We start from the raw sequence: 279,999 nt of genomic DNA on the forward strand, positions 1-279,999 counted from the left end.
GCATTGATAGCCGCAAGCCGAACTACCTACCGGAGCCAACTTATGTCTCGAATCGACTCGACCACTCAAAGAAGGTGCGTGAAGACTGCTGTAATACGAAACTGTCTTGCTGAAGCCTTCTTTCCACAAACCGTGAAAAACTGGAATTTGGTGCCGGAAGAATGTGTTTCAGCGTCTGATAATCACGATTTTTTTTTCGCCTGTGTTTGTGACAATGCATTACTGTCTTAATATTTTCTTCTACTACGCTTGAAAATGTCAACTTATCGTATATTTCGCCTTGATGTTACTTTGCATTGTGTATATTGTTTATTTCTGTGAATTATTTATCACATCTTTCTCTAACTTTGCCCCCCCCCCCCTTGCGATAACGCCTTCGAGGCGACGCAGGTATTCTGTACATCAATAAATAAATAATAAAATAAATAAATAAATAAATAAATAAATAAATAATATATGTTGCTTTTGCACAAATATTTCTGAACGTTCCGGCTGGTGGACCAGCAGCAACTTGGGTCACTGGATATGTACCCGAACAGAGAACTTCGGCACTAAGTATGCGCAACTGCATGGGTGTGCACCACTCAGACTTGTACACGTTACAGAAAGAAGATAACTGATTAAAAATTGCGATTACTTCTTTCAGAATTGTAATTGATTACAGTTACCAATTACTTCCCCACGAATCTAATGAAACAATTAGTAAAAAAAGAAGTTGATTAATTTAATGTTACTTTCCTCCCGACTTTCATTAACATTGGGCAAATACAGTAAACAGAACAAGCTGGCCTGGCACTCTCAATGCGACCTCTGCAGCTCCTTCACACGTTATCTTCTCTAACAATTGCTTTTCATTTTATTTTAGTGTGTAATCTTCCATTGTTTTCTCGTGAAGACATCTGCAGCGACCCTGAAAACTCGCTCGTTGTGCGCACTAGAGATAAGGGCTATGTTGTTCCGTACGAAGACCTTGCTTACAAGATTGTAGTTACTCACTGCCGCGATGCTCGGGTCTGGGTCCTCAATGAAGTGCAGCGCTTCATTGTTGGTGGGTCTAAGGCAAGGCTCTCGCGATAGCTCTGTGAAAAACTGAGAAATCGTCCGTAGGTGAATCCCTGGCATCAACGTTCGAAGTGGCCATAGCTATCGAGCCATAGAAGTGCCATTTATACGTGTCGGCTAACATAACTGGTGGACCTCCTCCCGGCACCATTCACTCGTTAGCCATTTAGCTATAAACGACTAACAGACGCCAGCAAACGCTCACATTCCTCTAAAAGGGGGCCAAATGTGTAAGGAAATTTAATAAAAGCGGCATATTATCCAGCACCAATATACTGTTCGTGTGTTACAATCGCAAAAAAGGTGTATGTGAGTGACGTATATATAATAAATATGGAAACATGTATTTCACGGCCAAAAAACTTCTGTCTGTTTCAGAGAAATCATAGAATGCCCTAAGCGAAGAAGAAGAATTGAGAAGCAGCTCTTACCGCCTATCAAGGCTGCCTAAAAGAGATACAGAGAGAGAGAGAGAGAGAGAGAGAAGAAATTTATAACAAAAGAAAACCTGAGAGGTCGGGCTTCCAAGAGAGGTTTGCATATCTTCGAGCCTGCCGTATTCAGGTGATCGATGCGTGGCTGCAGGACGCTGATTTGGGGAAGGAGGTAACCCAGGTACACGTTTTGCATCACTTTGGACACTGTATTTCCCGCCAAATTTAAATGCTCAAAGCTGCGTCGCCTGTTACAGCTTGTTTCGTGAAAAATGTGACTGGTTACGTGTGATCGGTTACTGAAAAAAAAAAGTTATTGAATTATAGGGGAGCGCCACGAAGTACACAAAGTAGTAGATACGTTACAAGATTACCAAAGACGTACTTGATTACAAGTAATTAATTACACGTAATTCGTTACGTACATGTCTGGTGCCACAGGGTATACATGGGCCCAATGTTGGCCAATCCCCCAGAATGGATGTGCCACTGTGACACCAGGGACCTTAAATGTATTTAGATCACTGTCGTACTTCTCTGCGCATGCACCTCTCATCAAAATTATGCCCTCGATAAGCATCGTGCATGGCCTTCCTCCTTGTGACACAAACAGCTAACAGCTATTCAGGCGATGAGGCTGTGCTCTTATCATCCGCTACTGCTGCTACCTCGCTATAACTTAAACAAGCTTCGCGTCATTTGGATACCGACATTGCGTTGGATCTGCGCATTAAAAATTATTCTTTTTTTTAGCCTTATATTAAATTGTCCATTCCATCAAATCTGAGCGAGAACAGAAACGTTATAATTTTATTACGTCGTTTGCGGCGTTGTACAGCATACACGCGGCACATTGCTAGTCTGCATTGCCCTGGCGGCGATGTGGACGAGGATGTACAGCCTCCCGCATTTTTAGCTATATCGCGCGAGAACACTATATATATAATATGCATGGTCGTACGTCCTCCTGAAGGGAACAACGCATTAGACGACACTTGCACAGGAGAGTGCTTAGTGCCTTTGACGAAGATAGGTCCTCCTATCGAAACGTTGGCCAGCCTTTCTGAGGCACCTTATCCCTGTTTATAATCCTTATTCCTCGAGTGCACTTTAGAGTACTTCTGCCGGTCTCACAGATTATCGCGCTCTTAAAGGCGCTAAAATGACGCGTGATAGACCCTCGCGAGATATTTTTTTAGCGCATATATATAGCTAAACATGCGGGAGGCTGCATGTACATCGATCACCGCCTTCTCGAGTGCCTACGACGCGATACTGCGTGGCTAACGCTGAAGGCTGATTCAATGTTGTTAAACAGCCGATCGTCGACAAAAAGAAAATAAAAGAAAAAAAGAAGAAAAACAGAAGCACTTGGCCCATGGCCAATACTGTGGGTAAAGAGAACAGCACTTGTGGTTTTTCAATGATTTGTTTATTTACGCACCCAAAAACAGCACACAAGAAACCTTCTAATTTAGTGCACATGGAAGAAAAGAAGACAAAATACATAAAAAGAGATCATGAACAAAATACATAAAAGTTCGAAGAATAATTTAACATTATTTTTAAAAACACGAAGTATCATTTATTAAAATGTCAGCATTGTGTCAAGGTGTTAACGGTGTTAACTAAACATTACAAACAAATTAGGGGACTCAGATAGCTAATTTTGTTAACTCTAAACACATGATTCCGCCAAAATCGTCTTTACTGAAAATAAGAACAGATAGAGCGAAGCAAAAGCGGACATTCAGTACACCCATGAACACACTTCGAATACACATGCTTTAGAAATCATTTTGAAAAAAATATCAGGATCTAAGGTTAATATGATTCAATGGATGTGTCCACTGTGACACCAGGAACCTTAAATCTCATCCATGTCTAAGCACACTGTTATAGATGTCTAAATACAACAGGTCGCATAGCTGCACTGCACGATTAAGTTTGTCATACTTTAGTTATATAATTATGTACAGTCGTGTTGGACATCTCGTCAGCAAAGCTACTTCTTCAGTTTACTCGCACGCAGAAGTTTTCATGTCTTCCTGCTCTTACGCCATCTTCAGTGTCTTTCAGTTGTTTATATGCCTGCATTTTTTGTTTCTCCACCCTACGAAAAGTATTAGCCGGTGTCAATATAGAGGCGCAGACCATGTTTTAAATTCTGTATGAGCTAAAGTCAACCAATTGATATTCCAGGCAACGCTATAGATTTGATTTCCAATGCATTTGAGGGCCGGTTACGTTGCTAGTTGTTGCTTCCGCGCTTACTGCATGCGGCAAGAACATGGCGCCGCCACCAAGAAAACATTGCGGCAGCCAGTATCAGCGTTTTGAACGACGAGCGCTTTCTCTCTCGGTGCGGATATGTGCGCTCACTGAACATCCCATAGATAAACATCCAAAGTGTACGTGCAACTAGACACCTTTATGTATACAGCATGCCTTTGCGTTCCCGGTAGCCGAGATTTATAGCACTATACACCCCCCCCCCCCCCCCCCCCCCCCCCCCCCCCCCATCTTCACAGTTTCTCCTTGTTGGGAGCATCTGTTATCGGCATCACCACTCAACATCGCTTAACTCGCACGGTAAATCTTGCATCGCGGTTTTCTACAATTTCCTGATTAACAATGAAGGCTTTATGTGTTGTAGAGCTCAAGAAAGGAGAGATTTCCGTTGATATCGCAACCGGTGTTGCTCATGTCCAAGTCTGAGAAGTCAGTCAATTTGCAATATTCTGACGGAAGCTCAGAAGGCGGCGCTACACAGTGATGGGATAGAAGAGAGAAAGAAACAGAGCCCGCCATGCTGAGGCAGTACACCGATACAGATCGTCGGTACGCCTGATGTGACACAAGAGAAACGAGGGTTCAAGCCCTCGCAGTCATCAGCTAAGCAGACTAAGCATTTGAAAATACGGGCTGGTTTCCCTATCCCATGAGAACTTTCCTACCAGAAAGGCCAACTTCACAGCAATTCATCGGTGCACGGCAGCGACGCGCGCAAAATAAAACGCATAAGCTGTCAGAAAGAACATTTGTATTTATAACATAATCCATTCTCTTAACGGCCGACTAACGTTTTGATACGTGAAAGGGCCTCATCTCAAGCTCATGTGTAGAGAGACAGCTGAGGATTAAAACCGAATCAATTTCAATTTTTTAAACAAAGGGGGCATCATCTGAGAACGTGCCACGGAAAGCGCCGAACTGCAAAGCGTAACCTTTTTTAACGGATTTCGTACAGCACCTGAGATGAATTCATCGTCGTGAAATTAAAAATGTTCGGAAATGTACACACCGATGCACACGGGGACATCATTCGTGTGTAGGCAAACATATAATAACTTCTCGTACAGTTAAATGAGAACTTTTCTTAAAGCCAGTACATGAAACTACCGCTTGTAGAAGATACGGTCTAGTGACAGAATAATTAGGGATAGAAATGAAGGACATCCCGGCCCCACACCGTGGTTGACTTCATATTGCGATCAATTTCACCTCTTAAGACCCAAGTTGCGGGAGTCTCTCAATGCAAACATCGCATCTGAGTAATTAATTTAAGCCAGAGGTCGATGCACTGCAAAGTGGAAAAGTGGTAGTCATGCTCAACGTGATCAAAGATCTTGGTTTGATCAACTAATACAGGCACTCTGCATTGGCTATTCGCGTTTGCTTGGGCAACTATGACTCCGGTGTGTGTGTTGTGAGAGAGAGAGAGAGAGAGAGAGAGTGAAGTAAAAATCGTTCGACCAGGAACAACAGCAGTTTGCTGATGTGCTGAACAAATTGTCAAGAAATAAACTTAAGTAAATAGTCGCAATAGAAACCACAAGCTGTCATTTAGACTGCTATTGGACGCCACGAATTTGGATCGCTGGAAACGAAGTGAGGCTTCGGAACAAGAACAATGTGGGCTTCCTTAATAGATGACGGTGTTACACCATCAACAAGAAAGAAATTCACAAGTGCTATGAGTGTTCCTCGAGGCAATGAGACGCTGTTAAAAATGCACTGCACAAAGCCAAGATACAATCACTAGGTATAGTAAACATGAGAGCCAAGCTCAGCTGTGATTAACAACGAAAAATGACGTTCAGATTCCCGTCTGGTCACTGGTCCCTCGCCGTGTTCGGCTATACAGCCATCCAATGTATCATTTACAACCCTACTAAATTTGCAAAAGTTTCATTAGCCATAGCAAATAATTATCGCAAGAAAACTGCTTTGCTCACGGATACGTTTCCGCGCCCGTTGCCCCTTGTGACATTTTGTGTGCAGGAATCAGAAGGCCGAGCAAACCGGCTGTCTTGAGGAACCTATAACATGAAGTGTTATAATGAATCCGCCTGACTTCCCTGGCAAACGGGATGCGCAGTGTATTATATCGTGTACTCACCATTACACGGCAACAAAGTGCGCTCGTGACACTTCGTTCGTGAAACACTTCGTGACTGCTCAATAACCTACTCAATTGACTCTTCGAACGTGCCGCTTACCAGACGCACGTTGCCTCTGGGCTCGCAAACGATGGCCGCCGTAATACGAAAGGAAATGCATTCGTTTCTTTTGTTTCCTATCAGGCCCTCTGGTGCACGCGAGGCTTTTGAGATCGGCTCGCGAGGCGCCGCTGTGATGAGCACGCGTCGCACAACGCAGGCAGGAAGAGACCACGCATTTCGCCTTATCCGACTGCGTGTGTGCGTACCACAGCCCGCTGTTGCTGCTTCTTTCGACACGCGCAGCAGAGAGGCAACGGTTTTTTTCTTTGCACTGCAGGTCACGTGTGCCGCGCATCACGCTGCATGCAGGATGCAGATTACAGGTACTCCCCTCCACCCCTCGCAACGGTCGACAGCGGGCCGAAAGATGCCATCTGCCGCGACCGACCAGAAGCCCCCGGCCGTGCCTTCGCACTGACTCCGCGGCTGGCTGCAGCGGCTGCGAAAGGCCTCATCGGCGGGCCCCGCACGCGCAGGTGCTGCGAGCTAGTGGCACGCGCTGCGCCGGAGCGCCGCGTGCTGATTTTGACCCGATCTGCTCAACGGCACGGGGTGAACATCTCGCTCCCGTGTTAGTGACCCGCGCACGGTGTACGACGTGCCGCCACGGCGACATTTGCTTGCTGTGTTCCGGTCGATTCGAGTCTTCGTCGCTCGCTCCTTCCTTTCTCCCCCCCCTTGAGTGCATCGCGCCTCCTTCGTTATACCGGGCCTATCGCGAACGTTTCCTCGTTTTGACTGCCATGCATCTGGCGACATCCGAGAACAGCCGGCAGCGCTTGTTGTCGACCGAGCAGGTGAAAGTGCCGGCACGATGACCCACTATTAAGGTCAGGCCCATTGTCGCTGAGTGCGATGACGCCTCGCAGTGCCGCGGCGGAGGGTTTCCCGCCCAAGTATAAGATTCGGAACGAGGGTGGTTGAAATGATAGGGGTCAAACGAGTTCTTTGGGGAGGGCAAGCGATATAAATGCGAGGATGTTCAAATACGAGAATGCAATCACTGTATGAGTGGGCACCTGGTGAGCCCAGTTCCTGGTGAACTCGCAGGACTGTTTCTCTGCCGTCATATTGCGGAAATTTCGCAGAGACCTCGGTGACTCGCTCCCATAAATTATTCAGTCTTCGAGTTCGTCCAAAGAATGCAACAGGGCTCTGTCGTGCCTAATATCACAATTGTTCCTTGCAACGAAACTTTTTCGCTGTTGTCGTGTGGTCTCTTTTTAGTGTCGTCATGCAGACACCTTTTGTGAATTGGCTTTCGCGACCCAGCATCACAGCGGTTAATGCTCTTCGCTAAACGGACCCTTAATGTTCAATAAATTGTGACTTTTTAATTTTTTTTTTTGTCTCTTAGACCCGTGGTTTCGTCCTCAACGGCGTTCATGCATAATTCGCTGCAAAACCACTCATCGCATTTTCGTGCATGCTTCTAAGGCAGTTGCTGCGGAAGATGTAATGGGCTATCCACGCTGTTTCTTTTTCCTGCTTTTATTTTTCATTGTCTTGCTTTCCTTTTTTTTCTCTCTTCTTCTTTCTTTGCATTTTTTTCCCCGCATTCAATCTTACTTTGGGCTTTTCAGAACGCATAGACTGCGTTTGATGTCTTTAGTTAGGGCACTAGCTGGCGTTGAAGAAGAAAACTTGGGAGGAAACGGCCAGTAGACAATTAACGCGAGATTTATGTGAAAAGCCGAAGCCCTCCGTGCGGCTGAAATAAAGCGGGGACAGGGGGAGCCCCTGGGCGGAGCCGCGAGAGGTGCAAGACGAATGTCCCACCTGTCTTTCCGGTACCGCGAGGGTGGCTGGCTGCCTATAGTTGCGTTGCTCTCGGGGCCACGACACGCGCGCGGGACATGGCGAGGCTCTCACTTTTTGACTGACCGCGATGCCTACACGTTCGCTTTATTTTCCGGCCTTATCTCGCTTATTGTACATATATTTTTTTTTTGCATTTCTGTGCGTGTATCGCGTGCTTGTTCTTTTCGCATCTTTCCTTCCTGTTTCTTGCTCTCCCCCCTTGCTCGTGCAGGCGGTGACAGTGCGCGCACGGCAGCCTGGGAGCGAACGTCCCAGGCACGCCGTTCTCCCTTATACCGCAGATGGACGGCTCGCTTTTCGGGCGGAACCAAGCTTCGCTGGTGATGACTGCTCTTTTTCAGCTCCGCGTGGACAACACGGAAAGTCACAAGCTGTTCACCCCCTCTATCTTTTCTTTTTTGCTTTTTTTTTACCATCTCATCTTTCATTCAACTTTACGTACGTTGGTGGTGTTGTCTACGGCAGGGTTGAGTAGACTTTTGTAGCACTGGCAGAGGGGGGTGCTCACGGGTGCTTTCTCCAGAACATGCGCGTCTGCTTGCTTTCTCTTTCGCTGTGGAGCAACATATTCCGAAGAACTAGAGGATTAAACACTTTTTTTTTCTTCTTGTGATCGTTAAGCCAGCGTTCCCGCAAATCAGTTTGAATAGGAAAGCGTGCTACATTTGTGCGCTGATATACAACCAACTGTGGTAGCAAAGGGTGTATTCCAAATTACTTAATAACGAGCGTGAATGTCGGCAGTGTAGGCATAGTTCCCGCCCTGTACGCTATATATAAGCGCATGTATACGCTTCTTCCTTTCTCCTTGTTGGCGTGTTTCAAAGAGAACGCACTAATTAAAATCTCTAAATTGGGTTTTTTGCTTTGTCCCTCCGTCCTTACCGTCTTGCCGTCGTTGTCGTTTCGTCGTCGTCAGGCCGCCTCCCGGTCCTTCATCCGCGTCATGTGGCGATGAATAACGGAACCTCGCCCGCCACATGTGGATCGAAGACATTGCCCTGCCGCAGCTGTGCAGTAGCTGGGGTCCCGAACGCGACATATATACAACCACTGCGCCATCGAGAACGTGGCAATCTAGGCAGGGTTATGCGCCCCACGCAGACTCTGAGGTTGGCGGCGTCTGTGCATGCATTTCTAAGTACACCGTTGGTAATACTGTAGCGGACGAGGACGACGCTGTGTACATCGTGAAGAAGGTAATCGTTCTTGAGAATATGGCTGTCGCAGTAAGTGAGTTCAGAGTCGTAGGAGAGAGAGAGAGGGGTTTATTTGAAGAAAGGCAGAGAAGTCGGCTTGAGCGTTAGTTTGCTCTGGCCTGCTACTCTACACTGGGGAAGCTTAGGGGGAGGGGATAAAAAGAGTCGTAGGAATTACTGAACTCTGTCAATGCTTCTTCCCCTCATTGAGCGTGGTCTGCACTCAGTCGACATTCGCTCACATTTAAGGCATGAGATGATTTGCAGAAGTACTATAGTACTTCTGCAAATTCCATGCAAGTTTATTCAGGCGACTCGCCTGCGTTGAGCACTCTAATTTTTTCAAAGTAAAAGCACCGGCCTTCTCGAGGCACACAATGAAGTGCACCAAGAAAGGACCGGCATGATGTTCAGTCAGAGCCGTCACATCGGGTAGATGCACTACTCGTCTGGAACTGAGATCCAACTACGAGCTTTTTAACCGCAGCAGCTTTAGTATACGCTATTGGAGCTGGAATTACCGCGGCTGCTGGCACCAGACTTGCCCTCCAATTGATCCTCGTTAAAGGATTTAGAGAGTACTCATTTCAATTACGGGGCCTCAAAAGAGTCCCGTATGGTTATTTTTCGTCACTACCTCCCCGTGCCGGGAGTGGGTAATTTGCGCGCCTGCTGCTTTCCTTGGATGTGGTAGCCGTTTCTCAGGCTCCCTCTCCGGAATCGAACCCTGATTGACTATAGTCAATCCTTTGAGGAAATTAAAACATTGGTAGTAATTTTATTGGGCTGTGTCATTCCTTCTAGCATAATCCTTTGTCGATTTTTTCAACAATCGTAATTGTCAGGTGAAGTACCGTACGATTGGAAGCTAGGTAAAGTAATTCCGGTATTTAAATTCGGTAACAAAAGTACTGCTAACCACTATCGTGATATATCTCTAAATAGTGTCCCTGGCAAACTTATTGAACGCATCATTTCGTATAACGTTGCCCAGCACTTGGAAAATAACGGTATCTTCTTTCCGAACCAACCTGGGCTTATAAAGGTGGCTTCCTGTGAACCACAATTATTAGAATTGACTAATGGCCTTCACGCAAGTATGGACTAAAGTTTTCAGCTGGACACTGTATTTATAGATCATGTGAAAGCCTTCGATAGTATCGTGTATGATCATCTAATCGCTAAACTGTCCTATCATAATCTTGACTCCCTTAAAGATTTCATGGCTTCGAAACTTTTTATCATTCTGTAAACAGTTCACAGTGATCATGTGAGGTCATTGAATAAATAAATAAATAAATTTCTGCAACGTGTTATGGATCGCGAAGATTTAGTCGAGATCTTTCTGTTTTTCTCTCCTTGAAATGTATTTAACAATAGCTGCTAAAGCATGCGCTAGGCTAGTTTGCAGCCCACAACGATTCAAGCACGAGGCCGTACGCCTGCCACACTAGCAACAGTGAAGTCCCTTGAAATAATGCAGCTCCAGATTTCCTAATGGGCTGATATCTCAAAGGAGCTGTAGACCTGTCACACCGCCTGTGTTGAGCTTTCAACAGTAACCGCCAGGGGTTCATCACACACTATTTAACTCATGTAAGTAAGCTAAAAAAAACATACCGGGTAGGAATAATTACCTTCAAACGCCATGCGAGAAAAACACGCACAAAAAGAAGTAACGAAGGGCAGCATGCTTTCTTCTGTACCTTGTGCCTTGTTTTTTGCTGTGCTGCTCTTCAAAATAAATTCAAGCGAAGCTGCCTAACAGGTCATCCTATTGTTGATATCAATGCTGACACCCATACTTTATTTGAATCAAGACTGCCAAAAGGACTGCGGCATCGGCACGTTGAGGAAGGTAGGCTAACGTTTCTACGTATTTTTTCCGTCTATCGCCGAATAATTGCAAATGTAACCAGCATATGTTTGAGTATTCGCCTGTCATTTACAGAAATGGTTTCAGAGATAAAAGCGTAAAATTGAAAACCTTACACTTGAGTAAACGCGACAAACCATTTACAATTTATGCTTTTTTGTCATTGAACGCACTGACCTTTGATAAACGCGTATTACGTAATATTTTGCATCATTGCAAATTTAGGATTCGTATATTATTCATCGCTGGCGTGTGTGCATGTGCATGTGTGTGTGTGTGGGGGGGGGGGGGGGTCTATTTCCACAACATGCATGCCTAAATTCTGTACGAATTCTGCGAGATTAATAATCAATATATGCTTAGGTTACCCATGCAGTGAAGTGCCCAAATACATGGCTACGAAGTAACCACGCGTATCATGTTCTCACTGCAGTTGTTACTACGCGAAAAAAGCATCTTGTTCTGCAGTCCATGGTTTCTAAAGCATAGCATTCGATTTCTAATCACAAATCATAGCTTCTTTACAAAAACGCTTGCGGTTGGGACACGCTGATCAACGCTTGAGTTGTGTCCATTGCACTTTGTGTGACAGTGTCAATGCAGCAACTAAATTTATTGCTGAAGATGGCAATCTAGTTTCCTTGAATAAGAAGTAATGAGAAATTTATCGTATACAGCTAATTAGACTACATTTGCCAGAAGCCACATGTAGAAATGCTCGTGCATTTAGATTTGGATCTACGTTAAAGAACCCCCCCCCCCCCGGGGGGGGCGGGGGGGGTCAAAATTAATCCGGAGCCTCCCACTACAGTGTGTGTCATAATGAGATCGTGGTTGCGGCACTTATTAAACCCTCCGAATTTAATTTATTTTTTACGAGTCACGCTATTAAAGAGGCACGTCTTGCCTGGTTGGTTCACGGTAACAACAGTTTTAGTCAACAGGTGCCCATCCGTAATAATCTAGCTACTATAAATCAGAACAGCATAAATATTTCTTATTCTTTATTTTTTTTAACACGAAAGTGTTTTATGCCGGGGTCCACCAAGACTTCACTGACGTATTTCCGTCACGGAAATACGTCATACGGAAATACGGAATGACGTTCTTACAATGTACACGAACATAATACAAAGAAAGAAACCAGAAGAAAAAGTTCCACAAACATGCAAAATTTGGAAATCGAACCCACGACCTCTCGGTCCGCGACGATAGATCGCCGAGCGTTTAACCCATTGCGCCACAAACGCATTCGCAGAGAGCTACACAGACGCGCCTTATATATCTAAAGCCCAGACCACACGTACGCTTGCAAACGCGCGCAAGCTCGCGTCCGCGCGCCCACGCATGCGCAGACGGTGCGGCACGACTCGTACGCGTCGAAACGCGGCGCGAACTCGGTGATCAGCTCCACTCAGTTATCGCGCAGCGACGGCGCGGTACATTCAACTCTCAGTTAATCAGAATTATACCATGCAAGAAAATGCTTCTTCTTCACTTTTTATGTTGATCTAAGAGTTCCAAAATGATAACAATTACGTTTATAGATATCGTAGCATTTTGAAGCACTTCCAACAACGAAATACGAAGTGGCGTCTGCCAAGGTGTAAACAAGTGAGGCTAGTGAGCGCGCGCTGTCGCGCGTATTTGTGGATGCAAACCGCCATTCCTCGCTAGGCGCGGCAACCGCAAGGCGCGTAGACGCGAGCTTACGCGCGTCCGCAAGCGTACGTGTGGTCTGGGCTTAACACTCCTCCGTGTACCCGCGCTCTTGCTCGGGGCGGTGCCGCCGCCTACGAGCAGAAAAGAGAAGTACTGCATTATGACACTAACGCGCACCGACAGTGAACGCTTCGGTGGTCTCAGCACTACGACGCCTCGATGCCAGCATTCGAAGGGACGCTGGCATCAAGAAGCACTACCAACGCCACCTAGGTGGCGTTCACCGTACTCAGCACAGCGGAGCGTGGCCTCCGCAATTAGCTCTGAAAATGTTTCTGAAGTTGATCGCGGAGGCTGCAATTACGACGCGCTGTACGCGCTGATTTGACTCGGTGACGATTCAGTTACGTGCTTTGTCTTGCGCGTTGTATTAGTGTGTCAGTTACGTGCTTCGTCTTTCGCGTTGTGCTAGCGTGTGCAGCGTAGTGCAGCTTCCATATGCACGACGGTTGCTCATGGTCATCGACGTTGGTAGTCGTGATGGAGGAGACGTGCCACCCGCAGTGCCTTTGTTGGCATTATATTCATAAAATATTCATAAAATAAATCCGCAGTTTTGCGGCCAACCAATTCTAGTCGTAACAAATTCCATTCGGAAATCGTTTTGGGGAAAAAGGAATTTTTGAACAGATCGGTCCTGGGGGTGTATGGCCGAACTTTAAATTTGTGATCCAAACGGGAGGACTGATTATGCGCCGGCTGTAGATAATCTGAAGCATTGATTCCTGTTTGCTTGTTATAAAATGAATAAAATAGTTTAAGTCTAAGATTACGTCTTCGCTCTTTTAAAGATTGCCACTTAAGGTCACTTTTCATGTCTCTAGAACTTTCATATCGGTCGTACTTCCCCAGAACAAATCTGGCTGCAATAGACTGAATACGCTCAATTATCGTCCCGATTAGCAATCAAATTGAGAGAGCATACAAGGGAGCGCAGCGTCCGCTTTCACTGTGTATTAACTCTATTCTGGCAACCAGAAGAAACAGCGTTTCGGTCGAAAGCTCAGACAAATAGCGTCGTTTAATGCTTATACAAATTTAGGTTTATTCCTAAGCATACGCCCGATACCGAGTAGAGACCCCGGTGTCGAGTATGTAATTCTGCGTTCTTGACCTGTGAAATGGGCGTTTGTGTCTTGCGGAGCGGACAGACACGATTCCGCGGGTGTACCGCACAACGTCGCGCACTTTGTGGCCGAACTCCGCACTAGAAACACCTATAGAGAACGCAGCAGGAACGAAATGTACCGATGTTATTAACAACAAAAAAAGTTTATGTGCGTGTGTGTGCGTGTGTTTTAGCACGATTTATCATGCTAGTATGTCCGCCTGTGAGCAATTCCAGCTGAAGGGCTACAATTATGCTATCTGCCGCAGGTGATTTTTTAAAAAATTTGTAGGGTCTAAAAAAAAAGAACAAAAAAAAAAACATCCGGTATGTTTGAATAGCAAAATTTCTGGCGCCCCGAGCTAAAGCTTTCCTTTAAGATTAAATCTAGGGATTAATGTGTTGAATTCACAAAAAGAAAGGCGGGGGGCGACTACTTTCCGCCCCAGTGCTCAGCGACGTCATAATTTCACGTCTGCCCATAGCTGTTTATTTTGTTTTCACTTATACAGCCCCTACGTTGCGTTCAAAAGTAAAAAAAAAAAATCGCATAAAATATATCATGAAGTATGTAACGTCCTACTCATTCAATGGTCGTAGCACTTCAGGGACGAAATTCGGAATCTGGCCTTTATTTTATCCGCGAAAAATTGCTATTCTTGTTATTGTTGCTGTTGTTGTTGTTGTTGTCGTCGTCGTCGTTGTTGCTGTTGTTGTTGTTGTTTACCGTCAAGAAAATGCCGGTGTAGTTTCCGAAGACTGCTCGGTTGGTCTAAACTAATGCTACGTTTGTTTTTAGTGTCTCTTTATATCTTTTTACGCGTTTCGTTCTTCGCTGTATTCTCAAGAGGCGCGCGAGCTGTTCTAAAAGAAAACATTCCATGACCCGAGTAAAACCGTACAGGCACGGTGTTGATAGGAAAAATTAAGAAAACCGAAACAAGGAGATTTCGGGGAAGTATACGACGAAATTCAACCCACCCTGTCCCTCAGTATATAATGCACTTTCGGGGGGAATTTCCGGCTTCTCGAAGCAGAATCTGAATCAAAGACAGCGCCTCTCTCTCTCTTTATTTTTTTTTTCTCGCACGCGCGAGGACCCCGTAGGTGCACGCACACTTGCACGCATACACACGGGGTCTCGTGAACCGAGCCCGTAAATACACTCATCACACGAGCCGCGACGCCACCACCCCACGTACGGCGCGCAGTCACGACCGCCGCCAAGGACCGCGCGGTGGTGACGGCGACGCGCCAGCTGCTCGTCAAACGGGGGGACGACGTGCTCGATATATGCGCTGCTCCCGACGTGCTTCGGAATGGCGACAACGACGCGAGGAAAGCAAATTCGCACGCGCGCGCTCCCGCCCCCCCCCCCCCCCCCCCCCCTCTCCGGTGGCGAGCTCCTGCGTGTATATATGCTGTATGGATGCATGGACTGCCCCTCGTGGCAGTACTATACTATATAGTGCGGCATGCACGGCGAGAGCAGATCAGCCGCCTCACCGATGCGTCAGCGAGACCGGCGTCCGCGCGCCAGTAATGAACGGTTCGGCAACCAGTCGTTTCGTCAAAACGACCCAGTGCCGTGGCAGGGTCAGCGAAAGCTGCTGCCGAGGGATAAGAGAACAGAGTGAAAGAAAAAAAAACAGAGAGCAATCCTGCGCCTGCAGGAAGTCTTGGTCGCCGTGAGGTGTTATTACAAATATGCACTTCACGTTCATGAGCCAGGCGCGGCCACCGCACGCACGTACTATATACGCAGGCATACGCAATCACTCCTATGCTGCCCATTCTCACTCTCTCTCTCTCTCTACATCTTCCGCCGCATATGCGTGTACAAATCAGTGCAGAGCGGTGACGCGCTTGCGTACGTAGTGGCCGCAACGCGGGACGCATGGGAAAACAAGCGCGGTCGCACAGACCAAGACGCAACGTCGCTGGTATCACCCGCTCTGCAGTTGTGTGTGCGTGTTCCTTTTGGAGGATTTTTGCGCGGGGATTGCTGCACCGCCCTTCCGTCTTTCGCGGGCCGCAACACCTCTGACCGGAAATTAGCCAAGGAGTCGCGTTTCAAATTCGCCGCAACAGTCTTTCGCCGGTGACCAGCGAAGCCTGAGCTGCCGTGCGCACGTTTGCGAGAGTATAGACTATACCTATTAGTATACCGGGTGTTCAAAATTAGGCTTTACGAAATTGTTAAAAATCGCCTGTGCCAGGTAGCACAGCGCTTATCGTTGAGCTGGGTTATTCGATGAGGCGGACATTATAGTAGCACGAGAAATTGAAACACATATTCAACTAATTAACAAACATTCACTAATTAACTTCTTAGTTAATTACTTTACGACACATATTGCAATTTACAAATTGTAGTCGGTGAGCTTGTCAGGCGTATCCACTTGGAATGAATTTCCAGAATGACACTTGTTTGGAGATATGCGCCATCAAACTCACCGTAAAAATGCATTGTTGTTCCACTTACTCTTTTTACCAAAATGCTGTTTCATACATTGAAGCACGAAAGCAACTGGAACGCCCATGTATTTCGTCCCACACTTTGGTAAATAATATCTCGAAACTGGTGTCATCCTCGAAGCCATGGATGCGTCTTGCAAGCTCACCGGCTACAATTCGTAAATTGCAATATGTGGCGTTAATTAATTAACTACGAAGTTCATTAGTCAATTTTTGTTAATTGGTTGAATATGTGTTTAGATTTCTCGTGCTACTAATGTCCGCCTCTTCGAATAACCCAGATCAACGATAAGAATTATGCTACCTGCCACAGGCAATTTTTAATAATTCCGTAAAGCTTAATTTTGAACACCCGGTATGGCACATCTCTTCTTCACCCTTGCTGCCTTTGTCGCCTGTTTTCGCTGCGGTCAGCAAGCGGCAATGCGTACCCGTTTCGCAATCATTCAAGAGCGAATGTCGCACGACAGAGGCCACACGTCCTGAACTGTGTGGCATACGGAAGCTGAGACTTCCGCTCTCATGTATATACATCAAGAAGACGATGTCCGAGGAGGCTAGGGACATGGAACTTCCCTTTTAAGTTTTATAGCTAAACTCGTTTTCTTTTTTAATCATGTTTGGCATTTTCAGAAAAGCCGAGCTTCGTTTCTTGGAAAAGCATACATCGTAGCGTACTTAAATAAAAAAAAGTATACAATAAAACCTGCAAAACTTCCGAAGCGCTCATACCATTCCCTCGTTATGAGCTTATTACGCATCCCATATCAGTGCATGAGACACATGACAAGCGAGTTGCTGCCGCGAGCCGCAATTGCGCACAGCAGCAATCCGAACATCAGCGTTTGTCCACTGGCGAACGCTGATGCTCGGCTTGCTGCTGTGCGTATGTTCCATCCGCTCTCATTCATCGTTCAGCCGCTCTCATCGGAAAGGACGAGCATCTGTTTGTGATTGCATGCCCACGCTGTCTGCCAACTATACCGATGTGCGTAGAGTAATGCCATGTTCTCGTTCCCAATGCTCTAAATGTAGCCCGTAGTTTACACAAGTGCCTCTCTCGTTTTCTACCTCTGTTTTCTGTCTATTATTGTAGTGTTAATTTTTTTTTCCTGGGACGTTAAACATCGTTTGCAAACAGCGCATTGCCGTCGGAGTAAGTCCGCAGCCGATGATGTCCTCCGCTTCGGAGATCCATTGAGAAAAGTTCTTCGGCCATCACTGCTGGTTCATTCAGCGCCCTGAGTAGGAAGACGTTTGGCTACGCAGCCGTGACGACGTTTCAGCTCACGATGTGTACGCCGGTGTATAGAGTAACGCGCGCGTGCGAACGTTCAACCGAGTAAGGGGAGAAGAGGTGGAGGGGGCAGAGGCCACGGTGCGCGGCGTGTTTGCGTACATCGGTAGCTGCGCACGATTGACGGCGGCGGCGCAGAGTGGGGAGTTGGGGCGTCCCGTGAACCTCGACTCGAAGGTCAACTCTTGGAATGCGCTACGCTTTCATTGACAGCTGGCGCGGCGACTCAGTACAGTGCATATACGCTTCTTTACGAAGCGCGCCTTCTCGTATGAAGCGCCGTGATTCATTCGTGATAGCGTCGAATTTAAACGCGTAATGAAGAAAACAAAGAAGTATAAGCTGGTGCTAGACTGGAGTTGCGTCGGAAGTGAGCGCATCGCTAAAACTTGTACTTTCGTTCAGCTGTCCGAGTGGTCAGGCCCCGGACAAAAACCGAGTCGCTGAAGTTGTCAACCAAGCAGCCAACCTTGTACACGTAAACCGCACTGTACGCAGCAGCGTACCTCGTGCACACACGCACATATGCCGATGAAACTTGACGGGAGCACGGCCATCCTGGCATAGTTCAGCGGTAGATCATCGGACGCGTAATGCGAAACGTTTGGGTTCGGCTCCCACCGGCGACAAAAGTGTCTTTTCGCTCACTTTCATTTCCCTTTTCCATATTCTTTTGCTCTTCAATTAAAAAAATAACAGTTAATTCCTCCTGTGATTTCAGCGACTTCATTTGCTGTCGTTATATATATATATATATATATATATATATATATATATATATATATATATATATGGATTAGCAGCCAATTAGGAGCACTTGAGCACAGTAAATAGCAGCAGTCCTAAAGCTTCCGTTAAGTTTAAAAAAAATGTCTTTCGTGACAACGCTTCGCGCCATGTCTGCCTTTGTTTGTTTCTTTTCTTTTTTTTCCTCGCTTGTCTCTTATTATTGCTCTGCCATTAATGAAATGCTTCCGTCACGGGTCCGCGAGCTTTCACTGAATCCGCGGCTACCGGCGCGCGTCGCCGTGCCAACAGGAGCAATTGCTCTCGGTTCATCGAGCAGGCGCGAATCGGCTCCTCGATCCGTGCTGAGCACAGTTCGGCTGCAAGTCAACAAGACAGGAAGAGGTAGCTCACGATCTTAACGTGAGCATTGAAAAATGACGAAAAGGTGCGCGAGAACATTAACGGTGGCGCTCTGTGACACCGCGTGTTTAGAGGAGTTATCGGCCGTTAGCTGCTCTTTCGCTATTTCCTTGTACATACAGTCTCTATAGATTTACGTTATACGTTTGCGCACGGCTTTGACACCAGCTGCCCTTTGCCTTCAGCTGTGAAGGGGACGCGGAGCACATTTGTCTTCGTCAAACACGGAAGAAGCAACATTAGCAATGTTCCTTTTCTTCAACAGCCTTCAATCGGCGCAGCGTTGCTTCCTATAGAAAAAAAGGGGGGTTTCCCTTCATTTTATCTGGTTATAGAAAACGAGAAGCGTGGTCAGAACGAATACAGTGAACTCCTCTAACTTAACGTTTAAATTGAGGCTGCTATGATAAATATTACACGAGACACTGATCGATTCAGCGAGCACATACAAATTCGAGGAGAGGGGGGGGGGGGGGGGGTTAGGTGGGTGTGTGGGCTGAAATAGGCTTCTAAAGTGTTCTGAAAACTTGTTTAGTTAGTGTTCTGAAAAATTTGTTTCGAATGGAGTGCAAGACAAAGTCACCATGGAAATCTACATATACTATTCATTCGGGGTATACTTGCGTGTGATAAAGACGTGTTGCTATATTTAAGCTGTTTCCAGAAAATTTTGCAAGCATGCAGTTTTTTTCCCGAGTCTCCAGTGGCTTTTCTTAAGCTACTTGTAAGAAAATCGTCCATCTATGGTTCAATACCGAATGTTGCGATTAAATAAATTTCTTCCCTTCGTTCGTGCGACGTCTTTTTTCTTTTTTTTACGTTGAAATGCACTGTTGCTTTCACCCTTCTAGCGGCTCATAGAGTGCTTTAAAAGGCACTCCTAAACTAAATAAGATACCAGAAGCCTGTACGAGTAAGCATACTTTTTCGAAATTATTGACATTTGTGCATTTAAGCAAATTATCTTGAGCTAATGTAGGATAAAATTTGTATATCGGAACCAGAACAAGTCTACAATTAACGAAAATGATTTCTTCAGATGCATCAGCCCGTAAGGAAAGTAGTTACCACGAAAAAGGCGGCAATGGTAGAGGATTTTCGCCATTGAAAAGAGCAAGTTCATCCTCAAACTGCTTACCATTTTCACTGCCGCTGATGGGAGGATCTTCTAGCTTGTTCAACACCTCTACTTCTTGAGCGCTTCTTACGGTCTCCTTGAAAAGCTACAGAAGACAGACATTTCAAATACGTGCTTGCAACACGTTGCGCTTCCAGAAGGGTCCATTGTAGCTCACAAGAAAGCTTCACGGTCTTCTTCTTCTTGCGTTCCTAAGGGAGACTGGTTTGCTGAACGTGTGGTAACATATATACCCTGTGACATTGCAAGAAACGTTCAGGTGGGACAACTTCCGGGCTCGAGAATGCGGGGCTAAACTCGCCTGTTGCTATACAATCCGCAACCACCACCGTCAACTTTATAACACGTTAACTTGCTTGCATGCAAAACAAAGGCTACGCGGAGTAAAGTGCAAAAGATATACACGGAAAATTAAAGTACAAGCAGAGTTCGAAAACGAAATGCACCCCCTTCAGTCGGACGGCATTTCGACTGATTTTATGGTTCATTCGTAATTATGGCCCTAACAACGACAGCGAAAAGGTGCCAATGACAATGCTCCTGCTCGCTGTATCATTCTGTTGCATTCAAACTGAAAGACATCCGGATTAAAAGTATATTAGAATGCATCTATAGGGATCCCACGTGCCGCGACGTTTGCTCGAGAATAAACGTGAGCGTGCGAAAGTCAAAAGGGGGTTTTAAAGGGACTCTAAGAAGGAACACAAAGTTCAACTGCATTATACTGAATTACGCTTTTTCAACAGCAACAGCAACTGCAAGAGGAGGCTTAGTAAGAGGGCCGGAAAAGAAGCAAATAAGAAAGGTGATGTCTTCTTTAAGACAAAGGGGGTGTAACTATGAAAGACGTGCGGCGACGCCACCTTAAAACCGTGGGCCATGGATTACGTGGGACAGACAGCCAGGTGCGTACATGATGGGCTGCGCGAACATCGATACAACTGCACTCTGACAAGCACCGGGGCACCTCGCCACACATTGCGCTTCACGCAAGTGCAAGCCTATCTTCCACAGGACGGTGATTCTGCTCACCTGTAGAAATCAAAGAAAAGGAGAAGGTCGTTGAAGTCGCCCCGCATGGCTCATGTGTCAGCGCGCCGTCTATATCATTCAGCACACACACACAAAAAAAAGATTAGCTTAATCACCGATAATAGAGGCGCAGACAGACTGGGAAGAGCATCTCTGCGCATGCGAGTATAGCCTATATATGTATCCCTTATTTTCTGAAAAATGAAACACTTATTAGTTTGCGCACGGGTGCTGTGTGTTGTTACCTTGCTTAATGAAGTCCTGTCCCTTCGTTGCTTTGCGCAGCAGTTTTAATTGTGTCTAACCAACTATAGCCCCACTGCTGAATTTTCCTTAAAACTTGCGCACCGGCTCCCCGTGACATCACATACTTTGACGGCGTCTGGTTAATTGTGTTTACTAAATCAAATAAATAGATTGCATCCTAAAGCAAGCAAAGGTTCAACCTGGGACCGTATTTTATAATGATTATTTTCATTTTTCTATTCTATGTGTTAATTATCATTAGCTTCCACGAAGCCATGCCCGCCTATCACCACTCGGTGGGACGAATAATAAGAAATTAATGTAATCGGAAGAAAAGAATCCTTAAAAAATACGGACTCTGGCCACTTTTTGTGGTTTTGGAGAAGAGGTCCAGGGACCTAGTTAGCAGCGCCTTTCGTTGCTGTTAGCCACTGGCCGGCTGCCTTCTATAATAATGCCTGCAACGTCACAATTGGCCTGCACTTGCTCCTGCAAACACTTATAATGCAAGAAGTAAGAAATTTCTTTGTGTATGCACACAACTACATCGCCAAACCCGTGACGGCAAACTGACATCATCAGCAGCACCATTCATGCGCGAAATTCAAAAAGAAAAGTGTGGCACCGTTTTTTTTTTCCTTCCTCCACCAAGGGAATTCAGATCTCGAGTGTTGTAACTGATACCTCAAGGTCACTGGGCTACTTAAAAAGAACACTACGTCTGTCCCCCCCCGGAAATTAGAAAAATAGCCTATGAAACCTTCGTTAGGAGCAAACTCGAGTATGCTTCTCCCATTTGGAGCCCCTACCAAGATTATTTAATTACCTCTCTCGAGTCGGTCCAAAATCGTGCTGCCCGATTTATTTCATCAAACTATAATACACACGCCAGCGTAACCCACATCAAATCATCTCTTGAACTACCCCCTTTAGCAGTAAGACGCAGAATCTCACGACTCAGTCTGTTCCATAAGCTATATCACAACTTTTCTCACCTGCATGGTACACTGTTACTGCCACCCGCTCGAACTTCTCGCCGCCTGTTCAACTCCAACAGCGTCCAACGCCTTCATGGTTCGACTGTTGCATTCAACAAATCATTTCTTCCCGCAGCCATTGAAGACTGGAATTGCCTTCCCGAAGCAGTTGCTCTTGAGAGAAATCCAGAAAAATTCAGGCAGTCCTTAACTACACTCTTTGTTTAATAACTTGAACTACGCATTCTTTGTTTTCTCGCACCATTTATGTTACAGACGTTGTCCAATAGAAGATATTGATTTCCATATTGCTTTGCACACTTTGACTTGTATTTGATTGTCCGGTTTTGTGTCACCCTCTTATTATAAAGTATCTATTCATTTGTTAGCTTATTCCTAATTACTTGCTCCATCCCATCCTTGTGTTTGATCGTTTTTTTTCTTGCCTTGTGTTTTTCACTGCTCATTACTGTACTTCATTATAAGTGAACAAAATGACAAAAAAATTTTTGTGTGTGCGCTCTGTATTTGTAACGTAGTTGGCTCTTTGTTAAATAACATTCGCTCCATTATTTGTCATTTCAGTACTGTCCCCCCCTTATGTAATGCCCTGTTAAGGGTCCTTAAGGGTTAATAAATGATGATGATACACTCTTCAAAGAATGATATGCCAGCCATATCAAACTAATTTAGTGTTTCGTTTTGGCGATCTGTGAACCCGCCGTTTAACATTTAGTTAAATCATAACAATCAGTATCTCAGGACTAAGTTCGTAACCCACAAGGTGATTTCATGCATGAGCTGCTCAACTTCGACTGCCCATGTCTGCTAGCTTCTCGATGCGGTGGTCCATATATTACATATACTTATGGTGCTTACCACTGTGTGAAAACAAGCACTCAAAGCTGTTCGCTAAGTATACATTCTTGGAAGGACTCGTACCAATCTTATTGTTAATAACGAGGCTGGCCCGAGTCATTGTGAGAGCAACTTTAGAGTATACTACTGAGGGCTCCTGTCTAAGAGCAGTTCTGAGCGCCCATCTCGAAATTCACGCTATTGTTTCGATTATTGGCCGGATCAATGAATGGCAACTATTGCTTCGCAGCCACCTTGGAAACTCGCTTTTTTGTAGACTCTGAAGTTCTTCGTTAAGCACAAGAACTATAATTATTTCGCGAGACATACCAGCTTTGGTCCCTGTATTAGGGGAAAGTTTGACTTGCAGCCTTCACAGGGTCCATCCGTCATAGACCGGTGGATAAGTATCTTGCAACTCTATATCACTGTTGTTGTTCGCTTTCTTTTCTCTTCTCCTTCCACAGCCTTCTGAGGCTGATCCTCTTGCATTTCAAGTCATACTAAACAGTATCTCTCGATTCATAACTCAGATTTTGGCTGTCCTTTGACCATCAAAAACGCCGCGCTATATAGCTTGCAGTATAATTGTCATGAAGTTGGTTATAACAACTTGGGCACGAAATAAAGACACATGTATTTAAGTGCAGCTTCGTTTTTTTTTTTTTAAGCACACACACATAATATCCACTTGCATGGTCCCCACCATATATATGACAAATACGAAAACATTTCTGCGAGTACTTTCTTCCGTCTCTCTCCTTTCTTTTCATCCCTTTAAACTCCTTCCCCCGTGTAGGGTAGCAAACCGGACGTGCTTCTGGTAAACCTCCCTGCCTTTCCTTCTTTTTCTTCCTCCTCCTCCTCCTCCTCCTCCTTCTACTGCTCTTGTAAATTGAAGGACGCTACACTCTGCGACCTTAATTACGTCTGAATCCGTTTGGACTTGATATATACAACGGAACACGAAGGCCGTTGCCTGTTCTCGCATGAGAATAAGCGCGCATGTCTGAGACACAGGTTGTGCGTACTGTGCACGCTTGCTGCCGACAGCCATCGCGACGCCGGCCCTGGCCGCAGGGCTCACGCGTGAGGCCGGAGCTCTGCGTCGCAGCAAAAGAAAACACAAAAGGGGGGAGGGGGTGGGCGAGGGGTGAAAAGAGAGACGTGCCGTGGCCAGCAGGGGTGCTTGCCCAAGCGTCCGTGACAAATCCGTGGTCGCGCTCGCTAGGTGCGCGCAAAGGCGCTCCGGATCGATGGACTTCCTCGGCGCGGGACTGGGCACCGCGCCATTGGGGCCGCGATCACGCACGCGCGGTTACGCTAGGCCGCCCCCGTGGGACTCGTCTCCGGGGTGCGCGATAAGAGGCGCTGTATACACACCGCGCCCGATATTACAGCGCGTCCATGGAGCAGGCGCGCGCTTCTATACATACATGGACTTGCGCCCGTGCACAGTCCTGCATGTGTGTACTGGCTTGCTGACCTCGAGGTCGCACGTTCGATTCTCGGCTTCGCCACCGGCGCTTCGAAGAGAGCGAGATACACAGCAACCATGTGAAAACCTCGCAACGTTTTACCGTTAGTACAGTCTCGTATGCAGTCGCCCATAATTGGTCATACTGGGCCCCACACTCGCACTCTCTCGGTTTCCATTTGCGAATACCTTTTCTTAACTCGGAAGATTTGCCGGAACGCATCTACAATAAAAATAATAAGAAAATCTGCATTCAAATAAACGCATGCAGCCCCGTGTTATGCAGGTACCGCAACAATAATTTTGCCTATTTGTTGTCTGTTGTCGAACGGGTACAGTTTCATGGAACATTCCATTTCATTTCGGCCTTCATGAGCCTCTTATACCTATTATATACCCTGACCCAGGTCACAGCCACAGCAGGTGCTGTATGTTCGTCGTATGAGCAGAAACCTGGTATACTGATGACACGTTCGAGGGTTTGCAGTTGTAGATCCTCGAACCCAGGTGATCACAGCTGCAAGGGCCTAGTCGGAAGCTTGCCAAGACAAGCTTCCTCTAACCGGAAAGGTTGCAGAGAAGGAAGGAGACACATAGAGATTTAAGAACACGAGAGTCTTGAGTTTGGAGGAGAGAGAGCTCGAGGGTTAGAAAAGAGTCTCAGAAAGATGATGGGTGAGCCACATGGTCAGTCAAGTCGTTGAACGGAGTCTGACCATGTCTCTGAATCCAATGCACTACCACGCTGAGCGGTGAAGTCTCCTTTATAGCCTATATATGTATTTGTGGGCAGATTTGTCATCACAAATTTCTTCAACTCCTTCACTGCACCAAGGGAGTCAGTGTATACGTTAACCTCCGTAACATTTGTTAATGCACAACGTGATCGATGGCATCAAGTGTGACTCGTATATTCTCGTAACAACGACTCCGCTATTTCGTCGGTACAGGTGCGTGTACTTACTCATTCTGCGATGACTCGGGCCTACGAAGGAGAGCGGGTCTCCTCGTGGAAGAACCGCTGCCTCCGTGTAGACTACGCAATGTCCCTTGCACAATATAGTCTCAGCTCCGTAAGTTGGATGGTTACATCGGGGAAGATGGGTTGATTTGTTTGTGGTAAGACACGCTTCATACCACAAGGGAAGGTTGTTCTGGCATGCGCGGAGCGGGCCCTCCGTTTAAATGATAGTTAAATGCCGTGGCTGCTGCGAATCACTGTCTTTTGAAAATTATGACCTTCTCTCGCTGAATCAAGAGCTCTGAGATAGTGTTGATCTGAGAGTTCCTTTGCAAAACTGGAATGAACTTAGGGCGACGAAGAGCTCTAATCGTTCTAATCGAGTCTATGTCGATCACTTGCATGGCATGCCTGCTGCCGAGCAGAAATAAGGTGAAACTGCGCTTGATTGAAGGACTGAGCGAACAAGGCAGCGAGCCACCTCAGTGCGTGCTCGACCGATCATTGGCGATCCAGCGCTGTAGTGCAGAGTTGTTGCCAATGTTCTGCAGACCTTCTGAAATCATTAGGTACCGTATCCAGACTCGTTGATCATGCAAGTTGAAAGTCCGCAGGACTTTTCGGCCGATACTACGAGGCCGGCAGTCTGTGCCTATCCAAAAAAGAATATTCAAGGAAGGAAGACTTTCCGTAAAGATCGGCATTGCGCACCCAGGTCTTTGTGAGCGCACAACAACGTGACATCGTCCGTGCAGATGAGAAAGCGGATATCAGGAATATTGCGAAGTCACCATGCCAGAGGAAGGAAATAGATTTTAAACAACTAAGGCGCCGACACAAAGCTTTGCGGTACTCCTCACAGTTAGATGTAACTAATCCAATTTGTTGTCCCTCCACACGTATTGAGAATGTTCCTGAACCAAGCTATGCATTAATGCACTAATGGTCATTTGGTCATTTTTGATAGCAGGCAATACTCCGCATGCTACTGGTGGCGTACATGTATACCATGACTATATATACAACAGTATAGCAACTACGGTCCGCACGAGCAGGCTGTATACAGGGCGATGCATGCAGCATGCATATCATCTGCTAACCCAGAAACTATTTCTTTTATTTAACATTCTTTAGGAGCGCGACCTGCAGTGACGGGCCCTTATGTGTGTGACCTGTATACTATGTGTTCTGCTTTATTCTTTGAGATTTGTCATCTCGCTCTTTCTTTCCTCTTTCCTCCACTCCTTCCTATCTTCCATTTCTATGTTTCTGTCTCCTCTTTTCTGAAGAGTCGGCAGGCGTTGTGCCCCTTCCGGTGGCAGTTGCCAGCCTTGGTCCTCGCTTTTCCTTTCCTGTGTATATGTTTTCAAATCAAATAATAATAATAATAATAATAATAATAATAATAATAATAATAATAATAATAATAATAATAATAATAATAATAATAATAATAATAATAATGACAGGCCCGTACTCAAAGCCTAAGTTCAGGCTAAAATTGATACGAACTGGGTCATACTTTAGATTATCTTTTATAGCCACCATGAAAAGCCGTGTTTTGTCACAGTGAGTGTTGTTATCGGCGCTGCCTGCCGCAAAGTATTCTTCTCGGGCCACGTAGACAAATTCAGCAAGCATCTTCCGCCCCTCCTTCTCCTTCCCCTCCCACACACACACACACACACACACACACAGCAAGTAAACTGTCCCCTTGTTTTGTGTACTGGAAGGGAACCAGTCGACGTGTATAAGCAATTTGTATGATACGTTTAAATTTTTGGCGAGTTTTCTCCTTGTAGGTCAAATCATTATGGGGCTTAGATGTGGGCTCGAAACAACCTAAGATAATTTAATTCATCGAGGTAATCACGGCCAAACGTTTCCATCAGTGTGGCGTTGGACAGTGCCTGTCACAACGGAACGCACAGGGGCGAAAGTGTATTTTTGTGTAGTTCTTACGATATTAGCAGAATGACGCACCACCGCGACGAAGTGATTTGAAGACTTCAGTATCGTTACCAAGTGATAGTCACACAGTTTCAAGGTATTAACCTGCAATAGGCTTCTGCTATTTGTTTCTTGGGCACTTATTTATACTCTAGCTTTCTTTGCTACTGTGAATTACCTATTGGTTATTACCTATTTTTGAGTTCTACATGGCTGGTGATGAGCGTAAGCGAGAGAAACACGGATTGTGATGCCATCAACAAACGTGTTATAGAATCGTACGTATGTACCTATAGCTATGGCATGTGGCGTACGTTAAAACAAGGATGGCATTTGTACTTCAGCGAAGAAATGTTAAAATATGATTAACTTGGGTGATACCGAAGTTGGTACAACGTCGCACAGTTTCTACGTAGCGTAAACTGCTGCGATCAAAGTTATGGGGAACGTGGGCCGGTCCTACACGTGGTGCAGTCTGACACGGCGCCTCAAAGCGCGAGCTGTGACGAATGAAAGAAAACGAGAGAATGGCACGTGGCGAGAATGGCACGTGTTTCAAAGAGCTGTATGGCTGCATTTGAAACGGTAGAAGTACGTGTGCGATCATGGCCTAGTGATTATAGAGCAACGGGCTGCTGTTCTCCACGGCAGCAGAGAGGTTCGATTCCACCATTGGGTACACGCATTATATTCTTTTTTTTTTTATTAAAGCGAGCCAAGACAAGAGCCTACCTACCTACCTACCTACCTACCTACCTACCTACCTACCTACCACACAGTTTCAAGGATGAGGCAAAGAATGCTTCTTATTAAAACGGCTTGCGCAAGGAAATCAGAACGAGAGATATGACTAGCTCTGATCGGATCAGATGTAATACTACAAAGTTTAAGCACTCCTATTGAGGTTATTTACATTGGTATCACAAATAGACTCCAGAATTGCCGAGTGGGGCGCCCTCCGTTTCATTTTTACTTCATTCCCGAGAGTCGAGATCTCCGCAATTCAGTATTTCTAACTCAGCGGAATGGTGCAGAGGTGGACCATTCCAACTCCTGGAGTGGCCGAGCTGATTCATTCCACTCCTCCAATTCTAGTGTGCATGAAACGTTTTCTCAATAACTGTTTGCTATACTTGCCCTTGCGTGCCCATATACTAAAAACATCATTTTGAAGTCTTAAAACATTGCAAATAATCTTGCGTATACTATGTTCTTGCGTACCTACTATTATTATGTCACAATGATGACCAACATAAAAGCAAAACGCATTTATATTTTGCAGAACAATATTTTTTTAAATATTTACTGGCGTATCAATGGGTGGCCATTTCTTCCAGCGAACCTTTCTGACTGCTGGTTATTGCGTCTTCTGGATACTCTCAGAGTGCGAAAAAACATGGCGCCTGTTCCAAATCACTGTGGACTCACGCAGGGTGCAACCGTTTGCGACGTCCTTTACGGCCTTCATCATTGTGTCGTAGGTCCAAGCGTGATGTCGCTAAATAAAATAGTACGTTCTTGACGACTAAAATCTGCTGTCTTTAAATGCACTTACACCTTGAAACGTGGAAAAGGTTTCAGGACTTTACAAGAACATAATGTGAGGAATACCGCATTCTTTACAATTACCGCGGCGGAGATAGTCCACCTGTAGGTAGATACTGAAATAGTCTGTATCGAGTAAAAATTTAGAAATGTAATAAATTGGCCCAGTTTAGTTTATACTAATTGGCAAATTTTCCGGTTTTGTAGTGTCGCCTTAAATCAACATCTAGCGCTCCAAGACTTTGTGTCCATTCCATTCCAACTTCATTTCGGAGTCTCTGGCTCCCATTCCATTCCATTCCATCTGCCCGACTGGCACCATCATTCCATTAAAATTCCCTTCCGAGTGTTTATAAATGTGGAATGATTCTGGAACCATTCTAACTCTGGAGTTGCCACTCCGCCACTCTGGTTTACATTCCAGAGCACCCTTTGAAATATTAATAATGTCTGTTGATCGCAGTGCGTTGAACATGTGAATGCAATATGATCCTCTATATTTTCTGTCTCTCAAAGTCTGATTGCACAATATGAAGCTTAAGAACGGTATAGAACGTCAAGTCATCGAGAATGCGACAGTAATTTATTATATCTGTAATGAAGCAAAGGCGCCCCTGGGTATGTGCCGACTGAAGAGGAAGACGACGGACCGTGCCGTGATCGCGAGAGAACCCCGTGCTACAAACAGCCCTTGCAGTGCCTACCTGTACCTAGCGTTCTTGCAACGTTATCGACGACAATAAACCTCGTCGCACATCATCCATTGATACAACCAGTTGAAAACGCGCACTATATAGTACAGCGCGTATTCTAACGTATACGTAAAGGTGGAGGCTGTATACGTCACATAAAGCAGACTGTTGTCACGTGGTATCGCAAACAACTCACTTGCGCGTCCCTTAATTGGTCCGATGCAGGGATTGAAGACCCCGCAATAACCAGGTCATCGAAAGCTGGTCCAATGCTTCCACCTTCGCCTCTCTGCATTCGAAACTTATTAAGCCTCGTCCTCTGATTTAGCTTCTCTGGGGATGCAGGAGGCGCAGAGGATCCCTCCCACCTTATCTATACCTTTTATCCCTCCGAGTGTTCAATGAGCTATAGGCCTTGGGAGGAGCGCTTATACCTATATATATATGGGCACAATCATCGTTGGTGAGTGGAACAACGTGACCATTACCTTTGGTTTGTGTGACGTGTCCACGTTTCAGATTCACATTCGAAGTGCATGCACTTGGCGTGCGTTTTGAACTATTCACATCAAAGCTTATGGGGTTTAACGTTCCGAAACCGCACAGTGGATTATGCAAGAACGCCGTAGGGGAGGACTCCGGATTAATTTTGAAACCCTTGTGTTCGTCCACTGTGTTCCCAAAGCTCGTTGCTCCAGCGTTTTTTTTTCATTCCGCGTCCCCATCGGACGGCGGCCACCACGGCCGGAAATCAATCCCGTGACCTCGTGCTCAGCAGCGTAACGGATAGCGAATGAGCCACCATGGTGCGTGAACTCGTCACGTTATAAGGAGATGCAATTTGTTATTTCTTGTAAAAAACAAGTAAGAAATTGTGTGCCAGAAATTGTGGCCCTCGTCTGCCTTTAAGCGGGCAGACGAGGGCCACACCATGGCGCCGTCTGCAGATTAGCTTCCGGTGACGTGTTATCACGTGACACGGGCATCACAAAACACAGCATTTCCTTCCGGCGCTCAATCTCGGTTGAAACGGTGTATGTGCTACCTTTTTACCGTTACTGCGACATATATACTATATATGCTGCAAATGCAAGCACCAGCTGCAGTGTGAGAGGGCTTTTTGCCAAAAAAAAAAAAAAAGTTGCTGCATAATGTCACCTGCATCGTCCACTCGGCGTTGGATAGACAATAGTGCGCAAGAAACGGCAGTTTGATAACCTTAAATTTGTTAACCTTAAAGAAAACTGATAGCGCCGATCAAGCAAATATATTTTCTCAGCAAAAAGGTTTCGCACATGCGCGATGCTTGTTCTTCGACTCATGCTTCACTGTGTGCGACTCGCAGCAGCAGTTGTGGGGACGTTTCGTTTGCAACATACATCTGTTCAAGTAGATGTGTTCCATAATTTGGAACGTCAGTTATGATGAGTATGATGGCATTCTTTCTGATAAAAAAGATTTATGGGGCCTTATTCTCTAAGGTATCACTACAGGTGTGCATTACTGCCAAATTATTAGCACCCATGAAAATTCTCCTGCTGCCTTTTTAGACTTTCATATACAGCCCCTTAATTCTGCGCACCTGCATGCCCAAGTTTTCCGAATTTTGACGCTGTGCATTTTGGTCAAGCTTGTAGAATTGTATAGCACCCAGCAACACTTGTGCCCACCTTGCATGCATTTGTTTCGCACAATTAACTTGACATATTGCACTCGCTTGCAAAGTGGGCCCGATCTCATGCAAGAATCTTTTTATTAACTATATTGTCTTGCACACACGAGCTCTGCCCTGCAGAACTACGTATCATATATAATAGCACAGATTACCGATTCATGCCTCCCGTTTACACCACGGATAGGTGTTGTTCGCGTGATCCAAGAGTATACCACGGTAAACTTTAGCGGCAGTGCATCTGGTATATATAACCCTTCTGAGCCTGCGGCGAATGAATCGTCGTAAATTTCTAGAGTAATTGAAGAACTATATAGAAACACTTCTGTTTGGACCCGACAATGAAGAACGGCTGGTTTGTACGTCCTAGCTCATATATATATATATACCTTCTCCGTACTCGGGTATCGAGTGAGAGCGAGCTCATATATTTGGGGTCCGGCCAAACGTTTCCGTTTTGGTGTATGCTAAGCAGTTCTGAGCGATTAATCATTCTAAAGGTTAGAGAAGCAACCCATTCCTTGCTTGGGATCTAAATGCCTTATAACACCCCATACGAGAGTATAAGAAATTTCCGGCAGAACCCATTTCACGATGACTGACCTTGACGCGATTAGCTTTCAAGCAATGTAGCGACACGCCGTATTGCTGAGACAATTTAAAATATAATCTGTAGTGGTCATTTTGAGATTTCCATTGCTTCGGGTTCGTTTCCAATTGCACATATGAGGTGTCCATTCCTCTATAGCTCTGCAGCTGATGAGGCCTTCTTAGGTGGCAAGTCCTAACTAACTGCAAGGGAGTATATATAGCTGGGATTGACGTCAAAACGCGACAACGTGCAGCTGTTGTATTTTGTATTGAGTACCCTTGCGCCCACCTTCGGGATCCATATAGAATGTTTCACTAAACGCGGCCTCCAAACTGCATGTCAGCCCTGTGCCGCTAACACTGCATGTATACACAAATGGGGTTCACAATATCTTACTTCAATTGAACTACGGTGCGATTGCATATATATATATATATATATATATATATATATATATATATATATATATAGGCTTCTTTTTGAGGCATAAAAGCTTTCATGTTCGTTGTCAGCCATAGAGGAGCGCCTGTTCTCACATTTATCAGGAAACTGTTGCCATGCGACGCGATTCACGGGCGAAACGTCTCAAAACGCTGGCTTGCACGTTTGAAGCATGGTAAGACCGTCATGTAAGATTGCTATGCATGCGTACATGGTCTAAATTGGTAGCGCATATTGGCCTGTTGTGCTGAGGGAGCTGGCTTCCTAACCAATCCCAGGACTTCTTTTTTTTTTTCTTAATTGATCTTCTTCTTTTATATAAGAGAGGCATGTGATAGCGGTTAGATAGCAGCACAGCAAAATGGTGTTAGTATGCAAGGAATGGTGATCGCATTGAAAGCAGTGAGAAAGCATGCAGCATCCACGAACTGCCCCTTCGGGCATCCCCAGTTCTCTCCCAGCAGTAAGCGGAGTCATGTGACGTACCTCGCTTTCTGCGCAACAGCGACGGCAGCGCCGGTCGCTCCATGTGCCGATCTCGCGATCAATGGTAGTGAAAACATCCCAAATGACCGTGTGGCCCGGGTATAAGTCGTATACCTCTAACGGAAAACCCACTTCGGAGAAATTCGCTATATATGCGCATGTAATGAAATGAAATTTCATTTTGCTGTATATTTAATATAGTATATTTGGGTCAGTTAAACATTGCTCTACTTCGCGTATATTGTAAAACATGACAGTTCGTTGGAGTGGAACGTAACTAGACTGATTTTGTAATTCTTCGCGCAGCTGAAACTTCGTTGATGTGACGTCAATCAAATGGTGTTTCAGTGCATACGTGTATTTTGCGTCGGGGATGTGAAAAGGCGAGAATTTCTGACTCAACTAATGTACGTGTAAAATATTCTTAAATTCATTTGCATATAGCCGGACCTCTTTTTTTTTCTTTTTTCCTCTCTTCTTTTCCGTAACTCAGGAACTCAGACAAACGAAGCGGCGTGCAATGGCTTCCGCGGCATTGCATCGCTGCACGGCCACGCAGGTATACATATACGGTCATATACTTCCTAACTAAAATTCGCGAAACACGTAACAACAAACCCCCACCACCACCCCCCATCGATTAATCCTCGTTTCCTTGCCAACTATTTCACCAGACTGAACGAATAAAAATTTACCTACACTGGATGTCCCGAGCGCCAAGTTCGCGCGGGCACAGGGTGGCCCACTGGTGCACGCTGTGCCCGCACAGGAAGCACTCTCGGGAGCACGAAGGTACAAAGTACCCACCTGGTGCAATTAAGAAAGCGCACCGTTTCATTCTGCCATTCAAGGATGTACTAGACCCTGGTTAAAAAGGATTACTGCGTGTACATCATTTTTCAAGTTTCCAGACCGCTGTCATATTGTGTACTCAAGAGCAGAGTAATTGCTTTTGGGACCACGTAGTGAGATAATGTGAAGCAGCTCCAGGCGCTGCATGAAGGGACCATGGATAGCGAAGACGTGACTTGATCCACTCCACATATTCGAAGCGCTGTGCACGGTTATACGATACCATATAGCTATTCCGTTCAGCCTCGGGCCAGCTCCTGTTTTGACCATGTAACAGAAGTAATTTTAGCTCGGATTGTTTGTACTTGACGGATAGCTGCGGACGAGTTGTCACAGATGGATGCTTGAATGCGATTACAGATACAAAGGGACATGGGCCGCAGGTAAAGCGCTGAAAGTATACGGATATCACTACTCCTTGGAAGAAAAGCAAGAAAAATTAGACAATCTACAGTATTTCAGTAAATGTACAATGATAAACAAGCGAACCCAAGTTCTAAGCCCATACGGCAGCTGTTATTACATTTCCATAAATAAAACGAAGGTAATATTAATAGCGGGTTCACGCGTTATATAGCGTGTTCACATTACACAATGGCACATTTTCAGTATCGATCAGTTACGTAAGCAGCACATGCAGCACATGCAAGCACTCGCGAAACACAAGTTTAGATCCACATGATGAACGCAAGAGCTGAACGTAATAAGCAGGGAAATGGAACAACCTAAATTGTCGCCACGACTCGACCGCGTCAGAACACAAAGAAAAACTGCTGAGACAGGACTGCCACCAACGTACATGGATGTCCAGGGTCAACTGACGTACGAAAATAAGAACAAAACAAAACATCGGAGATCTAGCACCAATAGCGCGCACATCTACGCGACACGGCAGTCCGTTTGGCCCATACAGGCCTGCGAGCGAGATGTCAACTCGTGCTCAGTGGCACCGAAGTTCCGCGTTACCGGAAACTATAAGTTCTCGTGAAGCAAGCGTTAACGGGTCCCCTCAGTTGTAAGTGGCGCTTGTCGGCAGCTTTTTCTTCGACGCCTCGTCTATGTCCCTTTAAACGCGGCTATTACGACAGCATCGGTGGCCGTCCCTCGCCTCTCCAGCGCAGCAGCGGCCGGCGCACTGTCCGCGCAAGCAGCGGCCGTGCGTCGCGCGGGCGGTCCGCCGCAAGCGCTCACTTCGGGCGGCGTTGTGAGAGAGGGGAACCCTGTGGGACCGCCCTTCGGCTCGCAGGGGAGCCGCGCGGCTCCCCCATCCCGGTATGGGACGGACCATTCAGGAACGGCACCGGAGGTGACGTCGGCTGCCTCGCCGGCAAATCCGAGAAGCGCTGGCCCCGGGCCGTCCGCCACGACGTCCCCCACCCCCCCCTTCCTCGGCCAGCGTCGGTGCTCTGCCCAAGCGGGGGGAAAAACTTGAAGGCACCCGAAGAAGACGGCAGGAAAGAGCGGCGGCCGGCCGGACTCAGCTGCAGGTCCTTGCAGGGGCACCGAGAGCAAGCGGGCTTCGCCCCTCGGCAGCAGCGGCAGAGAGCCCCCACCCCTGGGCGCGGCGAAGCGTGGCGGGGACCCTCCCAGGGTTCCTCCTCCCTCGGAACCCTTGCCTCGGAGCGCACCACCAGGAGCAGCCAGGTGTCACAGAAGGCCCCGGCGACCCTTTCGGGATGGCAGCGCTCCGGCCCGTACCTCGCGCGGGACCCCCACGAGGGGCCTGAGCCAAGTTCATCGCACGTGGGATTGACGCCGGTGAACCGAAGGGATTCGCGACCCGTGCCCAGCGCCGCACTTCTGTGATTGCTACCGCCGCATTGTGAATCGTGATCGTTTTTCTTTTCTGCGTCGAGAGCAGCAGCTGCGGTGCCTCGTAGCCTGCCAGGACTGTGTGTCGGCTGGTGAACCTCATGGAGAGGCTCATGATGAGGTGAGTGTCTTTGCCGCTACGATGGTGTTACCTCGGTCGAGCGTACGCAATGACAACCTCGATGCAGCGTTACGCTGCGACCAATGCGAGCGCTCGTCGAGGAAACAGTAAAGATGTAGTAACACATAGTTACGGCATTTTTACTGATTTTGACTGATTCTCACTGGAATGACAGTGACATTGAGAGCAGTATTATAACGGAATGTGTCTTTGTACTGTCTTAATTTTTCTGGGTAATATGGACAATTTCTGCCGTGCTTTTCCCATTCATAAAACGTTAGCAAGCATTAGATGGGTAGTTTAGTGTATTCTGCACGTTAACATTGACAGAGAGAGGCTTTGGCGGATGACACATAACGAAGATGAGCACAAAGCTCACTCGTTCATTTAAGGAATAGATGGTTTCGGTACTTGGTTCATACTTAGTTTGTGTGAGAACTGTCATTAGCTCTTACGTATACTATATGCCTGTCACAGTTGTTATTTGAAAATTTTCCGTAACTGATCTAATACAGTGACAGGTACCAACGGGAATCTCGCCCCACACGAAATGGGAGTCTATATATATATAATGTGGCGGACACAGACCGCCAATGCTTGCATGTAGGTTGGTGGGCAGCATAGTTGCTGTAAACTTGCTTCACTCATAGTTTTAAAGATAAAGTTGGGTATCAAAGGTGTACATTTGCCTAAAGTTTCGCTTTGCTCCCCGACTGAAGACAAGGAACTGACGTCCAACTTTATTACAGCTGTTGTCGTATAGTGTAATTCATCGAATCACTACGTAACAGCTTCCTCATAAAACACAGTGAAATTCCTCGTGCCATCAGTATCAACTTGGGAAAGTTGTAGTTGCTGTTAACAGTTCGACCCGCCAGCACGTTTCGAACACTGCATGTAACAGGGTAGACCATTTAATGGTAGTGTCGATAATCCACGCAAATCTCACAAACTCGGGTGCAATCGATTACCACTTATAGGTATGTGCAAGTTGAAAGAAAACTATTAAGAAATAACGAAATAAAATGTGTACCAAGCGAAGAAATGCACCTTCAAGCCTGCTTTTACTTCAATTGGTATTATTCCGCGCGGCCAAGATAGTTCTATACCTGCGTTTAGCTGACTACAGGAAAAATCAATCGCTCTTCTAACGCGGGACCGCTTTTCCCTCGTCAGGACATTTTCACTGCACGAAACACGGTCAGCAATTTTCCAACTGAAAGCATTTCTCTAAAAAACGAGATGCACAAGCTAGGCGCAGTCAAGCTAAAGTATGTACACACGCGGGAATCAGTGTCAGCTGACGGACGGTTAGACGCGCTGCGCGGTTTCCCGGTGACAAGTGACCCATTCCGCCGAGATACACTGCGCTGACGAGCCGAGTTTGGCGTAACCCAGAGCGCGTGACGACAACCGCGTACGCGCACCCAGCATGCATTACAGAACGCGACGCGCATTCAGCGCGCAGCAACAGCAGCTAGCAATGCGGGCCCCCCTTCCGTTTGCGCAAAACTGCTGCGGCATGTCACATTTTGACGCTGAAATGGGTATGAGCTTGGCCCAGCGAGTCGCGGGACGCGCAGTGAGCGCAGGGGAAGGACACGCGTATCCGAGGTGGCCGACGCCTGCAGCATGGTCGACCCTCCTCTTTATGTGCCGCATGCCGTGAGCTTCCTCTTTACGACGTGACATCTCCGCCAAGTATATACGAGCGCGGAATACGTAAACAGAGAGGGTTGCCTCTCCGCAGACCTGACCTCAGTCTGCTAAGCAGGCAAGCCTGGATTTACGTGGCAAATTTCACTTCGCGTATAACAGCGCGCGAAACGAGCGTGTAGCCCGATACGGACGGTGCGACTATATAAACGGACCCTGCGAGTGCCGTTTATAGATCCCCTCGCTGTGGAAGCGTCCATGGGAAACTTTGCTTTAGCGCGTTTCCCTGGCTGGCTGCCCTGTAAAAAAACTATACTGTAGCTTTCTTTTAATGTACAGCGAAATTGCCCTGCCCCGTAGAAATCCTACTGACAGGCAAGACAGATGCAGTGTCTCTTTGTCATTTTTTTTTTTTCGTATTTCTTGCGACTGATTTATGTGTAGGGGCACAAGTGATCACCGCTACGCAGGAAGTTGTTTTATAAGCCTCTAACTTACCTAACAGGCTCTGGTTTCTAAACGCCCTGGCGACTATTCATCATTGTGGCGCCTTCAGTTTCACGCTTGTGTTTCCTAACTCGCATCAAATGTGCCTCAATAACAGCTTCTTAAATGCTAGGTTATGTCGCAGAGTGTAAGTGGCTGGAAATGAAACGGTTCCTTCCCCCCCCCCCCCCCCCGCAATTATGAAACATGCACGACCGGCCACTCTTGTCCCTTCTCATATTACCGCTTTATAGGCATGCACGAACATTGATAGGCCTGTTTGCACAGGCATTCTGGTGGTCTTTTTCACTTAATGGCAGTGCTATGTTGTCTTTTTCTTTTCTTTCTCTCTCTTGGGTGCAGTGGCGAACGTAATGAGACTTGATGGATTCCCCATAACCACGATTTGCTCTGCGTATTCTGAGGCACAGGCAGCATGGGTGGTTATCTCCAACACAGATGCCATTACTTGGACAGCAGTTTTGATTGATTATTCGTCCTGAGAGCCAGGGCCCGCATTCGCAGAAACGTTCTTACGCTATAGAATTGTCCGTAAGAGCAGATTTCAGTAAAGTGTTACGTTGGACATTTCGTTACCAAAGGCGGCTATATATCCCATGAACGACAAACAACGCTTATGAACAGAAACCTTTTTGTAAATTCGGTCCGACTTCTTTTAGGCCCGTATTTTTGCGAAGCGTGTCACAACAAATTGGGATAAGATCGACGCAGCATATGCCGAACTTTGTCATATATAACGTTTCCAATGCAGGACTCGTGTGGCTCTATATGCGCCCAAGGGAGAGTATCGCTCTATAAGTGTGTGGGACGTATACCGTGACATCCCGAGTTCGAGAGACCGATCGCCCGACCTCTTTTTCTAAATCAAATAACATTTTCACAGAATACGGAAGAGCACAACTCTCCTACCTCTTTCACGTGTCCTATTTACAGATTAAGGACAGCTTGCATGCACCCTGTAGGCGACGTTTCATCTTTAACTTGTGCACGTCGTTTGCGAAAGCATGCATGTTTTCCAGCGACATATCGGAAGCTCACTCCGCTGGAAAACGTTTAGGAAGCATGTTGGTTATTAGTCAGTCATGGCAACTCATCGCCGCTCGGCTCGTGAACTTCTGCTTTTACCCGAAAACGCTACCCCTCACATCCCCCATTATTTTTCTCCTGCGGAATTACGTGAGGATGAATAGGGAGGGGGGGGGGGGGGGGGTGATCAACCTCGGTGTTGTACGAGAACCATGCACCATCGCAGGCGAAAGAACGCACCAGTTTTGACGTCAGCTCCGATGACCGACGAACCACACGTGCGCGATTTCGTCACCTGGCTGCGTTTTGCTATTTTGTATTATTTTCCTTCCCTCGTGGATGCAATAACGCTTGCTTAGCAATCACTATACAGTGTGCAAGCATACATACATGCTCGTACATGCTTGAGGTTTCTTGGCGTTGGTCATCCGGAGAGCACCGAGTATGAGCACTAATCCACAAAGGTCGAACGTCCGTGTATACCTAAATATGTATCCACCTAAATTGTACCCAACAGAGGTCGCACAATGCGTCCGTCTAACCAGCATGCCCAGCACGCGCTACCGATCGGCCTGGCGCCTTCCGCAACGCGGCATCCAGAGCGCCAGGCGCACGCTTAGCACCTCTCGGGACGCGAGACCCAAGCGACCAATTATCGCATTATAAACCGGAGCCCGAAAAAGGAAGAACGCAGAGAAGAAACAGCGCCCTGTTGTACGGCGCGCGAGGGGTTCGCGCGCGAGAAACACGCAAACGAGAGCAATCGCACAACAAAGGAGGCGCACGCACACACGGCCGCGCTCTCCCGCAGTACCGGAACCCCCCTCGTCGCCTCTTTAACAAGTGCGGACAAATGAAAGGCTTCCGATAATGGGCGCGAGCGATCCTGCCGGAGCAGCGAATTCCCAAAGGTGCCGAAGATACAACAAGGCGGCGAATCATAATAAGAGCAGCAGCGGTTTTTATCGGGCGTCAGAATCAGCAAACTATCTAACCCTCTCGCTACGCGATCACGAAGGCTGGCGCATCTTTCCTCGCAGGGCGCGCAGGAGCCGTTGGGGATGAGACGCGCGGGGCGAGGGTGAAAAGCGAGAGACGGGGGCCAAGCTCTTCGGGCTGGTCGTGCGCGGGGCGCGCGATGTAATGTGATAAGCCACGCCTTTTCGGAGGATGCCTGTCGGCGCACAGCGGGGCTAAACTGGTAGCCAAAAGCGTGACCATTACATGTCAGATGATAGTCGGCCAAAAGGCGCTTGTCCGTGCTCGGATAGAGTGTGTAATCGCGCGTCGTGAGTTCCCCCGCCTCTTCGGCGCAGGCTGAAGTCTCCTCTCGCGGTCGGCTCCCGCGCGTCCATGCGGCAGCATCGCCGAGGAATCGTCTGCCCACGGCGTCGGACTGCTCTCCCCGTGCACGAGCGAGTGCCGAGGCCCCGCCGCGGGGGAGAGGGTGCGAACCGACCAATAATAAAAAAAAAAAAAACATTGATTCACTCTCGGTATTGTTGAGACAGAGGTCCCCTTCGCCCTTGCTTTGCTTATTATCTATTACGTAAAGACATGCGACGTTGAAAGGCGAGAATGAGAACTCTATAGATACATGCATGCGAGGATGATTGTAGTGTAAGAAACTGTATACTATTATAGAGGAGCACGCGAGTCAAGGAGAGTCCACGGGCGAGCGAAACGGCGGCAGTGTGAAAAGCGTGGCGTGTAAATTTCGGCTAAGACAAGCGCGCTCGATGAAGATACATCCAGTCGAGGGCCTCCTTCTCTCTCTCTATCTCCCCCCCCCCCCCACTCTTATTTTATTTTATTTTTTTACAGTGCCGGCGTTTACGATGCCTGAAATGGAACAGTGCCAGGGCAAATAGGGCATGTCGTGTGAGGTCCAGTGAGCCGTCTTTGCTGTAAAGTATCCAAGTCGTAAAGTCAGCGTTATCAAATCTATTCATCGGCGTCGTCCGGGTTGAGAGAAGCGGACATTGTACGCCCATGATCGATTAATCCACGAATCTTGGCGTCTTTTCAAGAGCTATAGCTCTCCAGATAGATGAATAGAACCGTCTTTCCCGCGAACCTATACTTGTATAATCTTGAGGCATACTTTTTACTCTGTGCGCTGTGTACATTAAAGCGAGTGCAATAAAGCTCATGTAAACGTTGGGCTTCTGGCACTCCAATACAAAGAGTTGTCAGTCACAAACAATCGTTAATTACACTTTATTAAGCCAGAACCTCTCAGACATGCCAGAATGCCATCAAGACCACATGGACAACGAAGCTTGCTATACAGTTATCCTGTAAGCCAAATGGGCGTCGCGGTCTTTCGCTTATGTATACTATTAAAATATTTTATCAGCACAATTGGTTTGCTTATAGGCCAATGAGCAAAGTTGGTGCGTGCTGTAAGTTATGCTCCACAGGGTTAAAATGAGATTAGGTTTTAAAGAAAAGTGTCATTCCTTAGACGCAACCTAAGTTTTGGGTATTACAGAATAAAAAAAGAAAGGTGAAAACTGAAGCTGTATAGCAACAAGAACACATTATCAATATTATCTGTTGAATGCAAGCGCTCCTGGTTTTCGCGAAGGAAAATACATTCTCATATTGATGCATACTGTCGACATAAACCACCTATGCATATTTCAGTAACCTATGCAGGTTACTGAAAATTAAACTTACGAGAATTACTTGTTAGAGGCACGTTCGCAATATATCCACTTGATACATGTGCGAAAGTGGCTTGACATATCACCCTCTGTCCGCAATAGGGGATATAGGCCACAAATAAACAATTGTGGCGTTGATTATCGATCATCGTTGGCAATACACTATATAAAGCAAAAAAAAATGCCCATTGCGGCCAAGAACTTATTCGCACATTACAAAGCATGCACCTGCAGTATATTTCTTTTAGGCGTCGTTATTAGAGGGCAAAAGCAAGCAGAGAGCAAAACAATATGTACAGCTTGGAAAGAAGTTCGGTGTGCAAACCATAAACCACAGGTAGCTTGGACGTGTCATTTATCAAACTCGGAGATGCGGGGGGCCATTCAGGGAGCCCGTCTATTCCTGCAGGGGCAACTCGATATAGCATGGGAAAACGAAACAGCGACACTTGTCGCCTTGTCTCAGACAGGTTTGATATACCGTCATTCAGCGCGGGGAACCTGTGACGACTGACTCGGTATTGTTTGCCAATGAAATGGGTTATGCATCGTGTGGTATTGGGTTCTGCTGCCCTCGAAAAAGCGCGAGAAACGATTGCCTCTTCATTAAAATAAGAATTCATAGCGATTGTGTATGGCAAGTGTAGTAGGCCGTGAACAGGGGAAATGCGTTCTGAGCGTGATTTTCACATATTGCAACTGTATATTGGTAGAGAGGTCTGGCAACTTGCACCGCGCCCGCCTCCGTTCACACGGACCGGCAAGCAGCTAACGAACTACGTTCTGAATAGCTTAGAAGTAAGCTCGGAAAGACACGTTGCAGTGTTGTTGCTCGTCAGCCTGTCAAATAGGAGAATGGCCACGCAAGCAATATATACCGAAAGCAAAATATAGTACTTCATGTACAGACATAGTATAAGAGTATATGCGTAGAATTAGCCGGTACAATGTCCTCTAATTCGTTCCTGGCTCCCTATAACATTATCGATGCGTATACATATAGTGTTACAGCAATTGCTGCAAGGCTGTACACATGTATTGCCTTAACTGTCTCGTTCGTCGGTGACCACTGACTTACCAACATTACAATTAAAGCACCTGCGGGCTTTCAGTGCGACAAGGAACGAAGTTACTGAGCCCATCGAGCATGTCTCTTCTTGATAAAAAATTGGAGAGAGCCATGCTGTGGCCTATTTATACGCTAGCCAATGCAACCTTCACATGCTATTGTAGGCAAAATGTTTCCCTTCATCCGCGCGTTGCGAACACCGCGCGGTTTGGATCATGCATGTGTGCCTGGCGGTCTGACAATAAAATCTGTCGCGCGCTTCTCTTTTTTCTTGAGCTGTCTATTGTATGTGAAGGGCACGGATTTAAATAAAGTAAGTCCTTTTCCAGCGCTTTATATTGAAACATTCGTTTTGCGTATATATTAACCGTTACACTGAGCTAGTTTCTTCTGCAGATACGCTATCATAAATAACAACGTCAGTAAATGCCACAATTAAGAACAAGAAAGCAGAAACAAGTGCACCATGTGAACTGCAGCAGGCGTCAAGACACCTTCGACAACCTGCTTAGCGCTGCAGCTTCGTCTCGTGAGTGGCAAGCCCGTGCGAACGCCAGTATAGAAAACCGTCGCTCAGTGCTAATCCCGCCTTTCGCGCCCCCTCGAGCTTGTTAAATAAAGCAGGTACCCTTTTAAGCCCGTGCTGAGGTGCGGCTGTGCGCGCGGCCCGCCCGTACACCGCGCGCCGAATCGAAGGACGTGGCCGCGAGAGACCCGCGAAGCCGAGGGTCCTCGGCACGCGCGTCAGCCTTTTTCGCGGAGCCTCTGGGGTCCCTCCGGAGACGGCGGCCCAAGATAACAGGGTGAGATATGCAAACGAGGCGTCAGTCGGCGACGCGCATGATTGGGTGTCGAAACGAGGACACCCAGGCAGCTTCCTCGTTGCTGCACGCACGCACGAGCCTGCCCGCGTCTCGCCGCCGCTGCGTGCTGGCGTCGCCCCGCCGCCCCGGTGCATGCATACACACACGTCGGCGCGCCAGTTTCCTCGAACAGCCGGTATGCCGGCACGGGCTGCGCAGCTTTGGTTTCCAATATAGAGGGCGACGATCGCGGCCTTCCTCACCCTGCGACTCCAGGCAGAGGGGCTCTCCGCGGTGGCTTACCGGCAATGGCGTTCCGCCGCTACGCGCGACGTCGCGGGTTCGATTCCCTGCTTGCTGCTGCGGCAGCATTGCGACGGTGGTAGTATATGCAAAGGCGCGCCCATGTATACTGCGATTTTGGTGCAGGTGAAATGATCCCAGCTGGTCCAAATTAGTCTGGAGCACCTGCTACGTATAGTACCTCCTTAGAAGAGGTGCCAACGTAAAAGCCCAGCAATCATTCATCAATCCACATTCGCATGACATTGGCGTTTGGGGCCCTGCTGGATCAGTATGTATGGCACGGCGAGCTGCGATTGACGACACCTGCGGCCCTCAAGCCTCCTGTATTGTGTTCGCCGTTAACAGCCAGCCGGTGAGGAGGGCGTGGATGATGTTGCAGCCGTCGCGATTTTGCCACGCCGCAGTGACGGCGAAGAATCAGTCAGTGCAAATACTGTGAGTCATGACTCTAACTTTTATTGGGAGAACTGATGCCCAGAAAAAACAAGCAACACTCAAAGAACAACGATCGGCAGCGGCGAATACAACCGTCGCTATTATATCGCGGGTCAAGTCTCGTCCGCTAATTATACATATGTATATCAGTACATCCCAGAATAATGCTTACATCGAAGTATGGAAAACAGCATTCGCGTCGCACGCGCAATATGATTAGATAAGACTCTTTCGCTACAGAATCCGCGACAATTCATCCGAGAATTTTCGGATACAGGAATTTTCAGCGCGTCTTGCGCCGAGTGACAAATCGATAACAATGATAATCGTGTGAAAAACGATCACCACGAAAAAGCAAAACAATGTACACTCGGGATAATTTAAACTAGAAACGGAGCTTAACGTTCAAATGGGACGTATAGAAAGGGTCTGCATTTGAATTTACGCTATACTTATACAAAGATTGGGAGAAGCAATCGCGTAGCTATATTTGCCGAAATATTTCCCGCAGATGCCATACAGATCTTAGAATCTATCTGGGAAACAACTTTTCGTTCGTGCAAGACTTGCACTGGGAGATACGACATTTATTTATACTTTGCTCACAACAACAGCACTAACAATGATGAGCGCTAATTATGCAGCTAAACGCATGTAACATATCACTCGCACTGCCACCGCTGTGACGCTTTTCCCGTGCACAACGCTGGCCGGATATGAGCCTACACATCTCCTGAAGTGATGACGTGCATCCATGAGTATGCATGCGTCATGCAGTGCGGCGTTCGGCGGCTGTCGATGAGGCAATTACTCGAGCGTCAACAACGCTGTATTGGAAAGCATCTACATATAAAGCCGTCATGGGAGTGTTCGTAGGTATACGTGCCAGCTGCCGGGCATGCAACACAACCCTGAGCTGCGTAAAAGTCGACAACATCGACGTGGGCCAGCGTTGCTATAGCGTTGCCTGGAAAGAGCGCCAACGTTGCCGGGAAAGAGCACCGAATTAGGACACTATATGCAACAAGGTGATGAGCCGGGCTATTGTTAGTTAAAGTTCATGTTGAACAGATCTTGAAGCGCACCGGAACACAGGCAAAATTTTACAGATATATAGCCAACAGGACAGCACTACATATAGGATATACCGCTGCTGCGAATCTGAAACATCAAAGAAGAACGTCTGAAGCCTCTTCAGTGAACATTATACTTCTCCGTCGCGTAATGTATACATAGTTTTTGTAGATGGTTTTCCTTCTTTTTATGTTTCGTTTTCTTCCGATATCCAGGTCGCATTTTTCTCTGCATCCTTCTTCCCATCCACATACCACCTTTCTGGCCGCTGTTCAGGTGTAAGCCTCAACAAGGCTATAGACAGTTACAGTGCTGTCAGCAGAATTTTATAACCTTGTTTTCTTTTTAATTTTGGTTTATTTCTTTTTTCTGTAGAGATGAGGCCATATGGCTATTTTCTTTTTCACGTGAGAATGCTTGGGTTTAGACGTAATGACCACTGTATGTATGCGAGAAGACACACACATACGTCACACAGCACAAACACACAACACGTAGTAGACAATTAAGTGCATGTGTGAGTATACCGCACGTATTGGTAGCGCAAACGTGATTTATTCAGTAACTGAAGAGCCAGATTGCCAAAGCTTTTCATTCAGGGGCAGTGCTTGTGTTAAAGCGAAGCGTTCCTTGCGAAACCTTCCGGACTTTCCTGACCATGGCTACTGTGTGTAGCTGCTGTCTTGCCGAATAGCTCGCACTTAGAACAACCAAAAAAATCAATCAGGCCTATGAGCCCGATTGGTGGAATCGAAGCTCAGTCCCCCAACCACAGTATAGCCCCATGCATTAGGACACGATCGCAAGTATACGTATACGGTGCCAACCCCGACTAGCTCTTTGAGATTATCACCGCGTGCGTCACGTTGCGTATAGCACGGGTGCGCGAGATCCACATGCACGCGCGCATGTAGTTTTCCTTGCGTCACAGCCGCTGAAATGAAATGGGCAAATTTATAGCATTTGGCCTAACCGCTACCCGAAAGCTTCACTTCACATGGATTCCAAGATGTATGCGTTGGATCTGCATATTTCTTTTTAAGGCGAAAGCCTTAGGTTGTCTATATGTTGGCGGTGCCCTTGACGGTGACCTTGGCGAAACTGCGCCGTGGCGAAAAATGGCCGACGCCGCAAAGAGCACGTCAGAAAATGCTCGAATTGACGTCACATTTCTCAGGGAGGCTCGTGCAAGCGAAGTAAATTAGTGGCCTTGAAAAGAAAAATTTTGTACGCTTCGGTGCTTGGGTGGGAATCGAACCCGAACCTTCGCGGTGCAAGACGAGCACGCTTCCCTGAAGCCACGGCTGCTTTTTCTTTTCTTTCTTTATTGTCTTTATTCAATTCATACAGAAATACACCGTATTAACGTATACCGCCCAGTAAGGGCATGCTCCACACTTGTGGCTTCTTACTAAAGGTGCGCCTATATAGTGCGTGCCTGAGTGCACACGTATACGTCAAGTGGTCACAGAGACACGCTCGTGCCACTGCCCGCGCGTTCGTCGTCGTCTTCCACAGCTGGCTCCGAAACCAGCGTTGCCATTCTGCTTCTCCCTCTGCGAAGGTGCTGACGGCACTGGCCCACTACAAGTATATAGGTGCGGCAATTTCAGTGAGTTCTGTCATGCGCTCCGATGCAGTCTGGCTTTCGCCTTCACGTTTTACAAATATGTAACCCTTTATTCTGTCTTTTCCACCCACACTCGATTCATTTCGTTTATTGTCCCGATTCGCTAGCGCCTGTTTTTCGAAGCGTTCTTTCGTGCGAGATATGTAAGCCTTCAGGAATGGTGCACGAACGGTTCGTGAAAACTTGGTGTCGGTCACACTGATTATGTACGAAATGGCTTGTATATATATCCGATCCCGGAAGGCAATGCATTCACCAGTTTCTGGTGTGCATGCATGCGTTGGAAAATAAGGAGCTTCAGCCTGGCGTCTACGTATTTCCGTTGTATACCGTATAATGCCGAGAGGTCGCGTATACCTATACAGACGCTCAGAGACATTATCGGCATTTCGCGATGCTCCTTTCAGCCAAAGGGAGCAATACCTTTATCGCATAGGACCACTGAGTTCTTTTTAAGAGAAAGCTTTAGCTCGAAGCTAGCGCTTCGATTTCCTTATTCAAATGCATGTAAAACGCAGAAATGCTTTCATGAGACAAATGCTGCACCGACTTGGATGAAATTTGTATCTTTAGAGAGAGAAAGTTATACTCTAGCAACTGCAGAAAGTTTTATTTCGACTTATGGCCTCGTACTTTTCACAAAGATTGCTGAAAATGTTTAAGTTTCACAAAATTGAAACACGTGAGTTTACAAATCCATAATTCAGCACCGAAAACAGATGTCGTGGTTCTGTAAACTGCATCTGTTAGAAACATCTGACGAGGAGAAGGTTGATACATGCTTTTATGCCGTTTATATGAAATTGTTATGGTGTATATGAGCGTTCCGCCAAAAGTCCCACTTACAAATTAGTGGTACATTGCAGAACGGCATATTATACGCACCAATTTTGACCGCTTTATGCGTATTAATAGGTGCAATTTACGGAATTGTGATATATTTATTTATTACTGAGTTACAGAGTTGAAAACTTGGTACTTGAGTTGCTCTTTCTTTCTTTCTTTTTTTTTCGATGTGGAATATTTACCATTATTCGTAAAATATTGATGGCCTAAGTAAGAAAACTCTCATGCTACAGTCACTATAGATTTTAACTTTTTCTTTGAATGCAACAAACCTCATCAAGTTCGCAGCAGTGAATGACGAGAAGAACGATTTCCCCGTTCCCACGTATTTTAGGTTAGGTTAGGTTCCTATTGAGTGCTGACGTTAAGGTTTTGGCAGGTCTATAACCTTAAGAGTATCCATAGATCAAGTCTCACACAAACTCAATAAATAAAAAAGACACCTGTACTGCAGCCGTTGACCCGCCACGGGAACGGTGCGAAATACGGGCTTCGGATTGGCGCTTGTTGATTCGCTTGTTGATTGGCGCCAATCTGAAGTGTGTGGAGTATTGGCGGGAAAAATCACACAAAGCTGATCTTATTGCCTTTAATAAGAAAGTAATCAGCAAATGTTCTGAGATTACTGAAAGCCAAGTAGTAAAGTGCATTCACGGGTCATCATCATCAGCATCAAAATCACACTTATGTCCCTCGTGACTCTCACATTCACCGCGGTGCCGAAAATGTAAAAAGGTAACAGGGCCAACGTTTGGGGTGATCGGAACGGTATATAGTAGGGACGAGCATTTGAAGTTTACAATGGTCTGTTGAGTTGCGTTTGCATGTTAAGGTCGTTGTCGGGATGAATGAATACATGACAGTATTTCGAGCATTTGAGTTCATTTTCTTCCGACCTAGAGTGACGCTTCTCACAGTAAACGCGTGCACAGAGAGCGCAGTGTTTGTTGTTAATTTGGCTCCTGCAGGGTGTTTTCCAGGCGAACACGCCCTCCATGTTTCACGTGTATATACCAGACAGACGACATCATCTTCTGAGGACGAACAGCCTGCTTTGGACGTTCTCTTAGCTTGGACTTGGTGCGATATGTGTAACTCTCCCGAATAGATCATAACCGTTCGAAAATAATTTCTCTTCAACTCCGCGGCGTACAGAAAGCAATAGCAACGTGTACCAGCTGACCATGCAGAGCCCTATACTGCGAAGTGCCGAGTGTCAACAAAGAGCTCTGCATATATATTATGCAGTGCAAGGACCTTCCACAGATCAGATATTTTCAGCTAGAAAATTTTCCGTTTCCAGGACCTCAATCCTATTCTATGGACCTTTGAGTCATGACCATGTACGTAAACTGCTTCCTTACTTCCAATTCGCCAACCATGTATTATTTTGAAACTTGGGAGCACGAGAAAATTCAGAGGAACACATGGATCAATTAAAGAATGCAAATATGAGTCAACAAATAAGAGAAATAAACACAGAAAGAATGTAGCCGAAGTAGTCTAACCGTAATCTTCGATACATTGCAACGGTGGTCAAAGCGCAATTTTCACCAAGACGCTTTTTTTTTTTTTTTTTGCGTGCATCTTTCTTCTCGGGCAATAACTTATCTCCGGGTTTAACGTCCCAGATCAGCCTCTGAAGAGAGAGAGCCCTGCATACGTCCAGACCAGTGCCTTCCGTCTGGTTCTTCTACCGCATGCACCCCGACCAGGCTACTTTGCCGGCGCACTTCGCACCATTCGTGATGATAGCGCGTTTTGTCTACGTGCCCAGACGCTTTCCGCGCCTCGCCGCGAGTAGATGGACGCGCGTGACCGTACCACAACCGCGGGGCCATCGACTGTATCGGTGATGCCCTCGCCTGCATAGACACACACGCACGCACACTAGTCGGGCGAAACGCGGTGCGGAGCAGCTCGCGTTCTCTCGTCCCCGGCGAAAAGCCCATTAATTTACACGCGCACGTTCGTAACAGTAGCGAGTCGATAATTTAATCCGCAATAATTGCCCAGAAAAACACCGCGTGCCACGCAAACCGCGTTGGGCCGCGTATGCGGCGCCGTCCAGTCCCTCGGCGCAAGGGGTCTTCCCCAAAGAATCGCCCTCGCGCGGGCCGATCGACGTAGTACGCGTATAGCGGCGCGCTGGAGTCCGGCGCGCGGCTCTAACAAGATTAACGGGCCGTATCGGCAAGGCCGGCTTGCCCGATAACGATGCGCCATCATTTATGGCGCGGCCGATTCGTGTTCCAGTCACGTGACGCGGCGAAAGGCGTCAGGAGGTGAGCAGGAGGGAGAGCAGCGGGCGCGAAAAAAGGAGCCTGCAACAACGCCGCAAGTGCCACGTCTAAGGGGTCGTACGTCTTGCGCGAACAAACGCAAACGCGCGTGCGCCGACGGCAACGGTCCTCTCGTGTGCACACGTACGCGGCAACAGCCGGTCTCTCTCCTCTGCCAGATGATGACAGCAGCGGAGGGAGCCGTTGAGGAAGAGCCCCCCCACTTCATCCCTCCACATCGCAGGTGCTTCTCACTTCCCTAGCTGCGTGTCTCTTTATTTTTTACGAATCTGTTTTGTACCACATGCCCCGCGTTGGGCCCTCTTGGCTGCTTCACGAATGCATGTACACACACACGCATGCATCGTTGAGCTGACCTGCCTCGCGCGAAAACGCTCTATCGGTGGCCGGTCCACGGCTCGCCCCGGCACATGCAGGGCGGGCGTTAAGACAACGGTCGCCCCTCATCGAATGCGCATGGAGAGGGTCTGTGGGCGACACGCGATCCGTGCCATCGGACATGCGGCAACCGCGGTGGCAACCTGCATGCGTGCGCGCCCAAATGCAGAGGCCATCGCGTGCATTAATGGCAGCTGCAGGCACTTCTCCGTTCACTCCGAGGGTGGGAGGGGGGTCCTATCGCATTTAGTCCCGTTCGGGTCCCAGAGAGAGGACCTGGTCGTCAGAGGTCAGCTGTTTGTGGGTGAAGGACAACGTAATTGCCGAGCGTCAAAGGTGAATGTCCTACGCCACCCGTTTTCGGGTATATAGCGGTGCTTTCGACTGGGAGGGAGGTGTATACGGAGGAAAAGGACATCCTCACACAGGGACACTTCGGCGCACTACACGCCACAGCTGCAGGCATAGTATACACGTTTAACTAAACCGTGCCGATGTCTTTATGTTTCTGTCGTTTGTTCGTTTGCTTGCTGGTTTCTGCTCGAACATTCCGGCTTACCTCATTTATTTTTAGCAAGAATAAGAAAAGCTTACTTAGGCAGGGTATTACGGAGGTTATCCAAGCGTTGAGCAGCATATATAGTTTCGCCTTTTTCATACCCATAACTTTTCTTTAACGCGCATTCCACAATCGTCCCGCATGTGCACATACGGACGTTCAAGAAGGTGAAAAATAAAATTTGGTTTGTAAAACAAAACGAGAAAACGAACGTGAGTCAGCGGTAAAGCACTGGCCCTAAAGCTAAAGCAGTTCACCACAGACGCATGCCGAAGCCCCGTTCCAATGCGACCAGAACACGGAGGTGGTATAGCAGCGTTGCTGTGCATGAGAGGACTGTGTGCAGCATATTACTACGTAAGGTGAAGTGCATATCGACTTACCGCGGACGATTTTTATGAGCAGCCTGCTGCTTGGTATACTTTGCCATGCACTCGCGAGGCGACTTAAATAAGACTTCATATATCTTGTACTTTGAGTTAATGACGCGGTGGATTTAGACGTACACACTAGGTAGCGCTGAATTCGAAACATGTTTGTCTCTTTGCCTGCACGAAGAAAAATATCTAGGCAAAGCTCGCAGGAAGATCTTTCTTTCTGTCTTTCTTGTTTTGTTTTCAGGGCAAATGCCTACTTGCGCAGAAGGCATGGTTTCTTTTTTGCTCCTGTAGCGGCGTTATTACTGCGGGTAATCTCAACTCGTTTCCAGGAGCGGGAACTGTCCCGAGCAGTTGTGCAGACCACCGCCCTCTTAATTCAACCTACTTCGTATGTACTTCCACTGGGTTCCCGCCGCACACTGGGCAACCCATGGCCTCGGGCGTAATTGCGCCGCGTAAAAGGAGCCAGTCTTGGGCAAAGAAATGCGGAGATGCTGCGGCAGTGGTGGCTGATCCGATCACATGTGACACGCTCAGCGAAACAAACGCAGAGATGACGATTGGCCGCGCACAGTCGTCGTTTTCGGTAGCGTATACTCGCAGTAAGGCGTACTGAATCAGAAGGTTTGTTCACTATTTGAGATTTCTACTCAGTTAAAAACCTGAGACAGCTCGATACCGGTATCGTAGCACGCGCAGTATAGTGCGCTATACACTGTATACCAGACCTCGCGGCAGTCCTGTACCCAACAGGCGCATGCCGGCCGCACTGATTCATCATCTGAGCAGGCGGGAACCGCGCGCCGGGCAAGAGAAGAAAAAAAAAAAAAAAAAAAGAAAGGCGGCTCGGGGAAAGATCTCTGCGAGAACAGCTCTACGCGCAGCACGGCGCGGCTGCAGCACCCGAACAACAATAACACGTCTTCAGGGTGGTCCGGCAGAGAGTCGCAAAGGAGACGGCGCAATTATTGGCGTCTCGGGGATTTCACTTCCGACCAGGCCACGCTCGCGCGATGGGGGGAAGAAGAAGAAAAAAAAAAGCAAGATAGAAGGAACAGAGAATAGGAGATGAAAAAAGAAAACGAAAAACAGTAGGCAAGAAAGAAAGAAAACTGGTTTATTGGGGCCACTCCTCTGAACACTCGTCGATCGCCGCGGCGGACTATAGCATGCAGCAACAGCACCGCGGCGCGGTGGCGGCTCTGGCGGCGGCCGGAGGAGTATATCAGCGACCAGCTCGTGCCACGTGCGGCGTTGTGGTCTGATCGGCGGCCCATATCGCCCCCTTGTATCAGCGCGTGGGGAGGGAGCCGTTAATGAGCTCCCGTGGGCCCCGCCACCCGCGAGAGAATCCCCCCCGTCCCCCTCTCTGGCGCTCGCTGAAGCGTCAGTGCGCTTCTTGGCGGGGAGCTCGTGCATGCACGCTATACACACAACCGCGGTCAGAAAGATGTTTATGCCAACCTCCCTCCCGAACTTCTATAGACACAGGATACATAATCAGTCCGGCCGGGAAGAGGGACGCATGCACGCAAGGCATGTCGGCTAGCCCAGCTACCGTTCTTTAATAGATCGAGGCGGCCACCGGTATTGCACCGTATCGGACGTCGTTCATAGATCGCGGGCTCAATGAGTGCCGCCGCCCCTCTGAACCGCGCTGCTGCGCGTAAGCCTTTTTTTTTTTTTTTTTTCTTGTTTTTCAGCTGAAGGCGAGCACTTGTAAAAGATGGTACACTGAGCTTGCGGCACTTACGAATGCCACCACGTATTTTATGCCGTCTTGTAGTGGCTCCTGGCATGACCCCTCTACCGGGGCTCTTTACCTGAAATGCTTGTACAGGATTGGGGTGCTTCGGCGCAATCGTGCGCGTCACGGAGGGCAAGGTTCACCGGGCTGCAGCCCCTTCCGTCGTGGTCACTTGGCTGGAATGAAAGTTGCTCCGTTGCACGGACATCATTGTGAAAGGACCATTTTAACTTACAGCTAGCCTCGTTACACACCGTCCCAGCTCTCTGCGCCGCGTTAATTTACAGGGGCGCCGTGCAGCACGCAATCCTATCGTTCTTGCCTATATGCGCATTTTTACAGTAATTCGGTTAGAAAATAAATTGTTTGTAGCTAAAGATGCTGGCTGCCCATTTACTTCAAGGACCCGTCCCGTACGCCAATTTCGATTTCCGCCAAGCGTTTCAAGAGGGCACGGGGAACCTGTAGACGAAAACGTCGTTTCCTTGTCGAGTGTAGGTCCGTTTCTTTGTCCGAATTGATCCATTCGTACCACTGGCACCCTTGACTGCATGCTGTCTGCGCCACGGTACAACACTTGCACACCACTGTGCCTTCCCTCGAAGCCGCGCGCTGTGACAAAGGTCTGCGCACGCCTTTGAATATTCATATATATACGACATCTCACGAAGCGTGCGCTTGCACGAGAGGCGGCGTTGACGTGCATGTGCACGCGCGGCAACGACTTGTGTAAGGAACTCCCCACCTACAACAGCCCGTTGCCTTCATTTCCGTGGAGACAATGCCTTCAAATTGCCGCGCACGCGCCCGCGCACGCGCATACACGCGGCGGTCCTCGTTTGTTTGTCCCCGGGTCGGCCCCTCCTACACCCCCCCCCCCCCCCCCCCTTCCCTTGCTCGTTCTCTTCTCTAGCGCGTGCGCACGTCTCCGCAAAGAACACGAAGCGAACAGCCACGCAACGGTGTGTCATTGTTGAACAAAGAAGAAAGCGCGAGCTCGCTTATTATGAGAAATGACGGCCGAAGACAAAGTCACTGCCGAGTCAAAAACCCGCCGAACGCCACGAAGAGCACCGCAACTCGGAGCGTATACAGAACACACGCGTGGCTCTCGGCGATAAAACATTTTTCTGTTTGCTTCTTCTGCTTTATTATTATTATTATTGTTTTACAATGCTGTCCGCTCGCGTCATTCACTATACAGGCGCCGTATATGTGTATAACGGCCACGCCATATGCAGGTTGATTATGTGCATCGTGTTTTCCAGCACTGCATACATACTTACTGTTCGTTCCTCAACTGTATAATACCACGCACAGCTGGGTCGTATATAAGCACACTGCTCCATTTTCGCAAAGCATCGTTCGGGTAACTCCCTCCTACGCAGTTGCACTTGTATCGCCAAGCTATTGACACATCATAACATTCTGTGGAAATACGAAGGCCCGCAAACTATCATCCAGCTTCATCGTTTCTTCCGGCTCTGAACTCATTCACTGCGACACCCCAACGCTGATTCACCCCAACGCTGGCATCTTCTCAAGAGCAACTTCCTTGCCATGCGCAAATCTTCGTTTTCGTCCTCTATACAGTATATTGCCTACTGTAGCCTCCCAAATAAGTGCACAGACGCCGCCACTTTCACAGTCTGCGTGCGTTCTTGATCTTGATGAAATGGTCGGTTCTGCGTTAAGGCCATGCATGCTGCTTTTCCACAAAAGATGCTTACGATGACTGTGACTTTAGACGAGACTGGTATACTATATATATATCCCATCTCGGTGAGGTGCTTATATCCTTGACATCCTTGAAATGTGTATACTTTTGAACAACTCCCTGAAAATGTGATCAGCGTGTTTTATGGTGTCCCATGAGTGTGTGATATATATATGTAGTGAAATGGTAGAGTGAGTGAGTGGTGATTGCGTCATTGCTTGATAGCGTCACTCATTACGAGTGTCAGTATAGCTTATCAGGTGATGCTATTCGTTCGTGTAACTTAGCGCACTGTAATAAATGCCATGACAAAAAAAAAAAAAAGAAAAGAAAGAAACCTGCGCGACAGAGCAGTGATTTTCACGTCGGCCTCTTAGTAACGCATCCCCGCTAAGACATGAGTTCGATCCCCTGTGCCGATGGTAGGTGATCTTTTTGTTTATTTCGCCGTATGACGAAGGCGAAGGTGTGGATGAAGAGCCTGACAAACAACGACAGAATAACGGCAACGCGTGACGGAAGGGACGGACGGACACAGCGAAACCAGTTTAGTGCTTTCGCAGGAAAATAAATCCTGTATTCTTCCATTTTCCCAAATCCGTGGTAATGATATATACGTATACGTGTATACACGCGCAGCTATAGCTTCTTAGGGCCTAAATCGTCAAGTGAGACGACCGGTCGGCGCGCGTCAATCCTGCTTCACTTTTATTTTATCTTTGCAGTTTCTACCGAACCGGCATTTATAAGCATTCCAATGACGAGATCCTTGCGGAGCGGATTCCCTGCAAGCGCCAAATTGAAACGTCAGCCTCCGCCAAGGCGTGGTGTTTTTATTTACGCATAGCGCAGGGAGCAACGAACTGAGCAGTGCATGCGTCTCCCTGCAAGCGTCGTTCGTTAGCCGCCACCTCCTTCCCGTCCCGATGCGAGGCCACACATGCGGGTGAGGAATATACTAGAGGGCGTGCCCACTCGAGGCGCACACATATACTTTTCTCGAACTTAGTCCGAGGAGTTTCGAATGAACTAAATCAAAATAGCGAGAGCAAAAATGCGCGAAATCACTTCGTTGTATTTATACCCGGCAACCTTCTTTTCATTTCCTTTTATTCGTTCTGCCAAAAAAGACGGCGCGAGGAGACGCGTGGTACCACGCTCCATATTTTTTTTTTTTTTTTTTTTTCTCGGAGCGCGAAAAGAACGGTTATTCAGCAGCAACAGCGCAAGCCGCGCCGCCTTGTGTAGAAATGAGGCGCCCGTAAGATTGTTAGCAATTTCAGCCCGTCGCCCTCTTAATGTCAGGATGACTCCGAAATGGTGGGCCGGGCGCACCGCGCGTTTTCCTTGACGAGCCCCGCGTGCCGCGGACGCCCCGGCGAAGTGACCCGCAGAGGCCGCGCCTCGCGTATGTGCCGCTCAGCGGCGTCCGAGCCGCTGCTCATCGCGCGGCAGCTCGCATGGGAGCCGGGGTATACGCGGCCCACATACACGCGTTGCCCGCCGCGTATATACAGACGCGTGAAGCTTACACGCGCAGGGCGCTTTGCCACGGGCGGCGCTCGGTCAGCCTTGGCGACCACCGAGGGTGCTATTAACGCGCGATGCAGCATTACGGCGCGCGCATAAAACTGTCGCGTCGCGGTAACCTACATAAGCGCACAATTCTCTCGGCCAGGAATCAATCGAACGCCGGAAAAGCAGTTTCCGCGTGGCCGAATTCGCTTCGGCGCAGCCGGCGACCGAAACAAGAGCGTAACGTTAACTTTCGAACAATGAGCCTCGCCTTCGATAATATAGACGGCTTTACCATCAAAAAAAGAAAAGGCGAACTGGCTGAGAAATGGCGCCGCGGTTTTAATTACGGGCGGAAGCAATTGGCGAACTGTCCGACTACGTGTTCGTCTTTTCGTTTAAGTGGACCGCGCCGCCGGGTCATGTCTTCAAGCCTCGTATGGAGCAATGGAGCCCGCGACCTCCCACGTTGCCGTTACGTGAAAGATGCCTTTATAGCTCACACACCATGACTGCGACACTCGTATACTATGAGGACCATGCATGATCGTAAACGCCATGGCCGACAGCCCGACGTGCGGCTCCTGCATGTAGGTGCGAGGAAACCATCGAGCGCCTATTGCGTATCTGTCTCTCCTCGCTATACGATGGCCAACGCCTCTCTCTCCGGACAACTTTAAACCGGCTGGACTCGAGACCGTTCTCTGAGTCAAAGATACTCAGACCATGGCCACACCCGTCACTATAGCACAAAAAGTGATTCGCGAGCACTAGTACAGAACTTCAAGTGCAGCGGTTGGCGATGTCGCTTATATAGTGCTCCTCCCCATCCTCCCACGTGCACTCAGTGCTCACTGTCTTCCTCCTTTCATCTTTTCATTTCCTATTTCCCTTTCCACCAGTTCAGGGTAGCACACCAGACGTTCGTCTGGTTAATCTACCTCCCGGCCTTTCCTTTAGTAGCTTTCTCTCTCTCTCTCTCTCTCTCTCTCTCTCTCTCTACAGCATGCATATTCGATCATAAGTACTTTTAATGCGGCAGCATGGTGCGTGGCAGGCGCTTAGGCAACCGAGCATATCGGCAACCAGTGCCTGACCGCTATATAGACCACACGCAATTTAATACCTCAATCTGTGGTCCGTCGTTTATCGTGGGCGGCATATTGACGGCGTTAGCATGAATTCTAATGGCTGTGTATACGCTGCGTGGCCTTATGCCTGTATAACTTAGGAGGGTGTGGATTAGGAGAGTTCAAAGTTCATACTTAGACTTGCATGCAACAACGCGCTTAGAATTTGACTGAAGCGTGCCCGTTTATATATATATATATATATATATATATATATATATATATATATATGTGTGTGTGTGTGTGTGTGTGTGTGTGTGTGTGTGTGTGTGTGTGTGTGTGTGTGTCTGTGTGTGTGTGTGTGTGTGTCCGTATACGCACGAGTTCTCATCGCTTCTGTCCCGTTTTAAACGTGCTGTTCTAAGTGCAAGTATAATTCCGAGATCGATTTGCAGAACAGTTCGTGCATACGCGAGAGCGCTTGGAAAGAACGGACACCAGTCAGTAGGTATAGCAAGACATTATGGCATTAGCTTACGACATTATGGTATTAGCTTACTAGCATTAGCTTCACGAAATGGCATGAACCGATGGCATTCTCTTGATGCCAAAGAAGCATGCATACAGGAGTGCAGTAGTTAAATATTTGAAAGGAAAGGGAAGGCTAGACGCTTTCGAATCGTTTCCAACTGTTCATGTTGCTTCCACCGGCGACACTGTGGAAAAGTAAGCAGTACGAATGAACGCTTGCGGGACATTTATGAGAGAAGGCAACATGCGTGGGCATGCTTAAATGCGAATGGATAAAGTATATTATAGCTTTGGTGGTGATGAGAACGGCACATTTATTTGTTTGCTTGCTTTATGTGCACGTGTGCGTGTGTGTGTGTGTGTGTGTGTGTGTGTGTGTGTGTGTGTGTGTGTGTGTGTGTGTGTGTGTGTGTGTGTGTGTGTGTGTGTGTGTGTGTGTGTGTGTGTGTGTTGTGTGTGTGTGTGTGTGTGTGTGTGTGTGTGTGTGTGTGTGTGTGTGTGTGTGTGTGTGTGTGTGTGTGTGTGTGTGTGTGTGTGTGTGTGTGTGTGTGTGTGTGTGTGTGTGTGTGTGTGTGTGTGTGTGTGTGTGTGTGTGTGTGTGTGTGTGTGTGTGTGTGTGTGTGTGTGTGTGTGTGTGTGTGTGTGTGTGTGTTCTGCGCGTTTCATAAAAAAAACATTATATTACTGTTGCTCTTTGCTAAGATATTCAAAGCGAGTATCCAGTACTAACGTAGCATTCATTCCCTCATGTCACTGTCACTGGACAACAAGATTTCGCATCCATTCACTACGAAATGAGCTGTCTGAATTCAATTAAAGACAGGCCACATGCAGGCAATGTACCCATAACATCTCCATATACTTTACAAACGCCGCGACTCTGTGTTGAATCGCTGAGTGTGGTACACTGTTTTCTACTGTATGTCCCACAGTACGTGACCTGAAAATTAAAGCAGACAGCCCAACAGCTGGCCAACAGCTTGAGTGCAGTTGGTTACGTAAGTCCGTACGAGTATAAATACCGCGTACTTTCAATTTATCCGCCGACACACCATTCACCGCGAGAACAAGCAATCCTTTGCAGCGCACAATAGCGTTCACAACTTGCACAACGCGAAGAGCCTTTGCGCCAAGCCATCTTTGTGCCTTTACACAACGGTAATCGTCAGCGGAAGTATACAATCGGAGAAGGACACGAAACGAAATATTCGAGTCCGTGTAATCCGGGTGACGTCCATATGCGGATACGCACACGCACACGAATTCGTCCGCTGCGCGCCCGCAAAGCAGGTGGCGCTGATCCGCACTGCCCACTTGTTTGTTTCCTTTTTCCACACAGTAGGGGGGGGGGGGGGGGGGGTCTCTTTGTGTTCCGTAATAGCCTCGCGTGCGGTTCTGTCCGTGTTGCCGCTGCTGCTGCCACCGGCGCGGCCTCAGCGGTGGCAGCGGCGGCGCGCTCCGCGCCGGGGCCGTTCGTCTCGCGGCAGCGGCGGCGGCGGTTGCAGCAGCTACCTGCCAGAGAACCGGAAACGGGGACACTTGCTGTTGCTTTGCTGTCGCGGACTTCCTTCGCGGGCCCCACTCGCCGTCCCACAGCAGGCTCACGCTGGCGTCGCGTGTTTGGCAGCTGCGCGCGACAAGGGTGACGCGACCGTGTGTAGTAGAGATAGTTGCGCGAGCACTGCAAGCCCTCTGTAAAGGCACGGTGTTGGGAGAGACGCGGCGGTGTGTTGCAGCGCTCAGATTCGGGGAGTGGCAGAGTGACGACTGCGTACAAGCACGCCTATATAGCTCCTCCGGACAGGAAAATAATCGCGTCGTGGGACCGCAGATTTGACGATGCAAGAACAGCCATGTGGTGGCCCCGCAGTGGGTGGTGTGGGGAATATTATCTTGTTTCTTTCACTCTCTTTCTCTGTGAGACTTCGGCCTTCGTTATTGTACATAATCCACGCCGTAGATCAACGTCCCCTTCTTGTTTTATGGGTTGCGTGCAATTGTGCAGTACATTTGGTAACTACGTGCTTGGCTTGGCACTGACGTCCTCTAATTTTGTACATTGGGCTAAGCAAAATGAATAAAACAAAATAATAAGATACAAGGGTGCGGTGGTGAGTCAGCTCACCCCACAATCGTAAAGATGGCGTATACAGTATATACTCCAGTGGCCCACGTTCGGCCATCTTGTCTGCTATACCCTTAGAATATGTGCGTCTATACTAGCATATATAGCCAGCTTTGAAACCATTTGTGTATGAAGTAGAGCATCCTTTAGCGAAAATGTGAAATTTCATTTTCCAGTAATCTCGACTCAACATTTATGGTTATGCAGATCGACGGCAGGAACGGCAACGTCTATATATGCATATCCCACGTCTTTATCGAACAGGAGGCAGCAAAGGTACATTGTTTCTTGCCCAGAAAAAATAGTTATCCCTCGATAGCGTCAGAACTTGGGCTTCGCAGTTGAATGTTATCGATGGGAAATGCGTCGAGAAGAAACAGAGCTCACCTTCTGTTACTTCCTTACAAAGGTGCAGTATCTCGATGTTAAAAATGCACGTCATAATAGCATGAATAGGTTTGGGGGTGCTATTCTTCTTCTTCATTGTTATATGGTACTTGTCGGTTAATAAATGTGCTGGATTGGTAACAATAGCTACTGGTGGAAGTTTGTCCCCTACCTCCGTCTTGACGCTGCTTACGCCAGCAACGCTTTGCCTACGTGTAAGAGGTGCTCCACTGCTACGCACGTGAGCTCAGCACTGTTGCAGAAAAAAAAAACTTAACAGGAAAAAAAAAAGAAAACCATTGTCTAAGCCTTGGGACAAAGTAGAAGGTCCCCAGTTGTTTAGACCCTGCTGCGACAAGGGCGACAAAACATAACGCGAGGCTGGCCGAATTATACCTCCGCTCGTTAGAAAAGGCAAAATGACTGCGCCAAGATCGCTACAGCACGAATCCTTACTCCGCTGCGACCATTTCGAGCTGCCTATACTTGCCCATACTTCTACTGACACCGTGCTGTGGTCAAGTGGGTGCAAATTACATTACGCTACGCCTTCGAATCGCGAAATAACGCAGGTTACTCACTCGCCACATTAAAAAAAAAAAAAAAAAAAAGAAGGCCCGGTCAGTGTACACGTTAAAGTGAAAGCAATTTTTTTTTAGGCAGCTTTATTGCAAGTGCACAAATAAACACGGACACCGTACAAACTTGAAATAAAACCCGCGCAACGAGTCTTGGCTATATAGAGCTCGGGAAAGAAGGGTGACCTCCTCCCCGTTTCCCAGGGCGTTGAGATTGACGCTATAGCAGGACGGGAGCGCGCGCCGCGCTCGAAGGGCAGCATACGAATGAGGAGAGCGTGAGACGAAGGGGAACTCGGGCCCAATGGGGACGCCGCTCCGAAGAGGTCCCGCGGGAGCAGCTCTGGCCGCTCGAATGAAAACGCCACGAAGCGGACCCCGACATCGTGGGGGACAGGTCGCACCGTGAATGCGGCGGCATAGAGCGCGCCCCGGCATAACTTGGCGACGCCTGGCTGCGCCAGCGGCCCAGGCGCGCTGCAGCGCGGCTCACTGGGAAGCCGAAACGCTCCCGCCTGTTTCCCGCTTCAATCCCGCGAGCGTAATCGATGAGAGAGCACTCTAGCTACCCCCCCCCCCCCCCCCACTCTATAGCTCCCTCTAAACGCGCTCACGAGTGCGCACGAACTGCGTGGGTGCAAGAGTTCTCTCTCGATTTCGCTTCCTCACTCCATTATGCCGCGCCGATCGTACCTCGGCGACAGACGAGGCACTGATTGGAGGGAACGTTGCCAGATACGCCGACGTAAGCCACCGCTGGCTGCTAGGGGTCCTTTTTTTTTTTTTTTTTTTTTTTTTTTTGTAGTCCCGGCGCCTGATGTCCTTTTTTAGCCTTTTTTTTTTTTTTTTGCTTCGTTTCGTAATATTTTGCTCCCACATTATTGCGTTGCTCGGTTTATGAGCGGATTAGACGAGGACGCAAAAGAACGGCGAATGTGTTCTGGAAACGAGAAAGAAAGAAACCGAGAACATTGCATGACGTAAACAGTTCGTACGGAGCAACAGCGAAGCGTCCTTCTATTTCGTCACTCCTGCACGGGCTCGGGCAACGGTGTGGATGAAGCGAAGGGAACCGAGCCTCTGTTATTCTTATTGTTCCTCCTGTGGTGCTGACGGGCAGCTTGCATTGACGTAAAAGAGTGAAACTAATGCGCAATAGGCAATGTTGCGAGCCCGAGTTGTATATCCATAGCTTTTCCGTTGCAGGCTGCAAAGTGTGGCTACATTTTCTTGTATCTTTCTTTCTGTCTTTTTTCTTTGCCAGTGCGAAAATAGAGATGGTTACCTCCGTGCACCGGGACTACAGCGCGCGCCCTGATCGCGCGTTGTAGTCCGTACGTGCGTGATTTCTCAGCTTCACGATACAAATGTCTGATTAGGTAAAGATGGTCTCATCCAGACATTTATTTCATACTGCTTTGCATACTTCGACACAAATACAGGTCGCTCGGTCTCCTATACAGTAGTGAAAAAATTTGAGCAGCCAACAATTCAAAATACCTAAACAAGAAAATGAAAAACGCGAAACACATCATACATTTTGAGGAAACTGGAGGGCAATGCCGGTAGTACTGCAAACGCAGTGACCAAGAAATGAAGGAGAAAAATAACAGCAAAAAAGAAATGCGGACAAAAAGAAAGAGGAGGGAGGGATTCTATGGAATCGGTGAGAAACGCGCTGAAAATTAATACACAAACTGAGCGAGTCGCCTTCGTGATGTGGCGCCTTAAAATTCCGTCTCTAGGTGAGGACGCGAGAAAAAAGGGCAAACTAAAGCAACAAAACAAGCATCCAACAAAACCGTAAGACCGCGCCTGGCAGCGGTGCTGACACGTCTCGCGCGTTCTCGACACGCCGGCGAGGACGGGTGGAGGAGCACGACGAAAATGCGAACGTGAAGAAGAGGACACAAATGAAAGAAAGAAAAAAAAAAGAAGTAAAGAACACGTAAACGGTAACGAAAGAAGAGGAACATGTGAAACACCGAAGCGCAAGCGCGAAGGCACACGTGCTCGCGTCTGATTTGGCTTTCAAATGATCGCGCCGAGTGAGGACGGAAGAGAATCCATCTTGGTCTCCAAGCCGGAGAGCTCTCCGTCGCCAGCGCCGAAGGAATGCCGCGCTTGCGGTGGTGGCCCGCCGTGGCGAGACGCAAGGCGAGACCACTCCTCCCCCCGCGTGCGTCGCCGTGCATCGCAGACGCACGCACAACGCGTCAGGTGCGTCGCCTCGAAGGAAGAAGAAGAGTTAAAGTCGCGCACTCTTAAACACTCCCCCAGTGCAGCGCCCGTGAGCGCATATACACCCTGCGACACTGGCTTCGCGCCCACTCTTCGGCTAAACCGCGCGCTCCGAAGGGGGGCGACCTTTTATATTCGCGCCTCGCCCCTCGCGGAGCTTCTTCTCTGCTTTTACGGCGTATGCCCGCGCCACAGCAGCAGCAGCAACACCCGCACAGCGTCGTCGTCCCTCTTCGATATCGTCGCCCCTTAGCTGCGCGAGAGCCTCGCCACGCACTCCGCGGTCTTCCGAGAAATAGTATACGCGTATACAACGGCGTCACCGCCTCGGGCTCGTGTGCGGGGCTTGTATGTTTTTGGTGAATTAATTGGCGTCGCCGCGGCTCGGCGACGTCGTCGTGCCTCGAGGACGATAGGGGTATTGCACTGCACCGCCCCGCGACGCCTGCGGCGTCGCTGTATACTCGATCGCTGAAGCGGTCCCGGAGCAAGCGGCTTGCTCGCCGCGTGCGTCGATTTTTGGGGCTGCCTGTATGCAGCGGCCGAGCCGTGCACGGCCATCGTTGCTCCAAGAAGGAGGGGCATGGTAAGGAGGGGGGGGGGGGGGGGGGGGGGGGACAGTTACTGCGGCAGCCGCGGGGCACGGGGATAAACGCGCCCTGCCCCTTCCGGCTCTCCGCTCCGCAGGGCGGCTTCGCTTGCAGGACCCGTAATTGTCAATAAGTCGGCGATAGCCTGTAATCATTTAGCGACGCAAGCCGCGAACAAGATAGAATAATAAGAACGCGAAGGACGGCTATCGCGTCGAGAGTATAACTGGACCAGTGAGGAGCGCTATACGAGGCGCGCGTCCGCGGAGGCCATGTATATACAGGGAGGAAGCGCAGGAACCCCATCATGCTCACTGCCGATATTCCGTGCCTTATGATAAACGAAGCACGGCCGGTCTGCGCTTGCGTGCGCAGCGCACACGTCGTTATTTATGGGCGCGCGTATCGAGTGGTCACGCCTTATATCATTCAATTAATCGCGACATATAGACACGATAATTGTTTCGCGTGCAATCTGCGGAAGAGTAGCATTAGCAGATCACTTTATAAGGAGACCGTGGACCATGCTGAAATGGTATATTTACGAGATCCCATGCACGGGCGCACCCGGTGCCATATTTCAACGATGAAGCTGTGGGCCACGCAGGCTGGGAGAATCGCAGGGATAGAAGTACACATGCGCGACGGCTAAGCTAGACGTTTATCAAACTAAAGCTCATAGCTGCATAGTTAGGTGTAACACTGCCGATAATGAGGACAAGTTCACCGCGAAATATTACGCATGTCGGACACTTTGTCACGTGCTGTGAGGAGGCCTACAAAAAGAAGAAAAGAAAAAAAAAAAAACCTTGAACGAAGATAGCACCGAGAGATTAGAAACGGGCGTTAAATTATTGGACACCACAAATGTTATTAGATGCAAACGTTCGCACAGCGGCTCCGTCATATTCGACTTGAAACCTCGACGGAAGCTTTTGACTTAGCACCTGAAAACTTATATACTGACCTCGTATTCACAAATACGTTCTTCCGCTTGGAACTGTTCGCAAATGGCAGATGCCAGCAAGCCATGATGTCGGTCATATTGTATACCAAAGCCGGCTGGCCAATGAAAAACAGCACTTACGAGCGAGAAGCTTTGATGAATTTGGCCACAAACCTGTTCGCTTCAAGCCCGGACAAATGTTTGCTTTGTTTTGTTCGCTCGCCTTTTGTTTCTTCTTTGCGTAATATATACAGCCTCCGTCAAAGCCATACTTGTCGCGAAACCGGGTGCTGGTGCTCCTAACATCTATCGCTCCCAAGTGGCCCAGACTGAGAGAGACTGTTTATGCGTGTCATTCCATACTCAGCTTCGGAGCACCAGACGTACTGCATGGAGTCCCGCACTAGAAACCAATGACAGATGTAGTCATTCGTCGTGTGACATCGAAATTATCGACAAAGCCTGTCCCTGATTAACGCCAAGCAATATGCGCAAGCGCAGTGCACGCGCCGTCGTCCACAGAAAGGCGTACGTCTCTTTCTTCATGAACTTATAGCCTGATACAGGAGCAAAAGTAGGCAGGGCACAGCATAAATACAGCTGTAGAGGCACGTTTCTTCATCCTTCCTCGAGCAAGGACAAACTAAACGTGTCGCCATAACATGCGATCATTCATCTTACCCGTTGCTTCTTCGCGTCAAACCTCATTACTATAACGAAGCTCCTGTAGCTTTCAATGGCATGCTTTAACTCTTAGCTGATTATGATATGCACTCGCGATCGCCTCGACAGGGCACAGAACGCGAACATACTTTAGTTTGCTAAATTCTGTTCAGGATAATGCATCAATTTTTTTTAGCTATCTTGTAGTACCGGCGCGCGTTCAATATATTATTCGCGTTAGGGAATGAAAATTTATTATTTAAGATAAAGAAGTTGTGGTGTCCATAGCGAGAAACACAAAAATAGAAAAGATGGATTCGGGGAAGGATGGAAGGGGCGCTTCCAATTATTTTCTACCGGTCTGCCAAGAGGCTCAGACGCATTTGCACTTGGCACAAACTCCGCAAAGGGAGTTTAGCAAAAGTGAAATGAGCAAGAAGATTGAAACGAAGAGGTTAGCGCTAGGTACTCGCATCCATTCGTTATCGATATCCGTGCGCGTTAAGTCTGCAAAATGGTGGGCAAAATAAAAGAGACAGAGAAGAACGCACAGCGCCTCCCAAGGTCCAAGATCTGAATGGCTTAACAAATGAGGCGCCTTTTTTCGAATAAAGCAGACTGTAAAAAACAGAGAGGTGACAAGTTAATGGTAAAGCTTTAATCATGCCGCTGTAGGCCCAGCGGTGAATCGACGACAAGCAGTTTGTTCCGACTTATATGCGTAAGCACGGCAGCGCAGCATGGGACCCGACAATCTGGTGAAATTGTTAAGCGCGCATCCTTCTTCACGGCAGAATGCGTGTCTGTCGTCGTCCTTGGTTTCTGTATATACTATTAGTTGTGGCCTGATAGAAATGGCCCGTTATTTCTTCGTTCACCGTTTATAATCATCAGCTGTTTTTTTTTGTTTTTTTTTTGTCGTTTCGTTTTCATTTTTATTTTTTTCCACAACGCGAAGCTCACACAATGCCTCGAGAACGTGCAGCCTTCTCTAGCTTTCGTATTTGTCATCTTCATTACAGTGTACTTCTAACTCTACCGTCCTTACTGCTACGATCAACAGTCACAATAAATATCGCGTTGAAAAAATGAGGAAGTCTTGTCTCCTTATGAATAGTTAACAATGGGGCCACATGTGTCACGATAACAGCGAACGTTTTCATCTTTGTAAGCATCAGTGTATTCGATGCAAGGAAAAATAAGTTGCATTCGATGCAAGGAAAAATACATGTTTTTGATTCTAGCATGTTTGTGTACATCTCTTCATCTTTTTTTCTCTTCCTCAAAACTTCTCTATCTACCTTGCTACCGCTATCGATACCTGTAACGGATCCGGTCGTATCAATCTCTACCCTGCTTTTATTTTTTTATTTTACATGAATACTTTAAACGTCTCTTGCTTATATCGACTGCTGATCGGTTGATGCTTCCGTCCACTTGAAATCCAACCACTTCTGGACGCTGCACGTTACCTACGGATCTCACAGGGTGTGATGCAGCCGTGATCAAAGCGCCGCCTTGCGGTGACTTTTTCAACCACAGAGTGTCGGAAACATTTTTCGTGATTGACGTTTTTCTCATCGAAAAGAAAGTGCCAGTTCAGTGATTTGCTAGCGCACACCCTTATTACGGAGTGTTACGAGTGTACATGGGTGCTAAATAGGCGCAGTGGCGTGTTTAAACGCGAAAAAACGCCAATTTAGCACATCCAAAGGTGTTAAGGAGTTTACTGTGTACAACAGTCATGATTATGCTGCTGCCGACACCTTCACGCTATTCAACTGAGTCGCGATAGCCTGTCACTGAAACGTCGCAAGATGGCCAGCAGCGCTGCCGTTGTCGCTTGCGTCTGCGGTAATCCGGTGGCGATGCAGGATGAGTACGGACAAGCTGACACACTCTAATATACGAGGGTCTCTACGATTTTTGAGCCGAGAAATGTGTACACAGCGGCGTCCCCCGTAAACACGCTCACCCACTCGCCAGTGTTACGTACTTCATTTTCCCCTGTCCATCCGGCTCAGCGCAAATGATAACGCGCGAGCGGACAGAAGCCAGGGAGGGAGGGAGAGAGAAAGCGCGCGGACAAGGAACGGCACCGTCGTTACTTGCGCGGAGCAATAAAATGAGTAACGACCGGCGAAACGGGAAAGGCGGGGGATGAGTTTGCTACCTCGACGTCCTCCTGTCCGCTGGTTGACCCCCAATTAAACCGACAGTAACCTTTTTCGCACCGTCTGCTGAGCAGCCCGCGCGCGAAGCTCGGGAAAAACAAACACACCACCGCCGAGAGAAGAAGAGGGGTGGAGGGGAGATGCATCGGCGCCGCTGCTCGCGGTTTGGCAGCAGCACCGCAGCTGAATCACGGTGGCGGGGCCACTCCAATTGGAAAATCGCCGCCGCCGTCGCCGCACAATGAACTCCCCGGTGACCGCCAAGGCTGGACGTCGTCGCCGGCCTGGGCCGACAGCAAGCAAGAGCTCGCGCGCGTATTTCTACCCCTCACTCCCCCCCCCCCCCCCCCCTGCATCCGCAACGATGCTTTGTTCGTCCAGATCAAAGGACAGGAAAAGCTGCGGCAACGACGAGGGTCAAGGGGAGGCGGGCTTCCTCCCCATCGCCCCCCCCCCCCCCCCTCTTCCTCTCTTCGTCCGGCGACGCCGCCGTCCCTTTAGTTTCAAAGTCATGTCAGGCACCGGCCACCCTTTGTGCCACCGGCGTGGCGTGCCCCTTTGTTTCGAGCAGCGCGCGATGAATTCGTTGATGCGCTCTCCCTTCTTTGCGCAAGGATCCACTGTGCCACTCGTCACTCGGAGGGGATGCCGCATGGTCTTGGTGATGAGATTGGAGAAACCGGACGAGCCTTCGAGTTGCACGTTCCTAGGGTTATTTTTTCCCTTTCCCATCACTTCTTTTTTTTATTATTATTATCTTGCCCTATTGGCGATACATGCGAGTAGGTATACGTATGTAGTGTCCGTGACTGTCCCAAGCCTGACCAAGCAGTGGCGGCATAGCTGCGAAGCCAGCGACGACAAACCTCTTCACGCGATCTCTGCAATTTTGTCGCTGTTATGACGCTACTCGAGATGACACGAAAAATCGGAGTCATTGAAGAGCATCAGTGCGATTTAATCAAGCGGTTCTACTGCTCCTACCGGAGCATATCGTTCAGAATGCTATGGTGGGACGAGAACTAGAATATTAAATGACGAACTGCGTCAACATGTATTGCTTTAACGTATATCTATCTGTATAACGCATGTGTGTGAGGAATATACTGCCAACATCGTGTATCTGACGGGTATGTAACGACGTTGTAATCCTTTCACAGCGCGCACTGTGCTGCGGTGCTTGGGGCCGCCAGTTTTTATGCACGCGAAACTCTCGGCAAAAATAAATCACTAATTCGGATATTCTCTTACTATTATTATTATTACTAGTATTTCTTTAGTGATAGCACGCACACTTGAGCGCCTTCGCCGATCAAGATCGGGTAAGAGCAACTGGAATGAATCCATAGTGTTCACTTCTAATGTCGTGCCGGTGGGGTTCGAAGCACTGCAGCTTCACACTGCCGGTATACGTCAGGTTCATCATACACGCTGCGTTAAAACTTACTCCGCTTGCCCCTATATGCGTTCGCGGTGCGGACGACGCCGCGAGCGCGCAGCGCTGAAAGGTTGGCGCTTCCAGCTTCCGCAGCACTCCGCGCTGCGCGATGACGGGGGTGTAAGCATGCAGTCGCGCGGGGCGGGCGCCACCCCCCACCCCGTTGTGTAACGAGCGGCCACTCCGCGCCGACAAAGCGCGCACCGGTGGCGGCCCTCGTCGCTGGCTGCTTTTCGCCGTTCGCGCGGCAACGCCTCGACGTTCTTCTCCGCCGCTGCGTCCGGTAGCAGCGTCGACGGCGCGCGCTCTCTGCGGCGAACAGTGGGCGGCTGGGTGGTGGTTACGGGCCGCGTTTTATCGGCGCATTCGTTTTGGGCCCGCGAAGGCCGCGCCGCGCTGGTTCGCGAGGGGTGATGAGGCGCGGTCTCGGTTGCACAAGCTGGTCAAGGCCAGTTGGCGTGTGTGACATACGGATCGCGTTCGTCGTGGCGCGCGGTCCACGTGGGGCCGAGGACAGCTGCCCGCGAGCGGCGGGCAAGAAGCCGCGGCCCTTGATCAAAAAGTGACATTGAAACAGAGGAGGAGAATGCGAAAGAAGAGAGTGGGTCTTCGTCTTTGTCGGCACTCGGCCGTCGCGGCGATAAGGAGCAATGTTGACAGCGGGCGCAAGAAAAACCCGCACACAGCGAAGCTCTGCGTTGAGGAGCTTCGCATTACAGGAAGGGTGTGCCGCACGGCGCTTAGTCATGCTCTCAAAAAAAGATAAAAAAGCGCAGTATTTCGCTCGTGGAACATTCTTGCAAGGCCCACGTAGGTGCGCTTAAAAATAGACACTGAATTTTCCCATGAACGGGCGAGGTGAATGAGAAGTTACTGCGCTGGTTGCCTATAGGGGCTTAAGAAGGCACCCTGTTGTCAGTATATAGTAATGCTGTTGAGATCGCAAGAAACTCTCAGAAGTGTGCATATAGTATTTTCATATGGGGTTACACCAAATCAGTACCGACGCTCGTTTGGTAAATCTTTGAGAGCACCAAAGTGCCGCGGTGCGCATATGATCGTTGTATGCGCCAGCCACTTGCTATCTATTTACAAAACCAGTGCCACGCTTCTTAAGTGGGCAATTCTGTGCTGTATAGCCCAAGTTAACTTTCGTGGTTGCAACGTATATTTCTCCTATTTTGCGCGAGCTTAAGCCGCCATGTCGGAAAAGCATATACCGCTCGGCCAGTTAATTGATCAGGCAAACGAACGAAATAACAGTATCATTCAAATTTCCAGAGATATAAGCATTTCCCACATAATAGACACACAACGCTTCCCACCACACGCTGCTTAATCGCTTTTCCTACGTACACACGGACCGTCCGCGTCAACTATCACTTCCCGCGTGGTTCGGAGCATACTAGGCCTGCTGCGGGCCGACGGACATTGGCAGAACCGCAGCTTAGCTCAGGCAAACCCAAAATCAAGCCACAGAGTCAATGCTACCTTGAAGGTGTATATAGGGTATACCCAGCTAATCAAAGCTTAGTTAACCTCCCTTGCCTTTCCTTCCTCACTCCATTCATTCTCTTTCCCTGTTTCTCTGGAGGATTACAACAAACGCGGCACCGTTACCACGCTGGCTCGTATTACCTTCTTTTTTTTTTTATTCTTCTTCTCCTATTTGGCCAATCAGGGCCATCCACACCCGTGTGAGCCAACGCGCGCACACAACCCGCAGAGATTTGTCGGGGCCGCTCGGTGCCACGTGGCCTCATGGTAATCATGTTGCTGCGCGCGAGGGACTCCGCCGCGGCAAACGAGGAAGTGCGCCGTGCATGCCAGTTTTCCACCCCGATCCATACGGGAGAACTGGCAGAAAGAGCAGCATACGAAAAAGAACGCAAAGTGGGAAACATGGAGGAAAAAAAAAAAAAAAAAGCGCGGAGGAATAGGGCGGGCATTAAATGCGAAATAAAATAAAAAGAGAAATTTATGGGGGAGACAAGCCGCGCCTCGCGGAATTGCGGCAACCTGACCCGCAAAAAAAAAAAAAAAAAAGAAAACGTCACGAAGGATAATGCACATCACGTCTGATGTTACCACCGTCTCTGCACGCGTCGCGACCAACAAATGCGCGCGGCAGTCGAGGCGACGTCAGCGTCGCCCTCCATGGCGCGTGCTAAGCTCACACCTGCTGGTGCTGATGGCGATGTCGCCGCGTCGCCTGAGTAACACGCTGCGGTTTGTCGTATACCTACGGAGGCATGTAGCATGCTTCCGAGGAGGCCCGGATAACCTCTCTCAAGTAAATCGGGTACGGGCGCTGGTGAAGTTTTGATGTACTCCATGGCCTGCGCGTGCGACAGGTTTCAGCGAAGTTGCACAACAACGTCATATCTGCAGTTCACACCGAGCTAGCCAGGTGCTCGCATGGCATGGTGCTGCGGCACACACCTCGCCACATTCGTTTAACATGCGAGACCAGACTACGAAATGAGCCAAGGCAAAGAAAAAACCTAGCCGTACGGAAGTTGTAGAATCCGCTCGGGGAACGCCTTTTGGGTCTGTTCCAAAAGTTCGTGCAGTACGTTTTAAAACAACATTTGTTCCACAAACTTTCACATATATCAATGTTGTCACATTAAACATACTCCCCAATTAGACACAATACACTGGTTCCACCTATTCTTACATTACTGGTAAGCACCCTTGGAAGTCCACTCCTGTTAAGCGCGTAGCAGCGAGTCATTTCCTTTTGAATTGGCGTCACGTCCCCAAAATGCCGCCCACGAAGCACCAGTTTGCATTTTTGCAGTTCGCTTTCAATGTACAACCGACGATAAGTGTTCAAGAAATGCTAGAACCATAGAAATGTTGAATTTTTTGCCGCTTATAGCGTGCACCCCACAGCATACGTGTACGTTTAGTATTCAATGAAGAAAAAGCGTCAGGTATTGTACCGTTGCGAATCAGGCGAAATGGTATACTCAATCTTTGAGCAAGCGACTCTGTAGAAGAAAAAAAAAGAAGAGCCTGGGTCAAAGCACATGTTTTCAGTTCAGTTCAGTTTTATTTCCTTAAAGACCCCTTTCCTAGGGGTATTAAATAAGGGGTGGGTACAGTTGATAATGCAACAGAAACACAGGTATTCAGAAAACTACAAGAAAGCTACATTTCGCAAGTGCACATGTTTGAATCTACGTGAAACGAACCTTGAGTAAAGCGGTAATTAAATGTTTTATAACTAACGGCGAAGGCGCACACTTTCGTTTGCTTACGTTGCCATACGTCGTATCTATTTTGCGATTTCGTGCACACTGTGACGCGATCGCGTACGCTCAACACACCTCGAGTTTTCTGTCAGATGCTTCCAAAGTGGGTGAAGTCTGGCTATAATGTATATAGTGGATTCCCGTTAACTTGACCATTGGGGGACCGCAAGATTGGGTTGAATTATCCGAAATGTCGAATTAACAAACGGCAGCAAATGAATTAACTCCTTCGTTCGCTATGAGCGTCGCAAGCGTGCATGCTTTCCTTCACGCCGTGTTTCTGGCCGATCTCTTTCCTACTGAGGACACCTTTTCTTACCATCCTGAGGGATCTCGTTCTTGACCTCGACGGAAAACGCCATGTAATTGCGACGCGATGCCATCCTGAACGGTTGAAGCAGAGCGTTGAATATGGGGAAGTGACACAGCAGGAAACAAGCGAAAGCGGATGGCTTCATGGGCAGAAGAAGCGTCGATCGGCCACGAAAAGATAGAAATAAAACAGTTTCACGCCTATAGGGAAGTATGACGCCGTCCGCTGATTTTCTTTTCTTTTTTTTTTTTTGCGTTTTCAAGCAATTAGTAACAGCTACACACATGAGGGGGTAACAGTGGGGGGGTCGACCTAACCGAGGAGGCATGCTTTCGTGTTCGAACTAAACGAGTTTTCCTTCCATAGCATTGTAAGGTTTCGCGCCGGGACATTAAAATGCGTTAACAATCAGTGGCGCCGAGGTCAAATTAACGGTAATTGACTGTATTAAGAAATACGTAACCGATAATGGGATCAAAGCCCTGTCTTCCACAGAGCATCCCAATGCTCTAGCCGTGAGGCCACGATCACACGCATGCTTCTCAGGTGCCAAAGTCGATCTTCAAACGTCCGGTGTGTGCGTCACGTGTCAGTTTCTCGAATTCTTCCTTCGAGACACCTAGCGCTTTGAGATGCCGAGTTAGATTGCACTGCCTTCGGGATCGGCCCACATTTTTCGTCAGACGGATACCTACACAGTGCCTGAGGTCCGCCTATAATGCTGTCACATTATAAGTCTGTATGACAGTCGTACGAAACCACGTTTAGTTACTTTCGAAAATACCCGCAAGTGTAACGGGATAAAGCCGATCCCATTTCTAGGCACCTTGTTTTTTTTTTTTTTTTTTTTTTTTTTTTAGAAGCATTTTCGCAGAACCATTTCTGCTAATTGTCACACAAATCCCAACACTGCTGTATTTCTTCTTTTTCCCTCCCTATTATATATATACACTACGCTGACATTTTTCGACGACGCACTCTTTCCACAAGAAAATGAAAAATAGCAGCTGTCAAAGAGTAACTGTACGAGAATGGGCTTCTTTTTCAAACTCTTCGCGGTCGGTTTCAATGCGAAAGCCCTGTCGGCGCACGTCACCTGCACGGCGAGTCGACTCGCCTTTTTAGCCTCCTTCGATCAGTGCTAAGTGGCTTCCCGCTTCCGGAACTGTCAGCGCATTCCGAGCGAGAGACATATTACCGAGAGCGCGAAGCGCGCCTGTTTAGGATTTGAATGGGGGCTCGCATGAATCGAACAGGATCTTACGGAGGGATTTTGAGAGTCCCATTTCCACTACTGGATTGATTCAACTTTTCACCGCCGGCGCGAACCACTCCCCGCGCGCGTCTGGTCGGCTGCCGCCGTTGCGCGCGCCACCCGAACAAGAACCTCCGGTCTTCGCCGCATTTATGACGCACTGACAGCGCCGAGAGGTACTACGTCCAGCCATCATTATCAACGCTCGCACGAGCCACCTTTACCCTCGCGAGTAACCGCGACGGATAGAGAAAGAAAATTAAAAAAAACGATAAAGAACAAGGAACCGAATGACAGGCGCCACGCCACCTTCGCCACTCTTACCCCGGCACCCTCCCCTATATGTATATGTTTATTTTTTATTCGCTTTCGGAAGCCTGCGCGCCGTCTCCCAAAAGCCAGCCCGAGGAGCTCCATGCCTATTCAAAGTCGCTGTTTCGCCGGTGCCGCAGGAAACACCTCGGCTGCAGACACACGCTGATTCTAGGTAACTTTGTGTGTGTGAGAGAGAGAGGGGGGAAAAAAACCGAAAGCAAACAGAATCCAGGCGCGCCGGCGGCGGCGGCGGCGGGTAGTCGCCGTTGCTATAGCCCGCTGGAGTAAAAGTTTCAATTTCACTCGGGCGCACGCATTTCGAACCGGAGACTGGCGAACCGGCTTCTGGCGAACCGTGGAATGTGCGGCCGCCACGTCGGCTGCGCCCAGCGACTAAGCAGATCACGAACGCCATTTTTGAGTCTTTGAAGTGGTGCGGCGCTTCTCACTGTCACGATGCCGGAGATCTGTTACGAGGCGCGGAGTTGGGGCGGCCAGAAGAAAGCACACAGCGCCGGCGGCGGGAGGAGGGGGGGGGGAGGGGAGGCGCGGTGGTCGAAATTTCTCCCTCTTCAGCTTCTTCGCCAGTTCAATGGAAAGGATCGAAGCGTAGACCGGCAGCGCAGCGCACCTATACTGAATTGGAGTGCAATGCGCGACCCTTGCACGAATTCTAGCGAAAATTTTCGCCACCGCCGCCGTGAGGGCCGCTTCCCGGAGCCCCCCCCCCCCCCCCCCCCCCCCGCCGAACGATGTTTTGGGCGCTTTTCTCTATTGACGGGGGCGAAGCGTTTCCGCGTGTGGGCCAGTGTTGGCGCTATCCTACAGGAAACGCAATTTTCACTTATTCGAGCGTCTCTGGCGAGCGGATCAGCCGCAAAAAGCACGAGCGCCGCCACCACAGTTTGGAGAGATGTTTGCGCTTTTCGGAGGAGCAGGTCGAAAAGGGCTCTCTGCCCTTGAAAGGAAATCATCTCTCCCCGATTGACGATTTGGCCATTCTTTCCCCGGTCACGACAGGTTCCCTTTGGTCCAAGCACTCGCCTGTTGCTTTATATGTAGTGCAGAGCGCGCGAGTTGTGGGCATTCTCGATTTGAAGGTACCATAATTTTGGAAGGACTAGTTTGATAAGTTTAAAAGAAAAAAAATAATACGATAACATTTCCAGCTGAGAGACGTTATTTGCCCTCTTTGTGAATGACGGTGTCTATGACCCAAGAATACGAGCTCTCATAACCATGCTTGGCCGAATATGCGTACGTAAGTTCGTTGTATCATCCGTGGTCTTCAAGTGTCTCATTGTGGCGAAACATAAATGCAACAACAGTATAATCAACATGCATTCAATGCTCTTTTTCCTATGTGACGCTACAGACATGGCCGGGTAACGTTGTGTGATGTATGTATATACGTATAATAGGGCCAGCCTTTCAACAACGTAAGAGTGGCAGCGTCAAAATGTACTTGGGATTCAAAGTTAGCGATTAATAATGGTAATCTTTTTGGGTCCCACCAAACCTATGATTCTACATTCATTCATTGATTCATTCATTCATTCGCAGCGATATGCACTCTTCGTAAGTATAATTTGTTGTGCGATACACGGGTGTTGGAAGCTATAGCAACATAGTACTATGCATGCCTTCTTGTGCTATAGAAAGCAATGTCACGCACTTTGAAGCTGATTGTCGCAGCGAGCGGCAAGCAAATGGGAGAGCAAAGCTCACCCAAGATATAACGAAGGCAGCGCCGCCCCTCCCCCTCTCTTAGCGTCATGTATATGCGTTTACTTTAAGATCCGAAAAGCGACACAGTGTACGCGGAGGACTGTGTAATGCTCCGTCCGGGCGCGACGACCGCACACTGTTCGTATGATCGATGTCTACTGCCAGCACTAACCTATGGTTCTAAAACTTTAAACAATAACAACAAAGAGACTTGAAACAAAGCCGCGGAAAGAGAGATGAAACGAAAATTGATGGGCGCGATGTAAACAAGAAAGGTGGAACTACTGACTAGAGGGCAAACACGAATATATTTTATTCTAATTTAGACTAAGAGGAAGAAGCGACGTTGCGCAGGCCACGTAATGAGTAGAGCAGGTGGTTTATTGGAGCAACACAATGAGCGTCACTGAAAGGGCAACGCGGTTTGAGTAAGCGAGAGAGATGTTTTAATGAGCGGGAAAGAAAACGACCAGGTCAACAGGAATGGCGTGCCTTGGTCTTACTATACCCCTCAACGTGGTAGAGAGAAATGGCAGGGAGAAGAAAATGACAGTGACGATGCAATAGTGGAATGAGCTATGCACAGGGCATCCCCGTGCGCTCATGTGGACAGCAGAAGGTTAGATATAGAGCGATGAGATGAGAAAATGTGCAGTCATGTATATACGATGTGGTCGGCTGACTTGAGTAAACCAGAGGCCCCCGCGTACAGGACCTTCCATCCTGCAGGAGACTTAAATAGGCCGATGATGATGGTGAGTGGACACTGAAATGGTGTGTCGTTTGTCGCGCAGGTCCTCTCCGAGCAACTACAACGACGTGAAGCTGAAGCTGCTGCAGGAGGGCGGCCTGGAGTTCCGCGATGCGGACATGCTCTATCCCGGCGATCCAACGGCGCAAGTGGTGTCGTATGCGGCGGGGCCGTTGCAGCCGCTGCCGCCGCACGAAGACGTCTACGGCTCTACGCAACTGGGCGCCATCATGGACTTGCAGCAGCAGCCGCAGCCGCAGCATGTGCAGGCCGCCCAAGTCCAGGACCACGAGCCCAAGAAAAAGAGTGAGTGTCCCGTCGACACGGCGTGTATACACGCACCTGCACGCGCACGGAAATCGGGGTGGATTGTGCCACAGTTCGATGGCGTTTAAAATCATTTCTTGATTGATCACCACCGACGCCTCGGTTATTGCCCATGGGCGGCAGTAATCACTGGCCCACCTGCGAGCGCCGGCCAATCATGGGCATGTCTTCAAGAAGACATTGAAGAGTTAACCACAATACCTTGATTTCGGCGAGTTGATTCATCTTGACAGGCTTCATGTAACAGCGCTAAGGACAAGTGCAAAAACAACACAAACCACACAGCGCCCGTCGTGTCGTTTGTGTTCTTTTCGTCTTTAGCGCTCTTATGCGAAGACTATTAAATGATACGTTAAGCTAGACTGGTAGAGTGCAGTTCCATAAATGCAAGTAAGTCAGCCTTACCGTGACCGGAAGCTTGGAACCCAGATCCTGGCAGCGTCTGACCGAGGCTACTTAAAAAAAAATAATAAAGGCATCATAAGGTTGTCCAAAATAAACGAGAACTCAAACTGGGGCACTGTTTTGTTTATATATATAATATTTTTCTCCTGGTTCCCTATTCGTTTCCTATCCGTCAAGCCGAGTGACCGCTCCCGGTGATAATGGCGTCGCGACGTCATGCTACATAGCCAATGAATAAGGGTAAAATGAATTAAAAAATAAAAATAATCGCTACGAAGCACAGTCTCTGGCAAACTTTATGAATTTATACCTCGCAAAATGGCCTTATTACGAGCGAGAAAAAAAATTATCAGCGACGCTCGTGGCGTCTTTGGCGCCGTGGATCTGGCACGAAACTTGAGAAATTAAAGCCTTCTTACTCTATTTGTTTATTTCTTTCTCTCTCTCTTTTTTTTCTTTTCTATTTAAAGCAAACGAGCGATGCTTTAACGCTCACAAAGTAATTGCAGACAGGGATTCGAAGGACTAATCTACCAGTCTCGTTTGATTGAGTGCTCCCCTTTAGTATCCCTTTTGGCGAGTTTGACCTGAGTAATACTTCGCTCAAGATGGATGGCCCGAACATGCGCACACAAGGACAAGAAAAGAAGAAGAGAGACAAAAAATGCAGCTGTGTTGTCGCCTTTTCGCGTACAAGGTATAACGAATAAAATTTCGTATACGGACGCTATATGCGGTATACGCAAGAATGAACGTTTTGTATGGACTGTGATGAAACCTGTGCGGGGAAAATGCCCATCCGCACGACCAAAGCGATAGAAGTGCGCACATGATGTAAACGGTGGATTTGAACGTCGTCGCGCGATACAGCGTTCGTCATTGGAGGAAAAAAAAAAATAGAGAGAGAGGTGCCTATATGTGGCTTGCGTCAACGACACTCTTCCACCTTCTGTCGTGGTCATGATCGATAGTCTGTAGTTATCGTTTCATCTATCCATGCCTGTACTCAGGTCTGCATGGCCTCCGGTCATGCATGGCATATAGGCCACCTCTATAGTTGAAAAATGTGATCAAAGTTATACACATTGTGATGACATTGCACCATTCGTCTTAAATTCTTATCTATGAAACATGAATGAGAGCTCTTAGAAAAAAAAAAAAAGAAACAGCAATGAATTTCACTGCCCAGCAATTGGCCGTCCATCCGTCTCTCATGACGCAAAGAAGCTTCACCATGCAAATACGGGCAACAGCGTAGTTACAATTGTTTAAAAAGTAAAATCATGAACCCTCCTATACGGCTGTCTGCAAGTTCCCACGACTAGATAAGAACATTTTCTTTTTTTTTTACGAAAAATAATGAAAATCTCCAGATTTGTTTGAACATGTTGCCACTCGGGCCGAAGCACGCGTTCAGCGAAAAGTATACCACGTGCATGAATCGAAACGATGTTTTTTTTTTTTTTTTTTTTTTTTTTTTACCACATTTTGGTCCGCATAACCTCGTTTCGAAAAGAATTGCGCCTATATTATTATATCAGGCAAGCCACGTTTCGGCAGTAAACGTGAATGTAATAGCCTTATTCTGTTGACAGGATGAAATTTCGAACTACTCACTCACTGAAGAACGTTAACTCGAAATGCATGTTCAGCCAGTGAAGCTGTGCCCAGCCACGGCCCATCCTCTCGGGTATCACGAAGATTTTTTTCAACGACGGATTTTAAACTTTACCACGAGACAGGTTCTTTTTGGGTCCAACGCCATATACCACTTCCAACACCTAATTTCATTACTTCTTGATGATTCCTATACACCGAAATGTGGCCTCGGCTATAGTTTCCTACAAAAAAAAAATTCTAGTGAACTCTGGCGTTATGGCGTCTGCTGGAGCGGCGAGTATGACGTTTCAGCCAGCATGGGAATATTGATTGTAGTACACCAGATTTGCCTAAACTTGTCCATCTGACTTCAAACGGCTTTGTAACTTCGCAAATCGATAATTTCCAACAATATACCGAGTTCGCAATGACTAAGCATGCGCGCGGAGTCTTATCGCCTTATTGTGTTTATGAAACGGCTACGAGTGCTCAGAAATATGGAAAAAAAATAAAATAAAGCGCAATACGGAACGTCACAAGGAATTTTTGAAGCCACAATCACGATGATCAGACGTATTACTAACCATCATTCTCATGGTGGTTGAGCGATAGCCGTCGCAGCGTTGGAGTTGCCTCTATATACGAGTAGTAATTTTCCTATATAGGAACTCTGCAACCAAGACGACCGCCGCGGGAGGCGTGTCCGAGACGCCGAAATCAGTGGCCCGACGAACCCGTTTGGCACAACTGAGCCGCTGTGTGCGTCTACGTCATCGTATACGTATAACCCACAAGCGCGGATATGTGTATACGGCGGTGAAGGAGCCTTGCGACGTTTCGGCGCGCGCCGCGCGCGGCCCTCCGTCAACCAACGGAGCTCCGGCCGTGGGGATTCACGCACGGTTGGACAGCAGCGCATCTTTGTAGTACACGCGGGCGCGGCCGCCGCCAGGCATGCCACATTGCGCAGTGGGCTAGAACCGACCGTTTTCACGCTCGCTAACCGTAACGCCGTGTGTTTCTGCCTCACTTTCTTTTCTTTTCTTTTTTTTTTCCCCTGTTCTTCTTTCTTGCAAGACTCAACATCATTTCGTCTCTAAACGGATCCTTTTCACGTCGTCGCGCTGTACTTTTTGTTGTTTTGTTAGCTTGCCATTGCCTTCTTCTTCGCGGAAATAGAAGACCCGGCTCGATTTGCGTATGCAGAGATGGTACTCGTGATGTGGTCTCAACAAGGCCTTCCTCAGAACTATAGTATAGGGAACACTGCACTGCGGCATAAGAACGAGTCCATATATCTCTCTTCCTGTACTTGCCCGTGCGTTTTGTCCCGAAAGAAAACAGCTCGTGCTTATTATTCTTTTCTTTTTTTTTTCGAATTCTGTACATTGTACCGTATGCTGCTTTCTTCCTACATTAATCGTCGCGGAGCTTTCGTGATGCATTGCCCACGTTCGAAACTAATTCTTTTCTGTTTGAAGGTTGCACTCGGCTGGCTGCACGCAGCATCGCTTAATATATGACGCTATACAGTAATCGGTGGACTAAGGTTGATCGGCTCTTCATTCGAGCAGTATGGTATAGAAATCGGGCTGGCACGACAAATCTGCCCGTAACTATAAAAGCAAAACGCAAAACGAATCTTCAACTCTCCAACTCCCGGAGTGCTCGTGTCGAGAGCCCCAGCGCGACTATGTGGGAAGCCTATCCACGGCCCTTGAAGTTAGCATACGAGACCAGGTTGTACTGCTTGACGGAAAGGGCGGTCGGTTCATCGGGCGCAGGTATTGTTCGCTGCCTCCGAAGTGGAGGGCCGGCTGTCCATGGATCTCCCTGACCTGAATACCGTGCCACTTGAACGCTTTTCGTTGATACTTCCGGAAAGTCGTCTACATCGATTGGCGCCGCTGCGTTAGCACAAAGAAACGAATGCCGACTTTTATGCGTGGGACAAAAAAAGAAGTAGAGGTAGGCAGGAGACTCAGAGGGAGACAAAAAGAAGTAAAAGGTAAAAGTGAAAAAAAAAAAAACAACAACAACAACATAAGCTCAAAGAAGTGGAGGCCGTTACCCATGATCCTTGCTACCTGCCTCGTCGTTCTCTTTTTCTCTCTCTCTCTGTCTCTTTCATGCACTTCTTAACCGACTCACTGCCCATATTTTAGTACTTTGCTGAGATGGCACTTTTACGGCCTCTGTCCTCGAGAGAGCAGCTCGTTGAGAACAGGCACTACGCGCGCGTTTGCACAGACGACGTCGCATTTGGAGTTGCAGCGCCTCTCAGGCTGCAAAGGAAAGTTATAGGCTGCCACTGATGGCACAAAAAAAAAGGAGGGGGGGGGGGGGGGAAGAAAATGTTTACAAGGAAAACTTGGCGGTGATGTCCTCCACGCAGAGTGTCTGAAGAATGTGATGAACAAACAGCAAAGCTACAGCAGAATTACCTCAAGAAAAACTATACAGGAGGACTGCAGTTGTCTCGTTTAAAGAATATGTTTGTATGTCCATGTCCGTTCTTCAGGGGTACCAGTTTTCCCTCTGCGTGCGCCAGCGCATGTCAGTTTCGTGGTGTAATACGTGAACGTAACCAACTTGATGAACAACATGGGGCCGAATTTTTGTGAGGATTCTTTTAATTCCGTATCATCCGTTACGCTGAGTACGGCGTGAGCGAGAATAATACGGCGTGAGCGAGAATCGCTTTTGCATATACGAGGCCTACGCGATTCAAATCGTTAGCAAACTGCTTCTCCGCGCCTGCTCTTGGCCTCCGTGGCCTCACGGCAGCACTTCGTTCGTCTGGTAGCAGCGCGTGCGAAACTTCATCCGCTGGGAGAGACAGCTGTCTCTCAAAGAGGGGACCCACCACTAGCCAAGTACCTCCCCCCCTCCAACTCGACCCCTCTCTTTCAGAGACGTCCTTACGTCTTTCGCGCACTGAGCTGCCCGCGCAAACGCAACGAAGGCAAAGGAGAGGGGGTCAGTCTTTGATCACAGAACTCTCCCGAGATCGCGTACGCGGCGGGTCGACTCGGCTTTCGCCGATCAGAGGGAGAAGGGCACAAGCCAGCAGTATACCGTGTGGCACGACGCCGGGGCCGTTTCTCGCAGGGGCGGCGGCCGTTAAATGCCGGGTCCCACCGGGATGACAGGCGCAAAAATCGTAGCGGCGATTTCGTTTCGCGAAAGAGAGAGAGAGAGGGGGGGGGAGGGGACCCTCGGTGCGCGGCCCGTAGTGCCCCGAAGCCCAAGTTGCCGGAGGGTCAGCGACATCGGCCCACGGTGGCGTCCACCATGCAGCAGGGCCTCCATTAGAGTGTGGCGTTCCTCGCCGCCGCTATAACAACAGGTGTTCCGGCTGGCCCTGAGCGGGGCGGCGGAAGCCCGGGGATAAAGGCCGATTGAAAGGAAGGGCGCTCGCTTGATTCCCTGCGCGAACCTTTTACTCCTTGAGGCCTGCAATTGGGCAGCGCGTCACACTCCTGACAGTGCGTGAGAAAGTTTATTTTGATAGGGGAATGGCCGTGCGGCATGCGCCGCCCGGCAGCCAGCAGCGCCCGCTCATCTTGCCCCACGTGTTGCGTGAATGCCTCTCTCGCCTGCCGTGCGGGAGTAGAAGAGGACACGGCGTTTTAATAAGCCCTTCTCGCCGCAGGGGCTCGCCGTCGGTTTTCAGAAAGAAGCCCGGGTCGGCCTTTCCGGGGGGGGGGGGGGGGGGCAGTCAAGGGGGAAGGCAGCTGTGGGTCGCCGTGCGGCGGCGGCTATAGCTGCGGGTCTCCTCCAGCAGGAGCACGCAAAATACTAGGGTGCGCCACACGCTGGCACCCGGCTCTTTTTGCCGTGTGCTGCGCGTGCCTGCCCGCGCCGCTGGTCGGCACGCGGCTCGGCGAGCGCACTGTCACGCCGGCTGACGTCTCTTCGGGAGGCCCAAAAAGAGCCGCGCGCGCGAGCACACATACAGCAGCCTCCGAGTACAGGAAGAGCGCGACGGCTGCCGGGGGGGCGGAGCGCGAGCCACACGTGTGCTTAAGGGGCGAGAACAGTTTCGGTGAACACACACAAGCGGTGCGCAAAAACGATGCGGGCGTCGCGATCGTGATCTTGAGCGCACCACGACTGCGCAGCGTTCGCGGGTGCGTCGCGAATACAATGCGGAAATGCGATTCGTCAGGGTCTTTTCGGTTGCGGAGAACGCCACCATTATACTAGGTAGGGCACGGGATCCATGTGGATCGAAGGCGCTAACCGGAAACTAAATGGCCAGTTTAACCCTGGTGCGCGAAGGTTGTTCTATATAGTTTTGTGTGGCATGTTACAGGCGAACTTCAGAGGTATCATCGGGTAATAACCACCTTACGTCGATTTGTCAGCTGCTGGGGCTATGCTCGCATTCGACCTTGCCACTCCTTTAACGCCGTCGACTATACTCCCGCCCTTCCTCCCTTACTTCTTTCTTCCTCCTCGGCGGGGTTACCGAGGACTGTGGCAAAGTTAGATTGGCCCCAAATTACTGCCGTTTTTACTTTGCCTTACTTTGCCGCACGCGTGGTTCTTGTAGACCGATATTTTCCCGCGTCGCTTGAGGTGCTCCACCGTGCATTTGGCGTATTTTCATCGACTGCCTTCTAACGCTTGGCTTCGTCTTGTATTCTATTTATCATTTTATCGTAGATACTGCCTTTTCTAATGCGTTTGGGTAACCAGTTCACAATCCTTGATATGAACTCGTGTGCGCACTATTTATTTCACGTTTGCGAGTAACCTCCCAACCCCCCCCCCCCCCCCCCAGAAAAAAAAAGAAATTAAATTATGGGGTCTTGCGTGCCAGAATTCTGATCTGACAATAAGGCACGCCGTACTGGGGGACTCCGGAATAATTTGGACCACCTGGGGTTCTTTAACGTGCACCTCAATCGAAGTGCACGGGTGTTTTCGCATTTCAACCCTATCGAAATGCGGCCGCCGTGGCCAGGATTTGATCCCGCGACCTCGTGTCTAGCAGCCCAACACCATAGCCACTAAGCAACCACGGCGGGTCTTTTCAACGCTACAAAGCAAGGCGAAGAGGGCTGTTTTTTGTGCCTCTCTCGTAGGGAGACATCGCACTGCCAGCATGCTGACAATAATAAAATCTGCGGGAGAAACGATACACGTCAATTTAGCTTGTTCTCCAAGTTGTTGTTACAGCCATGTTTCTCATGCGTTCTCGGACAAAGTTCCGTGACTTTCAAGACGAGATATCGCAGCAGTCTCGCAAAGGCATCTCGCAATGAATCTGTGAGCACCAGATCCGTACAATCAGCTCAGTGAAAGGCCATGCCCTGTTCCTTGGAACTGATCCTCAAACCATGACCTGCTTTTAGCAGGCCTCAAAAAAGAATAGAAACTGAGAAAATGTCCATGGCAGAGAAATGTTTCTTTTGTTTTGAGATTCTACATGCGAACGAAATATTCTATAGGAAGTATGCACCTCATGTAACATTTATTTATATATTCAACTCAATTGTTTCGTTTACGTGGTAGGTGAATATTAGCGTTTGTATTTCTCTCCCATTGACACTGCGTGGCCGGAAGCACTTTGTTTACAACGGCCACATTTTGTCTCCCAGTTAACCGATCATCCACTAAATACAGCACGTTCCATGTATTATAGTGAGCACACGAGCTACATTTGCAGAGTCCGCCGAAGTCCCAGTCGCCTTGTTCGGTTACGCACGCATATGAAGCAGCCATATATATATATATATATATATATATATATATATATATATATATATATATTAACCTCTGTTGCCCTTGAGCAATAGGCGCTATGCGGTGATTGGTTGGTGCGAATGACTGTGCTAGAACCCACCTCAAACAAGGCTGACGGTAACCGCAACACCGACAGGCGTGGTCTCCTCAAAACATTCCAGTCACCGCTTTTCGACAACCGCCCGAGGGCTACTAATACACTATACGCTCCGCGTCCGCGCGGACGCCTGCCCCTTTAGCACCAATGACGAAAAATACGACCCAAATTTCGTATCTCCTGTACTGTAGAGGCATGCACGTGTCAGCGGAGGGGGGGGACTTCTGGTTGGCAAACAACACGATAAAACCTTCTGCAGTTGTCGGTCTTGACGGCCCTTTAATTCCGCCGCGTGGTTATAGTCACGAAGAAGATTCTCGGCGCTCGCCGCCGTCCGCACGCACATTGGCACGCCCGCGGAGGAATCATTCGGTCCATCAGCACACACAGTCACCTGTCGCAGCCATAACTGTGCGAACCGCGAGGTGGGCGGGGGAACAAACACGGAGCGCGCGGTCCGCACGGGGCCGCCCAGGTCCTTCAACCTGGCAGAGCCAAGGGCCCCGGCCGAACGACGTCAGCCCTTATCTCGGGCGCCGAAAATTGGCGAGGGTGTCCGGAAAAAAAAAAAAAAAAAGGCGCACACAGCTGCTGCTGCTGCTGCTGCTGCCCCGGGACAGCAGCAGTGGCCGCTGCGCGCGATGCCCGCTCTAGCTGGGCGACGAGAAGGGGAGAAAGGCAGAGCTGCTACGTACGGTCGTAATGGGCGCCGAGGAAGACAGAACGGCCGAGAACAGAGCCCGCGGCGCAGGAAGCGAATCACGGGGAACGGTGAGAGGGGAAAGAAAAAGAGCAGCGGAGGAGGCTCGGCAGAGACGAATTTTCCCCGCCGATTGTTCTTTTTCGGGGCGTTCGTCGGCTGCAGCGCTGTGCGTGTGTACTGTATACATATACTACAACACTCGCAGCGTGGCGGAGCTTCCGTTCTTCAACAAGCGCTGGGAGATGTCCTCCACCCCCCCACCTCCGTCCCATCCAGCCTTCTGGGGGGATGGTATTAAAGTGAATCAAAATGGAAGGGCCAGGTAGGCTAGCTGCGCGCGCAGCACGCGGAGGAAACAGGGAGGGGTGCAGGCTTACTCCATTAAAGGCCATTACGTGAATGAGCCCATACGCAGTCCTAGAGCGTATATGTGGACGCGTACGACGCACACCATGTCGTTTTTTCTTTGTTTCTTTTCTTGTTTTACGCGTTCACTGCCCAAAAAGCGGCGCCCTGCTTAAAAACAGCCGAAAACTGCGCAACGTGAAGTCGGTGAACGAACGACTATAAGGAGACAATAAACAACGGAGGAGGTGGGCGCCACAAAATGCGAAAAGAAAGGTAGTATACGCGCGGAAACCATTCAAGAGCGGACAAGATTGTTCACAATGGTTCATCCCACTAGCGGAGTGCAAGGGAAGAGGCGTAAGCTGCTAAGTTGCGCGACCCTCTCTTTTCGGACTTCCGGGCTCAAGTAGGGACCCGATGATGCCACGTGCTTCGCACTTTTAATTTTCCCCTTTCGCACTCAGTTAACATCTGTATTTCCAGGTTGATAAAGCTGGCGTATTCTGTACTTCATTGCTGTTGGTGCTCCATGAATGACATTGCGCAACCTGCATCATTTGCAGTTCGCCAACTCTTCATATGACAATTAAGTATTAGAAAAAGAGGCGAAGAAATCTGACAACATTTTTAATATTGCCGAGTAATTAATAGATCAATCAATGAATTAATTAATGATTCAATGAATGAATGAATGAATGAATCAATCAATCAATCAATCAATTTGTTTGTTGCGTTCTCAGTTTCGTCTATTAGTATCTGCGCTCCACTCTTGCTGCTCATCCCCTCGTTGACTTTGCTAGTAAATTTACTTGAACTCAGATCGCCAAAACAGTTAATATTTTAACGGTCACGCTGTTTTTTATTGTACGTTTAAGTAAGAGAGATGTATGTTTTGAGCATTGGGCATGATCAAAACATACATCTCTCTTACTTGAACGTACAATAAAAAACAGCGTGACTGTTAAGATATTAATTGTTTTGACGATCTGACTTTCTTTAACGTGCGTTCATAGTTCTGCATACAACATACGTTTCGTCTCCCCCTTACATCGGAATGCGGTCGGGAATCCAACTAGAGGCCTCGTGTCCAGCAGCAAAACGCTACATCTATACTGAGCCAGCGCGACGGATTGACGGTCGCTAAAAGACAGCACTAAACGCGTGCATCATACTTACGCCAGTTGTTTCCATAAACGTTGGCGACCAACTCGGAAGCTGAGGTGCCCCAAGGGCGTATCTTCTCCACGACGAGCTTCTTGACGACCGTTGGCCGATCTCACCGTTTACTGCGAGCGCGTGTGCAGCCTCGCACCTCGACATGCTGCAGCCCGCCCTGGACCAGCGGGCATCTCTTCCTCGTCTCGCCTTGGATGGCATTAATAGGCGCGCGTGCGCGCGCGCGCTGAATCGCATTACAAGAAAACCGCGCGCTAGTGCTCGGTCGGTGGCGTCAAATAAAACAAACAGGCTCCCTCGAGCAAACAAACGAAGATGCAGCGACAGGAACCTGGCAGCTTGCGCCGCTGTCAGCAGTACCAGGGCGTCCTCATTATACCCTCAAAGTGCGTAAGACTCGGCGGCTGTTAACCCTTCTCGGGAGAGTCGCTTGCGGGGCGCGTAAGTTACGTACGCCGGGGGCCGTTTCCGCCCTCGTCCGCTGCTGCTGCTGCTGCTGCTGCTGCCACCGCCGCCAACACCGCGCCATCGTGAGCCTCGCTTTGACGGATGGCCGCCCGGTGACAAATTTACGTCCCCCGGGAGCGGACAGCGACGCTGCGCCGCGGCGTCGCTCGCTCGCGAGCTCTCGCTGCTGGTTCCCGCCCGCGCGGGCCTCTCCCGTCGACGAGACATCGTGGGATCGCCTGACGTGTGAGCATCGTCTCCCGGCAAGCCTTAGCAACCCGCTGCCGCACAAACCTTCGCGTTCGCATGCATCCTCGGAGACACGAAAAAAGTTGAAGCGAAAAAGACAAGCCCCGAAAACCGGGGAGATGCGAAACCGACCGACAAAAGAAGAACAATAAAAGAAAGCGCGGAGGTGAAAAAGAAGGCGCGGGGAAGGCGGCAGAAATAAGAGTTGCGGGCGCGTGCGTTATTTCTCGTTTGTTTTCCCGAGGATGCTTGTTCGTTTCCATCAGCGCGCTGCCACACACTCCGGAAGAGGAGCTGTCGCCGATCGAGGCACCTGTGTAGAGAGCTTCCGCTTATTGTGCGCGCTTTGTGCGGGCGCTCAGTGCGGCTTCTCGTGGAAAGCCCAGCTGTGGGTGCGTGTACGTGACGTGGCTTTGTACGCATGCCGTCGAACGTGCCTGTCCTGTGACCGGCGTCGGGAAAACAACAGTACAGCTGAAGCGACCTCAGCCTTGGCCGAATGATCCGCGCCCTGCATGCGGGTGGCCCGGCGTGCGGCTGGCAGTAAAGCGTCGCAAACGACAGGTATAACACTTGGAAGGGCATACGGAATACAGACCACGCAAGGCCCGCAGTATACGAACGTTTCTTGCGCTTGTCTTGCAAGGACGTCCGCATGATCACGCGAACTGCTGTCGCCAGTGCTAGCCGCTGCCGTGCGACCAGCCACCATGGATTCTAGAAAGTTAGCGAACCTAGCTGTTGCCGTACTCCTTTCCTCCACTGACGGAATGCGGTGAGCAGCACAGCTCCTGCTGTGCTTTATAAGGTGTCGGTGAGGTCTAGTCAAGACACAAGCTGAGCTTTCCTAGAAATAGCACTCACCAAGATCCGCGAGCAATGTGTATACCGTCATTTTATCAGCATCTTCGATACACTTTCACCATTTGCAATCCGCCCGGGAAGTAAGATGAACATACAAGAACATTTCATGATTTCAGACTACGTTGATATGCTGTTAAAAAATAACCGTCATGAACCGTCAAATATATTTACACTTTTTTTTTCGCTTTCCAGACTCCATGGTCCTATCCAATTAGGCGATTTATAGACTCGAGTTCCCAAAATTTTATCTGACGTGTCTCCCTCACACCACCAGCGCCATCTGCGCGGTAGGTCCCTAATTATCGGACCTCTAACGTCAACAGCGGTATGGGACATCGGCTAAACATAACCTCGGAGGTTGGGAAAATACTAAGTGATTAGAAAGTTCCTGGCATGCATGCATATATATAGTGGAAGACACGTGGTGCGTCGAGAGTCAAGGACAGAACCGTATATACAGCTTAAATCTGGCTGCATCAAAAGGAAATTCCGAGAAAGACAGGGGGAAGGAGCTATAAGTGACAATGTATATACACCACCGGCACTACGCGAGCATGCCATAATGAATGCATCTCTCAGCACGCGTATGTATATACCCGCAATGAGCGTCCGGAAAGACGCCACTCAGGAACGCACGCACACGTCATTTCGGGGCGCTGACCACGAGCGGATGTGAGCGTCGCCTGCCTGGCACGGACCGGCGGACATTCTGCGCCGCAGCAATTCCCACGCAGAAGAAAACAGCTGAGTGCAACAAAGGCCGGAGAGGAGGGCCGCCGCCTCTGCCTTGATTACTAATTGTAGACCCGCGTGGGTTGACGCCGAAAACGAGTTCATTCCTCGTCCCGCGCCTCTTTCTCTGCTTTTCCTGTTTTTCCTCCGCGCTTCTCCTTCCATCGCCTGCGCTTCCTGCGTGTAGTAGTAGTACGTCGTCGCTATGCCAACAGGAAGCGCCGAGGAGAAGAAAACTCCGCAAAGTGCGGGGGGGGGGGACCAGCTAGGTGGGGAGAGAGGGGCTACGCCGGCGTTGCCTTGGGCCCACTTGGGATCCCAAAATGTACCTCTTCCGACGGAAGCAGCGCGATAATCAACCATGAAAGCGGCGTAAAAGAGATGAACGCGGCAGTGGACTGGACTGCGCAGGGCGATTTTGTAATTTCCTATCCACGCGCTTCTTCTTCAGCGCGCCGAGCTCGAGACGCCGCAAACGGCTCAGCGTCCCAAGGCGGCGCCGTCACTTCACAGTTCGCACCCCGAGATATCACACTTATATAAGAACGCACGGTCGTGGGTATACAACTGGTACAGCCGAGCACGTTTGAACAGAGAAGCGCAGAAAATCAAGGTTCGTCACGAAGGGCAGCTCCAGTTTTCCAGTTTTTTTTTGCTATGTTCTTGTTTTGTTTTTTGTAACGAAAAGAAAAGGAAGTCCTGAAGTTATAGCAATCTTTAAAGAAACTCAGTTGCCGGGGACAGCAGGAAAGAAGACAGATACATTCGTCTATATCTTCTTTCCTGTTGACACTGCGCGACCTTGGGCGCGGCGAAAGCGTAACCGCGTTACGGTGGCCATAGCTGTGGACGCTCTCGGCACACCTATATGCTAGGACGACGGCTGGAACACAGAGAAAAGCGCGGACGGCGGCGCTGGTTTTCTCTGGGTTTCACAGTTTTCGTATTATTATTTTTTTTTTTTCAAACTATGAGCTCTGACTCCGTCGTATGAAAGAAAGCCTTCGTCAGCCAATCTGCTCGCAAGGTATCACATCCAACGTGAACCTCGTGTTGTACGAAGTCACCGAGTGACGCAGCCTTAGACGCAACCCAAATGACAGTCGCGGCGATGACCTCGTGTGGCGCGTAGGGGCCTAGCTCTGCGGCGGTGATACACGGAAGGCCTCTCGCAGAGGGAGAGGGAGGATCAGCAGGCCAGAGGAGCAGCACGCGTGAGGGAGAGCGCGCGCACCTCCGGAGGAGCCATCGTGGCGGGCACCGTGCGGCGCGACAGGTGCAGGCGGCGGCGCGCCATGTGTTCTTTTCCGGCGGTTCCACCGGGCCCGCGGTCAACGGCTGCGAGTCGCCGCCGAGTAGCAGCACTCAGCTGCCGCGCTGCTCCGGACACCGGATGTGGCCCCTGTGCCACTGGCCGCCTTTTGAATGCAGATGATATCAGCGGGAGTCTTCCCTCTCGTTTCGTGCGCACATCCAGCGTGCACTGCGTGTGTGCGCCCGGGCGCACTTTCTCTCGGCCACGCAGGTCAGCGTGTCTTCTTCAATGAAGGGAGGGGGCGTGGTCCGCTTGGAGAGCGGACAACGAGTTTCGAGGAAGAAGTGGTTGGCGAGTTTTGTTACTTATTTGTTTTTATTTATTTATTTATTATTCTTTTTTTTCATTCGGAATTACGGAGAATGAGAACTCGAGAGCGCGTGTGCGTGATTGAACGGCGCGCCACGTACGGGCGCGATGATGACGAAGGGGCACTATTTGCCAGCCCGAGGATGGAAAACTGCCCGCGTGTTTGACGGCTCCGCGAGCAGGGCGAAGACTTTGGCAGCGGGGGGATGTTGCCTTGGTTTGGTGACACAGCGAACTCTGAGAGCACGCAAACGTTGGATGGTGAAGGGATACCCAATGAAAAAGAAGGGAAGGGGGGGGGGGGGGGGCGGTGCAACTTGTGACAGTGAGTAAGTACAGGCAGTGACTCCATCCTCTCCGTTAAAGTCAGCGAAATGAAAGTAAGCAGAAAAACGTCTTGTGACTATGCGGTTGCGATTCCACGTAGAATGTTGCCGAAAACACTAACAAACGTTTCATTTTCTCTGAAACACGCACCCTCTTTTCACTGTATGGATGTGTCGCCTCTAGCAGTGCCCGCTGCGGTAGCCCAGTAGCTATGGCGTTTCGCTGCTGAGCTCGAGGACGCGGGTTCGATCCCGGCCGCGGCGGCCGCATTTCGATGGGGGCGATCTGCAAGAACACTCGTGTACTTAGATTTAGGGGCACGTTAAAGAACCGCAGGTGGTCAAAATGAAACCGGAGTGCTCCACTACGGCCTGACTCATAATCAGAGCGCGGTTTTGGCAAATAATACCCCAGAATATTATTTTTTTTCGCCTCTAACAGCAATTGTGCAAAGTTCCTTTGAACGGGAGCAACGAGTGAGACGCAGAATCACAACCTTTTGAGTGGTTCTAGACACCGACACTTGTTTTGTTGTGTTGTTGTTGGAGCGAGTCGGACACAGGAGCAGCCTAGTCGAGAGCAGAATTGGAACTGTGTTTATTCAGGCTATACAGAATCAGACGCGTTACATAGACGAGCTGTCGGTTAAGTTGAAAGACGTCGCATACCTGTAGATGGCAGGAGAAGAGGACGCGATGCACATATATAACAACGATGACGAATGTCACACACAAAGCTTTCTTATTGTTGTTGTCTGTGCGAGCGCAAAAAAAGGAGGAGGAGGAGGAGAGGATTGGGGGGGGGGGGGTTGGTGGCATGCGTGTGAATAAGGTGTTAGAGGCTCGCTACGCTAAGCTCAGGTTATAGGAGAAGAAGCTTCACGTCCACACTTTGACAAATGTTCCCTATTAAGCTGAAAGATGCCAGTGACACGTAACGACGATCCCTTGTTCATGCTGTTCAGTGTCATATGAAGTGTCCAGCCTCAGCAGTGACCCCTGCACGGGGCGACACTTTCATAGAGACTCGAATAGAGGCGCCTATTTACACGTAATCAAAATTGTCATATTTTTTTCCCCGCAACAGCATGCATGATATCACGTCCCTCACTCCACGACACTAGAAGATTCCAGGTAGCAGAAGGGTTGAATTTTAGTCTAGCAGCCATCTCTTGAAGCAGAAGACAGCTAGCGACATTAAGTAAAGCATAAAAATATTTTCATTTAAAATTGTATTGAATATGGGGTTTCACGTTCCAAAGCCATCATATTCCTATGAGAGACGCCGTAGAGGAGGAGGTAGGGAGAGGGCCTGGATTAATTTTCACGACCCTGAATTATTTAGCGTGCAGCGCAAGCTCGATAAATGTTCGACCATTGCGTTATTCTACATATGAATGAGGCTCCAGCTGCTGGAACTTAACAAAAATGAATTATGTACCCATATTCACATAGCAGTTCGTACGCTAGGGAGTTGTTCGTTAGAAAGGGCGCCAGTCAATTATGATAGCGAAAATATCAGCAGCGTAGGCGACCAGTCAATGACATACAGCTTGTACGAACGACAACTTTTGTTAATCTGATACTCCTCCCCACTCCCCTTATTTTTTTTATTTTTGTTACTATTATTATTTCAAATGCTGACATTACATAGCAAATGCGAGGTAAGGGGCTATGTGTACGTTTTACAGCTCCGTATTTGCTATAAAAGGAAACGAAATGAAAGTGAAAAAAAAATGTCGCCAGAGGGGGCCATACCCACAACGTGTAATTTGCACGTGTAACTGTAGCCTAGCCTCGGGAGTGTTTGCCACGAGCGCTCACGGCCGCGGTGGCGGATGTGGAAAATCCATTAAACCGTAGGCGTTCCTTTTAACGTGGTAGAAGTCGGCAACTGTCCAGCAGACATTTGTGCGCTATCTAAGGCTTCCTGATCTAGAGATACTAAACATCCCGTTGGTCAAGCGTCCTAAAGACTACGTTTTATCCCGACCATACCACTTACGATCCTTTTTCCTTAACGGTTGTTCTGCCCGCCACGCGAAGAAGTGCTGGAAAATTGCCTAAAAACGGCGTTTTGCCGATCTTTTGATCGGCGCTATGGGCCATGACGCGGAATTATCTGCGCAGTGGCAAAATTAACTGTTGCTTTATGGCGAGGCCACGTACTCAATCCTGTTTGCGACAATGAGAGCGGGGCAATGTCATGATGGAAAGATGACAAGATAAACTGCGAATGATAAAATAAAGGAGATAGAAAAAACAATGAACGCAAACGCAACAGGCGGTTACACGCTGCTGATATTTTACTGAATCATGAAGCCCACCCTCGTCCAGCAGAGCGAAGTTGCGTGTCCACGCAAAGAAAGACAGAAAAAAAATTGAGAAGAAAAAAAAAACTACGTTTTTGATCGGCTCCGCACTTTCCGAGCCAGTGATGCACGGAGAATGAGACGCAGTTCAAACCTGTGCATCACATGTCATGGCCACGGCTCCAATCACATGGTAGTGAAACCCGATAACGGCAACCATCGATTTTCAGCCCGACTTCAAGCAGTGGTTTCCCTGTCGACACGACGGCGAGTACATACAGCAATTCGGCCAAAACTCGAACGACAGTGTGCGCAACGCCCCAGCTACAACGTATACACTTCGACGCGACCCTGCTATTGAACAGCTCTAAATTTTGAGCTGCACCCGCGCAACGACCACTTCAGGCATTGTATGCGCCCTCCATATGGAAGGGCGCGCGGAGCTGACAATGGGTTGACGAGATATCGATTTGTGGAACGGAAGCTCGGGCCGACACGTAGACTAAACAAAGAAAGCCGGCAGCATTTCGCTTATTTATTTTTTTTTCCGTGCAGAACGGCTTTACGTCCATTGCTCACGAGTGCTGTGCTATCAAATCTGGTACGCGCATGGCACTGTCAGTCGTCATAATGGTCACATAAGTCAACGAGGCCGTCCTATGGGCCCAGATATCAAGGCGATAAACTCGTGCGTAATGTGACAGTCGAACCTCCGCGCACTCTGATCGCGAAAGAGGCCACTGGGTCATTCCAGTGGCCTCTTAAAATTAAGCTCACATCCAGGTGTTAAGAAAACGACCTGTACTCAACAGACGAAAGAAAGAAAAGAAAAAGAAAAGAAAAGAAAGCGATAATTCCAAAATCCGTCGTCCATGTTCAGTCAAAGTATGCATGCGCCGTCAGCCAGTGCCCCATACGATGTCCAAGACAACATGCAGTTCAAGTGAAAAAAAAAAAAAAAGGGGGGGGGGGGGGGGGGAGGTTTGCAGGCCGCGGTTGGAATCGGCGCAAAGAGCGGCGCTTTCGAACGCGACGTGGAGCGAGGCGCGAACGAGAAATACCGGTAATATTCGAGGACCGGTCAGAGAACGAGCAATCAACGGGGCAGCCGGCAGCAGTAGCCGCGGCGGCCCCAGTTCTATACCAAGTGAGCGGGGGGTCCAGCTCGCGATATACTCGGCTTCCTAAAGAGCACAGTGTGTCTTTCCTTATTTTTATTTCTTTAACATCACTGTATTCAGCGCATTTCGCTTTGGTTATTTTATTTCATCTTTTTCACTGCGGCAATACAGCAGCGGCGTATATACAACAGCACAACAGTATAGCGCAAGGCTGTGTGAGAAGGCCGCCCATATCGCAAGGACGTGTTGTCTTTTTCCTATGCTTTGTGTCGACGTATCTTTGTGTATTCATTTAAGCCGTTTCGATTCTCTGGTGCACTTTTTTGTGTGGCATCGATACATACTTCTGAGTGGTTTTGAACTCGTACAGCTTGCGGCAAATAGCCGACAGTACAATCAGCATGATGATACATCGGGGGAAAAACAGGTCAAAGCCAGTTCCGTCGGAATCACAAGGTAATCAATAATAAAAAAAAAGTACCAATAAGACCCACACGTCAATGCCCGCTTCCCTGATGAACTAAAATACGTGTTTTAAAACCTCTTCTTCTTTTCTGCTTCTTTTTATTTATTTTTAATGTCCAGCAGTATTACCTTGGTTAAACTACCTTCTACCTTTCATACCCACAGCAGATAAGCTATAAACCTGCGTAAATCAGTGCGACAACTTTGCGAAGACATGTCGCTTTTGGTTTTTCGTTTTACCAAGCATGGCTGTACAGAGTGATATAGCTTGCCTCTGCACAGTCTACGTCGCAACTGTTTGTCCCTATACACACAGTTGCTTTCCGGGACCCTTAAAGCTAAAAATTTTTGCTGACACCATCCGTAGCGCTTTGTTGTTGTTCTCTGTGTGAGAATTCCCAAATTCACGAAGGCACGCGAAAGAGTTTCGCTCACTCTTCTTTACCTGTAGCTGACTGCGTTTAATGAGGCGAAGCATCCTGATTTTAAAAGAAAGAAGTCCACGCACTAATAATTTTCTTACAACTTTTCTCTACCGGTGGCGGGGAAAAAAAAAACGCATAGCCTACAACAAATAGGAGCTAGAACGCAGAACTACAAGTACAATATTCAGACAGCCAACGAGTGCCCAAGGTTTGGAAAGTCATAATGTCATAATACTCGAAAAAACGTTGCGATGACGTGAGCGGATGTTGTACAGGTTGAACGCATATCTAAAGGCGTCGGTGCATGCGCCTATCTGTGATTAGTCCCGGTTGCAAAAAAGAGCACACCTCCACCCAAGCACTCTCCCCTTCCGACTCCCAGTCCCTGCCACGGCGGCGTTCTTTCTGCGTTTTCAAGCGCTTGTAAAGCGCGCAGCCATTGGCAACACAGCAGCGAAAGCTTGTAGATGCGATTACGCGCAAATTGCCCGTCAGAGCAGGAGTTATTCAACACTGTGCGCTCTAATTACGACGTTAATGTTACGTTGTTGACCATTACCACTCGGTTCAAATTACCAGACGTGAGTTGTTTTCTTGCTTCGCATCCGCCTAGTAAGACGCCAATTTGGAAAATCACCTTCGTGTTGTGACGCAAACTTCAGTAATGTCTGACAAGGACGACGAACTAAATTCGCCCAGAGTTTACAGAGCTTTCGCGAAGCCGCCGGGAGTTCGGTATATATATCATTGCAGTGTCCGGGTGCGGAGTAAGAGTCAACATCCATGCACAGCAGTCTCTATAAAACTTGCATACATGGTAGGATTAACTCTCTAAAGCAGCCTAACGAGGAAAAAAGAAAACTGAAGGGGTGGGGTGTAGGCGATGAAGAAGAGTACGGGGTGGTCAGACGAGCAAAAAATTGTAATGCTGTCGCGAAGAGCGTTTATAATGACATATCATCTGGCAAAGCTCGCCGTCGCTAACATTTAGAACCCGTAAGACTAAAGCCCACAGATGGATGGAGATGTACTTCACTTCAATCTGATTTTTTTCCTTCTGGCTATAAACTGTAAAATCATTGACACCCTTAAATGTGAATAAGGGTGTAAATCAATCACCCTTAAAGCCCAGCTTAATTACATCAAATGGGTGGGAGTTATAGACCAATTTACATCCTTATTCACTTTTAATGGTGTAAATTATTTTATAGTGTAGGATGAACAAGACCGTTGACTCTCAATCCAGGCGCTTTTAGACAGAAGGCTGTTTCGGAAATTTGCGTTTGCACTCGCGTTCTACCACCACCTCGGTCACAACAAGGTGGTGGGAAGTGCCTAAGAAACGGATGTCTCCCAGAAATCACACGGCTGCAACCTCTCAATCTTCATCACGCGTCATTGAAGAAGGAAGAAGATGCGCTGTCATCCCCTTACCGCACGATCGTGCGAACACATTCTACTATAATAAAACCGCAGAGAGCCCAACGCAGCCACTCTATAGGCGGCACGCGTAGACAGCCTGTATACAAGAAATGCGAACGCGTAAAAAGCTCTGGAAGCAATACGCGCAAGCTAACGAACAAAGAAACGCAAATTAGCCACCTGAGTAGAACGCGTCGAGTGCATATATGCACGGGGCCTTTGTTTCAGCACCCTTATTCTCCGAAGGAGCCGCGATCGCCACTCGTCTGCCACTTTAATTTCATCTTATCCGGGCTTCGCATAGACGCCCTCCCCCACCATCCCTCTATCCTTTTGTGATGTCACTGACTTCCGGTCTCCACCGCTTCGTTGATAGCTACTGCCGGGACGTTTCGCAAATTAAAGCGCTCCTGTAGTGGTGCTCGTTGAAAATACGCCAAGCTAGAGCGAAAAGAGGAGAGAAAGAGGAAAAGCAAAGCTGCACCGAGCCGGCGAAAAAGCAGATTTTGGAGTAAGGCTGCGGGAAGACAGATAATAAGAGCGAGCCAAAAAATAAATAAATAAACAAATAAACATAAAGTAGTCGCCGTGCTCGGACCGGGTTTCTCAAACGAACCACACATTCAAGCGGACGGCTCGGAAGCAGGGGGTAAACGCCCCCACGCAGAGGCCGGGGGAAACACACAGGCCTCCGCACCGCGGTAAACGCAAGGTGCAAAAGAAATACGGAATTAAGCGCAGGGGCGAAATGAGAGAGAGAGAGAGAGGAAGGGTAGGTGGGTGGGTGGATGTGGGGGGGCCTGTGAGGGTTTTCGGCGTGAGTTTGTTGCTGCCAGCGAAATCCTTTTGTTCTTTCTCGTTACCGTTCTCACGGCGCAGTCCTCTTATACACTTCCCTTCCTCCCACTTCACCTTCTTTATTATTATCATTTTTTCTTTGTATTCTACGTATTCGCCGCCCCTTCCTCCTCCTTCGATAAACAGCGGAACACTCCACTTTATTTTATTCCTAGCTTGAAGGATTTTTTTTTTCTTCCTGTCTTCGAGGCGCCGTTCGCCGTCCCATTGTCTGTCTCATTTTCTGGCAGCGCGGCGGCCGACGCTTGACTGCTGCGCTGCAGCCAGACACTGCCACCATGCAACTCGGCGCCAGCGCCTCCGTGGTGGCTTTTTGCTTATGTTATGCTGCTTTTCTGCATCCTTTCCAATCGCCTCCTTTATCTTTAGTATCTGTTTTACTTCTTTACGAGCGCTACTCCTTCTAACGTGTGCGCTCCCTTTTCCTTAATGAGCGGTCTCGTTGTTAGTATAATTCTAGTAGCCGCCGACCCTCGAGTGTTATAGTGCTTTTCTTTTCTTCGACTTCCTCCGGATAGACCTGTCTCTCTCACACTGCGAATCTAGCAGCTTTCTCGCATTTCCGTTCCCCGCGTTTGCTTCCTCTCACGGAGTGATTTCGTAATTCGCAGAACTGTGACTCCAGACTGGCCGCTTCACACAACAACTCTGACTATTTCTTTTTTTCAGAGCCACCTCTGACACTTAAAATTGTGTCATTCACTTCATACTAGAACACTCTTTTTAAAAGACCGCAGAAAGCCTCCCGGAGTGTACTTTTTAAGGATAAATGAAAATGAAAAAAAAAAAAAAAAGAAGAAAGCGGTGTAGCTTTCTAAAACACACATTGGAAAGCGACAGCGAGAAAAAAAGAGTAACGAATCAACCACTGCAGCCACTGCCGTCGCGACGAGAAGCAACACGTACTGTACACTCTCGCAACTCTCCCGTCGGACGTGTATATACACACATACACGTTCTTATTTTTTTCTTCTACTTCCGACTCTTAAAGAGACTCCCCCGCCGGCACAGCTAGCGGCCACCGGCCGTCCGTCGCTATAGTTGCGCCGCCATTCTTTCTGACTGCGCGGCACACAAAATTGCAGCTCCTTTCGAGACAAAGGCTGCGTAATAGCGGCGGCAGCAGTACAGCAGCGGACCCTGCCACTTACGAGCGAGGCTCTGCTTGCTGCCGGCGCAAAGAGACAGAAGCGAACGAGCAGAAAAAGAAAAGAACGGGCGAAGTCATAATAGTAAGGCGAGCGTATATAGTAAAGTACGAGACCGCCCCTCTTTCTCTCTCTTCGCCATGCCGCCCCCGTATGTGTGTGTACGTGTACACGAGCGAGCCCCCCCCCCCCCCCCCCCCCCCCCCCCTTATGCGGATGAAACAGCTCAACTCTTTCCCCGCGTGTGCAGTGTGCCGCAGGGCCAATGCGCGCTCTCTTGCTCATTAATGGTTTTATTACGGCGGTCCCGATTTCTCTCCGTCTTTGCTGAGCGCCGTCACTCTGATTAAGTGCCCCCCCCCCCCCCCTTTCCTATACCCGTGCCGAGCGCGCGCACGGGCGCTATATGCTACCGCCGCGTGGACGCAATTTCAGCCCTCACTGGTACCGAGACCATTATTCCGCAGTTTCTTGGTGCAAAAGCCAGTCCCCATTTTCCTTTTCGCGGGTTGTGTTTAGCTTTATTTTCGTTGGTTACCGGCGCGCGAGCACCGCTCGACGCCTCGGTCTCATTTAGTCCGCTATAGTCATTGGCCCCGCGTATATACAGGAGCGAACCTGGCAGGAAAGTGCTGGTAATGACGGCAACGACGCGCGCCTGTATGTAAGAGAACAGTCAACGCGCGAAGAAGTGTACAACTCGAGGCATGTTTTCCGATTTCTTAACTGTTTCTCGCACCAACAGAAAAGCTCGTTATACGAAATTCCGGTGCCTCTCGAACCCAGTCACACGTCATAACCACGTGGGGTCTTTTCTCAGGCAGTGAACTCTATACAACGTTTCGACGTGCAACAACGTCCGTGCTTATTATGCGAGCTTCACTGATCATATCATTGTGTTTCGCCGCTCACTGCACAGTGCCACGCTTTCTCAGCTGATCCACGCGCGGTTCAGATGGCATATATGCGCCACGCCCCCCTTGACAAGCGTCCTAAGCTCAACGTCATGCACGCGCGACGGACGCGTACGCACAGTACATGAGCGTCAGGAATGGAGACCATATTGTCCGTGGAGTTCGTATACTACGCAACAGCGCCATCTTCCTCGAAAGCGGGCGTGTTGGGGTCAGTTTCCTTTCTGCTTCTTCTTCTTTATGTACTTACTCATTTTTTTTTTTTTTTTCGTTTTCTCAATTCTCTCGGCGTCGTTATGGGAGCGCTTCGAAGATCGAAGGGGACGACTGGCCAGACAAGCTCGCACGGCGGCGCGCCACTTCCGCCAGCACCAGATGGTTACCGAGCACGCACGCGCCCGCTCGCGCGCGCGCGCCGGCTTCTATATGTTCTCGCGCTATGCGCGCGAGATCCCCCCCCCCCCCCCCCTTCTCTGTGAGGAACCATGCGAGGAAGACAGAAAAGCAGGAAAGGTAGTAACAAACGAGGGAGAATAGCCTGGACTCTCCGGCAACCGCCGTCTTCCCGCACATAGTATATATACGAACCTATATGACCGAGCGGTGCGTGCCCCTGCACCTCCGGACGAAAGACTCGAAACGCAGCAGGTAGGGGGAAGGGGGGGGGGGGGGGGGGGCTGCGGCAGAAGCGCTCGTGCCTCGATAGCTGGCCGCTTGGAGCTCTTTCCCGCCCATCCGACAACAGCCGGTCGCAAACGGACGCGCTCAGAGTTGTGGTTATCGCGCATCCTTCGTGTAGAAAATAAGCAATAAGAGACGCCTCGAGGGAATGGGCGAGGAGGTTTGACTCACAGTAGCCGCAGCGTACCGGCCGAGTTTTTGGATGAACAGTTGCTTCGACAGTAAAAATACAGAAAGACCTGTATGGGGGCGTGGGTCCTTCACGAGCCTGGATACGAACTTCACCGCTGAGAGATGCCCGAAACCATACTTCCGTGGCCTTAATAACTAAGCGACGTCTCCTTGACCAGAATCTTGCTATATAGTTGTCATAAAACGCGTTCAACTTCTATGTACCATCCCTCTCCCCCCCTCCCCCCCCCCCACTATCTTTTTATATCATTTTTTGTTCTGCTGTAAAGAAAAGAGAAAGCAAACTGTTAAGCGTCTCTCCTGTTCCTATGGGCCTCTTTGGCACTCGGCATTGTATGCACTCGTGGAACCGCCGCAAGTTGTGGCAATGATAGAGTGGTTGCCCTTAACAGCTAATAAAAAAAAAAAGAAAGGGAAGGAAAAAGACAAGTGCACAGCGAAAAGAGTACGGCCTTCTCTGAGGCAGCAACTATATCTCACAGGCTATACGGCATTTTTTCTCTTATTTTTTTCTCAACGACGACGACAGCACTGACAGACTTTTCAGTTGTATCGCATTGCAGAGTTCAACCCGACAAAATGCTTTTGTTGCTTTCGCCGACCCTTATTTACTTAATTTTTTTTTATTCTTTGTTCCGATTTTGACTAAGCAAGAATTATAGTTTAGGACTGCAGATTGTTGGGTCAGTTGGTGTTGCATATTGATTATTTACCGCTCAGCACAATGATCACTAAGTAAGAATGTTATACGATGCTTAAGTGGTGCCGTGAAGCGGCATAAACAGCTGCACGCGGCATTGTAATAAAATGGCGCACGAAAATTGTTCAATTAAATGCCCTGCGTCCCCATCTTTTAGAGTATTCGGACGGAACTCTCGCAACCCTTCCAAGCGTGCTTCGCGCTGTCAGTTCGTATCCAGATACTTCGCTTGCATGGTGCCCTCGTGAGCCCGCCTATATATGCGGATAAAGCTCGGAACAAGCACATATCACAACGGCACTGAGTTAATAATCGAGAATTCGATCTGTATGCGTAACCTTTCTAATATCAGATTCAACATATAATACACGTGAGAGTTCTTGGGGCCCATCAGTATTACGAATGAATGAATTGAAAATAAAAATGAACTTGGAAAAAAAAAAAACTCTTCCAAGTCTTGTCAGTTGAATCGGGCTTCTCGCTTCCTATAGCAGAAGCCAACAAGGGACGGCCGGATAATTCGTGGCGTAAAGGTAGAAAAACACGCACGTCCCCTAAATGAAGGTAACGTCATACATGCTATATGTATTTTAGCCTCGTATATTAGAATATTTAAAGCCTTGACGGCTAGTTATCACGGTTATTCGGGCACGGCCGGAACACACTAAGAGACACAAATAACGGGCTAGGGTGGGCTCCCCGTTATAATACCCGTCCATTCAGCGATTCTCCCGACCAGGCTCCTCACGTCGAGGACATCTGAAAGAGGTAGGTATTCAAAGAACCACAAAAGGCCTGTAATAGCATCAAGAGAGACTGATAGTACAGCAAATCTTTGCAATGAAGTATATAGACAGAAGCATGTTGCTTCCGGCTTCTTCTCCAGTGAGCTAGACATTGCGATCTCGCGCACTGCTTCCGGTACACAAATTCTATCCGTTAATCAAGTCAAGCAGTTCATTTGTAATGAGACGTTTCTTTCGGCCACTTATTAAATCGACGGCAAATTGCGTGAAGCGGGCGCACCAATCTGTTTACCTGCATGAACAAGAAGAGCACTGCAATGGATAACGCGCCTCCCGCGGCCAGCGCCAAAACACGCCGTCGGTTGCGGCGCGCGAGGTCTCACCTTGCTCGCAGGCATGCCTCTCCGGCCGCCCAACAAATGACTCTCGTGTTTGCAGCCGTATATAAACGCATTACATCAGCGCCGGTCGAAACGGCACGAACCTAATGAAGGCGGCGCAGTAAACCCGGGGTGAGCGAAAGATTGAGAACAATCAACGGGCGAGCCGGCCGCTCGGTACACGTTTTTTTCCAAGACACGCGCTTCGTCCATCGGGCCGGCGTGCACATCCACGCTGCCGCCAAGAGAGCAGCACGCCCGAGCCGTCGCTTCCGGTCACGAGGACGGCCGGGCTGCCCCTTCCTGGGCCCAGCCCCGGGGAGGCAGCTCTTTCATCCCTGGCCGACGGCAGCCGCAGCAGCACCCGCGCCGGCCATATCAGCGGCGCAAAACGCGCAGGGCCACGGTCCACTGCGCAAACGAGGCATCATCGTATAGCAGGCGCAAGCGGGGCGAGCGTCGGGCGCGGCGTCTCCTCCCGCTGGCGTAGAGTACACTTGACGCGTGCGCGCCGGAAGCAACAACAGCAAACATCACCACCACCAGCGACGAGAGCGACAAATTGTAGAAACTGGCGGAAAAAAAAAAAATGGTGAGGCTCGCCCCGACGGCTGCCGCTGCGTCTCCATCGCGCTGTCCGCGTCGCGCCTAGGCTTCCATGTCTCCAAACTGAGACGGCCAGCCGGAGACGCCGAGGAGAATGGAAAAAGAAGTAGCTGACGAGAGGGGGGTAGAGAAAAGGTAGAAAAGAAAGAAAAACAGGATTGGCAGAAACGACGAAGTCGCAAATGCCATGAGAGGCGCCTGTATTCTAGCGAAGAACGGCCGAGGCGCGCGGCACGAAGACTGCGCTGCTTGCACCGACTGCGTCGCGGACTCGAGCGCTGTCGAAGGTTTTCGTCGTGCAGCAGAGAGTCAGCCTGGCGCGCCTGTCAATACGCGCGCTCGAGCTATTGAAGGAGGTCGTTGACAACCATTAGAACATTCCCGTGTGCTGACGACAGGGCCGGCAGACAAGCCAGGCACCTTCGTTCGCTCTGGGAGAACTAAAGAAAATGGAAGCAGCGGCAGTTTTCGGACTCGGAGGCGACGAACGGCACAGCTTGGGTCACGGTGTCCGCCCGAGACTGCGCCTCAGCAGACTCACTTTTTCGGATAACAGAAAAACCTGTTCCTGTGACGCGATTTCATACAGCTTGCAGCTGCTTGAAGCGGCGCTCTTGCAAATTGACATGCCAAACACTCTTCGCAACGATTCAAAGGGGTTCGCTGTTTTTGACGACAGCGAAGAAGGGCCTCTACATTAGCAAGCAATACTGAAGAATAGTCACGAGGTTTTTTCAAACCATATATGAAGTGGTTAAGGGGAGGTTATGCACAGACGATTTTCGATTGACTGGTACTAACGCTTGCAAAAATAAATGCACCAGGCAAGACCGCTAGTGCATTATTGGGTGAAGGGCGATTTACTAATTATTTGTAGTGTAGACTTCTGCGCTATATGCCTAGATATGTAAGAGTCATTTAGACTACCAGGCTAACCCAACCTGCAGCAAACACCTCCACCAGCCTGCCGAGCAACCAACCATTATTTAGTTTCGCCACGAATGGGCGTCGTGGCTTCATAAAGCGTTGCCTGCCGCAGGTCTATCAAGTCATCGAATTTGCACTTTATTGTTTCGGCACTGTATCAGCAGTTCATTAACACATACGGTTTTGTTACTCAAACCCCGCCCGAATTTTAAAAGTCAAGCCTCTAGGATGCGTTTCGATATACTGGCCGTATAATTGACACTGTGCACGAGAACCGAGTGTAGTGACGTACGCGCGGACATCAGTGTTCGTAATCGTTAGTTAAATACTATCGCAACGAGAGAGATAGAAAAAAAAACCCAGAAAGTTCTAACCGCCGAATAAGTTAATGAAACGCGCGAAACCGCTGGGAAGCGGGAAGAAAGAAAAAGAAAACAAAAAAAAAACATACACTCGAGAGGAGGATCAGGAGAGGGATGGAGAAGTATCTAAGAGCGCTGTGAAAACACAGGCTACGCCATTCTTGTTTCGTCCGGAGCGTGCTATTTGCAGATAGCCTCGAGAGATAGCGGGGGGGTGCAGCCCGTGAAGCCGCGCTAAAATACGGACAGCCGAAGAGTTGGTCTTAATCCCGCCGCATCTACTGCGGCATCCGCGACAGGTATACTTTTTGGGCCCCCTCCACCTCCCGGAGGCATGCGAACAAAACAGGGAAACAATGCGAGCTCCGCGGGGCCGCGTCTTCCCTCCGATTTTCCACACCGTCGCATTTTCCACGCCGACACCGGTCCGCCTGCATATACGGCAGCACGCTGTCGGAAAGGCCCCCAAGAAGAGACGCCGGCGATCGGAGCAGCTGATGACCCGAGGAAACGTTCGAGCTAGTTCTCGCAAGAAAACCAAAGACGGAGGGAGAACCGCAGCAGCAAAAGAAAAAGAAAAAAAAAAAAAAAAACGAGATCTGAGTCGCTTAGATGTCGGGAATTACTGGCGTCGCAGCTGCGGTCTCCGGATGTATACGGTCCGGGTTTAGGTACCTTACTTATATCGCCGCGCGTTCTATGCCGAGAAGTGGAAAACAGTAGTCGGGATTACAGTAATTTCACGGGCATTCGCAGATGTGTGATATTCGATATGAGGTAGAAGAGTAACAAGTATGCTTGTTGGCTCAAGAACATATCATACTGACATTGTGATGCTGCCGCAGGTATCTATACAGCAAAAAGAACGCCGAAAACTTTTTAGGAGGACAAAGGGACAGTGGTATAGGAAGGTTGTCAGCTCCGCTTCCGCCAGCTGTTTGTATAGCGATGTAATCCAGAACGGAGGATATATAGTTGCGCATCACTCACACGTGTATAGCTGCCAGCTCACGCAGCGGCCACTGCACCTAAGCACTCTAAACGTGAATGAGCGACACTGTCGGCGGCATCGGGTTTTAGCTTGCGCAAAATGTTTCCGTGTGGCAGAGGCGTACAATACTTTATTAATGTGCGGGGAGAGGGGGGGGGGGGGGAGAGAAAGATAGAATGAATGAATGAATCCTGGATCTTGATGTTATATAGTCGACTACTGTGGCGCAGCAGCCCCGCCAGGACGGACGAGGCGCAAAGGCAAAATGGCCTTGCGTAAGGAGTGCAGTGGAATATTGTTCGCGGGTTCTTTAATTAACGCTAAAGTGCCTTTATTAACTCGCATCAGCCTCTCACGTGTCACGCATTTGCTCAGTGCCCACAGGTGGTTTGGGTTTCCGAGAGTTACATACTATACATGCATACTGCTGCTACACTTGCGGTACCAAAGGGCTCTTTGAAATCCTCCGACCAAAGTCTCGTAATTTGCCCTTCTGGGAGACATTTATCCCCTACGTCATAGCCTATAGCACTCCCGCATTCTCTGATGACAAAGTAAGCCAATCTCGTGCCATTCTAGTGACAAATACACGCTTCCTCTCTCTCTCTCTCTGGAACGCTACAAGTAGCTCGGCGGTACCGGTTTCAACGCTCGTGCTAGCGATCCCGGCAGGTCTACGAATACGTTCAGGCCAAGCTGAAAGGCCCGGCAGCAGATGTCTGCATGTACTGGCGGCAGCAGCGGCGGCCGGGGATCCGTTGGGCTGAGCCGAGCAGCAGGAGCGAGACGTTATCGTGCGCTGGACAGCTGTTCCTCCCGATGGCCAGACACATCCCGCGAGCCGGGGGCCGCTTGGAGGGCGGCTATCGAACCCACTTTGTATACGAGCCGCCACCGATCTTCCTGGTATATATATATATATATATATATATATATATATATATATATATATATATATATATATATATATACACAGCGAGTGTCGCTCACCCTCTCCTTTCGCCCACTGGAACAATGTGTGGGCCTGAACGGACACCGTCAGATTTGACGGGAACTCGTTATCTAAACGCTATAACTTTTTTTCCGGCGCTCTATATGACCGAATACTAACACGTGATTTTGTCTTGCGTTCTCCGCGGTAGGCAACAGTGTCTGCTTAAAGGCATTTCTGGTTGTGGTTAACTGCGGCCCAATTTTACACACTCGTGCACGGATATATTTCTTTCCGAGAATATAGACGACTCATAAAATTACTGGCGATCAGTAAACACATAATGACGCAAACAGTACGCAGATGATTTTGTCAGAGCGCTGGCACCACTGCTTCACCGCGCGTGACACGCACAACGCATGACGCTGTGCGCGAGTTCAACAAACTCGGGCAGCAGCGAGGTGCAACGCTTTGAAGAGCTCACGGTGTAACGTGATCAGGGAAATAATAAAAAAAAAAAAACGAGGTGTGAGGGTTGTCGGGAGGGGATGTGTGCATAGAATGAGGATGGCGAACACAAAGTTCCCATGTAGTAGAGAAGGTCAAGCTCACCGCGACATCCGAACCGAACAGAGGGAGCACGACGACAACAGTGAGGTGCCTCTGGGCGTCACGTATCTTACGGCGCTTCACTTTATCCTTGCCATTGCGCCACGTGATGCCGAAACGTCGATGAGAACGGAGGATTCACGCGAGGATGAAGGATGTTCGATCCCTGCAGCATTCTGCGCTCGTGCTGCAAACGGGTCTCCTTTTCTTTTTTACCTCTCGGCTCGTCCGGAGCCCGCGCTGCGCTTCCAGCCGTTGACGCGGACCCGTCTTCTCGTGACTGGGCGCGCGATCCATCACGCCGAGGGAGAAGAATTTCTTTCCTAAGCGACCGCGTGCGGCTGCAAAAGCGCGCGTCCGGCGTCGTGCGTCTGCGGACGCGTCGAGCATCGCATCGCCCAGGGCGTGGTCGCCGCGCGTATATGTACAGGCGGCAGCGCAAGAAGAACAAGACATCGGACCCGAACAGAGTTATCGAAGCCCCGCGCAGAACGACGTACGACGTGTAACGAGCACGTTTTGCGCGAAGCGTGATTAATGGGAGGGTCTCCGGATGGCGATGAACTCCGCATAAATCGGCCGAACTCGGTCGTTGATTCAATTACGGACGTGGCTGTAATAGGGGCGCTGATGAGCCGGGCGGCTGGAAGGAGCGCTCGAGGAGACTGGACACCGGACGGGGCACGGACGCGCTGCTCTCTGGGCAGAGCTCGTTTCGAGATGAGTAAAAGCGTCCCCTTTCCTCCGAAAGGCGGCGCGCCGACTTTAATGAACAAGGTGGAAGAAACAAAGCGCGTGTCTCGGAGAGGTGAGATGAAGACCACAACATCATAATTTCTTAGACTTCTGCGGCCCGGCGGGAGGAGTTCGTTAGTCATCAGGCGCCTGATAATCATCGGCAGTGGGCGAGAGAGCGGTAAAAGATCCATGAGAGCGGAGCGCGTGCAGATAGCCGATCGAACGGCGTAATGATTTTTCAAAGGCCTGGTTAACAAAGAAACAAACTTGCGCGGCGGCCGCTCTCTAAAGTCATGACGCGCTCGAGAACCCGCATTTCAAGTTTCTCGGCCGCGCCTGATAAACTGCTGTTCTCGATGAAAGCTGTGAACCTTTCCGGGGTGCGTGGAAGTCCGTTAATTATTACGCGCCGATGCTAAATACAAAATGGTCGGGTATACAAGGAGCCACGAGCACTAGTATACACGATTTTGAGCCGCGTGGCTGAGAGCGTATACGAAAGGGCAGATCCTTTTCCTGCCTGCATTTGCTTCTTTTATAGTTTCTTTAAGCGGAAAATTTGTGCTCCACCTACTGGACATGTTCGACTGCTAGGAAAGTGTAATCACACAATCTGTACCGCAAGCCTTCATTCCCGGCAGGCTTATCGACGGAAAAAAAGAATCAATGACATCGCATACAAGTGCACTAGGCGTGGACTGCCAACGCCTTAGAAAAAGACTTGTGGTTAAGCTTCCCGACAAGGCACACAAGCACACGTCCTCTGTGTTGTAACCACCCAGTATAACTGGGAGGGGTGGCGAGGCACCCTAAACCTCGTTGGCCTTTAAATAAGCCCGCCGTTTTCAACAAAGAAAACTGCCTTGTCGAACACGGCTGCGCGTCAGAATGGGAGCGCTTTCGCGTCTGTCAGGAGCGTGGCTCGCTTTCCCTCGCCGAAGCGCTGAGCAAAAGGTGCCAAATGCCGAGGCGCGACTGCGTTCTTTGCGGGGCCAGCCATCCGTGGCATCGTGAACGTTCGCGCGTGTCGTCGTCGGAGCTCCCCTTCGGCTGACTGACTGACTGGCGTAAAAACGGCTCCGTGTATACGCGTGGCGCATGATTGCCGTGAGGGAAAGCCAGCAGCGACGGCGTGCCGACAGTGAAGCTTCCGCGTCGCAGCAGCAGGCCCTTCCGGCGGGCGGGGGCTTACGGCCTTCGCGGTGGGTCTCATACATTTCGCACTTAACGTAGCTCCGCGCGTTGTATAGAATGGCTTGCGGGATACACATTTTTGTTCGTCTCTGTTGCTGCTCGCTTGTTCAAAGTCGGCGTTGAGAGGTGTTTGGGAGCCTCGTCCCTCGGCTACCTACATTATTCGCCAGCTTATGATGAAATTGAAACTGCAAATTGTCTTTCCTTTTTTCTACATTCTTTCTCGAAGGAAAATCTGACTCTGCCTAAATCATAAGGAGGCGAGAAATGACTGAACGAGAGTCGTAAGAAAGCCGTTGGCCACTGCCTTTTCAGTTCTCTGCACAAACCCAGTCGACATGGAAGAGTAGAAGCAGGCCACTTGTTTGCGACAGTGCGCAGGAGTGCAAAGCCTGCTTATACGCTCAGCGTCTGTGTTATGGGTTCGAACGGTCGCATACTGTTAGCAATCGGCGTGATGAGAGAGCCGCTACGTGCTTTCTTAGGCACGCTGTCACACACTCGAACAGTTGCGACGCCTGTGTCGGTAATACTTACCAATATGTACCGTATGTCTGTTTATTAAAGGTATCCTTACATCATCAGCGAAAGTCGATCGCTTGCGCTCGTGAGCTCCTCTATACCACTTGCACAAATTATCTGTCGTCGGCACGTAGCTCTCGGGGAGTAGGACAGTGTCCTCATGTGCACCAGCGTGAGTACCTTAGTTACCTGTCGTTGTTGCTCAAACGTATTTTATTTTCCCAATTCCACTGGCTTTAGGCGAAACCTTTCAAAGGGTGATCTTGACCTGCTCCAGGCGCTGCGCAATTCCTGCGGCAAAGCCACAGCCCGACTATATAAGCACACGCCGGGACTTGTGTCCAATGCAATGTTATGGACTTCGCTTTAGACGCATTAAAACTTTGGTTTGGCGTCGGTGGACCTTTTACGAGCAGAGTCATGTTTTGCAGCATCGTAAGATTCGCAGCCACTGATTACCGTTAAATCAAACATGACGCGCGGAAAAGGCGGCAAGTCACCGACGAAGGCCAAGCAACAAGAGCCATCGCCGGCTCTGTGGTGACGGGAGACGCTGCTGCCGGGCCCTCACGGCGACGACGAGAAGCCGCGTCGTGTATACGCTCTACACACACCGCCGGCAGTAGCGGCGGCCGCCTCGCGTGCGCGTGCCCTTGACGCTCTTCCGGCCATTCAGTCCATCGCCGCCCCCTGACCCGCTCCTCCACCGCCGCCATCGAATGACGCCGCGTAGGCCCACTCTTTTGACCGCCGGCAACAACCATCGACTCCTCACGCGCCGCCACCATTCGCGCCTAGCCGACACTTTCTTCAGCGCCGCCTTTGGATCGGTAACAGCGCGGCCCATCGGAAAGCGACAGCGTCCATGCGCACAGCTGAGCCGCGTGCCGCCGTCCGATTCCTGTTTTGCGCTTCTTTTCCGGTGGACTTTTCCGGCGCCGTAGACGCGACGATTTAGGGACGCCGCGCAGTCGCGTTTCATGCACGAAGGCCACAAGTTGTGTCCACGGTGGAGAGTTTTTAGCACAATCCGCCTTTGCATACAGACGGGGTATAGTAGCAGAAGAAAAAGCTTTCCTTGCTCCTGCAGCTCTCGACAGGCCCTGTAATGTAATGTAATGTAATTGACGCCCTGTAGTAACTCTGCAGGCTACACTTTTGCAGCTGCTAAAGAAAAAAAGAAAAGTAACGAAAAGAGCGAGCAAATTCAACGAATAATGGCAACCGTTGTTATCACGTGTACAGTACAACCTTTTTTGACACGTCTATACGCACACCCAACAACGAGAGACCCAGTAAGTGCTACACGATGAGTGTCGCCTAAATCGACCTCGCCGCGTGTCCGGAAGCCGCGCATCCACCTGTTGCTCTCTCGGCGCGCGGCTGCACGCACGGCAGCGCTCCTCGCGCCAGCAATGGAGATGCGGCGCCGCCGCCCGCAACAGCCGCGCCGTTCGTAGTTGCTGCTGCTGGTGCGTCAGTCGCGGCCGGCAACTTTCAGCCAGCGCGACCGTGGGAAACCCCGGGCCGCCGCCGCCGCCGTCAACTTTCGCAGCAGGCGCGCGCGCGCGCGCCGACTCGTCCCTCCGCTCTCGCTGCGAACAAGTCGCCTCCGTCGCCTCTCGAGACCGGCGAAGACAACGGCGGGACGCGGAGGGGAAAGCTGCGCGCTGAGGGTCACTCCGCGGGGCGCGTCCCGTCTCCTCCGGATGAGCCTAGAGCAGTTAGTTGGGAGGGGGGTGGCAACCTGCCCGCTGCCCCGCTTAGCTGCCCATTCGACCAGAAGCGCGCGCACGATGGTGCGTGAGGCCCTGGAAAGAAAAGGTGGCAGTGCGCGGGAGTCGAGCACGCGACGGTGGCCGCCGAATCATGCGGAGCCGCACTTTGAGAAGGCTGTTCAGTCGCGAGATGCGAACGAAAAAGGTACATTCGCTGCATTCCCAACAACCACGCTCCTCAGTGCCAGGACTCTACAAAGAAGCAGGCACGTGGTACGACATGACGTCCGTTGTGAGGTGCGATGGTTCTGAAAGAAGCCCCGCGCCTGCTGTTGGCACCTGTTGGATTCTAATGAAACCTGCTGGGTATTTGTTGGATGTGGTTGTTGGCACGCCAGGTCTACTGCAAGTCGTATGCGTCGGATCTCACATGCTGTCCCCTGATTCGCACCTGAGACAGGTGCGAACCGAAACCGTGCTGACAGAGTGCAGAGACAGACACTCTTTAGACGAGGGGAAGTATAGGCTTAACATGCATCACACTGCTTATTGGGCTTGAAGCACCGTGTACACTTCGTAACAATAACGCGCGCAGGCAGGCACTGCGAGAGAAAAGAAGTTGGAACGAGGAGTAGCTTGTTCTCGGTTTGGTGCTCTCGCGTCGGTTCAGTTTGTTACACTTCGTTATGAAGAGAGAGAGAATGAAAGAAAGAAACAGCGCGGCGTCAACCGACATTGCAGCCTATACGTCTGCCGTTAACAACGCATCGAGTGAAGGCGCAACACTACTGCTATTTTCTTGACTTGCAAATGATAAAAATGCAATTTTCCTTATCATGACGGCTGGGTGACCTCGTGACGGGTGCAGTGTGAACACAGTGTCCAGCGGTGTTTCGCCTGCGTACGTACATGTTGTACCCAGAGCTCGTCCTAAATGTCCTGGCGACGATCGCCGCATATCTGCGGAGATTTGCCTCCACACCGCGCCTATAGCCACTCATTTTGCCTACTTTGACAATTACGCCGCTTTGAGCGCGTCGAATTATTGTTTCCCGAGGCGACCACCACGAGTAAGTGGGCCGCCGCCGCTGCGCGAGAGCCCAAATTGTTAGCCGCCAGCCCGCAGAACCGGTTGCGACTGAAACTTTCAGTGGTGTCCGGTATTACACAACAACGGTGTGCATGCGTACATATGTAGGACCTTCTTTTTTTTTTTTTCCTGTGTGTGTGTGTGTGTGTGTGTGTGTGTGTGTGTGTGTGTGTGTGTGTGTGTGTGTGTGTGTGTGTGTGTGTGTGTGTGTGTGTGTGTGTGTGTGTGCGCGTGCGTGCGTGCGTGCGTGCGTGCGTTTTGTTTCGACGATATATAAGCGCAGCATTCAGTCAACACTCGTTTCTTTCTTTCTTTTTTTTTTTGCATCTCTCTCCTAATCTTGTTCAGCACTTGACTTGCTGAAAGGAAAGCTGTCATTCTAGGCAAGACCAGCGCACAACACAAAGCAACGCATTGCAAATGACACCGGTGTCACCAATGTGCCCTCATTATGCGACGGTCATATTCGCCATACAGCGGGATGGAGTGTTCACGCCGCTGACGTTGCGAATATATAGCAAAAGGCGTTGGTCCAGTGAAGTGAGGCGTCTGCATCTCGTAATCGGGGATCTGCCGTATTTTTCTTTCTTTTTTCTTTCTTTCTTTTTCTGTCATGCTCAAGCAGTGGGTGTGTTGTCTCTTTCAGGAGACAATTGTTAGCCTGATTCTCTCTCTGTGCATGTGTGGGGTTTATGAGTATTTATATATGTTTAATAAAATATTCTGTAAAGTAGCAGGCATTGGCCATGCGCATAGTCGGCGAGCCCTGCTGTTTACATGGCTTAGGCGCTCTGAACGTTTACAACCTCATCCCCATACGATACACTTAATCTGTCGCTCCGCTTTATACAGTATGGTCAGTTTATTGCTCGCTCAAATCCCGTTAACTTCTTCTACTGCTTCTTCTTCTTCTTCCTTGTTTTTCACTGCATGCAATGCTCGCCAAGAAAACGGCTAGTCGTATACTGCCACGTTGCCACGTCCACTTTTGCGAACGCTTGAGCATTTTACATATGACTCCACGGGCACTTGTCGAAGCATGCAGCCTTGGTTTTATCACCGCAGTCAACCACTCGGAGACCGCCGCTTTCACGTTTCTCATATTTCTTGTAGACCTCCAAAAGTGGCAGCACCTATAGCGCTCATTGGGTCCACAGGAAACATTTAAAGCCAACGCCTTTAAGCAAGCCATATAGAAGCGATAAACAGCAAGCGTATATCAGGTTCGCATGACGCGCTTGCGAACCCCGAAGTCATTTGTATCTACTGTTGTCATTGTTGGCTGCACGAATCCGCGGGAGTCCCTGGCACATGTTCCAGAGCACCGTATATGTTCACGTATACGGCGCTGACCGGTGGCGCGCCGGTACTAAACCAAGCGGCAATGGGCAGCGTGCTCGTCTGTCGTATCATCAATTATAATGGAGATGGATGGAGCCGAGGCGGCGCGGGCAGCAGCGAACACCCCCGGTGCAGCGGCTGCCCATGGTGCGCCGGCCTTTGGCCGCGAGCGCCCAATCATTCTAATAAGACCCGTTCACGGCAGCACCCGAGTTTCGTCGATCAAAGGCAACCCACGATTCCCTTACACCTCAGCATCCCCCCCCCCCCCCTTACTTTCTTCGCTAGCTCAGTCACTCGCACGCACGCACGCACACAGATGCACGAGAACATGGAAACCCGGGGGCGGCGGCGGCGCCAGTTCCGGAATCGAGGATATTTCTTCCCGTACACAATGGTCTAACGATGATGCTTCGGCGGGCGTCGAAAGCTTCAAGATGAAAAAGAAATGGGTTGTAAGACGCGGACTGTTGGAAATACGCGACTCGAAAAGTGCAGTAGATGCCTAGCAGAGCACCGAGTTTCAATAAACAAAACCGCAAAAGCGAGAAGAAGCACGTGGGTTGTGTACGTTGGGAGCATGCACGATGCCCGTAAGGGTTGTTGCCCTTGACTTTTGAGGCTTTAAAAAATAAATAATAATAATAATAAAGATAGCTGCCCACCCTGGTCGCTCTAGCCTAGGGAGAATGGGTCATCTCGAATTCTATTGGATGTGCACGCCAGAACGAAGCATGACGTTGTGACCAATGCCCGTGGCGTGTATGCCAAGGGCGCTATGCACCCTTCCGGTTCGTACCGAGGGCAACGCTCAGGATGACGACCAACTTTCGCAGAACACGAAGTAGAGGGCCCTAGAAATCTGTACAGGAAATAAAATAAAGACAGAAAGGTCACGGCTAATTTATGTGCGTAGCTCTTATGTCGTGGCGGCGATATCGAGGAAGTATAACGGACCTTGGGCAAAGCTATACGTGTTTATATTTTTATGCTTGCAGCGTATATACGACAAAACTTCAAGTAAAAGATAATGCGGGCGCTGGGGTCAGTGACTTCTCAGTAGCGGAATGAAGATGGATGTGAAAGAACTTGGAGGTTCTTTGGGAAAAGTGTCTCGTGTCCCTCGGAAAATGAACTTCACACAGTTGGGTGTAAATTTGGGCGCGTATATATGGGGGTAAATTTAGGCAAAGGCCGAGTCCGCGTACTCCAACCTCTCGTATCGCTCTGAAGAAGCTCATCCCGAGACATGCTCCGTGTCAACAAATTTAACCACTCGAGCTCCTCTTAAATCTTGTCCCACCATTTTCCTTTCCCCCGGTGCAGGGTAGCCAACTGAGCTCAGTCTTGCCTTACCTCCCTGCTTTCATTTAACCTTTTCTTTATCTCTCTCTCTATCTGTCTCAACCGCACAAACGGTTAGGGTCTGCCAGCACTGCCCGAGCCTCGCATTGCTGCAAAATGTCCAGTAGAAATGAGCGCTCTAAGAAGAAAAAAATTAAAGAAATTATACAAAAGGCAAGAACCAATATGAGCTGGAAGTAATTCCCTTCGTATAGTTTTCGCCACATATGTTAAGTTACAATAACGCTATCCTTGCGCGTGTTGTTGCCTTGGCATCTATAGCTAATGCACAGAGAATGGGCGTTTATTTCTACACGACATAGGTAGACAAATTTCCGACTTAACATTTCCTGCTTAGTCGATACCAGCATAGTTTCTCCGAAAGGACAAAAAAAAAAAAATAATAACGTTCGCCACGAAAATCAGCCAGCAGTGCTACTAACCGCGAAAATGAATTGGTTGCGTATAGAAATGTATCGATCTTAGATCTCAGTACTACAGCTTGATGATGATTTTAGCGAGCCGCTTCTATCCTGCGCCAGGCCCTTCTTATAGCCTGAAGTTATGTTATTACTGATAAGCTCACTTAAGAGCAAAATATATCAGGGTTCTCGCTGCGCGTTACATGTGATAAAGGGGAAAAAAAAATAAAAGCACGGTTAATATCAGCGCCACCCTGGAACTCGTAATAAACTTCCACCAGAACAAACAGGAATCTTATTGGGTCACCGCTATCGAGGTGGTCTCGACCTCATCGTCGAGGCCGAAGGTTGCTACGCCACGGTATCGCTGCGTCCTAGCATCAGAAGGCAGTGTGCGTTGTTTGTGTGCTTAGGTGTGTGTGTGCGGCGGTCCAGGTGGCGTCGCGGCGTATGTCACCGACACTACAAATCTGTCAGCTCACGTGACCCTCGAAGAGTGGCACGACGGCGGCGGCGAGTCGACTCGGCGCCACGGCTTGCCTTAGCGGCGACGGCAGCCCAAGCAAGGCGGTCCGACTTCTCAACAGGGTCATTTCCAATTTGATCATAGTGTTTAGACAGCAAGCCGGCCGTATTTTTCTTGCAGCGCCGTCCCGGCTGCTGCGTGACAGTTTTCAGTCTATTGTGATCATTGCGCGACATTCCCACCGCACGGCGGCCTGTCCCCCGCATTTCATTCTTGCGCCGGCGGGCCGCCGCGATCGCCTCGTCTTTCTTTTTATTCCATTCTGCTGTCCGCCTTTCTGTCTCGCCCGCTCGACCAAAAGAATCGCCGCCGCTATTCAACAGCGCGACCAGGGATCACAATAAAAGGAAAGCCACTCCACGCACGGTAGTACTCGAACTCGCCGACGCGCATACTCACTCCCTCCTCTAGAGAAATCCCTCTTCCTTCGTCCACGCAAACTTCCTCCTCCTTCGGGTCTTTCTTTTGTGCCGCCTCCGAATTTTTGCTTGTCATTGCACACCGACGCTTGTCTTTGCTGTTTACCTGCGCGCGTACTGTTTTCTTTGCGTGCCTGTCATTCCATTTCGCCTTTGGACGCGGCTCTGGCCCCTCCAGGCGCGCGTCGTCTCTCGCTCTTCTACTCCCACTACCTTGTTTCTGCGCGAACGTCGTCGACGAGGAGCAAGTGGACCGTGACCGCGCCGGGCGCGATAGTGCGCCACCGAGTTCAGAGATGGCGCCTCATGACCGCTCGGCGCAGGGTGCCTCGATGCAGCACCCTACCGAGAGTGCGCGGCGGCTCAGCGACGAGCGGGAGTGGCGCGGGAAACCGCCGAAATCAAAATGACGGCGTCGGGCATTTCTGTCCCGTTAGATATGAAAGCGAATGGTTGCCATGGAAGGTGCCCGCACTGACAGTGAAGACCAAAATAATTATAATTAATATAAAATAATTATACTAGTGATAATAAACATGTTTCAATGTCACCGCGCAACGCAGTTAAATTTGGTGTAGCTGTTTTCGGTCGGTGCATTCAAACGTGTCCGAGACGTGCGTGCCAGCTCCTTGAATGCGCACTTTTTTTTTTTTTTTTTTTGTTCTCAGCCGTTTTTATGACTATGCGACTTTAAAATTTTCCAATCTCGCGTTCAGTTTTTCGACTCTCTGTACATCTCACTTTCGTAACCCGCTAATGTGGCATAGTGCGCTTTGGCGTTTCACAGCCAACTATGAGGGCACGGCGGCAGCATTCCGATACGGCGGAATACAAAAAAGCTGCTGTTCCGAACGTTTTCCCAGCAATGGTGGCCAAAAAATAGTGGGTGGAATTGGAGCTGGGACCCGAATGTCGTGCTTGGAGCAGAAATTGGCGGAGAGAGGCGTCACGCGTGGTGCTTGACAGGTAATTAATCAATATGATCGTTCGCCCTAGGTTAAACTAACTTACGTCAAGAAGTTATTCTATTTATATATATAAAGTACACGAGAACGAGGCCTCAAACGTATATTGATTATCCCTCGATGTAATAAAATTACATACCTGTAATAAAATTAGCTTAACTATCGTGAGACTGCAACATTTTCTCTTACACATTTTGAATGAGAATTTCTAATTTAATTGCGTTGAAGTGAATACATAGCATGTGATTTAGGCTAAATTTAAGGAGAGGGAAAAAATGGGCCAATCAACTGTTCATCGCATCAATATACACACAAGTGTATCAGGTATTTCGCGCAGTATTTTGAAACTAAATTCATGTGAAACTTGATTCGTGTACGCATTTATGTTCATTGGGACCTGCATGAAAACAGTACGTACTTTATTAGCCGCAGAACAGCCAGTCCTTCGGATGCGCACAAATAAAATTCGCTAATAGCGGGGAGAGGCGTATTGATACGGTTGGTAAAATATTACCCCGAGTATAGACATATATTCAACCTAGTCGCCGGCTGCAGTAGCGCCACACGTGCTCCGCGACAGCACGTACAAAACATGGCGCGGCAAAATGCCGCAAGTTGCTACAACGGCAGACAGGTATTCCTCACAGAACGAGACTAGAATACGAAATCAAATAGCGTCTAGTGTTCGTTTGCCTCTCATGTCTGTGTATGTGTGTGCGCGCAGCAACTGCGTGTTTATGCTAGCAGAGGCGCAGTTTATAATTCGCTCCACGCGGGGCTTTCGTTATCAGGCGACTGGCGGCGATCTGACGGTGCAGCACCGCCAGCATTTGAATCACAATGCCGGTCGCTCCTCTCTCTCCCCGAAAGCTCCCGTGAATCTACGCGGCGAAAGTGAAGTTGAGGTGGGAAGAACGAAAAGAGAGGAGAGAAGGAGCAAACCAGAACAAAGCGAAAGGTACCGGACCTCTGACCCGGGAGCTTGATGGACTGGAGAATTGTCTCAGATAGGAATAATTAGCGTTCCTAAGAAGATCCCCACCCGCTAGTCCCGACGCTCCGCTGTATAAGGCTGCCGCGTCTCCTTTTGTTGCTGCGCCGCCTTCTTGGCCGCTTCGTATTTGTCTTCTTTCCCTTTCTTTAAATTGCTCGTTCTCGGCCTGTGCGCGCCCATTAATTCCTTTCTCACTTGACCCCTTGTTCTGCGGTGTAGTCCGCCGGCCCGCAGCTCCCGGGGGGGGGGGGGGGGGGGTCAAGCCATGTGGCGCCCCCCAACGGCTGAAAGCGAAAGCCCTCGCGGCTCAGTGCCGGCAAAGGCCCAGCTGGTACAGGGCCCATTGTTTCGCCACCGTGGGATTGTCTCCTGCGGAGGGACGGCCATCTTTTCTTCCCCTTGAAAGCGGCGGCCAGGCCTTGAACTTGACCGACCTTGCTCCCACCCGAACGGAGACAGTGTGTCGTTGGCAGCGGGCGACTGAGCCCGCGCTCCTTTTGTTCAGCTCGAATGGCCGCAGCCACTGGCGCGCTTGCTTATGTCACCCCCCCCCCCCCCCTGCCCCTCCCTCCTCTGCCGCCGCTTTTTGTTTTATTTAAAGCGCTTCCCGTGGTCCGGCGCGGTTACCGCGATGGACTAGCACTGCGTTGCCCGTTGATACTTTCTGCGTTTATTCATTTTGCTTTCGCCTGGAGGCCTATTTGCGCGCCGCAGTGGTGATTAGTGGAGCGTCGTCTTAATAATGACCCTCGTGTATCCTGTTTGTGGGAGCCAGGACCTGTCAGGGTGATTCCTCGCATGATGAGAGTTAGTGCGTTAGCACGAGGCGTCCCTCTGGTGAAATTAGGGGTACCAGGAATCTCTTGACGTCGGAAACATCTCTGGTCTACGGAGTAAACGTAATAAAAAGATAGAAAAGAAAGAAAGAACATGCATATCGGCATGACTCACGTAGGCGTCGTGGTGAAATAATCCCTGTTTAGCAGCGAACTCAGCAGCAAAGGAACATAAATTGGCGTTGCGCACGAAAGCGACATTGAAATTGCCGCCAAAAGGGCTGGCCTCCGAAGCAGCAAAAAAACAAAGCGCGCCGGAGCAGTAGTTCACGCGAGTCGCGACAGATGGCAGCAGGAGGGCAAACTGCCGCAGCGCGGCGCGAAATAAGGGCACCTTTGTTGGTGTAGGGTGTTGTTGTATTTGAGCATCGCCGTATTCGCTGTCATTTGATAAAGAAATGACGTTCAAGCGCCGTCCCGATCGCTCAGGCTTACTTTTATCATCGGTGCGTCTGTTTAGTTAGAGGACAACACTGTATAAGATATTGTGTAAATTTATGCAGCGCTGAGCGCAGGGTTCTACTGCGGGCTTCTTCAACGCATAAATACATGTTATTTCTTTCTAAATCTTTATTGCAATTTCATATACGTTAAAAAGAGCACCTTATGGTATGTCCTCTGAACGTTAACGTTGGACTCAAGCAAACAAATAATAAAAATGACATTCGACGCACTGGTGCTTGCATGTGACACCGAAAGCGACCCAACGACTAAACAGCGTACAACAAAATTACGCTGCAAAAAAAAAAAAAAAAAAAAGCAAGAGTTCGCCGTATGTTTCTCCATTAGGCGCTAAAAATAGAGAGAGAGAAAAAAGGTAAAGGAAAGACAGGGAGGTTAACCAGAGGTTATCTCCGGTTGGCTACCCTGTACCGGGGGAGGGGTAAAGGGATGCGAAAGGAGAGAGAGAGAAAAATAAGTGAAAATAAAGAATAAACAAAAAGGAAGGAAACAAGAAAATCACACACGCACACAAAACAGAACTGTTTCTGTGGGCACTGTCATGAAGTCCGCGAAGGCGTTCTCGTGTTGCATAGTCTGAACGTTCCGTCCTAAGTAACACAATGCAGAGTCACAATTTGTCACTGAGTCCGGTGTCTTTCAAGTAACGCAGCAGTGCCTATTAGGCGCTAAATTTTGAATTATTCCCGTAGGGTAGAACAGGCCAATGTTCGCCGAATGTTTTCGGATTGTGGCATCGGCGACGAAAGCGACTTTCCTTGTCCCTAGCGTGGTACCTCCCTGGATATGACATGCGCATTCTATAGGCTCGAGTGAGCGAGCATTGAAGTCGGGCTAGTGAGTTAAGGTTCTTAATCGGTAGCACGGTCCATACACTTTCGACAGGGTTCTTGTGCAACTTTTTCCACGGGTTCATGTGGACAAGCCTTGGAATTCATTGCGCATGTGCGGAAATCTGGCTGTTTTGGTGGTGCATATGTATCCATAAACCAAAAACGTAGCACTTCAGTCACCCTTTTCTGTCCCCAAGCTGAGATACTGTCATTTGTTTCCCCAACGTTCATGCGCGTGGCACTTCTAATAAAACGTTTCACAAGAACTGTTCAAACGTCAAAGCGACAGTTCTATATACGGTATCAAGTGAGGGGTAATAATGCATATAACAGAGATACTATAAAATGTCATAAACAATTAAGAATATTTGCCTTTGCGCAAGCAAACAACGCAAACCTTACCTTTCCTTTTTTTTTTTTTTTTTTTTCGTTTGCCTGCTTGTTTGTTATTTTCTTTCGCGTTACGTTTCTGCAGCTCACACCAAGCTGTTTCCCCTTTTCTTTTCCCCCCTTCTAGATGCAAACAACCGGGCCACGTCGTCTAACCAGAGTAAGTTTTGTATACGCCTCTTCATTTGCTGCATGGGCTCTTTTCGGTTGCAGAAATCTATGCAAAATGATCACGCCACATCATCGTAATGTAATGCGAATGTACAAAGGAAAACGTCGTCAATTCGAAAAGACGGTACAATAGTAGTTCATGGCCACAAATAAGTAGCAATCGCGTTTACGTTCACTGCTCCGTGATTTAGTATTTCCGATGGAAACAACAACTTTTCACTGTCTCTGGGATAAGTGTACACCACAGCCATTTTATAAGGGTGTGTGCTCGTTACTGCATTAGTTCCTTGATCTTATGGTTTTCGGTGACGTATACATTTTTTTTTTTGTGATGTTGTGTTTCAGCGATTTCAATATTTTCTTGCATTATCCGAAACTGATATCTATGCTGTGTCATTTGTAGAGGCATTCAAGAGGTATTTAAAGCAATAATCGCGGCGTTAATACTACGGACAGACAAAACGTGACAGGACTATAAGTCCGTCGTGCTAACGCGGTGGTTATTGCAGCTTGAACCGACTAGCTGAAGAACAAGTTCTGCTAAGAGGGATTTAAGTTGTAACATACAGACCAAGAGACACAGCGGTCAAAGCTAAACCATCTGCAATGGCTTATTGACAAGAAACCCATCATACAACCATCGCAACGAAGCCTTCGTTAATGCCAACGTTGTTAATTCACAGTCTTAGACGCGCTCACAACGCCCTTGTTTGCTCTGTACTGCACTTCAGATCTTAGACCTTAGTAATCATTCGCGAGCAAATTGGCTCGAAGACTGTGTTGTTGAAGATCAAAGCCATTGCGGCAGGTTATCATTAGTGTGTATGCACAGAACGTTTGCAGGTGCATATAGGCTTCTATATATAGAAAAAGGTTTCGAAACGTTATCTGCCTGCCTTACATGTCTGCTTGTACATATTAAGAAATTATGGCGATCAGAGTTACTGTATATGGCTACCAAACACAGCATATATACAGTAACTCTAATGGAGATGAACAACGAGCGCCTCTAGCGGCTGCAAGAAGGTACCAGGCGCTGAAAAAAACTGGTTTTTAGCGAATATCTAATCACATAGGAAACAAACAGCAATACTGCTGCAGAAGGAACTGTATTCTTCACGCTTATATAGCCGGCATATAACGCATGCGGCAGTACTGGTTCTTGTGCCAGTTATTTAGCCAGATTCCTACCATGTTAGAACTATTGGATTCTGTATGAAAATCTCCAAATCAGGCCCAGAAAAAAAAATCATTTGCGAAAAAAGTATGAACGCATGAATTAGAAAGAATGAGCTCCTCTTTGATTTCCTTCAACACAGCGTGCCTCCAAAGTGAAAACATTATATAGTATTTTTCAAAGCATATAGTAAGAAAATTTAGCGAAATTGTATACGCATATATACGCGTGGGCCTCGACAGTGCATCTGTCGCAGATGCACTTTTGAGATAAGGCGAACGTGGAGCTCGCGGGATATATTCCAGAACCGGTTTGTTGACTTTATGCGGCGCCGCTGAATAAATTGACTGATTGGTCGAACAACAGTGACGAAGTGGCCACTTAACACAGCGACTTTATTTGAGAAAACCAGCAAGTGATGGCAAAGTTTTCAAGTATACATGAAGTATACTTTCAGACACATGCATACAGGCGCATGCCGGAAGGTGTAACGAGTGATGGGAATCCATGCAGTAGAGCGCGGAGATGGTATGATGGGTCGAATATATGAGACGTCGTCTATATATAGCAGTATATGTGTAGACAAGTGTACATATTTCATCAACGTTCTTATACAGCGGACGCAGATTAGGAGCTCGGAAGTGGTTTTCCTGCGTCCGTCCGTCCATTCCGTTACGCTATCGTTGTTATCGTATATCGTCGTCCTCATCCCTACACTTTGGTCTTTCACTTCATACCACGGCGAAGGAAAATAAAACTTGACCCACCACCACAGCAGCTAGGGATACAACTCATGTCCCTGTGGCAATGTGCTGTTGGGAGCAGACTCTACGTACACTATAAGGTATATCGCGCGCCTTCCGCGCTTGACAGCTTGCCGGGGTTTGCAGCATGGACGATGTTATATGTATACGCGCGATGGTGCTACGCGCGATGATACGTATACTGAGGGACGAAGAAAAAGTGACCGTTTTAAGTTTTCATTAGCGCAGTAAATTTTGTGAAATACGCACTGTCCGGGAGATAGGCGTCGTCGTGCAGAGAGGTCAGAAAGGTCTAGCGTTTTCTTTTCTGCGATACGTGGATTGGAGCGAATAACTAGAAAGACCGAAGCGTGCGGAAGGGCTCTGAAGTGATTCAAGAGAAGTGATTAAGAATTAATTGTGGGGATCGCAGACAGACGAGCGTATTCCATTTTGTATGATATCTTGTAAATGAATTGAGAGCCGGCGAAATCACTCAAGTCTGCTAATTTTTGTTCTCTCTCATTGCGTTCGCTGTAAATTGACATTCGCCTGCGCTTCATGCGACTTCAGAGACAGATGTGTTGAGGTGCGAGTAACCACTGCAAGCTCTCGTTTGAGGCTTCAAGGCTCGAAATCGCACTGACATGACTCGTTCACATTTGGGCGCATCCCCACGCGCTGTAGCCGTATACATGCAGTTGTAACGCATCCACGTCTGAAACTCGATCACTTCATTGACGGTCTGAAAATTAAGCCTCGAATGCTTCACGCCGACAGTATAAGACAACGTGTCTCTTTCCCCTCCCGCCTTACATGTCCCCATACGCCAGCACACACACCGGCGAGTTTTTATTAGCGCGTACGCGGTGTTATGGGGCGTATTTCTGAGGCTAATGTCGGCAGGACTGCTGCCGCCTGCGCGCGGTGGAGCCTCGTCCGCGGGAAAAGCGCAGCGGTCGTGGAACCGGTGGCTGGGACTCGAGGGAGCGCGCCCGCCCCCATTCGCTTATGTCGCGAAGGGAAGAAGGGAGAGCAAGCCACCAGCCGTGGGTCGGTCCGTTGATTGAGCGCATTTCCATGATAATCGGCCGACATTACCCGCGCCGGGCGACATCGTGTCCTCTGATTTATAAACCCCTCGTCGACAGAGCGCCCATCCCCCACCAAGTCAGGAGGATCCGCTTGGAGGCGCTGCGCGGAGACCTCCACGAAACTGCGCTTACATTGCATGCACACGGTGTTCCTTATATGAGACCTGCGGGATCCAAACCAAGACTCGGAGAGCACGACGCCCAATTCAAAGACGAAGATAGATTTGTGGGACAGGAGGAGGAAAAGGAGGAACCGTGGAGGATTATACTTTCAAGAGGCCGCGTTAATATAACTTTCGGTCATATTTCTGGGCTCGTCACCTAAATGAGTGCCGTGCCGCTACGGATATTTCGATGGCTTGAAAGAGACAACAAGCCAATGCCTCAGCGCAAAATTTAATACTGTGTTATTAAGCTTACAAGAGTGTTCTTTTCGCTAGCTTGTGCAAGTATATATAGGCTGCGGACGCAAACGATCTTGTATAGATAGAGTTACCGGGACCACCGTTTTCCTCATAAATGTTTGCTATAGTAACGCGCACAAAACATAGACAGAAGGAAGCAATATAGGGCACTCTCTGTTTAACTAAGCAATATATCGCGGGCAGTCGAGCAAAACCACAGACGGCCCAGCTTTGTTGACTTTACTGCTAAAATGACCCTCCGAATAGCCATCTCAACTGGCCACTTTTTTTCTTCCTTTTGCGGTCTACAAGGCTTAATTTTCGATGTCAATATAAAGTTTGGCTTTACATTTCTTAGTTTCTCACGGCGGTGGGCATGAAAGGGTGGTACTTTTCTTTGCATCGCCAGCCAGGACCTTCAGATTGGGAAACACGTGGTTGAGCGTCCCAAGAAAAACGGCACACTTTAGATACTATGATGATACTGCGGAAGTGAGTATGGATCGCGAACAGCGCTTATCGCGAACGAAGAACCACGAAAGAGAGACTTTTGCAAACCCAACAAAAGATTGCAACTGGCTGAGCTAAAACAAAGAGGCAGGCAGCTGATATGCATGCGAAAACGAGCGCGAGCGGCATATCGGGTGTTTCACGGGTATACGCGTCATGGCATCTTGGTGTTAAATGCAGAAAAAGGTGTGCCGCACACAAATCAACGCGCTATAAGAGAGAGCGTATATTGCGTGCGCCACGTGGCAGCTTTTCTAAGGTTGCAGTGTATACGTTCACGACTGCCTCTTCCGAAAAGTAAAACTTCAGTCACGTGATATACGGCACATCGGTAGCTCCATGAAAACGCTGACGCGCAATCTGGGCTCCCAGTGTCCCCAAAGGGATTCCCCCTGGCCTTTCGGTCCGCATTGAAGTCGGGGGGAGAAACGGTGGACGAGCCTCATTCATTGTCGGGTCGGGAAGGGCTCATTTGCAAGAGAATAGCCAGGAGGGGTTCTACCTGTCAGGCACAGTACCGAAGGCGGGCCCTGACTCCGAGGCCGGTTGCGACCGCGACGGCTCACTTGGCATGGATACGCGAGTATAGCTTACAGCATGCATGCTCAAACGCAGGCGCGCCCTCACGCACGCACGATTACTAAATATTCATAGAAAATAGAGTCTCGCTCCCGTACACACTATAAGTTGCAATGGCAGCGCTTCACGCAGGCTACAAAAAAAGGCTCGCGACTAAATTTCGCCTTACGCGCGGGCGCAAGAGCTATACGTAACGCATTATTTAGCTGCTGAATGGCGTGAGCTCTCTTGAACCGCGAATGTCAATCTTCGCGCTGGCGTGGCTTCACCGTTTTAGGACCCATGGTGCCCCGTAACACTGTGTAACATCGTGTATATATATATATATATATATATATATATATATATATAAATATTCATTCTTCTCATAAACAATATTTCATTTAAAGCCATCAACGCAAGAAAGTGCAGCCAGAGTTCTTCAGCAATCATTCTAAAAACGTCCGCTGAAAACAACAGCAAAAGATCTGAAAACATTCACTGGTGTGTTTCACTTTCTACTCACCCTGATTCCAGAGCTCTCTCGATGCTATACCGGCAGTACACGCAGGTGCACTAGACGAACACTCTATATGTCTGTTTGTTCAGCGGTACTCCTGAGCATGCATATAAGTCACTTCAAATGCATTTTTACACAAGAATGCGAATTACAGCTTATTGATCCGCCTGGTAGCAGTGTGGGCGCTGTGAAAGGAGAAAATATATAGAGCTTCGAAATAGAAACTATAGTCTCAGGCGCTTCCATGGCCTTTCTTTCTCTGTCTCGAAATGCTAGCCTCCCCCTTTGTTACAGAGGGATTCATGCCCACAAAAAATTAAAAATAAATAAATAGAAATAGAAAGCAGGTAAATAGAAAGCAATGAAAAAAATGAAGCAAGAAACACTTATTTACTATCCAGTCAACGAGGTTCATGGCTTCACACGCTACAGCGAAGAAAAACACAGCACTTGCCCCCGCCGGGCGTTTCTCGAGCCATGTAACTTGCGTGATGCAGACGTGCCCTTGCCCTGGGGGACTGTGCAGCACAGACACAAGCAGGGCGTTCGCGCCGCGGGGATCGTGGGTCTCCCGGCGTATCGCAACGACCGGGCCGCGCGGACGTGTGCGCTGCAGCGGTGCCAGCGCCAGGGTTCATCTTGCGGAACGCGCAGAACCTGGTCCGTCTATCGGAAATCCCGGGGCCTCGTCGTTCCGCAGTCGCGCACCCGCGGCGGCGGCCAGCCGGCGGCGCGTGAAGAGAGCAAGCGGGCGCCGCTGGCGGGCCTTCGATTGGCGTCCAAGGTGCGTGTCGAGCCCCGCGCGATCGGCGGCGCCCCGCTGCCAACGTGACGGTGCGTGACCCGCGGCCCAAGGTGCTAGAGACAGCCAGCGGTGCAGTGAGCCGACGAGGCCACGCGAAGGTAGTCTTCCAGAGCCTGACTCCGAACGCGCGGCCGCCCATGATGGCCCCTGGCTCCGGCGCGCGGGCTGGCGCTTGCTGGCTGCGCGGCAGTCGACCGCCGACCAGCGAACACACCGCGTCAGTCCGGCACAGCTCGAGAGAAAAGGCACTCGGAGACTCGCGTCGCTACTGCGGGGGAAAAGACGAAGCTAGACGCGTTTCACCCGGCGGAGCCTCAGGATTCCTCGCAGAGCATGGCCTCCTGGACCGAAGCCATGCAGGCTCTCCGGGTAATAGACGTGACACGTGCGCTTGTATGGACGAAACGTCGGCTACAGAGAGTTCCTTCATTGGTGAAGCAAACGTTTCGCGCCGTTCCTCTGCCAAGGTGAAGAGGCCAAGCCAATCGAGGAATTCTGGATTTCCTCAAGACTCGTCCCAAGTGAGCTGCCAGTGCTGTAGTCATTACTGCCTGATACGCATCTTCAGTATAAAAGCCCCTCACAACCAGCTATGCTTTCGCACCGGGAAACATACCTACCTGTGGTCTCAAATGTGACAGTGGTCCAGCGAGAGGGACCCAGGCTTGAATATGCCCAAAATCGGATGTTCGGCCTTTTTCGACGAGCCATGAAACGAGCCCTACGCTGCCATCAGTTTTTCAGGATCAACAACGACAGCAGGAAGACACCACCGTGTGCTCTTCCAAAATTGAAATCGGCCACAAGAATAATTCGTGCAAGCTTTTACTCCATGACGTTCATTTCACGTGTACATGCAGATTAGGGACGTCTATCTGTATGTCCGCAATCGTGACAGTGTTGTACATTTGCCTCTGGATTACAGAAATCATGGCTGGAACAGTCGACTTGGCGGAGGACTGTGAGTGTTGTGCGTCGAAATTATAGGCTCACGGAAACCGGCAGTTGCTATGGCGCAATACGGATCAAACTCTGTTTCGGGGCGCATTGGATACGATTGTACATGGTGAGATTCATCCTTTCTTCAATGCGGAGTTAATATGAAAAGCGCAAGTGCGAATTTTTTTCTTGCACCACAACGGCAAACCAAAATTCGCACGTGCTCTTCCAGAATATGAAATCGATCATAAATACGTTATAACGTAGATTACACCACTCAAGACTCCAAACTTTCACCAACCGATATGTTAATTCTATAAAACTCCACGCTGTTGGTTCTGTTATCATTAATATACCACGGACACGTGGATGATGTCTCTTTCTCAACAATGACTTTCTGTCGCACTCTTTCTCTTGCTTGTGAAGATGGTCTAATAGATTGAGCTCCTCCGAGTCACCCGATACCTCCCTTCCCATCTATGCCCTGAAATGTCAGCGACAACGGCTCTCCCATGCGCGAGGGTGTGGAAAGTCTCTATGCATCAATGTGCCCGGCGCACTGTGCAAAACTTCTGAGCAGACCTCCAGCCAGCACATTTCCGCGACGTAACCTCTCAAGTTAGGATGAACCATATGTACTTGTAGTTACGATTGCTGAGTTGGCAAAATTACGAAATAAAACTTACTTAAGAGCTTCTTAGACGCTTTTGATTGATACAAATTGGCCGCCGGGCGCCGTAACGTCTACTTCCCATACAGTTGCGTAAAATGAGCACTGCGATGGCTGATATTTCCGCGCTTACACGGGGACGGGAAGTATCGGGTGACCCGGAGGCGTTGAATCACCAAAAATCTCGAGGTCCCCCGGTGCAGTAACCTGCGGCGCGGCCCACCCAGCCTCGGAGGCCTCCTCCGTCTTTACGCGGAGGCGAGCATTCCCGGCGGCACGGGGGAAACGGGACAGAAAAAGAGAGGAACTGAGGATTGCGGCGAGCGGCAAAAGAGACCACGCCGGGGTGCGAAGCGCGCTATAGCGGTGCCTTCAAACCCTCGTCCGCGACGTGCGCAAGAACAGAAGTGCGCTTGAGACGGCCTCGGCGCGCGCGCGCTGACGCGGCTTGCACAAGCAGCGGCCAGCGCGCGCGAGCTGTGCGGGAATCAAAAACAGCGTCGCGCGATGGTCATAAATCAAGCGGCCGCCGCCGCAGCAGCAGCAAGAGCAGCAGCCGGAGCGCGCGGCCGGTGCTCGGGCACGGAAAGATGGACGCCGCGCGGCAGCGGGGCAACCGGGCGCAGCCACTGCCTAAATATACGCAGCGTGCGCGACCACGAGAGACGCCAAAAGGTGCTGCCGCGGGCGCCCCTCTCGAAGGCTGCTGGAGAGCACGCGGGGCGGTTCTTTATCGGGCTCAATTTCGGGGCCCAGGGCGGCCGACGGCTGTTCAGATTCATCACGCATGTTCCGCTGGCAGCGCTGGCGGCTCAATTTGTCGCCTGCTCGGTCGCTGGTGGCAGGCGGCTTTCTCGCCCCGCCTGCTCTCCTCTGGCCGTCCCGGCACCGAGCGAGCGCATCCTAAACGTCATCGCCCGCATCGTCTCCTCCGGGCAGCCCTCGCACTTATCAAACCATGTACTGTTCGGGCTTTCAGCGTATAAGCTCTGCATCCGATGAATGCCCGGGACACGGACTTGAGCTATGAAGGGCATAGACTTGGGCACGTTCGTACAGTTCGTGTTTAAAATGAAAACAGCTCGAGAGACAGGTACAAACGAAGACGCACGCAGCGCTGTTTGAAAAGCTCTCTTAACTTTGATTCTGAGCGCGTCGTGATGCGATTCATCAGTGATGAAAATGGTGCACTTGAACTGCTCTATTGTTTCTTCCTTCCGTTTGGCCATCCACATAGCGACCGGTGCGTGGTTTGTTAATCGGACTGTTGCAAACTTGTATTGAGAGCAACCAATTTCACTGTGGGAAAAGGGTACTCAACGGAAAAAAATTTAGCTTCATCAAGTTCACAAAGTGTGTGCTATAAAGGGAATGTTATCATCCATGCAAGTTCTATGGTTCAGGAAAAGTTGATACTCAGGCATGCTTTACATAAAGGCTAGACAGTGTAAATCTGGAATGCTTAACGAAATTATGCGACCTTGAAAACAATTAGAGTTTTCTTCGCGTTTGAAATCCTAATTATATTCAAGCTTACTAGCTAATCTTTGTGAAAGGTCAGTGGGCCACTGAGTCAGAAGAAATCTATAGCTAATGGCCTGCCTTCTAACTTGGATATAATAAGCGGTCAGCAACGTTATACGCAAGGCCTTAATTGTATATAAAATAGTCCCTTTCAATTCAATTGAATAAGTATGCTACTTAAGCACTAAACTTTTCCTGAAAACGCTGTGCTTTGGCAGCTAGGGCCGACATTTGTGCTGGATTATGGTGTTTATCTTTGATTGAAGTACTGCACCCAGAGCACGATATACACAATGGAGGGAGCAGGCAATGGTATGTTGATATGTTGTTGTCTTGTTTGAACGCTTACAAAGATATATGCTTTGCTGGTACTCAATACTTCTTACCTGTTTTCAACAAAAAGGGCTAGTTCTTTATGTGAGAAACCAACTGTTTAATATTACTCGATTTGCAAAACAATATTTTTTTAGAAAGTCGTTATGAGTCGAAAAACAAAATGTTCGAACAAAGTAATTTCAACGTAACACCCGGAATCAGATAGCCATTCGTATGCAAGGACAGTATGTCAGGAGATGAACACGTCAATCGTTGTAGCGAATGATGGAATAACCAAGGCATTTGCCGTTACGCGGTTCGCGCGAGTGAAGAGCGTTGTAAAAATGTGCCCTGGACCGTTCAGTAAAGGAACCTTATAAACGCTGTCGAGTGATCCGAGTCATCAAAAAGCATACCTTACCGCCCTTCATGCATGCAAAGTGAACATAAAAGGCAGTAAAAGAGGCGGATTCTCCACCGACCGCCCTTCAAGAATACACGCTGGCACCCGGGGCACTATAGAAACGTGTTTCGCGTCCAACCTGACCAATGGTGCAAAACCGTGCCCTATCTTCGGGCGCCCTTGGCGGTCCAGAGGTGTCGTCGCGGGGTCGCCACGGGTGTCGCGCGTTGTGTCGAAATGTGTCGCAGCGTCTTTCACTGTAGCCGCGAGATTTGCGCGGGCCTTGTGAAAGAGTGAAGGATCGCCGTTTAATTACCGCGCGCACGCAGCTCGTCCATCAAGGCTCGCGTACGCACCATGCGAAACGAAAAAAAAAAAAAAAAACCGCAAGCAAAAGCGTTTGCTTTACGCCTCGCATCACCCGCGTGAACAAAGGAGCCTCCCGCGAGTCTGTCGCCGCAATTTTAGCCATGGGGTCTCGCGCATTCGGAGAACGGGTTTAACAACCATCCGGCGCGCGCGCGCCGCGCTACTGCGCGCACGACGTCGTGATTCTGGCGTGCACGGAAGAAAAAAAAATTAATTGGGAAGGACATGTTCTGTTAAAGACGGGCATTCCGTGAGGCGAACGTCAGAGGCAGCCTCCGGTGTCCGATTTGTTCGGAAGACGATAACCTGAGTGATTCTCCGCTGGAGGAAGCTTTAAGTTCCGCGTTTACTTCTGGCGACGACTCCATCCCGTTGTTGTGGTTCTCGTGTTTTTTAAAAGGAATGGATGGCCTTAGGAACTGCCTCAGCTGTCGGCGAACATCTAAACTATCTCGCGGCCGAGGAAATGAGAAATTAAGAGGAGTAAAGAAAATTGAGAACGAATGCACTAATTAAGGGCAAGGAAGATGGCCATCAAAAGCAGTGCGCCGCAAGGCAACGAGCTCCGCTTCCTTGAGGATACTGGGGCATAAGTGATCCATACTGATTGGACATCACCGTGTGTAGTCAAATTAGTGCGTCTGCGTAAAACCTAGCATGGTCTACCTCTGATTTCTGCGGAATCGCAAACTTACACCCTTGCGTCGCTACATTTTCTTCTGCTTTGGATATATATATATATATATATATATATATATATATATATATATATATATATATATATATATATATACTAGTTATAACTTTCACCAATATAAAAGGATCCGCTATTGCTGTTGCTAGCATACGGTGGCATACTCCTCTACTTATTTTTATCTGAAAAAGAAAAGGGAAAACATGCACTCACCAAAATATGTACATATATGGCTCGCACTGACATCATCGTAGCCACCTTGCTGGTGCACTGGCCACGCGGTGATAAGCGGGGTTCGTGACGTCACGTGAAAGCCATCAAAAACCAAAGGTTGCGTTGAAATGACAAGAATTGATGCGAACCGAAAAACCTCGATTTTATAAAATGTATAATTAAGCCACTCTATGTATACGTGCCCGGTGGCGCTTGCGTGCCGCTTGTGTATGACTTGCAAAAGTAAAATGCCCGAGCAAGGAATTCACCAAATAGCGAGGACATAAAGCATCATTTTCGCCTTCTTGTGCGTCGGGCTGTGTTGTCCATTGTTCTCTATATGTAGAGTGGCAAAAAAATTCTGGGGTATAATTAATTAAGGCGAAGCTTTGCTGGTACGCTGCATTGCTGTCTTTGGCGCTCCTGAACGTCGAGCAACGATCGGCTTCAAATGCACGTGCGTGTTGAGAGTGGTTATAGCTCGCATGGCTGTCATACAGTTTTGAAAGCGCCGAGCTGTCACAGGAGTCGGAACAGCGCTCTTGCTTTTCAGCAGCAAATCGTGAAGAGCAACGCGCCTCCACTGGGGCCTTTCGGCTATACAGTCGGCACGCCGTTTTCGCATCCGGTTATATGTATATATATAGTTCAAGAAGCGACCTGTACAGTTTTGCTTACTTCACAAACCAAAACAGCTCCATAAAAAAAAAATGTTTTACGATGTAACATACGCGGATCAATTTTGTTATTAACAAACATTAAAACAGACATACACGTGCTCTTTTAAGCTATAAAAAATTTATGAAATATCTTGGGTTCCCCTATGTGGCCAACTGGAGGTTGATTATTTCTGCTGAAAAATTAAAATCGTTCATTTGATGTTATATTTAGTGGTATTTAGAGCAATATATCAAACACTATACCATCTATACAGCTGGGTGACAATGGGGTGACGCGGTCATATCGGATGTGAATGTCATTAATCAATCAATAATAATGGATATTTAGGAACACTAACCTATGACAGAAACCTAATTTGCTACTTCATGTGCAGAATATTGAACTTTTTTGGAACTCGCGGAGCAGACTTTCGAAGGCGCGTATACACCAGCCAGCGCTACTCGTCAGAACAGCTTGCACCGCAATTTGGTGAATGCTGCGAGAGAGTGAGTTCAAAACGTCATGGTAAAATTTTTGCCCAGACGTCGCTCACTTTTTCAATAGCGGGAGGAGGCCGACGTCTTTGTCGAGCAAGCCGCACATGACCGACGGGCATGTCGTATATAACGTACTCGTGACGTATTCGGAGCTCTTTAGTTCAAGATTCTAAACTTCAGTGTTGTCTTCTACATTTTGTGCATTTGCCAATGACGTGACTACAATAAACTTGTTTTTTTTTTCTCGCGTGTATAGTGCTTAGCTGTATTTACATATACATATATATTTCTAGCTACTTTTTTTGGGCACGCGGGCAGGTGTACTAATGGAGGCTTGTTCGCAGGTTATATGGACCACCCCCGAAACTCCATCAACGTTCACGCCGATTCCATGCAGGGCGATGACACTGGTGAGAAACCAGTGAAATACTGGGTTTTATTATCCCAACAAACACGACGCATGCGTGAACGGGGCGTTGGGCTTTGGCTGTACTAACCTGCGGACAGGCGTCGAAACACTCTCGTCGTCTGTTCCATCCTGTGCTCGGTCATACATGCTGCTCACCGCTATCTCTTTCTACCCCCTGAAATCCAACCTTTTATGCCTAAACAAACCTCAGGTACCCTTCGCCTTCCTGTGGATGAAGGGTATTTCTATGAAGCTTTCCATCTTTGCCTGTTCTCTTGACGTTCTCTCGCTTCCTTCCGTCGGGTTTCCATGTGCAAGTGACATCGGAAACAACGATTTATTTCCGTTTGTCTGCGCATCTATCGTATCAGAAGATCTTACGCAATGCTCATATATACATTTTGTTTGTCTCATGGCAAGCTATTTCTTCTCTTCTGCTCTCACTGTATCTTTGACTATGCCTGAAATTAGGTACAAAGAAAACTGCGTATAGCGCCACATTACGCAGTATACATTTTGAAGGCCAGCCCACACTGGCCCAGGCGGAGTTATAACCAGCGATTTCGAGTGCGTGGAAGTGTTGCTGAAAGTTTGGATGCCGAAACGGATACGGTAAGCGGCACGGGCATTGTACGCCCGAAGTGGCGGGTTACACTGTAAAGTTGGCATTTTATATAGGCACTGCAGGTTTCAGGTGCGTGAAACCGACACTAACTATCGTTATAGTCCAAATATTAAAAGATTAACGTCAACGTATGGCTTTCACCATGAGAGCAAGTCGCTCTCGTTATCTTTAACTGTAAGTACATAGACGGGCGATGAACGCGAATCACAACAACCCATGCACTGGGCCGAGCAGGTCATATAGTTGCGGAACGCTCATAAAACTGAGCGCGGCGAGTTTTAGAGGTGAACGCAGGCGCGCATGCGGATCGTGAGCGAACGGGAAGCGTGCGACGACAGTTCCCACGGTGAACGTTAACGCTGATTTACAGCCTGTGTAAGCGAGGAACAATCTACGTTTTACGGCGTGTAAACGGCGATGTGCTGGATACAGAAGAGCCGATGGCGTCGGAGAAAGTAAGCAAGCGAGGCCTAGCTGCCAACCTCCACGCCTGGCTGACTTCGATTGTAAATCTGGTCGACATGCATGACTTTAAATCGATTCCTTGGAGCCGGCAGCAATGCACCTTGGTTTATAGCTCGAAACTTTTGCGGCAGTATCAGGGAGTCTAGTGGAACTCGCCCCCCCCCCCCCCCCCCCTTAAAAATTTTTTTGTGTGTGTTATCTCCGTCTAAAGCCCTAAATAGTGCCGGCAGTGTTAGCCGTTTCGATCATTAATGGTCGTGTACTGGAACTCTGAGAAGTGTCTATAACGGTCTGAACTCTGCCCGTAAGCACTTGGCGCTAAACTGCCTCTGATGACGCGCCTGTGAAACTTGTTAAGGGAGAGCATATGGTTTCCAGCACCCATAGTTACAGCAACAAGGCATGTGTATAGATCACTATCGCGCTTATAGTTTTATGAGTTGTACCAGAGGCTCATGTTAGAACCGTTATGGAAGGGGTATACTAGTGATACATCTCACAAATTTGCATTTCGAATTTATCTAGTATTACTCTAGCGAGATGTCTTATATAGAGCGATAAAAGAGAAAGGCGGGCCGAAATAAAACGGGAACGAAAAGAAAGAAGAAGCGATACCCCACACGCCTTCGTGCCTTCAATCTGGCTAGTATATGCGTTACATGGTGCTTAGCTGCTGACTACTGAGCGAAATCCGATCGAACTTTAACGAAATGACGTGCACGAGGACTTCATACGTCAGTTTATTTCTTTATTTTCGTTCGCGTTTCATTGTGGGCGGATAATATACATCTCGAAAATTTTCTTGCCTCAGCATCACTTTATCCGCCGCTCCAGTGAAGTTTTGAACAGAAACGGGCTTAAGGCAGCCAGCTAAGGAAGTTGCTTATGTGCTCAAGCCGTAAGGGTCGACTCGGTATATGGCAGAGCAGCTCTCTGTGAGCAAGTGAGGAAAGACAGAAGCCCCAGAGTGATCTGTTGCGACAGGCGTTTTCTTATCTGCAGGCTCATTTCCGCTCGCTCGAAACAGAATACACGCGCTTTCGTACACGTACCCCACTTACCCAGCGTCATGCCGCACAAGGAAGAGCTGAACGACCATCCCTACACTGCTTAACTCTATTCACCGAGAAGGCATAGCGAACGTTTCCTTCTCGAGTCAGCCTCTGCGCGGGACACCTCGCCGCAAGGTCCTACACGATTAAAAAAAAGGAAAAAGACAAAAAAAAATTGAGTCGCCATCCTGGCCCTGCGAAAGTGGATGTCCATCTAAGCTGTTGAAAACCACCACTACAACTGCTGAGGGAGGCATGCAATGCTTTATGGCTTTAGAGTAATGGTTGTAATGGGAGTAACGATAATTTTGACAGCACGCCGCCGCCCATAGTGGTGCTGCAACATTGAGATCAGTTGCTAGGCTGGTTACTTTATTTACGAAGGGCCAGGGACGTCACTCCCCACGTCGCAAGCTGCCGTCGCCGCGGCAGCTTGCGCAACAGTAATCTTTACCGGGAAACGTATGCGGGGAGCGCTACGTTCTTGGCATTGTTATAGCAGGAGCGCCTTATAATCAATTATGTGGTTCGAATGCTTGTTTTGTGCTTGTTCTTTATTGAAACGAATGCTGTTCTGCGTTTCAAAGAATGTACGCACTGTTCGCTTCACTTTGCAGCGAATCTTGTAGTCTCGTGCCTTACCGGGGTATGAGCCACTGCCCTGCCCTGTACGTAATTACGGTCGGTGCCTGCGGAACCGCAGGCTGTGTACGTACTTACGAAGTATTCGGGGATCAGTCCGACCGGGAAAGAGCCAGTCAGTTAACGTATACAATACATTCTGACGTCCACGTTATTATTATTATTATTATTATTATTATTATTATTATTATTATTATTATTATTATTGTTATTATTATTATTATTATTATTATTATTATTACCATCATCATCATCATTAACTCATACGTTACGGAACAACATGAGGTACGCAGCAGCAGAAACTTGATCTGTACACGTCTTGAGCGCTAGCCTGCCATCGAATGTGTCCGTCTGGTCTTTGAAAAAGGCAAGAAAATGTCTGGGACGAGACGAACCTATAAATTTATGTGATAGATTGATGAGTCACAAAAGTAAAACAGGAACTCAGGAAGACGCAGGAACCGCGAGAAGTGTATGACGAATTGACTAATTATTTGAAAACGCGGACTCGAAATAAATTCGTTGGTAAGGGATTCCCCCATGTGTCCCAACATCTTTATAAGCACGTTGTCTACGCAATGGCACCGCATAGAAAATTAATAAGAGAGCTCATCTTTAGCCTCTCGCGCTCAATAGATGACCTGAACTCGTTGGATTCGCCGAATGATCAAAAGACAATGAATTTCTTCTTTCTCGCCGTAATTTTTTTTTAACGTGAGCTGCAAAGTTGAGCTGTGACTCTGACAGTGTCGGTCGCATACCAAGAGTATAATCTAAGAGGATTTGCTTTTACCCAAAAATAGGAAGCAACGCACGCTGTAGTTCCAGCGCATATACGGGCTTTTCATCGAGCCTTTATGAGTGCATACGCGCGAAATCTTAGGGGGAGCTATAGCTACGATGAGCGCGCAGCTGCGCAGACAGCGGGTGGCGCTTCCTTTTCGTTTACACCCATTTCCCCCCTGAGCGACGCATGAGCAAATAAATGCGCAATCGCCGTCGCGTTGGCGCACGCTGAGAAGCCACCCCCTTGATTCCGACCGCGCTGTCCCGCCTCTCAGCGAAATCATCAGCGTGCAGCCTCTTGCCGCGGCGCCTTCCCGCTCTGTCCGCGGGGCACCCCGCACCGCCTAAGAATCGTCGAGATGAATTATCAGCGCGACGTAGTCGGGCAGCAACTTGTTTAATGACATTTTAACGTCCTGTCCCGCCGTCAGGGAGTGTGGGCGAAAAAGGGGGCTGCTATACAACACAAGTCGAGCGGTCCCGGCGATGATGTCTCGAGTCGTTGCCGGGATGCGACCGGGAGCAGAGATATACGTGCCGGGCCAGATCGCTGCTTGCCATCTCGGAGCAATCGTCGAAGACTATCTTGAGAAGCGCGGTGCGCGGGCATCAGCGACGCTGCTCGCTCGCTCGCTCGCTCGCTCGCGCTCTGTATATACCTGGAGAAATGTGGAACAAGAGCGCGTGCACACACGAACGCAACACGGGACCCCGTTTTTCACTACTGTGTTACTGCTGCTGCTCGCGTCTCTCGGCACATGCGCGTATACGGTTGGCTTAGCACCACTTGAATGAATGCTCACTCCTGTGTGCTACGCATAGCGCATGCGGTGTAGCGAGTTCTTGCGGATGGAAAGTATATAGTGAGCTCGCAGGAGAAACGGCTCGAATGGCGGAGCTGCCCTGCGACGTTTATGATTGAAGCTTAATCAATGTAATATACGGACGAGGCAGATGATCTGCACCCGATGAATATCCTACGAGTATCAAGCTTAAGCGTTTGGTTTTCGAAAATAATTGTGCCGATGAAGCGTCCGATCAGCGATTAGTCTTTGGATATATATCCTCTATAGGTGTTAAGCGAGAAGAGGTACGAAGTTGTGTGGTCGAATATTATGTACTCGTATGTCCGAGCAAGTACCTCTCTTTCATTTCTACTCGTATCCTGTGCTCTCATATGCATATATGGCCTCCGCAGCAACTGAAATCACTTCCCGGAAAGATTACATACCTCAATTCAGTCTCTACAAGTTCAGTCACTCATGAAGGTATATGTAAAAGTTCTGCTGCATGTGGTCCTCAGAGCTAAATTAAGCCATTTAGCAACCTGCACCAGTAATATGCACGATATATATATATAGTGTATAATCGCAAGGCACTGAACGTTTTGCTATATATTCATAAGAAATCAACGCCCGCATACGCGGACCGTATTCTCGGTCGGTTACGTTCCGAGATATCACGCACTTGTTGTATAACACAGCGAACTGAATGGCCATCGCTCCAACTGTTCGCCACGTCAAGCAAAAGTGAAAGTATCATGCCTCGAGAGTGACTCACGGTCCCAGTTTGACTTAGAGACGGTATTCCGCGTGCCTCGCTATCGTGAGTCGTGTAAAAGTGCACTTTGGCGCCGAAAGGATTAACATGGATCGCCTTTAGCTTATAAGCACAACACGGAGCTATATATTGTGCGCAGACGCTCCAGTTTTGGTTCGGCCACGCTCACGGAAAAGATATCATCTCTGTGATAACTTCAGTTTTTCCACCTCAGGATGTAATAAAGCTTATTGAAAAAAAAAAAAAAAAAACCTTACAAGACGCATAATTTGGCAGCCACAAACGCAGTCCACTTGCTGTCCGCTAGTTCGTTTCTTACCCAAGCAAAACGTGGGAAAGCTCGGCCTGCCTTCGAAATCAGATTGAACTCGCCACTAATATAAACTTAACGCCCCCTTGTTTGATCATTGCGGCGAAACGCGACAACGACGGTGCATTCAAGTTCTTATACAGCGGCAGACCGCCGAACAGAGAATGCACACGCGCACGTGCAAAGCCGGGCGTGCGAAGGCACCGCCTCCCACGGCTTCTGGAAGCTGTCCGCATCCGCACGCGCGCGCGTGCAATCTTCTCCGTTAGCCGGGGGCGTGCTTATGTAAGGGGCAAACGTGACCCGTTTCCGCCTCGGTCCGCGCGCCGCGCGCGGAAGTGACGCTTCCGAGTGGCGTCGGCAAGATGAAAACCGCTCTCGCAATCATACATCACCCGGTACGAGGCGTCCTAGGACAACTATATTTACACACGCACGCACATACACACGCGTATAACCTCGCTTGCCTGTAGCGTCGTCGGCGCACCATAGAGGCGACAAAAATGTCCCCGACTAAGGAGCCGCATTTTGCTCCCGTGGCGGGCTCTGCGTGGTACCGCGAGGCCGCCGCCGGCATCCGTTCTCGCCTCCCGCCGAAGAGCCGCGTGTCGTGACAGCCGCCAGTTTCACACGTGTGCGCGCGGTTCGTCGTCGTGCAGTGGAGGCCGACTCCGATCTAGCAGGCGCGTCCGCCGCTTTCGTGAGCCCTGCGAAGCCGCCCTATCTATCCCACACCCCCGAAACGTCTTTTAAACTTACGCGCAGCGTGGAGAAAACGCGCGAAAACGTAGTGTCATGCCCCCCTCCAATTCCAGAGCTTTCATTCAGCACAGCGCGGCGGCCCCCGCGCATTGCTATCCGTGGCGGCACCCTTGAAACGACCCGACCGGTATTCCGTCGGTATTCTGTGAAATCGAGGAGAAAAGAGGACGCCGCCTGAAATTACGAAAGGTTGCTTGAGGTGGCGTTCCGCGTCGCTCGCGCGTGATCTATAAGTGCTCGTTTTCCTTGACGCTCGCCTGCTTTCTTCCTCGATGGATTTCACTACTCGAGGCGTTCAAGCATGGAGGTGGAAAGCTGGGGAAATATTACTATACTTGTGCCTCAGCCAACACCGTGATTAAAGCAAAGCAGAAATTTCGAAGTTTATCAAATTGCGAAGCGGTGCATTTCCATGCTCTCAACCTTTTTTTTTATTTTTTATTTGGGGTATTCTTGTAACTGATCTAACAATATTTTGGAGGTTTTCTAACACGGATACAACCCGTGGTTGCGTCCCCATTTGAATCCACCTGGAGACGCCTTTCTATCAGTGAACGCATTAAGAAGGAAAAAAATAAAAGGTGAAGGACATGAATGATAACCGCGCAAGAGAAAGATATCCTCAGCCCGGTTCTGTCAAGGCCCGCACAAGGAGGGGGAAAAAAGCCAACCAAAAGGAGCAGGAAGCTAGGACACCAGGCGCCTTTTACTGCACGGAGTGCGTGCGGAACTCCATCAAGCGGCCACAAAAAGTTGTCGCGCTTCCCATTTCGGGAAGTGGGAGTAGTCTCCCCAGCGAGAGGCAAAAGGAGCACAACACGGGACTCCTCCCGCAAGCACGAAAGTGCTGGCGGATGGGTCTGCGCAAAGCAACAGCGCGGCAGCAGCGTCAGCAGAAGGTAAAAACAAACGCCACAGTGGCGGGACACACCGAATAAAGGGAGGAGGGGAGAGGAGAACTGCTCCCAGAAGACGGCGCCGGCCGATCAGGCAACAGAGACATCAGCATTGATGGGAGTGGAGCCCAGGGAATTAAGAAAGCTCCCGAACCGAGGCCGAGGTAACGAGACAAAGGCCTCACGCACAACAATAGATGGAACATGCCCGGTGCGAAAGCCTGCCGCCGGCGTCTTCCTCTCGCTCCGTAAGCGATGACCCTCAGCCCTATATATATATATACTCTCACCGCTCGCAATATATAGCCCGCCATTGCTTTCTGCGGGCAAAGAAAAAAATATACATAGCGATAATAAGACGCTCGACGTTTCTCGCTTCAGGGCTGTCCTGGTTTGGAAGCGTGCAACATGGGAAGCCGTCTAACTGTGGTGAAAAGGAAGAAAGAAGAAATCGAATGAAAAGAAGAATGTGACGAACGTCTCGCGTCTCACTAACCAAAAAGATAAGTAAGTGGACGCCAGGGTAAACAGCGAGGATCGCGACGAGGCGACAAGGAAAAAAAAAAAAAAAAAAAGAAAAGACAAGAACTCCCCCCCCCCCCCCCCCCCCTTTCCCCCGTTGAAGTGGTACGAAGGATATGGTTGAAATGAGACAACGACAATTCTTGACGTGAACGGCGTCACTGACAAGGTGTTCGCCGCCGCGCGACGTCAGCGGCGTCCGAGGCGTTCAGGTCCATAAATTGACCAATTTTCTCCGGCTATCGCGAATTTGCCGAGAGGAGGAGTCGACATGCCGTCTCCTGCTGCGCCCACGGTCGCGAACTGCTTGACTCCGCACTTCCTTCGGGCTCCACGACGTTCTGGCCCCGCATGCCGGCATCGAGGCAGCGCCGAACTCGCCCTAGTAGACTCCCCCATCATTTGGCCGCTCCACCCCACCTCTCACTTGGTCTTTTCGAGCCACGAGTAGGAGTGCCGCGATTGAGCCGCAGACGCCGCTGCCCATTGTTCTGCTCACGGGGCGCCAATGGCATTGTGATTGCATTATGGCCTCGGGGCCGAGGTGTCGTCCACGCTTACGCACGCACGAAACGCGGTACGAGGGGGCGGGGGAAAACGAATGAAACCGTGCTGTCGTCCTGCCCGCGCGACAAGCGACGACCGTCGCCGCACCAAACGACAATCGACAAGGGGGTGGGGAGGGAGGCAAGCGCGTCGGCGGCGGCCAACAATGGGGCGGAGTTTATGCTTCCACTGCGTGCGTGCGCAGAAGAACAGCGCTCGTCCACCGGGAACGCTCGTCAATACGTGCACGCGCGGAGGAGGGGGTGTGAGGAGGTCGCATCCCCGCATCCCGACTCACTTTTTCGACCGTGCCCGCGCTGGCACTACGAGGCACTCCATATAAGGGATAGAGATGCTGTTCGTCCGGCCGAGGGGCCCGCCGCAGAAGCAAAAAGCCAACAAAGGCTCGCCCTCCCCGAAATGAGGCACAGATGGCCATTAAGGTTGTCGCCGCCTGCAGGAAAGAACCCGGGAGTGCGCGCCCGGGGGGGGGGGGGGGGGGGGGGGGGAGGCCTGCTGCACCGGGCCGCAGTTCACCGCCAGGGCGCGCTGCTCGTGTGTGTACGCGCATGGATCATGAGGCAGCCTCTGTGGTGATCTGCGCGTATATATACACGCGCCGAGACCTGCGCACGGCCGCCGCGTCGAGAGCATTTTGGCTTAATTGTGGCCTATAGTGTTTCGTCCTCCCCAGGGCGCGAACCGCGCTCCGCTTGTGCCGTGGTATCCCCCCGCGGCAGGCTGTTGTTCGCCCTCAGTGGCGCCTGTCGGCGCCGCGTCACAGAGCGAGCAGCCCGTGATCGATGTTCCTTTGGGGACTTTCCCTTTTGAGGACTGCTCGCTCATCGTGAGGGAAAAGTGATTGCGCCAGAGTAAGCCGCTCGGCCCCGAAAACACGAATTACGAGCGAGTCCGGCACAAAAGCGACAGGAGACTCACGGTCAACCAAACCACGACGCACGCGCGCGAGCGACGAGGGACCGCGACTTCAACCTGTTAACGAGATAGAAGCGATAAAGGAAACAAAGAGGGCTATGCGGAAGGATTAGTCAGTGAGTGATCACCCGCCTGCGTTGTATTTATCCCTTACCTTTCTATCCGAGCACAGAAATTGGATCGCATGACGCAGGGGAAACATTTGTCGAAGTCAGAGTTCTTAGAACGCAACCCAAACACCTAATACTATTACAGATTATCTCATCGTGTCTTAATATGCGCACCAGTGCCATGGCTGGCGTGTCATGGCACTGCGCGTAAGGCTTCTCCTTTAAGCTTCTCGGGCTTACTGTAAATGTGCACTCACTTTCACATCCAATGCACTGCTGGTGCCGTTGTTGTTGGGAGGTTTGAACACGCATTTGTTCCACGCAAGTGACACGAACCACAATACTAAGTTAGGGCCATTACGCTAAAGTAATTGGGTGATCTTAGCCCAGTCAACTATCCATATGGTACTGGATGGTCGCAAACACGAAATCAGCACCCGTATTTAGCAAAAGCTCGTCCGCTAGAATTGTGCGTAAGAGAAAATTCTAGCCTATCCTGATGCTGGGCATATCGTTAGCGTAGACAACTGGCCAATGTCAAAGATCACTCACGAACGAAGAAGTTTTGTAAATTGGGCCCTAATTCTTACCAGTGACATCAGAGGTCGTGGCAGAGCCTGCTTAAGATGGGTTAATCTGGTATGAAAATATGGGGCCTATATTTTCTCCACTGATACCCCACCCCCATTTTTTTTCATCAAAGAAATGTAAATAGAGTTCTGACAGGTATAGTCAGTGAGTGTGAACTCATTTATTCTTGTTTTGTTCCAGTAGTCACGTTAGGTTGGCTTTCTAGCATAGCTGCGGCGCCCAAATCACGGCACCAGCGCTAGTCACTAAAGCGATGCTCATGTGTAAGGCATATGTAGGAAACTGCCAGGCAGTGGGATTTCAAGAACGACGTGCACACACCGTGAGCCTGGAGAAAGCGCAAGCTGCTCGCATAATTATAATTTTACCAGCACCATATCTTGCGTAGTCACCCTTTGCAGAAAAGCCAACTTTAAGATCTTTGAAGATGACTGTAGTACCCCCCCTTTCAGGTATCGCTAATTACTCCGATCCCTCCTTACCTTCCGACGTCCGTCGTTCTGTAAAGCCTGCCGATTGAAACGATCTACGTCGAGAGCAAGAAAAAGACCTGGCTCAGGGGGTATCGTGATAAGGACGTCACACTCGGGAACAATTACGATGACAGCAGCTATCACGGGGCATCGAAGGCGGCCGCGCAGAGCCCTTCCAGCCCCACCACTCCACGCCACCCGCTTTCGGTCGGCTCACGGCACACACGACAGATAATAGATCGCCACAGCTACAGTCGAACGAAAGCCGGGCGCGCCGCTGACCCCTGGGCAACAACAACCCACTCGTCTCTGGAGAGGAACGTCGTCCACCGCCGATGGCTGCAGCCACAAAGCAGCCGAGGTGCTCGCCCGTGCGCTGAGCATTTGCGCAAACAAGGGGAGGAGAGCGGCACGCTCCGAGTGTTTGCGGAATGCTCGCGGCGGAGCCACCCTGGCAGGCTGCTCGAAACGGCAGCGGTAGGCGGCTTTCGCCGCGGCCGGCTCCCCGGATGCTGTTTGACAAGGTGTTACCTGCTCGTGTCGCGCCGTCTTGAGCGTGCACGCGTGCGGCCGCGATTTACGAGCGCCCATTAGTCTTCGGCCGCTTTGTATATGCTCTTGCCGCGTGCGTGCTAGGCGTGTTTTACAGTTTTTCTTGCGTGTTTTGAATGCGCGTGTTGGAAGTCATGCCGACTATGTGCACTTTATATCGAAGTGTGGCTCGGACGGAATCCTTTACACACGAGCGGTGTAATGAAGTCTAGTGGCTGGGACACAGCCAGTGATACGCTTTATCTTGGGCCCTGTAGTGTTTGCTGCTTATACTCGGACGTAAAACGGAAATGCTCAGATGATCTTATACTGGCGAGTTTTTACGTAGTATTGAATATTTTGTGTAATTTGCGCCATGGCGGGGCAATCGCCTATGACAGGGCGCATGTCTATATGCACAATATTTTAATATTTATGACAAACAGTTTTTATGACAAACAGAAGAAGTGGACGCTGCTCAGATGAAGCGGGATACCGTGTTCTGCACACTTTATGCATTGATACGCATGCGTAGCACAAACGTCTTTTTATCAATATAGGGCCATGATGTAAGCAATGCCCTTACTAAAACAAAATAGAACAAAGAATAATCTGGGGGAAAAAATCAAGGCGGTATGTCTTAAATTTTATCTCTTTCACATATACTGCATATGTTTCCCGCCCTACAACTAAGAAGACTTAAGAAAGACTGCAGAGAGGGCTCATGTATTCAAGCTTTTCGTTTTTCTTCTCACAATTTCGATCTTTAATGGCTCGTCAATTCTTGAAGTATGCAAGACAACGGACAGGCAATCGCATAGAGGCCGCTCGAGCCAGTATTGAAGCCATATGCCTCACCATCGGCGGCAGACTCTCCCACGCGCTTTATGTTGACGCAAAGCGAAGACGACGGGACCCCTTTGGACCACCAGACCCACCGGCGCCCAGCTTGCGTGTGAGAAAGATTAACAGGGAGAAGAAGCCAGTGGAGTCGGCGCTCTCAGATGTCCAGAGGGTGCGAGGAGCATGCTGGAGGTGCCTGCAGCATCGTACATACACGGAGTGCCGCTGCCACCGCGCATTGGCTCTCGAAAGGCGACGATGCTCATTTTCGGGAGCATGGATTTCACGCTCGCCGAAGCTGAACTGGGCTCTCGCGCATGTAGGGTGCGTTATTCCGATCCCGGGTCCGCTACTACGGCGAACAAAAGCTTGAAAAACGGCCGCCGGGCACCACCGACTCCAATTCTAACACTCCCTCAACACTCCCACTCCCCCAACATTCCCACTCCCCCAAACGCCTGGCCTTTCCGAGTATTTTTTTTTTTCCCTTTCATGTTCTGGAAAGCGACGGGAGCGTGTCACCGACCAATGGAGCCGTCACCGGGCGACACTTCACCTCTGGCTTCTCTCCCTTCGTCTATCCCCTCCCTTCTCAATAACCCCCCCCCCCCCCCCTCTTACACCCTGTCCCCACCTGCCACAAAACGTCCGCCATACATTAATTTCACCGGGTGTTGCTGTTCGAATTATAGACTCGTACACCACTTACCACATTTAAAATTGAGTATCATCATCGCCTGTCTTCAGTTTTCAGTAAAAGGTATCTTTAATATCCAATTAAGACCAATCGTCTCAATTTACTATCAACTCTTCTCTCACCTCTGCCGCGTATTATGCTCAAAAGTGGACATTTTGACATCATGCTCTGAAGTGTTGTGCAATCAGAAGATGCCCAGTCGCAAGCGGGCACCCGGAACGTAAGCGAGTGATACGAGACGTTGTCATTTGGCAATCGGCAAAGCGCTGAGACATGGTGTATACCATATAAGAGGCAACAATACCGAAGCTGTTCGATCTCGGAAATAATAGCGCGTATTGCGACGTATACTGCACTGGCTACACCACGGCGTTACACCGCGTGCCGCCCAATTTCTCAGTCCTCGCAGAAAAAAGAAAAAAAAAAAAAAGAACGGAGGTGTTTAGCTCAAAAATCGAGAGAAACGCGGAATCGTTTCGTGACCATGGCCCAGTTTGAAGACGGCCGCGCGGGGGACTTGACTGGGCCGTGTTCGCGCGATCGGTGTGACAATAATAATCCTCGAATCGGCGCGGCCGCGCTGCGCACAATGGGAGCAAACCGCGCCGCCGTCAAGAGGCACCCGCTGCCGAAGCACCCGCGGTGCGCGCTCGTAGTCTGAATAGCGTCCGAATGAACTCACAGTGTGCGGGTTCCGCGAGGACTCCCCTCTCTCTCCTGCGTGTATACGGTCGAAGGGGGTGCCGGCCAGCATTGTCGGCGACACCGAAAGTCGCGGCGAAGTGATTTATGGAACCGCTTGAAGACACGCGGCTTTGAAACCTTTTTTTTTTTTTCTTTTCTGAATTCTGGCCGCGTTTTATTGCTGCAAAAGACAGAACGAGTTTGGGGCGACGAGGGGTTCGAAGCGTGGCCGGAGGTGGGCACCGCTGCTGGGATTGGGCCCGGGGCTCGTAGAGAAGCTCTCGAGGCTCTTCTTATAACATGCATACATACCTATATGGTTTTTGTGGAGTGCGCTAAGCCACTCAATGCATAACTGATTACGCGCGCGATCGGGGCCAGTTCGAACGAGAACGTGCAGCTAATAATAAATTAGAGCCCATATTCGCGCTTCCACGTTCACCAATAAAGTACGGCATGGCGTGATCTTGGACGTTGAACTTCGGCACCACAGGGAGTTCACCGACCAGCTATACGCGCTGCGTATCTTGTATTCTCAAGTAATCGGGCGTAAGAATTATTTCCTGCGTATTTATGTCTACGTGAGTAGCTGTTCGAAATAATTAAAGCTTTCTAGAACACTCGTGCGTATTTCTCACGATGCCGACATATATATATATATATATATATATATATATATATATATATATATATATATATATAGCTCTCCTCAAGAGTCAGTAAATACGGCGCGAAATACTCGCGAATGTATGCTTGTCCATTAGCAAGCCCTTACACAAAGCGCGATGCAGCGCCGACTTTACCGGATCAGTGAAGTCTGTACACCCAGGCGTACATGCTTGTTCTGCTCCGTTCTATACCGTCGTCCGGTTGGCTTCGCAACTATAGACCGACAAAACGTTACACGTTTCCCCTTCGAATGCTCTATTGAGCGTACGCAAGAGTGATCAGATGTCACTGTAGTTTAACCTCCGCCTTACCATTGAACATTGAGTGGCGATTGTATCTGACAAGCGAGCACGCCTTATATAGAATCGCTGACAGCAAAATGCGGTCTTGTTCGTCTAACGCTGCACCCAACCAACCACCCGCCCTTCTTTTGCGCTTAAGGGACGAGTGTACACAGATGGGCTGCCTTCAGCAGACAGCGCTGAAATTAACGAGCTAGGCAAGACAACTTTCGGCGAGCGATACTTCCGATCAGAAATGGGAGTTCGCATTGATCGATAATGCCTTCAGATGTATTTTGGAGTCGAGCGAACCGTTTTTTTTTTTGCATTTTTTTTTTCAGACCGTCAGAGCACCCGATAGCGTCTGTTGAATTAATCGACTTGAATGACGCGGAAACGGCCACTTTAATGGCGCAAGGAGCATTCTGCATTGACAATGAAAGGGCGAGAAAGAGCTTCTGCGGCGGGTATACAATGGCTCTATACAGTGAGTGATCCAAACGACCTATACGCGATCAGTTGGAGCTGTTTTCTGTGTTATTGGCCCTTCGGAGCACTTTTGTTTCTTCGTTTTTTTTATCTTGTCAGGCTGGTGCTGAAAACGTTGCAGGCATTTAAAAAAATCTAGTATAGAGAACAACTTGACAAGCGAGGTAAGAAATAAAAGTCTTCTGAAAGTGGAGTGCACCTTTAATGGACTTGACTTGCCCAATCAGCAGATTTTAGACTACGTATAGCAATCCTCACGAGATTTTTTTTTTTTTTTTGAACGAGAAAGAAGCCTAGATGCAAAACTGTAAAATCAGCCGAAGAACAAAAGCAGCGAAGAATATAACGGAGTTCCTGAAAGTCTATTCAATGCATTACCGAGCCACCAAGTATACATATAGCTGTTTCGTTAAAGCTGTGGCATTAAAACGAAGTAGAAAAAAAACCAGCAACTGAAAATTCACACAATAGTCCTTAGCAGTAAGCGGATTCAGAGTGTATTATCCTCCCATTTTAAGGTGAAGTGCGCCTTCAAGTATGCATCTATAAGAGCCGAGTCTTTGTGTTGCAATGCACCCGAGTTAGCACACTTCCTACTGAAGGCGTATGTATCGAAAGTGAATTTTAACGACAACTGAGTAACATTTTCAGTTAGTTCGGCTGACACAAAACAGGAGCATTCTAGGTGCCTTCCGGTAAAGGCAGGTAGTTTCAAAATATGACCAGCATTATAGGCTCATGCGATTTATTTACCTTCATTTGCAGTTCCTTGTCGGGACCGTCATATTGTACAGCCAAGCGATGTACCATAGATGTGCAAACGAATGAGAACTCTCCGGAACGCTCACTTTCCTGCTCACAATCCAGCATTGAGAAGAACCAAATTATCATCGCTTTTTTCATCGTTTTTTTTTAAAAGTTTATTTTGCATGAAAGTGATGTATGCTACATTTAACCACCTCTGAAAATGTGAAGAGCAAGACATGCGCTCTCCTCGTGAGGGCTTAATGTTGCGGTGCCTTCCCCGTGGTTAATTGTTCTCGTTAATCCATCACCTTGACAGATTTGAGAGGGCAGTGCATAGATTTAGCATTTGGCGTCGTCTCAACTACCAAGGTTACCTTGCTTTCTGATTTCTCCTTGTACCTACTATATAAGATTCGAGGCACCGTTAATTGGAGGCTTGAGGCAAACGGTCGTCTAAAAAAATACGAGACTGTATATTATCAATAAGGAAGTGTTCCTTTAAGCTAGTGAAGAACTTTCCGTTTGGTCGGTTGGTTGACGTTTCACCCCCTTAAATTAAAGCGTACCATTTGAGGCTACCGTACGGCGCATGCAAGCTTATGGAAAGGTGGTGTTGGTTGTGATCACAGTATTCTCGAGGAGTGTTAGTCTTGCAGTATTGCCGCTGGAATTCGTCGGTCGTTTAAAGAGAACGCGTAGTGTGCGCACAGAAAGTAAGCACGTAAGTCTGCATGTTTTTTTTTTTCTTTTTGATATTATGGTTATTTACATGCGCAGTACCAGTTCCGACATTGTGGCTAAAAAGCAACAATGATCGTATCAAAACCAGATGCAGATTTGTGCGAACGCGTGATGTCGAGCACGACGCTATACCTAACCAGAGCCAAGCAAGTACGCACAACAGACTCACATGCATCCCTAACATATTAGGATCCACGTGTTTCACACTATATACATGAACGAAGTTCTTGACTCTCGTGTGATAAATTGAAAACCAGGTATATTGTCTGTGCTTTTCAGCGGGCATCCATTACTACGCTGGCGGGACGCAATTTCTTTAATGCATAATCAGGACAATAATTATACTTCGTTTTGAGGAAATGACACTGGTGAAAGTCTGATGCATGTTTGGTGATTCAGGTGGTCGAAACGCTCCCCTCGTCTCGTGTCAAACGTCCTGCCGGTGTGATGAGAAATCACCGGAAAGTAAAGGCGCGTACTACACATGTAAGTACGCTGCTTCAGGCTTCAATCAGCGACTACTGAGCGTTTGTCTGCCTGGTTTGCCATCAGTGCGCTCAATTCACACACAATTCCACCGCTTTGAATGCTGCTATAGTCGCATATCTGTCCTCTTCTCCGTTCTCTCTCTCTCTTTCGTAGTCTCTGTGCACACGTGCAAGTAGCGTGAACTTCTCACAACGAGCCAACAGAAACGCACGAAAGCAGCGACAGCAATTGGTGGCCGGTCGTTGGCCGACTGCAAATCAGTGCCCGAGATTTCGGCTCCCGCGTTTGTTTGTTGCTTTATAGCGCTCGAGATGTGGACAAGCAACTCGCGCGGCGACGACTACCAGTAGCCATCCGCCTCCTTTCCTTCTTATAGTCTTGGTCCACGCGACCTGCATCGAGAAATACCCGAGAACCGCCCCCGTTTCCAACGGTCTCCAAGTCGGCGGCGACTGGCCATTAACTTGTCAGCAGTTCGGTCGAGTGGTGGACAAATCGTCCGCGAGGCCCTCGCTGCGGGAAAGGGCCACTTGCGCGCACACTCCTTCTTCTTCCGCGTGACTCGTCGTTGCAGAATTTTGAGTGCCCCCCCCCCCCCCCCCCCCCCTCCTTTACTTCGTCAAACGCCCGCGACCTTTTCTTCTCTTCTGTGTGTCGCCTTCTCCGTGACCACTACACTCGCGCTCTCTTCCCTCGCTCGACGGTGGAGTGCCAAATGAGACTGCGCTATCGAAATAATAAAACGTCTCATTGGCAGGAAAATGAGAAGCTCGCTCGCCGCGCCATTGTCCGCGCCGTCATTGTCTCGCTTCTGTAGCACGCACACGCACTACGTCTCTCTTTTTTTTTCCTTTTCTCTCTCTCTCTCTTATACTTCCTGAACGGTTCGAGAACAATGGAAACGCGTTCGGCGCCGGCCGCGCTAATTCCAGATTCGCGTGGCCGCAGTCCTCTCGCGCGATTTCGTCAGATGTGGCATGGGACACGTATATGCGCCGACGAATTTCTTGCCGCCGCTTCCTGCTTTTCCTGATTGCGTGTACACTCCCCCGCTCTCTACAACTCCATGTACACACCCCCTATATTACGCAACGAATCGTGGCTGCCTTCGAACGTTCGCCGAAGCCGCGTAGATTTTGGTGAAACGCTTTTGAAGGTAATAATGGCCCGATTCTCAACGAAGCGACGAAAACAGTGCACGGATGCTGAAGTTGTTGGTTCTACTAAATGCCTCTTACACGAGCCATACGCTTCTTATAAACAGGGCCCCTTCGGAGAGTGTACTCATGCGAAACGTGTCTACTATAATCACACTGGAGGTCACGGACTTCCGGAATTCTCGCGGCTGAAGTTTTTTTTTTTTTTTTTTTTTTTTTTTTTTTTTTGCGCGGCCACTCGGAAGCCGGGTCGGTACGCTATACAGCGCCCTGCCACAAGTTAAAAAGTTAAAGCTAGCATCAAAAGAAAAACAACAAAGATAACGATCTCTTCTCCTGTACGTCTTACAGATAAAAAATTCCCTGGATTAGCATGTATACGAAATAAGGCGAGAGGGTATCTGCACCAGTAACAGGGGAAGTCGCCTTCTGCCGATAAGAAATTCTAGCCGTATACTGTAACATAAATGTGTCGTACGTTGAGGTACAGCGCGATAACGCAGAAGTAGTTCCCACAGCGCACATTTCGCGATATAGCTATGTTCACATTATAAGAAAAGCTTAGAAAAGGATCAACGCAGCGCGGCAATGAGCTTTGTCCTTGGCTTCAAATTGTGCTCAACAGAAGGGGTAATTAGTTAGGAAGATTCCGCTACTTCTTGAGCAGCTACGTATACTCGAAACACGTGTAAAGAGGCCACAATGTCGACATACCTTTTCAGGCTAAAGGGTAATAAAAGAACAAAGAAATAAAATATCTTACCACTATTATTTCTTTCTCAATTTCTCGATTCGTACTTTCACACCATGACGCTCAATACAGCAGCGAGCATTCACCCATTTTCCGTACCCGAAGCAGCTCCGGCGCCGCGCAGACGATCGCTTTTCTACGTGTATTCAAGGCACGCACCGATTTGCCCCCCTCGCACGGCCCGTTTCATCGCGCGCCGCCGCGTACGCCTTGTTCGCGCGCTAGCCGCAGACTCGGTAGAGTGTCGTAGAAATCGTCGTCATCGCCGTTCGTCTGTTCGATGCCATGCCACCAAAGGCGGCTCCCAAGAGATTGCGGCGCGCCGATCGAGAAATCGCCCAGTATAAACCGCAAAACTGGATATAGAAAGAAATAGAAAAAAAAAAAAAGAACGGAATGACTGAAAGAACGCGTAGAGGAGGGAAGTGCTCGTGCGTCGCAGGCGACCGATCCCAGGACTGCGGCCTCTCTGCTTGCCGTCGTCTACGTGACGCCGGAACGAGGTTTTTCACGGCGCAGTTCGCGGTGAGACTTAAGCTCATAAGGCGGAGAGAAGAGCAGAGAGAGCGAGGGCAGAGAAAAGCGAGCCACAATGTGCGCACAAGAGCGCACACACAGAAGCGGCAGCGGCAGCGATGCTTGGAGGGCGCGCATACAGACTTCCTCAAAAAGGGAAGTTGGCGCTGCGCAGAAAAAGGAAGCCAAGCCTATTGACTCGATACACTGGTCCGCCGCGGTTCACACAAGTGAGCAACTGCTCCAGCAGCGCCCGGATACTTACCTGTGTACAAAACAGGCCGTTTCGTTGAGGAGGCGGCGGCAGCGGTTCAGATCAGCCAAAGCGGCAGGGGAGCTGCTCTGACGCTGAGACTAGGGAGGGGGGGGGGGGGGGGCAGGCTTTGCGGAGCCTCGTGGGGGATCGAAAGAAGAGGGGGGAGAAAGGGGATCGGAGACGCCTGCACTTGAGGGGAAAAAAGGTGTAAGTGTTGTGATACACACTCGAGCCGTGGCATTGTGGGACGCGTTGGCCCGTGGAAACGGTGGTCTCACAATGAAGTAAGAGGTGAAGAATACTAGGAGGTGGCAGCCATGAATAAGGAGCCGATAAAAAAAAAAGAGGAAAGCGTGTAGAAGAGCCCGAAGTTCGGTGGGGCGCAGAGGGGGAAAGGGGGGGGGGGATTGGAGCTAGCGGGGGGGGGGGGGGGGGCAGTTCAACTACACCCGCGATAAGCTTCATACAGAACAGGAGGGGGGGGTTTAGGGCAAGCAAAAGAAGGGGGGATGCAGGGAGGGGGGGGGGAGGAGGGGGGTCAGTTGCAAGCGAGTCGTAATTGAAGGTTTCAAAGAGAAAGTCAATGTTGAGGTCCATTGGATCGCAACTCAGCCTCGAGATGAGCGAGTGAGAATGGCGGCGGCCGACACTCGGCGCACTATGCCTCCTTTTGAACTTGCTTTTTTCATTGCGTGTGCGTACTTTCTTTAACTAGTTCTGCTCCCGTTGTGTCCCGTTCGCGGCACTGCTGTGAAAAAGTAGGGCCGGCAGCGGGTCTCGCGACAGCAGCGCTCCCTGTTCGCGCGAGCCGCGGGAAGCCGTGACCGGGGGCGCAGCGAGCATATGCGCGCGACCAGTTCTCGGAAGAGTGCGCTCAGCAGGCGACGTCCTCCAACAGACTGTCTGGCGCTGTTTGCCGCACAATGGCCTACAAGACGACGACGGTCGCGCCGCCACTGCCCGCAGCAGCTATTGCCGCCGTCGCCGCCGCGTGATGCCCGACACCCCGCCCCTTCTTTTTTCTTTCCTGCATCTCTTCTTTATTCCGCGTCCTGTCCGCGCCGTTGTCCAGTGGACACGACAACGACATTCCCTTTACACATGGCGCCAACTGAAGCTTTGTGTTCGTTTTATGGTCAAATGGACGTTTACTGACACATATTTTTTAAAGGCAAGAAGAAATGTGGGCTTCTTATCTTGTAGAAGATGAACCAGCATTATAACATTGCGGTTATGTTATGTCCACCTGCTTTCTCGTTAAACATGACTCGTTACCACTTCTGGCTCTGGCATTATGCGCTTCTCTGTTCTTCCGACAGCAGCTGATGCGTAACCTAGATTTACTTTTGCTCGTATTGCCTTCCGCGCGTGCCCGTTTAATTTGTTTCGCGAAAAAAGAATAAATCGCTCCGACTTCTCTCGCTTCTCTTCGCTCGTATGGTATAACTCTGCAGCAAATTGACACGCGCGTGTTTTTCTTTTCCCGCTTACTAAAAGAAAATGAATAAAACGGGCGATGTTGCGAAAAATAACTGCTTACGAAGAAGAACCAGAAGAAACTAGAGATGAAAGGGAAATACAAAGGGATAAACTAAAAGAGTTGAAGAGGAGGAACGCAGCTTTGCTGGAAGCGCTGCCCCGCGCGCTTTAACGGAAATCGCCACAAAATGACCAGCGCGCCCTTCTACGTATACGTTAGAAAGGAGCGGGCATTGCGGGGTCAAAAAAAAAAAAAAGGGGGGGGGGGAGGATGATCGGAGCCAGAGCCTCTGCGCGCGCACCACCATACACGACCATATAAAAAGAGAGAGTGAAAAAAAAAGAAAAAAAATCCCCCTGCTGCGACGGTAACGCACTGCGCTCTGCGAGGAACGGTGCCCGTAAAGATGGGAAATATGAAGTCAGCGCTTCTGGAGGAACAAAAGCGAGCGACACCGAGGTAGTACAAAAGTGCGATAGCTGCGGCGGCCGCTCGCTCAGCGCAGGCAAGGCAGCAGGACCGGGAAGGACACCGAGCCGCTGCGAAGCGTGAAATAGATCTGCCAGGATTGCCGAGGACGCCAGCTGACCATTCATAATGACCGTGACGATCTTCCTGCGCACCCCACCCTGCTGCGATCCCCCGCATCCGCCCCCTTCTCCTTTCCGGGTGCCCAAGAATTCTTCTTAAGCAGTAAAGAAACAAAAGGGCATCCCGAAGCGTCGCCGTATAGTTTGCACGCGCGCACAGAAGGAATAAAAAAAAAAGAAAAGAAGGCGCCCGAGAAATATAGAATAAGAAGTAGCGAAGCGGGAACGAGACGAGAAAGTCGATTTCAGTGTGCGGTCAGTGGTGTCGGAAACCCCAGATCAGCGAGGCTTGAGATAGAGCGAATAGTTCGCTGGACGAAAGAAATACGCTTTGGTTCACCTCCCTGCTTTCTTTCTCTCTCTCTCTTTTTTTTTTCTTCCGTCTCGCGGAGGGCCGTGTAGAATTACTTTTTCGCGCCCCTTCGCGGGGCAAGAGACCTTCCGTTGGGAGGAAAGCAATCTCTGCGTGAACAGTGCAGAAAGGACTGCATGTCGGACGGCCGAAATTTCAACGCAACGATATCTGCGAATCGGCGAAAGGAAGAAGGCTGTTTGTTTGGCGCATTGTTAAAGTGGAATTTCTTTTAACTCTTATTGCGGACTTCAACGCCCACCTCCGGGATGCTGGCTGCAAAATGTAAACTGTAACTCGACGTGCCAACACCGAGAGTGCACGTTGCTCGATTGAACACCTGCCCAGAAATAACGAGTATGGAATAGAGCTTGAAAAAATGTGTCTTGCTTGGACGCGATCACAAATGGCGACATTTTGTACGTGAATAACTTACGACCGTACTTATGAACGTGGTTACGCTTCGCAGCAGTATGTCGTAGCTAACAGGCATATGTCGAAGCATAATCGTTAGGAACAGCCAGTTGCCTATTATCGAAGAATAGATAATATTTCGACATCCGAAGAAGTAGAAACAGATTAAACCATTCCTCGCAGCGTATCAATGCATTATCTTGCAGCATTCGCGCAAGAAAAACTCGAGCTGCGCGATATGCCAGGCTACAACGGCAAGCTGGCTTCACTGCGCCAACGTGTTGTCTTAGGTGAAGCGCTCGCGTGAAACAATAGGGGCTCGTTCTGGCTGCAAATTCACACGTAAAAAGTTGGAGTAGTGTTTGTTTTCTGACGTGTCGCACGATATACATGTTTGGAGGAACCCATATGGAAATATACTTTAAATATGACCCAGATGATATGTTTACTTGATGTGTATTAATTGGCAGAACGAATAGTCCATATTAGGAAACCTGCGAAGAGGTCACAATGGTTTATTGCTCTACTTGCGAATAGACAAAAAAGTCCATACCGTGAATAACTTTTCCTACAAATTAATTGTCTTTGAGAGTTTGTGCTACCTAAAGGTCTGGATATCACTTTCCGTATGCTTTGTAACACGAATCTCACGATTTCGCCATTGTATTAAGTACTATGATATATTCTGTCTTTCGTTTACGTTTTAGCCATCCAGTGCTCACAGTTGCCTTCATGAAGAGAAAGCAGAACTTAATAGCTAAATGAAAGAAAAGCCAGTCAGTACGACTGAAGGCCAACTACACCCACGCAATCGGAACCCTTCTTCCGGGACCCCAATATGACGGAATCAACTACATGTCCCGCACCACGGACATTTAGTTGTTTCGCACTGATCAAAATTCATGTGCCAATGACTTCGGACTGATCGATGACAGTCGCTTCACCGGACTCACCTATTCTGAGTCAAGAAAGGAGTGAACGGCTATGTTTCTGTCTTTTTGTTCGGTCGGTCTCATGGAAAGCGTGGGTGCGCCGCGGCGAGTGCGGGGCTGTAGCGGCAGCAGCAGAAGCGGCGGCGACAGCGCAGGCTTGGCGGCGGCCGAGAGGCCCGAGAGAGGCCCCGGACGCGGACCCCGCCGCAGCATCCCGGCACTCCTCTCCCTCCAGGAGCCGGAGGGGGTGTTTCCCGCGGCCGCCCATTGGGTGCGGGGCGCGTGACGATGCGGGCGACGTCACGGCGGCGGGCCAATGCGCGCTTTCCGGGGCTCGTTGAGCGCTCCGGATGACTCCGTGATTGATTTTTGGCAAGATCGCGCCCGCCGGGTCCGCGAGAGCGGCGGCTATTGGACCAATCCGATTACCCAGTTGTGGCAATTATGAGCGGGTCCCGGCGAGACCAGCCGCGTGCTTGTTGCGGGCAATAATAGCCCGGCCCCGAGCGGCCCGGCCAGGGACGCCGCTCAGTGACGCGCCCGAGGCGCCAGCGCGGAGCCGTGACGGCCGCTCGACATGGACCTAACCACGGCCTACCGGTACAACGCCACCATGATGGAATACTATTCATGTAAGTGCGCCCCGTAGCGTTGCATGCTAATGATGACGCGGCTGCGACGTGACTCTGCGCGTCGCCGCCGCTCGTGGCAGTGGTGACAAATCTCCCGTCGCCGCCGCGTCGTGGTCTTGTTCTTCCTTCGCGCAGCTGCCTCGGCACGTGCCCCGCGGCTCGCCCAGCCGTGCACGCGCGTTGACAGCTCGCGTCCGAGGCCGCGTTGCCACCTCGGCTGCGCGCCTGTTCGCGCCCTGCTTTCGCCGCATGCCAGCACGCGTGGAGCTGCACGCGGTGCGTTCAAAGCGGGACGTGCCGACGGCGATAATCGGGGAAAGCCGACGCCGCGTCCCGCATGGCCAATGGCCGTGGCTCGGTGTCGTAAGCGAAGCGCGATTAAAAATTGACGCCGCCGACCGAACGTCTGGCGGTCGAGTTTGGCTCACCGACCAGTACATTCCATGCCGTCAATCCAGACGCAAAAAAGAAAAAGTACGAAAGTAGCCTATGTGCACGATGAGGCGAAAAGGAGGGGAGAGGTCCATCGCACGTCGAGTGGTCCAAAAGAAGAGAGACAAAAAAAGCAGAGTCAAGTTCTCCAGACGTAACCAGATCAATACTCGTCATCCCCAGAGCGCACGGAGGCGGCGGCTGCGACGACGGAGGAGGCGGAAGACGAAGCAAGAAAGACCGTGCGGCGCTGCTACGTGTCGCCGGCGGTCCGTTCTGGCTTGTTAGCTGCACTTTTCGGGACCCTTAACTCGATTACGGGACAGGGCCGCCCCAAAGGGAACCAAGGAGTGCACTCCGCCGCGAGGGGAGAAAAGCCGGTCACAGTCACGTCTCGCGGTGGCGCGCTCAAACGAAGACGCCTGGTTCCGCATAAAAATCTCCCCCTGAAAGCACCGCAAGACTCCGGTTTCCTAACCTGGTTAAGCGCGCCACGGCGACGACGCCCGGGTCCCCGCCGGCTCGGACGCGCTCAGAGCAGTCCTCGGCCGCCAGCCGCGCAGTCGCCCTCCCGCTGAGGCGCGTGGCAAGTCCGAGTCGAACACCGCAGCCGCCCATGGATTTCCTGCCGCTCGCCTACTACAACTACTTGCTCGACGTGAGGCTCAGGCTCGCCAAGCTCGGTAGGCATGTCATGTGAGCGCCCCGCGGATGTGCACAACATCGTCGAAGCACATGCATGCTCGCGCGTGGCGCTATAGAATGTGCGCGACGTATGCGGGTAGCCGAAATACGCGTTGACCTGCCGCACTCATCAGAGCTATCGTAGAGGAGGAGTCATTTGTTCGTATACCCCGTTGATGAAGCGCGCGAGCATCCCTGGAACTAGCTTGCATGCATGTTGCATGGACCGCATGACTCGCCGTCTACGTGAGAGGCAGTCGAACGCCCGCCGGCGATGCGTATCGACCGAGTTCTCGAAGCTATAATGCTATAGTAATACACAAAAGGCCGATGTAGTCAAATCAGAAGTTACAGGCATCATGTCCAGGTATCGCATCCATTTAGATGAGGGTATAGCCACTGCTCTTGAGTTCATTAACAACCCTGTGACACCTTGTACCTATACTGACATGTGCTGTAGCTCAATGAAGTTGTCGATAACTTAAAATAATAATTACTTTTCTGTAATTAAACAAGCTACGTGAAAACTAGAGCCGTTTCTTCCTTAGAAGTTTTGCAGTTTATCATGTTTTGTGTATGAAACACCTCTAGTGGTGTTGGTGCCACGTTCGCTTGGTATTATGAGTCTACTTGGGAAACCGCTTCTTCGTCAAAGCTATAATGTTGTGGGCACACAGTATATGAAGTTCGTTTGTGTTGTCACAACGCATGTGCTTGCACTATAGGGTTACAATTAAGGTAAATATGATGATTTTTGTTGCAAGGTCTTGTTGTCACCAAGAGTAGAGGTCAATAACTATACATGTCAAAGAGGCAGCGTTTGTGAAACTTCCAAACAATAATGGCTGAGTGCAAAAACAATCTACACGCATTCATCACAGAAATCTACCGACAGCGCGTCATCGCAGTACAGCCTTTCGCTAATGGTCATTCGTCAACAATAGTGGCGTAGGGATCACCGCAGGACGTCGGTATAAGCCACAGTATATGCATTGAATTTGCATGCACGCACCCATTCTGCATGCAGTCTCGTCAGTGATCTGCCCAAGTCGGATACCGAAACTGCTGTTGACACTCTGTGTAATTGGTATGTCGTGTATGGGCATGCGTATGTGATTTATTTGAGGTAAACATCCATTGCACCACTGTATACGTAGAAATTAAAGTTATCATGAGCCTATCAGTAGACAAAGCAGCGATACCATGTGCTGTCTAATACTCTTCTAGGATAACACGTTTTACTCCAATACCACTTCATCTATGCTGTAACATCGCATTCTGCTCAACCTGTAGTGACATCAGCACCAACTTTCTGCAAGATAACAGTTGCATCACGACGTTCCTGGTAGGACACTGCGGAAAAAGAACAAAAAGAGAGAGCGAGAAGCTACTTGGTGCAATGTTCTCCTTGCATAAGTTAAAAGGACTGTATTTACTGATCGCGGAGTCGGACGGATATTTCGACAGCAGACACGAATGCCTTGTTCACCAGCACAAACTGATATTCTTTGGAAGCTCATAGGCTCTTGAAATCTGTGAAAGTTGTGAAGTGGCAAGAAATGTGACAGAAGGCATTCATACAAACCTCCTGTGAAATGAAGATTGCTGTCGTGATGCAACATTCGAGCGCTTTAGGCTAATAGGTGAGCTAGGAAGCAAGAGGCTTGCGTTTCGCTTGTATACACGCAAGCCGCTTGGATCCCAGCAAAATACAAGAGCAGAATTGAGGTTCTGGGGCACGCAAATCGCTTGCATTCCTTCACCTAAATTTCTCTAATGGGGATTGATCACTTGTAATTGACTAAGCCCGCTTCAAACTTCGCACGATTGAGACACATGGTCACACAAGAAGGGCACTATAGGTATACTGCGTTCCTCCTTTCCTGCAGTTGGCGTAGCTCGAGGAAAGGCGCTATAGAAGCTCTGCGTGCGCACACAATACAGCTCTGGAAGCAATATCTATATAGCAAATCAGCTACCTCCCTCTGATAACGTTGCCAGTCATAACAGTGCATTGCTTTGTGTGCATGTGCAGCATGGACTATACATCTTCGGACAGTGCCTTGTGGTACTTTTTTGATTATTTTTATTGCGCCTTCTTTTCGCCACGTGTCAATAGTTCGAAGGGTTGCAACACCCATTCACATGAAAGAATACGTTTTTTAACTCGCAACAAGTAAACAGATGGTTTATTGTTTGCACGTTGTCAGCAATCTGCCTGCAACACTGCTCAATTCTTGCAGAGGTGCACGTACGTTGCTGTTAAGAGGCTGTCAAGATACTTCTTCTCTTCCGTGTTTTTTACTCTGAAGCACCAAAATGTGCCAAACTTTGCTTATTTTGGCCTCATGTATGCTGATCAGTGTTCGGGTTCCTGTGGGTATCATGTATACGCACATACATCACCACAGCCGATCCTCAACACCAGGTTGCGCTTCCAGTTTTCTGACGGACGAATTAACCATGCTTCCATGACGTTGAGAATACACGTTTTTACCTACAGCTATATAGAGCCTATTCATGAAATCAACACACTTCCATACGCAAATGGGTATCATTTACATTTCGATTAAATGTTAAACCTCGGGATGCCACTATCGCAACTATACGCAGAAAAAAAAAAAAAGAAGAAAGAGTCTTTGTTACGTGTCCCACGTCACTCCTTTTCTTTATGGGCGTACAACACAGCGTTGCCTGTCGTTCGTGCACTGCCGATTTGAATCATTCTGCCCGTCGTGACGTCACTTATACCCTCTGTCCACAAAAGTATAGTACCGGCCGAGGCTGCGTCTGTTCATGTATATATATATGTGTGTCTGTGCGTACACACACACGCGCACACAGGGACACCCACACATACACACTGTTAGCGCATCATGTTGTATACATCCACGCACGCACAGCGGTTCCACACCGCCCAAGCACGGCCGCACATGCGCTACGCACGGCTTCACGCTTCGCAAAGCGTAACTGCATCACGTGCCCCCGAATCACGCCTCCAGGCGACCAACGCAGACGTCAGGAGATCGAAAAAAGGAGGACCAGAGAGAGAAAGAGAGAGAGAAAGAAAGAACAAATCACGTGGCAGAAACATTCAGCGAGGCAGGCACGACGAACGTGGTGGGATATACATGCGAGTACATACGATTTGACACTTGCGCGGCTTTCTTCTCATACAGCGCGTTCGTGGTAAAGAAGTGTTCAACCACCCAACCCCCCTTTTAACCTTTTGTTTTCCTTCTATTTCTTCAACGATCACCTAGGCGCGTGGTACGGTGTTAATTTTCGCTGATTATGACGAGTGGTTTATATATATATATATATATATATATATATATATATATATATATATATATATATATATATATATATCATTCACGGCGCCTTCTTCTAGCCCAAAGAGATAAACTCGCATTCTTAGCGACGTCGAAAAAGCGCGTGTTAATGTGACTCGGCGGCTCAATAAGGACGATGGAAACATGGTGAAACACGCGTCTGTCAAACACTGAAGGCACCAAGGCAAAGACTTGAGGTACGGCAATCGAAAATGAACATGTCGAAGTTATTCATACACTCAACGATAAAGAAATATGCTTGCCATTTACGTTATGTTTAAGCATAAGCGTTCGACAATGGTATGTGCGAATCAGGGTGATCCGGGATAATATAGCGATTCTGTACCAAGTGTTTTAATTTTCGCGTTTCGTCAGTGGTCAGAGCTGCACTCTGCTATACGTTATCACCAAGGTCGGCCTGCCGTGAGGGGCGGATGATAATAGAGGAATAGAATCGAGCGAAAGCAATCCTTGCATTATATCGGCTAGATTTTCCATTTCTAATGAAGATGATATTTGGTACTCAACTTTTCATGTATCGCTGCAAGATATCCAAAATGAATGGTGATATATGTCGCTCAGAAGAACGCAGTTTGCATGTAAGCTTGTAGCTTGAGAAGCAATGAAAAAATAATAATAATCTGCATTTCCAAGGTGTCTATAGTCACACTATAGGCAACCTCTCAAACTGCATCTTACTTGGCTTCAGTGAACACTCGAGTAATAGTCACCGCACTAGGAATTAAAAATAAAGTTAAAAAGAAGTAACTACACTATACGTGAGAGAGAATTCAGCTTAAGGTGATCGATGTCGCTCATTCTACAACGAGCATTCGTGAAATTAATGAAACCGGAGTGGCGCGAATATGCAGTTATACTAAGGGAAAGGGGGCCGAATTTACAAAGCATTTTGATCGTAAGTGCTTTTTGCCATTAGTTAGCCGCCTTCGCTAATGATACGTCCAGCGTCAGGATTTGCTGAGATTTCCTCTTAGGACATTTCAAGCGTAAGAGCTTTTTTGTGAATACGGGCGCTGATTTTGCTACGAGCTCGTTCCACAACGTGCATCTCAAACAAGAAACAAAAGCGTGCAGTTTGTACAATAAGAAAACTAGCGACATTTCACTTATTCTCCACAAATAGACACTTAAGCGCGAGTATTTTTCCTACACTACATTCGTATTCGAGTGCCAAGCTAAAACATGTATTTCGATCATTAAAGTGAGGCAGGTGAAATGTGCACTGTTGCCGTTTCAAGTTGGAGTTGTGGGCGTTATTTACATGTAATGGCGTGCTCTAATGCGATGCGATTCGTATTTCGGTCACTAGCTGTCGCAAACATAAAATATAATTTGAACCCCCAGCATGCACCGTAAAGAGTATTTTGAGTGCGGCCTGCGCGCGTTGTATACACTCGGAGATTCGCAAACAATATAGGGAGGAAGATACGTATACTGAGTTTAATTAACACTGCATATGTTGATGAGATTTCAGGCCTGACGTGCTACTCGAGAAGAGAGGCGAGAATTGAGGCGATACCTATACTGCGCACACGTCAGTTGTCGTTATCAGGTTTCAAGACGTAAACAAGGCAGAAATGCCAAGAGAGAGAGAGAGAGAGAGAGAGAAATACAGACAGGCAACCTCCACTGGAAGGGGTACGACGACTCTACAGGAAGGAGAGAATAGGAACAATAGGGAAAAAAAAGGAAGAACGCCTCACAGACTGAAGCGAACTTACGACAAATATAACGGAACGATTGTAGGTGAAGAAAGCCCCTCCTCACCGGTTTCGTTGAATCAAAGGATGAAAGGAAAATAATAGTAACCAAAAATTGTCCGAGGTCTGCTCACATTCTGCGCAAATGGCAGTTGCTTACAAGAAAAACAGAAGGGCGGGATGATGCAGATATTCGTTGAATGTCGGTGTATATATCCCAGCGGCCGTGTTCCCCGGAGCGCCGCCCATTGTTCACGAAAAGCAGGACGTTCCAATATCGAGTGGCCAGGGGTCTCATATAGATATACATTAAATACACGGCAGAATGTCCGCACGTGCTTGTTGACGTAATGCACAACAAACTCGTGTGTGAACTTACGACGCAACCAGCTCGTGGTAGAAATGCTGTCGCGCCCGTGTACGTTACCTACATACATACATACATACATACACACACATACATACATACATACATACATACATACATACATACATACATACATACATACATACATACATACATACATACATACATACATACACACACACACACACACACACACACACACACACACACATACATACATACATACATACATACATACATACATACATACATACATACATACATACACACACACACACACACGCGCGCGCGCGCACGCACGCACGCACACATACATAGATAGAGAAGGAATTAAACGCTGTTCAAGGTGGGCGACATCAGTTCCTTGTACACAACTGTACCCTTGCTATATGCATCGTATCCAGTTCAAGTCAGGCGTTCGAATAATCTGGTAGTACAAATTTCTGGCTCCGTATATCCCTCCCCGATGACCCTGAAATACTCCTGCGTGATTTTTACAGCGAAGACAATTTGTTGCTGCAATGGTATTTTGTCACATCTAATAGCATGACGTGATCTGTTTTCTTTTCTACTGGTTATATGGTTATTTCTAACATACTTAATCATGTTAGAAATAACCAACAATTGGATGTCACTTTGGTGAACGTATCGAGTCCTTGTGGCCGCTCCGGGACTACTTGCCAATCTAAACAAAGAAATTTAACTGAATCGAACTGACAAGGTCAACGTAGCAGAAGTAAATACACACTATAAATTGCATCTATCATGTTTCTTGTTGCACACTTCTGACGTTTCACTGTACAGGCTGCACCGGTGTCTCTTGGTTTATAACTGAGACGATTACCGCACCAGTGTATTCCGAACACACGACTGAAATTATCTTGACTTTCGCTTTGTCTGGTTTCTTTAATGGATGCCGTCTTGTAATTCTATAGCGCAAAGGGTCAAGTGCTTACACGCGAGTGTTGGCCGGTGCCCACGGCTAGAGCAGTGACCTGGCTTGCAGTAACCACAAGCACCTAGCTATAGATGGAGAAATAAACGCTTTACTAAAGTGGGCGGTGTCTCTGCGTTGAATAATGACGAGTTACAACAGCAACAACAAACATAAGAGTAAAAATATTGACACACCTTTTTGCGTCCTGAAGCCATTGCGAAGCAGTTTTTTTTTTCCCCTTCCCTCATTTCGTTCAAACGCAAGCGAAAGAACGTGTCCACATTTTACGGGTGCAATGCACGTTTTAACTTGGATAAAGCTGAAAAAAATATTTACGGTCCTATGTACTATAATTTCTAGCTTGTAGCACATTTGTAACAGAATGTAACACTTGTGACACATTTTTACTATCCAGACAATGCTGTCGATGTCGCATAACCTTCGATGTCTGAACAAAATGCGGCATAACGATGACGATGAAGGTGCCATGATGCACTAAGGCATGAAGACGACCCGAAGATGACATGACGGCGACACTTAAAAGCAGTTGCAGTTACGGGCAGCGAAGAGAATTGTGATCGTGAGAATTGACTGCTGCGTTGAAAGCCTCGCTATATACGAACTGGTGCGCTTCACTTGGCCAAATATGTCTACGTCTTTGCTGGCAAGTAACTATATGTCAATCATTTCACAAGTTTAACGACTCTCTCTATACCATCCATATCCATTTTAGCCTGTCAGTCAGAAAAAACTTATTGTGTGAACTTTGAGTGTTGTACCACAACAATATTCAGCAGTTAATTGCCACTGTGGCACTTTAATCCCAATATCGGAATTTTGCGAGGGTCATTTTGAGTCTCTCTGTATGCCAAATATTGTCTACGTATATCTCTTTTTAGCCTGCGCACGAGAACCATTTAAGGTGTGCACGTCGCATGACGTTTTCAAACTTGGTTCGCGAGAGCGCATTACAGCTTCGCGCAGTAAAAAAAAAAAAAAAAAAAAAAAAAACTAAAGAAAACAAAGAAGGCCGCAGGACAGAAGCAGGAAGCGCCGGCGCGAAGCACGGTCGCAGCAGTGGCGACCAAGATGGACGTTCTGTCGCCGCACCGACAACGATCGGCTCCCTGCAGCGACGTGCTCCGTCTGTAATGAAGCATGAATGCCGTACGTGCCGCGGCGCGGCCGGAGCGGGAGAGCGAAGGGCCAAGACCGCCGGCGTTGGCCGCCCAAACGACAGCGGCGGCACCATCACAAAAGGGCCGATCCCCTCGGGCGAGTCTCACGTGCAGGCACCACCCAGCGGCCATTGTTTCGCGGCCGCGGCGGAGTGCCCGTGGCCGGCGCCCGGTGCATGTATCCGATGGCTCGCGTGTCCCGGCGGCGATTAGCGGCTCGCCCCGGAGGTGTACATTCGCGGTGGGCGCGGACACACGGCACGCGCAGCCCAACGTGGCGCTGTTCGTCATCCCGGCCGCTAAAGAACGTGAGCTGCTCGAGCGTTGTGCACACTGAAGCGTTTCGTATACAGCCACTACAGCCCTCGCTGTCAGCGAAGTTGCTGGTGCGAACCAAGTGGGACAGAAAAGGGGATTTACGTAAGAATCGCCGGGAACAACTGGACGGAGTGGTACAAGGACGACCAGAAAACAAAGAGATATTCTATAGCTTCAGTGGAAACTTGAGATGATAGGTTGCCACATACGTAAATACAGAGTAAGATATGTGATGCTCTCTGAGTACGGTTGCCCTTTGGGAAGTTAGAAAAGGTCCGGGATAATGTCAGTACCTTATATTATGTGCTCGGCCACCTTTTGCCCTTTTACTTTACGCCATTGAGAAATATTTACCATGTCCGAACCGCACCCTTGAGACGAGCAGAGCACACCGCTAATTGTTTGCCGAAGCAGTAGCGCTGAACGACGCAGCTTTCAAAGAAGCTCAGAAAACAAACGTCGTCTCGCGTTTTTTTTTTTTTTTTCACGCTTCAGGTGTGGTTGATATTAGTGTCTGGCCACTTAAGGCCACCCTGTAACCTTGTAGTAGCATGTCCTTAACCACGCTTCTCCTGCCACTGTGCGTGGTGTGTAAGTGCCTGGACGACGAGAGTTTAGCGCCTTCCGCTCCAGCGCAGCAAACTGTCCCTTCCGGGGGTCTGTGAAAAATACGCGCCGTCGCACGCAACAGTCGCTTAATCCTCGCTCACTCAAATTTCTTGAAAGATACAGAGAGATGAAACAACGGATGCCTCGCATTCGTAATTGCGCGTTTGGTATACGAGTATACGTAGTATACAGGCAAGTGTTAAGACATCGCGCGCTCCAGTTCTGAAGCAGCTGCGCCCAGAGAGGCGCGATGTCGTACCCTGTCTTCCTAGCCGCGGTGCTGTCCCGGCATAAACGCACGCGCGCACCGCGCCGTCCTCAGGAGCCTCCTCTGCGGACAGACAGAGACGCAGCACCGAGTGGCCTTTTGAAAGAGGTCTTTTGAGAGCGGTCACGCCTTTGAGCACGGCGCGGCCAACAGGCAGCGGTGCGCGGACAGAGGAGCTTCCTGAAAATTAATTTCTGTTCCGAATGCTCGAGCCAGAGCCGGCAGGACCCAAGGGGGGATCGTTGTGAGCCCGGGTTCGCAGCGCGTCGTCCGCTCGCTTCCACGCGCGCCAGCCGAGCCGCCGTGGAGACGGCGCTCGGCAGAGTGCGTCTTTGCTGTGCGCCGGCACAGGGAGAAAGAGGCGCCCGCGTTATGCGTGTGACGCGATGCGTTTCGCCGCTATTAATACGGGGAGGGCTCCCTCCTTCGCGCCACTGTTCCGGCCCGAGTCGCTCTCCATGTCGCCATATATCGTCGCCTTCACCCGCATTTTTCTTATTGTCGAGCACTGCTTTAAATCTCGCCTTGCCCCGCGCCATATTTTTTTTCCTACACTTTTTTTTTAATCTCCTTCCGTTCTTAAAGGACACAACGTCCGGCGTTATATACCATCTCGGTGGAACATGGAGCATTTGTGTCAGAAGCGCCATGCTTACCTCAGCAGCGACTATAGCGAAGCTGGTGCTGGGCACAGCAGGAAAGCGAGACAAGAAAATGTAAGAAGGAAGCGGGCACTTGCGGATACGTAAAGGAGTACACGTTGAACAATGTAATCGTCCTGTGTTGAGCAAGACGGGATATTTTTAAAGCCTTTCGCATACCGCTAGCTGACGTTTCTTAGCATAACGGCAATGTTCGATAACCTTTGATTACACAGTATATCCATTTCTTCAATCGCTACAATGTGAACTGTATTTGCATAACGGACAAATTTAGCGCAGTTGGAACGGGTAAGTGCGCAGACAAGACAAGGTAAACAATGATACACAGGGCTTCAGTTGCGCACTCACAGCTATGAATCACAGACATGTCTTACGGAGGCGAAACAACAGAGGTGCGCCGAGGAGGCATATAAACTAGCGTGTCGCGATCCTTTAACGCCTTCACGCCGTTAAAGTGACAAATTGCCTACGTACGAGCACACCTGTGCCATTGTCTAGCAACGCGAGGTGCCGCCACCTATTATGTACATGAAACGAAAAGGACGACCAGCACCAAGGATATAAGGAGTCCACGCGTAATTCATCACCCGCCCCCGCGTGCATATGGGTATAATCGGGCACGGGCTCGGCTTGCCGACAAAGCGGCGGCGGCGACCCTATGAGGCGTGTCGTATTCGGTGACAGGCGAGGAAACGCCGCCCAACCGGCAGCCTAAATAAAACGCGCGCCCGGCGACGGTGCACGCTCGCCGGACAAAGCAAACGCGGGTGGCGCGGGCGCGCAGCCTCTGCTGGCGGCGCATCATTACAATGACTGATTAGCGAGACGCGGCTGGCCTTCTTCGCCCCCTCGCAACGCTGCCGCACGGAGACTTGGGCGTGCAGATTCTTGGCACGCCGGGTGAGATTCTTGGGGCCATGCGGGCATGCACGCAGCGCTCGCGTGGGATACGGTCGACGTATACTGCCGCCGGCTGTTGCTGCTGCGTCCTCGTCGCGCGAGTGAGCAGCTCACGCGGGGTCCGCCGCTTATCTGGGCGTGACAGCCGCCCGGGCCTGTCCACGCCGCGGCGTGCCGTTAAAGGGGCTCGCCGCCGCTCTTTCTGGACTTTTGATTTTGACCATTTTGATGTCTCGTCAGCGCAGTGGCACGACTGCGTCGCGCGACGAAGGCAATCGCTGTTGCCGCGCCACTACCGGCGCCACTTCCCCCCTCACCGACGCCGTCTCGTTACACCGGCTGCAGGTTGCTGGGGTCGTCGCTATACTAGATATGTTTCCCCACAAATCGACATTTGCACACAGTTGCACGCGAAGAGCAGCTTAGGTGGGAGGGACCCTCGAATTTTTTTTTTTTCGGTATAGCCGTTTTCCGTTCTACCGAGACATTTCCATCGGGTGAGCTTGCACGCGGTACACGCGTTGCGCTTACGGTGCTGACTTTGTCACTTCACATTGTAACGGCCGCGCTGTATAGGAACACATTGCGTTGCGAGGTCCCCCCCGCAGAACTCGCCTTGTTTGCTCGCTCTCAAAAACACGACGGTCGAGGCAGAGCTCCTGAAAGCGAAGCAATTGGTATATAAACAGCGCGTGCCAGCTTTTCACACAGCAGGAAATAAAGAAATAATGCCAAACCCTAGAACATTTACGAGATCGAGAGAAAGAGAGAGAAAGACAGCGGTGGGGGGGGCCGCTGCGGCGGCGTGAGGCACAGGGGACCAGAGAAGCGGAGAATCTCCCAACGCGAGGAACATGCGAAGGGATTCTATCTTGAGATCCCACAAGCAAGCGCCCGCCGCCATGGCTCCTCTTCTTCTTGCGCGTTGCCGCGCGGCGCGAGAAAAGACGACAAAAGTGGCCCGGAAAAATAGCATCCGCCCCCAAAAAGAGTCGCTCTCTCTCCCTGCGAGCGACCGGGCGCCAAGGAGTGATGCGAGCGCGGGCTATGCCACCGGGGACGACGCAGCGGCGGCGCTCAAGTGTAAGCGAATAAAGCGTCGCACCCCCCCCCCCCCCCCCCCCCCCCCCAGTCGGCGCACATTCCAGTTATTCACTGCTCGCCTATCACACCGTTGTCCTCAATGTACTGTTTTCCGACATTCATTTCCAGCGGTGTTTCGTTTATTTAACCACATTTTTCACCGAAGGCCACTGCTCACCACTATATAGCTGCCCAGTTGTTGTTCACGTGTCCCTTGAATGCGGTGTGGAGTGTTTGTTTCCCGTGACTTAAACTGATGGCAGAGGAGAGGTGGAGCAAATATCAGCGATTTTTTCGGAATCTGTACGACTGTAACGCAGGGTTCGGCCATGGCCGTATGCTAACTGAGTTTTCAGGAATTAGGTGCAAGTTTGTTGTATACCTTTGAATCTGCACGCAACTTTCGATAAGACAGCTTCGATATGTTTGGGATGTTAATTTCGACGCGGGTGTGATTAGATAGTAAAAATAAATATTGATAAAAAAATGAAGGAAAATGTTTGAAAGGCGGCAAAAGATGTCGCAGAGTGGGATTGTTGCAGAATGCAGTTCGCATCTTGCGTGATTCATCGTGCAGGCGACGTGTACGTTTTGCACAAATGATCATTGATTCTTGTATTTTTTTGTTAATTTTTGGCCAGAATTTTATGGGTGATTGCGTGCTGTGTACCTGAGGCGTCCATCTCGTAAAGAATCTCTTAACAAAAAATTTCGCAACGTATATCGCTTCTTCTGTTACCTAGTATATGTCATTGAGCTGCCAAAGCCACGAAAGCCTTGTTGCACTACCTCAAGTCGACAGGTCTTGGCGACCGTCTGTAGACTTCGTGCGAAATTTCAAATGTGCGCGAATCTGTGCTCTCTCTATTTCCTTTCTCTCTCTTTTCATCCTATAGCCCCTTTCCCCAGTGCAGGGTAGCAAACCGGACGTGCGTCTGGTTAACCTCCCTGCCTTTCCTCTCTTCTATTTCTCTCTCTCTTTCATTGTCTCGGCTGAATATAGTGTATTGAATATTTGGTTCACACTTTGGTTATCAAGAAGCCACTAAGCCGGGGTCGTGCGTTATGCATCGATAAGCAGCTTTTGTTCACTCAATCCGGTTGTCCGCTTCCGACATACTGTAAATATTTGTACAGACATCATTGCATCAGACATAATACTTAGAATATTCCGGAAGTAAATGAGTGCAAATGGCGAAAATACAAGAAAGGAACAAGAACTGTGATTAGGAGAGGAGAACCTTCACATATATATGTATAGTCGTCCCCGTCGTCATATTCGATAAAGCGCAACTTACAAGTAATATGTTTCACTATTGCGAGTGACCAGGTGGCTATAAGATCACTTATTTCACGAATACCGGTGCGCAAATGGTTTTACGATGGTTCTTGTATGTCTCGCGGAAGATACGGTTTAAATCTAATACGGTTGTCTCAATAACTATGCACACCTCGCAGTTAACATGCATGCTGAAACGATGATTAGGGACTATTTGCTCCAAATATTTGCGCTGTCGCCACTTTTTTGATCGCTCCATGTCTATAGGAGCACAAATTCTTTTCCAATGTCCGCACGAGAGAATTTGTAATGCGCTAAAACTGCGCAGAAAAGTGCGCGCATAATCGTCATGGTCATCATCAACAAGTCTAATTTGCATCCCCTGCAGGATGAAGGCCTCTGAAAGCGATATCCAATTATCCCTGTCCAGCATCAGTTGACTATATCCTATATGCCTGCATATTTCCTAATCTCATCACACCCACTAATCCTTTTGCCATCCTCGGCTGCATTTTCTTTCACTCGGTATACCAACTCTGACCCGACGCAGTAAAGAATCTAATCAGCCCCCATTTCTTCCTTTTAAGTTTAAATATAGAACATCGATCGGATTCACACCGCCGTTTTTCTGTTTTTAACGTATACGCCTGTCATCTTTCGTTTTATCTCTCGTTGTCTGGTCCTTAGCTTGCTCTCAAGCTTCTTTGCTATCCTCCAAATGTGAGCCCCTTTGGTTGCTGCTGGTAGAATGCATTTATTGCATACTTTTCTTTTCAATGATAGCGGTAAGCTGGCGGTCATGGCTTGGAAGTTTCTGCCACATTTTCGTTCCAACCCACTTTTATTTATCGAGAAATTTCCCTCATGATCTGGCTTCCCTGTCACTATTTGGCCTATATAGACTCTTGCACTGCTTCAATATATAGAGGTCTACTGCCAACCACAAATTCCTGTTTTCTTGCCAGGCTATTCAACATTTATTTAGTATTTTGCGTATCATTCCTCAAACTTACTCTTAAACGTTGCCCGTTAAGGTATTCAATAATTTTATTGTAAGTTATTTCGAGCGTTGCAGAACGGGCCAATGTCATTAGTAAGCACAAGTTACAAAGCTGAAATTCGGTTGAATAGGCGTACTGTTACATGATGATGATGTGAGGTCGTTTGGTGGCTTCGACGGTCTTGATTGGCGCCGTCATATAGCCACTGGCGTATGTATGTATGTATGTATGTATGTATGTATGTATGTATGTATGTATGTATGTATGTATGTATGTATGTATGTATGTATGTATGTATGTATGTATGTATGTATGTATGTATGTGTGTGTGTGTGTGTGTGTGTGTGTGCGTGCGTGCATGCATGCATATATGTATGTGTGTATGTGTGTGTGCATGCATGCATGCATGCATGTATGTATGTATGTATGTATGTATGTATGTATGTATGTATGTATGTATGTGTGCGTGTGTGTGTGTGTGTGTGTGTGTGTGTGTGTGGTGTGTGTGTGTGGTGTGTGTGTGTGTGTGTGTGTGTGTGTGTGTGTGTGTGTGTGTGTGTGTGTGTGTGTGTGTGTGTGTGTGTGTGTGTGTGTGTGTGTGTGTGTGTGTGTGTGTGTGTGTGTGTGTGTGTGTGTGTGTGTGTGATGACAAAGAACGCAGGCACTAACTTTCCACGCCAACACGCGCGTCCGAAATGCTAAGCCATCGAAAGCCTACTTCTGCGCGTCCGTTCTCATGCGAGGTGCCAAGCCTTGCACATGCACACAAACAGTGTGCGTGTGAGAGAGGGCGAAAGAGCGCGCCTCTTGAGCATGGGAAACCCCTTCTGCAGCAACCGAGTGATAGCAACAGCAGCGCGAACCATTTTACAAAGTGCGCGGCATCGCTGCCTCCCCACTGGCTGCGACAGACTGCGCCAACAACGACCGGTGCATTTCCTCGCTGCCGGAGATTTGCGAGTGTGCAACGCGAAAGCCCGGCATCTTCAACAAAAAAAAGAAAGAAAAAGAAAAGAGCTCCGCGTCTCTCCTTCGGTAATGCACGCGGGGAGCGCACCACCGCTCGTGCAGCTCGGTGCCTCCATCGGCAAGAGCAGCGCCTTGTTGGCGGGAATCCCCACTGCCTTTGCGCGCTATCATCGCGTCCGCAGCGACGTCCACGCAAAGGGGAAAGCTCCCTCGGCCGCAGCCGGCGAGCGTGGTTATTACGACCCGTAAATTAATAACAACGGCGGCGTGTACAGCTCCTGAAATATCGTTTGAGCACGTGTATACGAGCCACGTTTCGCGGACCGGGCTCCCCCCGCCTGCAGGATTAGGCGCCCGCGCCGAAATGCCCCGCGCGGGAGAACGATGCTGCGCGCGCGGTGCTTATTTCTGCGCGCGCTCTCTCTCGCGGAGAAAGGCTGCTGAGGTAAATCCGAGCGCGCACTCAAGTCAGTTCGCGGTAGAGAGCGTGGGTTCGCGGAGAGAAAGGAACGTTCTTCGCTTTCCTGCTTTGCAGAGAGACGAGCCCCGGAGGAGGGATTGCGCATTTAGATTCTCAAATGTCACCACTGTTTATTAGCGAAGAGTACTCGCCAGCGGAAGAAAGAAAAGAAACGGGACCATGCATGCGTGCGTGCAGTTGGAGAAAAAACAGAGTGCACTTGGTTTTCCACTTCGTAGCAGATGGAGAATCTAACTGTTTGTCGCGGGTTAGCTGCTTTTCGAAAAAAAAAAAAAACCGTTGCGGCGAGTGTGCCAAGTTCTGGACTCCTTACTTCATATGAATCAGAACTGTAATGAAGATGAATACACATGTTTATATATATATATATATATATAACCGTGTACTCGGACGCTGTAGCTTCGTCTGGTTTGCAGACAGAGTAAATGGAGGTTATATTTAGATAAGTAACACACATCGGGCATATTATTTTCTTGTATAGCCTGTTTAGTGAGTTACCATGCCTTCCGCACTTGTGGGTATCCTGGAAGACAGCGCAAGGAGCTAGCTCTCTCCTGTTGAGAGATCTCCTATGAAACTATTTATGATAGAAACGATTCGCTGCCCTTTAAGTTAGTCATTGTTCTAGTCATTGTTTAGTTCTACTAAGTTTTTATGTTTCTTAAGCGCACTGAATGGATGATAGGCTTATTAGCTGGCGAAACTTTCGGGGCAATAAGAAAGAACTCAGATGACTCGCTAAAGCACTTTTTTTTTTTTTTCAATGTTTACCGAGATCCCGTATGTTCTCGTTTCCCCCGATACAGTGACAAGGCGCAACCTATGCACACAGTCAGAAGGTTTAAAAAAAATTTCCCTTACACGATCGTTCACAAAGGTTAGCGCGTGTAGGGCTCATTACATCATTGATTTATCAATGCGGCGTGCACCGCCGACAGTGGCAGCGGGAAATGAAAGAGAGAATGAGGAAAGCCCTCATTCACGTCAAGCGAAGCGTGTGTGCCGCTTTTAAACCTCTGCCCTATACGTCACGCAGGACGCACCGCGCGCGCGCACACACACACACAGAGACACGCGCACACACAAACGCGACACGTGTCCGCGAACTTGAGCCGTTCGAGCCACCGTCATTGAAGCGTGTTCCTCTCGCGGCGATCGCGTCACCGGCGGATGGTGGGGGGGGGGGGGACGCTATTTCGAGTCCCTCCTAATTGCCGCTCTCTATATAGTCGTCACGCAGGCCCCGCATAAACCGGCCGCGACATCGTTTAGAGACAGCGGCCCTACGCGATGCGACCGCCGTCGGCAGCAGCAGCAGCAGCAGCAGTGAGAGCCGAAACACGTAAATAGAGCCGTGCGCGTTGAGAGAGGAGGAGGAGCAAAGAGAGACAGCAGCGGTCCGCAATCGCGGGCCGCTATCACGCGGCGAAGCCCCCCCTCCCCTGTCTTCCTCTTGCGCTTTTTCATTCCCGACTGGGAATCCCAATTTATTTTCCCGCAGCCACCCTGTTCGCTCGCCGGCTTGCGTGCATCCCTTCTTTTTACAAATTTAAACCCGACCGCCGCCGCGGCACCGGCGGACGCGAAAAAAGGCCCTTGGCCGCGGATGAAGAAGCCTCTCCGCGCGCAGTCTTCTTTCCTCGCGAGCGCTGAGCTTGCGGCACAGTCGGCAGGAATTCTTGGGTGGGCCCTTATCGCCGCTGCAAATCGAGCCCGTTGGCGCTCATGAAAATGGCAGCGCGTCGACGCAATACGCCGGGTGGTCCGGCTTCCTCTTTTCCTGGGGCGCCGCGCACGGCAGCGAAGAAGCGCTCGTCGCCCTGGGAGAAGGTGCGAGGGAAGGAAGGGTCGGGTGAGGGGGCGGCGGCCACGTTTCGGAGACGCCGATGACGCGAGAAAATGTCGTCGGGGACGAGGATGGCTGCAGCGAGATGCCGACTGCTGCGCGGGAAATGTCGAGGTCGCGAGCATTACACAGAGGGCATACAGCTCTGGATGCCAGCGTATTAACTGGAAGCAGTTAAAGTGATTGAGAGACGTGAGTGCCTGCTGTGTTTCACGGCTACAATACTGAGCCGACGTTATAAGTGCCGATATATATTGCAGCAGGTATAAAGTACACGGAGTAATAACACAGAATAGAGATACGCCTTGTTCCCGAATAATAATAATAATAATAATAATAATAATAATAATAATAATAATAATAATAATAATAATAATAATAATAATAATAAACCACAATGTATTTACTTTCGAGTTGCGATTACACGATAATTGCTGCTTACGGTTACATTTTTCTTCGGTACTAGCCGCCAAGAACGATTAAGCCCCATTTCTTTGATTCGTCATCCATGAGCTGCACCAATGCAACTGCACAATTTCATCAACAGAAATGACACGCGACATTACAGCGCTTGCAAAAGTGTCATCTCTTGACCTAATCCGAAATCGAGTACCGCAGCGTTCATGCGTGCTCATCTGTCGTTACCGAACATTTCGCGCTTTTCTGCACTAAGCTCGTAGAAAACAGCTACACAGAAGAAAAAAAAGTGGAAACAATTAAGTATACTATCGGACCAATACGACGCTATCGCCCTTTTATTTATTTTTTTATTCCAGTGCACATAGTAAACGCAAATCCATGAGTAGCAACGGCTACGATAAATTGCCTATACGCGTAGACATCCAGGTCACGCATTCTACTCCCGGCAACATCGATGGCATTTCATCGAGATCGATGCAGAAACGGCCGCGTATACTACGCTTCGGCTTCCTTCAAAGCTCGCTCGACGGCGCCGCGGAACGTCACGTGCTATTACTTCACCGCCGACACGAGTCTTGAGCCCCGGGACGCGCATCATCGCGGCGGCATGAGAAAAAGGGCCCACCCCCGAGCACGCTCTCCCACCTTCTTGCCCCCCGCTGGAGCGCGCCCATAGCGCGCCTGCGGAGGAATCCTGTCAGCGCCGCGGCGCTCCGTCTCTGAGCAGTTCGTTCCACCTGAACAGCTGCCAGCGGTGGCGGCGGCAAGGCCGCTTATTAACAAGCGACCGCCGCTACCACCGCCGCCGCTGAGAATAGCCTCATTAGTTGAACAAGCGCGCCGCCGCCGACGCCTTCGGTTCCCCGCGTGCGCACGGAGGGAGGAGAAGCAGCCGCCGGTAAATATAAACGCCCGGCAAGCGCCCGCCCGCTCTATTCGAGGCCGCCGAGAAAACCGCAACGTGTCGGCGGGACACTGACCCTCGGTGCTTGATCGCTGTCGGCTCCGCGCCGGGCGCTGGGCGCTACACTGCCTCTCGGTCGTCGCCGACGTATGTGATACCGTGTCGAGGACAGGGAAGGTCCTCGTTGGCGGCGAGCGTTAAGGGAGGAAAGGGAGCGTGCGCTGCCTGTTCGAGCGAAAGAAGAAATTGCTCCCCTCATTTGCGGTCCCTGATACGCCGCGACCATCAACTTCCGGTGTAATGCTTAGAGCTCTATGAAGGATAATATCAGTTCGCGAATCAGCAGCACGCGTCGACGCAGCTCAAATGAAATCGCGAACGGATTTGCTGTATGCCCGGGCGCGCCCGGTAACTGCTTTTATAAGTGGGGGCTGCCCAACCAGCCAGAGGTGGGAGGTCTCGGTGACGGACGTACATTTATTCATTATTTCGCGAAGAGCAGCACAAACTTGTTATCTCCCGGTGACGTAATCTCTATCCGGCGCTGCAGGCCTTCTCGAGAAAGCGCAAAAAAAAAAGGAAAGAAAGAAAGAAATTCGGGCCAGAGAACAGTGCGCGTCGTTCGGAAGCCAAAATGTCGACGAAGCAGCGGAATCAAAGGGTTCCCCTCTTGGCGGCATCGTAAATCAAGGTTGGCCTTGGCAAGTCGTCTCTCTCGTGCCCCTGCATGTCACTCGCGCGCTGCCACCGCGCGCGCGATGACAGGGACTTTTTAAAACACCTCCGCGAGGGCAGCGTGCCCTTTGGTGGGCGGCTGTATAGCGCACAAAGCGCGCGCGCCACGTTGAAGCGCGGAAAACACCGCGCGCTCACCTAGCCAACTCAGCCGAGCCGGGTGCGTGAAACGAGCGCCGACGTGCGGGCTCGTGCCATCAGGTTACCTCGCATCCGCCGCGCTCGTGGATGCAGCCCCGGGCCAGGCGTCGCTTTATTCTTGACGCTTTGCCCGCCCTTTTGCAGCTCGTTCATCATCTGCCCTCGCTCTTTGTTAGCTGTGGTGTGTGCACGCGCGCCCGCCTTGGGCGCCCTGTGTGTGAGCACCTTGTCTCACTGTCAGCAGCGTGTCTCAGCGCACGCTGCCGTGCGCGCTCCTGCCGCATACGTTCGCTTTGTTCTCCTTGCTTCGGAGCACGCTTTATTTTGGCATATTGGCTGTATGCGCTGTCTTCGAGACACGAACGGCATGGCGCTAGCAGGACCACGGGCCGGGCACGCGCGCTAACTAGCTGCCCTTGGCTGGTAACCACTTGAACGGAAGCCTTCCCTAAGCTGTGTCGTACTATACTATATGTGTAGACTGGGACACGGCAATAAGATAGAATAGAGAACACTGCTCGGCCGGAGGTCCCGTAAAGAGAGATGATCCCATGTCGACTGCCAAGGACATAGTGGGTACGGTAAAATACGGCATCGCTGAATTGCGTGTTTGATTTCTGGCGTTGCTGGTCGGGTTCGACAGAGTCTGGCCATGAACTGAGGAGGTACGTGGTCGGTAAACGAAAAGAAAAAGCGGTATAAATGGAAAGAATGCAACACTAGCTCAACAATTGAAGCACTGACGTCGTTTAGAGCATGAAAATGACTGCGTTTAGACCAGTATATAAGGATAAAATAGGTACATTTACAGCATGAATTCCGTCATTACGAGTATGACGGGGTGCGATTCTTCCGATGCGCATGCATGGTTCTTTGCAGCCGGAATGCGTAAGCCATGCTACATGCTATCGCCACCTAGCGGATTTCCGCTGAACTATTACGTCATATCTAAGCCATGCTGCATGTATAAGGCAATGATGAGTGAAAATTCTTCATGTGTAGGGGAGCAAACCTGATTTTCTCTGCATTTCCCCTTTCTTCTGTCTCTCCACGGTAACTGAGCTAATAGTCCTGTGCCGTGTCATGTCGACTCACGTGCTGTCACTGATTGTGATCGGCACTATATAATGGGGGCCGGGATGGCTGAACGAGCGTGCCTTTCTCTTCACCCGGCGCAGGTCATGGTGGCGTGAATCAGCTGGGCGGCGTATTCGTGAACGGCCGTCCATTGCCGGATGTGGTGCGGCAGCGCATCGTGGAGCTGGCGCACCAGGGTGTCAGGCCCTGCGACATCAGCCGCCAGCTGAGGGTCTCCCACGGATGCGTCTCCAAGATACTCGGAAGGTGAGAAGGTTCATCGTCACAAGGAGCCAGAATCGCAGTGTGTCACACACGCGTTGTATCACGCAGCCTTCCCTCGCCTTCTTCCTAAGCAGAATGTCGGCCCCGAACCATGCATATTCCGACAGAGATGCTTTGCTTGCCGTTCAGCATGATGCGTTTTGAGTGCATAGAAGCGTTATTTACGGTGATCATGCACGAACGATAGTGTTGAATTTATTAAATCGAATTGATATTTGAAAAAAAAAAGTTGAAAGCAGAGGCCTGTCGTTATTGTACTATGCCTCTGGGCATAAAAAAAAGAGATCTAGTTAAGTTATGGGTGCGAAGTTATGATGGGCAAATGGAGGGTAGGGTAGAGGTATAGTGAGAATAAATAACTTGCCACGTCAGGCACTATACTAAGAACAGCGACTGTACGGGTGACACACCGCCTTCGCCAAATAAACCAGCTTCGTTAACATTCACAGCCTTTGAAACGAAAAGCTTAAAATGAAGTAAAATGAAATGAGCGTGACGGAGGAAAACGCAGTTCGTCCTCCGGTTCGCTCTCGCTCCGCTTGTCCAGCCGGCTTCCTGTCGAGTCGGCTTTTAATTTCTATTTAAATAGCACGGCCACCCGAACTCGACAGGTGCCCTGGCAGTCACCGCGCACGTCTCACTGCGCCCAACAGATGTGCTCGTTAACTGCGGCCCCACTCCACCTCCTCGCTCGGTGGCTGTCAAGGCTCGACGGCGAGGCGACTGGGCCCGTTCAACCCGCGAGGGGAGTCAAATGCGCCTCGCAAGCTCCTCGCATATGCACCCCCTGCGTCGAGTTCGCGCAACAACTGGCGGCGGATTTCTTCCACGCGAGCGCCCGCGAACAAGCTGACCAGAAGGGAAGCCAGCCTCGCGCGCCGCTTCCCGCGGCCACCCCACCACCTCCCCGTCCGACAGACTCCATCGGAGAAAATTTACTGCGTCCTCTCCAACGCGCTCGGCAAATTCCATAACTTTTGGGTCATTTCCTCCTTTCGCCCGGGCCCAAAGAAGAAAACGTGCGCGCGTGCGTGCTCGCCAAAACGGGACCTGTCTCTCGCGTCGTGCTCTCCCCCCCCTTCAGCGCTCGTGTGGACGCTCGAATGCGTCCCGAGTTCCACCCCTGTTTTGGCGCACATAAAGAGCCGGCGGATCGGCGTTTGCTACGCGGAGCGGTGCGCCCCCTCGTCCCTATAGCACCCGTCCCTCGTTCTCCGCGCCCTCCAGAGAAGCAGCGGCCGGGCCCACAAAAAGCGCCTCTGCAGTGGTGTTCCGGCAGCGGCGGGACACTGATCGACTCGGCGGCGGGCCGCGAGATGACATCAGCGCGGTTCACTGGCGTGCGTAATAATGACATCAGCAGCGCCACCCGACAACCGTCTGTCTTAATCTGACTTTAAAATGGACCTCGCCCGAGCAGCGCGGGCTGATGGATACCGCTTTTCCGGGGACAACAAAAGGTCCCGTTGTAGCGTAATGATCTCCTGAAAGACTGGGGCCGACTTAATTGTGCTCGGTCGCCTTCCTTTGTGTGCAGCAACCAGATGGCAGCGCGGCATACATACGCCGCCGTGCGGGATGGCTCGCGGCAAAGCCCGCGCGCACTTCGCGCCTAAAGCGCCGGTTACAACTGCGCGTATATATACATACGAAGGACGCTTGCAGTGCTTCGTGCACAACTTTATAACGCGAAGCCCATCGGCACCGCCGGCACTCGGCTGGTCGGTGACCGGGAGAGATTAATCGTTTGTGGAGGAGAATGTCAAGACGGAACGCAGTGAGACAATTACTGCACGTTTGGACCACGCAGTTAAAACCAAGTTTAGAAAAGCCGCGCATACTTTGACGACGAGCACAACAGACTTCGCCCTTTGTTTCTTTTTGTACGAAACAAAGTTATTTCTGTACCTTGATTTCAGTTAACAAACCACTGATGTGTTATAATTAGTCTCCTATTTTTAATCACTGGAGGAAAGAGTTCAGATCCTTTAACTGTGAGTTATATGCAGAAGCGCACTGATAACATCACGGCTCTCTCGAGCGTTGTTTTTCTTTCTCCCTATCTTTATCACACTTTCCGTGTGAGAGCTCAAGCCATTCATGAGCGTGAGATTACGGCCGCTCATGCGCACGCCAGCAGCTTACACCTGAACGCTAAGCAGCGTCAAAAAAAAAAAAAAAAAAACCCAAACTGAAAGGCTCATTTGAACAAACTTTCGAAATACGAGAGTGCAGGAGAAGCCGCAGTCTTTCCTCGGCTATAATTGCAGGGAGCGCTGCGCGTGCACACACGGGTCTTCAACCCTACGCCCGCGCCTGGGAGTGGCGCGCGTGAAAGATGGCTTGGGGTGCCGGCCGGCGTATGTGTATACGCGGCCGGCCGCTAGCTGACCACGCGAGACTGGACGCTGACCGTCGCACGCCTGCAGGGCTCGGCAGGAGCGACCTGTGGTTCGCGTTAGGGAGGGGTGGGGGAGGATTCCCGTATTAATTACGCGAGACGCGGAAGGAAAAGTCCGGAGCGTAATTGCAGAGGTCGAGAGGACAGTGTGGCAATCACGGATCGATAGCTAATTTGGAGTCGCTGGACGCGCGGCTGCGCCCATTTGACGCCGCGTGGCCGAGGCTATATAGCAGCGTGCAGAATAACAGCTAGGCGCCATCTCGGGGGTCGTAATATCTTACAATAGACGGTGGCACACGTGCATATTTATAAGAGGCTGCACACTTGCTGCGTAAACGGCGGGGCAAGCAGTTCGCTTTCACAACAAGTTGGTCCTCCTCCTCTCCTTGAATGAAGAGGGGGGGGGGGGGGGGGGGCACTAACGGGAGAAGGCTATACTACAGCATTGTGCGAAGCGCACCGTATAGGTTGTTCAGATTCAGAACAAAGATTATTCCAAATGTCCGTACGTTATAGCTGGCTGAGCATTCCTGAACGCAAGGCTCCTGCTCGACAGGCTGTCTTTGATAAACTCAATTCATGGGACAACTTTAGTTTGCCTTACTTATATATAGCGCTCGTAATTACGCATGACTATGCTCTTAAATAGAAGCAACCAACAACGGCCAAGTATATGAGGCCGTATACTTCATTGCGTAGAACCGGCATATCACTGATATTGTCACGTGCAGCTTTTATACAGCTTCGAACAGCTCTACGCGTTAAAGAGATATGTGGCAGGTGATCGTGACCAGAACGTACTCTGTCGTCGCCTGCAGGTACTACGAGACAGGCTCGATCCGACCGGGCGTGATCGGCGGCAGCAAGCCGAAGGTGGCCACGCCCAAGGTGGTGGACGCCATCGCGAACTACAAGAAGCAGAACCCCACCATGTTCGCCTGGGAGATCCGCGACCGGCTGCTGGCCGACGGCGTCTGCGACCAAGACAACATACCCAGCGTTAGCTCCATCAACAGGCAAGTTCACGCGCTGTACTGGCTTAATTGCCTGCACGAGCTGATTCTCACTAATCTATGCAGTGTTGTACCGTACTTCGCCATGGCTAGTATTGTCGTTGTCCAGCCTTTCATGACCCTTCCGTTTTGTTTCAAGGACAGGCACACGATTTCACCGTTTCATTCAGGTTCTCTGTAGCTTCCTCTCTAGTTTATTTATTCACGTTTATATTTTGTTTTTGTTTTTTCGCGGCGGCGAAGTTGGCCTACGTAAGCGTGCATAAGGTATTTAATCCGGCACACGTGAAGTTGGCCGCGTGAAGCCTCTGGCATCAGGAACACACACCATTCATTCCCCGCTATTTGAGCTTCACGCAAAACAGGTGAACCCTGTTTTCCACGCGTAGGAGTGCGGCAGCAGGAAGAAAACACGATGAAACGGCGCTCGGAGTGCCGGCTGCGGCTTTTAGAAGCTCGTAAAAACAATGCTTTCAGGGACGGCGCGGGGCCACCGAATGGTCGCCGTAAATCCCTGCGCCGCGCGCGAGGTATAGAATGAAAAAAAAAAAAGACAGATATACAGTACCCGCCACAGGCCATTCGCGGCGGCGAAAATCGGCCGCGCCTCTATCGCGAACGCGGGGCACGCGCGCCATATACATCCAACGAAGGTGGTGGGCTATCGGCACTCCTGTTGATCCCGCCGACTTTTCGGCCGGCTTTTCGGTGCCCCGCTGCTCGAATCGACCCGGCGGAAGGCCCACCGCAGCGGCTTTTATAAGCCACGCTCTATAACGACAACGGTATAGAGAGCGCGAAAGGGAGGGACGATGTTAAAGACGGAAACGATAAAAGAACAGAACAAAAGCGTAACCGTAGAAAGCCACCTATATGGCAGCGGGGAGAGACATATATCGAGAGAACAGGGTTGTGAGTAAAACAAGGAAGTAAGTATATAGCCGCGCAACTGAGGCTCCAGAAAAGAGAGAGAGAGAGAGAGAGCAGCAAATGGGTTTCGTACGGAGAAGGGGACTTCCCGGAGGAGTCTTCCCGCTCAGACGACATATAAAACGCATTTCGCGGCGCGTGCGCCGTTCCGCCACTTTCGCAGCGCCCTCTTCACGCCTTGGCGGGCACCTCTTTATGTCTCGCACGAGAACAGGCCTGCTAGAGGGTCACGGGGCGACCCAACCGCTGGCGAGGACCCAGGCTAGCGCCGCAATCGATCGCCCATGCGCCGGAGGCAATGTAACGCCGCGCTCTCCAAAGGGACTCGCGTGTTTTCTCTCCCATCGAGAAAGAGGAAGCGTGCTCTTCGGGAACAAACGAGTGGTTCACGGCGACCTTTCGTGCCACGGAGAGCCCGGAGACGCGAGTTCCGGCACGGCTCTACCTTTAATCTTGTAGGTATGGATCACTAAGCGAGTCGCAACGTGTAAGAAACAACTTGGCGCAACAGGGTTTGAATGACGGCGGTGGCGAACTAATCATTCATTGGGCTCACCGTCTTGGATCTCACGTGGAAGCTGAAAATATAGTAGCTCGTACTGAGATCGTTCGTTTAACCGTCCGTATAATTATTTCGCGCACCTGTCGTATGATGCAGTAAATGCAAGAAAGTAACAGCTGTCGGCTGGCCCTATAGCTGGTTTGAAGTTGAGCCGAAGATCCTGGCGTTTATCATTGGCATTATAGGTTCCTGCTAAGCGTGTGGCTATAAAAATGATTTTTAGCCTCTTCGTTTGCTGAAAGAAAGCCCACGTCGTTAGCGAGCAGCACTGGTTGATCTTTTGTTTAGCAGTTAACTAGACTGACCACGCATGACGCCCTACTTCACTGTTGTTGTTTTTTTAAAATATATTTTGATACTTTCTGGCATGCTTTCAGTTCACAAAGCTAAAAGTCTGATAACGATAAAAGAAAGAAAGCTAAAAAAAAAAAAAACCGTGTCTTTTTTTTTTTCTTAACCGAAGGCATACGGGAACAGAGCGTACTATCGGGCACTCATCGTCGAAATTCATCGCCGGCCCATCTGCGCGGCCACAAAAAGAACGTCTCTATTGCGCTCTTAGACGGGCCTCGCGCGAAACGCGGAAGCTTATTAAACAGATAGCCATCACTCGCACCACCCACCCGACCGCTCTCCCCTATCCTCGCGGAGGGATGATCGGCGCGCTGGCGTAACAGCTAGCTCACCAGGGCGTTCATCACACATTCAATCAGGCTCTCCGCGCGTTTCGGGGCGCACCGCAGCGCGTCCCTATATGTGAGCGCACGCACGCATGCCGCGCCGCGAGTATAACATCGACGCGCGGCGCCCAATTACGAAAGGCCGCCGCTTTTACGGAGCAGGAACAAGCCGCATCTCTGCCGAAGCCGCCGCTTCTGCGGCTCCATCCTCTCCTCTCGCGGCATGCGGTGCTGATCCCTTTGGCTCGCTGCGGGCCCGCTCCTCCATTTGTGTCGAGAGCAGAGGCCCACGCAACGCGAACAGCAGCGCCTGTACTCTAACCCCCCTTGCCGCCACCCCCCGCCAGCGTGCTGCGGCCCCTTATCCAGCGCTAATCGCAATATCGGGGACAGGGATTGCCACTTTTTCTCTTTGCAGAGAAAGAGGTGGGAGGGGGTGCCGAGAAGTGCACATCGGAAGAGGAAAACGGACGAGCAGCGCGTGGAGGGAGCAGGCCCGGGGTGGGGTAGGGGGTGAGGGGAGGGGGGGGGGGGGATGGCGGAGCCTGCACTCCTGCGGCGAGTCTCCGCCATTAGGGAGAACATGTTTCTCTGGTCGGGGGGTCCTATATTATTTATTAGCCGCGGGGCAGCGATTGGCCACCGATAAACATGTCATCGTCGAGGGGGCTCGAGCGCGAGCTCCCTCGACGGCTCAGGCGGCGCGTATTGAGCGTCAAGTGTGCTCGACGAACCGAGCTGTGATGACAGATCTCTTCGGCGCAGGACGAGGCCGCAGAGTTCTGCTTGGAAAGCGGTCGTTGGGCCCGGATGTATTTTGCGGTGATCACAACGAGGTGACACTGCTGCACTCTCCTCGGATATAGTTCCCGCGCCTTATTGCCGTGCGCTGACGAGAGATAACATTTGAAGAGAGCTGAAAGCGGCGGCCTGCAGTATACAGTATAGACTAAGACTTGAACATCTATCTACATAAGTAAGCAACGTGTAATTGAGCATCTCCGAGCAGCAGATTAGCTCACTTTAGCGACGCAAAAATGGTGATTGAGACCACAGGCATCGTTCACGCATTCATTCCTTCCTTATACCCCCCCAATATAAGTCCACTTCGGACACAAATGAAAAGGTAAGTTGACCCAGTAAAGAATGATGCCATTGTTAATGTGCAGTTATCTATACGCTTCTGAACTGATAAAGAGACAGAACTTTACTTGAATTTCAAACCGTAATCTTCGAATTGTTCTTTGGGTTTACATGTTTGAAACGGGTGCAGTTTGTCGTCTACATCGTTACTTGGCGAACACTGGCGTTGTTGTATGGGAGACTTTCTCCGTACGACGTCGAAAACAGTATGGACCGGTCAGTGCACATACTAAAAAAAAGAAAAAAAAAAGAAAAGATCTCGAATCATTTCTTATCACACTCTTCTAAATATTGAAGGGCCTTTAGGAAGACCATATTCGCTATAGTGAGGAAGTCTGCGATAATCCATAACTTAACTCCTCGCGCTCAAGTGAAATTAAAGTTTAGCTTCACAAAGAGGCCTTTCTTTTATTATTATTTCACCAATACCTGCCTACACACATGTCACGTTTTGCAAAGTCATACATGCCTACCTACATGCGGTATGGCAGGTTTATGTAGAATGATCCATACTTACCTATGTTTGAGCATAACTGGTTATTTAGTCATGGACGCCTGTATATATTTACTTGTGCTTCTTGGTAGTAAACAGTACTACGACGTCAGGTATATTTCTTTTTAGAACTTTGGTTTACGCCATGCCACTGCTTACATTGGTACTGCGTATTGGAGGAGTCGCGATACTTTAAATGATTAATCAGTTTGTGTAGTCAGGCTAGCTGTTGCACGTCTAGCTGATGGCAAGTCAAGGCCTTCTGCCTATCTTGTCGTCTACTCGCCCCTCAACGAGCGTTTCACCAATTTATAGCATAGACGAGTGAGAAAGAGGAGAAATAAAATTATTTCGTTTAGGAAGCACTCCTTGCGTATAATGTATCTTATAGCTTTGCTCGCTGCCAACCAGGCACTCAAACTAGCAATAATAGCCTGTGCCATGGCTCAAAGCATTCTTATTAATCAGTCGTTCTCCTGCTTCCCATCCTTCGTTTCTTCTTCTTCATCGCTTCTTTATTTTTTAAGTGGCAACGTGAGTGACCACTCAACTTGGGAAGGCCCGTATGGTGCGGTATAGACCTGCTCTTCGATTTTGACGCCGGCGACGACGCCCGAAACAAACGCGCGCCTAATGCTCTTAGGCACTCGCGAGAAACAGGATATAGGCTCGCGCGAACGCGCTGCCGCGTTCCCGCCCGAGGAAACCCTTCCATAATTCGTCCGTAATGGAATCACAAACCCACTGAGTGCTCGCTTCCGCCGCCACTGCCGGGAAGGGGAGGACCCGCGCCCCAAATTCGCGCGCCTCGCTGAGCGCCTCATGGAACCTGGCACTCGCCAGATATGCAAGTCTTCTTCCCCGAGAGCGATTCCATCCCCCCCCCCCCCCCCTTTTACCTCCCCCGGAGCGGCCGCTGAGTGGCGTCCCGCTGTACACAACCTGTTCAGTGGGTCGCGTTATCGCCGGACAGCCTCGCCGAAAAGGGGCCCCGCTGTTCTGCGCCTTTGTTGTTACCCATGTAGCACCACGGGCGCGCGCGCGCCTTCGATCTCTTTCCCCGTGAGCTCCCAAGGGCGGCGGTGGCCTTTCACGTGGGGCAACGCTGCTGTGCGAGGAAGACAGCTATCGAGAGGCCAAATCGCCTCCTGCACGCAGCCGGCGTGGAGGAGGCCTGCGCAGCGTATACGGGCGCAGAAAGCCAGCCTGCAAGAAAGCAAGCGTAGACAGGCGCGGCGCGCACACGCACGCACACTCTGGCACCACTCACGGGCTGCAGGTCCCAAAGCGGTGGGTCAGCAGCTCCGAGCGGAGGGCGTCAATCCGGGATCGCAACACTCACTCGTGCCGGCAGGATGATAAATAATTTACGGATTGAGCGTCGGGGGCTCCCTAGCCCGATATTGAATTAAGGGCGGCCAAAAGAGAACCCCCAAACACCCGCCTACCGTGTTATCCCGCTTCCCGGAGGCAGATAAGGAGGCATTCGCGTGGCAGTGCAAGCCTGAGTGCCAAAGCACTCCACTGGCATGGGCGCCAAACAACCAGCCCCTCCCCGCTTACAACCATTCCCTCCACCCTCGACCTCTCGGCGTTTTCGCCGTAAAGTGGCCCACGCAAAAGCGTCCCCACGCGGCCCCGCATGCACACCTGAAAACGCCGAAACGTGCTCCTTCTACGCATGCGTGCTTTATTGCATCCCGGTAGCGGAATGGGAGGTGCGATTCATTCGTTTGATCCCATTTTAATAGCAGTCATGGTGCACTTCATGAGTTTTAAAGGACACCCCGTTCAATATGCTCTTCACGATTACATGTCAGCTCATTGCGATGATTCTGAATTGATTCGTCGTTAGTTCAGCTGAGCTTTAAACAGCTAGATACCGGAAATGTGGGTAAAAAATTTGGTTACAAATTCACAGCCTTACAGTACGAAGGCGACATAGGCGTAGACGAACTTTGCGCAAGCGGGGCGCTAAATTTGTACGTTCGCATATCAACCTTTAGCGCAGCCTTAATAAAGTGTCGCGCGCGTTGGGTCATGCATAACTTTCGCAACTTAGTAACACAGCTCTGCAGCGGGTTGCCAAAAGGGTGTCACATTCTGGGCGCGATTGCGTGCAGAACAAGGACGATGACTCGCAAGCCCTGCAAGATAGATGCAGCGGCTGTGTCAGGGGCATAACCACCAACGACATTTCGCAATTTGATGACCTTAGTCTCTTTTCGGTACGCGTAGAGGAGGCCCGCACCGGAGATCTCTCTGTACCTTTACTAGACTTGAGACAGAAAAAAAAATGCGTTTCTGTGCAAGCTGATACTTATATATCATTTAAACTCTGAAGTTTTACGTGCCACGACCTGATTATGAGGCACGCCGTAGTGGGAGACTCCGGATTAAGTTTGACCACCTGGGATTAATTAACGTGCATCCCACGCATGATACACGGGCGTTTCTTGCATTTCGCCCCCACCGAAATACTGCCGCCCCAACCGGGATTTGATCCTGCGATGGCATGCTTAGCACCGCAACGCCAAAGCCACTAAGCAACCACGGCGGCTAGTTATATATCATTTGATGCATTATTTCACAGTGACTCAACAAGAATTTCAGGTTTCAGAGAAAAAAATAAAGTGAGACGAATAGTTTCGGAGGAAGAGCACCTAGGAGAAAGGAGGAAAAGGCTCTGGCCGGCCTAAGCCCTCCTGACCCAAGGTTTAAAAACTCTGTCGTTTCATAATATGCGAAAGCAGGGGCCAGCAGACAACATCTGGCTTCCCCACACGTGTTTTCATTATATGATAACGTCATATAAACGAGAAACAACTGATCATCCTTCATCGCTCTCACGATATCCGCTCCCATAGTACCACACGTTTCCCAATAATAAAAAAAAAATAGGACACAATGGTACTCGGTGCAAATGGAAGTCCCAACTCGGATCTTTCGCCCATCTCTGAATGAAAAAAAAAAAAGAAAGGACGTCTAATGTTCGAATATGTATATCGGACATGGCAGTGGGACTAAAGATGAGGCACCTTTAAAAATAAAAATGAAGTGGTCATGAGCGGTAATATCACTCTTGTACCACGCAGATGCAGTTGGACCACTTCAGGAACACGCTGAAAAACAGCCGCGTTTATTTTTCTTTGTTTTCTTTGCGTGAGCTCAGCTAGGCGTGACTAGGCGAGTCACCGCGCGCGATTTCTCGCAAGGTTTGTCGACGGGGCTTTACCGCAGACGAGACCGAACCAAGCAAAGCGTGACGAAAAGCATCTCAACGCGTGCCCAGTGCATTTGCAAACGGTGTGCACGAAGAATAAATAAAAAGAATTTTAAAAAAAAACGCGAACGGTCTGGAAAGGGCGAAATAAAACAAGGTGGTGGCGCGCGGGCGCAAACTCCGGAACGCCGAAAATCTCTCTAATACTGCGTCCTTCAGCGGCCGAATATCTGTTTCGAAAAGGCGACAGCGATCGATACGCTAGGCTGGGCGACCAATCAGGCTGCTCTGCGGCGTCGCTCCTTGGCTTCCTTCCCGTTGGGCTTGTCTCCTTTTCCTTTGCCTTGCCCACGCCAGAACGAAGGGGTACGGCATGGTTGACCGCACGGAGCGGCTGTGCGCGCATGCTGTGTGTGGCACGTGGATGTCACCGGGACCGCCAATCCACCCCGTACGTGAAGACTAGATCACTAAGTCAAGTGACAGGCGACGAATCAGAAGGAGGAACTATAACTCAGCATAACAAACATTTATGAATTTATTTATTTCTTTTTGCCACAAAAGTTCACGCAAAAGTAAGTGAAGTGTCCCCGGTATAGCCTATTATTATTCCAGTATTGCGCACTATATCAGCAACATGTTGCCACTGGCATTAGAAATGTGCGCTGCGATCGTTGACAACTGGAAAGCCTGCATCCCTCCTTTCCCCCTAAAAAAAAAAAAAAAAAAATGAGGATAGAAGGCTGAGGACAAGCTGCGATGGAATGTCTGACCGACCTGTTGCCTTGTTTTCAGTCTTTTATCTCCCTGCTGTGTTCGCTTCATAACGAACTGTAAATCGTTTCAGCTGAGTGGTTCCGACATCTTTGAGGACCGTGTCTGCTTAGAGATCAGCCCGAAACAAACAAGCTACTGTACTACTGATGAAAATAAATTCAACTTCAACAAACATCACTCAACGGATTATAAAAGATACGCCGGTTAATCTCTATCGTCGATTCAGTTCAGTGGGAACGAGGTGGAAAGCAAGAGGCATCCTCCGTCAACTGTTAACTGGGAAGACGCGGCCAGGGATCACGGGAGAGGAAACCGGCACCGATGCCGCGGCACTTCCAGTCCGCGAAGAAAAAGAGCCACTGAGCGCCGGCGCGCTCTTTTTTCGGGCCGCATCGTTTTCTTGGCCGCTTCAGCAGCGTCTGCGGCGGCAGGGGGAAGGAGGGGATTCGCGGGGGCGTCTGTAGAGCAGCGTTGCCTCTCGGGCTGCATGGAGGGGGCCGTGATGGAACGCCGGGAAGGAAGCGAATTCTCCATGTCGCCAGGCAGAGAAGTGTGATAAAGCTCCGTGCCTCCTTCTCCACCTCATCTTCTTACCCCTATTTCCTCCTCCAGACTCTTTATTTTTTTCTTCTTCTTCTTCTCCACGACATCCTCGCTGCTGCTACTCCGGTCTATGCGCTTTTGCGTCTGCCCTGCATCGTCTTATTTTATTTTTTCCCCCTTACTTTTCCTCTTATTTCTTTTTTACCCTCCTGCCCCTTCTTAACATCTAACCGAGACGCCAGAGCGGCCTAGCCCGGCACGTCGCATCCAGCTTCCTATACACGGTTTGATGCTTCGGATGCGCGTGTCCCGTGAGCGCGCGATCGGGAACTTTTATTCGCTCGATGCTGGGAATCGTTTTAGTGTGGCGCCGTGCTTGGTGGTAACGCCCGAAACCCTGACGAGAGAGACACTGAGGATGTTATAGGACGTCGCTCGACCTTTAAAAAATGTGCCTACAGCCACGTTCCGTGACATACTCGGGAAAATGTCGATGTCTGTGAGGGGACAAAAATAAGATAACAAATCTTTCCCTTCTGTTGTAACTTGTGATGATTTACAAAGCAAATCACCCCCCCCCCCCCCCCATTTTTTGTGTGGACTGTTGGACTTTGCAAAGAAACAAAGAACGGTACAAAAAAAAAAAAAAGCTTACCTTCAACAAAAACATAAAAAAGAGCACTCTTTCTCTTTTTTTATTTCTTTCTTCTACAAGTTCTCGGTTGTCGAACGGCTACGTTCCGTACACGTTCTCGTTCGACTCTTTTCTACACCGGCATGGCCCAGAAGATGTAGGTTTCGGTATACTTCCAACCTAAAAGAACTCGTGTCTCGAAGGTGGCACTAAAACTTTTCGTGAAATCCGTAAGTTCATGTTTTCGCTGCTTACTTCGCGGCTCATTGCGCCCCCCCCCCCCCCCCCCCACCCCTGGGCAGAGTTGGATGGACCCCGTGCAGCCTGCCCAATGCCTGCTGCACTGAGCCTGCCAGGAGTAACCGTACTGTGTTTCTGTTGTCGCCCTTATTGCCAGAGCGACTCGGTGAACCGGCTTCATTCTCCCTTACGAGGGAGCCGACACCTTTCATTCTGAGCCTCCCCCTGGCCCTCAATTGCGCCATAAAACCCCATTAATCATCATTTTGAGCGGCGCATATGTAAGATGAATATCGAAGGAATACGGACGATAAAGAACAGAACCACGCGAAAACGGCGCAATAGGGTCATGCTGAAATGATTTGTGTGTTTCGTGTGTATACTGTCGTAGAACAGGGCATGCCGACAAATAGGAAGACCGAGAAGGCAACGTTACCGAAACGCCGCTGCGCATAACGCCGCCGAACCAATTTGGTCGGGCGTGCGGCCAAAATTTGTTTTTCTCCCTTTCTCGCCGCGCTCCCTCCCCTCAGCAGTGAAAAACAGCGACACCGCCCCGAACGACGGGCTCATCCCACGGAGATATCTGCGCGCCACGCCGCCCCGCTCATCCTCCGCTGTGTGTCGCGTCCTCCTCCGGGACGCATTGTTCTCGCCCCTGGTTGCGTGCCAGTCGGCCAACAGCGCCAAGCGTTGTTCGCGCCGATCAGCGGACGCCGCAGCGGCATATGTGGGACAGTCGGCAACGGCGGCGCGGCTGTGGGGGAAATTGTTTTTGCCACGCCCTCCTCGTTTCCCGCGCCGAACGTCTCGGAGGGGGGTCGGTTACAAAAGGCGAGATCAATGCGCGTTCAATCGTCCCCGCGCGCTGCTGCTGGTGGTTCCACTGCGTTTTTCTGTCTGGGCCCTGCGACGATTTCCGGTTCCGGTTAGCGCCGGAACCGTTCCCGCGCCAACCCCACCGCGCCCCCACCCCCTCCCCCCTCAGTCCTCTCAGAGTTAGTCTGCGGAAGCTACGGACTGACTCCGATGCAGGGGCGGGTGCCAAAGTCGCGATCCCAGTGTAGTCATCGCTGCTTGTTGAATCCACGGCTTATCCTATAGCCATTGGTCTCACGCGCGGCTTTTGGGCGAATCGCTAGGGAAGCCGCGCACTCGACAGCAAAAATATGATCGTTAGCGAAAGAGCTCGCGCGCTGTGTGTGCCGAAGAGTGATGAAGGTCACTTAATGCACCAACGCGTCCTGAGCGCATGCGCGTTGGACAGCGTCCGTGGAACTCCCGGGCAACAAAGATGAAGCCTGTAAAGTTTGGCACTGTAAGTTGGCACTGTAAAGTTGGCACTCACAAAGCCACACTGTTTCTTTCCTTCTTTTCTTTTGTCGCTATATCACTCTAAAAATGGTACACCCTTAAGCGTGTTGGCCTTTAGGGCTATAAAAGTTGTATTGCACACGACAGCGAGCTGTAACTACACGTGCGATGAGAAAATACGTAGTTGAAAACTGCATTAATTCTGATCACCTGAGGTACTAGTTACATTGCGCTGTGATGCAAGAGTCTACCAGTGAAGCCACAGTTCTTTGCAGTCAGCAGATAAATTTAGTAGAAAAAATCATAGTGCGTTAAATTCAGGCTAAGTTAGAAAAGCTCCGACGAGAGGCTAAATCAAGAAAAACGTTTCGTATGATTTGAATTTGCCATTTCCAAGAACGAAAACGTTAAGGCAAGTAAGAAGAATATTGTATTGTGTATCTAACACAGAGTGTGATTTTCACGCTGTATGGCATGTCTATGTAATATTGATCGATCAATAAATACATACTGAGTGACCCTTTTGAAAGACAATATAGAAGAAAAATATATATATATATCTTTCAAAAAATTTGTTGGAGTACGAGTGTGTCAGTGTTTTCTTACTATATCAGTAACGATGCGAACAGGTTTATAGCACGTGAAAAATGACTACAGACAGGTGGAGAATTACAAAGGCTAGTCACCGCCTCCAACCTCCTACACCCCCTTCCTCCGCCTCCCACCCCCCTACCCGCTCACAAGTGCGATGAACAAATAAGAGTACACTGCTATACTTGATGAGCGTAATATATTAAGGTCAATGCTTTGTTACACTGCACGAGGGCAAGCACTGCAGCACTACGTGCATCGTTGTCGCGTAAACAAAGCCTATATAGTAATGGCTGCACCACTTATATTCCTTTGTCGTTTACGCCAGCCGAAAGAGTATAATGCATTCCAGCGCGAAACGTGCTCATCTCTACTGGGCCAAAGCGAGACACTAACAAGATCGGGCGTTATCGCGCCGCTTCCCCGACAGCCCAGTTGCTTTTCTGTTCCCTGCCCAACGCAAAGAACAAGCAAGCGCAGCCGAGCGCAATCAGTGTGCGGTTGGCCTCGCATACGTCAAGCGGATTCGCGCGTGCCGCGGGGCCCAGCGGGCGTCAGCACTGCGATCGCTTCGCATTACCCTTCCGCGAAGACGTCCTGTAGCCACTGCCGCCAATTGTCTTTCTCACTCAATTTCGCGAAAGTGATGCCGCTGAGGATCACCGTGCAGTGCGTGCGTGCGTACGTAATAACACACGAGCGCAAGAGGCGCCCCACGCCGCTGTGCTGGCGGCTGTCTAATTTACGGCGCGCCCCGATCTGAGCCCAGTGCCGAGCTCTGCGTGCGCAGGGGCGATCGGCCGCTGCGCCTGCTATGGTATAGGGCCGCGTTGGTTTCGGTTCTTGTATGTGTGTGCCTACCTATACGCGCCAGCGGCCCGCGGAATCGGCAAGAAAGAAAGCGCGTGAAAAGGCAGAGCGTGGATCGTTTTCATGCGTCACGCCTCTTTAGAAAATGAAAGCGTGCCTGGTAACCCCCCCCCCCCCCCCCCCCTCACCGCCTCCACCACCGTTTCTCCCCAGGGGCAACAACCCTCCCCCCCAGCGCCGCCGGCTCTACCGGCGCGCCCTGCTCGCGTATGTGTCCCGGCAACACAGCGGCGGCGTATAGTACATTCGCGGTGCGATAGGAGAAGCAACTCCCATGCCCTAATGCTCGGTCACTCGACGGGACGGACACTCCGCAGGCTACGCGGCCAGACACGCTGCACTCGCTCCATGTTTGCAGCTATTTTCTAATCTGGCGGCTTCTTCCTCATTGCTGGATCCGTGCCTACCTAGACACTCGGTGACTTGATCCTCATGCGCAGTATTTTGGGCGGCCGTTTAATGTTGCGTAAGCCACCTTCCGCGAAAAACACGTGCAACTTTGCAAGTTCTGTCGTTAAGTCAAACTATTTGAACTAAAAGAGATGAGCCAGTTATAGCGGCAATAAACCCGCCTCGGGAGCAACACTTTCACACTCGAGCAAGCAAGCACGCACATGCATTGCATTCACATTCGCACAAACGTGCACCTACGAGCCGCAGCCGATGATGTTGAGAACGCGAAGGCCGCCGCAATGCGCTTGATGTATAGTATTATATATCACGTATTTTTTTTTTCTTTTTTTTATGTCCACGTGCCGAGCGTCACGTCGGCGAGCGGTCATGTCGCTGGCAGCCGGACATTCGCTGTCTGCCCGTCGCAGAGGGTCCGGCTATGTACAGCCTTTTTCCGGTATACAGTGATACAGCCGGGTGTCGTCGGTCACCGCTCGTTACGCGCATCGTCGCCCTCTGTTGGTACCGCAACGTGGCGTCTGCTCACAGGCTTGCCAGCTTATGTGTAGAGAAGGGAGCGGCGGCCCAGGGTGAGAGATCGCCCGCTCTTCTCACTGACTTTCAACACGTGACAAGCCGTGCATGCCCAACGCACATGTTGGACGACAGCAACGAGACTCCGGCCGCTGAGTCAGAGCGCGCGGTGGCGGCGCGGCTGAATCACTGGTCGCTGCCTCGCGTCCATGCTGCGCTGCAGCTGGTAATTAATGAATTAATGAATCCGGCGTGCACGGTCGTGATTGAAAAACCGTCCACGACGCGGAGCGGGAGAGGGCGGAGGGTAGTAGAGAGATGATTGTGATTCCTTCTCTCTGTCTCCCTCTTTTGTTCATTTCCAGACGCACCGAAATCGATGCAGACGAAATGCAGTTTGATAAGTATAGCGCGAGGTTTGGCACCGAAAGCGAAAAACAGGGTTCGGCCCTCTCTGTGATCTTACCATCCCAACAGGGAATTTTCACACACACACAAAAAAAAAAAAAAAAAGATTAACTTTTTGATCCTGCTCTGTGGTGTTTGGCCGTGTGGCTAAAGACGTCGGAATGCGCTCAGCTGCACAAGAGCACGAGTTTGTGTTATCGTTCTGCGAACCTTCCTTTGACGTCCGGACAGCTCAGTTTGCTTTCAGTATGACCGAGCAGCAACGTTTCTGCATAAAGGAAGCATGTATGCGTGCTGACAATACGGCGAGTGCTGAGTCCGAGTATAGTCTCCCTCTTCTATACAAATTCTTAAATTTATTTTTGGACGTCAGTCAGCTCGATACGAGCGAACGCGCCGACTCAAGTGCGGCCGGGGGAACCGCGCTGCGCGTGTGGAGCTCACCCTGAGCGAGCAGCTCATGCGGGGGCCAAACGTCGTCGCAATTTTTCGCCGCCTACTGGACAGGGACTTTAACCGAAGTCAACGCGGGGCGCAAGCTTATGTCCACACAGCAGCGCAAATAGACACGCCGCGCGCAGCCGAGCGCATCGACTAGTCTCAAATGGCTGTTTCCTCGTTTCGTCGGGCTCCCGGAGGCAGCTATCTTTTTTAGAAAGGAAAAGAAAAGAAAAAGCGCCATAGATCGGGAACAAGAGGGGATGAAAAAAAGAGGGCGGGGGGTGCGAAAGAAGTGCCCTAAGATGCTGGCCCCGCGCGGCTTCGATCGCGCACTCGTGGCCCAAGAAGCAGCAGCAGGAGAAGAAGCGCTTGGCAGGGGCACGAGCAAGTCAACAAAGCGCAGCAGGCACGATAGCGCTGCGCTTGGTCCTGGTTAGACAAATACGCCCTCGCGCGTTGCAGAGACAAGGGCTCTCCGGACAGGACTGGTGGTCATTAGCCGCCGTGTCACATGCGTCGGCTACCGCGAGGGGCGATGACGAGCAAACGACAGAAAGCAATACAGAAAGAAAAGAATGAATGACCACGGAGGTCATTCTGATGGCGGACGAATAAAGATAGCGGAGGACCTTCCCCTCTCTTCCGCTGGCACTCTGTTATGAGGGCGTGGGTTTTCATGTAAGGGGCGTGCGGACGGGTTTCACTGCTTCGGTTTGTCTGCTCGTTGTCTCAGCAACAAATCTAATGTACCCGCCGGGTGGGAATTTTCAGCGAACGCGGGTACGGCGGCATACGTCTGTGTTATCGATGCAGCACCGTAGAGAAAAGACATTGTGTGGTCGCGTATACTTGTATAGTACTGTGATGCCTGCATCGGTAATTCGCTTCGTGATGTAAAAAAAAAGAACAGTATAAAAAAAAAAGAAAGTCTGCAGACTGCAGGGATTCTTTCCACTCGGGACTCATTTTCTGCGACGTTGCATTTAGGCTCCGGATCCTCATAAAGCTCCAAACTTAATGCAGGTGTCCAGCGATCCTGTGCAAACTCCCCAAACTGTATCCAGCGACGACAGCTTGTGTGCGTACGCGCGCGCATTGAGGTTGTGTGCAAGTGAATATCCGTACTTCTATTGACAAACATAGGAACGCAATGTACTATGTAACAAAGTAATACACCCTACAAGTAGCACCTCCCTCATGCCACGGAGCAGCCTGTGCGCGGTCAAGACGCGCAACGCAGAGGCACGCAGGGAGCAACGCACAAATACAGCGATTCTGCAATTTTCCTTGCATCAGATCTTTCTGGAATGTGCAAAGTTCAAAGCGACAAACTCTTGGTCAAGGCCACGCTCGAGTTGAGTGGCTAGATCTGTCAATGCGTTCTTGCGGTATTTGACTGGAAAAACGGAGTGTATATGAATATATATAGTCACCTGTATGTAATACCGACTTAAATATATATACTCTTGAGAAAAAAAACGAACTATGGGTGTGTTAGTGAGCGTTAGTATATATTATAAGACGCAAAGGAGCGCACGCAAATGTGCCATACAATGCCTCAGAATTCTCTGCACGTCGTATACAATAAATGCAGGACTGTTTCGTGCACGCCATCAAAGGTAACATTAACGGCAGTGCACGCTCGATTTGTTCGCACGTTTGCAACAATGCAACGAAGAGCCGCGCATTTGATTCTGCAACGCAAACATCACAAAGCAGGTCTACAGGCGCTGTAGTCGTGCACTGCTGCGGGTAGAAAATCGATGGTGGCCGCGCGTTCGCCATCTATAGACGAGAGGCGGACAGAGCACGGTGCATAATGTATCTCGTCAAGACGCGCAGGTGATCATTCATGCATGTAGGAGTCAACTGGAGTGACCTGGTGGCGTCTCTTCTTCTTTTTTTTTCCCCTCTTTCCGGCACGTCGTTCACAGGATCGTGCGCAACAAGGCAGCCGAGAAGGCCAAGCACCACCACGTGTCGTCCAACGGCGGCAGCCCGCAGCCCCAGTCGTCGCCCACGTCGGTGATCACGCACGCGCCGGCATCGGCGCACGAGTCGAGCGTCTCTGCGGCGGCAGCCGCGGCTGCCCTGCAGAGGCCCTCATACTCCATCAACGGCATCCTGGGCATTCCCAGCGCCGAGGCCGCCAAGCGCAAGCGCGACGACCAGGTCTCACAAGGTGAGCTTAGATCGCATCCCATCCGGCCCGAAGTGCTTTATCACGTGCGCACGCGACCCTGGCTCTCATAGTCATCGCAAAGTGATCTACCTGAGAACAATTATCAGGGAGAGAGAGAGAGAGTAGGGATCTTTACCACTCTCTGCTTAGATACCTGTACAGAGGCTAACTATACAGTATACACAGAGAGAGTGAGAGAGAGGATTGATGAGCTGGTTCTATCAAAGCGTCTCGTTATTGGAAACTGATTACCATTGACCAGCTAAAGCCTCCGCTATAATCACGTTCGTTATCGTGATTATCATAGTGCGTGTTTTGGCGAACTGCTCTTGCGTATACGGAGGTCATTGTGAATTCGGCCGAGAAAGATTCTTCGCTCCGAGGAGCCGATGGCTCGTGAAATTTCCAGCCGCCCAGCTAGCAGAAGCAAGATGATTAGAAATATCGATGACTGCGTGTATACAACATGTAGGCTGTCTCGTAGGCTGCTGCATTTGTTTAAAGGAATCGGTATTAGTTAGCATGACCCTTTAGTTTCTCTTTGGAGGATTACTCCTGTGGTATTGAAGAGGAACAATCCGCAAGAAATAGTTCGCCAACAACACTGAATTCATGTGCTTTTGAACGCGCCCCTTACGCATCGGTCATTAGATAAATATGTCAACAAAAATGTGTGTGTGTTTGTAATTAGTATCTACGAGGAGTCCTTACTAGTTGGATAAATTATAGTAGCAGCGCATACTTAATTGGTTGCACTTCGTGCAGAACCCAGCGTTATCCTTCAAATTGTGTGGTCATTTAGCAGGGGCAACTGACGTACGATTCCACCTTTTGAGTCGGCAGGTTTTCGCTCCAAATATGCAGTTGCATTCGCTTGCTCGCTGACTGCTGCCGACAGCCAGTAGCTTCATCTGCAAAGCATACGCGCAGCGCAACGACGACACACGCGGAAACCGCGACAAAGCCCCTGCTTTCCGCCTTCGTCCTTGTTTCACATGCCTCTGCTGTGAAGATGAACGTCCATGACGTTGCCCGACTCGCAACTGCGCCGCAATATTGTCAAACGTAAATTTGAGCATGCGTAATTCGGGAGAGTTTACTCTGCAAGATGGACGATGACAAAAATGCGCGCGAAAGAAGAATGGGGCTTTCAAATCGAATTTCCGGAGAGAGCTATATGTCCTGCGACAACTAAAGACCCGGTGCGCATACTAAGATATCCAACACGGAAAATGTCCACTTGCAATGAGGAAATCGAAAAACCATGCGTGCACCTGAGCGTGCCCAATCCCGCACAAACGCGTGGACGAGAAAGCGCATATGCCACCCGGACCGCGGTTCACCTGAAAGGGACCGCGTTCATGCCAGCGGTTCGGGCGGCGCACTAGCACGTGGCATGGGTACACGCGCGCACTGTGGGTGCCGCGCGCTGCGTAATCAAAAGCAGCGCCTGGCATCGCGTCTCATGGACCACCTCCGCCCTTCTCACTTCCGCTTCCGTTGGCGGAAGAAGAGAGGGGGGGTTGCCTTCAAAAGTGCCGCCGACCGCGGCTTCTCTTTCGGCAAACGAGAGCGCGACCGCGAAGAAACATGTTCGCGCGGCCGTGGTGCGTCCCCCACGCTATGCGAGAACATTCTTGGCGCGCACCTCCGGAGTGGGGGAACACAACGCTGCTAACAGACTCATGACCTAAAACGTCGTCAGCTATGCTGCTTGACGCACGCAAACAGAAAATGCCTATACAGGCAGATTCCTCCGCGTCAGGAGCTCAGCAGACCAAAGCGAGTCTTATGTGTCTCGCGTCATGCGTAAGCGACTATATGTATAGTAAATGTGGCTCTGTTTGAAAGCTTGCGGCACGCTTTAATCAACGACTGGACTCGCGCTAAGACGCGAACGCTTAACCCGCATTTCTCATTTTAATCATTCGAACGATGAATCCTTATCCCTGTGAAATAACTTATAACACAGACGTGGATTCAAGTGCAGAATAAACCGCCTCGCTGTCGGCTGATAGCGGTGTAAAGTTACTGCAGTATATGCTTCCTTTTGGAGCTTATACAATAGCTCTAACGCCGTGGTTTCTCGAGATGGTCCGCGAGTATGTGGCGGGAGGGTGGTTTCGAGTGGGTGCTACACGGGGCGGTGGTCGTTAGCGGTTAAGTGTCACCCAAACATAGCCGGCCAATGGCGAGGTCAGAAAGAGTGGAAGAGAAATCGGCGTCGCAGCAGGGCAGAAACGTACGAAGCAAGAGGTGTGCGTGCGTGTGTCTGGGAAGAGAGGAGGGAGGTAATAGCAGAGAAGAAGTACGTAAAGGGGGGGGGGGGGGGGGGCAGCAGCGAGCCAAGGCCCGTCCTCGACGATCGGCCGTCCGGTCCGGAAGGCGAAATCTGCCTGGGCCGACGGGCGGCGTTCATTTTTCTCCGCGCGCGCAGGCGTCGTCCCCCATCTCTGGGGCTGCGACATAGGCGGGCGCACTGAGCCACAGCACCATTTATCCTCGCTCGCTCAAGACGCCTATTAATATACAACGTGGCCGCTCTCCTCGGCCACCGGGCAGGCGCTGTCCAAACAAGAGCGCCCCCCCCCCCCCCTCCCCTCCACCCGCCCTCAACCACCGCCGCCTCTGCGCTCGCGCCAATAATAAAGTAACGCGTCCGGCCTCGCCGCCACATTCATAGCCAGCTCATTCGTATACGTCAGAAACAGAATATCAAGGAGCCCTGCCCCCCCAACCCTCTGCTTCTCTCTATTTCTCTATTTTTGCTGCCTCGCTCCATGGCTCGCATCGTTTTGCTTTCTTATTATTGCGGCTGGTCGCCTGACATTTTCTGCCCCCCCTCCCCCCCCCCCCCCCCCTTCATAACGCGACCCTAGCCCACGCTCCCTCCGCTTCTGTGCCACTTACACAAGAGCGGAGCGACGGGATCGAGTGGCGCGCGCGCAAAGTGCCCGGTGCCCGGTTATGTGCCCGGATTTGGTAATGCACGGCAATCAAGGGACCATGTCCGGCGTGATCGCGTGGAGTCCGCAATTACGGACGGCGACTCTCGGGACGCACACGGCGTACACGATGGAGACCTGCGCACGCGACGCTGTTGCGAGAGCTACATGTGTTGACCTTGTCGTTTCGAGCGCTGCGGTGAGGCCCGTCGGTCCCTCTAATTTCGAGCAGCAGCGGGCTCCAAAGGCGATTTGGAAGAACGCGTAGAGCATTCTCGATTAGATGTTTACTCGCCACCCCCCCCCCCCCCCTCCCCCCCACATTATTTCTTTTGCTCTGCCACAGAACAGTGTAGGACATACAGGCGGTCCCATTCATCATTCCGGGTTCCGTGAGATGGCGGAAAATCGCGAAAACCGGCTGTATTGATTTCAGTCATTGACGTGCGCGGAATTAGATGAACCTCCTTGCACGCATGTCTTAATTGTAAAGCACAGGCTCATTGGCAGTGCGTGGAGCACCCGCCATTCGGTGTTGATATTTAATGTTGTGGCCGCAAAACATGGCTCATGCCAATGCGGTCTGCTTGCTTCTCGTCGTCTTTCTTTCTTTCTTTCGTTATTTCTTTTTGTCGCTGTTCTTTAAGGTTACCTTACTTCCATCGAATATAGTTTTTGTGATCTCCAAGCATGGCTCATCCAATATGTCTCGGCACTGCGACATTATTCTCATTTTCGTCCTTCACAATTTATTTTTAATATTATTTCGCGTGAAAACATATATGCACTTGAAGGCGCGCAAACGCACACAAAGAAGACACATGCCGTAAAGTTTAGAGAAGAAAGAGTTTATGTTATCCGCATTCAGGGCACCAGAGGGTTTATACACTTCGCCGACACCGAGACGCCTGCAACGCGTCGACCGATGTGCGAAGCGTGCAACGACGCACACGCCCACGCGTTATCGCGCGAAACCTGAACTTTCCTGTGGCACGACGGTGGCTTCTTCGGCGGCGAAAGGTCACAAAGCAGAAGACACAAGGTCATGTCATATAGCGGTGCGAAGAAAAGTCTTCGGGCGGGGAAACCAGCGGTCAATAGCAGCAAAGACAACAGACGAGCGAAGCAGGTCTCTCGCCGACGCGACGCGCGGTGACTTGAGAGTCAGTGGGGGAAGTGGGAGGGGAGGGGGGGGGGGAGGCAACCCTTGCCGCGAGCTACGGTTTTCGAAGAAGGGGGCCGCTTTGGCGCTTTCCGGCCGACCGAGCGGCGCGAGCGAAGGGCGACGACGCCTATCGCGCGGCCGCATCTCCCGCGGGGCTCGCGACGCCGCCACTACGCGCACAATGGGTCGCCTTGTGGCGCGGCGCTGGGGCTGGCCCGGCGGCTTCGCCTTTGAGCGGGCGCCATCTGAGACGGCGACCAGGGCTCTGCGGCGGCATCGGCGGCGGGGCCGCGAGACGACGACGAAGGGCGACATGTGCGCGCCTCTCTCCTCCGGTGACGAGCTCCAAACACGTGCTGTCCGCTTGTCACGTCCCCGTATCTGCGGCGGCGGCTGTCGCTCTTTCGCCGCTGCCTTTCTGCGCGCGCAGCCAGTCGAAAGGGAACGCCGTCTACGCTCCTCACCCCACACACCCTCGTCTTGCCGAAAGCGGCCGCTGATATGATTTCTGCAGGCAAATGTTAGTGATCCTGACCACGTTTGCTCTAGCAGCTGTTTTTTTTTTTTTCTATTCTTCATCTTCTTGTTCGTGGACAGGCGGTTAATATTTCAGCCGCCCGGTCAGGGAGATACTCTATATTTCTTCTCTCCCCCACCGTTTCTGGCTTGCTTTACGAGCGTCACGTTTTGCAGTCACGGCTCCTCGCAGCTTTGCCGCTGGGTCGCTGCGTAAGGCGGTGCGGTAGCTGTCCGCGCCCATGGAAGGCGGAAGAATGCTCTTCTCGTCGAGCGTGGATAATTAACGGCTTTCGGGCGTTCCTGACGCCAACAGGTGCTCAGAAAAGTCTACGATCAGCGTAACTGGCTCTGGCCGAAGGCATTCTTAGCTCGGCGTAAACTTCCCGTATGAGTGAAACTATTATACTGACGTATACAGCCGTATATGCCATATCCTCAAACTGGTGTTTAAGCTTCACGTACCAGCTAATCAGCCCGATTCACTTAAGAAAGAACTTACCCAACTGCTCATATTATCTCGATCCTGCAGCACCCCTGCAGGTCCTGCAGTAATACGCTTGTAGACAGAAGGCTGGGTAGTATTTCGCGTGCAGAAGTCGAATGGCAGTCACTGCATTGAGAACAAGCGTCGAATTTCAAAAGAAACAAAGTGAATGAATTTTTACAGGAGCTTTTTATAAGAGTGTACCAGCTAGGCATAAAAAAGGGGGGTGGGTGCGAAGTTTTGTATACTTATTATTATTATTATTATTATTATTATTATTATTATTATTATTATTATTATTATTATTATTATTATTTAGCAATTTCATACAAATATATGTTGCTACGTTAAATTTTCATCAGCAGCTGCAAATCTTTTTATCTCGTTTTACCTTTAATGTCGACTCCTTCTATACGTGGTGGTGAAATCAACATCCACTCGACTTCTTCCTCGTCTATGCGAGCTTAAGGCAGTTTCTTTTTTCATTTGCTAGTTGTTCGATCAAAATTAACAATGCACAACTAGTAAAAGATAAGGGATAACTCTTCTAACCGCTTATTATTACGCCTCCACCCCTTCCGCGCGTGTCGACGGCATACATCTTCGGCGATTTCTTCACTATAGAGATTCGCTCCTTATCCGGCATCGAGGTATAAGCCAGAGGGCCCCCGGCGCCAAGACGCCTCCTGATCGCCTCGGCGAAAAGATTGAATCACAGATCCCTGGAGGCGAGTTAATCCCGCTCCCGCTGCCTCCCTCTATACGGTCACGACGCGAGGGACGGGCGTGCGAAGCGCGTCGTCCGCGTAATCTCCCCCTCGGCGGCGGGAAGCCCTTGTCGAGCAAAACGACGACGCCGTTGTCACGTGACAAATCGGAGGGCGCCGAGGAAGGGAGAACAGTTTCGGGGACCGAGGGGAATGCGGAGATTAATCGCGCGAGCCCCTAATTCGACCGCGGCCGCCACTATAGCTGGCCAGCAGCCGGTAGCTTCCGCGCGGCGGGCGGAGCGCGATAAAGGCGAGGCTCCTGCCGACCTCTAAGCCTCCGCGAACAGGCCCTTGCGCGGCGCTCAATGGCCGCCGCTCTCTCCCTCTCTTCGTGTGTGTGAGTGCGTACACACACACGCAGTCGGGGCGCTGAAGATTACGCGAGAGCGCGCCCCGCTAGGCCATTGCAGAGAAGAAGCGTGGTGGTGATGCCCGCCCACTTCGATGACTGTCGCCGCATATTGCGACTGCGAGTGCGTGGCGGTTCTCCTCCTTCACTGACTATACAGATAAAGAATTACACGACGCGGCGTTTATGCGGAGAGCTCTGAAAAGGTGCAAAACATTTACACGAGAATACTCCGTCGTTTTTGTTTTCCTTTTCCGTTGATTCATACATCCGTTGGTTGTGTTGCGTTGCCTGAATATACGAGTGTCCGACTATATGAAAACAAAGCCTAACCTGGCCCGTCCCGCTTGTCTCATTTAATTGCTGCGCTTAACAACGTTCCATCGGGACGCGATCGGAACGACACGTTACCAAAGGCCTGTGCCGAACAACCGAACTTCAAGGCAGACATTCCTCATCGTGTGCATGTCACGCGCCGCGCAGAGAGATGAACTCGTCCTGCTGGAGATGTATACCTTCCCTCTTCAGAAATAACAAATGAATACAGGGGCACTCGGCGCATCAAGGGCTGCACGGCCAGTATATCACGCTAGAACTTGCTCGAGCCGGCGTTCACATTAGCGAGCATCTTTCCACGAGGTGCCCGCTCACCGTCGCACGGCTCCGCTAATCATCGAAGAGTAACAATGCATGGCCGTAGAAACCCCCCAGAGAAGGGAAATGCCGCGAAGAACGATGGCCGCTCGTCCGGCGTGCTCAGACAGGCGCGAAATTGGCCCAATTCGAAGCGGCGGGTCGCGTCATAGCGGGGTGATAAGGCCCACGCGCGCCACGTCTGCATCGCTGCTGCTCTCGCCCTGCCGTTATGCCCCAAGGTTCACGCCGCGCGTGCGATCAAACCTGCGTGCGCTGCGCTGTATGGCTGCCGTCACGCTTTTGGCGGGCCGCACCGCGTCCCCTCCTTGCGTATCGGCCTGGCCGTGGGAGAAAACCGGTGAGGCGTTGCCCCGTCGCCTTCTGTCCTGCTCTTGAATGAAGCGACCGGCTCCGGAGTAGTCACAACGCCACGAGCGATCGCGCCAACATTCGGGCGACCCCGAGCCCTGCTCCCCCCTTAGCACGTGGTCCGCGAGGTGGGAGGAATATCGGCGTCATGGTGCACGAGGTGGCAGGCGCCGAGGGGTCAGCAGATGCCGCCTCCTTCGCAGCTTGCTGATATAATAGAACGAAGGAGGCTGATGCAGGGTTGCGTTTTCGTGTGGAGATACTTGCTCCATGGCTCTCGACGCAGAGCGCGAGCGGCTCGTCTTGCACTAGAGCCAGAACATGCGCGCGTAATCGTCGGGACTCAAGTATCTTCAGCATTACGAAACATACTGCATTCGAGTGGGAAAGTTCCCCAGCTCGCAACACGCACTGTGAGCTGTACATGTTGTTGGACATTGTTTCTGCACCTGGAGGAGAGTAAGCATTGCTGCGTTTCTCAGTTAGCAGCAGTGCTTACCCCGCTCCCGGTAGCCCGCACTGAAGGAGGGAGGTCATTCTCTTTCTTTTGCTTGTACGCGGCGGCTTTAGGTGACTTAAAGCAGAGGACACACGAGAGCTAAGCAGCAAGAAGTCCCCTGCGAAGTGTGCGGCAAAGATGCCTCTCCGATCCTTCTTCGTCTTAGTCGTTCCTTCGGGGCGCTACTCCTGGTGGGAGCCCCTTCCTCGAAGGTGTTCATCCGAGGTCTCGGCTCGGAATTAACGTCTCCCCTCTGCCACCCCTCACCACGCGAAGCCGGCGCGTACACACGGGCTCAGTGGCGCTCCTTCTCCCGCGTGCGCATCAGTGGGAGCACGCTCTCTTTCACAAACCGCGTGCGACTAAAACAGCTCCCTCTCCTCCCTGCTCCCTTCCTCGGAGGCGGCGGCCAGAGTTTGCGTGCGTGCGACAACGCGGCCGCTTTGTGCCCCGTACGCGCGCTCGCGCGCGGCTGCTATTTGCGAGACATCAGGCTGCACCGAAGGGGGATCGCGCTCGTCTTCTTCAAGGACTCGTCGGCGAGGCACTCTCAGACTCACCAGGCGTGCGCACGCAGGTCGAGCTGTATGTAGCTGCTGCTAGCGAGAGAAAAGTGCTGTGCGTCCGAGGAAAGTGTAGCGAAAGTCTCTCGCATTCCCCTTCTCTATGTTACTGTTTCAACCTCTGTGGGCTCCTGACGTAAGTGTCGATGACAACTTTTGGCCGGTGATGTGTATACTTGACGAAAAGTTGTCGAAGGAACTATATATTTTATGATACGCGAACACAAAGTCTCGGTGTGCTTTGCACTATATGAGATATATATGCAGACTTAAACCAGCGTCTTTGACAGTCATATCAGGACTGAAATATTACTGGAACACCTTTACTGAGCGCTCGTATACCCACAGGCGCTTTGCAAGCTAAGGGAGCTAGCCCATTGGATTGCTTCCAGCTGTGATCTTCAGTAGAAAACAAAAAGAAAAGAAAACATGAAAGAAAACAAGCGACTATTCAAAGGCTATGGCGAGCATGTTACCTTCCTGCAAGGATTTCTTGCTGAGAATTGAGTTTTTTCGAAGCAACGACGAAGCGAACGAACTATAGCTTATACGCATACCGCGATTGTAAACGTCGCATGACATCCTTATTTGCTTGGCTGCTGCGAACGTAAATTGCTCGTACCAACGCGCCGGTGTATAGAAGGATACAAAACGAAGAAGGGGAAAACGGCTTCTCCGAAATAACAGGAAACGCGGGGGGGGGGGGGGGGGGGGTCCTCATACTATAGGCTGGCAAAGAACTTTCCTCTCCAATTCCATTTCGAATCAAAGCGCTCTGGCATTCGCGCAGAATAGGGGATGGAACGAGAAGTAAAGCCGCAAAACAAGAGCGCCCGGTATCCGCGGCTGCGTTGGCACGTCGATCGCTCTTCATCTACAGGGCTCGGCCCGCGCGCGCGATATGAATGCCGCAGCGCGGGCTTTTACTGCTCCGCGCTTCAGCGGCTTCGGCGCGCGCACGACGGCACCTCGATCGGCGCCGCAGGAATGAAATGACGTTCCCCAGGGTACAACGGCGCGGGCCGAGTAAATGATTGTAATGATAACAATGGAGGTAGTAAAAAAGAAATACCTGAGAGGCGGATTTGAGAAACAGGACCGCAGAGAAGGAAGCCGTCGAATGAAGTGAAAGGAGCAAAAGAAAAAGCGTGCGGGATTTTTGAGGGCTGGGGGAAGCGAGGAGGTTTGGTATAGTGGATGAAGAGCGAAAAGAAAGCTGCACAAAGGCTGCATAAACGTCCTCGTATACGTAAATGTTTTTGCTCTTCTTCTGTCGTTGTAAAAGTTGCTGCCGGGATCGTTCGCGCATTCGCGCGGGAGGAGTCCGAGACTAAACCAGGCCCGTGCGCGGCACAGCAGCTCACTTTTGGGAAGCCGGGCGGCGGGAACGTCATCTATAGTGATTTAAAACAGCGTCTCCGTATACGACGTGCAATCAAAACCCCGGGCGGCAGCGGCCAAATAAGAGCACGGGTGCGCGGCAAGAACCCGGCGGATGAAGAAGAGGAACGATAGCAAGACGAGGGGCTACATGGCGGGCAAGACCTAGAGAAACTTCAACGGAGGAGCTACTGGTAAAAAAAAAAAACGGGGAAAAAAAGAAACGAGGCGAAACAAAAGTCTTCGGTTAGTACGTAAAAGGGAGACAAATGTTTGGTAGTAACAGGAAGCAAAAAAAAGAAAGAAAGAAAAAAAGATGGAAGAGGCGGGCGGAGAGAAAGAGCCCTTGCGTTAGAAAGAACGAAGGCCAGAGCGGGTCGCGGTGCTTATCAGAGGCCGCCAATAGTTCCTGCGCAGGTTCCCAGGGGGCGCAACTTCCCGACTCGCGCGCGCGCGCTCGGCCGCGTGCAGTTTGCCTGCGTAAACGCGGCGCCTGTTCGAGGGCTGATTAGACATGCGCATGCGCAGATGCACGTGTTGGGCCCTCTTCTTTTGTTTCCGACCAACCTCCACTTGTTCGTGTGTGGAGCAAGCGACGTACTGGTATGCGCCAGTGTGGCCCAGCAGGCATCATTTTGTGGCACCACGCTTTCCGTGTATGTGCATGGGCGCCGATATCGCGCGCCATTTAGTTGGAAGCATTAGCGGCACCGTATCTTTCTTTCTGTTCGCTCCCCCCCCCCCCCCCCCTTCGCCCCCGCGCACACAGTCTGCGTTTTGCTGTAGCCGTTCACTTGGCTTTTCTATTCTCCTTCTGTGTCTCCTTCCGGCAATCTGATTTGCTATTGCGCCCTCCTGCAGAAAGACACGTGTTCAACGCATACGTCGAAAGGCTGAATAAGAAAAAGTTTTGCACGAACATTATCGCCATTGCGTGATTGAGGTGCCGGCTCTCGGCTGACAGCTGCTTTTTGTCAAAACCTCTTTCCTGATGGGAGTCGCTAGACTGAAAAGAAAATAAGAAATAATAAACTTGGGTTATATTGTTATTGCGGTACTTCAGCGGGGAAACGTTTCCCTTGAGCTTTGTATAGAAGCAGATTGCGTGGCCTTGAGCAGTATGAGAGATACATGCGTATCCAAAGGTGTAACTCAGTGATGGACAGTATTAACGTCACGTTAATGTGTACTGTTGAATTAACCATTAAAAGCTATATGGCGAGACCTCTTCCTGCTAGACAGCCAGCACAGTTGCAGTTGCAGATACTTCCTAAATTTACACGCTAAAATTGTAGTATTATTGTTCATTCCGGTTGCCTTGCACTAACTTAAGTATGCCACTGAAGCATTTTTCGACAGATGTTCCCAACTTCTGTGTACTTCTTTTTCTAGGCCAAGAGAATTGTCGCCTGGAATAATGATAATAATATAGCTACCTGAAAATGATTCGACGTTCCGTTTTGAGCTTACATTCCTAGTCTAGAAAAAAAAATTGCGCAAGCACTTCCTCAGAGACACTTATTTAGGTGTTTCTGAACGTGTCAAAGTGCTTACTTCAGTAATCCTCAGTAGTTAGGCATTTGATTATAAATTCTGGTTATTAATTAGCTAACTTCTAAACGCAGCAAAAAAAAAGCAACGGATGACTTGGATATATGATTCCAGTGCCTGCAGATGTATTCTTTATTTATTCACATTTTAGTCGTGCACATGCACCGTTACTTGCATGGATGCGAGCTCAAACTTCGCAACCGCTTGAGCGCTTCGCATTCTGGCATCGACTCCCTTGCGAAGCCGGATTAAAATATGACGAGCTTCATACTTATCTGCGTTGTCAGTATAAAGCAACCAGACAGGCTGTCATAAAAGAGTACTCTATGAAAAGTTGCATTAAACTGGCCCATCTACTGACCTGACGCCTACTGACGCGCATAAAACGCCTATGTTTGTCTCGCAGTGCACGGCGACTCGGCGCGAGACATGAACGGTGACCACGGAATCCACGAAGATGAAGTTAAACGTTCCAGGGCGCAGTACAACGGCGAGCAGATCTACTCCAACCTGAGTCCCAACGTGAGTCCTGTGTTCCACTCTGACGCCTTTGAGACTGAGCGTGTTCATTGCCCGCTTGCGTACACAGCTGGAGCCTAATATTTTGTGTGTAGAATTCGCGAGTAATGAAATGTGGTCCACTTTCGAAGAGCAGCACTTATAAATTCAAATTATTTCACGTCTCTAAACATATTTTGTTGCTGTCAACGTTATGCGGTAGACAGGCAGCGTACATTTTGTTGGTACTCTTTCGTGAAGCCTTACGAGCCATCATTACCACGTTTGATACTGAGTAGTCACAAGCACGCCGTGGTTCCGCGGAAGCGAGTGACGATGTCTGCGATGCTTTTGAGCGTGACTGCATGCAAGCTATAAAGTGTCTGACTATACTGCTCGCAAAGAATCAGAGCTCCTCACCGAATGCATTCACGCGCAATGGCTTCGCGCAGTTATGTACACCGGCAGTGACGTAGCGTTTTGTTCAACAATCTCGTATAAACCCGCCAATTTTTTTTTTCTGCAAATAAGCCAGTCTGGGCTCCATTTACTACCTTTGCGGGCATCTGTCGGTACGCAGATACAGTGCTGCAGTCACTGCATCTGCATGGTGACCGAAAGGCACATAATTCTCGTTGGGTCAGGCGCTGTAGAAGCGTGCGGTAATAAACTTTGGTTCAGTTACTTTCTTTTTAAGGAGGAGGAGGGGGCAGGGATAGGGGGGGGGGGGGGTATTTGGCTGCCCCTTCAACGGGGAGTTTGTTCACGCACGCCTAACTTGTCTGCCGACCCGCAGATGTGGGCCAAGTGGACAAAGCAGGACGAACTGAAGGCCGGCATGGCGGATCTGCCAACGAGCAACGGGTCGCCGTATCACCACCTGACGTCTCAGGCGTCCCAGCCCGCGCCCCCATCGCAAGGCGCCGCCTTCGAGCAGGCCTTCAGTCCCGTGGTGTCGTCAGCGGATAAGCAGCCGGCAGAATACGACGTCGCGATGACCACCATCAACTCGCAGTCCACCGCCGTCTACTCGCCGCCCCTCGGTAAGTGAGGAGGCCCTTGTGGCTCCGTCATACATGTATGCACTCTGTACGCCGAGGTGTCCTGAAGCGCACGTTCACACGTTCGTGGACGACTCACTCGTTCTGTGAGAGGGAATCACTGGTTGGTTTGAGAACGACGAAAAAAAAAAAAAAAATCTGACTCCGGAAATCCAGCATGCCAGTCTCGCAAATTATACCTTGATTGATGGGATCTCCGACGCCAAGAATATGCGCTAAACGAAGTGCATATTGCGATTAATTTGGCGCCCGCTTACGTCTGAAATGAAATATATATATATATATTTTCGAATGGATAGTTTCTGCGCTTGCTTTGAATCTTTCACACTAAATCCCGGATGCATTTTTTCAACCACTGGCAATCTGTTCAGCGTCACCAAACCAACCAGTGGCTACCAGTCACTGGACAGGAGGTTAATATTCAGGCGATAAGCCTAAGACTGCACCATTAAGCATGCGAATTCCTTACAAAGCAAAACGCCATTCTGTACAATTAGACTGACCATTCTAAAGAAAAAGAGAAAGAAGGAAACCGCGCTCTCTGGCTGCTGTTTTCCGAGCGTCACTGTAATGTGATACCGAAAGAAAATAGCAAAAAGAGACTGACTAGGTATAAGAACTCGCCGACAGATAACTCCATGGAACAATTTATAACGAGCCATTGACTCGTAAAATAAAACGGAAGAAATTGCTCTCTAAAATAATAATTGAAAGAATAGCAAGTTGCGAGGCAATATCGCATATGTCACGAATAAATATTATTGTTACAAGTGTAGAAGTATGCCGTTCTAATCCTCGCTTAATGAAGACGACTTTCATTTTCCTGCGCTGTCTCGTTGAGGAGCAAATGTCGACCACTTGTTCTGTTTTCAACGACCACGGCGTCGGCATTCGCAATCGTTTCACTCGCACATTTAAGGATGTTTCGGGGCCTGCTTAATGGTGCAGTCTGAGAGCGAAAGTTCCACACAGGTTTATAGCTTGCATGAGTCCAATAGCTAGGGCAGGTAAAGGCGAGAAGGAGTGTGCTCCTACTCGCTTCAATCTGCCTTTCTGTGGTTTATGCCCAACATTTCACGAGTGCAACTCAGAGGGCAGGTATCATACCTGGGGTTAAACACAAGTAACAAGTTATTTAAGCGGGCGTGTTGTACGCACCGGTTGACGCTCCTGCAGTGAGGTGCGGTCAAAAAAAAAAAAAAAAAAATGGAAGGCCTGCGGAACAATTTGCTCGAAATGAAAGCGGGCCCTCTGCGTTGCACTCGCGTCCACAAGCGTCAAGTCTCTCGCTCGTCTCTTTTTTCTTCGCCTTTTTCGTGTGGATGGAGCGCTGGAATCGCCTCTGTTCACCGGCTGCTTTTGCGCGCGTAATACTTTGCACAGCGCACCAATACTTTGCTGCCGGAGGTGGCGGGACTCTGCACTTATGACGACGGCTGGAGGCACCACTTTTACTAACTCGCTCTTCTTGACGTCCCTTTCAAAACCTTTTATTCACTTTTTTTTTAAGGTACTAACTGCACACGGATTTGGGGAGGTCATGTATGTGTGTATGCCCGCGTTATAATATACGTACTTCGTTTCGCTGCTGTGCAGGAAAGTCGCGTGTTCGTGCGTGGCGTATAAGAAACCGGGGTATATGTAAGAACGTAAATGGGTTACAAAAGCGAGGAAGGGAAAGCAAGCGCTACTTGATTGACATTTTCTTCGGAACAAATTCGCCAATGTGGAGCTTGATATTAAGAGTGATGCTTGTCAGTCATCTGGTGGTGGCAAGCAGAATGCTTCGGGTTAAGCAGGACATAGACCTTGCAAGCAATTGTAGCTATTGGTGGCAAGTTATTGTGTCCTGCGCTTTATTAAAAAATGCCCTCGAAGGGGCTGGTTTTGTCAGCATTGCTTCCGGGAATTGCTCTTCGTTGATACCTTAGCGGTGTTGCGGCTCGCAGAAACGGCCTATAGCTTGCGTTCCTTCTTTGTATAATATGACGAATCTGCGTCATCGTGATTATAAAAACAAAGATTGAAGGGATACCACCGTTAGTGGAAATTACAGCTTTGCCTTGCTGTACGAGTATATGCGCCCGAGAGCGGAATTGCGAAAGCGGGGAGTGTAACCAGACATGTTCAATGTCTGGTTTTATACTGTCTGGTTTCTGGATTCAACCAGACATATCTTATCGGAGTTAGTTGCCGAAAACGAATTAGTTATCTTTAAAAGAAAAAGAAAAGGAGGGTGGGGCGGGCCATTAATGCGCGATTATCCAGAGAAAGTTGCAAGTTTTCGGCTGTCGGTGATGTCGTTTTGGATGTTCGTTCCTTACTTGAAATACTGTGAAATCATGTGGCGTGGACGTTAAATTCAAGAGGGCACTTTCGAATTTAGCGTTGATACCACGAGTTAGGACGCGCACACCTGTAAAATGCTTGCGCCATACGTCTCTACATGGTTTTGGAGTATATAACATGGTTTGAGAGCGTAAGATATTGCCTCGAGAATTGTTCTTGCAACGGAGAATTTTTAATTTTGTCGATTCTCTTATCAAATATCTTTTGTCATTGCTCCAGCGCTCGAATCGTGTCCTCCATCACAGTTGTACCGATGCCAATGACAGGGCTTCTGTGGAAACGTGAAGATATTGTTACAAATATTGTGATTTATATAAGCCACTCATTCCTAAATGACCTGCGGTTGGCCGGGTACATTAGTTTCACTCTGTAGGAGTTCGGCAGCAATGCGGTCGCATAATTATAAGGGGCAGTGCAGATGACCATGACAACTGGCTACAGATGACTCCTCTTTCAAGCAGAGTGCTGAATTCCTCGACAGCTGAACAAGAAACGGAAATGAAATAAGGAAGCTCGCGTGGTGACTAAACTGAATTTAACGAACATACCGCTATAAGGCGCCGAAGCTATCTTGCAAACTGCCCGGGTCGCAAATGACATTAAAGCCATCTCAGTGGTGCTGCTTTTCGGCAACGCGCGCTCACGAGTCAGCCGCACTTCAGCCAAGCCAAAGTTCACATTAGTGAGAACAAAAGAAGACACGGAAGCTTTGACTCCCGGAGGTGGGATTGAGTCGGCACAGCTAGGAACAGCGTGAGCTTCCATGAAGCGATCGCCGTTCCCAGGGCAAGCTGTGCTCAAGCTGCTCCCGAACGCTCGCTCGCTCGCTCGTCTCAATGCCTTTCGGGGCGCGCATTCTGCGAACACGATCGTTTGCATTTCCTGCGCGCGGACCCGGCGCGCATATCTCACCGAAAAAAGAAGAGGCAGGGACAGGAAAAAAGAGATGGCGCGTTGTGCTGTCCCAGCGTGAGCGTTCTCCGACCGTGTCCGCAACGCCCAAGCGCCGAGCGGGCGCGCTGAGAAATAAGCGAGCCACGTTGTGCGCGCGCTGGTCGCTCGCTCTGCATGCTTGCGTACAGTGACCGAACCGCGATGGGGGCAGAAGCTCGCGAAGACCACGAAGACCACGCTCCTACATACATGCGCACGCTCCTCGCGCTAGGAGGACGAAGCGCGTATGAGTGTGCGTGCGTGAGGTGATGGAGGGGGTGGCAGCGACAAAAGAAGGAGAACCGCAGCAAGCAAAAGAAGCAAGGCTTATAACGCTTTGTTCGCGTCATTGAGAACCACGGGTCGGGAATCTGTTTACCCGTGAGTTCCTGGTAAGAAAACACGCGCCAGACGTAAATATTTGAGCCTTTTCTGCGCGCCCACGCGAGCATTTTTTGGGACCGCTGACTCCGATTCCGCGAAGTTTGAGCCGATTGCCACCAAAATAGTCGGCGGCGGCGGCCTATACTGCAGCCGCGCGCGGAGACAGGAGGAAGCGGCCGCCGAACCCTCCACGGTTCGCGCCTCGCGCGTCCCGAAGGGTCGGGAAGCGCCCCTTCGAAACGAGCGTTTCCGCAAGGTTAGCATCGCCAGTGTGCCGTGCCATCTTTCGATGTTTTCGTCTCGCGTTCACCGTATACAGCGCGCACGCTTGCAGTTAGAGGCGGTGGCGAGAGGCCCGCGCCGCGCCAACCACATGCATATACCGAATCCGACGCGCTGCGCGATATATGGGAGGGAAAAGTCCAGCGATGACTTTGCCGACGTTAGCCACGACTGGAGAAAGTGACGGCGGCCGCGTTGCAGTTTAATTGTGCGCTTCACCGATTTCGAGACATGTATTCGCGCCACATAACGAGTTTTTTTGTCAGTTTCATCTCAGCGCCTGGGCCGGTATTTTGTAACGATGCGTTTCTGATGCTAATGCCTTTTCGCGCTTTTCGCACTTGGTCGGTGGTCAGAGCGACGGTCCGTTCACGTTATCAATGGGATCAGCCGGCCGTGGGTGTTGGATGATAAGACTAGTATAGAATAAGGCATAAGGCATCGCTACAAAATACCGGCCCAGGTGTGACTAAGATTTCACGAAAGGCTTATAGAGACGCGAGTGACGTTTCCTCAAATGCCTCGAATGTATAGGGCTGACACGTTTATGGCAGCGCCCTATAATACAGAGGGGCCGCGCATATCGCACTGTTGCGACGCGCCATATAGCTCAGGCCGCACGCGTATCGTTCAAGTTGAACATGCGCAGCACGACGCTCGTTTCACTCAACCCCTCGTGCAGATCCCCACACGAGCTGCTCGGCGGAATGGCCGCGTCAACGTGCTCGTCGTCGTCCGAGCGCGTGTAGCATACACTTACATTGCTGACGCCGCCATCCAGCGCTACTATCGCGGGTGGCATCTTTGGTGCCGCGGCCTTTCTTTTTGCATATTCCGTAGAAGCGGTGTGTTCAGCGATAACGGCGGCGCGCGGCAACGCCGTGGGTCGATTAGCGGAGCGTAAAACGCCGCGCGCGACGACCAGAAAACGGGAGCAGAATTTTTTTCGTGGGAAGAGTTTCGCAGAGACATTGTCCGGTCCCTCCCAGAACTAATCGCTCTTTCACGATTGGGAGAAGGCAAAGAGAACCAAAAAAGAAAAGAAAAAGGAGGTTTGCGGGGCCTGGGTGAAAGAAAACGGCCGTTGTGCATATGTTTGTTTTCCAGCTTGTAGGTGCGGCATAACGCGCAGCCGTTCGCTATTCACGTCGTTGCGACGCCGCGCATGCGCTAACTGCGTGTAACTGTCATCAGCCCCGATGCTATCCAACTTGTTATATGCATTCTTTTCTTTCGTACATTTTTTTTTTCTTTTATCCCGCGGCAAAGGTTGAGCTCAGAGCCGCAAGTGCACGACCGCGCACTCTATACGGTGATCTCGGAAACGCAGCACGTGCGCTGCGTGCGCCGAGCTCGCGATAGCGACCCGCCTTTTCGACGCCATCTCGTGGCGCAGCGAAGCGTACACGCTGTATAACGCGCGCGTGCATCGACGGTGGCGTCAGCAGCCGTGCCCGAGGCCTCGTATGATCTGTGCGTTTTCTATTTATTTATCACTGTCTTCATTATTCTGCAACGGGCGTTCGTGTGCGGATAATTGGATCACCACTGTGGCGACAGATGGCCTTATTCTCTGTTTTCCACCTTGCTTTCGACGTTACCAGGGTTTACTTACGGCGCTGTGCTTAACACGCATGCGCCGGTGTGTACTATTAAGGATTTAGTTGGCTGGGAATTAGTGTTATTTAATCGATGAAACGGGAAAATGCACACGATTTCATGTAGTACGTGCCAAAGCCAGTTCTGATTGCGAGGCACGCCGTAGTGGAGGGCTCCGGATTAATTTTGACCACCTGGGGTTCTTTAACGTGCACTACAACGCAAGCACACGGGTGTTTTCGCGTTTCGCCTCCATCGAATTGCGGCCGCCGCGGCCGGGATTCGCTCCCGTGACCTCGTGCTCAGCTGCAGCGCAACGTCTTAGCTGACTGAGCCACCGCGGCGGGTCTGAATGTACTTACACGATCGCTCGCGAAAGGGAACTGCTGCTTCATGCATCTCCTCTGCATTTTATTTATGCGCCAATATGGGCGCAGTACCAAGTTTCATAAGCATGAAGCATCAATTACAGCGTCGATAACACATCTGCAAATTTAGAGCAAGGAAAGTAAAAGGCGATAAGCGCATGCACCGCGTAGAACTCCCGAGATGATTGACGTCTCAAAAAGTAAGAAAAGGTGACGCTGCAAATTTTTGCTTTCAACTCAACGACGCGGTGAAATTTCCAAAGTAAAATTAAGTGCAGAAAGGGTAAGATATACGCGAAAATGTGCGCGAGAGGTCAGGCGAATAAAGGCTTCGGAACAGGGTAGCAAAAGAAAAAAAATTATGAGCTTCACATATAAAGTGAAAAAAAAAAAAAGCGGAAAAAAAAAGAAGTGGGGTGGGAGTGGCAAGCAGCCAGCGCTTCGCACCGAAAGGGTTCTCAAGCGGTAGCCGGGTCTTTAGAGAGCGCCAGCTAATGGAGAGGTCATCAGGAACCGACCCGTTTATCAGCGGGCCAAACTCGGCGAACTGCGCGCACTTCCGCGCAGAGGAGCCGCTAACAAATGACTTGAGCCTCTTTAATTCCCGAAAACCTGCTGAAATTTTGAGATAAGAACGACTACTGTGCAGCAAGCCCGGTCTTATTTCTATTAGTTTTGTTCTCTCGGCGCTTTTCTTTATTCGTCGCAGTATTTTCTTTTCTTTCACTCCTTTCATCTGGGCATTCGCTCTCTCGTTATTGCTGTATATATATAGAGAAGCCCGGGCATGCCGTAACAGCGCGTGTTCGTGCCTCTAAGTATCGAAAGAGAACAGAAAGAGGGGGTTGCTTATAGGAAGACGAGCTTTAAGAAAAAAATGCGGGGAAATAGGGGGGGGGGGGGGGGGAGGAATCCTCGCCTTCTTCTTTCTCTAATAGCGTATCTGCTTTGCTTCCTACTTTGCTTAAAGGCAGCTTCAGAAGCGACTCAATATCTGGAAGGGAAGAACACGAAAGACAAGCACCAGGGCACATTTGATATCGAGCTCGTGCTCTGTAACCACAGTTCAATTGCGTCTCTGACGCGTTTGTTTCGAAACAAAAGAAAGGGAGAGAGAACAGAAGGCGATGAACGCTGATGAAGTTCGTTACAGGCCACTGGCCGGAAGGCAGCGGGGAGGCAGGCACGGCTTGCTTCTTCTTCCCTGATTATGAATGACGTTCGAGGGGTTCGGCGAGCGTGAGGGCTGGGGCGCGAGCCTCTAAGCAAGAATGGCTCATTTGTCCCGAGTCGCGGGCTGCTTGTTGCGCTAGCGAAGGAAGAGGCCCGCGAACATCTTGCCGCCATCGGAAGCTTCCCGTGACGATCGGGCTGCGCTGAAGATAAGCACGCGCACGTCGGCGGCTCAGCGCCCACTCGCGATTGCCTCTCGCGGGCTTCCCGAGCCGCCGTCGCATTAGGCTCGGCTCTCCGGCTAATCACAGATCGTCTGCGCTTTGAGGCGTGTTCTTGAAGTGCGGAGGGAGCTCGTGTGTGTGCGTGTGTGTGTTGTGGAAAGAGGAGGGTAGGGCATGTGGTAATAGAGCGTTATTTTTGCCTGATTAGAGCGAAAATTCGGTGCTGTTGCGAACGGAACTTGGTGCGACCAGACGCGAGATGTTTGTAGTCGAAGTACACCGGGGTTAAATGATAGCCTTCACGGTCTCGCTGAATTTATTTTTTCTCGTCGCCTGTAAAAAAAAACCTTCGTTATATTACCCTTGCGAACAAATACGTTAGCACCGAGAGACACAGACATGAATGCATATCGGTAATTCAGTTACGCGTGTTGATCATTTAGCGGATCTCAACTTATTTTGGAACGTATACACAGAAGGAAATGCACGACTAGATGTATGCTACGAATTAAAGGGTCGTTTTGGAGTGACAGTGACACTATGGAACTATCCTTGATGGAAGATTTGGATAGACGCTAATTTGAGTGGTATAATGCAGGCTTCCACTCAAGTATATGTCATTCGATTCTTGCGCAGCTATACGTGGAGCAGGCCGTACACAAGCACATGCTTACCGGCGTATACAAGAGACAGAAATAACCGAATATTAAGGATTCTGTTTCTACAAGACGATCGTAATCTGTCACATTCTATTGAAAACAGAAGATGGAATCGTATACTGTAGCGATTGCTTTCACTTCTTATTACTTTTGCCCTTCGTCACTGGCTCGCAGGACATCACGCCGCCGTCATGGGCGCGATTCGGCTACTTGGCGCGACGGTTGTAAAAGGCTCGCCAAAGCACGCCGAACGCCGCCGGTAACGCTGACTGCGCCGGACGCTAGATTTTAGAGCGTCCAAATTTCGCCGGTGTAGCGTAACTGCGCCGCGCGTAGGGCTTGTCCGCATTATGCCGGGATACATCCGCGCCTTAAGAAATGAAATAAAATGGAAGGAAAAGAATCCCTACAAAACACGGCTCCAGGATTCTTGCAATGGTAGCTTCTCCAACTAACTAATTTGTGCAACATCGAGACACGTAGTATAGTATATAGTTGTGCTATCCGGACTTGACACGCGAACGCCTGACGTGCGAGCACGAACTTCAGTCCACTGCCTCTACAGCGGAAAGTGCGGCCGAACGCTGCGCTTGCAGCATACAGCATACGCTAACTGCCATTGCGTGATTCGCTGTCGTGAAGTCTGAGCATGCGCAAAGTTCATCGTTCGAGTATCAGCTCTTTTCCCAATGGTACCCTCACCCATGGGTTCCTCTTTCGAACAAACTAAAGTTGCTCAGCAATGACCGCAATTTTGTCGGACCGATGTCGCCGCAGTCATTCGAGATGGCGAGATCGCGCAACGCTTGGGCGGCGTAAAATGCGTCACGCAGCGTAACGTCCTCTCCCTCCCCGCTCTCACCTGAGACTCGGTCAGCAGCCCCGCGCGAACCGAGACGCGAAGGCCTGCTGGCTTCACTCTTGACTTCACACGACGCGCAGCTGTTGCCGGGGGCGGGCGACAGCAAGTCTTGGCTTGCGACTGGCCCCAACGCGGGCGTCACGTAATCGTTACAGTGCAAATAATGTCCACAGATGGCTCCCTTAATGCACGGGCCAGGCGCTGGCTGTGCGTCGGCTGTGGCCTTGACGTCACGTTTCATAGCCAGTGATGGTGCCGGAACACTGGCCTGCGCCAATCATGCGGAGCTATTGTAACGTTCACCGGCGAAAAAAAAAAAAAAAAAAAAGGCTTATAGGCGTGAATGTGCTACAATTTCGGTCGTTGAAATGACGTCGTGAACTATTGGCCAGGAATTTGGTGAAATCGGCGCTGGCGAGCAGAAACAGTTTAGAAGAAATCCTGTGGGCAGTATAGTCGGTATCATTTCCTGTGAGGCTTTCAGTAAATAACATGCCGCTGTAGCTCAGTGGTTATGGCGTTCTGCTGCTGAGTGCGAGGTTGTGGGTTCGTCTTGATGTAGTCCAAGTGCAAAAACGCTCGTGTATAAAATTTAGGTGCACGTTAAAAAACCCCAGGTTGACGACATTAATCCAGAGCCCCTACTACGGCGTCTCTCATAGTCCCAAGGTTGCTTTCGGACGTTAAGCTCAATCGCTGAATCAATCAATCAATCTGAAAATGGGCCTACCTGGAGGTCCCCCAAGAAGTTACAGAGAGAAAAGTGTGAACATAACGACATGGGCGGCGGTAGCTTAGTAATTAACTGCGTAATTCCGTATTGCTCGAAAAATCTGAATGCTTTAGGCTGAATGATGGAAAATGCTCATTATGGTTCGTGTTGCACGGGCTTGTACAGCCTACGTTTCAAGTTTGACGGGTGCAGTCAATTTACGCGTTCTGGCTTCTTTCAGCCTGTGCAGAATTGTTCGCACATTTTCTTCTGTCGTTGAAGCGTCGTCGCCTCAGCGATCAGTAATAGATTCCGCAATATCGCGTCCTGAAGTAGATGTTTCCACGGCTGTGCCCGAAGTCCTTCCGAATTTAACATTGCACTCCAGCTCGGATGCGCGAGCACACTTTAAAAAGATTTCTGGTCCAGCACCGTGCCAAAGCTCAGAAACGCAGCTTTTCAGCTGACCAGAAGAATACGTTCCAGAAAAAAAATAAATATATATATCAAAATCTGTGACACGGAGCAAATGACGGGTGATGAATACAAGGGAGGATGGGGAGTTTTCCACGTGCACGTCTCTTGCTATCTTTCTGGTGTTGGTCAAGCACGCCTGCACTATGCTATAACGCCACGAAGTCGACGGGTAGCACAGCTTCTCCGAGGACGGTCGCCAGCAGCTTGACGACACCTTGCACCGTTCTTTTTTTTTGTATTAACATTCACCAAGAGAGATAGTTTGGCATTCAAACAGGACTATCTCTGTGGCTTTAGCCCTGCCGCCTCACATGGGCAAGGGTTGCTGTCGCTTTGAGTGGCGTCTGAGGGTTTTTCATTTGCTGCGCACCGCACTGCACACGCTGGCTGCATAACATTTCGCACTGCTTTCTTGCTCTTTTTTTTTTTTTTTTTTTGCTCCTGACACTTTCTCAGGGATTTGCTTCTCTTCTTTACTTTCATTTATTGTTTAATTTGTGCATATTTCGCGATTAATTTCTAGCAACATTGTATATATATATTTTTTTTCTTTCTTAGTTTTGGGCACAGCCTTTCTGTCACGCATGTCCGATTGAATTCTGTCACGAATCAAAATAGATAAAATTAAGACAATGGGTTCGCACTCGACAACGCTATAGTATTATGCTCGGGCAGAAAATGAGAGCTATAAACCCGTGTACAATTGCACCACGTCTAGATGATAGGAAGACGATTCGAAGCCTTCTTCGATTTCACATATCGCTCTAAAAATATTAAAGAAAACAAACAAATGACACGCTTTGGGGCTTATCTTGTCCCCAACCAATCATTGTCGTTTGTCTTGCGTGCGTTTGCTTTCTTTAACACTCTGCGCTCACTGCTTTCTTGTCAAGAACGTTTTGTCGCGCTGCGCGTGCCGTTCGTGACCTGAAATTGCTGAGAGCGCAGCGTTAAAGAAAGTCACTCAAGTTAGATGACAAATTTTGTTGAGGGCAAGATAAGTACCAAAGGTTGCAACGTTTTCTAAGGGTATATATATTTTTAGCCATGATGATGAAATTATGCTGCATTTTCTGCTCAAGTACTTGTAGCGCACAGATCTTTCAAGAGACTCGATGAGTGTGGCTTAAAGATTATGAACTCCCCGTTTTCATCTTCGCGCGTAGTAAAATGAAAGAGAAGAGACTATATTCTAAGCACTCGAATATGTTAGCACGATGCCGGACCTAAAAAGGAAATGTTGAAATAAAGTCAAGGATCGCTGATGCGATTCGCAACAACACCGATGCCTACCATATATATTAATAGCACCAAGGATGCAGCTACACATTCATGACAACAAAATGAACAAAAAACTTTACATTTAAGTTCTTCCCTTTATAAAAAGTAAAGCAAGTTATTCATACATACTATACATAACTGCTATTCTTAACATTCATATATTTAGCATCCGCGAACACATTACTCGAACATCTTCTCTTATTGTATTTAAAAAAAAAACATTTTTTTGTATTATTCGTCAGAATAATATTTTAGAACTCGGGATGCGTGACAGAAGCGGGTGCCTTTATGTTGTTATTTATTTGTGCCTAACATTCGGTAACTGACAATTTCCTTTCGAGAACGAGAAAGTCGTAACGCGTTCAAGCTGACTTGTGTTGCTTCCTGAACGCGCCTGTGCCCTTGCTAATGGCGTGTGCTTGTGTGTGTGTGCTGGCATCTTGTTCCAAACAGGCAGCAATTCGCTCACGCCTCTGACGCCCATCAGCATGCAAGAAGTCAAGTCCCTTGTCAACAGCGGAGCGTCGCTCATTGAAACTAGTCCAAACCCACACTCCTACCATCCAGGTATATACCAAACTCCACTGAAGCTATCTTGCGCAGCTATGCAGAGCGAACAAAATAATAATATTGAAACAAACACAATGATTGCGGCAGGGTTTACTCCCATGCAGTAGCGAAATACTACTTTTGTCACTGTATCATTTTTAACGCGTCATTTCCTAACTCAGTTCGTGGGTACATCAACAGATGCACTCTTCACTGCACATCGCATGGTGTATTACTAATTGGGGCTGAGAGCGTTATAGCGTGAGCGTGGGCATTATAAGTGGCGATGTTGTTGAACAATAATACCTAGAGACCGATGTCGCTGAGCTTTGGATATTCGCTTGAATTTCTTTGCATAGTTTGTTGCCCGCGCAATAACTCGCATACACGGAACAGAGAGGGAGAGAGAAAAAGAAAGAGCGAAGTGCGCGTAACTTAAATCTTCTTGTAAGACAACTGAGCAGTCCACTAACTTACCACAACTTCTAATGCCCCACGACTTGTGTATACAGACTAACAAAACACCATTAATAATGTAACACAACCGATTAGCATGATTTTACGCTCTCTTTACAAAGTAGTAATCTGCCGCTGCTTGACACCTCGTGAATGTTACCTTGGTGCTTGTTACAGACGTAACCCGTTTGTTTCTGCGTTTGCACCTATCGGCGAATACGGTTCACTTGCTAACGAAACTGTTTGATGCCACTAATTTTAGTGGCATAAAATCCGAAACGGGCTTGCAGCATATGCGACGAGCCATTATGAAAACGCAATATTTTGCGGGATATGACGGTTACTTAAATGAGGCTGTTGCCATTTTGGTTTGTGCGACCCGCGTTACCTCAATGCGGACATTGATGATAATTGCGAGACGGTTATAAAGAAAACAAATCAGAGCGCCGTGCTTGACGATCGTGACATTGTTTTTTTTTTTTTTCGTTTAGACTACGTCGTAACATTTCCTTAGGTGACGCCATTTTGCCAGTCTCTTCCGAAGCGTGACTAAAAATGGTCATAAATATGGATAAATTTCTTTCTAACTCTCTCGCTAGAAGTGTCCGTCACCAAGGTCTCTGATCGAACATTTAGTGCCGCTTTACAAGGGGCTTAGATGATGGCCTTGAAGCATGTTCAATGAAGGTCGGTGAACGTGTTTCTGGAAAGACTGAAGTGACGCCTGAGATTAATTCCTCCGGTCAAGCTTTCAACGCTGTGAGATTAGGGTCAGGGCCCGCTCAGGCTCGTAGCCTCTTTGACGGCATTAGTTGAGCGTAACCACGGTGAAAGTGTCGGTGGTGCTCCGAATCATTTGCTGGAATTGCTGGCACATTCTGGACTATGGGGCATTCATCGCGAAGACGTAGCGGGAAATGAAGGGAAATAGTCAAAAGCCTCTTCGGCTCAGCAGTCGGTTTCTAGACGGCTGCGAATGTGGTTTCTTCAACGTAGAGGGGCATCTGTGCACGCCTTCCTTCCTTACCTCGCTGAAAGCCTTCGAGCAACGACAAGACGGCGGCAGGCGGCGGATAGCGGGGAAGCTTTTCTTGGGGGCCTTGCGATTGTGGCCGGCGAGCCGCCGCCAATCGATATTGCCGAGGCAACGTGCGACGAGTGGAGCGGAGGCGGGGACGTCGCGGAGAACCGCCTTCGACATTGTCTTCTTCCCATAGGGGGACGCACATGAAAGGGTGGGGGGGGGGGGGGGGTGCACGGAACGCGCGCCCCATAAGTAGAGGCGAAAAGGACGCGCGTGCGATCGCGTTCAAGCGGACAGGCGTCTTCTTGTTCGTTGCCGCCGCCGCCTCCTCCGCCGCCACATCGCCATCCGCGGCGAGCCTCTTTGTTTTCCCGCGCAGCGCGATAGTGATGCGGAGAAGACGAGAGCGCAGGACGGCAGTGGCGGCGGTTCAACAAGACGGGCGAAACGCGAGATGTCCGGGTTCCACCGCGCGTCGCTTCACCGGTCGCCCGTCAGTCAAGAAGCGCTTCGCTGCGGAGGCACGACAAGAAGTGGGCGGAAAGGGGGCAGATAGGACAGCGCGCCTTCTCTTCTACGCCATCTTTGTTTGAAGCGTTTCAGATGTCGCTCCGCGTTTTCTTTCGTTCTTCTTGTTACCGGGAGCGCGCAAACTGTTGATTCTTGGAAGTCCTCGCACAGGCGGCGGTGGCGGCGGCGGCGATGAAACGCGGCGCCACCGCGCCTTGGCTTCTTGAAGTTTAACCATCGTCCACGACTGCTTTAACGGCGTCGAGATTTCTGCGACAGATACGCGTCACACTGCTTGGCGGTTCGGGGCGCGGGAGCACTGGTGTATAAGAAAGACATGAAGCAGCGGCAGAGAGACAGGCCTCACTGGCACAACTTACGCGGCTGTAAGCATTCTGCTGTGAATAAATAAATAAACGAAGCACATGATGGGTTTCATACCTGAATTTGCTTATAAAATTGAGGCTTCTTTCTGGTAATGTTTCTTATGTTTAGTGTTTTGACATAATATCAGCCAGCGGCCCCGAAAACGGGCGTGCGTTCGCGTTTGCGTTCTTCATGTTCGTTGTCTTTTAGATGACAAAATGGCGAACTGGGCCAGTTGCGGTGGCTTCATGGTTGAGAAAGCTCGAAAAGACTCAAACCTGCTATGTTCCCTTGTTCTTCGGCCCTCTTATGTCTTTTCGCCGTTTTCCTAACCACAAACCTTTCGACATAAAGTAGCTTCAAACCTGCAAAACGACTCTTCCGGGTGGTCGTGAGTGCTAGCAGAATCACTCTGGTGCTAGCTTTGCTATATTTTATACACGCCAAGTCTTTTTAAACTAGCATGTGTAATGTCTACCAATTAACTAATGTGGTGAGAACGCAAGTTTAGCAGATCAACTTAATGAAAAGCTGCAATGTAATCTAATGCCTGGTGTTTCTGACGTAATCAACATTGAGTGCGTCATTCTTTGAACGTTGGAGAATTCTTTTGTCAAGTTTTCTTTTTTTTTTCACCGGGTCATAGTTTTACAGGGAGCGCTAGAATATATGTTAGATACCGTCTGGCATCGCGTATGTGCCCAATTCTAGGAACATCTCGCATTGCTGTGAATACATGCGCATCTGCACCAAATAAGAGCCGACGTATATGGTCTGTGGGGGTGAAAAGGGTTAACGCTGCATGGACGTCGAGGCCGTCGCCGCAGCCGGCTGTCTCTCGCAAGCCTGGCAGTTCTCCTCCAGCGCTTTCGCGACTCTGACCGGCGGCTACCCCTGCATGCAGCTTGGCAGCGCGCCTAACACATGGCACTGCATTGCAAATACCCCTTTCCAACTAACTCCTTCCACTGCTCCTTGCAAAACTGACTAATGCTCGCTTCAAACTCAATGGAAAACGCCAACCCTTTGGACAAAAATAGCCGTCGAAAGGTCAGCTCGTATTCAGGCCCCCCTTCTTCTTTTTTTCTTTTTTCAAAGTATGTGCGTACCTGGCGCGAGCTTTCTTATTTGAAACTTGACGTTGATTTCAACGTTAATGGCTAGTGAAGCTACTTGTCAGGTGTGCATTCGAAATGATTACTCTGTCTCGAGTAACGACGGAAGCCGGTAGAACGGCATCGCATTATCAGAAACGCAAAGATACGGGATCTTTCACAGTTTTCAGGTTAAATGAGACAGTGTGCTGATTTTATAATTTACCCCACTATTGTGGTGATCACGACGTTATGCGAAATTCCGCGCACTTGGGTTTCCACGCATCTCTATCGACACAGCCGAGAAATGACCACCGTCAGGGTTCAAGTCTAATAAGTGCGGGCGACTAACGCTATACGTGTTACGTTCTTTTCCGGACTCGCTTGCTTGTGTCGCTCGAGATGTGTTTGGAAACCTGCCCTACGGAATTTCGCATATATTCAATCGGATTATTTCATGTATCTTCTATATATTCTTATTCGTTTCTAAATGCGAGCTCCTGACCTGAAAAGACCTAATAGTTACTTGCCCTCAAGTTCGAATTAAATAAAATATTTGTTACCGCAATGTCGGGCATCCAGCGCAGTTCAAGTGCAAGGCTTTGTGAAAGAACGTATTTATCTGACTGTGTTTCAGTTGAAGGTGTGCTTTTCAGCTGCAGGGTTATGCATGACACCCTGAAGGTTCCCTGCTTGTATTGGTGTTTATAGATTAAAGTTCCACAGCAAGTTATATGCATGCAGTCCTGCGAGATGTAGTGGTGTTTAGAAATCAGAGTGTCATTTCCACTGCGAATGAAATGAGGGCCGTGCCACGTATGTATATTTTTTCTCAAGATGACATAATTTTGTCTTTGATCAAAAGTAGAGGTACAAATGTTATTGAGATTAATGGCGTGTACAAAAAAGGCTGCTCACATCAGTGCTAAAAGCAAAGCTCACATTATTAAAAAATGACCTAAAACCGTTGATTGGTCTGATCAGTAATGTCTGCGACAATGCCTGAAAACATATACTATCGACCGTAAAAGTTGAAAGTTCAAAAAGCGAAAAGAAAAAAAAATATTGTTATTTTTGCAGTCAACGCATGCGCTCAAAAAATGATAAAGGCAGTGAATGATTTTGTGTGCTACCACTGCAGATCATTTTTCAGTTATGTACTTCGGATCCAGGCTGCGAAGACCCTTTTTTCTTTTATTTTTAACAACCGTCACGTTTTGTGAGGTTCGCGAATGACAGTGCGATTGCAAAATGGCGTTGAAACAATCCTTAGTTTTCATCGTTTTCCAGTAAACCTAATGTTTTCACTCATTAAGCAGGCGAGTAGCCTTTTCCAGCTTTTATTAGTGGATATGTTTCATGCAGCTTTTGCTTAACATCGGCAAAAAACTTAGCACTTTGTTGTGAACAGCCACATAATGCAACGAAAGCCTCAAAATTTTAAGTCGTTAAAGCACGCAGCTTTAATTGTCGTCACACAGCGTGAGAATTCGTTGCAGCCGCATTCGAGCTTGGCCTTGTTGCGCCGCCGTAAGCGTGGTTCATTGCACTCACACGCTACCAACAGCATTGATCTCGTGCAGATGAAAACGTGATGGAAGATGTGATGGACGACGCTGAATGGACGTGCCGAAAAAAAAAAGTCAATAAAACTGGCTTTAGGTTATACGCTGCGTTGCACGTTGTGCCTGTGCGGAGACTGCGGGCACTGAGAACGCGCAAGAGTGGGCATTTCTCGAAACGCTCGGTGGTCGCAGTCAAAGGACACGCGAAATGTGCAAACGCTTCGTATACAGGCGTAAGACGAACCTGCGGTGCTGCTCGAATTTCTGGTCGGCTGCATTGTTTCTGTGCGCGCGCTGTGTGGTCTTGCACGAGCGCGTTGTGCGCCCCAAGAGCCGACATGAAGCTCGAGCCGACCAGTCGAGAGGCAAAACAGTGAGGTGCGCGTGGCACGGCCCGTTATTCTCGCCTGGCATGCGTAGTGTGATCCCCGAAAGCGCTTTGCCTGTCCCTAAGCCTGCGCCGGCGTCCCGCACGCTGCCCCCCTCTCCCTCCCCCAGCGGCCGCGGCGACCGGTAGCGAGATCCAGGGCAGCCCTTCACCGGCCAAGGCCGAGGCACCGTGCCCGCTCTCGTCGCTAACGGTGCTGCAGCCCGTCCAGGGGGCCATCCCGGGCTACGGCTCCAGCTTCTCGCAGTTCTCGGCCGCGCCAGGCAAGTGCTGGTCACGTGTGTAGTGACTGAGGGCGCAAGCCGCGCAGCTGGACCCATGGTCGGCTTACACGGATTTTCGCTGGCAACTTGGAACACCGTCGCGCGATTCGCAGACCTCCCTTCCGGCCTCAACTGCGTGCTGTTCAACTAACGTAATCGCAAGCAAGGGCGATATCTGAAGCCAGTGCGTTGCCTGGGTTCTGTAAAACTGTAGGCACTGGTGTTAATGCAGTCGTCAAATATTTGTGACATTAAGGACGACTCCTAAACCTTACGCCTTTGGGAACTGCGATAGGACTGACCTATTTATGAACACAAGCATATGCAGTGCGCTTGCATAAAGGCGCGACGTGAGATTAACGTTTCCAGTCTTCAACGTTATGTGCTTACCTTTTTCAGGGCTGAAGTTGCACCAGCAGTGTGTTCGTAGAAAATTGGTTTACTGGGCCTCAATGTGGGCCTACAGAAGTTAGGTAGATAGTTTCATTAAAGGCAAGCTGACAGAGGTAGGAGTGTTTTCACACTTTAGCACCGAGCGATGTCGAAGAGGGGTAATTAAAGCCTTATGGATGTTTGCTATTTTCGCTTCAAACTGGCGTAATACTGATAAACTACATCCGCTTCTGAACTGTGCGTGACGCGCTCTAATTTCTCTTTTCGTCTTGCAGTTTGCACAATTGCTGTGTCGAAATACAGCGAACGCCTCGTGCTGAGTAGATGCAGGACATAAAACTGACATAAAAATTACGCGGATGCAACAACGCGTGCTTTAATTTGCAGAGCGCGATAAGGGATAACTCGAGAGCTCTTCAACGCGGTGTCGGGAAGCTTCGACGTGCTCGGAAGGTTTCACAGCACCAAGAAAAGTATCCCAGAATCATAACGCTCTGACCTTCCCGCAGGCGTCCCTTGATAAGGAGGGATAGATCATCGGCCGCGGCGCAATGTCGACACGTCACGGTGTATCAGTCAGTTTTTTGTTTCTCTCTCTCTCTCTCTTCAGAAGTGACATATGAGTACCTGGGCTCCGCGACCGCGTTGAGTGGCAGCAAACAAAGAAGTGCGCCTCATCGAGGCGAACGCCAGCATAATTATGCAGATCCGGGGTCGACGTGGCGAACGCGCGGACTGCCCCGATACACATCGCCCCTGGGCGCGCTCCCACGCCTGTTTGCCGCCGTCGGCGCCGCTGGGGCGTTCCCGCGCCCCCCATGTAAAGCACGGGGCCGTGTTTACCATGCTGCGCCGTCGGCGACCTCTGCGAGCTCGCCCCGCACGAGCTCGAAGCGTATAGGACGGGTCGTGCGCAAAGACGCAATGTCTGTGGCTTCGCGTCTTCCGCGCGGCAGTGCCGTTCGTATATTCGCTTTATTTCAGCACACGGGGCCGAAGACAAACTCGACACCGTATACATCGTAGCTGGACGCGCAATGAGAAATGTTCTCGAGCTGGCGAGATCGTACGCCTGAAATCGAAACCACCACGCACTCACTTGAAAGGCACTGCGAATAGACTGGACGGTGAAGGACATATTTGCCGCTAGGCAGACGCGTGGTAAGACGCGCAATCCGCCAGTGTTATCGTTCTCTTTTTTGTTCTTGCTTTTGTATTTGTTTGTCTAGTGGCAAATGTGTCCTTTAGCAAGCCAACTAAGCCAACAACGAGTTATGATGGTAGATCGGTTGGCTTCCCGAATTACGAAAGGTCGTAATAGCACCGCGTGGCAAAGACAAAACAAGGAAACTGAAATAAAATAAGATTCTTTTTCTGGTGTTTGCGTCAGCTGCAAGCACTCACGTCTTCGTTAGCAACTCCTACGATCATTTATTAGGACGCACTCACGAGGCTGTCTATATATAGCTCTACGCACCCGGAACTCTGTGTGTGATCGCTTTTTCATTTTGCCCGAAACGAAACGCTGCAGTCTGAGAATCCCATAACGGTAAGTGTAAACTAATGCTAAGGTTCGGGATTTCTTAGGCGCCGAGCGAAGAGAGTAGGTTTCCCGGTAAGGGAATAGGCGCTGATAGGCTGCGTTATTTGCGCCGCCTTTGCATGCAACCAAGTGAGTCACGCTATACGGCCCAGAAGCCCGAGCTGTTCTGCCATTACAAGGAAGGGGCGAGGTGCCTTTCACTTATTATTATTATTTTTAATGCAGTTGAAGAAAAAGGGGGTAGAGTGTAATTATCATTATTTTTCAATGCAGTTGAAGAAAAAGGGGCTGGAGTGTATACGATGGGATGCGGCAAATAGAAATGACATTTTTTGTCCTCACACAGTCGACGACAGTACAGACTGTGCCGACGCCACTCCTATAGTGCGCCCAATACTGGAGAATTCGAACAGCTCGTGGGGAGTTACGGAGTCGTATACCAAAATGGTGTGTCTGTATGCAGCCAACACCATCCTCAGGTGAAACCCTCAAATAATATCCTACAAGATTTATGCGATGCGTTAGTTTGTTATTTGTTGTTCTACCAGAAGAGTTGCGCTGCACCGTCGTTATTCGCCCGCTTCGCAGCGGCATGCATGCTCGCTCCATCCTGCTCAGAAGAAAATGAGCGTGCAGGTGTGTTTCCACACCGGGACGGGAAGAAATTAGTAACGCGCTTTTACAAAGTGTAGGTGTTAGCGCAAGGCTGCACACCTAGCTACACGACTGAAGTCGTCAAGCCGACGACTTCAGTCGGCTTGAATAGTGCAGACGTGCATGCATGAGAGCAGCCGCTCAAAAATAACTAGTACAAAATTTCTCCTTCTCTTACGTTTCCACTCGCCTATAGTGCGAAACGATATAGTGATGTGTCACTCTATAACAACGCCCGAGCGCACTTTCTTCAGTGACTCGCTTCTTTTTCTTTTCTTTTTTTTTTTTCAATGTCACCTGCTTCTAAGCGAGCGCGTATGCATACACGGTATACACGCCCAACGTGCCGCCAGGTCACGCAAATATCGACCTGCCCTTCCCGCCGGGTGACACCGCGGTGAAAGGTTAGCAGGAAAGAGCCAACCCTGGCGGGGCCATGTTTGCGCGAGAGGGCTTGAAAGAAGAAGAAGAAAAAAAAAAAAAGGAAAACAGGCGCGGAGGAGCGCGATCGCAGCCGCAGATAACGAGGTGGCCGGGGCCTAAAACGACACGCGCCGCCAAAAGAGAGAGCGCGCGCGCGCGAGCTAACCGAGCGGCTGATTTGCATATCGCGCCGTCGACGACGAGTGCCGCCCTCGTCTGCTGCGGCGAAGAGCGGAGCCGTTCTAGCGCGCGCCACTCACCCAAATGGGCCGCCGCGGCGACGCACACGAAAAGTCGCGTCGACGTTTCGCACGTTTTAAGCGCGTGCTTATCGGTCGGCGAGGAAGGAAGCGCAAGAACACCTCTTCCAACTCCATTTCTGCCCCCCCCCCCCCCCCCCCCCCCTCGCCTCGCGCGCGGGTTCCAAGTGCGCGCCCAGTCTTGTTGAGCGCAACAGTTCAGGATTTTTCGGTACTGTGTGCAGATGGTTATGTACAGGGAAATATATATATATACCGCTTTCATTCGACCGTCGTCCACACGCTGCCGCTTCGTCCTCGGCTAAGCGCGTTTAAATCGATATCTAGTCACAGCGGAGCTTTAATCTTGGTTAATTAAGGTTTGGAAGCCATGTGTCATGAACGTATTAGTGTCTTCCGCAACCCTGGTAGCTACAACTGCCATCTAGCCTTACCCGCAGCGAAACAACCTTGCTGTGCCGCTTGTGGCTGGGAGTGGCGTTCACGAACGCTTACTCCTATCGTATGGGAATGGCCGAGAGCCCGATGTGCGACTCCTGTAGGTACGAGGAAACCATCGAGCACCTAGTGTGTACCTCTCCTCGCTACGACGTACAACGCCTCTCTCTCAGGACAACTTTAAACGGACTGGACTCGAGACCGTTTTTTGAGTCAAAGATACTCGGACCGTGGCTACACCCGTCACTGGCACAAAAAGCGATGCGTGCATTAGTGCAGTATTTGAAGTGCACCGGTTTAAGAGACCGCTTATATATAGTGTCCCTGTACATCGTCCCACGCGTACTCAGTATTCACTCTCTCCCTATTTTCCTCTTTCTATTCCCCCTTTTCCTTACCCCTAATGTAGGGTAGCAAACCAGACGATCTTCTGGTTGACCTCCCTGCCTTTCCTCGTCTTGCTCTCTCTCTCTCTCTCTGGCAGCTCATGAGGAAAAATTGGCGCTTCCGAAATGCCTAGCGTGGTGGTTGCAAGAGTGGCTCCGTTCGCGGACGTCTATCAAAGATGCACTGTAGGCAGTGTCACACAAGACCAAGAAAAAAATAATTTTATAAAGAAAGAGAGGGTGGGAGTCGAGTCTTCGACAGATAAAGATACAAATGTCTCCACGAATGGCACCAAGCCACAGAGATTGAGCTTGGCGAACTCTAACGGACAGAAATGCTGCGCCGGCTCCCTCGATATGTCACAATTCTAAGAAGGAGACAAACACGATTTCTTGGGCTTGCCGTTAAAGAGTTCACGTACATCCGCTGTAATTTTCGTAGCACTGCACAGGTGTGTCTTGCTATTTGCTCCATTGAGATGGTCACCGAAGCATCCGCAACAGCTTTCGTCTAAGCTGCAGTTTGTTCGTCTCCGAAGATTTCCTTATTTTTCATCAATCTATCATACCCGCTTGTGTAGATAGAGCCTGTAATGTGTAGCCCTTGATGCGTATTTGTTGTCGGCTTTATCACCGAAGAGCATGCGAGAGTGCTCCGCTTTTCAACATGGCCTCAGTAACACAAGTTCATTGAGCTGCGAGCCGCGACATCACGACAGTCTGTACAACAAAATAGCGAGAAAATGTCCAATAAACGGCGAAAAGCGAGCCGCGGTATTTATCGTGATCAGGCGTTTATCACGCCCAGGCTTTGCAATGGAAACATCAGACCACTTGTATATGACGTCGAAGCTCCAAGCCCAGGCCTTGTACTATACTGTGGGCAACCAGCGCAGTCTAGCGAGCGGAGGAAGCAGTTTTCAGTAGGAAATGCTGCTATTTATTCTTCGAAAATTCAGCGCTCGTCTTGAGGCACATGCAGGCGTCCAGCTTCTGACGTGACTGAGTACCGGCGCGTTATGATCATCGATGGTCCTGGATGGATGCGTCGTGGGCATTGAGCGCTATTACAGGCGTGTGCCTGTTGTGGTTTAAATTCTCCCGGAATCCCTAGCAGGTGATGTCAGCATTTTTGCAGTTGCAGGCTGTAACAGCCGTATAACGCTTCATGAGCACCGGATCGTTCCCGATAGGTGCAGCTGTGGTTGTCCCGCGCAGTTAGGTCAAAACAATGGTGGCTTTCCCCCTCAGCGACGTCGTATAGAAACCGGATCAGAAACGGAGAACTATCACAAAAAATATTGAAAAGGAGATTAATGACGAACAGAGTGCTTTACGACGCCGTTGGCGCTACTTGTGCGTATAGTGGCCATAGCGAGCACATATCTTCTCTTGATCCGAGCGCTGCAGTTCTGCCCTTTCAGATGGACAAATCTTCAGTCCGCGATATTCTCCTGGAACGCATGACTTATGAGTACTCAAAAAAAAAAAAAAGCGAGAAAGACGGATACATGCGTTTCGCTGTTTTGGGCTAATAGTTTCTCAGAAATGTATTTTGGACGAAATTCGCTCCTCCACAGATTAACGTCTTGATGTCTCTGCGCTCTATTATATACACCCATTGTGTATGTGAGCCCGTACGCTACGCGTACGCTTAAACTGGTTAACTTCCCTGCCTTTCCTTCTCCACTCTTTCGATCCTTCCTTCCTTGGGAGAAGTACGCACTGAGAGAAACGTGTGGCATTTGACAAGTTGATACAACCTGCTAATTAGAGTGCATATTTGTCGATGTCAGCGTACGCCATATTCAAGTTTATCTTCGCAAACCTGTAGCCACGTAAAACTCATGCACGCATCCCAGAGTGACTGCGATTAAAAAAAGAGTTTCGTCAAAGGGACACTGAAGATACATATTATGCTATATGTGTTGGTAGACTGCACCTCTGCAGAGCCAAATATGCCGGTCTTGCTGTAAGGGGGAAGCTCGGCTAAGCCGAAAGAACGAAAACAACCAAAACAAAGCTGAAGGTATAGGTGGCGATGCCAGCTTGTACATCTCGCACAGTCCGTGGCGTCGTAATTTCTTACACAGTGTCTGATCTGGGCAAGTTAATTGTTTATTGACATAAAAGAATCACGTTGCATGCAGAAGTAGGCTCAACAACAACAAAGATGAAACTTTTTTCGGAACTTTTCCTCCGTAAATATGGCCTCAAAAAGGGCAAAAAATACCGCGATATCCGTGGCGTATCGCTGATGTCACGGTTCTGGCGCTAGTTTGGCATTGATTCTCCTCCGCTAATAATCGCCCTTCTTACCGCTAGAGAAATGCAGATACACCTTTTTGAGTGAATGCTCTGGCAGCTTTAATTCACTTTTGTATTTCTCTTTAGTGTCCCTTCAACACCCTGTTGTAGCAGCGATATACGCGTACACCAAAGCGAGTCGGATATAATACAGTGCCTTCAAAGCTTTATTTTGTCTAGAGGGAAAATTGGCATCCACCAGAAAGTAGCAAGAAATGTTAATTTTGCCTAACCGTTTGAGTCGTCGTAGAGTTTGCCCTCGCCCAGCCAGTTGGTGGTGCGAGTTCTCTCGAAATGGGATGTTCTTTGGTTCGACACCCCTGGCGATCTCCAAATTTTTCTTCAACTGCGAGGCTTTCTTTCCGGGGAAGACGTATGAGTTTCGTACTACTTTCAGTTGAAGGCCCACTTTCCATTTCAAGAATCTCACGCCACCTTGAGTATTTCCTGTGAACCTAATTGATTAGGATCTTTTTTTCTTTTTTTTAATGAGAATGACAAAATAAACTTGTTTCTGTACATTTCACGTTGCACGCGCTGTTACCCCTGCGCTATACGTTCTTGTTGCTATCTGCATTCGATTAGCGAAATCCTATTTCTGGTTTTCGATTGTGGCTATACTGTGATTGAAAATCTTCGCTGCTGGTGATTCCGGCATTGTCTAACCGTGCCGCTCGCTTCTTTCCTTTCGCAGTGACGGGCAGCGCAGTTGCCAGCTCTGCGGTGGCGGGCATCCCCGGCGCCGACTACGCCTACGCGTCGCCCTACACGCAGTACTCTTCGGCAGCAGCATACGGCGCCTACGGCTACGGCTCCAGCGGAATCATCAGTGAGTGGGCCCCCGAGTGCGCCCTAACTGGGTCCGCTTGCCTTTATTTTTACACCCCTTTCCTTTCCGCGTAATGATTAGGTCGCAAATTCCTTCACTGCATGCAGTGTGCGCGAAAACTTTTGTCCATGCTGGTTCGCCACACAAGAAGCACTTGTCTTTCCTTCGATCGTCCACAAACGCCATAAGCCCCAAACGCACAAGCGTAGAGTAACTTACAGTACAGGTCAGAATTGTCATCAACATTTAGTAGACAGTCAACATGTAGTAGTAGTCCTTGGAAAGGACTATAGTATAATGCATATTATTATACACTTGGCTGTAACCAATACAGTTAGGAGATTTCTATTAGAACACACGTAGAATTGCGTAGAATCGTCACTTGTGATTTGTAATGGTCGGTTACGGGTATGTGCAAAACATGGCATGGAGTTCACCGCAGTGCTGCTACATGCCAGCTTAGTGGAAGCACTTGACGAGAAAGAAAAGTTGTGTCGTCAGTGCTGTCGGCATGATCAGCGCTTTAGCAAGCAGTTCAAGCGTATTCGTGTTGCATTCCACTCGTCGTGCATTCTAATGTTAACGTTGCCGGTAATCTTACTCTGCCTCAAATTTTGAGCATAAACGTCGCTTGAAAGTCTTCTATAGGACTGGCTTGAGAATCAGCTGAACGTCACCAACAGCGTAATACTCATGTTCCAAATCCAGGCATAATGTTTGTGCGAACATATAGGACCGCACTGGCGCGTGTATTTTATTCATAATAGTAACTAGTAACTAATAGTAGCTGCTATTTTGTGCATACTTTTGTGTAAGTACGCCGAACAGAGCTGTTCTGTGTGGAAATGCGGACTAATCTTCGTGAAAGGGTTTCGAACGGTACCGTCCCGTGTGTCTTTTGCAATAAGTCAAGTGATATATCGCACGTGCCTTTGCCTAAGTAGCATGGACGAGCTAATTAAAGCTGGTCAATGTGCATATGTGGGACATGCAAGAAAGAAAAGGGGTAAAAAAGATGTTATGTGGAAAGACAGTATATTCAAAATATTGCTATCAAGCTTCACCGCAGTGCACGCTGTTGGTATAATCTAAGGATTCTTTTCGCTCGAGTCTATTCCTCTCTTATCAGTCACAGTTCGCAAACAGTCGATCCCGTTAATAACGTGGGCGGAGCAGTGCTCTGAGCACTGACGAAGCGCGAAAAGGAATAGCGTTGGAATATAATCGTTACATTATCCCGACAATGACTCACGTCCTGCAGAAATTGGCAAGACACCTTCCCCTTCATAGAGCTGTGGCGTGCGGTGAAGCATGCTCGCAATATTTTCAGTACCGTTTTCGCATCTTTCGAAGAGCAGTGATGGCTGACTGTGCTTTGGCCGTATATCTCACCCGCCACGTCATTGTTTTCTTCTCCTCCCTCTCCCCCTCCGTTCCCGCATCGCAGACCCGTCCTACTACTACGCCCATAGCGCCAGGACCGGGTCGGCCGGCACGGGCCTGAGCAGTGCGGGTCCGCTCAGCCCCAACGCGTACAAGGGCGAGCGCTGCTGACACCTGCGGGACGCCTAAGGCCCGCCGACCGCGTCCACGGGACAGCAACGCCCCCCATGCTCTGCCGCCAGGCAGGCCTCCGCCATTGCTCCGCTGACTCGTGCAAGCACTGCGGAGTGCAGCAGAGCACCAACAACGGACCCGAGGCCCGAGCGCCGAGGCGGCAGAGGCAGCGGTGACGGCGGCGACCACCTTGCGCAGGCTCCGGACTTGGCCGCCAACTTTTAACTTGCGTCGTTCCCCGTGTGGAGATGATGGTGCCTGATCGGGACAGACAGACGAGGAAACCGCGGCGGAGGCAGCCGCCGGCGGACGAGTGTGGCGCGTCGACGGGAGAACCGCGCGTCGGTGGTGATCGGTTCCTCGCGAAAACCAAAGATCTTGTGTCCGCCTTGTGGACTCTTTATTTTGGACTTGTGCGAAGTACGTGACGCGCAAGAACGATGACGACGATGACGACGACGACGACGTTTAACGGGGTTCTCCGGCGCACCACGTCGTGTGTGCGGCACGACAGCGGCACGCCACATTGAACGCGCGGGGCGGCTGCGCGAGACGAGGCGATGTACAATATATGTGGCCGCCCAGAGTGTACGACTACCAGGGGGTCATTTCTGACGCCGCAAGAGCAGCCGCGTGGCTCCCCGCCTGGATTAACGCGCCCGCGAGTAATGTCTTTGCGATGGCGCAATTGCACCGACGATAGCTGGATAGTGTCCCCGGATCTCCGAACTTGTATCTGCGCATCAGGTCTCCGCGGAAGCTCCACCTTGTGCTGCTGCTGTTCCGCTATTGGAATCTCGCTTAAGACGGATTAGGGCCCTTTGTGAAAGGTCAGCAGCGAAAAACACTATCACTGCGCAAGAAAAGTAGGTAAATGAAGCAGGCAGGCACAATAAATCAGTTCTCAACGAAAGTGAAGGTGGCAGAAGGAAACAAAACAATATTTTGATTCCTGCGGTAAACATTTCCTTCTGTACATTTGCATAACGCGCTTGAAGAAAAAGTCAATCCGAAAGGCAGTAAGTAGTTAAATTTTCAATAAAGACAAGTGCTGGTGTGCGAGAAAGCATTGCGCGGGAGCTGTTTTTTTTTTTTTTTTTCAGGAGAAAGAAAGGAAGAACACAGGCAGTCGTACATATTCTTGAATTAATGTAACTGATTTTGATATGCTGAGCCAGGGATCTGCGCCAAAAGAAAGTGCGTTAGTACGACGAGTGGAATCCTGCTGAGCATCGGCACGTTGGCAATTTAAGGCGCGTAACACGCGTTGAGGCGCAAGGAGCCACGCGGCGACCGCTGTTGACGCTCATTTCCCTGAAGTGTCGCTCCCGCGGCAAGCGCTAGTAGTGCGTGTAAAAGGTTCATCTTCGCCGCCACGTCTCAGAGACATAAGAAAAAAAAAACAATATGCTGCGGCACAAGAAGTGTGACTTGATCTGGTCGCCGGGATATTTCTATCCATCCTTACATCAACCATGCTTATTAGTTTTACATCGACAACCTTTACCCATGTTTCCCCACCCCTCCCTCCCTCCCTCCCTCCCTTGTTCGTTTTATTTTTGTTTCTCCCTCTGGAGGACTGTCCTCGTGCGTATTATTTACAGCATAGCACTGCGTGTATTTATCAGAGGAAACGAAACACAACGCAGAAGAGGTATTACGTCGTCGCTCTACTGTGTATCATACGAGGCGTAGTTCCGGACGACGGCGACGCTGCTGATTCTACATGGTCTCACGCCACGGTTTGCTCAAAGTTTTACGTTTGTCTACGCACACGTTTACCTGTCTGCGGAGTAATTTCGCAGTTTCACAGCCACCACACGAAAAGGAGAGAGAGAGAGTAAAAAAAAAAAAAAAAGGATGCATTCGCTGTAACGTTATCATCACGTGTTTCTGCAAAGAAAAAAGAGCGATTCAATGGCCAAGCGCATATTGTTGCTTATCTGCATGTTGTTACGACGGCACAAGCGCAGAGCCGGGATGCGAGCTTCGTAGTTCAGCGGCAGTGGCTTGCGCCTCGATATTCTTGCGTTGTTTCAGACATGCTCGCTAATATATTGCGCGAGAAAACAACGAAATAATGTCGTCGCGAGGCAATTGGCTCGGAGATTCGTAAACTTTAACTGCTTTTCATTCGCGGCTAGCTCAGATGATTACTTTACGGATGGGAAACGCGTCGTATATCTACAGCTCTGAGAAACGATACGTTCAGGGTTTATTTGGTCCACTCGAAAAGGTACCCGTAAATATTACTTTTGAATGCGATATCATTCGACCGACGCCCGTCGAAAATAATGAGCCTCTAGTATGGTAGCTTCTATCAGAAAAAAAAAGAAAAAAAAAGAAGGTTGAAAATATGGAAGCCCTGCTAGAAGGCCAAAACTATTCACATCCAGCCTTCCTTGGCGTCCATCCACGAGCCGCCGCTGTACCGCCAAGCTCTCGTCCCTGTTTGGTTGCGAAACATGCGGCCGCTTCACGAAGCCGAACCGCAGGAGTCGACGTGCGCTTCGGCTTCTCGCTGTAGACGATGTAGATCAGTTCATTGTATAGTTCATATGGTTCACCCCTTTTAAGTGGCATGCTTCTCGAATGTGTATCATGTGTTACTAATTTATACAAACCCTATGACGTGAGATGATAGAAAGAGGGGCGGGAGAAGAGGTGCGAAGGACAGACAGAGAGCCGCTCACCCGCGAAGGAGACGATGTACATTATTACTTCCCGCCGTGGTTGTGTCTGCTTGGTGTGCGAGTTTTCTTGTGTGTGCGACTCGTTTCTTGGCTTGCGCTTATACACACTTGTTAAGGCGTAACGAATGATGCCGCGTGTGACATTGCAGACGGTGACCGCGGGGTTCTTCTTCCGGACAGCCCCGCATCATCCCGCTATACATGCGAAATCCCCTCGTCTTTCTCATGGCCGATGTTCACTTCATATCCCCCCCCCCCCTCCCCCGTCAAAAATGACATGTTGTGTGTTGTAAGGTATTTTGAAGGAGGACAACATACAATACGTGTCGTGTTTTTTGTTGCTTTCATGTTGTGTTCCGATTTCCTCTTTATTGCCTTGTCTTTTCGTGCTCTCTGTTGCCGCATTTGTATTCGTACTTTTTTTCGTTTTTGTTCATCTTATCGTTTCTGAGAGTTGCACCCTGTGATGAAGAACGACACCCTGTATATAGACATCACGCCGTAGGCGCATTTTTTTTCTTTTTTATTCTTTAGTAGCGTTAAAAGTGAGTGACACAAATGAGGAATCTTTTTAGAGGATATTGGTTACATTTATGAGCGGCACGATGGTTTCAGAAGGTGCTGTGAGATGAAGGCATCGCCGCAGCTTCTTTGTGTCCTTTAAAGCTTTGACAGCAGAAATTATTGTCGTTGCTTCCGAACGACCTGGTCGGAAAGAGTGCTGATGAGAAGCGTTTCACTCCGGTGTGGCGGCGAACGAAAGTTGTAGGGAAGCGTGGGCGCACGAATTTCGTGGAGCCGCTCGTGACTCTGACAAATGAGCGATTGTTTACGCGGACACTCCGAGGCATGAAATTACGGCGGCAGCTACATTAATGAAGTTGGTTGCGGCGCACACCAGACTATTATTATTATTTTTTTTTGCGCTGTCAATGCAAACTGTAAACACTTGCAAATATTGCGTAAAGGTCAGCTACTTAAGAATTTTATTGTGTGTTCAGGAGATGAAGAATGTATACCGGTGTTTTGCTGGGAGTTCGAAGGGCGCCGAACTCTTGCGTATAGCGTCCATCTCTGTCTAGAAAGGCCACGAACGTTCCTCAACTGCGGTCACATATGCATAACGTGCGTGTAGATTTAATCTGTTCTCTTCAGAGCTAATATATGTTTTTAAAAAATTCGAACAATCTGCTCTGCACAACACCTGTTCTTGGCCCAACAGTAGCGGCTGGCTCAAAGAAGAGCATGGCACACTGCTTACGGAGATGGGAGCGATTTCTTTATTATTTTTTACGGTACCGCGGCTGATCGGTTGACGCAATTATTTCTGACAGTTCTTAAAGCATGTCACGTGACACACCGACTCGAATATATAAATTCGGAAACCTCAAATCTTGTTCGTCAAAAGTCAAGCGGATCAGACGGTTTCCTTTCATTTCTTGGCTCTTCGCGTGCATCTGCCATCATTCCTAGCCTATAGCGGAACCTCGTATTGACCGACTATTGTGTATTCAAGCAGTGTGCGATGCCTTCGAATGTGCTGTACCAGAGAATGAGGTTAAAAAAAAAGGAAGAAGACATTTGCGCTTGGCGCTGAACGAACTCGACGCTGAATGATGTTTTGTCGGCCAGAGGCTACGCGCGGCTCTGTATCTTTTCTTTGGTTGTGTACATGAACAGTTTGCCTGAACAAAATGTACGTGTGCGGGGCTGAGTGACTAGTGTGCAAGGTTTGATGACTGCGTGAAATAAAACTCGATGAGTATATACTGTCTAAGTTTTCGTTCTCTTTCCTTGAGCGCGGAATGCGCTTAGGATACTCATATATATTTTTCGCAACGAGCCTTACCAGGAAGATTTAGCTTGGGAACTCACATATAAATCCATGGAAAAGGAAAAATCATTTTTTCTCGGCAAGCACTGCACCAAATTTGATAAGGTACGTTGCATTTAAAAGATAAAGATAAAATATAGTGGCTGTTTGAAGCGAATTTTCGGTCTAGGCCGTCAATGTTTTAATAAAATTGTGGAAAATCGCAAATTTTCAGAAAACGAAACTATGAAGTTTACAACTCTATAACTCAGCAATGAAAAATTATAGTACAATGTTGTAAATTGAATGTAGCAGGACATCTAAAGGGAACAATATTGATGTAATAAACAAACATCTCAAATATACCGCTAACTTATGTGAGTAGGACCTTTGCAAAACCCTTCTAAAAATATACCAAATTCACGTGAGGTATAAATTAATATATGAAATCTGTCCGCTTTGGATGCTTTAACGGATGCAGTTTACAGAACTGTGATATATGTTCTTGGTGCAAAGCTACAAATTTGTAAACTTTCTGCGTCTATTTTTTGTCAAACTTACCATTTTTTTAAAATTCCTGTTTAAGACATCAGGCGTTAAATGAAAATACTGCTTCCAATAGTAACTAGAATTTAAACTTTTCTTTCGAGTGCAACAAACTTCATTAAAAGCGGTCCAGTGGTTATCTCAGAAAAGCGTTTCCGCGTTTTGTATGTATTTGAATAGGCGGCATCGGAGTTGGGCCCGAGCAAGAGCGTCCTCTTAAAGACGTCAAGCATGCACAAGCAGCGACACACAAACAGCCAAGAAGTGATTCTAAAAGCGAATGCGGGGAGAGGCCGGTAGTACCAAATTATAAACTCAACTCAACGTGCACAAGGTTACCGGAAGCACCTCATTGGCATTCAATCCAATCTCTTCATTAGGTCTTCTATACTTCGGGGCAAAAAAAAAAAAAAAGAAAGCATCCGCTGTGACGTCTCACCCGGATATCTACTAATGGAATATTCATATGCATGGATTTACTGCACTTACCACAGGTGAGTGATCATCTGTCATAAACTCGGCGTGCGGTATTTAAAAGGTAAGGAAACTATATAGCAGCCGTCTTGTACTGCATAGTGAGGAATACAGCGCTATTCCACGGTGCGGTGTCTTCGATGCGTAATGCATGGGAGAACCTTGTTTCCGGAAATGTGAGAGAACCCTCTCTTTGCCACTGTAATCACAGCTTGCCCTAAGAAGAATGAAATAAATCTATTCATTGAAGCGAAGTTTATTCCATATATGCTGTGGAACAATACATCTCACAATTCAATGAGTTCCGAACTTTTTTTTTTTTTCTTACATCGAAGCTGTATATGGCTAGGTTCTGACAAAAAGTGCGTGAGTCGACAGGGTATGTAGAAAAAAGTCGCGCCGACAAAATTGAATCCACAGTATAGCCTGCTGCGCGCCGGCGGTGCTCCGTGGCTCCGGAGTGGATGGCGGAATGGTAAAACGTCATTGTGTACCCACCAATGTCTGTGCCTCGTTTTCTTGTGACGTCGACCTCGCTCTAGCGACGTTATCAGCAGTTGTGCTTAAGTCTTGCTACGGCCAGGACGCGCGTAGTCCGTACTGAAGAAGAAGAACGTGCATGAAAAGAGCGCCGGCGTGAGCAACAGCGTGATTGGGCGCGACGGCGACGGGACGCCCCTATAGCGTGTCTCCACTGATCCGTAACGTCGGATAGCAGCTCTGTGACCGATGAAGAACAACAGCGTGCTCGTGAGGATCTCCTTCGCGAACAGAAGCGCGACTGGGCGCGAAAACATCGGCAACCAATTGCAGTATATCGCAGTGACCACAAAGCAATGGTTACCATGGTGACAAAGTAAAGAGAAAAGACGATAACAACGAAGTTATGTGTATGCGTCTTTATTCAATCAATATAGCAATTAACCATATATAACTCAATATAGTTATCAACAAGTACAGCTTCGCTGGTCTTCCATCTTCACACAGTGGAAGGGCTCTAAATTTTTTCTTTCTTCTTTTTAGAAAGCCGCTTCGTGCTGCAGCACCCACTAACACGGTTGCGTTGCTGTGAAGCACGGGTTCGTTTGGTACATGCTTCTGCATATTCTTCGCTTAAACATCGAAATTCCTCGCTTTGTACAAAATCAAAACGTGATTTAGCATCTGAAGCATAGGCGCATAAAGCGTATTCTCTTAGTAGGACAAACTTAATGGCAACGATGCCTCTCTCCCATTTTCCCGCCCCCAATGTTTTTTTTTTTTTTTTTTTACAAATTTACATGCGCCAGCACGTGTTTTTTTCTCACCTTCACTACCGGCTAGCACTAACCGTTCCATATATATATATTGTCCCTGCAACTTTCTAGAAAAAAAAACTGGTGCTTCAGCTCACCATTTGGTGGCTTTGAATTCATTGGCATACGTGACATCTTCCCGGTTACCTGAATTTCTCACAAATTGCCGCCCACCTAGTTTTCCTACAAATGAATAGAGAGAGATTTCGCTTACAGGAAGGTCAGAGATCGGCCTGAGCTGTGGCACACTAACCTGCTACTCTGCACTGGTGAAAAGGTAAGGGGAGTGAAAGTGCAGTGATGAATGATGAAGTGAATGCTCGTGCACATTAAACAGCGGCCGCCACCTTCGCGGTTATTCGGTATTTCCCACATGCATCGAATACATGCAGGCGTCTGTGTATGAGCCCTGTGCATTATAGTGAAGTCATGCACGAGTGACACGATTAGCAAATTGGTTCGAGGTCACAAGCAGGCAATTCGCCTTCTATATCAGCGATATATAGAAGGCCGATCTTGCCTCAGTGTCGGCGAGTTCATGGCCGACTACGCCACAGTGACCTGGACAGAATTGAAGCATGATGTTGTGGCCACTTTGCTGGCTTCTGTTATGAAGCTCTGTAATTTCTAGCACCAGGCAGTAATATGACACTTTCTTCAAAAAAGCATTCCACCGCTTGCAACTGATCCGTTGGACTGAAAAAAAAAAAAAACAGGTCGGTCTCACCGTCAATGGACGAACAGTCTCTTCGGAATCTGTTGATAAGATCGGCAAAGCCCCGAGTTTTCTTAGTATGGACATTCCAGGGTGCTCAATGCCATTCGTACCATAAGTTTGCTCACGCAGCTTTGTCGAGGCTATCGGCTGATAAGACGCAATATTATTGTATGGCGATTTCCCGGGTTTCAGCAGAGCCGTTAAGACAGCTCCACTGTTAGTTGGCAGGCCCAGTCGTTGAGGGCAGAGCGACAATCGAACTCTCCGAGTTTCCACGCCAAGATGACGAATCGCGGAGTGTGCGATGTCATCTCGTCCTGGAGAGGATGACCGACGGGAAGCAGGTATCGCAGCGTCGAGCTCGTGCATGGTGAAATGCGCATCAAGACAGTCATCACTAGGTGGTGGATCGGCTAGTCGTGATGGCGGTTGCATTGTGGCGGAGGTACGCGCAACAAATTCACAGAAATTTACAATGACTTTCGCTTGATGCTGGCCTTGCTCTTAAAGCTACAGCGCTGCTAACTAACTAGCGAAGTTAACTAACCAGCGAAGCCAAGGTGCAATCAAATAAAATCATGCATGTCCGTCAGCGGGTTAGCGCAGCCACTTGACCGTCCCCCCCCCCCCCCCCCCCCCACTCCGCCCTTGCAATCCTCACCGCCACTACTACATATTGCGCGTGCCTGTGATCCCACGTAAGGAAATGAACACACATGGCTTCCACAGAAGCGTCCTCTTGTCATGACAAACGTACTCGTTCGCCGTACTTGTTCAACTTCTGTGGTGGTTTAGTGCACACACCAAGCAGGTGTCTCACTCGGCACTGGGACGCAATATGCTATAGCGCATGTCTTCTGATGAGGTTAACTGTGCGATTTTGGAAAAATTGAGAGTTCAGGTTATGGTTAAAGGCCGATTTACGCTCAAGCCACACCAGCGCACACAAGGGCTTCGCGGGTCGCACATTAACGATGGTTTGCGTGTTTCGGGCCCCCGGAGTAAAGTTCGCATACTACTCTCCAGCATCCGCTAGTTAGTTTTCATATAATTGACATTATATTTTTAACCTTCTCACAACTATTACAATGGACTCGTGCAGTGGTAACATCGGAAACAGTCCCAAGTAAGAGCTGCATCAGTAAAGCTGACGAAGCTTTAATGACTCATCAGAGCTGCATCAGAGCTGCGTCTGCGCTGCTATATTAGAAATAAATGAAATTAATTAGCCCGTGAAGATTTGCAGAGCCTGAGCAGCAAATTTGTTATGCTAAGCTATCAAACATTTTAGAAATGTTACAGACGCTCAGCTTATTCGTGGCCGCGCCGGACCTTCGGGGACCTTCGGGTGACATTGCATGTAAGCTGCACCACCTATTCGGATCTGTCAAACAGTGACAGTTATGATTCAGAAGAATTCAATAGCCCCGAATCGCCGTCCTCCACCACTAGAGCCAGCACCCATGCGCAACATATCGCGCTGCGACATGAAGACCAAGGGTAGCCCTAACCACTGATATACGTGCTGCTTGCTATTTTAGGTGTTTTACCCCTCTCAGGGAACCGCTTCGCATGCTCACTGTAAGATGTGGAGCACGACTTTCCGCATTTGTATCCCACAAGAACGCCGCTGACAGTCCAAAGCACCGACCGGTGCATTTGTTTACATCGGCAGGTACAGCGACCCCTCGTACGTCGTTCGCTTGGGATAGCCGCTCATCGGTGACATCAATTAATGTCAGAACATATCAAAACACGTAGATTTTGTGCATGTAAGCACCGTTACATCACTCTGGGTCGCGCTGATACGTGCGACCACACACCTTCGGAAACAACGAGCGGGAGACCGTAGTAGGGAAGCGTTGTGCAGCCTGCTTATCATTCTTCGTATTCTCTTCCTGCACACAATTAGTGTTCCGTAAAGTAGACATAGATTGGGACATTGCCGTACGATCGTTCATTTAGAGAATGTATAGTTTTCTCGCGGAAACGCCGATGTCATGAAGTATGACATCGTTGGCAGCTGAACGAGACGGTTGTTTACGCATGCTGTATCGAAGGGGCCTCCGTTTGCTGCCAATTTGGGATACGAGGCAAACAGTGCACCTCGTAAGCTAAATAATGAGTCACCATAACAATAGGTAATAATACACCCATGGATTTGCGTAGTCACATTTCATTTAGTGAAGCGCCGGTGAGTGCGACTGGACGCATTCGAGAACGGCAACGTATACGGATGTTGATTGCGCGTCGTGTTGTCGCTTCTAGCTTTTTACATGTGCACTGTATACGAAATGAGGAATGGTTTATTTCAAATCCGTATGGTCAAAACTGAACTACAGAAGCAGCTTTCCTCATCTTAATAGCTTAATTAGCTTGATATCTGGTCCGCCAGCAGCAGACGCACGAACTCGGCCACTGTGATAGGCTTAACCTCGGCTGAACGCAATCGGCATCGGCTCAAACTGTGTTTGCGGATGGCGAGGGCTGAAGTTCGTGCAGCCAACAACGCAACACCACTTGCCACCCCGCATCACTTGCCCGTCCACAGGGAATGCAACTTTTCGCGACAGCAACATCTCACGCCAAGCGCTAGCTCACGATCGTCGACTCCTGCACGCTCTCGTCGCTGTCGTCTGCATGATCCCGGCATGCTCTGCGTGGACCATTCCTGACGTCATACACAATGTGGCCTATAACTGAGAAGGGGGTAAGGTAGGGTGCTGGAGGCAATAAATTAAATTCATTTGTAAAAAATCTGTGCAACTCTCAAGCCTGCTTTCTACGTAAAAAAAAAAAATAAAAAAAAAAAAAACACTTTGTGTACGCTGTGCTTAGGCCTAATCTGTGTATTGCTGCTTCTAGAGAACGTGTAACCGCTAGTGAAATAGTGAACTGTATTTTTTGGTCCATCTGAAATAAAACGGAGTTTAGACCATCGTTTTCAAGTCCACCATCTCTTGATATTCCGAATGAAAGTTGACGTAAACATATGTGACTCAGGTATCAGATGAGTCTCATTTTCAATATGTGCCGCACGTGCTAAACTGTCTGCCTCTGTGTTGCCTGGCATGCCACAGTGACTGGGAATCCACTAAAATAACATTTCATGTTGCATGTCTAACGCCTTTATATATATATATATATATATATATATATATATACTAGAGCATGATTATTTTTGTACATGCTTTTGCAATCAATGCTCAATAAAGATGCTTGATAGTCGCTAAGGATGACCCATTTGATTGGGTGTGGTTGTGAGGATGTGAAGGTCAAGGCAAGCATTATGGCATAAAGTTCTGCTGTGGTAGAGGTAAGTGGCGCTTGATAACTGGACATTTCTCAGTTTTCTCGTATAGGGCATGCAGTGTCTGCATTGTGCACGTATTTTCTTTCTTGGCAAGATGAAATCTGCCAACACAATGAGATTCGCACCTCCGCTTGAGACCCAAATTTTCATATGTATCATTAATGCTGGAAACTTTCATTCTTGGATATAGTCGTCAGAAATGAACGAACGTTCCCTCAATGAACGGCGGCGTTCGCAAGAGGCTTCGCAACAGTACAGTGCCAGTACAGTGCGGTCTTCGCAACTATGCAGATGTCATGCAACTGTCCATTTCGCAACTGTCCGTTCATGCAACTGTCTGTTCGCAACTGTCCGTTTCAACGTTAGTCGCGGGCAGCACAGCAGGGAGGTATGACTTCGACTCTGTCGGTGATTTATTACGTCCCCCGTGATAGAAATGAACCACAACGTATACAGCAGATTGAAGCAGGGCCGTCACAGCATTGCTACTCTGCGGATGACATCTGTCTATGGGCATCGGGTTCAGATAGTTCTGAAGCACCAACTCATACTTCAAAGGGGCATGGAATTACCAGGCGCTTTTACACGAAGAGCGTCACAGATTTTTCAGCTGAGAAATACACCGTGCTGCCCTTCACAAGACGAGGAGTTAAACAGCTCAAAATCTCTATCAACCAGACAGTAATGCCTGTGGAACGGGTTCATTTTGGTAAAAATAACGTTGGACAAGTCGCTTTCCTGGAATGCCCACATACAGCATCGTGAAGATAATGTAAACCGAACCCTCAACGTACTACGGTGCATCTCGGGGTAGCGATTTGGAATCATTGATGAAGCTATATGTCGCACTTGTTTTGTCAAGCCATCACATATTCTCTCTCTGCAATGCATATTATACCTCAATCCAGTGAACAACGCTTAACTATACCATGATCGCACGAAGTCTAAGGATAATTTTGTCTCGGAGTGCCTCGTTCAACATTGTCTAAACCTTGTGATAGCTGAAGCAAGGAAATAATCCTTTCAAGTACTACGCACGCAGGAAACCTGTCGTCATAATATCTGGCCGTCCTCACGGCACGACAGTCATCATACATGATGTAACAACGAAAACGGACGACACACAAAGACGAAGAAGGCAACAGTACAAGCACTGACTCGAAACTAAGTTTTATTAGCACAAAACAAGGTTAGTAAGTCAGTTTTGTAAGTACTTTATTTTACAGTAAGCAACTTACAAAGCTCACTGCAGGGGCAGGGTCTAATGGCAGTCAAGCGTGACAAAGGTCCCTGTCCGCCTCCTCAGTTCGTGACAGTTCACACGCTTCGAGTTCAACAGTCAAAAAAGTAATATGAATTAAAATGTATAAACCTAAGCATATTCCTCCATCAGTACCCTTCCTACAGCGAGCTATCAAGGTACGCCAGTTTCTAATGTGATAGTGTAATCGAAGGCTGGCTAATGCAGTCAGCCCTCTTGCGTTCGATTTGAGCAGCGTCAACTACTAACCTCGTGTACTGATACTTGTGTTTAAGCAGAATACGAGTTTCAGCGAACAAAGGCGAGAACTTGGAAGCACAGCAATGCGTGGACACATGCACATTCTCATTTGTGTTAACTGAGAAGGCATGCTCTCTCACTCTAACATTAATGCGTCAACCCGTCTGGCCTGTGTATACTCGGCCCCAAGAAAGTGGAAAGGCGTACACAACATTAGTTTTGCATGTTACATATATGTGAACATGCTTGACCTTATACACCGCAGCGGGATTTTCACACCTACTACTTGCTCACCTTTCAATGGTCGGGAAAATCGCACCTAATGTGCCAGGAGCGTAAAATAATACTTCTGCTCCTTACCGACCCACAATATACTTATGGCCATGTGACAATTTGTGTGCGTAAGGCATGACCACTACGTTCCTTTTCTCACGTTTCTCATTGCCTTGACTTCCTTTTCTAAAAATTTCCATCAATTTCGCCAACATTTCACACCTCAGCGAAACCACGCGATCTGGTTACCAAGCGTATGAAGCCTATTCACGTGAAGCGCGAAGGCATCATCAATGTCATATGGATACAACTTCGATAAAAGATAAAAGCGACTGCAAAGGGGACACACAGATGGCTACTTTAAATAGTTTCGAATGATCCGAGCTGTAGTTCAAAAGAGGCTTAGCTGAATGAGGCAAGTACTCCCACCGTACGTGACCGTCCAAAAACCGCTGCCTCAAGTCTAGGTATACTGCAGCTCGTCTCCCCTTACTAGCTCGAAAGTGAACTTCATCTGCAGGTCAACTTCTTTAAAAATCTTCAGTATATCAACTACCCTTATAGTGCCAGTCTTGTTTGTCGATGAACACTAGAAAATCGTCATTATGTCTGAACACATTGAGAGCTACGCCCGAAAGACCTATCTCTACTTCACCATGGAGGGTAGCGGGTAGTTGCATTTTACATTCCGACGTATGACACAGGGAAATAGGTTGTCACAAAAGGTGTCATCTACAGTCGCGGAACTACTAGGCATTCTTCAAGCTGTGAAATTTGTTTCCAAAAGTGCGTACAGCAGCAAATGGGTAATTTGCTCTCATTATAAAGCAGCCCAGGAGCACATAACGCATTATTGTTTCCAATGTGAATCTTCCTCCCTATTTTATGAAATTACTAAAATCTTACATTAGCAAATGTGTGTGATATTTTACGGTCTCAATGTTTTCGTGCTATTAGTTTTGCTTGCACTGCAAAAATATAAGCTGGATTGAAGGCAACAAAAGAAAAGAGATATTGCCGCTTTTTGTGGGTTTTGTAGCTTGGAATTTATTGCATGGTATCGCAGTAATGAAGAAGTAGATATGCTGGGAGCCGAGGCACATACTTTGGAATCACTGGCACCTGTTTGTTTCCTTCTCGCCATCAGATGCTAAGAGTCTTATTTGCGGTCTACGAAGCAAGTTATGCCGCACGACATGGTTTGATGACGATGCGAAGTTGTCTTTGCTGTATAATATTGACCCCCAGCAGCGCTTCTCTCTAAAAGTCAAAATCAACCGCAGACGAGACGCGCTCCAACATTGCTTACACCACGAGGTAGCCTATTAGCCTTACTTTTTGTATCGCATAAAGACAAGGACATCATCTGAGTGCCCGCACTTCAGCACAATGGAAGCTTCTCTTGAGCACTGTCTCGCTGAGTGTCCGCAACGTCACAAATAGAGAGACATCTTTCGTAGTCGTCTGAACATTTTAGATAGGAGCCCCTTCTCTGTCCAGAAAGTCCGTGGACCATGGTTGCCCCCAGCAAACAGATTGGCGCTCATGGCTCTGCGAGCTTTTCTCCAAGTACTGAAATGATAAACGCCTTGTTAACGGCAGGTAATAAGCATATTTAATTTCCTCTGTGTTCAAATTATCTGCACATGCTTCTGTTATACTTGTAGTCTAATAAACGTTTTTTTTTCTTTCTTTCTTCGTGATCTACGGTCTTGCTCGGTTAGTGTCTCGCTATTTCGTTAGACTTCTGACAGTGCCTTGTATTTTCATTACATATATATTTTTTGCTGGTGTCGTTGTTTTCCATACCCAAGATTTCAATGTATAGATGGCCCTATTCTTGTCCAAACTTCCTATTTGTTCACATTTAATAAACAAGACGAAGAACTAGAAGACAGCGTTCCGCGGAGTTCTTACACAAAATGCATCCTATATCTAGCAGCTAGCGCGGTCCTGCCAGAGCATGGTGGTCCCAGACGCAGACGGTGCATGGCCCAGCGCTACTTCAAAAGAAATCGACGTCAAATAAGCGCCGCTTCTCTGGGTCTTTGGCAGAGCGTTGTGAGCGAATTCAAGCATAAGCGTCAGCCTGAAATACTCAGCTATACAGCGCACCGCCTTTCGCGCGACAAGGCCGAGCAGTACAGCGAAAACGGTAAACATGAAAGAAAAAGCAGAGCAAAGTGGCAAAAGAGATAGATAGAGACACAGACGGAAGAGTGCGTTCGGGATGGGTGGAAGGGGGGGGGGGGGGGGCAGCGGCGAACTTCTTTACTTAGTCCAGGGGGGCGCCCAAGACGAGCGTTCCGCCAAGCCGGCTATCAACGAAGGGGATCGTGCGGCCCAAAAGCACCGCAGCTGGCATCGCTGGCAATGCTGTCCGCTCCGGGCCCCGCACTACGGTAAGCACGCAGGCGAGGCTTCACGGTCGAGCTTCCCGTTGTGTGCACGAAGCCGCGGCAGTTGACGACACGCCGGCGCGCGCTGGGGATTAATCGAGTGCCAAGCAGCGCGCTCTTGCCGCTGCAGCCACAAATCCTCCAGCAGCCAGTTCCGGGGTTTTGTAAATATGACAAGAGTTGCCGAATTTAGAGTGCACCGTTATTGGCGCGATTTAAGCAAAGCTTGCCTTATTTTTGTACCCAGCTACCTAAACGCCTGCTTTATTCCGGTAGTTGCCACTCCTCCGCGTGATGGAAAAAGAGGGGCTGTCGTGAGTAGAACCAAAGCACCGCTTTGCGCGATCAGCGAAGACGCTTCCTGAGACCACGAAAAACCTGCTTCCGCTGTCGTATGGTTGGCATAAGTAGAGTTAGAAGTTTTCTTGTGGTAGATTTTTGGTGAACAAGGACGAGTCCTGACCTTTGCATCAGACTTTTACCCCTTTACAGCCTTACTCATCAATCTAACTTTTAAGTCTGTCTGGCTGATAAATGATGCATATGAGAAAAGAGGTGAAATGCGGCTGGAGCTTGCGTTTCTGGGGCCGAATTCACAAAGCTTTTCGTTCGTACATACCCAGGAATTAGAGGCATTTTGTTCAGTTCTTTTTTTTCGCCGCCACGTGGCGTATCAACCTGAAATCATTCGAAATTCCCGCTATGACGTATGCGATGACGCACAACCAAAGAAAGCACAATAAAAATTCAGAGGCCTTCCACTTCTGTGAAGACGAAAGCCAGCGAAGCTGTGACTATGATGGGTCTGCTATAGTGAATATTGCTATAGTGAATTTATACATCATAATTATTGACTATATTGAGCGTCTTCGGGTTGTACGTCAAAGAGAAAATACACCAGCGTGTTGTTTTTCGCCCGGCGCAATTGCCAAGTAGTGCGTTTGCTGCGCCAAGTCCGTCCCATCTTCATACACTAGCGTATGAGCCACAGCGTTCATAGGCGTGGCACACTGCACGGCATCATCAGGATCCTGACGTCATGATGCTGGAAGATGTGGTTAAACGAGCGTCCGTCCTATAGCGAGCCCAAAGGGCAACTGCTGACAACAGCGCTAACGCGATTTCTACGTCACGAGACAAAGGGGCACAACGATTGGTGGGACGTGTCGCCGCCGAGTATTGCGACACTTGTGAAAGAGGCATCGGTGGTGGCGAGGGGTATAACAATGCGCCATCCATCATCCGTTTTGACACCTGTGCTAAGGCACAACTGGCGGGAAACCACCACGCACATGGAGCCAAACCACCATGTACATAGAGCCAAAGCGTATGCTGATGATGATGTTGTTTGTCTACACGTGGACACGATCCTGGGGAACCTAGCCCTTAACAGCTTCGCTGTAAAAAAGCCCTCCCCCCGAGACTATCACTTCACCTCGGTACTTAGAAATGAGTGCGCTTACGTATGAGCGTTGTCTCGAAGACAGCCAGCTACTTTCTCTACTGGCAATAAATCGATCATTTTGCTAGACACCTGGCCTGACAGCCTGTCGGCATTCCGGAGAAATATCTGTGACAGGAGAGATATCTGGCCGAGATAACGGCTTCCGCGAAGCTTCCGGTGAAACTTTTTTTCTTGAGCGGTTTTTCTTTTTTTTCTTTTTTTTTTCATTTGCGCACCACTGTGGCCAAGGGCTTGCGTATACGTCAGGGTTCCGTTTCATGGGTTTCCTATAGAACCGGCGTGATTCATTGTTTAGGAGGAAGCTTTAGCTCGGGCTTATCTCAGATGCCGGCTACTAAAATACATGTAAAATGACGGAATGCTTTTATGAGAAACCCGCTGAACCGATTTGAATCAACTTTGTTGCATAAATTACAGCGACTGCCGCAAATATAATTTTGGTTTGGAACATGGAACTTGTGCAAGAATTGCAGAAAACTGGCAAATACGAAGAAAAAGATATAGAAGCATGAAATTTAGAAATCCGCAACTGAGCTATGAAAAAGAAATATCGCATTTCTATAAACTGCATCCGTGGGAGCATCAAAAGCGAACAAATTTATGCATGAATTTACAACTTATGTGAATTTGTAACAATGCTTGGAAGGGTTTTGCAAATGCAATATTCACAAATTAGAGGCATATTTCAGGGTGGCGTATGATATATGATTGCTGCCCACTTTAGATGTAATATTAGGTGCAGTTTACAGAATTACTACGATATCGTTTTTAGTTGCTGAGGTACAGAGTTCTACACGTCAAGTTTTGTTTTTGAAAATTTTCGATTTCTTGAAAATTTCCCAAAGTCGACAGTCTAAATAAAATACCGGTCTTTGAAATCACTACATTCTAACCATTTCTTCTAAACTGAACATAACTAATCAGATTTGGTGCAGTGGCTGCTCTGAGAAACGACTGCCGATTTCCCATGTATTTAGATTGGAGCCCCCAAGCTATAACTTCCCCTTAGGTTGAAGTTATAATAATATATTTGTTGGTAGGATATGTTTGTAAAGCTGCTTGGGAAGGAACAGGAGAACAGAAAGGGAGCAGGCAGGGATGTTATTAAGAGTGTCTGGTTGACTAAAAGTTACTAAATACCGACTTCTGGAATTCTATAACTGTTAGAATAAATAATTTAGACGATTCTATCTCAGGGTGCACCGGAAAATAGCAACACGCCATGCTACAATGTGCATTACAGATGTTCTGTTCTTCTCTAATTATTCCTAATATACGGATGAAATATAATTGATATACCTTGACAATCTAAGAAACGAGCAGCCTGTGTTCGACCGTACAAAATCCAGCACAATTTCCAGCGAAGCTGTTTCTGTCGAGCAGTTTCATTAGGAATTTTAATTGCCAGTAATATTAACGCACAGCTTAAAACTTTGTTTGCATATGATTTTGCAATGTATGCACGCTTGGACCCCATTTCTTCTCCATTGAAAACCAGTGGCACGTCTCGTTCTACCAAGACGCCTAAGAACATAAGTATAACGCTCGTACAAACCTGTAATTAACAGACACGAATGAAACTTGGCGCGCACGTCTAACGTAACGCGCGCCATTTCTAAATATATGAAGCCGTTGCCTAGTTCAGCTGACCGAGGACAATGGGGATGCCTACTACGTACCTCGTATTACGTAAGAAAACAGGGGAAAAAGCAGTATTTACTAATTTCTGCAGCGCTCATAATTACCCCAGAGAATGATGGGTTGGTTCTGCGGGAATGCAATTGTTAATTTATTTTGCTATGCTGGTGCCATCAGCATTACATATTCACCATTTGTACGGTTATCAATTCAGTGGGTAAATTAAACTGAACATTACGCAGTATTTAATGTATCTGTCTACAGTTTCTTGTTTTCAAAACAAAGGAACACGGCTATAAGACGAGGAAAGGCGAAACGCTGCAAGTCCTAACCGCAAGTTTAAATTACGAAATCTTTTGAATTATTACGAATCCGACTGTTTTGATTCCGAGATTTGTTTTACCCGGGCTTCATGCAAGTTAGGGGCGCTATAACGTAAAATGATTCCAAACCGTTTTGATTCCAAACTCCTGACGTCAAATTTACGTAACCACCGACGCAAGCATCGGGCGGTGACCCGCAGCGTTGTCTGAACAACCCAATCAAACACTCTCCTCGTTTATAGGATGTCAGCTTTGTTCGCTTTCAAAACCAATAAGATTGTCTACACTCAGCGGTTTTTCTTATCTAATTGGCTGACAAGAGGCGAGGAGCACGCTCTAGTGGAGAGGGTTTCGATGGGGCCGAGCCAGCACAGTGAAAATAGATAACCGCATGAAGAGGGTGGTGCCGGCTTCTCCGATTGGTCCGCTTCGCCTTACTTAGCTAGCGGTGGCTGGTCGAAAATCGAGGCGGCGTAAAACGGAAGGATAAGAATGCCGCTAAAACGGATCCTCAACAAGGAAGAGTTGACAGAGCGATGTCGTATGCATGGCGATAGGGCTCGATAACGTTTTACTGCCACGCAAAAAGGTTTATCATGCGCAAATAAATACATTCTCACCGGCAGGTGCGAGTAGCGAGTGCCTTAGCGATCGGCGGGCAGCCATCTTTGATTCCTTTCGGAACGGGGCCGTCTGTGGCTATTCAGAAAAATTTTCAGTTTTGTTCGGCATATTAATGCATTTTTTTCGCGTACACATTTTTTTCGTATACATTTTTTTTTTCGCGTATTAATGCATTTTTTCGGCGGCGATTGCCCTGGCAATCACAAACCCATCAACCTGAATAATCATCACCGATTCTAAAACTGCAATCAAAGCCTATGACACTGGTAAGGTGTCCAAAGAGGCCACCAAAATTCTGCAAGCAGGCAAGGAGAACGTACCCAATGACCTAATTAGAATAATATGGGAGCCCGCTCATAGTGGACTCGCAGGGAACGAGATCGCCAACGAGGTCGCCCGAGGACTTACACACCGGGCCCCAGCGCAGGCATACTACTCCCTGTCCAAAAAGCGAGACTTAACCACATACAGAGAAATTCTACAACACTATAGAATGGGCAGGAGAACTTTTCCTCCCCCCCATAGATCTCTCACAAAGAAGGAAGAAGTAATCTGGCGAAAACTGCAGACGAGTACCTTCCCAAACCCGTATATCCTACACAAATGGCATCCTGAGGTGCATTCTACGAAATGCAAAAACTGTGAAGGCATAGCGACCCTAAATCACATGCTCTGGGCTTGCCCAGCGCTAAACGGTCTACGTGGGAACAAAGAGTCATGGGAATCCTCCCTTCATAGCCAGGAAGAACATGCCCAAAAACAAGCCATCTGTCAAGCCCAGGCCGCCGCCGGAAGCCAACTGATTCCGGCCGACGTCTAGGGGGGAGGTAGACGGTGAAAGGGGTGCTGCGTCTCACCCCGATCACCCATACTCTCTGACGGGTGCAAATAAAGTGCTTTCGCTCTCTCTCTCTCTCTCGCGTACACGTCACTTTGACGTGGTGAATTTTCGCGGTTTTGTGACGTCGCGTGACAGACAGGCAAAGTGGGCGTAGCCAGAAAATATTGGACCAATAGCAGAGAGCTACTGGTGAAAAGACATCGAATCAGGAATGATTATTTTTCTTTTGTGCGGTTTAATCATGCATAATCAGTGTGTACACGTTATATCAGATGGGGAGCTATTGCGGTTTTCGTGACGTCGCGTGACAGACAGGCGAAGTTGGGAGCGGCCCGAAAATGTTTTGACCAATCGTGGAGGCTGATTGCAGAAATTGGAATCAAAATAGTTTGGAATCATTTTACGTTATAGCGCCCTAGGCTTGAATTTTGTAGGCACGACACCATAGTGCGATTAAGTAAAATTATTCAGCGTTCATCTGTTGACTGATTATTGAGTTATCTATATAGAGATGGATGGATGGATGGATGGATGGATGGATGGATGGATGGATGGATGGATGGATGGATGGATGGATGGATGGATGGATGGATGGATGGATGGATGGATGGATGGATGGATGGATGGATGGATGGATGGATGGATGTAAAACTATAATGAAAGTCCGGCGGTCAGGCCATGCCCGACCGCCGCATCGTGGGCCCTCTGGACAGCCCATAGTTGCGTCCCTGGCATCGGGGCTCTTGATAGCGGAGAGCCACTTGTCCTCATTGATTTGTTCCGTTCCTCGCAACTAGGGGCAACGCCAGAGCATATGGTCTAGGCTAGCGAAGCCATTGCAGTGCCTGCAAGAACTACTGGCATAAGTGTCGGGATAAAGCGTGTGTAATAAAGCCGGGCTGGGATACGAGCCTGTTTGAAATAATCTGAGGGCCAATGCCTGCGCTCTATTTAACTTCTTGTGAGGAAGGGGAAAGTCTCTCTTGCCGAGATAAAAGTGCTGCGTAATTTCGTTATATGTTGTCGGTTGATCTCTGTTCTCCACCTCTGCGGGCCGGCCGGGGAGTTCTCCATGGTCGCGGAAAGCAAGACCTCGCGCCTTGGAGTGGGCCAGCTCGTTGAGGTTTGTGGGGCTTCTCATGATGGATCCCATGTGAGCGGGGAACCACCTGAGAGTGTGGGTGGCGATGCTTTTGCCGTCGAGGATGGGACAGGCTTATTTACACACGGCGCAAACGCTGAACGCTATATAGAGAACTAAAAAATGTTGACGGTATCAATAGAGTACTCTCTGACCTCGACGCCGTAACTAATTGGTGGAACCAATGACTCATGGAAATAAACGCTAACCAATGTAAATTTATGTAGGTGTCACTGACTACTTTATTCTTAATTCATGTATGATCTGCAGCGCCATTCATAAAGGCATTATTGTGGGGGGAGATAAAATACATCAAGATTGCTGCGGTCCACGCAGCTTTCTTGATGTATTAAAAATCTTGATGTCTATAAAAGAACATTTGAGAAAGTTACGACAGAACTCATCTCGTAATCACTGTAGACAGTAATGTGATTATCATTCGAGCGTGTAGCAACACACCATATTTTTGAAGTCAAGTTTGTTTTAATACCTGCAGTCCTTCTGTGACTTCCGTTGCTTTGGTTCATCATCATCATCATCAGCCTATATTTTTTTGTCCACTGCAGAACGAAGGCCTCTCCCTGTGATCTCCAATTAACCCTGTCTTGCGCTAGCGTATTCCAACTTTCGCCTGCAAATTTCCTAACTTCATCATCCCATCTGGTTTTCTGCAGACCTCGACTGCACTTCCCTTCTCTTGGTATCCATTCTGTAACCCTAATAGTACACCGGTTATCCATCCTACGCATTACATGGCCTGCCCTGCTCCATTTCTTCCGCTTAATGTCAACTAGAATATCGGCTATCCCCGTTTGTTCTCTGATCCACACCGCTATCTTCCTGTCTCTTAACGTTAGTCCGAAGATTTTTCGTTCCACCGTTCTTTGTGCGGTCCTTAACTTGTTCTCGAGCTTCTTTGTTAACCTCCAAGTTTCTGCCCCATATGTTAGCACCGGTAGAATGCAAAGATTGTACACTTTTCTTTTCAACGACAGTAGTAAGCTCCCCGTGAGGATTTGGCAATGCCTGCCGTATGCACTCCCACCCAGTTTTATTCTTCTGTAAATTTCTTTCTCGTGATCAGGGTTCCCTGTGAGTAATTGACCTAGATAAACGTACTCCTTTACAGACTCTAGAGGCTGACTGGCGATCCTGAATTCTTGTTCCCTTGCCAGGCTATTGATCATTATCTTTGTCTTCTGCATATTCATCTTCAACCCTATTCTTACACTTTCTCGATTAAGGTCCTCAATCATTTGCTGTAATTCGTCTCCATTGTTGCTGAATAGGACAATGTCATCTGCAAACCGAAGGTTGCTGAGATATTCGCCGTTGATCCTCACTCCTAAGCCTTCCCAGTCTAAGAGCTTGAATACTTCTTCTAAGCATGCAGTGAATAGCATTGGAGAGATTGTGTCTCCTTGCCTGACCCCTTTCTTGATAGGTAAATTTCTACTTTTCTTGTGCAGAACCAAGGTAGCTGTGGAATCCTTGTAGATGTTTGCTAAGATATTCACGTATGCCTCCTGTATTCCTTGGTTGTGTAATGCCTTTATGACTGTTGGTATCTCTACTGAATCAAATGCCTTTTCATAATCTATGAAAGCCATATAGAGAGGTTGATTGTACTCCGCAGATTTCTCGATTACCTGATTGATGACATGGATATGATCCATCCTTCCTGAAGCCAGCCTGTTCTCTTGGTTGGCTGAAGTCAAGTGCTGCCCTGATTCTATTGGAAATTATCTTGGTGAATATTTTATACAACGCTGAAATCAAGCTAATGGGTCTATAATTCTTCAATTCTTTAACGTCTCCCTTCTTATGGATTAGTATAATGTTGGCGTTCTTCCAGCTCTCTGGTACACTTGAAGTTGTGAGGCATTGCGTATGAAGGGCCGCAAGCTTTTCAAATATGATATCTCCTCCATCTTTGGTTAAATCTATTGTTATTCCATCTTCTCCAGCAGCTTTTCCCCTGGTCATGTCTTTCAAGGCCCTTCTAACTTCATCGCTAGTTATAGAAGGAGCCTCGATCTGTATCCGGTTCATCACTATTTGGAATGAAATTGGCTTGGCTGTTTAGGGCTCTGTACAGGTCCGTGTAGAATTCTACCGCTGCTTTTACTATGTCATCGAAATTGCTGATGATATTACCATGGTAATATCATGATATTACCATGGTGCCTTACCTCCCGCTTCTATTGCTGCTTGTGAGATACACCTAGTTACGGTTTCATTCATTACCTCTATGTTGTCTTTATCTTCGTTTTCTAAAGCTGCATATTTGTTTGCGAGCACCAGCCTGAATTGGTCTGCTTTTACCCTTACTGTCTTTAGGTTGGCCTGTTTCCTCTTCACTAATTTCACTCTTTCTCTCTTCAAATAGAGAGAAATCCCAGACCTCACTAACCTATGGTCACTGCACATTATCTGACCTAACACTTCTACATCCTGAACTATGCTTGGATCGGCAGAGAGTATGAAATCTATTTCATTCCTTGTTTCTCCATTAGGGCTTTTCCAGGTCCACTTCCTGTTGCTGCGCTTCCTGAAGAAGGTATTCATTATTCGGAGCCTATTCGTTTCCGCGAATTCTACTAACATCTCTCCTCTTGCATTCCTAGAATCGATGCCGTAGTTGCCAATTGCTTGCTCACCAACCTGCTTTTTCCCCACTTTTGCATTGAAGTCCGCCATGGCTACAGTATACTCAGTTAGCACCTTTCTCATTGCTAATTCAACATCTTCATGAACCTGTTCTATTTATTCATCATCGTGACTAGAGGTTGGGGCGTAGGCTTGTACTACCTCAATTTTGTACCTCCTATTCAGCTTCATTACGACGGCTGCTACCCTCTCATGCTGTACAATTCATCAATGTTGCCCGCTATGTTGTTATGGACTAGAAATCCTACCCCGCATTCTCTCTTATCTGGAAGACCTCTGTAGCAGAGGACGTGGCCGTTAGTCAGCACTGTGTAAGCCTCACCAGTTCTTCTAACCTCACTAAGGCCAATAATATCCCAGGAAATGCCTGATAATTCTTCAAATAGTCCTGCTAAGCTAGCCTCACTCGAGAGGGTGCGCGTGTTGAACGTTTCCAGGTTCAGTTTCCATTGGCGGCCTGTATTCTTAGCACCCTCTGCCGCGTAGCAGGTCTGGCCGCCGCCTTGGCAAGGTGCTCCGCAGCCACTGGGGACTGAGGGCTTTGGGTTAATTGTCGGAGTCATGAGGGAGGTAGTGGCCGAATACTGCACCAGGGAGGCCAGTTCCTGTTCTGGTGAGGGAGTGACTTTGATGAAGCTTAGTGGGCCTTCCTAGTTTGGTTGCACCTGAACTAGTATAGCCCCACTAGCTCTCGGCAATATATTTTTTTTTCTTGCCGGTGTCAGGCACCACTCCATGCCTGAACTTACGGCCTTCAGATTTGAAGCTGGGTATTCTACCTCTGCTCCACGCCACCACGGTACCACGGTGGTGGCGTGGAGCAGCGGTAGCATATCCCGGCTTTCAAATCTGAAGGATCGTAAGTTCGAATCCTGCTCCAGTCCACTACATTTTCAGGCATGGAGTGGCGCCTGACACCGGCAAGAAAAAAAATATATTACCGAGAGCTAGTGGCGCTATACTAGTTCAGGTGCAACCAATTACTAGGAAGGCCCACTAAGCTTCATCAAAGTCACTCCCTCACCAGATTGGCCTCCCTGGTGCAGTATTCGGCCACTACCTCCCTCATGACTCCGACAATTGCTTTGGTTATTTGTGGCCTAATCCGGTATCCTCCCGTGTTGCTATGTCATCTATCTATCTTACGCCATGTGACCCAATTGTTGTCTACTAAGCTGAGCCACTACGTATGTCCTCGGGGTCATGGCAATTCCATAGTCGTCATACAGTCATGATCATCCCGTTCCGATCATGTCGTTTTCGTAACGCAGTCCTACCATCGCCATCATTTCAGAAACGTCATCAAATTGTCGTCATACCAGCCTTCGTAGTTTCATCGACGTCATTTCATTGTAATCATGCTGCCGTCATTCAATCGTGATTACGTCGCGGTAGTCACGCAATAGTCGTCATTGCATCGTCCACATACGGTCATCGTCATGCATTTGTTTGTTGTCATACCGTGGTCGTGATACCGTCGTGGTCGGTTCCATCTTCGTCATCTGATTCTCGTCATACAGTCGTCGCCACACCATCATCGTCGTACACTTGTCGTCGTTTCATTGTTGCCAGACCACCGTCGTCACGCTGTTATCGCACCATCGCCATCATTTCAGAAATGTCATCCAATTGTTGTCAGGCCGTCGCTGTCATACCGCCTTCGTCGTTCCGTCAACATAATTTCTCCTTCATTCCGTTATAATTGTGCTATCCTGAATCAATAGCGATTATGTTACCGTCGTCATGGCATTGTAAATGCGTCGTGGTTACTTATAGTCACCACTTCAGGATCATCCCAACGTCATCTTGTCGTCGTGCTCATACTGCCTTCGTCTTTCTATCGAGGTCATTCCTTCTGCGTAATTTCATCGTTGTCACTGCATGCGCCGTCGGCGTGCGGTCCTCGTCCTCTCGTCGTGAGATAACCTTCGCGAGCGATGATCATAACAAAGCGGGCCAATCACGGACTCATCTTATGATGGGTTCTGCAGGATTTCTTTCGTCTTCGCCACACTAAACATCTGTGGTCAACGTTGTTCCTAGGTTATTAAGACCTCAAATTCCTAGAGGTGATCGTGCTCAGGCGTGAGGCGGCCGACCCGACGTTCGATGGAGGTAGCGCTGGGATTTTGACAGTGGCCCCGCTTATCAACAAGGGGAAGCGCATTAGGGTATATTTGAGAGTGGCGGCGAAAGGCAAACTTCAAGAGTTGCTAGACATCACAGAGACGAATCAAAATGACCAACATTTAGAAAGATATTTGCATTGAAATCGGGCTAAAGAAATTGGAAACTGTTTGATTGGTTCACGACTCATTGCGAAAAAAAATTCACTAGACTGTCTTCAGGTATCTAAGCTATTCTTCGCACAGCGACCACAAGGGGAATCAATGAGATGAGTTTCGGTACAGCTGGTTATATTTTTCAATAGCAGAAGACGATAGAGGCAGAGTCGTCTGCAATATTTGGATGCTGCACAAAAATATGTAGATTTTCGACAGCGGTCACTGATGTGCCGCGGTGCACTGCCTGTGCGTGATCATTTCAATAGCAAAACAAGAATTAAATAAATTGAAAGAAGTTGTTAGAGTAAATAAAGTGGTAGCAAATAAAAGGCCGGAAAGCTAATTTACAACTTTTTTGTGTGTTAAGGCAACTCACTACTGGTTTCCATTACTTTTCTTTTTTTTTCATTTTTATTTTCATTATTTTGTCAACCGAGTAGAATATTATGCCGTAGTATATCACACAATTAGCCCAACTAACTAAATTTAGAGTTTAAAGTGTCAATTGTTCTTAGATAAATACCTTGAGTCTACGCGGATTCTGCAAAATGTCTCAACATTGGTAAGAGGGATGTCAAAAATAAAACAGAACGCAGAAAATTTTATTCTGTCAGTGAATTTTTCTTTTGAATGCCATTTTCACACGTTAAGTGGCTCAACCCTCGTGTTCGCAGTCTTGTATATGTTTTTTCTAGCACTAGGTGGGTTCCCTGCCAATTTACGTGAACAAACAAGCAGATCATAAGCCAATCTGACGGGGCAAGAAAACCTGCGCTGCCTACGTTGTACATGCACTGAACTGACACAAAAGTATACAGTGTCCAAAATGTACATATATTTCGAAACAGGGATGGCTAAATTATTGACTGAGAAACTGACACCATTAAAATTTGGCAAATAAAGCAATAAAAAGGTGTGGACTGCGTAAAAACCTGATTGCACTTGAACGTTAGCCTTGCGGATCACCAATTTCTGTTTAATGAAAAAAAAAAAAAGCTTCTAATGGTCATGTATTCTGGTATTCCTGAAAACCAATAGACCAGCGTATTCAAATTTACATTCGCACCAAACGTACTGGCTGGAGTTCCATCACTGTACATCCGAATGATAACATGAGATTCAAAAGTGAGATAAAATGGCTGGCGGCGTGGACGGGACTGTTCACCTATTCCTTCGCTATAGTATATTGCTGCACAAATATAGGATATGTAGTACGGCCGTTCATATCACACTTTAAAGCGCGAGCATGGTGATCAGCGGATGTACTTTTCTATATCCGCCTCCCCAAAATAAGCAGGCGTTGTGCCAGGTGGCTGTTGCCAGCCTGATCCCTCTCAATTTTCCTAACTGTCAACCGTGCGTATATGTGTGTTTTCATACCAAATATTCACATAATGACGTGTGCGTGTTCGGCTAGTAATGAAGTGAAATGTCTATTCTTTCACAGTTAAAATAGCAAGCGAAAGGTGACGCAGGACAAAAAGCTGCTTTGATGCAGCTTGAAGACTGCCGGGCGCCCGTAGATCACAGGACAGTATCTTCACAATAACCGAGAACTCGATCTAGCTTCGCACTGGCTCAAAGGCTAATGGTTCGAACAGAACCGTTCCGGGCCGGGTCGGACCGAGCTGGAACCTTTCGGGCTCAGGCCGGGTCCGGGCCTGAAAAATGGGCCCGTGCAGTGCTCTACTTCGAATAGTCTGATGAGCATATTTTAATATGATTATGGAAGAATGAGTAAAACAGCTTAAGGTGTAACCTGCTTCGTTGTTCAAGCAAAATGATCCAGTCAAGTTCTTTTTTTCCTTGCGCTTTCACTAAGAAAGTGGTTGAATCTCGCCAGGATAAACTTTGCCGTGACAGATTGGACTTTTTCTAATGCATTATTATGCACACCAGAAAACGGATCCCACACAGGGCAAGCCTACTCAAAAATAAATAATTAAACTGTAAAAAGTATTGCTTGTATGAGGGATGGTAACCTCCGGCGATGTATCATCATCATCATCATCATCATCATCATCATCATCAGCATCATCATCATCATCATCATCATCAGCAGCAGCAGCAGCAGCAGCAGCAGCAGCAGCAGCAGCAGCAGCAGCAGCAGCAGCAGCAGCAGCAGCAGCAGCCCCCCTGTCTGGCGATGTATACAATATGTGGCTTCCTTAAAGCTACATAGTTAAACACTACATAGCTAAACTCAGTCTTTCCTTCCGAAATAACTAATCAGTTGTCACTCTTAGCCGCTCATTTATCTGTGCATGGAAGTCTCTCGTATTTATTACTGAAATGACAACCTAATTAACGAGCTCTTGAAACTTATATCGCAATCGCAGATTATCTCTGAAAATAAATTGCTTATCTATTTTTAGACTCACGCGTTAAAATTAAAGGAAAAACGTGCATTGTTTTGTAAATGCAGTGGATGAAACGTGCTGCGAAATGGCAAAGCCGTGCAATATAGTTGCGATTTTCATTCCATGCAAATAGAGAGGAAATTTATGCCAATAAACGATTGAGCGACGATAGCTAAATTGGTAAGAGCATGGCGCGGGTAATGCGAAGACGTAGAATCGTTCCCCACCTGCGGCAAGTTGTTTTTTCATCCACTTTCATTTCCATTAATTTATCATTTCTTTAATATCATTAGTCAGTACAAGTAATTTCCAATATGTTGTCCTTGGTGTCTTCGTTTGTTGGCTTCTTATGCTAGGATTAACTCAACTCTCATGTATTCCATCATTATTACCACAAATTAGCTATAATAAATATGTAAATAAATAAAGGATATTAAAATTGCCTATGGAATTTTGCTCAAATGTCAGGACTACTTCAAAACTTGGCCTGCTAAGCTTTCTAGGAAACTGAAAGGGCGAAATTCAAGGGCGAAATTGACATGCCTGCGGCACCACGGCAGAAGAGGGAATGTGTGGCTTAGTGTGACCACATGAAAGGCTCAGCTGCTATTGTGCTACTCACGCGCAATGAACGACACTTTTAGACTTTATTTACAGGCAGTGGAGAAAATGATAAATGGCGCACAGTGGGCGCTGGTGTGATCATGACAAAACCACCATACCGATATCGGTCGTTAACAATTCTAATAAGGGAACATTTCTAGCAAGCCCTCATGGTTCTTTCTCATGTTTCTTCAAGTGTTCAAACACGTTCAATTTAGGGTAGAAGAATATATATTCTCACATAATTACCGAAGAATTGCACCAGTAACTATAACACGGTGGTGTGACCTGACTCAGCAAAAGAGTGAGTCAAGAACTGAACAGCAGAAAGCTATAGCAGCTATGGTGATCGTAGCCGAGGACAAGGTCTTCTTCAAAACATGTTATCTGGGTTTATTGTTAAAAATACAGCATACCTAAAGTGCAAAGGAAGTTTGGAAGCACGTTCGCATGTTCAGGAAACCAGCGATATATTTTTTGTACGAAAAAGTTGGCGCAGATAGAAAGAAACGAATAAAAAACCACAACTAAATGACCTACATTTCGTAATGTGCCATCTGGCGGAAAACTGCCAGACTAAGCAGCGACAAATTGATTAAAAAAAGAAAACAACCCAAACTGCTGGCGCCTTCGAACCTGCTGACTCGCGCTCGTGGTATTAATGAGTTCGATACGTCGTCGTTCAGATCACTCGGCAATCACTTCAATGTGCTGCTTCAGGCAAAAAAACAAGTTTATATATCTACCACAATAATTTCCGCGACCTCCTTATGACAACTGCGATTTAGGAACTACTTTTTTGCCATTTCAGAAGCTGCTGCTATAACCAGCTAAAAGCTGAGTCATTGAAGTTAATAAATCCCCGGAATATAACAATCAATGAAATAGTTTCATCGCAAATAGCTTTTTACTGACCTAAAAAAAAGCCTCCAATATTTGAACGTTTCCATGGATTCCCAGACTTAAACTTCGCCCGCAATTTGGAACGGGTTTCCGGCCGTATGTAATGGAGATGTAATGGAGATGGCTTGCATGAGATGTCGGGCTAGGCGCGTCGCACCGATCATGTAGGGAATTTTTTGAAAGATGGCTTCTATGATTAGTTATTCGCGAACACTGACGCTCCCCCGTAGAAAACGCGGATGTATGCAGGGGCGGCCGCTAAAGGCGTTGTTCGGTGACTTCCCTTACAACGTACAATAACAGCGTCGCTTACAACGTACAACTTCCAGAAGCGCTTGGACTAAAATCGACGGAAATATCAACCGGTCAGCAGTCGAGATAAACAATAGACGTTTAGAGTATTGGTGAAAAAAAAAAGCAGGGAAGAGACGGATACGACCGGATCCATTACAGGCATAGGCAGCGGTACAAGGTAGAGTAGATTAAAGAGATGTATACAAGAATGGTAGAAGGAAAAGCACTGATGGCATACCTGAGTAACTCAAGCAGGCTGGGTGACGATTTGTCCCCGCCGCATTTCAAAGGGGATGCCAATAAATCATCATCACCATCACCATCATCATCATCACCAATCACCATCATCATCATTTATGGTCATGTGATACTGTAGTGCATGTGTGTATGTGTGTGATTACGTGGACAGTTTTCTCATTTCTCCCCATCGTTCTGGCTAGGGCGTATTAAACTTTCCCACCCTATGCAAAGGGTTCAGCCGCATTTAATCATTGTCACCATTAAAGGGGGGGGGGGGGGGAGATCTGCACATCCATCCTGGATCCACGCGTGGCGTCGACTGCAATTTACGTTGCTATATGGTAGTCAAGCGCTATGGTGGTAGTGGCTGCTGTGGATGTACACTTAAGGAGGCCGAGGCATGTCCATAGCACTTGGGTTTGTATACCTTCGAGTGTGCTAAGGTTCGGTTTACTAGTGTCATCAAGCACGGGCAGGGTGTGTCTTAGGAGGCCAATGAATAGTGAATGGTATAGCTGTAGCATCGATTGCACAGATGCGCCCCCATGGCGTTCCGCCGACACATTCGAATACATGAGCTATCGCAGACAGCCTCTTCTTCGTGTATGAAATGTGTGGTGTGCCAGACAAATCACGGTCGATGATGACTCCAAGGAAACGGTGTTTCTTTTTCTTTTTTCATATGTAACTACTTGTCCATTTATGCATATAACATATGGTGCCATTAGTTTGCCTGTAAATACGATTAATCGACACTTTTCTTAAGATAGTTCAAGGCCTTTCTTGTGCAGGTAAAAATATATTTGTGTGGCCGCCTTCTGCGATGTCACTCGTATGTGCAGACGTGTCATGCCGGACGCCCATGTGCAAATATCATCTGCATATATCTATATCTGGACTGTCCTTGGCGAAGATCCAACAAGGTCTAATAGTGCTACGTTGAATAGCGTGGCGCTTAACGCTCCGCCTTGCAGCACACCTTTGCTGGTTAGATAATGACATGTCATCCCATCCTCGGTACAGCACGGAGAAGGATCCATTCTCCTAATAGTTGTGAATCCAGTGCAATGCACGGCTACCAAAAGCTCACATCAGTGAGCATAGGTGCATCATATGCTCCTATCACACCAAGAAACATCGCCACCGTTAATCGTTTTATGCTCTTTTGATGTTGAACATATGTTACTAAATCAAGCACGTTATCAATAGATGACCGACCGCGCCGAAAGCCCGCCATTGCGTGCGGATGTACGTCAACCGAGCACAGTTTTTGCATCTTTCGTATGGGCGTCTTGCGCTGGAGTTTGAGGTATAGTAGCGGCGCCTGGTGGCGGTGAAAAACGTCATCTGGGTAGTACCAGCTTGGATAGTATTGAGCCCTAGCTGTGGCGAAGCACGTTTCTAGCCCTGCGTTTTGCGTCGATTCGCACTTTTTTCTGCCCTGTTTCGAGTGCGAAAAGGCTCGTCACTTCTCACAGACCATGGCGACCAGGCTGCGAGCTGGCCGCAGCCAATAGTTATACGAAAACGGACTCTCCGTGTGCCGTAATGCTGGAAGCAGAAGACATCGGCGACGCCGATCCGGAGAGACCTAGCTCAGCCTCGAAAAAGCGTCACCGTCGTTACTGCTGCGTCGTGGGCTGCCATGAACAAGAAGGCCTGAATCCCAACATCAGATTCTACCGTTTTCCTTCAAGGCCTCACGAAGTGGAGCGTCGGGCGCGCTGGATAACTGCAGTTCGTCGCGCTGGGTAAGCGAAATGGAAGACCGACATAGCAGCAGGCATGGCTCGTGATTCACGATTCGAGACCCGGCCACAGCGACAAGTAACAATTCGACCGGTGCGAAGTGGTGAAGTGACCAGGTGTGTGCAAATGACCACAAATGGTCGGGCTGATTCGGTGACAATTCACTACCCCACTACTAGCAGCACAGGTTAGAGAGTTGAATGTGCTCATCCTTGACCTCAAGCCAGCACGTTGAGGCAGCACAGCAAGGTAGTATTGATTACATCACATCGATGTTCGAGCGCTGTCATTAAAAGCTACGTCAAGCGAGCAGCGCACGAGCTCGCGCTAAAGCGCGATTTGCCCGTATACGTACGTTACTGAGAGCTTATATGCATTGCATCAGTTATTTATCAATTGCTAAAGGGACAGATGGCCGCTACTACAGCGCAGGTATAATTACTTGTCTAGCGGTATGCAGTCAACAAAGATTGCAGGAGACCCGCCGTTTCGCGGCATGTCGAAAGACCGCTGCCGTCGCGGCGCGTACGATCGTGCGCTCGAGCAGTTCGTACACCGCGGCATGCTGAAAGACCGCTGCCGTCGCGGCGCGTACCGTCGTGCACTCGAGCAGTTCCGTACACATGTCTGCTTATCGCTGCTGTGAATTCATTTATAGAAAGCATTTCCTCGCGTTTGTGCGCCTGAATCTAGCAGCGTGCAAACCTTACCTGAAGTTCAACTTCGCACGTGCGTGACTCGCTTCACTTGCGATTGACACCATGCTAAAACTTCGCCGCTTATTTCTTGAACGGCGTACATGTATTCGGCGTTGCATAATTTCTTGCGTTTACGCAGCATGCCACCCATGGAAAAATCTTCGGCGCCCGATATTCGCTGCAAGCCGTGGTACAACACAACCAAAAGTGGCGGGTCCCTATTGTAAACGTGCTTCCCGAAGCAGACGACCGAGCTTGGTACTACCCAGTTTCGGACTGAGGGCGCTTTTTAGCACCATATTTGCAGCGCCCCCTGGGCAACGCAAGAGCCCCATTGAGATGAGCTGGCTGTGCACGCACGACCCGCGGTCGGGCGAACGGACATCTCGCTTAAAAAAAAGACGACGACGTTGACAGGCGCGGTCACGTTCTTTTATGTTCTCGATCGCGGAAGAAGAGGACGAAACAAAAACACCGAGACGTGTCATTATTTCAGAAAATTAACCATATAGTAGCTGAAGAAGCAGAAGAAGAAGAAGGAGAAGAAGAAGAAGAAGAAGAAGAAGAAAAAGAAGAAGAAGAAGAAGAAGAAGAAGCGAGCTGAGACGGACCGACCAGTAAAAACGGACGAACAGATCAATGTGGCAAACGTTTGTGGGATTGGTCAATAGATAACCATATGACTTGTCTCAATACTAGAATTCCTACATTTATTTGCAATCGGTCGCGCTCAGCCTTGGATTTAAGTTTCATAAGTTCATCTCTCACTAGTTCATCTTGGGCAGCCTTGGACTGTGCCACCAACAGTGATCACTGTCCAATAATATTTGAAATGGCTTGCCCGTTAATACCATCGTGCTCTCAGATCCGAATATTCGTAAACTACAATAAATTTAGAAATGATTTAAAAGCACATTTGGCTCACCATTCTGAAGAGCGCGAAGAAACAAAACGTATGAAAATTTGTGCTGTAATCAAACGATCATACAAAGAAGCTGAATTTATTGTTGAGTCTGCCAAGAGAGCCTCTCATAGTCCTTGGTGGAATCCAGACTGTACGCGAGACTACAGACGAAGAAAAGCAGCTTGGAAGAAACTAATTTATAACCAGTCCCCCCAAAATTGGGCTGATTACAAATTTTATGCTGCTGTATTCAAACGCACAGTAGCTAAATCTAAAGAAGATTATGATAGGAAACACTTTGATTTCCTTTCAAATCCCCAAAACAAAAAAGCGCTGTTAAGATATATGCGAAATTGAAAAATTCTGCCACCACCAATTAATATTGATTATGTAACTCTATCATCTGATGAAATGATAAAATCACTAGAACAGATTGCAAAAGGCCTTGGGCGTAGATTCATGTCGTCTATGTCACATAACTTGCAAAAACCAGCCCTTACGTCAGACTTTAACGAAGTTACTGTGCCTGAATTAACTCAAGTAATTCGAAACTTACCCTTGTCAGCTCCAGGTCCTGATGGAATTACAGTGCATATGATAAAAATTTTATTCGAACTATCTCCTTGTGACATCCTAAGCATTATAAACTATTCTCTAAACAACGCCTGGATACCATACGATTGGAAACTAGCTAAACTAATCCCGATACCTAAAAAACAAGAATTAGGTTACACCATAGGAAATATCAGACCTATCTCTCTTACTTCTAATATGGTCAAACTCATAGAGAGGATTCTACATTACAGAATTACTGTCTGGATGTCGGATAATTTAATATTGAATCCAAATCAAATAGGCTTCAGAGCTGACTGCTCTATATGGTGTGCCCATGCTGATTTAGAGAGCCGCATACAACTCGCTAGAAAAAGAAGACAATATGCCACTTTAGTGACATTAGACATAGCTAAAGCATATGACTCCGTGGAACATACAGTTTTACTGAATATCCTACGGAATCATAATGTCCCAATATATATTATTGCGTGGTTGGCAGAATTTTTGAGATCAAGAGAATTTTATCGCTTTAAGCATGGCTGCTCTTCGTCTAAATTCAAACAGACTGGTGGTGTCCCCCAAGGAGCAGTCTTATCTCCAATATGATTTAACATATTAATGAGCTCCATTCCAGCCAGTCAGGACGTGCAAGTTTACGTTTATGCAGATGATATTGCATTCTTCGCGGCCGATAACGACATATATTCTTTATACCAAAAATTGCAGAGATATTGAGTATGCTTGAGGTATGGCTTCAATCAATTTGCATGACATTAAATGTAAGTAAAAGCGCAATATTGGTGTTCCCACTAACGGATCCGGTTTCAGTCTCTATAGTTTTCAATCAAGAACCAATTCCCCAGGTTGAGTCTCTTAAATATTTAGGTATCATTTATGATGGACAACTCAACTGGAGTCCACATATAGAAAATGTAGCATCTAAGGCACAGCGTGCTTTAGGTTCACTACGCAGACTGAGCAACCGAAAGTATGGGCTACGCAGGGACGCTCTCATAATGATATACAAAATGTACATGCGACCAATATTGGAATTCGGCTGTGTATTATTCTCAGGAAGCCCTGCTTATAAAACTAAGCCTCTGGTTCTTTTGGAGCGTGAAGCCCTGCGCCTGTGCCTGGGACTCCTAGGTTTGTAGCAAACAATGTTCTTTATCAGGAAGCAGCGCCTACCAACATTGCCCTGCAGATTCCGCATCTTAACGATACAAACATTTCTAAAATTTTACAGTTTTCCAATTAGACGATCCGAGTATGTATTTATAAACGATCCAAACTCCTTCTTTCTAGCTCATTGGCTACGTTTTCACACCCCACAGATTATTTTCGTACAAAAAGAATTAGGCAGTTTAAATGTAAAAATTCGAGACGTTATTCCATCATATGACTCAAATCAGAATTTAAAGATTGAATTCGATGAAACTTTTCCCACAGAACCTTAAGTTTCATACAGTCAGGTTATTAAATAATATATTGCAAGATTACCTTGCACACGTACACACAATTAACATAATAGCCACTGACGCTTCTGTGAACGACGATAAGGCGGGCGTAGGCATTTTCTCGCTTTCGCTTGGCTGGTCATTCTCCTTGAGACTGCCAGATTTTACTCCTGTATTTCAAGCTGAGCTCTTAGCAACGATTCTAGCACTTCGTAAACTCCCTTTAAACGAATCCAGCGCGGTTATTATAACAGATTCCTTTTCTGTCTGTACTGCGCTTACAGCTTCAACTAATTCACCAGCTCTAAAGACGTTTCTAACATTAGTTCCCCCCCAGCTGAATCTTGTAAAATTACTATGGCTACCAGGACACTGCGGATTACATTTCAATGAAATGACCGATTCATTAGCGTGAGCATCCCTGAATGGACCAATAATATCGGTCCTTCCAGTGGTGGCACAAATAACCGCCATCAGATATCGGAATTTTTCAATTCGTAGAGATATAATTGAAACAATAACATCATGGACTGAATTTCAGCACCTAAAATTTCCGTGGAAAATACATTGGTGTCCATCAAGATAATCGGAAGCAATAATCACAAAATTACGCTGCTGTGTCCAACATTAAACCTATACAGCTGTGTCCATTCTGTCTAGAAATAGATACCGTAGAACACTATTTTTTAATATGTCGTCGGTATAAATTACAAAGAAAAAGACTTCTTGAAATTCCGCTTGCTAAATTAGGGGTAAATTTAACACCAGAAATAGTTCTCTCTTTCGGTGCCTCGGTATTCGGCTTTCGCCACAGGGACGTGTTTGATGCCGTTTGTGGTTTCATTCAATCAACAAAACGAATAAATTTTTAAATCCATACTTTTACGATTATAGATATAGCATGACATTTATATTATAAATAGGGCAGTTTAGGAAAATTAATCTGTCTGTTGTGATTACTAAATTGCACTGTAACAGTAGTTTCAAAAACCGTATCTAAAAGTTCAGGTGCCCAATTCTTAGTCAATCCCCCGGAGTGGGTACGAGCCATGTGCTGAGGATATCATCATCATCATCATCATCATCATCATCATCATCATCATCATCATCATCATCATCATCATCAAACGGACCGACGATGGTGAACTTCGAAGGTCTGCCAGTTGAGCTAGTGCTAAAGATATTATCTTACCTTCCTCAGCACTCTCTGCCGACCATAGCCGAAGTCTCAGCATGGTGGAAGACGCTCGCCTTCGATCCCAGCCTGTGGACGGAAGTGTACATCGATTCAAGATTTGGAAGCAGCGTGCAGTATGTGCATGGCATTCTGAAAAGTGCTACTATGATCCGTAAGTTGGACGTCTCGACGGGCCCTATTTACCTCGAGGTCGTTGCACCGGTTTCGAACCGCTTCAAGCTGATGAAAGAATTGGCGATCCCTGGCCGGGCAATGTCGCATGCCAGCATGCTGGCCGGGGACTTTGAATTGCTCAACATCATCGTGATGCGCGGCAGGGATGCACTGCTGCCTGTTGACATGCGCGCCCTCAAACACTTCAAGTGCATCAAAGGTATCACTAGCTTCTCGTGAAGTGCGCATCCATAACAACATTGTTCAACAGCTGCGCATCAATTGTGCTCATATGGAGCGTCTGCACTTCAACTCGGACCTGATATCCCGCAGAGACAGCTGGGAGGGCCTGCAGCACCTGCGACATCTTACGAGGCTTTCAATAAGTCGAATTTCTACGGTTGGATTGCTGCACGCCAACAGGAACTGTGGCAGTCTGGAGACTCTCCAGATAGGTGACCTTTGGAACGAGAACGAAGTGAGCGTCGCCCAAGCTCTTCAGCGGTTTCGGAAGCTGAGAGTCGTCTCAGTGTTTGACAACTGCGGCACGAACTGGTTCGACTCCAGGTACCGCACGCCGCGCGAGATGCAGCGCTTCGACGTGCCACGCCTCCGGATGCAAGAGCAACATTTCACGCTGCTCGCTGAAAGCTGCCTTGAGAAGCTTAGAAGCATCGCCTTTAGCGCGAAAGTGCTTACACCTGCTTTCTTGAACACCCTTTATGGATGCAGAGCCCTCGAGAGCATCGCCGTTCACAATCTCTGCGGCAAGGGACTGTTACTACCAAAGCTGATCAAGCTCCCCAGTCTCGTGCGAGCACAGTTGCACGTCACTGTAGATACGACGGAAGCCATATTCAAGTTAACTCTATAGTGGACATACTGGACATACCCAGCAAAAGGCAGCGCACGGCTAGAGCTCGGCATGCACTGATCTTCGCATTCTTCCCAGGATGCCATGATTCGTGAGGTTTTCAAAGAGTTCCTCACTTAAAACACGCGCCTTTCAGCGCAACATTAAGAACAGTGCTGGCGAATCAAAGATTCTAAGATCTTTTGGCTATCGATTAGAAGAATAACGTCGAAGACTGTCGATACGTCGTTCCCGGTCATAAGCAAAACGCTAATGCACCATATTTGACCTTTCAGAGCAATAAGCACCACCAGACATACCAAAGTGCTGGGAGCGTTTAATACTTCTGACTATAAGTAATAAACGTTTGCAATTAATGCGAACGGCACCGTGTATTTCTTCATACTGCATGCTGCACCTTGATTCCATCTTTTATGTTCAAAATTTACAATTCTCTATCTCATGTATATTTAATTCTTTACACCCCAAGCAGATACGAGATATAAGCTGAGGTCGCTGGTTCCATGATTTGGTGAGTTCATTGCTGTCTTATTTGCATGGGATGGAACTCATATCATACACTACTCAGCTGCGAGGAAGCCACGCCTTTGAGGTGATCTAGAGCACAGATGTTCACTTGCGATGGTATCAACATTAAAGCCGTTTGGGTGGTCGTCCAAAATGCGTGCTCTTGTGTGGATGGCAGTAGTACTCCGGAGATGCCTCTGAGCAGGGGCCGGTGATTGTGAGCATGACAAAACCGAATTCGCATTGACTCACCGATGATGAGAAAATCGAAGCATGCCATGCCGCATGGAAAGCGTCGCACACACGACCTGCGTGCGTCGTCGATCGAGGCTTGCCCAAGGTGTGCGTCGAATGAAGTTTGGGGTCGATGGGATGTGGAAAAGGTATAAACGTTAGCAAAAGCGTGTGATTCTAGCTAATATTTACCTGTGTGTGGGAAAAGTGAAGGAGATGCATGGTCAGTGAAGATATTGGTTGGTTCTTCTTCCTGACGCACTCTTCTCGGAAGTTAATAAGCGGGTTTGAAAGGAAGACACGAGGAGATGAGATGCGATACGATGAAGTCAAATGAACATCTATTCACTGTGAAAATATTTACAGGGCAAACATTAAAAAAACAATACCGCGTTGGTGTGGTTCGATAACAACGAGGAGACATTCACAACATGGGAAAGATTTGTTTCGCAAATCAAAGAGCGCTTCAGGTGACTCCGTGACGAAAAAGAAAAGGGCACAGCAGACGCTCTCACACATCGCGCAAGTGCCGGGCGAAACATGCATAACCTACATTGAGGAAGTGCTAAAGCTCTGCAGGATGATGGACTCTGGCATGTCCGAGGAAGACAAAGTCGGGCACATCCGAAAAGGAACCGCCGAGGATGTTTATTGCTTTCTGATCGCTAAAGACAACCTGGCCTCCGTCACCGACATCATCCGGCACTACCACACGTTCGAGCAACTTAAGACGAGGCGCGTTACGCCGAAGTTTGGCAGGTTAGCCAACTTTACGACCGTTGCAAGCATAGATAATGACCAGTCGCTCGATCTTGCTTCAATGATCCGTCAAATAGTTCGCGAAGAGCTCAGCCTGCACTCACAAGTGACTCACCGCGGTACTTATACCTCATGCTCGTCAGCATCTGTTGGAACAACTGTTTCATCCTTCTCCGAGTATCCAGCGAATCATGGACTCCCGCCTCGACAGCCACCAACTGTCTGTGAAATAGGCTCTCCCTATGACGCTCGATTGCGATAGGCAGAGCCACGTTGTTATCCACAAGGCCCCGTGACTTATGATACCTGGACGTTACCAGAGCAACGTCGACCCTTCTACAAGTGCCCAAATTACGACCGATAAAACTAATCCCAGCGAACACCAGAGGCGAGTTACCCCAAAGAGAAAGAAATCTCTTACCACCCACAGCGAACTAGCATTGGTTTTAAGGAATATACAGTGAACCGTGACTCTCCCGTGTGCTACAGCTTCGGTTCCACGGGACACATAGCTCGTTACTGTCGCCAACGCCGTCAGTCACGAAGGGCACCGCCGATGTTCTCACCACCTGAAACCCGTACATCGCATGACCCATGGACCAGTTCACTTCTCAGGGACCGTTTCTCGCGCGATATCAGACGCAGCGATTCGCCAGCGTCTGACCGCAGTCTGACACCAACAATTAACCATCCTCATCGTTCTGCGTCCCCTCGGTGCCATGCATCTTCGCCCCCGCCGGGAAACTAGCATCCGCGGCCGATGGAGGTGAGGTCGCCAGACGGTCAAAAACAAAGTGAATGTGCTAGTTAATGGACTACCGACCATTGCTTTAGTTGATACTGGTGCGAATGTGTCTGTCATGAGCCTCGCTTTCAAGAACCTCCTTGGCCACAAAGTTATGTTTTTATGGGTCGATGTCGTTATCTTTCGTGGAGTGGGCGGCGAGTAGCTCCACCCCCTTGGTGTTTGCGCTGTAAGTGTTACGTTGGCTGGGAAAGTGTTTGTGTCGGAGTTTTTAGTCCTTGCCCGCTGTTCACACGATGTAATTCTCGGCATAGATTTTCTTCAACACTGCGGCGTTTCTGTGGACTGTGGTAATGGTAAAATACGTGTGAACGAGGTGGTGGCTTTCTGAACCGCGCTTCCTGAACAAAGCTCGCATGGCGAAGAAAGGGACACACTCAGTGTGATTGATGAAGTGCTTGCCCCTCATAGTGTCTAACGCCCGTTCGTGTTTGTGCTACTACTGTTGACGCTGCTTGCGTTGACCTCGTGATTAGGCCTCTCAGCATCAACTGTGCTAAAAATGTATACTCGTGCCTTGCTCTGTCGTGTGCATGACGAGAGGAGTCGCAACGTTGTGGGCGCTGAATTGTTACGCCACGCCAGTTGTCCTTCCTCGAGGCATGAAAATTGCCCTTTTCGATGAAGCTTCATGCAGCTCAATAGCGGTACTCACTGCAGAGCCCGCTCCTGCTTACTCTCCTTGCAATTATCGCCCTTCTGAAGAGCTGATTCTCGGTATGATCAGCAAGGCTCTTTGTACATCTGAGCGTCAAGCACTGATACAAGTCCTGTCCCGACATGTTGCTCCATTCGATTTTACTCACGGAGATGCGCCCCTTCATTTACCATCATCACGAGCTCGCCACAAAATTGATACCGGCTCCGCACACCCCATTCGCCAGAAGCTTTACCACGTGTCATCCTCCGAGCGCAAAGTTATCGCAGAACAAGTCAAGGAAATGACGAACAAAGGTATCGTTCAAGAGTCGTCCAGCCCATGGGCAGCTCCGGTAATCCTCGTCCGGAAAAAAAAGATAGCTCCTGGAGATTCTGCGTGGATTACAGACGCCTAAACGCTGTGACGAAGAAGGATGTCTACCCACTACCGTGAATCGACGACGTCATCGATTGCTTACACGCTGCTTCTTATTTTTCGACGCTTGATCTACGATCTGGGTATTAGCAAATACCTATGGAACCTAAAGACAAGGAAAATGCCACCTTCGTGACCCCAGATGGCTTATTCGAATTTACCTTCTGTAATGCTCTCACCACCTTTGAAACATTCATGGATACGATATTTCGTGGCCTAAAGTGGGAGATATGCATGTGTTACCTGGATGATGTTGTAATCTTTGGCCGCACGTTGGAAGAACATAACGCCCGCCTGAGCCTTGTTCTGAGTTGCATCGAAAAAGCTGGACTAGTTTTAAACTAAAAGAAGTGTCGGTTTGGCGAGCGTCAAACAATGGTTCTGGGACATCTAGTCGACAAGAATGGCGTCAGACCCGATCCTCATCAAACTACCGCAGACAGCACGAGGACTTCACTCCTTCATTGGCCTATACATGTTCCTATTTTCGTCGTGTTGTACCCCGATTTGCCGATATTGTTCACCCGTTGACATGTATTCTGCGACAGGATGCCGCCTTCACATGGACACCGGAGTGTGACACATCATTCTCGCAATTGAAGTTTATACTAACGTCAGTACCCCTCTTGCGTCTCTTCGACCCATCTTGCCCGACTGAAGTTCACGCTGATGCTAGTGGAATCGGAATAGGAGCGGTACTTGTACAACGTCACAACAACGCGGAAAATGTCGCATATGCCCGTCGTTGTCTGAGCAAGTCGGAGCACAACTATACGGTTACGGAGCAGGAATGCCTGGCAGCTGTTTTCGCCGTGCAGAAATTTCGCTGTTGTCTTTATGGCAGACCATTTAACGTAGTCACCGATCATCACTCTTTATGCTAGCTGGTTAGTTGGAGTGATCCCTCTGGTCGACTCGCGTGCTGGGCGCTGCGCCTTCAGGAATAAGAATCGGTAATAAGAATTCGAATACAAGAGCGGACGTTGTCATGCCGACGCAGACTGCCTTTCTCGCATTCCTCTTGAGACTTCCGACTGCGAAGCTGAGAATTTTGATGACTGTCTCGCTGCCATTACTCGTACGTTCCTCGACGCGGCAGACTTTCAGAGAGAGCAGCGCAATGATCTCAACCTGGATCCGCTGTTTGCCGCCGCTCGTACTTCTCAAGGCAGCGATCTCTTCACCATTCGTGATGAGTTGCTCTATAAGAACAATTATTCCGGGAATGGAGCGCGTTTTCTTGCAGTTGTTCCCGATTGTCTCCGCTCCGACGTCTTACGCGCTATGCATGACGATGCGAGATCTGGTCATTTCGGTTTCGTGCGAACGCTACACCGCACGCAAGAGCGATTTTACTGACCCAACATGTACAAGACAACCAAAAATTATGTCGCTAGTTGTGAAACGTGTCAACGTCACAAGCGACCAACCACCGCTGCACCAGGTCCCCTGTGGCCACTGACACCACCCAGTACACCTTTCGAGCAAGTAGGCATTGACCTTTTGGGTCCATTCCGGTTATCTAACAATAAGAACCGTTGGATAATCGTTTGCGTGGACCATCTCACACGGTATGCAGAAACTGCA

General features: G+C 49.1%; 1 protein-coding gene across 5 annotated transcripts; it reads left to right on the top strand.

The window, feature by feature from the left end:
• Positions 1-35,018: 35,018 nt before the first annotated feature.
• Positions 35,019-237,874, top strand: LOC119436999 (paired box protein Pax-5). Of its 5 annotated transcripts, XM_037704049.2 has the most exons (12): positions 35,019-35,503; positions 76,532-76,794; positions 120,851-120,883; positions 133,334-133,399; positions 178,374-178,539; positions 181,780-181,977; positions 197,685-197,932; positions 209,569-209,684; positions 210,457-210,703; positions 222,478-222,591; positions 235,338-235,472; positions 236,920-237,874. In XM_037704049.2, the coding sequence occupies exons 1-12, from the start codon at positions 35,484-35,486 to the stop codon at positions 237,024-237,026; spliced, it is 1,713 nt and encodes a 570-aa protein (XP_037559977.1). In that variant the 5' UTR covers positions 35,019-35,483; the 3' UTR covers positions 237,027-237,874. The 5 variants fall into 5 exon arrangements, with proteins under 5 accessions (XP_037559977.1, XP_037559980.1, XP_037559979.1 ...); XM_037704052.2 differs by lacking the exon at positions 222,478-222,591; XM_037704051.2 differs by lacking the exon at positions 133,334-133,399.
• The last annotated feature ends 42,125 nt before the right edge of the window (positions 237,875-279,999 follow it).

This window comes from Dermacentor silvarum, chromosome 1 (assembly GCF_013339745.2).
Source record: "Dermacentor silvarum isolate Dsil-2018 chromosome 1, BIME_Dsil_1.4, whole genome shotgun sequence".
Taxonomy (NCBI): Eukaryota; Metazoa; Arthropoda; class Arachnida; order Ixodida; family Ixodidae; genus Dermacentor; species Dermacentor silvarum.

Excerpts from the sequence above, each read along its gene's own strand:
- LOC119436999 (XM_037704049.2), top strand. The coding sequence starts at position 35,484 with ATGGAGAGGCTCATGATGAG. Across the intron at positions 35,504-76,531 it reads ATGGAGAGGCTCATGATGAG|GTCCTCTCCGAGCAACTACA; the intron begins GTGAGTGTCTTT and ends TTTGTCGCGCAG. Across the intron at positions 178,540-181,779 it reads GTCTCCAAGATACTCGGAAG|GTACTACGAGACAGGCTCGA; the intron begins GTGAGAAGGTTC and ends CGTCGCCTGCAG.